Source organism: Lingula anatina, chromosome 5, assembly GCF_051362555.1.
Source record: "Lingula anatina isolate TDL-2025a chromosome 5, LinAna3.0, whole genome shotgun sequence".
NCBI classification, from domain to species: domain Eukaryota; kingdom Metazoa; phylum Brachiopoda; class Lingulata; order Lingulida; family Lingulidae; genus Lingula; species Lingula anatina.
In genome coordinates, this window is record NC_141771.1 from 23,445,498 (window position 1) to 23,682,632 (window position 237,135).

At 37.1% G+C, this 237,135-nt stretch overlaps 6 protein-coding genes and 8 long non-coding RNA genes across 25 annotated transcripts; 6 read left to right on the top strand and 8 right to left on the bottom strand.

The window, feature by feature from the left end:
• The first annotated feature begins 273 nt into the window (after positions 1-273).
• LOC147761935 (kinesin-like protein KIF3B) lies at positions 274-19,623 on the top strand. 6 transcript variants are annotated; one of them, XM_087014341.1, is made up of 8 exons: positions 274-473; positions 9,161-9,588; positions 10,807-10,921; positions 11,273-11,400; positions 14,908-15,038; positions 15,992-16,109; positions 16,502-16,638; positions 19,345-19,478. In XM_087014341.1, the coding sequence occupies exons 2-8, from the start codon at positions 9,544-9,546 to the stop codon at positions 19,388-19,390; spliced, it is 720 nt and encodes a 239-aa protein (XP_086870467.1). In that variant the 5' UTR covers positions 274-473; positions 9,161-9,543; the 3' UTR covers positions 19,391-19,478. The 6 variants fall into 6 exon arrangements, with proteins under 6 accessions (XP_086870467.1, XP_086870471.1, XP_086870466.1 ...); XM_087014345.1 differs by lacking the exons at positions 274-473; positions 19,345-19,478 and adding exons at positions 2,959-3,491; positions 19,480-19,623; XM_087014340.1 differs by lacking the exon at positions 274-473 and adding an exon at positions 2,959-3,491.
• LOC147761936 (uncharacterized) lies at positions 19,480-30,934 on the top strand. Its single transcript, XM_087014339.1, has 8 exons — positions 19,480-19,639; positions 19,821-19,902; positions 24,314-24,528; positions 25,022-25,141; positions 25,971-26,095; positions 26,422-26,475; positions 26,970-27,009; positions 27,595-30,934. The coding sequence occupies exons 1-8, from the start codon at positions 19,540-19,542 to the stop codon at positions 27,738-27,740; spliced, it is 882 nt and encodes a 293-aa protein (XP_086870465.1). The 5' UTR covers positions 19,480-19,539; the 3' UTR covers positions 27,741-30,934.
• On the bottom strand, positions 20,399-23,758 carry LOC147761937 (uncharacterized). Its single transcript, XM_087013139.1, has one exon. The coding sequence runs from the start codon at positions 23,672-23,674 to the stop codon at positions 20,399-20,401; it is 3,276 nt and encodes a 1,091-aa protein (XP_086869265.1). The 5' UTR covers positions 23,675-23,758.
• Positions 30,935-35,554: 4,620 nt separating the features above from the next.
• On the bottom strand, positions 35,555-41,524 carry LOC106152958 (uncharacterized). Its single transcript, XR_015334885.1, has 4 exons — positions 41,249-41,524; positions 40,727-40,858; positions 36,964-37,084; positions 35,555-36,295 (listed from the first exon to the last, which is right to left on the bottom strand). It is a non-coding gene; the product is annotated as an uncharacterized LOC106152958 (long non-coding RNA).
• Positions 41,355-42,976, bottom strand: LOC147761938 (uncharacterized). Its single transcript, XR_015334884.1, has 4 exons — positions 42,806-42,976; positions 42,353-42,454; positions 41,783-41,958; positions 41,355-41,524 (listed from the first exon to the last, which is right to left on the bottom strand). It is a non-coding gene; the product is annotated as an uncharacterized LOC147761938 (long non-coding RNA).
• A 13,441-nt stretch (positions 42,977-56,417) lies between these two features.
• Positions 56,418-58,779, top strand: LOC106160347 (uncharacterized). Its single transcript, XM_087014097.1, has 2 exons — positions 56,418-58,592; positions 58,741-58,779. Exons 1-2 carry the CDS (start codon positions 56,418-56,420, stop codon positions 58,777-58,779), a joined length of 2,214 nt encoding a protein of 737 aa, XP_086870223.1.
• A 5,160-nt stretch (positions 58,780-63,939) lies between these two features.
• LOC106160348 (ankyrin and armadillo repeat-containing protein-like) lies at positions 63,940-158,619 on the top strand. Of its 5 annotated transcripts, XR_015334882.1 has the most exons (6): positions 63,940-64,136; positions 78,597-79,207; positions 103,178-103,484; positions 103,671-103,723; positions 153,855-154,067; positions 156,774-158,619. XR_015334882.1 is itself a non-coding variant. In XM_087014337.1 (5 exons), the coding sequence occupies exons 2-5, from the start codon at positions 78,616-78,618 to the stop codon at positions 153,890-153,892; spliced, it is 990 nt and encodes a 329-aa protein (XP_086870463.1). In that variant the 5' UTR covers positions 63,940-64,136; positions 78,597-78,615; the 3' UTR covers positions 153,893-154,286. The 5 variants fall into 5 exon arrangements, 3 of the variants coding, with proteins under 3 accessions (XP_086870463.1, XP_086870462.1, XP_086870464.1); XM_087014337.1 differs by lacking the exon at positions 156,774-158,619 and having other exon boundaries at positions 153,855-154,286; XM_087014336.1 differs by lacking the exons at positions 153,855-154,067; positions 156,774-158,619 and adding an exon at positions 114,355-114,496.
• LOC147761939 (uncharacterized) lies at positions 101,005-103,181 on the bottom strand. The gene is made up of 3 exons (XR_015334889.1): positions 102,105-103,181; positions 101,763-101,826; positions 101,005-101,581 (listed from the first exon to the last, which is right to left on the bottom strand). It is a non-coding gene; the product is annotated as an uncharacterized LOC147761939 (long non-coding RNA).
• LOC106160349 (uncharacterized) lies at positions 105,758-112,693 on the bottom strand. 2 transcript variants are annotated; one of them, XM_013536928.2, is made up of 3 exons: positions 112,465-112,693; positions 109,361-109,935; positions 105,758-106,933 (listed from the first exon to the last, which is right to left on the bottom strand). In XM_013536928.2, the coding sequence occupies exons 2-3, from the start codon at positions 109,692-109,694 to the stop codon at positions 105,999-106,001; spliced, it is 1,269 nt and encodes a 422-aa protein (XP_013392382.2). In that variant the 5' UTR covers positions 109,695-109,935; positions 112,465-112,693; the 3' UTR covers positions 105,758-105,998. The 2 variants fall into 2 exon arrangements, with proteins under 2 accessions (XP_013392382.2, XP_086870461.1); XM_087014335.1 differs by lacking the exon at positions 112,465-112,693 and adding an exon at positions 110,145-112,327.
• LOC147761940 (uncharacterized) lies at positions 133,933-136,031 on the bottom strand. The gene is made up of 2 exons (XR_015334749.1): positions 135,002-136,031; positions 133,933-134,361 (listed from the first exon to the last, which is right to left on the bottom strand). It is a non-coding gene; the product is annotated as an uncharacterized LOC147761940 (long non-coding RNA).
• A 14,668-nt stretch (positions 158,620-173,287) lies between the features above and the next one.
• On the top strand, positions 173,288-175,277 carry LOC106170790 (uncharacterized). Its single transcript, XR_015334769.1, has 4 exons — positions 173,288-173,533; positions 174,084-174,158; positions 174,479-174,631; positions 174,880-175,277. It is a non-coding gene; the product is annotated as an uncharacterized LOC106170790 (long non-coding RNA).
• Positions 174,635-176,825, bottom strand: LOC147761941 (uncharacterized). Its single transcript, XR_015334770.1, has 3 exons — positions 176,541-176,825; positions 176,012-176,077; positions 174,635-175,659 (listed from the first exon to the last, which is right to left on the bottom strand). It is a non-coding gene; the product is annotated as an uncharacterized LOC147761941 (long non-coding RNA).
• Positions 176,826-195,573: 18,748 nt separating this feature from the next.
• Positions 195,574-198,403, top strand: LOC147761942 (uncharacterized). Its single transcript, XR_015334886.1, has 2 exons — positions 195,574-195,652; positions 197,816-198,403. It is a non-coding gene; the product is annotated as an uncharacterized LOC147761942 (long non-coding RNA).
• A 15,038-nt stretch (positions 198,404-213,441) lies between these two features.
• On the bottom strand, positions 213,442-233,323 carry LOC147761943 (uncharacterized). Of its 2 annotated transcripts, XR_015334888.1 has the most exons (4): positions 232,499-233,323; positions 230,647-230,742; positions 219,640-219,853; positions 213,442-216,245 (listed from the first exon to the last, which is right to left on the bottom strand). It is a non-coding gene; the product is annotated as an uncharacterized LOC147761943 (long non-coding RNA). The 2 variants fall into 2 exon arrangements; XR_015334887.1 differs by lacking the exon at positions 230,647-230,742 and having other exon boundaries at positions 232,499-233,300.
• Between the last annotated feature and the right edge of the window lie 3,812 nt (positions 233,324-237,135).

The following is a 237,135-nucleotide window of genomic DNA, read 5'->3' on the forward strand; positions in this document are numbered from 1 at the left end:
GAATGTATTGCACAGAATGCAGAAAAAGACAACAACAATAATAATAATAACTCAATATAACGCATTGAAACAAGAAATAATATATTGGCGTTCAAATTTTCTTTAATTATATGCAGAAAAAGAAGACAACAACAATAATAATAATAACTCAATGTATTCATATTCGTCTTGTTTTTCTTTTACCACTAAATAAATAATATTTCCTCGTTCCACAATGTATTTGATACACGTTCCGCTTTTTACTGTATTCCGCATTTTAGTCTGTTCCGCTGTTCCGTTGTTCCGGTGTTCCGTCTTTTAGGTTCTGCCCGAGCGAACCGGTTTTGGACGTAAAGAAGATGATGTTTGTGGTACATGCGAAGGAACAGTTCAATCGTCGGAACAGAGTTTATTAGTGATTATTAGAGCGGAAATATAAACGTTGGACTCTGTGAAGCGTCACGGCCCAAACAGAGTCAAGATGGCAGCAGCAGGTAGGCCCTATCAGGGGGTGGAAACGCGCTACTTATATGGTTATGACGAGCCTAACCGTCAGCACCGGATATTACTTTGTGACCTTGAGGGGCAATTAGGCTTGGTCTTTGCGGCACGCGCGAACAGTAGTCGATCTACCACACCTGGGTCTTTTGTGTTTGACAACTGTTCACTCGTCAACGAGGTGCTTGTTCTAGACTACAGACTGATATCTACTAGTACTACCAGTGGCTTCATTAGTAACGTTCCCACAATACATGGTTTACTGTCTGTGCGTACATACCCCGAATTCGGTTAGCCTCACTGACGTAACGAGAACAATGGACGTTTCTTACCCCTCTCTAGGATTACCCCTGGCCCTATATCACAGGCCACAGAATTTAATGGCTCATTCCCCTTGAAACCATCAATGTCGGTCTACGTAGATCGTTCGGTATTTTTGTAGTATACCCCCCCCCCCCCCCCACCCTGTAACTTTCTGTAACTTTCACTTTTCAAACAGTCTTTTACATTTTCTTGTTCATCTATGTCAAAGCTGTTGAAATAATTGCTTTTGTAATTACCTGTGGTCTTTTTATTAGTTTTAATCACATTTAATCCAGCCCATTGAAATACAATGTGAAAATCTACAATACACCCGCAGTCAATAACTTGCCGCGTTTTCGTTGGCTAACTCTAAGGTAATTTTATGTCTCCTCAAATCTGACGTTCCACTGTCATAATTAATTCATTATGGAAATTTAAAAAGAAGCTGGGTAATGAGGAACATGGACCCCTACAACCAGTTCATCTCTTCAGAACTCTTTTCCATGTGAAAAAGATCAGAAACGAAAGAAAGGATTATTTAATAGTTTTATATGGCAATCAATAGAAATAAAAGAATAACGGGGCATGTAAGAGTTCAAATTTATCTATATTTGTGTTTGAAAAATGAACTGAAAAAATTGACCTAAAAAGGACTAGACTTTTTCCCACCTGTTTCTTCTGTACACCATCTCGGCTCATAAAATTTCTATAACAATTATCTCGATTTTCTTGTGTTACACTCATACATGATTTGAAAATAGGATTTATGTCCAACAGAATGGTAAATTGTGTCCGATATTTAAGGCTGGCGATGTACTGTTTACAGCATCATCTCATAGCACTCAAAAATGTGACACGGGTGCAAACGGCTGAATTACGTTGTGAGTCTCAGCAACCACAATGAACAGGCTCTGCACCATATTTTGGTGATGATCCATTAATTCATTTATTAATTAATTGTTTAATAAGTTTATTTATTAGGCCTACTTAGCTATTAACAGATTTTGTTGAAATTTACAGGATAGGTCACAAATGGGCAAAGGAAGAAATGGTTGGATTTTGGTTGTGTTCCATTAATTAATTACTTGAAAATTAAATTTCCAGGATAGCTCACAAATGGACAATGGAAGAAGATTTTGGTAATGATCCATTTATTTATTATTTAATTAATAAATTAATCGATCATGGAACTCCGCAAGGACAAATAATTTAGTATTAAGTAATTAAGAATACTGAATAATACTAAATTATGTCCTTGCGGAGGTTGCGCTCTCTGGTTTTCTTCTGCTCAGGTGCATATTTTAGTATTAATCAATTTATAATACTAATACTTAATTAATGATACTTTATAATACGCAATTATTTGTCCTTGCGGGGGTTGCGCTCTCTAGTTTTCTTGCACCGAGATGCATATTTTGGTGTTTGATTTTTTTCTTCCAATGTGTAGACATATCAAAGTTTGCACACAGTTTTACAGAGCGTTGTTTTCAGTCGTTAGCGTTTTTTTTTTTTTTTTTTTTTTTTTTTTTTTTTTTTTTTTTTTGTAATGTTTTAGCCATAAATAAAATCCTCATTTCAGTTACATCCACTGTTAGCTAGACGAAATGGTGACAGGGCATAGTCAAGCATTTTACACAAAACGCGACAAAACTGCATTCTCAGAGAAAGTAATTTGCAGAATCTTTTGTAAAAATATACTTGAGGTTGAGTACAAATTGTGTCAGTAAAATAACCATGCATCTCGATATAGCCCTTAGCGCAGTTTGATTTTTCTTAGTATTAATATCGTGCAAATATTACACAAAAGGCGTGATATTTTTTAAAATTTCTTTCATAAAACCTTCGTTTCTCTTCGCACTCCCCGCACTAGCAGGGCATGGATTTTAAACTTTTCTTGGATTGGCATGCGCACAAAAAGCTATATTTATCACTTTCTGTCTCCAGAGTTTAAAAAAAAAGGAGAAATCGCGCTTATATTTTTAACTTCATTTTTTCCTTTTTTTTTTTTCAAATGAACTTAAGCCTATATATATATTGAGTATCAGTAAATATGTATATAATATGTCTTTATTCAGGTGCGCAGCTTTTAAGTGTGTGCGTGCGTGTGTGTGTGTGTGTGTGTGTGTGTGTGTGTGAAGGGGAGGGGGCAAACCATGTGAGGGAATATAAGCGACGGAGGAGGGGGTCCGTTGGTCCCACTGCTTCCTACGCCTATATGTAGGCCCTAAACGTTACCACAAAGCCGCGTGCTAAGCGTACAATAACAATCACGAGCTTTGTTAAATATTAACACTTCTAAAAAATGCACTGACCGAATTACAGTGATAAATACGTCATATCGTCCGTTGTCTATTTGACTTTGCCAAATCTTTATCGGCCCCTTAACATCGTCTTACGCCCTCTTCCTAACTTTACTATCAGCGACAGCTCACGTAAACAACGAACCCGCCTGACTCTAGATCTGGTACGGTGTTGAGTTTAAAACGCTCTAGTCAAAGCAACAAGTCGCATTCATTGACAGCGCCCAACGTAAGCATGAAAAGAGCGGAGATCTGCGAGGCTTTAGCTCCTCTGAAGATTGTCGACTATCCTGAAGTTCCGCCCCCTCCCCCTAAAGGGGTTGTGGTTAAGGTGAGGGTCGGGACAAGGAGGGGTATGTAAATCTATTTCGAAGATCCGCGTTCATACTGCTTGGAGACAAAGGACAGATGGTGAGATATCTGTATGCATTTAGATCGTTTGCACGTGTGTGCGCGTGCGTGCGTGTTTTTGAGAGAGAGAGAGAGAGGGATTGAAACCATGACCACCTCAGTACAATTGCACATTCATCTGAACCTCTTATATTCTGAACTGAAGTGAACTAGCTTCAACTGATTATCAGTAAGCGATGGTGATAATATCCACAAGTCAAAATCTGGTCACAAGTCACTGGTGATTCTCTATTCTTGATATTATTAACCCAGATATACGAGTATGTCAACAGAAGTAGAGGTGTAACGAAACTGGGGGTCGTGCCATTGTCTCGTGTGCATATATAGCCTTAAACGGTATGACAGGAATGGTAGTCCGCTAGGAACCGTAGTCCGTTCGGCATTATTTAGTACAGGAGACTAACACTTACCTGTAGCAATCAACCGACTAATCATATTATTGGAACCTCGGACTTTCATTTCTCGGACTGCTATTCCTGTCACACCATGACCCTTTGGGAATGACATTAGTTCTTAAATTATGTCGCGTCCATAGGACATAATTACACCGTTTTGGTAACAGATTTATGCGACCGATTAATTCCTTTCTCTTTTGACTCGGTTTGAATAAAAATATGATATTTCGTGTTGTTTATTATGACGCCTTCCATAGACCTTTAATATTGTTGAGATGTTGCAGCTAATAACAATGTCCAAAATGTATGCAGGAACCAAACAAGATGTTTAACTACCAGTAGCTCCAAGTGTGAGTGGAGGATTAATTTTTACTTCTATGCAATGCAATGTGTCTCAAAATGCGTGTTGTTGTTGACACTGAATGTTGAAAAGGAAAAGCATCGAAAAAACCCAACCAAATTTCTATTTGGTGTTTTCACGTTTTTTTTTTTTTTCTCCAGACCATAAATTTCAACTGAAATGGTTACTCTGCACGGCTAATCTTATTCGGATATCAGAGTTGAAAGTGAATTTAACTTGTAATTTAAATTAATTACAATGCTGACCGGTCCTACTCTCTGACCACAGTGTCCGTTAGTAGTCTGTTACAAAATTATTGTATCTCCATTTCTTTAGTTTTGTATGCTGTACCTACTATATAAACATACTATCAGAATGTGATTCCGTCCTACCTTCTCCTCAATTTACAGGAGAGCATTAAATCACGGGGAATCTTTTAAAAAAAAGTGACTTTGTTATCTTGACTATGGAAGTAGATGAAATGTAACGTAACTATCCAATAAAATTTACATGTAATCACAAGTTGGACGCCAACTCTTGGGTTTACAAATTATATCAGCAGATCAAAGATCTTACACGATTCTTACTCATTATTACTTTATTTACGTAGGCTACTTAGAATGGATGAGAACCTTATATGATAGGGAGGAAACATTGTGGTTCATTCTCAGCTGTTAATTAAAAATTTAAATAGTAAAAAGTATTTCTTATGTATTGATATAAGTTTTTTATGATAAAAACGAATTAATTATAAAATATACTTCATTATAATACATCCGTGTTCACTACTGTGAACTGGCAAACAATAAACTGTACATGTAGTAATGTAGTACTTACATCTAGATTTAAGTGACATTTGGTGAATGAATTGGTAAGTCATTCGATGCACACTTAAATCGGGCATAAGTAAGCACTGCACCTGTGCTATATTTGTTATATTTTGCGTTTTACAGCTATTCACACAAATATCACACTTACTCCACGGGGACTCACTCTGAATGAAAAAACACCTTGTGTCTGTACAGATGTGTCTGTACATATAGCCGTCATCTGCGTCTGTCGTCGCAGTCGCCGTCGTTGCCGTCGTCGCCGTCGCCGTGCACTTTTACCGATAACACGATAAGTGGAAAACTGTTTTTTCTTTTTGTTTGAAACTTACAGAACTGATGAATATTCATATGCAGCACCGATAACACGATAAGTGGAAAATCATTTTACCTTTTGGCTTGAAACTTACAGAACTGATGCATATACATAATACGGAGGTCAAGTTCGAAAATCAGCGTGATTGGGTCATTTTTAGTGAATTTAGGCTATTTTTTCTCTTTTTTCAGCATATGTGCAGCACCGATAACACGATAAGTGGAAAACCATTTTACCTTTTGGCTTGAAACTTACAGAACTGATAAATATTCATAATACGCAGGTCAAGTTCGAAAATCAGCACGATCGGGTCACTTATAGGGAATTTATGCTGTTTTTTCACTTTTTTCAGTATATATGCAACACTGATAACACAATATAAGAAAAACAGATTGGCCAATTGTCATTATACTCACAGTAGGGGCCAATCTTACTAAAACGCAGGTTGAGTTTGAAAATCAGCATAATCAGTTCATTATTTTAGAAGTTATGCTGTTTTTTCACATTTCCTCACATTCAATTCTTAGGCGTGTTAACAGTCTCATTATTGAACTAATAAGATACGTAAAAGTGTTTGTTTGACATTTCCTGCATCTTTACAACATTGTTAGTTGAATTTTTAAAAATGATGGTAAACTTGTTATCATGTATTGTGTAATAAAGTGTCAAAAATGGAAATAAACTCATATCATTGCAGTTTGTCAGATGCATTCATCCACTATGTTCAGAATCTCAGAATGGAGGAAGTTGGACATTTAACACTGTTCTATTGATACTTTTCCCATCTCATCAATTTTCTTCATTGGTCATATAAAAATGGCAGTAAACTGTTTATTTTATTTTATGTTAAAAAAGTGTTAAAAATGGAAATAAACCCATTTCAGAACAGTGCTGTCTTGTTTACATTTTGGTATTTTTAATATGTGACTTTGAAGTTCCATGGGCCTGAAGACTTTTGCTTGTCACATTTTCTGAATAACCATGATACTAATATTTTATAATTAAAAATTGATGGTCATTATGCTGTAAAACATTATGTAATATTCCATCAAAATTTGAAGAAACCCCTATTTTGGGCACTGCTCCCATGATGACCATTTTAGGAAAATCATGTCACTTACTGTTCTCATACTTACAGGAAAGAAACATGGGACTAAAATACAGCTTCAGTAGGCAATGCAGTCTGTTTGGTAAATTTTTCTGGCAATTAAACAGTTTTTTGTGAAAATTTAATTTTTCACATATTGGCATTTCCAAGGTGTGACTTCGAACCTCCACGGGCTTGAAGACCCATGCTAGTCACATTTTGTGAAAATCCATGACACTTATATTTTATTATTAAAAATCAATGGTCATTATGCTGTAAAGCATTATGTAATGTTGCATCAAAATAGAAGTAAGCGTGAAATTGATATTCAGTTTCATAAATGCTCAAATTACGATAGCACATACAGTATATCCTACGGGAAGTGAATATCGCTTGGATAAAGTTGTAACTAGGCAGTGCTTTTAATAGACACGAGAAGCAGAAGAACTTCTACAGTATTAAGTGGAGGACTTCAGATCTTGATAATAATGATGAAATTTTGTGAATTTTCTTACGCTCTCGAATAAACCATACTTCTTTGTCCTGGTTTATTCTGTGAAATCTGGGCATATTGGCGATCGTTTTAAATGAGAAACTAAGTATTGTCAGTGAAAGTAAGGCACCATTGATATGACTTTTTCACCGGGGCACGTTCGGCCCCGGGGCACGTTCGGCTTTTACTCGTATTTTCCACAATTAACACTTTTGGTCCAGCATCGACCCCTTTACGTGTCACTTGATCTATTTAGCGGATTCTACGAAAATAAGGCTTCTGTGGTACACTCCGTTCGGAAGGTATGGTGGAAAAACTTATTTTTCACGTGGAGTTGTTATCTAGTTTTTTAAAATTTTTCCTTAACGTGGGGTTATTTCAAACAACTAGTGTATGTTAAAATGTTCTTTGTGATTAAAGTTGATGTTATGCGTTTGAACGCTCTGTTGTTTCAAATGTTAGAATGTTTTCCCGTTGGATTAAATGTGGGGTTTCAATACTGACGTAGTTCAGTTCCTTCATGTTCTGTTATTGATATACTGTTAAAGATGTGCAAAAGAAACAAGGGAGATATTATATACCGACTAATTTATGCCGGTATCAAGTTTCAAACAATCTGCTTTAATTTTGAGTGCCCGTACAATGTTCTGCTGTGCTAGTATATGTTGTATAATCCAATCATTCCTCTGTCACAAAACTACCAAGGTCTTCTAAGTATTGTGGCATACATAACAAGCATCCAGTTTGGTAGTTGCTATGGATTATTAATATGATGTGGAATTCGATATTGTCATCAAATGCCATTTTGACACAGTTAAATCCATTCCTGATACCCTTACTGAGGTTAGGAATGCTTTAGTGCTGTATTGAATGCAGTTTTAATTTGTTGTTTGATGGTCTAGTATGTTATGAACAATACTACCCCCCCTCCAATCAAAAAAGGGATATGTGAATGAATGAATGAAAATGTGAAATGAGTTAATAGATAAATACATGAATAAATTACTGTTAAAATGAATTTAGTTTGTCACTAATGAAAATGGGTCAGTTTTTGTCTAAAAGTTTGGACCAGTTTTTGAGCATAAGTTATTTTTATGAAACATGCCCCTGATGTACTTTTAATAAGAAAAGCTCTCCCAGTCAATTGATTTGTCATCATGACTAATTGGATTGGAGATTGATTAAGCATTATGCTGATTGCTTCTGTACTAGAAAGTACCAGGTAAATGCATGCATTAATAGATACTTCCATCATTTCCACTTTCAATTGGCTGCATTGGTCTGTAGAGCCATTAAAAAGGGTTTAGAATTTAGGGTTATAATTAACGAAAGGCATGCCATTTACATGTTGGACCTTAATATAGGAAGAGCAATTTTCCTAAATATGTCAAGTTTTTTCCCTTGATATGCCTTTTCCTTAAAAACCATTGAGAAAATTAGATCTGCTAGTCTGTTTTTAAATAGAAGTAAAAAATACACCAAAGCTTGTAAAATAAGTTTTAGCTCCTAACCCCCAACTTGTACATCCGATGTAAAATTCTTTCATTTTGTGAATTGACATGAAGGAGAGAGCCTGTTTATCAGTCTATGTGCTTTGGTCACATGTACTAGAAGCTGGCCATGGAGTGTGTTTGCTCAGGTAATACAGGTGAACTCTGTTGTAATGTAAGCGGAACAAAGGGCACGCACCCTCCACTGCATGGAGGGCCATTGTGATGGACAAATCAACAGGAAAATCCTAAGAAAATAAAGGAGTAATAGATGTAGGTGGGGTGACTGTGTGCAATACATAGGTTGTACATGCTGTCATTTCTTCACATTTTTAGCTGTCTGAGATCACAAAGTTGAGGTCTTATTGACGAGAACTTTGACTCGACTCTCAGCTTGATATTTTTTCATGGCATTAATTGTTTATATTATTTGAGAATTCCCAATCGGTCTATTTGGGTGTACAGGTGGGATAAGGTTGATTCAGAAGCTAATACTTATACTGACTTTAAATAGTGCGGTTTGTGAAATGAAGATTTTAAATTAAAATGAAAAATCCAGGTTAATAATATATGTACAAGTGCAGGTATTGTATACCAGGATGAGTCACCCAGTAATAATAACAACACAAACATCCCAGCTCCCATGCTGTGTGTGCCTTTATTATACCCAGCCTCTGATATTATCACCTAATTTAAAATGACATTTTTTTCTACCTTCCAGAGAGAAATTTACTGTGGGTCATTAGCCGTCTGTCCACTTCACGAAGGTGGGCCCTTGAAAATCTTGAATATTTGTGAAGAACTTACAAAGAAGCACAAACAAGTGGAATGACTAATTATATAGAGCAGGTACGTTGTAGGGACTTTGTACAAGCTGGTGAACCTTTGGGACTTGGAGAAAATGTTGAGTATTTGAGACTTGTTACAGTTGAAGCAGAATGTAGATGGAGTCTCCATGGAACTGTGGGTGGAGTTGTGAAGGCTTAGGTGAACAGCTGAGCTGTTGACTGTCTAAAAAACTACAGCAGAGAAGGAGAAGTGAGGTTGCCACAGCCAACATCTTCATTGAGGAAGTTTAAGTTTAGGCAACAAAACTAAGAAGACATGGCGTACCAAGTGGTCACCCCCTCTCATATGATGGGATTGAAGGTAAAATAGTACTTTGTCTCTCTCCCTCTCTCTGTCTCTCTCTGCACACCCACACATTAAGTCAACATCACATTTAAGTAAGTGTTTACATAAATGCCAACATTTTCATTATTTTACAGGCACCTTGCATGTTATTCTCATTATTACAACAGGCTTTGCACTTAACATGTGTCACCTTGGTACATATTAACACAGTGATCGTTTGTATGTAGTCTACCTGCACTCATCTGTTTGTTCTGCCAGTTCCTGCTACGTACATGATAAACCTGGTATTTGACCAGTGTTATCTGTGCTAAAGTAATTACTCACTAATCTTTCTGCTTTAATCTCCAAACTGGGGGTAATTTACACATGAATTTTTGATAATGAATCCCAGACTGTGTCACAGTAACATAAGGCATCATTTTTGAGTGATTTTTTATGTTCTCGACAATAACCGCAGAGTGCAGAATGTTGTTTGCCACTCTCAGTATACATTTTAGTGCCTGTTTGAAACTGGAATTATTACTCTGAATTGGCTTTAATTATTCTACTTGTCAATTATTTTTTCAAGACCAGTCATTTTGAGACACTGACAAAAACCTTTCTTTAACCCAGCTCAGTCTCAGAGTTTTTTTTATCCCTTAATACTCAGGTATATAAATGTCAAAACTGTTTTGTTTGAAAATATATCACAGTATTTGTTCAAATTTATACATGGTTTTGTCTCACACCTGCAGTCAAATAGACTTACCAGAATTATTTCCCTAAAGTGCCACAAGTAATTAGATATGACTTAAGATTATTATTGAAATATTTCTAAAGTTAATCCCTGCTAAAGTCCTAATTTATTTAGTGAAATGTCAGTAAATTGGTCAGAGTGACTTGGAGAAATAGTTGAGAAATGTAGCAGTTACTGTGTTCAAAACATCTCAGTGCCCTGAATTATTGAATATGCTTCATTCTTGGCCAAAAAAAAAAAAAAGAAAAAAAGGAGTAAATATCTCATTAAACATGAAGATTTGTGCAAGTACTATTGCTATTGAACTGGGAGATTTGATTTTATAGTTAACTGTAGTATATTTTATTGGTTGATGATAAAAAAGTAAAAAGAATAATTACAACATTTTCATTAAATACTATGGTTTCCAATGAATATGGTAAATATGCCAGGAAGGCGCAACAAATAAATAAGTGTCTGTCAGCTTTAATTTTTTTTCATCTTCTTCTCTCTCACAGCACAGGGAGCCAGTGTTCAAGACACCTATGACTTTCAGTCCTCGTTTGGTAGGAGAGCAGGCAAGACCATCCCCATCCAGAGTTGATGTGTGGAGGGAACAGCTAGGCTTAGATGGTAAGGAAAGGCTAAATAAACCTGTACATGTACTGTTATGTCCTTAAAAAGCTTATAATGTTACTTTTGTTTGAGAAAAAATTGATCTTGATAGTCTAACATTGAAATAGAACCACATATGTTTTATCACAAATTTCACTGTTTGGAAATTTGTCAATATTTGGGGTTCATATCTTATCAGAGGAGTATAAAAAGTTGTAAAAAGTTCAGTTTATCAGTGTGATTTATGCTTTTGGTATGGCTTTATTTTTTCTACTTATTTATCATTTGAAAATACACAATTTATATTTGAATAATTTGATAAAAATGCTATTATATTGCTGACATTGTATTTCTCTGTTCTGTGCCCAGATGACCCGTATGGATGTAATGGTCAGCCGGACATGCCCAGCTCTGATGAAGAAGAAGTAGAGCAGTATCAGCCACAGGGTGAGCAAGTCCACTCAGCCATCTGGGGCTGGTTTTACTGGAAGTCTAAAGTAAGTTTTGGGGCTTACATCTTTGCCTGATAGAGGACTAAATTTTTTTTAATAGTATCAGAGATCTGAATGTCCTTTGTCTGTATATCAAGTTTATTGTACCACCAGCGTAGGCGCTGGCGGTACACATGGTTTTAGTCCCGACCCGCATGTTCCACCGGCTCCGTTGGCTCCGCCGGCTCCTCTGGCTCCGTCGCCATCTCACCATTACCGCTGCTCCTCCTAGACGGTAAGGGCCTCCGTACCCATCTCTTGGATTTAGGTCACCTATAATCTCAACTCGTTCCACGTAAAATTTGGGCTTTGTCGGTGCTGGGGTCTAGGTGTGGCACTCATTACAATACACCCTTGTCCAAAAATGGCAAAATTACATGCTAATTATCTCCCCTACGGAAGGAATTATGGGAAACATTTCTACAGACAGCTTTCCAAAAGTCATAAGATATCGAAACTGAAAACTGTCTCTAATTCGGGAACCGTTAATGCTAGACATCCATTCTTTTTTGCATTTTGTAGAGCATGTGAAGCCCAACACTGAACGTGGTCTCTGTTTTTTTTGTATTCCATACGGTTTTCGAGTTACGCTGTATCAAAAAGTACATATTGGTGGTGAAAGCAAAATGTGCAGTACGGTAATGGATAATAAATTTTGAACTCCGGAAAAATAAAACATAAGGCTTGGCAAAGCAGACAACTTGTGGTCAAAAATGACATTATTTCATCAAATTTGAACATCTGGAACTTCAGAGCACCTCCCATTTCAAGAATTTTGACCAAAACGACCTTTTCTTTATTTTAATTAATTTTTTCTGTAGGAAATTTATGGCACATTATGGTAACTCCACAATTATAACATTTAGTCCCTTATATCTCCAAAACTGGCAGAGATAGGTCCATAGTAACTATTGAAGTTGAATAGGAAGTCATATACTGGCAATCTGAATGTGACCTTAAAATTGACCTTTGACCTACTTTTCACCATGAACTGAACTTTGCAAATTTTGCTTCCTTTTTATCTCCAAAACTGGCAGAGATAGGTCCATAGTTTCTATTGAACTTGAATAGGAAGTCATATACTGGCAATCTTAACGTGACCTTAAAATTGGCCTTTGACCTACTTTTCACCATGAACTGAACTTTGCAAATTTTGCTTCCCTTTTATCTCCAAAACTGGCAGAGATAGGTCCATAGTCTCTATTGAAGTTGAATAGGAAGTCATATACTGGCAATCTACATGTGACCTTAAAATTGACCTTTGACCTACTTTTCACCATGAACTGAACTTTGCATATTTTGCTTCCCTTTTATCTCCAAAACTGGCAGAGATAGGTCCATAGTTTCTATTGAACTTGAATAGGAAGTCATATACTGGCAATCTTAACGTGACCTTAAAATTGGCCTTTGACCTACTTTTCACCATGAACTGAACTTTGCAAATTTTGCTTCCCTTTTATCTCCAAAACTGGCAGAGATAGGTCCATAGTCTCTATTGAAGTTGAATAGGAAGTCATATACTGGCAATCTACATGTGACCTTAAAATTGACCTTTGACCTACTTTTCACCATGAACTGAACTTTGCAAATTTTGCTTCCCTTTTATCTCCAAAACTGGCAGAGATAGGTCCATAGTCTCTATTGAACTTGAATAGGAAGTCATATACTGGCAATCTACATGTGACCTTAAAATTGACCTTTGACCTACTTTTCACCATGAACTGAACTTTGCAAATTTTGAGTCCCTTTTATCTCCAAAACTGGCAGAGATAGGTCCATAGTCTCTATTGAAGTTGAATAGGAAGTCATATACTGGCAATCTAAATGTGACCTTAAAATTGACCTTTGACCTACTTTTCACCATGAACTGAACTTTGCAAATTTTGCTTCCCTTTTATCTCCAAAGTTACGCTGTATCAAAAAGTACATATTGGTGGTGAAAGCAAAATGTGCAGTACGGTAATGGATAATAAATTTTGAACTCCGGAAAAATAAAACATAAGGCTTGGCAAAGCAGACAACTTGTGGTCAAAAATGACATTATTTCATCAAATTTGAACATCTGGAACTTCAGAGCACCTCCCATTTCAAGAATTTTGACCAAAACGACCTTTTCTTTATTTTAATTAATTTTTTCTGTAGGAAATTTATGGCACATTATGGTAACTCCAAAATTATAACATTTAGTCCCTTATATCTCCAAAACTGGCAGAGATAGGTCCATAGTTACTATTGAAGTTGAATAGGAAGTCATATACTGGCAATCTGAATGTGACCTTAAAATTGACTTTTGACCTACTTTTCACCATGAACTGAACTTTGCAAATTTTGCTTCCCTTTTATCTCCAAAACTGGCAGAGATAGGTCCATAGTCTCTATTGAAGTTGAATAGGAAGTAATATACTGGCAATCTATATGTGACCTTAAAATTGACCTTTGGCCTACTTTTCACCATGAACTGAACTTTGCAAATTTTGAGTCCCTTTTATCTCCAAAACTGGCAGAGATAGGTCCATAGTCTCTATTGAAGTTGAATAGGAAGTCATATACTGGCAATCTAAAAGTGACCTTAAAATTGACCTTTGACCTACTTTTCACCATGAACTGAACTTTGCATATTTTGCTTCCCCTTTATCTCCAAAACTGGCAGAGATAGGTCCATAGTTACTATTGAACGTGAATAGGAAGTCATATACTGGCAATCTAAGTGTGACCTTGAAATTGACCTTTGACCTACTTATTATCATGAACTGAACTCTGCTAATTTCTTTCTCTTTTATCTCCAAACCTGGCAGAGGTAGGCCCATAGTTACTATTGAAGTTGAATAGGAAGTCATATACTGGCAATTTACTGTGACCTTGGAATTGACCTTTGACCTACCTTACGATGAACTTAACTTTGATTGTACCATTTTTAGTTATATATATATTTTTTGCATATTTTGAAAATTCTTGTTGATTGCATTTTTACAGCTTGTCAAGCACAAGACTGGTGGCTGTGTTCCTTATTTTGTATATGTGGGGGTCTATACAAATGCGCTTGCTCCAGCTGGTGGTACAATATTCGGAGGCGGTATCGCCTCTCTGATCCTCTAGTTTTTTTTTTTATTTATTGATTTTACAAGTGTCACCACTGTCTCATTATCAGTTGTCACAATTGCCCTCCTTCATTGTGACATTATGTCTCTGTCACTGTCACAGACTCTTCATTGTGCCAGAAATGTTTGTCATTTTGTGATTGTCTTCATTGTGCAACATTGTCCACATTGTGTCATAATTTCCACATTGTTTCATTATGTTCTCATTATGTCACATTGTCTTCATTGTGTAATATTGTCCTCATTGTGTCATATTGCCCTCAATTTGTCACACTGGCCTCATGTCACATTGTCCTTATGTCACATTCTCCCCATTGTGTCACTGTGTCCACATTGTGTCACATTGACCTCATTGTGTCACACTGTCATCATTATGTCACATTGTCCTCATTGTGTCATATTGCCCTCCTTCCAGGGACCCAGTGAGGACCCAGGTATCAACCAGAGAGGACTGATGGAGCTGTTCAGGGAGACTGCTGACAGGGCTCTGGAGTGGCAGTATGACATCACAGTCAGTATAATGGAGATCTACAATGAAATGATCAGGTAAAGTGTGACATCACAGTCAGTGTGATGGAGATCTACAATGAAATGATCGGGTAAAGTGTGACATCACAGTCAGTGTGATGGAGATCTTCAATGAAATGATCAGGTAAAGTGTGACATCACAGTCAGTGTGATGGAGATCTACAATGAAATGATCAGGTAAAGTGTGACATCACAGTCAGTGTGATGGAGATCTACAATGAAATGATCAGGTAATGTGTGACATCACAGTCAGTGTGATGGAGATCTACAATTGATCAGGTAAAGTTGTGATGTCACAGTCAGTGTGATGGAGATGTACAATGAAATGATCAGTTAAAGTGTGACATCACAGTCAGTGTGATGGAGATCTACAATGAAATGATCAGGTAAAGTGTGACATCACAGTCAGTGTGATGGAGATCTACAATGAAATGATCAGGTAAAGTGTGATGTCACAGTCAGTGTGATGGAGATCTACAATGAAATGATCAGGTAAAGTGTGACATCACAGTCAGTGTGATGGAGATCTACAATGAAATGATCAGGTAAAGTGTGATGTCACAGTCAGTTTGATGGAGATCTACAGTAGCACTACTATTTTCTGGTAATTGACTGATAAATTATGCGTTGGAGTATAGTAAAAAACATTGGTCTGGATTTATCTGGAATTTAGCAGTAAGATTTATTTCATTGATCATATATGTCATCTAGCTCCTTAAATATGATACTTTACATAGGCACGACTCTAGAACAATATCAGTAATTAAATATATTATATAAAGTCCATGTTAAATATTTATATAAATTAAAAAGTATATATAATTAATGTGATATAAATATGAATTTTATTAAATATCAGATACTTGTTGAGTTCTTAGCCCATCTATGAAACAGATGTAAAGACGATCAGTCCCAAATCTGGTAGATAACAGTATAACATACAATATGATTTTAATGTTATCAACCCCCAGAGACCTTTTGAGTTCTGACCCCAGCTACAAGATGGAGGTGAAGATGAGCCCCGAGGGGGGTCTGTATGTCCCAGGGCTGACCACCATCAGGGTCCAGTCTGTGGAGGACATTAATGAGGTGAGGACATCGACTAAGTTACCATGCCAACATGATATAAGGTGCTTTGGTCACACATTTATGGAATTGCAATCTGTACAAACATAAGCACGTGCTCGTCCATATATTTTGGTATATTGTCCTTCTGGCTGAAAAGACTAAAATTTATTGGCATGCACATATAGACAGATGGACAGCACGCACACGTGCACACACACTCGCATGCACTGTTTTAAATGAAATGTGTGCATGGATTGGAAAAGTTGGTTATCGATCTTTAAAAGCATCAAAATGACAATTAAAAATGTGTATATTATAGTATTTCACACCAGTACTTTGCCATCTTCATCAATAGCAGACAGCCTGTTGTTTTAAAAGACTTCCTGTGAGAGTGTATATCTTGTTCCTTTCAGACCTTTGCCCTAGGACACAGGAACAGAGCAACAGCATGCACGAACATGAATGAGCACTCCTCACTCCTCCCGCTCGCATGCTCTGCTCTGTGTGAACGTGATTGGGAGGAACAAAACTACTGGAGCCAAGACTGTGGGTGAGTAGAAATGGTAAAATCAATAAAAATAGATATAAAACAATCCTTTATTTCAGATACACAGCTCTGTTTTTTTTATGTACAGACACAGATGTGTCTGTACATATTTCCATCACCTGCGTCTGTCGTCGCCAGCGCCGTGCACTTTCCTTGTAAACACGATAAGTGGAAGGCAGTTTTACTTTTTGGCTTTATATTTACAGAGCTGATGAATATTCATAAAACGCAGGTCAAGTTCGAAAATCAGCATGATCGGGTCATTATTGTAGAAGTTATGCTGTTTTTTCACTTTTCAGCATATATGCAACACTGTAAACACATTTCAAGGAAAACCGATAGGCCTGTTGTCATGAAACTTACAGGTGTAATCGATCTTACTAAAACGCAGGTCAAGTTAAAAAAATTGGCATGATCGGGCCACAATTTTAGTAGTTATGCTCTTTTTTTTTTTCACTTTTCAGCATATATGCAACACTGTAAACACAATATAAGAAAAACAGATAGGCCAATTGTCATTAAACTCACAGGAGTGGTCAATCCTGTTAAAACGCAGGTTGAGTTAAAAAAATCAGCATAAACGGGCCATTATTTTAGAAGTTATGCTGTTTTTTCACATTTCCTCAGATTCAATTCTTAGGCATGTTAACAGTTTCATTATTTAATTAATAAGATATGTAAAAGTGTTTGTTTGACATTTCCTGCATCTTTACAACATTGTTAGTTGATTTTGTAAAAATGATGGTAAACTTGTTGTCGTGTATTATGTAATAAAGTTTCAAAAATGGAAATAAACTCATATCATTGCAGTTTGTCAGATTCAATCATTCACTATGTTCAGAATCTCAGAATGGAAGAAATTGGACATTTAACACTGCTCTATTGATATTTTTCCCATCTCATCAATTTTCTTAGTTGATCATATAAAAACAGTAGTAAACTGTTAATTTTGTTTTATGTTAGAAATTGTTAAAACTGGAAAAAAAAACATTTCAGAACATTGCTGTCTTGTTTACATTTTGGCATTTTCAAGTTGTGACTTTGAAGTTCCATCAGCCTGAAGACCTTTGCTAGTCACATTTTCTGAATATCCATAATACTAATATTTTATTATTAAAATTGATGATCATTATGCTGTTAAACATTATGTAATATTGCATCAAAATTTGAAAAAAAAAATATTTTGGGCACTGCTCCCATGATGACCATTTAAGAAAAAACATGTCACTTACTGTTCTCAAACTTACAGGAAAGAAACATGGGACTAAAATACAGCTTCAGTAGGCAATGCAGTCTGTCTGGTAATTCTTACTGCCAGTTAAACTTTTTTTTTTTTTTTTTTGTGAAAATTTAATTTTTCACATATTTTCAAGGTGTGACTTTGAAGTTCCACGGGCTTGAAGACCCATGCTAGTCACATTTTCTGAAAATCCATGATACGTATATTTTATTATTAAAAATTAACAGTCATTATGCTGTTAACCATTATGTCATATGGCATCAGAATAGAAGAAAACACAATTTTGGGTGCTGCTGCCATGATGACCATTATGGGAAAACCATGTTACTTATGATTGCCAAACTTTCAAAAAAGAAATACAGGACTAAAATGCAGCCTGAGTTGGAAAAACAGTCTAATTGGCTTCTTTTTCTGGAAGTTATATATTTTCAAAGTGTGAACTTGTTACACATTTTACTTACATTGGTATTACCTGTTGAGCATAATTAAAATTTGATGTTGAATTTGCAGTTTAACATAATGTACTTTTGCATCAGAATTGACAGTAGCCTATTTTGTGCATAGTTATTTCCTGTTTTTTGTCTGTACATTTGACAGCTTTGCTGCCTTGTTTTAAAATTAGATTGCAAATTACCTGAGCTTATAAATGGTATAAATTACACATTGCTAAAAGAGAGATTTGAAAGGGATGTCATATATGCGACCTGTGATCAGGCTGGTCACAGTTTTGCCAGCACTGCAGCTAGACAGTGGTTACTGTGGCACCCCTGGCGCATTGTGATATGTATACCTATTATAGATTGCATTAATTCTGAAAAAATAATTTGATATTTCTCCTTATAGTTATTATGACTTTCTGAACACAAATATGCCCTTTTTTAGGAAACTCTGCTTCTCTCTCTCCCTCCCCTCTATCTCCCTCTCTCTCTCTCTCTCTCTCTCTCTCTCTCTCCATAGAAATTGGAATATTCCAAGTGCATTATGTCTGATATTCCCATCATGATATGCATATTATAATATTTAAAATGCCTGATTGCCAATATTGTAACTTATCATACTCGTTATATAATAAATAATCATAACAATAATGTTCATTTGCAACCAAAATACCAGTAGTCAGATTGTAAAACTATTAATTGTTATATTCACTTGATAAGAATAAGATAAATAAAATTGTTAATTGTTTTTAAAAAGTGCTTAGGTGAAATAAAACATTTATTATTTATTTAACTATATTTATTGATGGTAAAATGGTAGGTCTATGTAAACTTTATCTTCTCCGGGGCCCTCATGAGGCTAGTAAAAGTACACAAATAAAACCTCCATTAAATTAGTGAAAAATATAAAGTATTGTATTGACTAATAAATCATACATTGTCCAAATTGTTTCCATTGTCTAAAGACAGTAAATATACATCACCTTATATTACCTGTATCACCTGTTGATGATGGCATACCTTTTGCTTCAGGAATACCTGTGGTATGCTAGGAAAAAGCAGAGCTGTAACACTATGAACACTGCTAAAATAAGCAATGTTACCAACTCGTCAGACCCACGGTGGGTGAACTGCCGCGTCTTTGTCAGCAACCTTAACACATTTCAGGTGAAGAAGGAAGATGTGGAGAATATATTTGCCTGCTATGGGCCAGTGGCTGGGATCTCCATGCATAAGGGGTATGCCTTTGTACAGTATTACAACGAGTTTGACGCTCGGAATTCGGTACACGGAGAGGACGGGATGATATACGCCGGCCAGACTTTAGGTGAGCTAAGTTGCCTTGGTTACATGCTTTTCTGCATACTGTCTGTGGTCAAATGTTATTTAACTTGGATTTAAATTTTATTTTAATGGCACATAAGGCATTCCAAGTTTTAGTGTTTTGTGCAACTATACGTTTTTTAAAACCCATACCCATACTTAAGATCCAATGTTTTATTTGACAGATATAAACCTTGTCTCAGAACCAAAGCAACATAAAAGAGGTGCTAAGCGACCACATAATGCAGGGCCTTCTGGAAATAACTGGTAGGTGGTGCCACTGGAAATATTTAAAGAAATTTTATAGGCTTAACAAATTTCTGTATTTTGATGCATGTAAGTATTGTAAAGCTTTGCTGTAATTATTTTTGATTATATTTTTTAACTAAAGTTGAAGTGTAGGAAGCAGATATTTTCATTGCTGGGAATAAAATGTTAGACCTCCTAATGTCTTAAAAAGGATAATGGTCAGTGTTTCAATCAGGCAGTTACTAGATTTCAGAGTGCTATTTATCCAAGGGCCTGTTGTACAAAAGATTAACTGAATATTGATAACAAGGATATGTTTCTCGGAGAATCTGATAACATAACATAACATAACATAATTTTATTTCACGTCAGTTTTCCAACAAGCACAACACTAGCCATAGCAGGCTAATATCACCGACAGAATGAAATAAATTAATGTGAAGTACTATAATAGTGATATAAAATTTAAATAAATAGAGGCTACCTGAGATTTAAAACCAGAATGCCTTTTAGGCTATACATTTGCACACAATTCACATTTCCAGTTTGACTGGGGTGTCCAGTTTTGGACCATACCTTTAAAAGTGTCCAGATCTTTACAATTTTTCATTGATACTGGCAACATATTCCATAGTTTAGCACCACTGTAGGCTAATGAATTTAATCCATAGCATTTTGTCCTGCAGTGCTTCTGAAGCAACTGATTTGAGTTCCTTAAGCTGTAAGGTACTTCTTTAACACTGAACAAATCCCACATGAAAGGTGGGGAGAGCTTATTTACTGATTTAAACACTTCAATTATTACAGCTCTATTCCTAGAAAGCTCAAGAGTAGATAACCCTGCTTTCTCTAGTAATGTACTATAACTAGACTCAGAATCATCATACACAAACTTTAAGGCTCTGTACTGAATGCGTTCCATCTTTGCACAATCTACAGCACCACAAAAGTTCCAAGCTAAAGCACAATAGTTAAACTGTGATAAAATAAAACATCTAAAGACTTGTAGTCTAGACATTTCATCAAGGTACTGTGAAAGTCTCTGTAACACTTTAAGTTGAGCACCTGCCTTCTTACATAGTACACTGATATGATAATGAAAATTAAGTCTTTCATCAATATTCACACCTAATAGTTTCACATGTGGTTCTGTGGTGATATTAGCATTATCAATACTGATAGTATTTCTATCTGTAGTTTCATTTAACATAATAGCATGAAATTTAGATGGGTTAGCCTCCATCATATTGTCTCTGAACCACTTTATGGCAGTCTCTGACTCTGTAGTTAGAGTCTCTATCACCTCCTGTCGGGTTGGGTGCATAGCGACTAGAGTGTTGTCGTCAGCATAGTTGTATAACGACGCTCTGGTGATCGTTGCGTAAATGTCATTCATGAAGACATTGAAGAGGATCGGTCCCATGATGGAACCCTGCGGGACCCCCTTTACCAGCGGTAGCCAATCACTGACATGTCCAGAGAGTTTAACCCTCTGACTGCGTGACGAAAGGTACGCCGTAATCAAGGCACAACCTTTTTGCGACATGCCGTAGGCCCTGAGCTTGGCGATAATGAGCTGGTGCGGCAAACAGTCGAACGCCTTGCTCAGGTCCATTAGGATGGCTCCTGCGTGGTTGCGATTTTCCAAGGACTGCTTCCAGTCCTCGATCAAGCGAAGAAGCACATACTGGCAGTTGTATCCTCTCCTATAAGCGGCCATCCTGGGATCCAGGATCCGCTGAAGGAAAGGCGCCAGCTGATGATGAAGTATCTTCTCCAGTACTTTGGACAAAGCAGGCAAGATACTAACAGGCCTGTAGTTTTTCATGATAAGGTTGTCATCCTTCTTGAAGAGTGGCACCACTTCAGCAAGTTTGGCACCATCCGGAAATACACAAGTATCAACACACTGATTGTAGATTGACGTGATGTGGTGACTAAGGCATGTAGCTACAGGTTTCAGTAATCTCGGTGGTACACTGTCCCAACCTGTTGCCTTAGTAGTGTCCATGTCCTTAATGATTTTCATTACATCATCTGGTGTGGTATGTTCAAAAGTGAAATCACAATTGTTCATACTAGATTTGATATTTTGCACACTTGGATGATCAGTGAAGTAAGTTTCACACTGTTGTACAAAGTCTGTATTGGAGGTCATCCCTTGATCTAGATCAAGGTTACCCCCAATCTGCGATGCAATATTCACATAAAAATTGTTCATCACATTGGCTACTTCCTGCGGCTTAGTCTCAATGGCATTTTCTGTTCGTATCATGATGGAGTTTCCATCGCTGGACCCTTTGTTTGTGAGGAAGGGCTTTATCGTAGACCAGAAATCACAGTTTTTAGGTCCATTTCTGCACTTGGCATTGAAATAGTCCTTTATGGCCTGTTTCCTTATGCGAGTTGTACGGTTTCTTTGAGATCTGTACTTTTCCCAGTTAGCATCTGTAGGGAATCTCCTGAACTTATTTTGCAGTCGTTTTTTGTCTCGCACAGCCTTTCGTAAGGTTTTGTTCATAAAAGGAGCCTCTTTGGCTCGCACTTTGACAGTTTTCAGGGGTGCATGTTCATCCATAATCTCCCTGAGCATAGTTTGAAGAGCCCAGTAATTATCAGATGGGTCTTCAAAGATTTCACACACAGTATAGGGAATGTAGTTCACTTCCTGAATGTATAAATCCATGTTAAATTGCTTATAATTGCGATAAGTCACTGTTTTTGCTGGCAGCCTGGCAGCAAACAGTTTGAACACAACATATATCATGTCATGCGAATCACTTAATCCTGTATTCATGGTTGCTGATTTAACACATTTGTCAGCTCGGCTCACAAGTATCACATCTATAAGAGTAGATCCATGAATAGTGTGATTTGTAGGTTGTTTGATCAGCTGCTCCAAATCATACTGATCACACAAGTCTCTTAATGGCTCACCTTTGGCGTCATGTAGCAAATCGAAGTTGAGATCACCTAACACACATATGTCGGTGTAGTTACTGTGAGCTTTGTCCAAAATGTTAGCCATTTCTTCAGTAAAGGTTGCATTTTGTAGACTAGGTGGCTTATAAGCGCACATGAGGAGATACTTTGACTTTTTATTAGGCACTACCTCCACGGTTATCATTTCCACAGCTTCGGTCTCATGGCATTTCATCCGACGACAGGGTATATCCGACCTGATGTAGACCATGACACCGCCACCTTTTTCATCACGGTCTCGTCGAAACAACCGGTAACCATCAATTCTGAACTGCTCATCTGGGAATGAGTCGTCCACCTTGGTTTCTGCTATGCCTAGTAGATCCACTGGTACTCGTCTCAGTGATTCACGGATGTGAATTACTTTGTGGCGAAAACTGTTAATGTTTATGTAGGCAGCAATAAACCCTTTGGGATGGTCCTTTTTGATGTTATCAAAGAAATCAGTATTTTCACACTCACCATCACTACTGCTGGAGTACTGTGTACTATCCAATACTGAGTTATCAAAGAAAGAATCACTGATTGATGGCAATTGACAATTGTAGCAGTGCCAATCGCTGTCACTTGCTGATAGTCTCCCATATTCAGCGTTAGACACAGAAATCACTTCCGGCAAACATTTGACATGATGCCAGTAGTCACAAGTATCACAACATAGTCCCTTCTGGTTGGACTTTACTGGTTTACTGCATATTCCACATGGGTATTTGTAGTTCCTTTTGGCTGGTCCGGGATTCAAGTGGATGTCACCACTCAGTAGAAGTAATACGAACCCGTGATGCCAGCAGAAGTTCGATGTCGACATTGCCGATTCAGCAACAACAGACCGGCGCCATGTTTGTTCAGGTATCCCTGGCGACAGCAAAGATGTCGCACCTAAAAGTCCGAAATTCTCACCCAAACTCGTATGGCATTCCACAAACACATGTCCAAAATTGTCACTGTAAGTTAATAATACATCAGAATCATATCTGGGCGTAAACTGTAGCAATAAAACCACTAAAATCACTAAAATGTTCACGGCTTGCGAAGAACGTGATCCTGCCATCTTGACGGCGAATCAACCTTTGTTTTTAACCAAGTCCCCAGAGAGGATTGAAATTGCCTTAACAATGATTAATGCTCATGGGGGTGATATTAGTCCATGTGGATATATTTAATACATTTATGGGGAGCCAGTTGTGAAATGCTCTAACACCACTATTGCAAACTAGACTCCACACGTTTGATTATCCAAGTTAAGCAGTCTAAGCTAAGGCTAAAAGCTCTCAGACTTTGTGAAGCAGGCTCTTGGACTAAAAGCAGACCAAGAATTTTTTTTCTGAAAGTGAAGACCATGATCCATTGTGATGCAGTCACCCAGTCCTTTTTTTATTTTTCTTTTTTTTTTATTTCAATGTAAAATTTAAAAAAATTAAAAATGTTATCAACATTTGTGCTTCAGGTCTCAGGGTGGGGGCCAAGGAGGGCCAGGACGGGGGCCAATGGGAGGGGGTGGAGGAGGAGGAGGCCCTCCCATGAAAAAACAGCGTCCAGGGATGGCCCACCCCATGGGGTCCATTAACAAGAGAAACCTGGTGTCACTGGTCAGCAATATCCCCAAGGGCAGGGGCGGGAAGCCTGCCAGCACACAGCCCAAAGGACCAGTGCAGAAATATGGTAGGAAGATGTGTGTGTAGTGTGTGTGTCTGTGTTTGGGGGGGGGGGGGGGGGGGGGTCTAAGTGTCCAGATAATGTTATTCATTTCATGTTAGGCTGGTAAAACAAAATGTTTTTACAGAGGTTAAACATGTGGTTTATTGGGGAACCTGTGAGACTTGACCTTTTTTCTTAGTGTTAATGAGTTCATGTAGCAAGTGGTTGAGGGATGGAGGCTGTGAACTTAATGCCTCATATTTGTTAAGTCTTTTTAGAAACCATTAAGTTTAATCTTTTCTTGCTACTCATATCACGTTGTATGAACTCTTCCTACATAATTTTAAATAGTAATATTTCATGGTATAGATTTGATGCAGATTTCTGTAACATTTTCAGGCAGAATTTTTAAAAAGATTTTTGTGTTAATTGTCTTTTTAAAAAATATCTGCTTTGCTCTGATCGTCTGTCAATTTTTTGTTCTACACTTGTGATCCGTTCTGTATTTTTTCTTCAGACAGTCCAGACATCTTGATTTGTGGGAACTGCAAGTGGATCTTCACAGACTTTGAGGAGCTGGCACTCCACAAACGGCGGACATGTCAACTGAAGTTCCTGTGTAAATGCAAGAGACCTGGTAAGAAAAGAAATTGATAAGTACTGGATAGGATTTTCAGGGGACCACTTATTTCGGCTACATATCTCAAAGGGATAACAACTCTTCTTTTTGGCTGGAAAAGTGCCATAAAGTGAATTATCTTGAAGGAAAGGTAATTTTCCCATACAGAGACTTTAAATGTAATCTAATTTTTTTTAAGAGTATGTTTTAGTAATAATCTGTTCAGAGATTATTACAGAGGGTAGCAATCAATGACATTCCACCGTCTCGTGATAGCCAGATATAACGATTAACTGCAATTTTGGTGGTAAAATACAATTTATTACATTTTCACGTCTTGTTAACATCTTGTTAAAAATTTATTGAATGTGGAATTTTTGAATCTCATACAAAGAGTTGTTATCCCTTCAAGCTTGGAAACCCTGACCGTATGGTTTTCCTTCTATTGGTGAAAACATGGACAAGTGAACTTTGGGAAATTTTAAACACGAAACCTCTCATGCCATTTTGGATGAGTTCTTTGTTCTCAGAGTTACTTTTCTTGGGTCTGGTAGTGATGTTTGTACTGTTTTAGTATAATATTTTAACATTCTTAATTATTTATTTTCTTTTTCTGAAATATTGTCAGGGTTATTGGAATTCCTGCTTTTCATTGATGTTTTTTATGTGCAGACACAGATGTTGATGTTGTCATTGTTGCCATGCACTTTCAGTGATAACACGATCAGTGGAAGAACATTTCGGCTTTTGTCTTCAAACTCATGGAACTGATGAATATTCATAAAATACAGGTCGAGTTCGAAGGATTGGGCCATTATTGCAAAAGATATGCTTTTTTTCCCCTCAGATGGTGAACCAGCTGTGGTGTCATGTGCTACCTGTAAGAAAGTGTTCCCCACTAGCTGGGAGTTATGTAACCACTGCCAAACCGAACCCAACATGTCCATATTTGTACCACCAATCCAAGAACAGGTAAAACTTTGCCATATGCAGATCTAGAGCGCTACAACTGAAATACATACATGGTTTTTATGCATTTTGGATAGATTTGACATTTCGAAGAATTAGAAATATTTGCGTTTATTAGAAACATTTGACTTTAATATTCTAGGTAAACTTTATTTACTTATCGTTATAAATGGTATAGGCAATTTGAAAGAAAACAGTGTTATCAGTAAGAGTACAGGACTGAAAATGGTACTAAATTGTTTAAAGCTTGATCTTGGTAATAACTTGCTTTGGTGAAGACAAATCGCTACCAATCAGTGGGTTTAATTTATCGACTCTAAACATTCCAGAGTGCCATAAAGAAAGCAGCAGAGGCCGACACCAACGGCACAGAAACAACAGAGGTTTGTGTATTTTTATATTTCTCATTTAGAGCAGTTCACATGAATTTGATGTTTAAAAAAAGAATTTCAAAGTACCTTGTTAGTTTGTTATTTATCATTTGAACAATTGCTCAAATAACTGATTGGTTGACTGAGAAGTGATTTATGAAGCTGAAGTTGTGAAGGGATTTGATTTTCATAATAACAAAGATATGATATTTTTCCAGTTGGTTTAGTATCAGCAAGACTTGGAAAATTGCTCTCAGTGATTTTGATTTGAATGATGTTTGTTGTGCTGTTCAAGAATATAAAGGCTCTTGTAAATATTGTCATGATGTTAAGATCCTGGTGTAGTCTTTTATTATATTGTGGACATACCTCATTATATATATACAAATCAGACTATACATTTTTGGCAGTACATGCTGATGCATGAATTACAATGTTTATATTTATTCCTTTATTTGTAAATATGATTTGAGAGAGAGTAAATAATGGTGTTTTCATATACACAGGCTGGGAATAGCAAAGAGAAAGAGGAGTCAAGGAAAGAAGGTAAATGAACCTGAACTTTAAATTGGACTTTGTATAAGAATTTGATCTGCTGTTTTTATGCACTCAGTATTAGGTAAAAAAATTGCTATGAGTACTTTAATTAGACTTAACCATTGCTTGAGCAGAAAATTGTATGTTGTGCCACATTCTGTCTGCCCTGCGTTTTCCTGCGCGTTGTGACTCTACATGGAATAAAGCACGACGCAGACCATAGTTTTCGGCTGATTTCAGTTACTATGATAGTTCACCCAATAGCAAAAAAATAGGAGAGTTGGGGGGAGGGGACGCTAACTGCGGGTAGAGGAAACAGTAACACCTGCAAACTGATTTCTGAGGAAGGTGTCAAGAAACTCGCCTTTATCTGTCTCTATCATGAATGTGACCCAAAAACAAACAAAAAAAAAAAAAAAAAAATTAACTCAAAAACTGAGTAATAATTTTATCAACAATTTTGCATGTGAGGTCCATTGGTTATTAAGGAGAAAAAATGAAATTTTGTTGTTGTTTTTTTCCTCTGTAGAGGCCTAACACTCATTGTGCGCCTTCTAGTTCTTTTGTGAAGGTAGCCCCTGTTGTGACTTTCAGGTGAGGATGTGGCTGAGGAGGACACCAATGGTGAGGAGGCAGCTGAGGAGGAGGAGGACGAAAAAGAAGAAATAGATGAGGATGCCATGCTCCAGGAGGATGAGGAGGCCACAGGGGACCAGGACGAGGAGAAAAACGATGAATGAGGAAGATGACAAAAATAACAAATGAAACGTGGCAGAATAAGACATCCTTTTCTGTAAGGGAAAGGAGGTAAAAGAACCCTGAAGGAATGACGAAATTGTAAAAGAGAGTTGAAAACATATGGCTTTTATTTTTATTTTATTTATTTATTTATTTATTTATTAGGAATGTTAGTTTTCAGCTAATATGCATATGCAAAGAGGATGACCATTAAAACTGGTTCAGAAAAATGTATATAAGTGCATAAGGTTATTTTGTACAAAAGAAAAAAAAAGTGCAGAAGTGACATTTTCAACTACATTCTGATGGTAGTGCTGAAGACATTGAAAGCAAAATGTGACTACTGTATATGTCATTATGTATATAAAAGTACACAATACCTGCAAAGCCTCAAGGATATACAATACAGCAGTACATATTATATATGCTGGTCTGTAAAATAAAATATTCCAGGTAAATTAGGTGAGTGGCAGTCATGCTTTAGTCTTTTTGTCTGGTTTTTGGTAAGATTTATTGGTTATTTAATCTGCAGTGTGATATTTTAAAGAAGAACTTAATAGTAACACAGTTCAAAAGTTTATTTGTAAGCAAACAGGGCATTAAATTAAACGTTGTCTGTTTACAAACTTAAAGGAAGTCATTTTACATTGAAGTGTTTGGTTTAGATACAGATCAAAAAGGGCGCACGTATTTTGAATATGTAAACAAGATTTAGATAAAATGCAAGTTTGAAATGGTTGGTCATTTAGTTTGAAAATTGTAATATCCTATTCTCTGAAAAGAGAAGAGTCTGGTGTCAATGCAGCTGTTGTAATAATTAATTCATTATGAGTATAATATGATTTTGACTAGAAACCAGATAGTTCTCCATTTTCCCCTGATGAACATGGTATATTTAAAGTACAGAAAACCACAAATGGGATAGTTTATATCTTACTGGCTATAAGAATCGGAGGTAGAAATATATATATAAATGGATGTACCATTTATTGCAAGCACAGGTACCTATCGTACCACATGTATGTGAGCGTTTTCAGGATTTTGGCTGTCAGTGTGAGTACATTAAATTGGAGAAAATAGACATAGATAGACAAAGCTCTTTATTTGACTGTCTCTGTAGATATTCAGAAGTTTCAATTTAAGATTGTCCAAAGGCGAGCAGCAGTGCATATAATTCCTAAGGTTCAAAGACCTGATTGTATTGGTATGTGTAATTCATTTATCAGTTGTTTGTGATTGTACATAAATTTGTGGAGTTTTGTATTGTTAGAATGTATTATACATGTAAATCCTTATTGGTAATTACCAAACAGCAGTGTGAATATGATAATCCTATAGTGTAAACACTGCATATTGAACATGACAAACATTGATTTCATTTATATCATAAGTAAAGCCATAACATGGTCAATATTCAGGAACTTCTGGATACAGTGAATAGTTTTCTGATGGAGAAGAAGGTGAATATACATGTAATTGTAGATCTCACTGCCGCACAGAGGCGCAAATGATTTATGATAATTTTGTTGATTTTATATAAAATATTCAAACACTTATGATAAAGATGTATGTTTTGTTGACAATTTTGTGTCCATCTTACAGAATATGTCTATTAAAATGCTCTTTCAGGGTTTTTTGTTTTAAAAGCTTAGGGAATGGATTAACAAGTGTCTCAAATTTGTCAATAAATTTGGTCTTATACATAACCCTTAGACTGTGATGAAATGAGCATGGCTACCCAAGTTATTTATTTTTATTTTATTTATTTTTTGCTTTGTATATTGATTTATCAATTTTCCATTGAAACGCTTTTCATACTGGATTCTTGTGTGTGTATGTAGACATGTACACTATTGGTCAAAAATTGTGTCCTAACTCGAGTTCCATGACATGGCATGTGTTTTTGTTTACATATGATCATCTCACAGCTGTAAACCATTTTAAATATTTCTTAAAGTCCATTTACCATACCTAATTTGACGTGCGGTACAGAAAGTACAAAATGTCGATCTATATTATATACCATTTATTCAAGTTTAGAGCATACGCTCCTCAAATCTGACGTTCCACTGTCATTTCCATTAAGCAAAAAAAGACCAGCAAAATTAAAAATATGCCACCAGATACACACACGATTAGCTTGAGCATACAATCCTCTGGCTCAGTTCATTTATGAGAACAGTAAATACATCATTACCAAAATCACGAAGCATGCAATTGGTATAAAGATTGCTGTTGCGCTTTCTTCCAGTCCAAAAGGAGTTTCTTACTTTTCCCTCAGTCGGCGTCAGAATGAGGCAAAAATGACGCGAACGATCCTGTGTTTGTGTGAGCGCACGATTGCGTGGAACATCTACGGGGGAGACGAGAGAGAGAGAGGTAACAAGAGACCAGCTCAATGCTGAGAGTCCATGTAGTACTACTGTGAGTACAGCCCCCTTTACACTGGACGGCGTCCTTTCTGCTTCCGTTAGAACGGCCCCGTTTGAGAGCAAATAAAACCATTACTTCTGTGCCGACAACTGATCGATCACTGAGGATTCAATCTGTAGCCAAAGCGATGCTTATGCCTCTTCTCTACGACCATATCGATGCCAGTTACATAGTCCACAAAGGACGCAGAAAGGACGCCGTCTAGTGTGAAAGGGGCTTAAAAAACGGAATACATTTCAAAAATTTTTAGAGGGCGAGGGGGCATGTCTCCAGTTTAACTTCCAGGCACCAGGACACCGCAGTATATATATCTACCTCACCATGACATGTTGCGGGCCATGTTGACTGTTGACTTCCCGAAAAACGCGGGATATCCAACATGACAGACAGCAATCAACATCGACAATTTTGATCGTAGTAGTAGTACAATTTTATTATTACTGTATCAAAGGGATTGAACTCTCAAGATGAAAGTAAGCCGAGTTAACTGATAACCCTTTTGATTCTTTCACACAGAGTATGCTTAAAATAGATCAAAATAAGTGAATCAAGTGACATGCCTTGGCTATCTTCATCCCAAATGTGTCCATAAAATGTAAAATGTAGCACAGCTGATCTTACTTAAGCCCCGATTATATAGTGAACCTTTCGATGCATGTAAATTACTTGGAGTTACTGTTGCACACATATTGATCCCATTTACATAAATAGAATAAAATGTGAATAGTGTACAGTATAAAGTAAAATTTCGTTTTTAACTGAAGATGTGAGGTTGTTTGTTATGCTTTTCTGTGCACGTGAAGTGAAAGACTTCACTCGGATTTGGAATCACGTCGGAGCCCTTCGTTGACGAAATGGCGTCTCAGTATACGCATCTTATAAGTTATAATATAACTAAATTTAGTGATAGCCACGCTATGATCAAGGCACAAACAGTAGGAATTTTACTTTTTAAATTTTAAATTAAAATTTTACCGCCCAGTTTCACTCACACACATACATAGAACTACTTGGCATTAGTATATACTCAGAGAACTTGGGTGGGCATCGACCCTAAGAACCCAAGTCACTCACGCGCCATTGGTCAATTAAGTTATAAAGTTCATTGATATATCCCACTGTTTTCAGACTAACTTACTTCCAGCTTGTTCCTACTTGTACAATATACATATTTTATTTCAGTTATATTTTTGTAGTTTTCTGTGAGGTGAAAATACCCAAGCTATCAGAAGCGATAGAAGTGACCACTATAAGATCACATACCTAAGTAAGCATCAATATATATATATACCCCATTCAACTTTTGGATGTCTTAATTCAATGGGCTTCTCTATGTAAAACATCCTCCGTAAGTATGGCGCGGTCGCAAAGGGGCAAAATGACTCGATATAATTTTGTGGGAAAAATGACTCGTTTCAGGAAATAAACAGTTCAACTTATGCTTTACTACTAAACAATGTGTTATTATTATGTTTAAGTGCCGTAGCACAAGATAATCCTTAAATAATCACAAGTTACCCTACACCGGTCTGATACGAACTGTCCAAGATACATATTCATTTCTAAAAAGATGGTATCCTACCTTTAGCTTTCTATAATGCTGTCAGTTCAGCTAAGGGTGGGAGGGGGGGGGGGGGATAAAGTCAGCAGCTGTTAACACTAAAAATGTATTCACACTATCGTGTATATCCTGAAAGTAATAATTATAATAATAAAAACTATATTTAAAGAACGTGAAACATGTTGCACATGGCCCTCAATACAAGCAGTGAACGAAGTTTTTAAACAAACAAATGACAGACGAAAACATTGCTTCCATACTATGTAACTACAGAAGGCAAAAAAATTAAATCAAGTACATAAAGCTAGCAAACAGATCAATAAATAAAGTAGATAAAAAATAAAGTTGTATGGAAAGCTGTATAGACTTTACCATCTAACCCAATGCAGTACTCAACATGACAGTAGTAATATAAATTTTTCCACAAAAAATTTCCACAAATCTCAACGCGTCTTACAGTAAGTAAATTAAATTAATATGAACACTACCAAAAATTATATTGAAAATACAAAGAAAGAAATAATCTCATACAGCAACAACACTGGGTTAAAAAATATCAGACAGTAAAAAATATAAAAGATATGCGTCTTTAAAAAATTGTTTAAAAAAATACGTCTTGTTGTACTTTCATCATCATATCAGAGATACCCATACTAATATTAAAACTTTGAAAAGCCATGCCTACGTTGGTGTAATCAGTGAATACTTTTTATCGACCTGAAGCATTTTATAAATTCGATCACATGCCACGGTGGTATTTTTCTCGCCAAATATGGGGAATCCATGCGATTTGTAATACGACAACAATCGGTTCACATCCTGGTAGTGTCTTTCTTGAGCCTTCATACAGCCCGGGTGCCAGGTCCAGTCGGTGAACTCAAAATTAAACAGGTCTCTTTGAATGACGCTCCTACTGAAAAATCTACAGTGATTCGGGCACATTTCGAAGCCACCGGAATAGCAAATCCCCATCAGAAGAGCTTGAGGGTAGTAAGTTTCCCTGTCGTACGGTGTTTTCAACAGTTCCTGTTTGGGTACTGTCTGATATTTCCAATGCATTGAAGTTCTAGCGATGGGGGATAGTTCCTCCGTGGTAAAATTTTCTTTGTAAGTTTTGAGAGGTGCTCTCCCGGGGAGTTCGGTTTTGAAGTCTCCGTTTGGGCGCATTTGGATGCGAAAGATGTATTCCTTGCGATGGAGAGTGTATATACACTGACACATTATGCTGAATTGAGAAAAGAGATTGTCGACTGATATTTCTTTAATGATTGCATCGAAAGATTTCTTATGTAACCGCTCCAAGTAATGGCGACATTCAACAACATGTTTTACTTTTATGATGACAGGAAAGTATGACATGCATTTCATGACTTCTCCAGTCCCGAATAAATTGTAATGCTTCATTGTTGTCATTCCCCATTCTTTCGTCAGAAACTGGCCAATGACGCCGACCACGATAGGTTTGCCGTCTCTGAAAAGGTCTTCCGGCGTAACAACCGTAACGAACAGAGTGTCTGTATCCACGTAGCCAACGTACTCGGCCTTGGTGTAATTTTCGGGATAAAACATCGACCGCTGCATACGGCTTGGCCCTCGATGGTTGTATATTTCTGGGTAGGGGTCTTCAAAGAAAACCTTCGGAAAAGGCGGGCTGTCTCTTATCGTTGCTTCCAACGCATGGTCCTCTTTCGATTCATTGTCTAAGATAACCATCACACGAATGTGACGCGGCCAGAAAAGCATCAAGCTGGGTTTGAAGATCTTCTCGTAAAGATGATGATGTTTGTGGTACATGCGAAGGAACAGTTCAAGCGTCGGAACAGAGTTCCAGACACCTGGGATATTGGAGTTAGACCCGCTAGCACTAGTACCTGCCGGCGCCCCTTCATCCACGACGTGGCTTGGTCCTCCGGAGAGACTTTGGAGCGGGGACGTTGTTTTCTTATGCATTGTTATTAACAATACCATAATGCCCCCTATCGCCACACCGATACATATATACCTTATTAGTAGCGTACTTCTCATGACTGTACATGTGGTTTCATTTCAAAACAGCAGAGCGTTTTTTGTAGCAATACCTGAGTACACCAGTCGAAAAGTCACTGCAAATTATAAACAGATCGCTAGATGTCCACCTTTCCAAAGAGAATGTTGACACGGCTTACACACGTTCGGGGGTCACCTTGACTGGTCGGTGAACGGGTGTCGTAAAATCGTCCTATTATTAATAAACCGGGTGCATCAACCTGAAAAAACTATAATAAAATAACTGTCATTCTATTATGCCAAAGCACATTTTAAAAACACCAAATTCGATAGCAGCATTCAAAACGTAATAATAAAATAAACATTTGGTTATCTTACGACACTCGTTTACCGACAAGTCAAGGTGAGTGTCAAGGTGACGATCGAGCGAACCGGTCACGTGAAGAAACCGTCGTCGTGAATAAACCGTTCTGACGGATTTTTCATGCGGGGGTAGCAGTCCGTGAATAAACCGTCGTCGTGAATAAACCGCCGTGCCGCGCTGGTCATGCTGCTTACCTGGCCATTGTTCTCCAGTTTTATTACGCAATTTGGAGGCACTGTACAGTACCGATCCCCATATATATATATCACACCTTACCTGGTTATTGTTCTCAAGATACGCCGGTTAGACACTACAGGTACTACAGCTGTTGTAAGAACCTAGATGAGATCGTTCAAATTTTGTCCTTTGTATTATGGGTCAAGTTTATCTGTTAGTGTTAGGCAGGCCTATAAATAATTTTGTTTAGCTACTATTTATGCATTTTTCTTTACTTTATGTAAATAATATTTTGGCCTGTCTTGCCGAAGTAGTTTATTGCGGTAACCTTAGACAGCAACCAGATCCTTAAACAATTAAGACGAGAGAACTTTTAACCAACATACCTGGGTAGCCTTGTGAGTACACAGATTGTTGATATTTAAGAAATCCCTTAAATAATTTTCAGTTGACTTCCATGCCAACTTCAGGAATATATTTGAAAAACAGAGATTTAAAGTTAAGAAGTATTTATTGATACAGACAAAAGTCGCAATTAAATGTAATTTAATGTTTTTTCCATTCAATTCTAGTGCCAAATTGAGACTTGGATGAATTTTTGAGATCATGTATGGTATATGTCCACCAATATAAAACTATAAAACTATAAATCAAACTCAATTAATTGTTATATTTCTCATTGCTTTATGACAACATGAATGATAAATGTTCACATATATTTTCAAAATAATAATAATAATAACTTCTAAACAGATATCAAAGCAAGGGCAAAAGTCAAACCAAAGATAGACCAAACATCTTTTTTGACACATATAACAACATGACAAAATGTGGCCCAAATCAGCGAAAACAAAAATTCTTTTCAGCCATCATTCAAATGCTTTCATAATTTTCTTAATTTTGCGCACAATTTTGTACAGTTTTCAACCTTTTTGAAACAATATGTTAAGGGTAAATTTACATTTCAGAAAATGTTTTAGACTTTTGTTCCCAGCAGACGTTGTTAAAACATCCTTAAATGTAATTGTAATATTTCTTATTTTTTTATATTTTATCAAGTTTATGATGGCACTATTTCCATGTACCCTAGGTTCTAGATTTAGCTATTGCCAACTCGATCTTGATTTCATATATAGCACACATCAACAAAACACCGTAAAGCTAACACATGAAAAGGTATAGTAAACAAGCTAGCTTTATAGTGTCCTGACCCTATGGGCATTCCTATGTGGTTTTCTAGAAATTTTAAAATGTGCTTATGTTTAAGATTAGCAAAATTAAAAAAGAACACAGTATATGATACAAAATATAAAATGTTTATTTGTCGATGTGAAAATATAGAACAAATACAACAAGTAATCATCATAATACACACAAACACACACTAAAATTTTAACAGAATTTTAGAATCAAATTCAAAAGAAACTTATTGGGTTGGGTTTCCAACTCCACCTGTATTTTATACCTAACACTCCATATGGAATTCCATTGATTGTGTAACTGTCTTTACTATGAAATTAAAAACTTCAAAGACTTGAATACTTAAAAAAAAGAAAAGAAAACAGTAGTGGATCTCACTATGTACAGTGGCACATATACAAGTTCTGTCAGTTGTTGCTGCAATTCTAGGTGGCTTACATTTCAAAACTGTCAATTACCAACAAAAATAATTGTTAGCAAAATAAATGGCTGTCAGATGTGTTCAATTCAATTCAATGTTAATAAATATTCAACAGTAATTCTTATTATAATGACTAATTTTTCCCAATGCACATAGGGCACACGAAAACAAGTTTTTGTAAATTTTTTTTAGTGGCCTTTACGTTAGCACACACTGTATGACACCAAGATGTACAGACATTACATTGTATCCATTTGTGATAGTTATCATTTTTACAAAATGGAATGTCACATATCCTTTCCTCACTTTTCCTTGCATCTCGTAATAGTCGCTTCTTAGCGTAGGTCCTAAAGGGCTGGCAGAGGGATTGGTTGATTGAATTTAAATCAGCACCCTTAATAACTGTTTCTGCATTCTGGAATTACATAAAAACAAAAATGTTACAAGCAAGTTTGGTTTTAAAAGATGCCCAGACAATCGTGATAAGATTGTAGCCCTAGCTCATTCTACTTTTCATCAAATTATGAATTGCTCTTTGAACAAGTGAAATCTTGATCAGAAATGTTCATTAGCAGCTTGGTTGTTGGATATAAATGAAATTCTCAAACACAAGCCTCAATTTTTTTCATACCGTTAGCTTACGGCCAACCTGGTCGGAGGCCTGAAGGTGAGAAGTTGTTCACACTCACTGACCGCTAGGTGGTCAGTGAGTGTGAACAACTTCTCACGCCAGTCTGATGAAGGCCTTCGACCAGGTTGGCCGTAAGCTAACGGTATGAAAAAAATTGAGGCTTGTGTTTGAGAATTTCATGTACAAGTGAATTCTTCTTTGATAGCTGAAGATTTAGGGCAAGTTAGAACTGGTAGGTTTGGTTAAGTTGCAATCAACCCAGAGAAAATTTTCTTTCATGCCCTTATTGCCACTATATTTTGCAATACAATTAATCGATAAAAGAATTTTTAACATTTCCTCATATATAAAAAAAAGATGGAAGTCTCACTCAAAATAAATCTATTTACTCTTAGTCACCATTATACTATATAGATACTGGATGGATGATTATATTAAGGAGCATAACTTACCATCAGAACAAACACTCCACAATCACTGCATCCTACTTGCTCGTTAGACTTCATACCAGCTGAAACCCAGTCTTCTGTGATATCTCTTGGCACCTTTTTTTGCCTGATTTCCCAAAACCTCCTGAAAAAGTAAAAGATGATAAGCAAAAGGATATTGTAGCAGATATAATTAGTCTAAATTATCAACAAGGCAGCAAAGCTGTCAAATGTACAGACAAAAAACAGAAAATAATGTACAATATAGGTCATTTTGCCAATTTTGATGCAATAATAATGCTTATAATAGCACTGTTAGTCAACACTGAATTTTAATCATGCACAACAGGTAACATGGTCAATAACAGGAGCTGACCCAGAGATATTTTCTGACAGTATTTCAAAGTATCTTTGTTGATCCATCCTCTATTTTGATGATCTTCCAACAGAAAAAAATAATAAATATCAGTCAATATAAACTTAAAAATCCTAACGTCTTCTGGAAGCTGACCCAGAAGATGGTCTCAATCCATCCCTTCAATAAGATTACAGTATCAGGACCATGAGAGACCAAAGTCACATGATGAAAGTCTCAATATTTGAAAAATGATGACAGTGCATAAAATATTACATAATGTTTGAAAACATAAATAACATACAACTGCTTATGTGGAAATACAGAAAATGTGCAGAGCTTCAGGCGGTTAAATATCACAAATGCAAGTGTTTGAGAAAAAAGTTATTAAGGAAAATAAACAAAACTAGAAAAGCACTCCGAGAGTGCAGACCTCTGCCCAGGCAGCAATTGTTGATTATATATATATATATATATATATATATATATATATATTACCTGCATAATTTACCTCCATAATTATCACTGCTTCCTTATTATTAATCTAGCAGAGAGCTTAACCTTTGGGAGTTTACAGGGAGATATCAACAAGTGTGCTTTATGTAATCTCATTTAATGGCCTATTAATAATCAATTAGGCAAATTACTTTATATCTCAGAGCTTAGCTAAGTGATACCCAAGGGAAATTTACAGACTGACCCTCTCAAAGACCCTTCAGGCCCATAAGTCACATCTTAAGAAAAGCACAAAACAATAATGCACAAAATAGGAGACTACCAATTCTGATGAAATGATACATTATGTTTAACTGCAAAGTCAACATCTTATTTTAATTATGCACAGCAGGTAACACCGACCAAAGTAAAAGCATAAGGCTTCAGGCCCATCAGAGTTCAAGTTTATACTTAGAAAGTGCCAGAATAAAAAAATGAAAATTTCACACAAAATTGCATAAATTCAATAATAAACGATAACCCAATTGACCTAGCTTTCTAATTTTAACTGCATGCCAATCCTAAAAATCATTCTCATAAGTTAAAAATAATAATAAGTAACACAGTTTGCTTTTCATAATGTTTGCAGTAACAGTGCAAAAAGATTATTGTAAATTTTGATGTAACATTGCATAATAAATTATAGAATAATTATCACCAATTTTTGATTATTGATTACAAATAGCATGGACATGTAGAAAATTTCATTACCATTAGGCTTCATGTCCATGGGAGCTCCGAGTCCCACAATGAATATGCCAAAAAGTTAATGAATATTTCACTCAAATGTATAACTTCCAGAAAAAGAAGCCAATTAGACTGCTTTTCCAACTCAGGCTGCATTTTAGTACAGTATTTCTTTTTTTAAGGTTTGACAGTCATAAGTAACACGGTTTTCCCTTCATGGTCATCATGGCAGCAGCACCAAAAATTGTGTTTTCTTCTATTTTGAAGCAACATTACATAATGCTTAACAGCATATATGACCATCAATTTTTATTTAATAGAATATTAGTAACATGGACTTTCAGAAAACATGACAAGCAAAGGTCTTCAGAATCATGGAACTTCAAAGTCACACCTTGAAAATGCCAATAAGTGAAAAATTAAATTTTCACAAAAAACTGTTTAACTGCCAGAAAAAATTACCAAACAGACTGCATTGCCTACTGAAGCTGTATTTTAGACCCACATTTCTTTCCTGTAAGTTTGATAACAGTAAGTGACATGATTTTCTTTAAATGGTCATCGTGGGAGCAGTGCCCAAAATATGGGTTTCTTCGAATCTTGATGCAATATTACATAATGTTTAACAGCATAATGACCATCAATTTTTAATCATAAAATATTAGTATCATGGATATTCAGAAAATGTGACTAGCAAAGATCTGCAGGCTCATGGAACTTCAAAGTCACATCTTAAAAATGCCAAACTGAAAAAAAGACAGCACTGTTCTGAAATGGGTTTATTTCCATTTTAACACTTTTTAAACAAAACAAAATAAACAGTATACTTCCATTTTCATATGACCAACTAAGAAAATTGATGAGATGGGAAAAATATCAATAGAACAGTGTTAAATGTCCAATTTCCTCCATTCTGAGATTCTGAACATAGTTGATGATTGAATCTAACAAACTGCAATATGATATGATATGAGTTTATTTCCATTTTTGACACTTTATTACACAATACACGATATCAAGTTTACCATCATTTTTACATAATCAACTAACAATGTTGTAAAGATGCAGGAAATATCAAACAAACACTTTTACGTATCTTATTAGTTAAATAATGAGACTGTTAACATGCTTAAGAATGGAATCTGAAGAAATATGAAAAAAACAGCATAACTTCTAAAATAATGGCCAGATAATGCTGATTTTCCGACTCAACCTGCATTTTAGTAAGATTGACCACTCCTGTAAGTATAATGACAATTGGCCAATCTGTTTTTCTTATATAGTGTTATCAGTGTTGCATATATGTTGAAAAAAGTGAAAAAATAGCATAACTCCCATAAAAATGGCTTGATCATGCTGATTTTCGAACTTGATCTGCGGATTATGAATCTTCATCAGTTTTATAAGTTTGAAGCCAAAAAGTAAAGCGGTTTTCCACTTATCGTGTTATCAGTGCTGCATATATGCTGAAAAAAAGTTTAAAAAAACAGCATAACTTCCCTACAAGTCCCCCGATCATGCTGATTTTCGAACTTGACCTGCGTATTATGAATATTCATCAGTTCTGTAAGTTTCAAGTCAAAAGGTAAAATGGTTTTCCTCTTATCGTGTTATCAGTGCTGCATACATGCTGAAAAAGTGAAAAAACAGCATAAATTCCCTAAAAGTAACCCGATCATGCTGATTTTCGAACTTGACTTGCGTATTATGAATATTCATCAGTTCTGTAAGTTTCAAGTCAAAAGGTAAAATGGTTTTCCACTTATCGTGTTATCGGTGCTGCATATATGCTGAAAAAAGTGAAAAAACAGCATAAATTTCCTAAAAGTGACCCGATCATGCTGATTTTCGAACTTGACCTGCGTATTATGAATATTCATCAGTTCTGCAAGTTTCAAGTCAAAAGGTAAAATGGTTTTCCACTTATCGTGTTATCGGTAAAAGTGCACGGCGACGGCGACGACAGACGCAGATGATGGCTATATGTACAGACACATCTGTGTCTGTACATAAAAATAATCAAAATATGACTACTGTGTCATTTAAGATTATGTAAACATGTGACAAAGAAAGGGACAAAGATGCTGCAATTAGAAGGTCAGAGTGCTCAAATTTTATCATTGTAACCAGCTACAGGATGTTCTTAACTACAGTTGTATAATTAATACGATTATCAAACATAAGTCATTACCACAAAGGTATCATGACAGCAGCAAAGACTCTTAACACAACTTTTTAAATAATACTCACATCCTGGTAGAGCCAATGATCAAAATGATTTTTCTCCCAAAGAGTTGCCAAAAAGCAAGGGAACACATAGGTCGGGGTTTTGTCTGCCCATGATGCCTGCTGTGCAATCAGTCCAAGATAGCCATGGACCACCTAAAAATAATTGTGAATTGTGGTACATTACTCAAAAGTGAAAATCTATCAAGGAGCTACTTTTCATACAACTACAGCAAACTAATTACAACCAGAAAGTGAAATATTTACGCGGGAAAACGCCATTCCATGTTAAAGTTCAAACCCCAAATATAATGGCAATTTAATTTTCACTATAATTTCTATTTATAAAATGTGGGTGCAAGTAAGATTGAAATATGCATAAAATTTCCTTGTCACTTAAGTGCTGTAGTTATCAATTTCTATTGGTGGTTAAAAAATCATAAACCATTATATAAGCACAAAAAATTTGATGTCTTATTCTCATGCATTTCGGACAAATATTAACCATTTGATTGCACCCACTTTGCTGAATATGAAATAACTTACGTTGTCATTCAACCATTCTTTCCCATCCAATGTTCTTAAGTCACCCATCTCTAAAGTGTTGTCACCAATAACTAACTTTGCGTCTGGTTTTGGTGCGGAATAATCTTCTAATTCTGGTCCATCTACGAAGTGTTCGGGGAGTGGTTCATCTCCAAGAAGCAGAGGGGGTTCTTCAACAGGTTCGGTGGAGTGGTCAGGTTCACTAGGTGTCACAATGTCAACTGCAACATCAAGTTTCGGTTTCTTGTGTAGATGTGACTCCAAATGAGGCTTCAGCTGTGAAAAAAATAAAAAATTAATTCCCACTATGTCATTGCACTTCTTCATTTCATTTTCATGCTGAATAAAAGGACAATAATATGATGCTGAACATGATGATTAGACCTCTGTTTTGTTTTAACAAACAATAATAATAATAATAATAATAATAATCCAAATTTAATGAAGGAAAGACGTTTTGTTCAACTATCCAAATAATAAAAAACCCAGGCCAATAGTTACTACATCACACTTTTCCAGAAGTTTTTAACTTACTTGTAAGGTCCTATCCAGAAGTGTTCTAGTTTTCCTCCCTTTCTCCCGACGTTTTTCATCTGTCTCTTCAAAACAGTATCACCAACCTCCAACTGAAATGTCTTTACCCCCTTGGCTTTTCTTTTAGCGTATGTTTCCCTCTGTCTGGTCTTTGCCTTCTCAACATTTTCATCCACCTAATAAAACATGAAAACATTAGGATCAATTGCACAGAAATGTCACCACATTTCAAAATGTCAGAAATAGTTGAAAACTTGATCAATCCTTTGACCCTATTTTTAATGTTAACATATGTTCAGCATAGTCCAATTTTTCAGCTTGTTCTGGTACTTTTTTTTTAATTGCCCATTTAACTTCAGTGGCAAACAATAGCTGACAATTAGGGATACCAATTAAAGCTACAGACTACTCTTCATACCATTGTTGTAACTGAACTTAATAAAAACCACTATTGTCAAAGTCTCTAGAATAGGTGAATAGTATTCGTCCCCAAGTAAGAAATATACTGTTTTAACAACCAAATAATGATGGATTTACTGACATTATCTATACATGGGCTGTTATACTTACAGCTTTCTTGGTGACCTCCATTAGAGCAGCCCTTTGTTGGACCATTTCGTCAATTTGTTCTTCAATGACAACCTGCTCCTCAACTCTGTCTGTCGCATCCATCTAGTAAATCAAATATGCATGTTAAAAATACATCTCATACCTAATTTAGCATGTTAAATGTTTTAAGTGATATAATAGTAAATATTGGATCTCTTATTGTTGGAGTAACTTAAACTAATCATGCTGAACTAAATAAGCTATTTTTGGAAGTATTTCAGAAATATAATTATTACTGACAGAGAATACTACAATAACAAAAGTAATAAATGGCACTCTTATTATTTAACAAATTGGCTTTTGGTTCTTAATGGAAATGTTTTTTCATGAAACTGATTTAGAATATATACTTATTTCAAAACTAATTTCAAGTGTTTCATGTTATGATACTAAGGCTGGGTTTTCCTCACTTACCAATCTTAACCTCTCTCGGGGACCTTGGATGTCGCCCAAACATTAAAAAAAAAAGGAGTAAATTTAGTCGTGGCTTGCTTCTGTGTCCTTATGCTATAGGCCACATCTTCTAAAAACTGGTCCCAGTTATTCTGGTGGTCGTTTACCAGTTTGCTAAGACGTGCTTTGAGAGTTTGATTGGTTCTCTCATCCAATCCATTTGTTTGCGGATGGTAAGCACTGGTCACAGAACGACTTATGTTTAATGCCTTGCACATCTCCATGTTGATGGCTGCAACAAACTCTCGCCCCTGATCTGAGAGTAAGCGTTTTGGGGCACCCCACCTTAAATATAAAAAGTCAAACCATGATAAAAAAATCTGCAGTATATATTTCCCTCAACCATACTAATAACTACAGGAAGTTCACTGCCAATAAACAAAAAGCAACCCCTTAGCGGTGCAACAAATGCAAAATCTAGTAGTCTTAGTGTTCGAGTTCAACAGGTTGATTTGCAAATTGAAAAATACTCAGCATTGAAAGTGTAAAGTAGTGAAGTTTCAGAAAAAATCCATTTGTTGAGTAAAATTATGACCAGTCAATAAAGGACAAGACATCATTCTCATAAAAGTATCCATAAGCATGGTACAATAATTATTTGTATCCTAGCGTTTGAAACAACTGGATGAAGTATGTTTACATACATTCACAGCCATAGTGTCTAGCAAGACTCTATAAAGCACATGCACTGACCTGCACACAAAAGTCCTTATGTGAAGGGCCACTCCAGCAGCACTTTTGTCGGACAAAGGGTAAAAATCAACAAATTTTGTAAAATGTCAGAATATACTTGTGTCCATTCTGGGTGGTTGGTAGAGGACCTGGAAATGAGCATATTGAAAACTGTCATGCAAATAATACTATTATTGAAAGGAAATAATGTTGTTGTAGACATTCCAACTCGATTCAATTTATAATTGACTAAAGGAGCAGCATTTGGGGAATGACATTTTTATGCTTTAAATTTCTTTTAACTGTACATTTTCAGAACCACTTATCAGATAATTTGAACAGAGCTTAGACTATATACCTATCAAATCCATTCCAACCAATTCCATCGCTTCTGTCACTGTGATGGGCTTTAACTCTGGGCTCTGCGTCTTGATGTGAGACTGTTTTTGGCATTTGTCACAAGCCTGTATCTGTAATTATATATACATGATTGTATAACATTTGAGCAATTCATGCATTTACAATCATTTTTGGTATATTAATTATGTTATACAAAAAAGAAGCAGAATAAAAAAAAATGAAAAGTGCAGTGTTCATTTGTTTACAAAATTGTTTTTGGTTACAAACAAATTAATACAATTGCAAAATATACAGCAGTAAAAGATTGGCTTTAATTTAAGCAAAGGATCACAATTTAAACAACCCATAAACACTCGCACAGTAAACTCACATATTCCATGACATCTTCCTTCATTCGGCTCCACATAAAATGTGCCCGAATCTTTGTCAAGGTGGCATTGATACCGCTGTGACCCCCAGTTGCAGATGAATGGTATTCATGTAAGATGTCTTTGACTTCTTCTAGATCCAAAATTACCCTTTGCTGATTTCCATCTTTACCAACATAGTAAAGATTTTCTCCTAAAAAATAAACAATTTCAATTTTTTAATATACATTAAGTTGTGACATTAAGTTCAAACTGTCTGAAAAATAATTAAGATATAGGTTGCAAATTGTCTGAGTTTTGTAAAAATCAAAACACCCAGTCAAGAAATCTTGCAATTTTATTGTCACCATGTCCAGCAAGACAAAAAATATATATGAGATTTTCCTGGCAAATGGTATTTTTAATACCTTATATTTAATTGGGGATATAATGAACAAAGCTACAAAAATTACAAATAGGGTCAAAATCAATGTCAAAATTCCATATGTCAAAAAGTTGGATGTGGCTTAACATGAAAATCTCCCCCATTCAAAATTTCATATAAAAAGCCTGACTCCACCCCCACGAAATTTTGAGTCCCCCTCACAAAACTTTATAAATCTTATTTTATTTGAGTATATTACTTTTATTTAATAGTATGCATAATTGAGGATACATTGGCACATTTTGAAATTTTATTTTAGAAAATAATAAAATTAAAAATGTTTATTTTTTCACCTAATGACTCCTATGAAAAGGCTAAGGGAGTTCAAATCCTTCAGGTAATAAGATGAATACTTGTTTCAAAAATTATCAATTTTCACCAAAAATTTCACCACCAAACTTTTAACTAACAAAATATCTGTCATATGCAAATCATGTGGAAAACAATGGTATGGTGTCTGAATATAAAATAGGGCTTTTTCTTAATGGGAGTTCAAATGAATGGGATATATATATATATATATATTTCATTTTTACAACCAATATTTTACCACCAAGCTTTCAATACACATAATAATTTTACCTTTTTTAAAGAGAGGAAAATCAGTTGTAGACAGCATTATTACTCCACATGAGAATTTGTCCAAAGTTACAGACTTAAGGGTACATACAATGAGTGACTATATAGAGAATCACAATCTACAGGACCTTTTAAGTGAAAGATGTAAACATCCCAATCACTCAATATTGGAAAATACACTGAAACGCCTTTATGGATAACTTAGGTTGCACAATATAAACCAAAACAAACAAATAATTAGTAACAGTAGTGGCTGTAGAATATACAAGTTTAAAGAAGGTAAAAGTGACATCTTTACGTCAGATATATCAAGGCTAGCAATCAAACAGATTATACATAGTATGGAACTAATGAGGGAAAGTCAAAATGAAGTTGACTATATGTATGAACTTGTAGTTAAAGAATTATTTAATGAAATGAATGCCACTGTTCCCTTTGTTGATATGAAAATGGTGGGAAATAAAAAAAAAAGTTGAGAATATCCAAACCATATTGGTGTGACGAATTAACTGATCTATGGAAACTTATGCATGATGGCTATACTCTGTTATAATTTACTAAGAGATTAAAACAGAAAAATACAGGGACTAACTTTAAATGTAACAAGGCAGCAAAGCTGTCAAATGTACAGACAAAAAACAGGAAAAAAAGATGCAAAATAGGTCAATTTGTCAATTTTGATGCAATAATAAATAATGCTTATAATAGCACTGTCAGTCAAGTGATTTTTAATCATGCACAACAGGTTACATGGTCAATAACAGGAGCAGATCCAGAGATATTTTCTGACAGTATTCCAAAGTATCTATGTTGATCCATCCTCCATTCTGATGGTCTTCCAACAGAAAAAAATAGATACCAGTCAATATAAACTTAATAACCTGACTGTCTTCCGGAAGACCCAGAAGATGGTCTCAATCCACCCCTTCAATAAGATTACAGTTTCAGGACCATGAGAGACCAAAGTCACATGATGAAAGTCTCAATATTTGATAAATGATGACAATGCATAAAATAATATAACATAATGTTTAAAGACATAAAAAACAATACAACTGCTTATGTGGAAATACAGAAAATGAGCAGAGCCTCAGGTGGATGGAAGTTATAAGTCACAAATGCCGGCCCAGTGTTTGAGAAAAAATTAACAAGGCAGCAATTGTTGATTATTATTGATTATTGTCCTCTTTGTTCCACTTCTGACAGTTCCTGAAAATTTCAGCAAAATCGGTCCATAACTTTTTGAGTTATGTTGATGACAGACAAACAGGGGTGAAAATATAACCTCCTTGGCAGAGGTAAATATAATAATAATAATTTATTGAGCACAAAGAAATGGTTTACATTTACAGGCTCTCTAACTAATACAAGTATTAAAAAAGAATAATAAACTATGCTCATCCACGCAGGGATACACGCTTTTTAATTGCACTGTTAACAAATTTACATATGGCAATCACACTCGCACACGCGCAGAGAGTGGATTGAGTAAAACAGTTTACTTTTCATAATGTTTGCAGTAGCAGTGCAAAAAGATTATTGTCAATTTTGATGTAACATTACATAATAAATTATAGAATAATTATCACCAATTTTTGATTATTGATTATAAATAGCATGGACATGTAGAAAATTTGATTACCATACGGCTTCATGTCCATGGGAGCTCTGAGTTCCACAATGAATATGCCAAAAATATAATGAATATTTCACTAAAATGCATAACTTCCAGAAAAAGAAGCCAATTAGACTGCTTTTCCAACTCAGGCTGCATTTTAGTCATGCGTTTCTTTTTTGAAAGTTTGACAATCATAAGTAACACGGTTTTCCCATAATGGTCATCATGGCAGCACCACCAAAAATTGTGTTTTCTTCTATTTTGATGCAATGTTACATAATGTTTAACAGCATAATAACCATCAAATGTTATCGATAAAATATTAGTAACATGGACATTCAGAAAACGTGACAAGCAAAGGTCTTCAGAATCATGGAACTTCAAAGTCACACCTTGAAAATGCCAACATGTGAAAAATTAAATTTTCACAAAAAAACTGTTTAACTGCCAGAAAAAATTACCAATCAGACTGCATTGCCTACTGAAGCTATATTTTAGTCCCATGTTTCTTTCCTGTAAGTTTGAGAACAGTAAGTGACATGATTTACCTTAAATGGTCATCATGGGAGCAGTGCCCAAAATGGGGGTTTCTTCAAATTTTGATGCAATATTACATAATGTTTAACAGCATAATGACCATTAATTTTTAATAATAAAATATTAGTATCACGGATATTCAGAAAATGTGACTAGCAAAGGTCTTCAGGCCCATGGAACTTCAAAGTCACATCTTGAAAATGCCAAAATGTAAACAAGACAGCACTGTTCTGAAATGGGTTTATTTCCATTTTTAACACTTTTTTAACATAAAACAAAATAAACATTTTACTGCCAATTTTATATGACCACCTAAGAAAATTGATGATATGGGAAAAGTATCAATAGAACAGTGTTAAATGTCCAATTTCCTCCATTCTGAGATTCTGAACAATCTGACAAACTACAATGATATGAGATTATTTCCATTTTTGACACTTTACGGCCGTATTACAAAATACATGATAACAAGTTTACCATGTTTTTTACATAATCAACTAACAATGTTGTAAAGATGCAGGAAATATCAAACAAACACTTTTACGCATCTTATTAGTTCAATAATGAAACTGTTAACATGCCTAATAATTGAATCTGAGGAAATGTGAAAAAACGGTATAACTTCTAAAATAATGGCCCGATTATGCTGATTTTCGAACTCAACCTGCGTTTAAGTAAGATTGACCACTCCTGTGAGTATAATGACAATTGGCCAATCCGTTTTTCTTATATTGTGTTATCAGTGTTGCATTTATATTGAAACAAGGCAGCAAAGCTGTCAAATGTACAGACAAAAACCAGAAAATAAAAACGCAGGAAATAGGATACTGTCAATTCTGATGAACTAATGTATTATGCTTACTGTAACTGCATAGCCAACATCAAATTCTAATTCTGCATAACATTGGATTAGGATGAAAGTTAAATGTGTATCAAGCATTAGACTGAGTTCCCATACCTAGATCAATCTAACAGGATCAATCCAACTCCAAGGGGTTTCTCACTAAATTGCTTTCAGCTTGAGAGTCTTAGGATTCTGGCATGCCAGTTTCAGTAGGCGTGACAGACAGCTAAGCCACTTACATTGATTGCAATTTAGCGAGAATTCCCATGGAGATAGATCGATCCACAGTTAGCGTGAAAGGGTCTGGAAATAGTCCCTAAGGTGTCAGGCTGATAAGAGTTAAACTTTGGAAATGCCAGAATGAGGTACAGTGAAAATTACACAAAAAATTGCTTAAACTCATTAAAAAAAAAATATATATATATATATATATACATATTAATATAATTTTTTTTTTGGGGGGGGGGGGGGGGGCTGTATGTCAATCCTAAGAATCATTCTTGACTCCTAAGAATCATTAACTTAACAAAATACAGAAAATGTTACAAAGTAAGAGTACAGGGCTCCTGGCAGATGGGAGTGATAAGTCACAACTTGAAAATGCCAGTATAGCACTCAATAAACCTGCATTGCTTCCAAAACAGAAAACAATCACACTGGTTTTCAAACACAAGCTGCACTTCTGTCTTATGAAACTTTTCAGTAAGTTTCAGTATCGTAGGTAACATGGTTTTGTCTTAATCGCTATCCTGGCAGCAGTGTCCAAAATAGGGTTTTCTTCAACTTTCATGCAATATAACATAATACTTAACAGCATAATGACCATCAAATTTAAAAAAAAAATAAATAAAAGTATCATGAATATTCAGAAAATGTGATTTGGGAAGGTCTTCAAGGCCATGGAAGTTCAGAGCCGCACTTTCAAAATGCCAAAATGTAAACAAGAGATAACTGTACTGAAATGATTTTCTTTCCATTTTCAACACCTTCTTTAAAACAAAATAATCAATAAACTGTCATTTTTAAATGTTCAACTAGGAAAATTGTTGACATAGGAAAAATATCAATAGAACAATTTTCAATGTCCAATTTGCTCCATTTGCAGATGCTGAACATAGTGAACGATTAAATCTGACAAACTGCAATGATGAGTTCCTTTCCATTCATGATACTTTATTACACAATGCACAATAACAGGTTTACCGTCATTTTTATATAATCAACTAACAATATTGTTAAGAAGCAGAAAATGTCAAAACAACACTTTTACACATCTTATTAGTTCCATGATGAGACTGTTAACATGCCTAAGAATTAAATCTGAAGAAATAACAATTATATACAAAAATACAGAAAATGCACAGCACTTCTGGTGGATGGGAGTTAAAAATCACATCTTGAAGATGCTAGTGTTTGAAAAATAATTTAAAAAAAAAATTTAAATAAAACGTAAAAAATTCCAATAAAGCTGCTATTCAAACTTTTAATCTAGCTGTATTAACTTGATATTAATAACCCCACCAAGTTTGAGAAAAATAAAGCACTGTTATTCATCTATAGCATGTTGGCATAACACATTTTTTGTTGTAAAATTATTTGCAATGTTAAACACCATTTATCTGCATAATTATCACCAAATCCTAATTTTGTGACACAGTTAACAGAGCTAAACCTATGGGACTTTACAGGGAAATCTCAACGAGTGTTTTATGTAATCTCATTTAATGGCCAATTGAAAATTAATTACTAGGCAAGACTTTATAGACCTTAATTTAATTAGGGATCACCCAAGGGACAATTTCATACATTACCATCATATAGCACAAATGTGTTATAGGTGTTGCATACATGCTGAAAAAAGTGGAAAAAACAGCATAACTACCCTAAAAATGACCCGATCATGCTGATTTTCAAACTTGACCTGCGTATTATGAATATTCATTAGTTCTGCAAGGTTCAAGCCAAAAGGTAAAATGGTTTTCCACTTATCACGTTATCAGTGTTGCATATATGCTGAAAAAAGTGAAAAAACAGCATAACTTCCTTAAAAATGACCCGATCATGCTGATTTTCAAACTTGACCTGTGTATTATGAATATTCATCAGTTCTGTACGTTTAATCCCAAAAGGTAAAATGGTTTTCCACTTATCGTGTTATCGGTGCTGCATATATGCTAAAAAAAGTGAAAAAAAAACCAGCATAACTACCCTAAAAATGACCCGATCATGCTGATTTTCAAACTTGACGTGCGTATTATGAATATTCATTAGTTCTGCAAGTTTCAAGCTAAAAGGTAAAATGATTTTTCACTTATCATGTTATCAGTGTGGTATATATGCTGAAAAAAGTGAAAAACAGCATAACTTCCATAAAAATGACCCGATCATGATGATTTTCGAACTTGACCTGCGTATTATGAATATTCATCAGTTCTGCAAGTTTCAAATCAAAAGGCAAAATGGTTTTCCACTTATCGTGTTATCGGTAAAAGTGCATGGCGACAGCGACGACAGACGCAGATGGATTCATTAACCATTCATTAACCATTCACCATGGATTCATTAACCATTGGTAAGTATGGGAAAATTTTAGTTTACTTCAGGAAAATTAATTTTTTGGCGAAGAGTTATTATCCCTTTAATATTACATGAAAATATAAAAATCTTACCCTCATCCAAAACATGCACCTTGGCTTTATATCTGATCTTTCTAAGCATTTTGGGGTCATCCAAAAAATCACGTGGCTTTCCTGCCTTCAGATATTTTTTTACCATCAACATGGTCTCCCTGAACTCGACATATTTCTCCATACTGAAAATAAAAGCAACAGATAAATTAAGCTTAATAGTTGACATTCCCTCATGTTACAATTCAAAATATTTGATGCCATTTTCAGTCAAATAAAGTAGTCAAAGGGATATTGAAAAAACATGGTTCACATATCACGAGAATAAACTTTAAGTGACAGTAAGGGCAAAACTTTCTTTATTGCAACTTGTCAGCACTGCCATGTTGCAAAATGATATATAGAAAAAAGTTGTGCTTGCTAAAAATATGTATTTACAGTCCCGAAAATAGCAGTTGATGACAAATACTATGGTTATTTCATTTTTGCATCCCTTTTTGTTGAACAGAAAAGGGAAAGGAATTTAAAAATTTCTACTCGAGTCAACCAACAAAACACATAACTGATGAAACTGTTCAACCTTATGTACATGGGGTGTATACTATACCTTGAAGACATCCTTCTCTCTCTGGTAGCTCGTGGCTAAGTGAGGGGTCAGGGTGGATCCCATCTTTTTGTAGTGCCCCATGTGTCAAAGTCAAGCTGGAAATGTCAGACCCAGACTTGGAAGAGCTTGAAGCAAAATGAAGACACCTATTATCTTTCACACCTTTAACGGAGTCATGGACATTGGCTGACTAATTACAGGTGCACTGATTGGGACTAATTACAGTAGTATTGATAAAATCTCAGTTGTTACAAGGAGCAAGCAGCTTGAACTTTAAAAGCAAATCTGACAAGTCAAGCTGAAAATGTCAGAAAGAGACTTGGAAGAAGTTTGAGTAAAATTAAGATCCCAGTAGATGCATATCTTTCACACACTTAACAGCGTCATCGACATTGGCTGACTAATTACAGGTGCACTGATTGGGACTAATTACAGTAGTATTGATAAAATCTCAGTTGTTACTAGGAGCAAGCAGCTTGAACTTTAAAAGCAAATCTGACAAGTCAAGCTGAAAATGTCAGAAACAGACTTGGAAGAAGTTTGAGTAAAATTAAGATCCCAGTAGATGGATATAATATATTTTTTACACTTGAGTCATGGACATTGGCTGACTTATTACAAGTGAACTGAACAGTAGTAATTACAGTTGTATTGATAAAGTTTGTGTTCATTTAGTAGAATTCTGTGACATGACTGGTAATGGGAAATTAAAAAAATAGGTCATTAAGTTTGATCATGAAATTGGTAAATTTATAAGCAGACTTAAAATCATCCACCTCAATGGGTTTGGTAGTCAAAACAATTTTAAACTTTTTAAAAATTAATTTTAAACATCTGAGCTCCCCCATTTCTTTCACCATTTATTGGCAATTTCTAACTCTGGTGGCTCCTACTTTGTTATTTATATATTAAAATTGTACTGCAATTGTTGTACCCATATTTCATACTGACCTTCCCATTTTTCCTGCCATTATTTCCGTTTATTGAAATGCTTGAAAAATATAAAAACAATTTATTTGGAATAAATAAATGCACAAATACAGAAAAGGTCTTGTGGATTTCGAAAACAATTTCATCTTTAACATTTTTTTCAAAATGTGATATGTACTAGTTATCATTAACTGCTATCAAGTGATAAATTATAGCATAGCTGGGATATAACTTTTACAGTCTTAAAACAAGGTATAACTTATTAAAATATATTGTAACACGACCAAGGTAAGTTCTATACTAACCTTCTAGCTATTTTCTTCTGCCAATCAATCTGAACAATGAAATAAAATAAATGTGTTAAAGCTTTATGATATAAAAAAACTAACTTGAATGCATCGACCTTCTCACTTTGGACGTGTAACACACCTGTGAACATACCTAACATTACATAATGAACATTCATACGAGTCTTACGACGACTTTATGCAAACGCAGTCACATTCACGACACTGACAAAGTTGACTTACAGCACGTAGCTACACATGTATTTCCAACATTTCCCCGTAGAGGAAGTTATATTATTGTCAAACACACACTTTCTCTCGACGACAATTACTGAACTCTAAACTGAAAGAACATTGTAGTGTGAAAACATTTATACTACGAGTCTTACTACAACTTCATCACAGAGCAAAACAGTTCAGTCACGATCACAATCTCAGTAATAAGAGCTGTGTCACACGCTTCCTTTGGTGTTTATATAACACTTTTCCAACATTCCTCCGTGGAGTTTATTATAGGATTATCAAATACATACTCTCTCATGGCAAAAACCACTGAATTACGAATTGAAAGGTCAATAGTTCCAAACATACCTACGACGATACCGTCATACCGGAAGTCCCTTCTTTCAATCTACCCTCAATGCGCATGTGCAGAACGGTTTCGTCACGGCACGGGTCTATCACGCCACCGGCGTGTGAACACCGACCACTGTTGACGTGACCTTGACATTGTTGACACAGTCTCGTTTTGATAACGCTCTAGTTAAAAGGATACAGATACAGATTCTTTATTGACAAACACCTTCACATAAAGGTACAATCAATTACAATACGATACTAGTGGCTAGGACATAGAACAGACAAATAAATAGATAAATAAATATATATATATATATATACATATAGATTAGCAATTGTTGAAATCAGTGACTATACACATGTATACGAATGTCGCATTCCATAATCAATTTACCAGGTTTGATCTACACGCCCAGTCTCTGCTGACAGCGCATAACGGGTCTCACACTGGTACTATGATCTGGTTTGGACATGCGCAGAAAGACTTACTCTCTTCTCCATGCATTTCTGTACAAATATGAGGAGGGGCGTAATCACATCCATTTCTTTTGTATTCATGATGTGTATAAACATATCCGGGGGAGAGAGGGCATTAGTATTACATAGGAAACTTATATTTTCGTAGAAAGCCGCCCGTAGTTCCTTATAGGCCTCGCATTTCAGAATAAAATGCACTTCATCTTCAACCTCTCCGGAATTACAGATTTGACATAATCTTAGATGGGGCGGGGTTGGGGGTTTACTGTACCTCCCTGTGTTGAAACCAATTATTATTATTATTATTATTATTATTATTATTATTATTATTATTATTTACTATTATTTAATAGCTACAGGATTATTTCCAGGAGACGAAATAGTTTTGTAAAGTTTACTTTGTTATTGTCTTTGTACTTATATTTTGTTTATTTTTTTCTTATTAAAGTTTACCGCTATTACATCTCAACAAGACGTGTTGTGTTGTATGGTAGGCTGTCTGATGACGATAGTCAACGGTCAGAACACTCCCCTTCTCAATATGGAGTGAGTGAGCGCTGATTCTTAATTAGTTTGCAGAATGTAGCCCTCCGTGCTTTATCAAAGGTCAGCACATAATTTTCGGTCTTAAAATCCTTCTTAAATTTTGTATATGTTCTAAGTTTGCTACTTTCCTTAATTGCCTCCCCCATTGAAGGTCATACACTTTCTCGAGAGAGACCCGGATATTTTTGTTGAGACATTAATCGGTTTGGCTAATGGTCTATCCCAACACTCGACTTCACCACTAATTTGGAGTATTTGCTTTATGCCAAGGGACCAGGCACCACCTTTACTTTCAAATCTGTCTGTGTCGAGGGCTAAGGTGGCCAGGGATTCTTTACCCATAAAATTAAGCTTATTGAGGTGAAACCAGTATTTTGTTGCCAGGGCAAGCATTTGAATTAACACTGGATAGCTTCCTAATTCGCCTCTGGCTGCTAGATAAGATGCCTTCCTGTGCACCCCCAGTATTGTTTTACAGGCTTTAATGTGGACATCTTCAGCAGGTGGTCTGTCACACCTTTCCAGGAGGTTATTCATGCTAGATTTAAGGATTAAAGGGGCCCATATTTCACAGCCGTAGCTAAGTATAGGGAGTATAAGAGTGGAAAAAAGTTTACGGGCAATTGACGCTGGGCTAGAAAACAGCTGGTGGCGGATTTTAAAAAATGCTTTTTGTGCTTTGACTTTCAGTACTTCCATCGCTTTATTGAATTTTCCTGAAGGTGTGAATACCAAACCCAAGTAGCAATATTCTGAGCATATTTCTATTTTTTCGGCTCCTAGAGAGAAGGTTAGGTTATTCAGTAAGTGGCCAGGTTTGTTAAAAATCATAATTTTTGTTTTTTGGACATTTACTATCAGCTTCCAGGTTTTACAGTATTCAGCCAAACTATTGAGGGCAGCCTGAAGTCCATCTGGGCTCTCTGATACTAGTACGAGGTCATCCGCGTACATTAAACAACTAAGAGGTTTATCCCTAAGGTGAACAGGGTTGTATTTTTCATTGTTGCTGAACAGGTCGGGAATGTCCCTAATAAAAATGTTAAACAGTAAGGGACTGAGGACGCAGCCCTGTTTGACACTTACACTTGTATTGATGACGTTTGTCAGTCCCCCTGGTGTTTTTACAGTAAACTGGACAGATTTATACATATTACTTATTATATTTAGAAAGAGATTTCCTACCCCTGCCAGCTGTAGTTTATATAATAAGGCATTTCTCCATACTGTATCGTAGGCGCTTGAAAAATCTACGAAACATAAATATAGTTTATTTTTATCCATTTTATTTAGGTATTTATCGATGAGAGATTTGAGTACTAGCATATGGTCGACTGTACGTGCCCCTCTTTTAAAGCCGATTTGATTAGTAGGGATCGTGCTATTTTTAAAAGTAAATGATGTGAGTCTATTATTAAGTATTTTGCAAAATAGTTTACATAAGTTACTGGATACAGCTATCCCTCTATAATTTTTGGGGTCTTTTTTTATCCCCTTTCTTGTGAATAACATTGAGCATACCCACTCTCCAGAGGGAGGGGAAGTTACCACTGGAGAAGATAGCGTTGAACAGTTTAGTGATGGCTGGGGCAAGTGAGTCTATGCCCTCTCTAAGCATTTCATTTGGGATACCATCGATACCAGGGGACTTATTCTTTTTAAGACTACGAGCGGCTAATTTTACTTCATGTTCAGTTATGGTAAAGTCAAGTTCGGTGAACAAGTTATGCTTAGGGTTTTGTGCTCTCTGGTTAACCAGGGTTTAAAAATTTATATTGTTGTGGGGCAGTGTCCTATTCATCAGGGTGTGGAAATGGACCCACCATTCGGTGGGGGAAACTGGGGTGTTGGAACGTATGGAAAAAGCATGTCCATGCAAACGAAGCGCACTATCAGTTGTAGTAACGTATTTTAAAGCTCGTATGTCAATGTCTGTAGTGGACATGGATTTAGTTTTAGCTCCGCCTCCTATTGCCTACTTTGTATATATTCACGCCCTGCTCATTGAGTGGGTAGTTTTTGATCAGTCTCTGTAGATAATAAACGTGTAGTTTTTCAACTCTCGTTTTTTCTCTGAACCGCATACCGACATTTTTTGGTGCCGTGACCAGGATAACTATGGCTGCAGAGAGAAATCAAAAACTCCGGTCGGCGAACCGAGCCCAGCTAACAAAGCTATTTCAACGAGCATCAAGTTTGATGTCTGATGAGCCGTCCGTAGAGAATGTGGAAACGTTGGACCTAACGTACGAACTAATCGAGGAAAAGATGGACTATCTAAAAACATTAGACGAGAGGATTCTATCCAAACTTTCAGATGAAAAGATGGAAGACGGCGTTGCCGAAGCAGACGAATTTATGTTTTCAGCTAAAGAGAAGCTCCGTCGCATTCGAAAACATAAAGAAAATATACAGTCAGAAGAACGCCGAAGCGAGCCTTCGATTTCTAACGCTCCCACTCCAAGTGATGACCCTCCGCGGAGCAACATGAAACGAAATTACAGGCTCCCCAAACTCATCCTATCCAGGTTTGACGGAAATCTCCTTCAATGGCCCGCTTTCAACGACGACTTCGTCAGTGCTATAGACGAAAACGAGACGCTATCTACTATCGAGAAATTCCAGTTTTTACGGGCGCAGTTGGATGGCGAAGCGTTTTCTACGATCGCGGGATTACAGCTTACGGCTAATAATTACGAAAATGCGAAGGAACTTCTTCGAGAAAGGTATGGACAAACTCACAAAATCATTAACGCATTCATGAGAGCTCTTTGGGAGCTTCCACGCCCCGATGAAGATATAAAATCATTGAGATTTTTCTACGATAGGATCGAGACTTTTATTAGAGGACTCAGCTCTTTAGGAAAAGAAGAACAAAGTTATGGAGAACTCTTGATTCCTATGATTCTAGATAAATTGCCTGCCAACACGCGCAGACAAATCGCAAGAGCGCATGGAAACAATGAATGGTCAATCGCCGATCTGCGCAGTACACTTAAGTCTGAGATCGACGCCCTACAAGCTGGAGAAATAGACGGGTTCAACCAAGAGAAATCGTACCGACCCACTGCTGCGTTTTTCACCAATAGTAACACGAAGAAAACGACGAACAAGCCGAAAAGAAAAATGAAATGCGCTTTCTGCAAAAATGAACATAGCTCTATCACGTGCCCAGTTGTGTCGGAACAGGAAAAACGCTTTGAAATAGCAAAAAGAGACAATTTATGCTTTAACTGTCTTACGCCCAACCATTCAAGCCGAAAATGCCTGTCTAAATTTCGCTGCAGAAGTTGCAATGGAAAACACCACACCGCCCTTCATGCTAAGCAAAACAGTGAACCAAGCGCCGCTCAGAAAGCGCGGGAACCGCCTGCCGTGGAACATGCGGCGAGCACCTTCACTCAAGGGGCAAAAAATCAAAGGAATGTTGTCTTGTTAAAAACGGCTATCGTGGAGGTCTCCAACAAACAAACACCCTTCCAATTATCGGCAACTAGTGGGGTCTTGTTCGACGAAGGAGCGACCAGATCATTCATCACAGAAGAGCTTGTTCATAAACTTCAGCTCCAGCCAACTCATTCTGAGGAGATCAATCTGTCTGTATTTGGAATGGACTGTAAACAACCTCAGACTTTTGACATCGTCACAATCTCCCTGAAAACAACATCAAAAGAATTTGTTGATATTAACGCAGTCGTCGTTCCTGAAATTTCCGCTCCACTCCATAATTTAGTGACACGTAGGATAGCCAATTTGTCCCACTTAAGGAACTTGAGACTGGCTCACACACCATCTGATGACAGATCGCCTTTTTTCGTCTCTGTGCTAATTGGTGCCGATCATTACTGGGACTTTGTTGAAGATACAATCGTGCGAGGTCCAGGGCCCACCGCTGTCGCTTCCAAATTTGGATACTTACTCTCGGGCCCCGCCCACTCCGATGACTACGTCACAGCAAACGACACCGCTTTTCATGTCATGGCGAAACAGCGCAACGCAGAAGACGATACCCTGGACAAATTCTGGAACCTAGAATCCATTGGCATTAAAGACAATAAACAAACTGTCCAGGATCCCTCCGATTTTCAGAATTTCCAGAGAAATTACATTGAAAAACGTGATGACCAATATGTGGCCAAATTGCCGTGGAAAACCGACCACAGTCCTTTGCCTACGAATTATCGCAACGCATGTCATCGAACACGTAATACCGTGCGCAAGTTACCAGTAGAAACACGACGCGTGTATGACACTATCATCAGGAATCAAGAGAAACGCAACTTTATTGAGAAAGTAGGCGATGACGATACTTCCAGTGGACATTACCTGCCTCACCGCCCCGTAAAAAAGGATTCGATTACAACACCAATTCGAATAGTTTACGACTGCAGCGCAAAGGCCACACCTGATGACCCCAGTCTGAATGACTGTCTATTTAAAGGACCGCAGCTACTTAATGACCTTGTTGGAATCTTTTTAAGATTTCGAATTCACAATGTCGCTATCACTAGTGACATTGAAAAAGCATTCTTAAACATAGGATTGCACGAAGATGACCGAGATTTTACGAAATATTTGTGGCTTGAAGATCCAGAAGACACTGAAAGTAAGTTTGAAGTGTACCGCTTTACGTCAGTTCTCTTTGGAAGCATTTCCAGTCCAGCCATTCTTAACTCCGTAGTACGCTTGCATTTGGATATGTCCGAGAATGGCACCGCCAAAGCCCTGAAACGGGACGTCTACGTGGATAATATTGTGACGGGAACTGACACCTCAAACCAAGCCATTCAAATGTACGAGGAATCAAATGATTTGCTTGCATCTGCAGGATTCAATCTTCAATCGTGGGCTACCAATGACCCCAAACTCCGCAACATAGTCGAAACTGACGGAGTAGCTCACGCAGACCACAAGAATACACCGATGTTGGGAATGATATGGGACACTGAACAAGATACGTTATCTTACAAGTCCGGTGAAGAAATCCCAGTCAGCCAAGTCACCAAACGCGAAGTGATTAGTCGCATTTCTCGAGTTTACGACCCGCTAGGTCTGTTAGCACCAGTTATTGTTCGAGGTAAAATGTTCATGCAAGAACTCTGGAAAGCGGAACTCGATTGGGATCAAACTTTACCTCCAGAACTAAGCGAAACTTGGAAAGAAATTGCTGCTGATCTTGAACAATGTTCATTGCTGAAAGTTACCCGGCAGTATTTCTCAAACACCAAGGAGTCACAACAGCCCATGGAATTACATTGTTTTGTCGACGCCAGTGAAAAGGCGTATGGATGCGCCGTATATCTACGGAACGGAGAACAAACTACTTTAGTCATGTCTAAATCGCGCGTTGCCCCAGTGAAAACGATCACTATTCCGCGCCTTGAACTGATGGCAGCCGTTCTAGGAACCCGCCTCACAAGTTTTGTTCATGACCAGCTGAAAGAGAACATTAACATTGCGAAATGTGTTCTGTGGACAGACAGCCAAATTGTGCTGTGCTGGCTTAAAAGCGACAAACATCTACCGTTGTTTGTCCGAAATCGTGTCAACGAAATCAAACCGTCGTTGTTCAACGAATACAGATATTGTCCGACGGATGACAACCCGGCCGATCTCATAACACGCGGCACGACCGTATCGTCACTAGAAATCGCAACTATATGGTGGGAAGGACCCGCCTGGCTTGCACATGGAGATTGGCCCATAGGAGAGTACAACAGTACTGTAATGCATTTGAGAACGGAGCGGGCAGAGTTTGCCCCACTTACCCCAAGTGATTCGTTGAATGAGCAACTCTTTAAAAACAATCCAAATGTCATTGACCCTACGACCGCAGTTCAGGGTCATTCCGTTGAAACTGATATTTCCGACAAAGCCAACAACCAAAGAATGCGAGGAAATCAGCCGCTCACAACGAAAACAGACATTTCAAAGGTGATCGACATAGGCCGACATGGCACGCTTCCGAAACTATTAAACGTAACGGCATTGGTGCTCAGATTTGTTGCCGTTATGAAGGGAAAAATACACAAGACGTCATCTTACGTTATTACAAACGCCTCGCCTTCTGCAGAAGAAATCATTAATGCAGAAGAAATGTGGATCAAGTGTGTTCAAGAGAAAGCTTTCTATCAAGAACTTGACTCATTGAAAGGAGGGAAATCTAAATCAAATACTGTTAAGCAACTTGGTTTGTTTTTAGACAGTAATGGCATTATACGACTTACAGGTCGCTTACAAAACGCACCCTTGACTTACGACGGAAAACACCCGATACTATTACCACGGCGACATCCATTCACTTTGTTAGTGATAAATGACGCGCACAAACAAGCGCTACATTCCGGCATGCAATCAACTGTAACAAGTATCAGGCAGAGATTTTGGATCCCCAGAGCACGTGAAACTGTCAACCGCGTCCTACGTAAATGTGTGATATGCAGACGCTTGATCGGCAGACCCTATGCTTCTCCGGTTGCTCCGCCTCTACGAACGTTCAGAGTTCACGATGCTCCCCCGTTTACGGTCACTGGAGTTGATTTTACAGGGACACTCTACGTCAAAACGTCCACGAATTGTGAAGCGAAAGCCTACATATGTTTATTTACTTGCTCCGCTACTCGCGCCGTCCACCTGGAAGTTGTGAATGACTTATCTACATCTTCATTTATAAATGCATTTCGAAGATTCGCTGCCAGGAGATCACTACCTACGAAAATGATTAGTGACAACGCAACAACTTTTCATTCAGCCGCCAATGAAATCAATAAACTTTTCGAAAATGAAGATGTACGTCGATATCTAAGTCAAAATAGAGTGACGTGGGAATTCATTCCTAAAAGAGCACCGTGGTTTGGTGGCTTTTGGGAAAGATTAATTGGTCTCACGAAGAATGCAATGAGAAAAACACTAGGACGCGCTCGCATCACGCTAGACGAATTGCATACCATAACATCGGAAATAGAAGCAACACTGAATGACCGCCCCATTACCTACGTTAATGAGGGTGAACCTCTTACACCATCAATGCTTTTGAACGGACGTCGAATCAACACACTGCCTTGCCCACTGACAGATGAGGATGAAGGATTGGATCCGACGTTCGCACCAGATGGCAAAATCTCCAAAGAACGCTTGACAAAACGATTGAAACATGTGCAGGAGGTCAATGCACATTTCACACAAAGATGGACCTCCGAATATCTTACTGCGCTAAGAGAAAGGGACAATATGAATGGGGTTAAGCAAAATACTGTTCAAGTTGGAGACGTAGTACTAATTCATGAGGATATTAAACCTAGACTTTTGTGGGATTTGGGACTAATTACAAAACTGAACTACGGCAATGACGGGATAGTGCGATCAGCAACATTGAAAACTAAGTATGGAACAACAAATCGCCCTATTACGAAACTCTATCCTCTAGAAATTTCCGTTGATTATGACACTGCCCCTGACCTGAGAGAGGTCACACTGTCCAAAGAAATTACTGATGAAAACGTCAACATACCAGCCCGTAACACGAGACGCGCCGCCCAGCAAGCAAAAGAAAACATCGCTAGATGGATTCAAGAACTGAAATGAAAATGAACTTTGATTACTTATGAAACTATTAGACTGTTCAAATGAAACTGTTTGAGACATTTAATCAAGCGTATTAATGGATTATTTAACCTTATTATTGGAATATTTCTAATATTAGCGTTGCTATGGACTTCGTTTTTTGTTTCAATGACAATCTATTGCATAGATGTTTACATTAATCAGTACTTACTGACTAGTACATCGCAAGGACTTGTTGATATGACTTACGTTTAATGGAATTTTTGGATTTCTTGCTTATTTTATAACACTTAATGCTTTCATGTTTACTTTTACAACTTGTTGCCCCCGGAGAATGTTGGAACGTATGGAAAAAGCATGTCCATGCAAACGAAGCGCACTATCAGTTGTAGTAACGTATTTTAAAGCTCGTATGTCAATGTCTGTAGTGGACATGGATTTAGTTTTAGCTCCGCCTCCTATTGCCACCCTGAGCTTCAGAGCTAACTTGACACTAACCTCTTCACTGTAGCCTATCTTCATCGTGTCAAGTAACCTCTGACGAAAATAGTTTGACCTAGTTTATATAAGCCAATCAAATCCATGTTTCAAAATTTTTCACCAAAGTTTGGTGAAAACGCTGATTGGTTGACCGTCAATCGGCAATCCTCGGCTGATTCCGCAAGCTCCATACTAACAACATAGTTATTGTCGAGTGCGGAGACATCCGAGTAGTTACGAGTGTATTACCGTACACAAAGAAAGCAAGGCGAGTGACTACGAAAAAGAATGTGTTAAGTTATCTCTTGATTCTTTGCAAAATATGAGTAAATCGGAATTGAAACCATAGGGTCTAGCAGTTTGAGGCCCTGCATCATTATCTACTGAGAGACGATGTTATTTGCGTGCTGCCCACAGGTTACGGCAAGTCCCTGATATTCAGCCTTATCTTTGATTGGTCCGGATTTGAACAAAGCGCGCTTTGACTCGTTCGAGTTCATTGGCTAGATCGTTTAATGAGTCATTGAGTGCGGGCTTTTAAATTTGATTGGCGGGCGGCGGAGGCAATCGAATCTGGTCAGAGGTTACTTGACACGATGAAGATAGGCTACAGTGAAGAGGTTAGTGTCAAGTGAGCTCTGAAGCTCAGGGTGCCTATTGCCTACTTTGTATATATTCACGCCCTGCTCATTGAGTGGGTAGTTTTTGATCAGTCTCTGTAGATAATAAACGTGTAGTTTTTCAACTCTCGTTTTTTCTCTGAACCGCATACCGACATGGGGTTTCTGTTGATTTAACTTTATCTTGTAGTTGGTTATATAAATCCCAGAATGCACGAGGGTTGGTTGTTTGCAGATTTTCTAGTGACCGAAAAATGCTGTCCCTAAACATGTTCCGTTTTCTGTTTAGCAGTTTCTTGTATAATTTTTTCTTTTTGTTAATTTCTATTAGAAGATTTTCTTTACAGGGGTTATGTTTTACTGAACGTGCCTTCCTTTTAATGTCTCGAAATAGTTCCCTACAATCATTATCGTACCAGTGCTTACTTGTCTTTTTACCTCTTTTCTTATTACTGGGGATTTTCTTATGTAGACCTGCTTCCCTACCTAGTTCGTCTAGGGTTTTATTAAAATCAGACAGTCTAAGGTCAACCCCTTCCATTGACGGATCATAGTGTTTATCTATAAAGGCTTTGAGAGTACCTGTTGACTCTTTTTGGGCCAGGTGGGTTTTCCAGCGCTCTGATGCCTTATTTGTCCAGTGGAATCTGGCTGGGGGGCATGTAAGGTCATCGGTATTGGCCAAGACATCCAGGTAAGAACACACCTGTGTGTTTAGGGTGCATGAGATCAGACAATGGATGGAGAAGGGAGTAAGCTCATGAACTTGGAAGTACTCTGTCTGATCTAGTATAGAAATCTGACATACCATGTAGTCTATTACACTAGGAAAGCCTCTGTAGCTGTAGCACGTACAATAGCCAGCAGTGTCACCAAGTTTCCTACCATTAACTAATCTGATACCTGTACTCCTACAGAGAGTAAAAGGTTTAGAGCCAATCAAAAATTCGCAGACGAAAGTCAAGGCAAAATTGGCCAATCATAATCCTGCTTACATTTTACCTGTAAATGTCAATGCCCAAGGAACGTGTAAACAATGTCGGTTACTAGGCTGTCAAGTTGAGAAGTTTCCGTAAAAAATGAGGTCCAAATGGCTCTAAATCAGACCAAGCGTGAGTGTATGCTCACTCTTAGCTTACAGACACATCCACTGTACTGACCCAAGCTGTATTAGGTAAGTTGGTGATGGTGTAAAAGAATTTCGAGTGGAGCATATGCTAATTGCTGCATGTGTTTGAGGCGGGGAGTGCTGCAGCAGAAAATGGCTATGTCGTTCTTGCACATGGATTTTGCGGTATGACTGAAATGCGCAATACACCGCAATACAGCGCAACACAGCGCAATACAGTTCAAAAATCAAATCCAGTTGCAATTACACTAAAGAAATGACCATTCCCAGCAAAGTAGGGTGATATAAAAACAACCTATATTAATAGGTAAGTAATATCGTTGATATAACTTAACAAATCAGCAAGACTTTTAATCATATTGTCCGGTTGGCAGCCATGTTGGCGAGTGGCTCTTCTTGGAATTATTACTGGTCAAGAAGAGCTACTCGCCAACCAAACTGACCAAACAATGAAAAAATTGTCAAGTTGTATCAGCAATATTAATTACTATGTACTATATTTTGCTTTTATATCACCCTATTTTATTTGAGATTACCCTTTCCTGTGTTTACTTGCAACTGGACTTGTGTTATCAAGTGTATTGCGCATTTCAGTCTCACCCTGGATTTTGTGAACCCCTTTTGACGTTTCGCTGTGTTTCAATTTCTAGATTTCATTTATCAGTGCAAGTAATTGGTGCGTCCTTGTGGAAAAGTAATTTTTAGATGTTTAGAATAAACAATACTAACTTCTTAGATTTACTTAGGAAAGTTAATTACATGTAGGTATAATTTAATTTAATGTATAGTTGTTGAAAATAAATACATTTTAAATGTGACAATATGATTTAACTCACCCAACATTTATGTACTGCAGGGTTATTGTGACGGGTGACACTCCAATACAAAAGAGAAGACTGTATTTGTACTCATACGGTTGATTTATTGTCTCTTTACACAAACTTGTGTGACGATACTTGTGTGTATGGTTTAAATCTGTAAATAAAATAAAAGAAAAAATGCTTAAATAACTGACAAAAAACCTAGAGCACATTATATATAGAAATAAAGAAACAAACAGATAAATAAATATTAATAAAGTGAATACATTAAATAATAAAGAAAAATGACACTTCTTTTGAATTATCCACGTGTCCACACCCAAATTTTACTGAGACTTTTAAATACCACAATTTAATTTATTTACCTAAAACTAAATTTTCACTCAATATGAATTTGATAGTAACAAAGACAGTTGTTAAAAGCAAAGTACATGAAACTTACAATTTTTTTGTCCTCTTTTTGTATGACAAATTTCTATCTTCTTGGATGTCTGCATAAACTCAACTGCTTGCACCTAAGCTGTCTGTCTAATCAACTACTCATGCTAAGTGGTAAGTGGCAGTGCCTATTATTAATAGGGGTGTGTGGACTATACTATATGGTAGGGGTGACAGGTTATGTCCTTTACAGTTATATTTGAATCATGAAGTAGCAAATTACTGATAGATACACTCTCTATATTAACCCATTACAGTGACGTCATATTTGCTCCGTAACACTAGTCCAGCGGCCATACTGGAGGGAAAGAACGAGGGGAATAGTAGCATAAATATAGGTGAACCAAATAAAATGAAATAATCTTCATATCGCGAACAAGTACACCAAAAGGAAAATAGTATATACATGTGAAAACTTCAGCTGATCAGCGTGATCAACCCATAGGGTAAACTCAAGACAGTCCAAAAACGTGAAATCCTGACCTACCCCTGTATCCCAACATCGTGGAATTGTCAGAAGCTAGTTCAGTTATCTTGTACTTCACTTTTCTTGTTCATTGGGTAATAACAGTTATAGTTTTAGAGAGTTTACTGTGTAATCATAAGTTCAACCTTTTATAGAGGCAACTTTTTACATAAAGGATAGATATAAGGAGAAATTTGAGCTGACCATCGGGATCAAAGAAGACAGTATGCAGGGTTGTGACAAGAAATATTGCTGTCAGATATGATTTAACTGTACATCATGAAGCTGTCAGAAATTATTTCAGCATTCTTGTGCTTCATTTTGGTTCATTAGGAAGTATTTGTAACATGACTGTTGTTTGAGAGTTCAATATTTTACCATGAATTCAACCATTCACAGAAGCAACATTGTTAGCATTTTATTATAAGTCCAGACCTTCACAGAAGCAATGTATTTTTCAAACTTATGACATTCAATGTAACATAACAACAAGTCAGTTCATGAATTGATCTTTATGTAGCGGTGCACTTCCTCAGCAATCCAGTACAACAACGCTGTGCTTTCTTTTTCATAAATTTAATAGGTTAACGATATATAAGCTACTAAGCAGTGCACAAGCTGCTCAGCGTCTGCTACGCCGCCATGTTCCTTTTTCCCCCCGATGTTACCCTGGTTTATGCACACCGGCACTATATTTACCCCGTTACATGCCTCCCCGGGCAGATAAGACTCGTCCCGAGTCTCCAACCTAGTAACTACCGATTATAACTAAGTCCCAACACACTAAATCAACACTGGGTCTAAATCCTTGAAAAAGTTCATAACATTAATATCAACACTATTAACAGTAAAATTCCAGGTGAAATGTCTCTTTTAACAGTAAAAGTTCCAGTTAAAATGTTTTTTTTTTTAAATCCTCTGTCAAAACAACTAACTTGTCCAACATTAACGTGCATATAAACAACAACAATCATAACTGATGAAACCCACAAAGTGCCATTCATAAGAGTTAATCTGCATTAATCTGTTAGTAGCCATCTCCAATAGCTGCCACAAAGTCTCTGTATTTGGTGGGTCGCCGCACCACTCTTCCTGATCGGGTTGTGACCAAGGGTTCTCCACTGTCCTGCGAAGCTCCCTTGTCCTTTCCAGCGTCTACAGTCGCTTCTTCTGTCTTTTCTTCCACTGGGATGTGCTCCTCTCCCTCACAACAGGCAGTAGCCTCCGGCGCTGCAAACGAATTTCTACTGGTATGTACAATGTAACCTTCTGCTGGAAGTACAGGGGCAAGACGAAGTTGCTCTTGAAAAATGTTGGGTCTAGGTACATGTATTTTTGATTCATCTTCCTCCGTCACATAGTCTGAATCTGCTTGAAGTGGGTTAGGTATCCTTGGTGCCTCATAGGGTTTCAGTCTGTTGTGGTGTACAACCATTTTCTTCTTCGTCACCTCATGTTGTATGCGGTAAGTGACACCTGGCATGCCCTCTGCATTCTGGAATCTTTTCTTCACAATATAAGGCCCTTCCCAAGGAAGTGCTAGTTTTCTGTGCCTTGTTTTGGACACCATGACTAGTAACCACACTTTGTCACCCTCTCTATATGGGTGATGATGAGCCCATTTATCATACACCTTTCTTTGCCTCTCCTGTGCCAGGGCTGTATGCTCTTTGGTTGTATCAAAGGCTGCCTGTAGTTCGTTGTGTATGTCCTTTGCGTAAAACCCAGCCTGCTTCCAATACTGTGGTGTTGGTGTACCATAAATGATGTCTGGTGGCAAACGTGGTTCTCTTCCATGCATAAGGAAAAATGGTGAGAATCCTGTACTCTCGTGAACACTAGCATTGTACGCCAAGGCAAGTGGCCCTAATTTTAGGTCCCAGTCTTTACAGTCTTCCTGTGATGTTTTGGCGATCATGTTCTTTAGCGTCTTATTGAAACGTTCCACCATGCCATTTCCTTGGGGGTGGTATGATGTTGTTCTCGATTTGTAGATCTGTAGCAGGGCACATAACTCCTGACACAGACCTGCCTCAAACTGACGACCTTGGTCAGAGTGGAGACTCTCCGGGACGCCATGCTCCCTGACATACTCCCTAAATAATATGTCAGCTACAGTCTGGGCCGTTTGATCTTTCATTGGATAAACATTGACATATTTGGTGAAATGGTCCTCTACTACCAAAACATACTTGTTTCCCCGGGATGTTGCAGGCAATTCTGTAATGTCTGTGCAAACCAACTCTAAGGGTCTACTACTTGAAATACTTTCCATGGGTGCTCGCATGGCTGGCAGGGGTTTCCGTCTGCCCACACAACCGGGACATGTTCTACAATAGTCATGCGTCTCTTGCATCATTCCGGGCCAATAAAATCTCTCCTGAAGCTTCCTGAGAGTTTTGTTTCTGCCTAAATGGCCATCTCCTGCTGTCAGTGAATGTATGTCATGTAATGCTGATAGACGTAGACCTGGTGGCATTACCTGACGATAGATCACCTTATCACGTTTTGGAATCTGCCACTGGTAACACAGTGTTTCGTTAACAATGGATAAATTTTCAAAATGTCTCCAGAAGGTTCGTAACACGCGTCCTTGGTTCTTAATTTGGTGCCAATCTGGTTTATTTCCAGATCTGACCCAATTCTTCACCAGTGAAATATCAGGGTCTAGGTCCTGTTCTGATCCTATGGAGCCAGCGATGGATGGGTCTGCTGTGGCTTCTGGTGAGACTGTGGTTACTTGAACCCTTTTTGTTGAGTCTCTCTCCTCTTTTCCTTTTCTCCCATCTTTCCCTTCCTTCTCCGCACCTTTCTCCATCACATAATCTCCACAGTTGAGCATACCGTTTGCCTGAGTGGTGGAAGAAGTGCTTGTCCTTTGTTTGTATTTTCTTGGTTCCAATGCAGGACAGGAGGTCTTTCCTTGAGCAGCCGGTGGATCCCTGTCGGATGATAAAGTGTCTGGCATCCTGCTCAGAGCATCAGCTGCTCCATTTTGTTTTCCAGGGCGGTATCTTATCTCCAGGTCTCCAAACGAGGATAACTCAATTGCCCATCTACTTCTCCTTCCTGATACTTCTGCTTCTAAATTCAAGCTTTTGTGGTGAGTGAGTGGTTTATGGTCAGTGTAGATGGTTAGATTCGAGCCCCATACATACACATGGAACTGTCTGAGAGCCCATATAATTGCCCAAAACTCCTTGTCGAATGTGGCCCATTTTCGTTCAGTTTTACTGAGTGATTTGCTTGCAAACACAATTGGGCGCTCCATGCCATCTTGTTCCTGAGACAAGACTGCACCCACAGCCGTGTCTGATGCATCTGTGTTTAAGATGAATGGCTCACCCCACCTTGGATGAGCTAGTACGGGAGGGGTAATCAACTTTTCTTTTAACCGCTGAAAGCTCAACTCACACTCTTCCTTCCAACCAAAAGGCGTACCAGCTTCCAGCAAGCTATTCAGTGGTCTTGCTATGTCAGCGAATCCTTCAACAAACCGACGGTAGTATGAGGCGAGTCCTAAAAAGCTCCGAACCTCTTGCTGATTCTTGGGTCTTGGCCAATTCTTGACCTTCTCCACGTTACTGGGATCTGGGCGTATCCCCTCTTTTGATACTTCATGGCCGACATTAATTGTTTTCGGCTGTGCAATTTTGCATTTACTAGGCTGCAACTTGAGGTTTGCTTCACGCAGCCTCCTAAATACTTCCTCTAGTGTCTCCAAATGTTCCTCAAAAGTACGTGTACAGATGAATAAATCATCCAAGTACGTGGACATTAACCTCCAGTTCATGCCACTAAACACAAGCTCAATAAGCTTTGCGAAAAGCGGTGGCGCATTGCATAAGCCAAACGGAAGTCTGGTGAAACGGTACAGATCTGGACCAAATGAGAAAGCGGTCTTATCACGATCTTCTTCAGATACAGGCACCTGCCAATACCCACTGGTCAGGTCTAGCGTCGTGAATATTGTAGCACCCGCCATACCTGAGAGTACATCGTCGATCCTTGGCAAGGAGTGGGCATTTTTCACTGTAACCGAGTTTAACTTGCGATAGTCTATGCAGAAACGTATATCGCCATTTTTCTTTCTCACCAAAACTATTGGAGAGGACCAGGGACCATAACATGGTTCGATTATGCCATCTTCCAGCATACCTTGAACTTGCTTCTCTACTTCATCCCTCAAGTGAAATGGGACTCTCCTGGGTTTCTGCTTTATTGGATCTGCACTGCCTGTATTGATGGTGTGAGAAAGGATATTGGTGAGACCTCTGTCATTCTGATCTTTACTGAATACGTCACTGTTTCGTTCCAAACACTCCCTGAGCTTCATCATCTGATTATCTGTGAGGTCACATCCCGACAGATCAATTTGGGGACACCCATCACTTGACTTTTCTGCCTTTTCGTGCTCACCGTCAGACTCTAACAGCTCATACATTCCTCTAACTTTTGAACATTCGTGCTCACTAAGACAATGAAATTCACCAACAGACTGCCCTTGTTTAACGAACAAAGGTTGATCTGAAACATTGATAACACGGAGGGGAATAAGTGCTTGTTTAGCATTGGCCAAAACTCGTGCTAGACCAATTCCACTTTCTTGAGATGGTTCAAAAACTCCTTCATAACTCAACATAGGCCTACCTCTTTGGTGTACCAGATGTCCATGGCAAATAATCTCTGAACAAGGTGGCACCCAGCAGTCTTCAGCCATATTGACCCTGCACACACTGGGGGGTCGCGAAGGACTCAGTTCTAATGGATGTGAGACTCCACCAATTACTAGCTCGCGTTTACCCGGATTCATAGCTATACCATGTGCCAATATAAAATCCCACCCGATGATCAGTGAATTGTCTACATTACTTCCAACACGGAAGCGATGATTAAAAGACTGGTCCCCGATTGACACTGTTATATATGAGCAACCCTTTATGGTTAGAATGTCTCCAGTTACTGAGGATGGTCTCTCCTTGGACTCCTCTAGTATCATCTCTGGCGGCTGACATTCTTTCCAACAATTTTCATGAATAACAGAAATATCAGCTCCTGTATCTAGAAGCGCAAGAACCTCTTTACTTCCAACTTTTACTTTCACAAGTGGTGTGGGTTTTACTGGGTCTTCAAAAAATTGTGTGACTGACGACTGACCCATGTCGACAGCCCTTAGTGTTCCCCCTCCCCTTGCTGCAAAGACGGACAGTTACGCCATTTGTGTCCTCGCTCCTTGCAATAATCACATAAACCTTGGAAGGTATGATCAATTTTCCTAGGTTCAAATTCCATTGCATTCCGAGCATTGGTTGGCCAGCGGTCCTTTCTCTCACATGCCATTTGACAACCCTGACTCTTGCCACTTACAGGAGCTATTGTATTCCTACCTCGTGGAAAATTGGGTTTTGTGTGGTAACGGTCCTTGCTCCGTCCATTAAAAGCTTCAGGTGATCTCATGGCACCTGTGTTGGCACCAGAACCAAACACAGGATTAAGTTCCTGTTGCCTCCATTTCTTTTGTTCCACAGTGAGCTCAGCCATGCACTCCGATAATTTCTGTACTTGGGCCACCAGTTGCGTCAGCATGGGATCTCGGTCTCCCTTACTCTCAGCTGGGCCTTTTTCCATTGAACGGACAGCATTTCTACCATGGGCAATACGCTGAACTTGTTCAAATTGCTCTGCCTGCTGCACAGCAACTCGTAGACTTTCTGGATTTTTAGTAAGGAGATGAAGTTGCAGATCACCATCCCCCACACCTCTAATAAATTGCTCTTTGGCGAGGGCATTTCGAGCTGCTTCTGGAAAATCGTTGTATGCCAAACGGACAGCCTCCATGATTCGCAGTTCAAATGCGACCAGTTTTTCTCCTGGACCCCGAACCAGCGCCATAAAATTTTGTCGTCTCATCAAATTATGTTCTCCTGGCACTAACCTGTGTCGCAAGGCCTGTTTGAGTGCAGGATAATCTCCTTTTTCTGCCTCTGTCAGGGAATCATAGGTCATAAATGCCCGCCCTGATAGATATAGAGGTAAAACAACATGTCTGGGCTGTACATTGTCCGCTGGGGGCTCTGAGAAACACAACTCAAATTTCTTGAACCAGAGTTCAAAATTTTCCGTGTTTTCCCCTGAGAACTCCGGTAACTTTGGTCTGGCGACTCCAACAGATGCCATTTTGATACGGTCCCTTAGCTTTGCAGACTAAAAGCAGGTTACAATTGATAGAATTTCTATGAAAAGTTGTCAGCAGATACTATGTTTCTCTTAAAATCTAATAACAAGGACTGTCAGAGTCTTCACCAAAGTCTGTTTGGTAATTAAATAACACGTAACACATTATAACATAACGTGCGCCGCTTTTCAGATTCAGTGTCGTTTGCAACTTGCCAGGCAATGGGTCCGTGAATTCTCCAGTCTTCGTGCCCCGCTTTTGGGCGCCAATTTTGTAGCGGTGCACTTCCTCAGCAATCCAGTACAACAACGCTGTGCTTTTTATGTACAGACACAGATGTGTCTGTACATATAGCCATCATCTGCGTCTGTCGTCGCCGTCGTCTCCGTGCACTTTTACCGATAACACGATAAGTGGAAAACCATTTTACCTTTTGACTTGAAACTTGCAGAACTGATGAATATTCATAATACGCAGGTCAAGTTCGAAAATCAGCATGATCGGGTCACTTTTAGGGAATTTATGCTGTTTTTTCACTATTTTCAGCATATATGCAGCACCGATAACACGATAAGTGGAAAACCATTTTACCTTTTGACTTGAAACTTACAGAACTGATGAATATTCATAATACGCAGATCAAGTTCGAAAATCAGCATGATCGGGCCATTTTTAGGGAATTTATGCTGTTTTTTCACTTTTTTCAGCATATATGCAGCACCGATAACACGATAAGTGGAAAACCATTTTACCTTTTGACTTGAAACTTACAGAACTGATGAATATTCAAAATACGCAGGTGAAGTTCGAAAATCAGCATGATTGGGCTATTTTTAGGGAATTTATGCTGTTTTTTCACTATTTTCAATATAAATACAACACTGATAACACAATATAAGAAAAAGGGATTGGCCAATTGTAATTATACTCACAGGAGTGGTCAATCTTACTCAGACGCAGGTTGAGTTCAAAAATAAGCATAATCAGGCCATTATTTTAGAAGTTATACCGTTTTTTCACATTTCCTCAGCTTCAATTATTAGGCATGTTAGCAGTCTCATTATTTAACTAATAAGATGCCTAAAAGTGTTTGTTTGATATTTCCTGCATCTTTACAACATTGTTAGTTGATTATGTAAAAAACATGGTAAACTTGTTATCATGTATTGTGTAATAAAGTGTCAAAAATGGAAATAAACTCATATCAGTGCAGTTTGTCAGATTCAATCATCCACTATGTTCAGAATCTCAGAATGGAGGAAATTGGACATTTAACACTGTTCTATTGATACTTTTCCCATCTCATCAATTTTCTTAGTTGGTCATATAAAATGGCAGTAAAATGTTTATTTTGTTTTATGTTAAAAAAGTGTTAAAAATGGAAAGAAGCCCATTTCAGAACAGTGCTGTCTTGTTTACATTTTGGCATTTTCAAGGAGTGACTTTGAAGTTCCATGGGCCTGAAGACCTTTGCTAGTCACATTTTCTGAATATCTGTGAAACAAAGAAGAAACCCCTATTTTGGGCACTGCTTCCATGATGACCATTTAAGGAAAATCATGTCACTTACTGTTCTCAAACTTACAGGAAAGAAACATGGGACTAAAATACAGCTTCAGTAGGCAATGCAGTCTGTTTGGTATTTTTATTTATTTATTTATTTATTTATTTATTTTTTTTTGGCAGTTAAACAGTTTTTTGTGAAAATTTAATTTTTCACATATTGGCATTTTCAAGGTGTGACTTTAAAGTTCCATGATCTTGAAGACTTTTGCTTGTCACATTTTCTGAATGTCCATGTTACTAATATTTTATTAATAACATTTGATTGTCATTATGCTGTTAAACATTATGTAATATTGCATCAAAATTTGAAGAAACCCCTATTTTGGGCACTGCTTCCATGATGACTATTTAAGGAAAATCATGTCACTTACTGATCTCAAACTTACAGGAAAGAAACATGGGACTAAAATACAGCTTCAGTAGGCAATGCAGTCTGTTTGGTATTTTTATTTATTTATTTATTTTTTTTGGCAGTTAAACAGTTTTTTGTGAAAATTTAATTTTTCACATATTGGCATTTTCAAGGTGTGACTTTAAAGTTCCATGATCTTGAAGACTTTTGCTTGTCACATTTTCTGAATGTCCATGTTACTAATATTTTATTAATAACATTTGATTGTCATTATGCTGTTAAACATTATGTAATGTTGCATCAAAATTTGAAGAAACCCCTATTTTGGGCACTGCTCCTATGCTGACCATTTAAGGGAAATCATGTCACTTACTGTTCTCAAACTTACAGGAAAGAAACATGGGTCTAACATACAGCTTCAATAGGCAACGCAGTCTGTTTGGTAAATTTTTCTGGCAATTTAACAGTTTTTTGTGAAAATTTAATTTTTCACTTATTTGCATCTTTATTTTCTGTTCTTTGTCTGTACATTTGACAGCTTTGCTGCCTTGTTTTTTCATAAATTTAATAGGTTAACGATATATAAGCTACTAAGCAGTGCACAAGCTGCTCAGCGTCTGCTACGACGCCATGTTCCTTCCCCCCCCCCCCCCCCCACCATAATTTGAGGAACCTGTTTAGTATATTTTTAATCTATGTCTAGAGAAATGCTTGATTGAAGACTCACAATTGATATGTGCTGTGTGCAATAATTGTGTGTGGGTATGTACATATAAGGCCTTAGATGGTGTTACTAAGCAGTTTGTAATTTTATTTAGGAGAATTCCACAACTGGTGGTCACAATTTAAAAATGCACAACCCACATGTACAACAGTCATCAGTTTCTGCATATCAGACCATCTGTGGGAGGTGCACTATAAAAAATTTTATATTTCTTGCAAACTTTTTCATTTAGCCTTTAAAAATATGAGAAAGAAAAAGTGTTTTCATTTCTTCTTGTGCTTCTGCTCACAATTCTAAATAAATAGAATACCTGTCCTTGTTGTATGCAAGCTATCAGGATAACAACTTTAAAACAACAAATGAACAATTAAATAAATAAACAAATCCAATTAAATAACTCCTGTCATGCACTGAATTTCACTCTCCTGATGTTCAGATCCTGTCATCTCAGCTGGTGACAGAGATATAAGAATATTTTTTTGCTGCTTCTACCTTGTGTGCCATCTAGCTGCCTTTTGTACCTGTCACCTGTTTTTTTTTTTTTTTTTTTTTTTTTTTTTTTTTTTTTTTCCTTCTTTTTGATAACCAAGATTTATTTTCACCCAATCATTCAGTGTGGCTTGGTGGGAAAATGTCAGATCAATTTCCTAAATGTAAATTAACAAAAAAAAAATAACAATAGTTATTTTTATTCATATTGTAACTTGCATCATAATACAGTAGGAAAACACAGAATTCAACATTTTTCAAATTTATTTCATTAAGTTCATTCAATTAAATGGTACCTGAGCTAGAATATAGGCTATACTTACAAAACGGATTTACTCTTAACACTACACTAAATCTAAAATCAAGCCACTAACTTCCAAATACACATGACACAGGTACATGTAATTGATTTAATTGGCCCAGCTGAGCTGTGTACATTGTACTGTAGCCTTGACACTAATTGACAATAATGCTAACCAGGTATTAAAGAGGTAGATGACAGCAGATAAAATCCAAAGAGCACCATAACTGATAACAAATTACACCCAAGGCAATAAGTGAGTCTTCATAATGAATGTCGAAACCTTGCCTGGGTATTTCCACACGTTTTTACATCACACTCTCCACCAAGACTTTTTGGGCACTACTAATATGCAGTGTACGTGCGCTCATATCTTATACACCTCGGTCTTTGGTTTTCTACTTTTTTTCTTTTATGGTAAAGGCTGCACAGCTGGGTCTTCATTCTTTGCTGTAAAATAAATTAGTTTTATCCTTTACTTGTCCGATGAGTCTTGATTCAAGGCTACTCCTCAGTCTCTCCTCCGTTTACGGTTTTCGTCCCTTCACCTTGGATTGTTGGGGGCGTCTCGATAGTCCGAAGGTTCATTGGTCCGAAGGTTCATTGGTCCGAAAATTCGTAAATTTTTCATCAGATTTTCAACAAAAAGGTTCATTGGTCCGAAGGTTCATTAGTCCGAAAATTAAAGGTCCATTGGTCCGAAGGTTCATTAGTCCGAAGGTTCGATAGTCCGAAGGTTCGATAGTCCGAAGGTTCATTAGTCCGAAGGTTCGATAGTCCGAAACATTTTAAGATGTTCTTCGATTTTAAGAATTATAATTACAAACGGAATCTAAGGGTGCGTTCCCAACGAAACTATCATTCTACGTAGATTGATCCAACTCCACCAGGATTCTCACTGTATGCAATCAGATTACCAATCCTGGAGCTGCTAGGGGGTGATTAACTTTCGTGTGAACTCAGCTTCTAGAATCTTTATCATTTCGTTTTGAGTGCGACCGAAACGCACGTGAAAATTATCCATATAGGTCGTATTGTTTCCGTGAACTACTCTTTACAATGTGGGGAAGTTTGGGGATATGCAATGGCTACCCTTTCCAACTCATGAACACCATACATGTTTCACATGAAATATTGAATAAAGATTGGAACGCATAAAATGAGAGGACGCCTATAATGACATTTAATCGAATGGCCTGTGCTATTATTTTTGAATTGTATAAGAAACTGATAAAAGTGGTTTTACGCTCCATCAAGGCTACCTTTAAGCGCACACTGATTATTTTCAAAAGAAAAAAACGGGTGTTTCAATTACGAAATTTTTTGGATTGCGGGAGAGTCCCGTTTTTCTAGAGACCAATTGCGGTTCACGTCCACCCTGTACTCATGAATATCAAGTCAACAGTTTCGTAAAAAATCAGTGATAATCGACAAGAGCACTTTTACAATTAGTTTGAGTTTCTTACGATGTCTTAAGATACTATTATTAGAATTCATCTTCTAACCTACACATTACTTAAATAATGTAAAAGTTATAAAATAATTGCATTTCCAAACAAACTATGTTGTTCGCACAGCCCACTCCCCTCCCCTCCCCCCCCCCCCCAAAAAAAAAAAAAAAAAAAAAAAAACAGCCGTTCCTCCAGCAGTATTGTATTACTCATAGGGATGAGGATGAATTAACTGGAGTGTAAACTTGGCATATAAACAAAAATTACGAGCATTTACGAAAACAAACTTTTCCCTTACTAGGGCTTTAAACATAAAAATTGTATCAGAATACAGTAATATGCTCAAATATCCACAAATAGTAATACATATTTAATTCCACCCCCTCTTCCTCAGCAATACTGAAGGTGCTGAAACGTTTATAATCTGAAATAGAAATGTGGCAACGCCATATCAACCCGGTGGGCCTATTTATTTATTTATTTATTTATTTATTTATTTATTTATTAAACGTAAAATACAAGTGAGAAGGCAGTTTGAACATGTTGAAATATTCTAAAACAGTTAAACTTCTAATCTGATGAACAACATCAAAAATGCTGTCTTTGTAACAAATTCATTTAAACTAAGATCTAATAAACGGATATTAGATCTTAGATTTAAACGAAGAAAAACGTACTATGCAAAAAGTAGATACACTCGTGACTCGTGAGAAAATTTCCATTGGATTTTGCAAAATAAACCTTTGCAGTTAAATATCGTCAACTTCCAATCCCATGAAAAACATCAAGATCTGTTTTTTTTTTTTTTTTTTTTTTTTTTTTTTTTTTTTTTTTGTAACTAATGTAATATGCTAGTATTGACGTTATTTTTGCCCGTGCAGACCTAACTTTTAAACCCTCTACCAGGGCGACTGATAGATTTTTTACAGATATTCACAGATGTGTCTCTAGATAAATAGGTGGTCATTTTGAGACACCAACAATTTTCGGGGCCCTTTAGCGGGCCCCAGATCCTACGCCAAGGGGGGTGGGGGCTTTGCATCCGCGGACCCCCCTTCAAATAATCTTGGATCCGCCCCTGTACATGTAATTCACTATACACTTATACAGCGGGCCTACATTTAGACTATCGAACCTTCGGACTATCGAACCTTCGGACTAATGAACCTTCGAACCAATGCACCTTCGGACTATCGAACCTTCGGACCAATGAACCTTCAATGCACATTCGGACCATTGAACCTTCGGACCAATGAACCTTCGGACTATTGAACCTTCGGACTATCGCTATGGCCCCGGATTGTTACCACTGCAGGCAGTCTGTGAACGCTTGTAAAGTTATCTTCTCTCTATCATATACTCTGCAATAATTCATCATTTTACTCGGTTTAATATCAAAGAAAACACAGAAATTAAATGCTAAATTGTACATGTAGACATGATCATGCGCAGCAGACGATTCCGGTCTCCCTCCAGTATGGCTGCCGTTTGTTTTGATGACGAGGGCTACAATGGGTTAATACACAGTACAACTGTACTAGTACATATATGTTGCATGCCTTAATTATATTTCAGACTTGTTAATGTTTATCATTGAATAATGTCCTACATAAAATAGTGACATATTAAACATGCATATATGTATACATCGTCTCATTATTTGAAATAGCTTGTATTTTATTTTTTTAAACTTATTTATTGAATTGTTTATTTATTTTGTAGATATTTCCACATTTAGAAGATGACCAGCCTTGATGATTTGGTGGTTGGTGACGCCATTGCAGCTGCGATGCAAACCAACAAATACACAGCAAGTTTCTTTGAGAAATATGACACCTACGACACCTACGAGCTGATAGCATGCACGCACTCGCACTGGTTCCTGTCCAGCGAAGACCTGAAGGTCAGCGTAGAAATGCCCCTGGGTCTGGTTAAGAAGATGGTCCCTCTGGGCCAGAACGAAAACCAGTGCTTGTTCCTCCTCCCCGAGGACGACATGGAGGGCTGTGACCCATTAGATTTCCGGGAACTTCACCAAATTATCCGTGAAACGACCATTGGCATTTACGTGTTTGGTCAACTGCCGTCCATTTCTCTGGAAGCAAATTTCGACCAGAGCACCTCATGTCAGCTGCCCCAGGCTTACGTGGACACCCGACTGGGACAGGTGCTGATTAATATTGACTACATGATGAAGGCGCTCTGGCATGGGGTCTACTTCCCCAAGGAGAAAAGGACAAAGTTTTCTGAGAAGTGGAGAAAAAGTTTGGATGTGAATTCACAAGGGAAACCTGAAACGAAGAAGCCGTTTATTACAGAATTCACCAGTGCAGGTAATTGTATGTCAGCCGTTTTTAATTGACCACCAGGGTAAAGAATATCATGGAAATAATAGATCTTTGTCTAGAAACTGGTTTTCAAATTAGATTTTTCTAAATTTTGAGCCATTACCAATGAATTCTGCTCGGAGGAAGAGTAAACATTTCAAATTAAGAACTCAAAAAAAAAAAAAAAAAAAAAAAGCAGGTTGAAAGATCTCAGTTTTGATCTCAGTTTTGAACTTTTCTTAATCATGTTTGATAGGGTTTGTGACAAAGTGCAAATCGCTGATATTTCATAGAAAGTTGATTCACATGTACTTAAAATGTGTTACTTCATTAGTTTTGAAAATATTCCTGGCTTATTTTGGAAGTTGTATTTTTAGACAAGTAAATTAATTAAAAATATTAAACTTGAAAAAAAAAGCTATTGATAATTGGGTATTGTTTTTTATTTTTTCTGTTTTTTTTAATTTTTTTATTGATACTGTACTTTCATTTATAAGTAGTTTATAATTATTTATCTCTAGTGACTTTTGCATAACCAGAAACCCCCTTCAGTTTTGAACAGTTTAATGCCCAACTGATATTGTTAAACCTAAGGGGACTCTTCTGAAGTGTTTTACAGTAAATGCTGCTTAAACCCCTGAAATGTGTTTGCATGTCGAATTAAACTCGTGCAAAGCTTTAACAGAAATCTACGAGGGTAAAATCTGTCCCTTGACTTAATGCAGTTTTAACTTTCAGTTGCAATGCAGTGTTTGTTTACACAAAACTTTATGTGTTGACATAAGGAATATATATATCACATCTTAATGTTTGCACAAGTCATTTTCCTTCTTTATTAAGATCATTTTAAGCGGCAACCAATGAATTTTTATGAGGAAAGGTCCACTGGCACAGTGACACCTGTTCTGTTGATCAATTTAAAACTCTTAATTGAATATGAATAATACAACAGTCCACCTAATTTAGTGTTTAGCCTAATGGTCCGTTCAGATGCCAGGGGGCATTTTACAAAATAACCATATCCTGAAAATTGGTTCAAATATTTAGATCAGAAATTGAATCTAGTTCTGTTTAACATCAATCCATAGCAGCCAAAGTAAACAAACAAGTAAATATTACTAATAATTTTAGCAACACATTTAAATCTGGACTCTAGGCAAAATGCATACTAGTAATTTCATTCAAAAAGTATGAAGCAAAATATTAAGAAATTTTATCCCCAGTGTGATTTTCTTCATTTGTGATGCAAAGTTTGATTTCATTAACTAAATGAAGATATAAAAAATTTCACCAGTTTAGTTTATTAAAAAGACCATGTGTGTCTGGACTTTGTGCATACCCCGTATATGAACGTGGTGTTAACTGAGATTTTGATTGATCTTAATCATTGCCAGATTAATAATTTATAAAAAGTTAATTAAATTCTTGGCATCTTTGTGATGGATTTTACATGTTGACATCACTGAACCTTTTAATAATGAACCTACATGAACTATTTGACTTTGACCATGACTTTCATGAAACATAAAGCCACAATATTTCCTTTCTCTACTAGTAATTAATCTCTTTGTGAAACATACTCACTGACAAGCAGTTTTACATTTTTAAGATGAAAATTAAAGCAGTTGTTTACAGGCACTGAGAAATGGTTTATAACGTAGAATCAGAAAGGATTACTAGTAGGTGAAAAGTTAAGACCAAATAAATGAATAAATAAAAATAGAAAATGATTGGATTAAAAAAATATATAATATTTAATTAATAAGATCAGACTTGAATGTCTTAATTTTTGTTTCAAGTTTGTGATAATGAAACAAACATCTAGTAAGGATTCAGTGAGTATTTTTAATAATTAAGGGTTACATAGACTTGGACAACCTTGTATTAATATTGTCACAGTAATTAAAACTAAACAGTAGTAAACATGGTCTAGGATTATGTTGTATGTACATGTTGCCTAGCAACAAGACCTCTTGCAGCCAAGAAGGGTTTAAGGTTTGCAAGTAAGCTGCTTAATAAGATTAAGATTATTGTAGAAACTAAGATCAATTTACCTAGCAGTTGGTCCAAATTTTGTTAGCCATATACAGCATTTGGACCTAGACTAAAGTACTAGTACTGGCTTATTTTAATTAAGTCCACAATTGCAAATAATTCTCTTATTTTTTTTTCATTTTTTTTTATGAAGGAACTAGTAATACAATTTCTCTATAAAATAAATCATGGGCACCATTATAGTTATATTGGTGTTCACGTTATTAGTACCACCAGCGTCTACGCTGGCGGTACTCATGGTTTTAGTCCCGACCTGTCTCGTACGGCTCCGTTGGCTCCGCCGGCTCCGCCGGCTCCGTTGGCTCCGCAGGGTGTCGTGGGATACAAGTCACCGTTACCGCTTCTCCTCCTAGACTGCATGGGCCTGTGTGCCCATCTCTTGGATTTAGGTCACATATAATCTCAACTTGAACCCCTGGGTATTTTTGTCTCAGTCGGTGCATTGCCCTTGGCATGACACTCATTGAAACGCGCCCTTGTCAAAATTTTTGGAAATTCAATGCGAAATATCTCCCAAACCGAAGGAATTATGGGAAAAATTACTATAGAAGTCTGACCGAAAGTCATATATGGAGATTCCAAATATGCCCTGAGATTTGACTTTCGACCTTTATTTCAAGGTCGAACGGGCCAAAATTTTCTAAAAATGGGAATTTTCTGCAAAAAGATATTTGTTTGTACCAATTTTCAGAAACTACACAGACCTGAGCTCTCATATTATGGTGAGGGCTTACAGTCAGGGTCTCCTTTCATCTTTGGGAGTTTGGGGTCAATCGGTGCATTTCCATGGGAGAAGCAGCCATTAGATACCAATACTGAAAACTCCCTCTAATTCTGGAACCGTAAATGCTAGAGACCTTTTGTTTTTTGCATTTTGTAGAACTTGTCAAGCCTAATACATTCATGCATTATAACACGTGTTCTTAAAATGCCTTTACATTACTTGCAAATTTATATGCTAATTACGTAATGAGCTATAAAATAGGTCTAGTAACCAAGCAACATATATAAAATGAGTTTTAAGAAAGGACCGGGCAAATACATACTGTACTTATTTGTCTTTTTATGTACAGACACAGATGTGTCTGTACATACAGTGGTCGGAATAATTTTGTTGCCGTTGTACACCGGTGTAACAACGTTCGAAATGTTTTAATCCCTATCTTGTGAATAGAAGGGGGCGGACAAACAATGGACGGCCGTATAAATCCCTTCAAAATTCGAACGCACAAACACAATAGCTTACCGTACTCGGATTAAGAATGTGTACATTTACCCCGTGGACCATTTGAAGATTACACTGCGATTAATGCGGTGGAAAATACAATAGAGAGAGTGTATAATGATAGGGTCGCTAAACGATTGTTGACGGCATATAGTAACTAGCCTAATCCCTTGGTCGCCTGGGTAGCCACGCCCCCTTAGAGTACTTATGTAAACAAACGGTCTCCCGTAGCGAACTATCCTTTTGTTCAACAGCTTCGCGCGTGCAGCTGATTATGTATGTAGTGACACTATAGCTAACTGCATATAAATTTGTGCTAGCTGTTATTTGATTCATTCTGCTGTGTCAGATGTTGTGGATCAGCCCACTCGTTCGTTGACTTCTGTTTTTCTGAGGATTGGTGGTGCAGATTTTGAGTGCTTAATTATGTACCCTCCTTCTAACAAGAGAAAGGGGAAGGGAGATAAAAAGAGAGAGTGTCAAATGAAACGGGTAATGAGTAATACATTACATTAAATAAAGGGACTCGCGATGGAAGAAACGATAGACTGTTTTGCATCAAGGTATGCCATTATAATCCGACATGGCCCATAACATGATCCATAACATGACTCATTGTTGTATGCCTTATATTTGTGCCGACTAATATTTTACTCTCGTTCATTTCGTGAAACTATTTCCTTAAAATAAAGTTTTTCCTGTATAAATTAACTTTGTGACATGAAGTAATTAATAAAACGCGCCTGTTGAAAAGGGGGCTTTTCGTAACTAATAAAGGTTCACTATTCAGAAAAATATCGTCGCCGTTCGTCGCCGCTACCTTCAGGAAAGCGTACCCTCCGCGTGGATCACCGGCATTTTTGATTATCTGACAAATTAGGGCAATTTACGTTTTAGCTAATAATTCTGAATTTACTAATATTTTGGACTAAATTCGATGTCAGATTCATAGCAATGACGGAGAGCCGACAGAGTAACTGTTTAATTTTCTAAACTAATCAAACTAGAACGCGTGGCGATAAAATGTGTCGCTAGATCTTGTAAACACTCAGCGAAATGCACCTAGTGACTATATTCAATGTGCCGTCACTTAATTGCTTTCTCGATTTCATTAATTGACGATAGTAATTGCAGATAACAAGGAAGAGGAAATGCTGAAGACAAAACAACGTCGGGTCTTTGTGTGACTTTCTCCCTAAACACTTTTTATGTTGCTGTCAAAGAAAAAGGAGTCTAGATAGCGATTATTTAAACCACTGCTGCTGCTTTTGCAGGTAGACTTCCTCGTTTATCATTTAAATGCTCCCCTCCCCCAGCAGACCCAACTTGATGCATGTACGTCTTGGTAGCTATAGTACAGATCTTGGTTCAAGTAATGAAAGGTTTAAGCAAAAAACGATAATTTGAGGCTATTTTTTCATTCTAGACAAAATAAAGTATCTATGGTGTGTGACAATAGGGACTTTACAAAGCTTAATTTGTCCTTAAATATATATTCCAGTAGCATAGGCGAGCGACGTAATTGTAACCTCAACTTGAGGTATCCTCGATGAAAGCGGAGTACAAAAATTAACTTTTTTAAATATCAATTACAACATGCTGTACAATGATATTGAGACTAAAGGGTTTAATGGACTTCTTTGCCTTAAAAGCAATTCATTTCAAAATTAAAAGAAACAGTTTTTTTCGGGGAGCGCGGGTAGACAGTTTACGTTAGGTGATTCGTTAAAGTCGAGGAGTGTTTCACTATCAAATGTGTAAATCATATATGTCATAAAACACTATAAGAAAGTTTTTTGTTACGATCTGCAACATTTGTTCATTTATATAGCAGGGCGAAGTTAAAGCCAGAGGTAAATAGAACCTAATACCGTAATCCTCCTCGTCCATTTATTTAAATCGTATCAAAACGTTTGATACACAATGTTCATTAAATTAATAATTTTAGCGATTTATTAAAACCATATTGGTACATAAAAGTTTAAGATTAGCATAAGTTAAGCAACAACCAGTATGAAGAACAACACCCTTTTTAAATGAGGCAAGACACCCTCTTCACACTGATTATAACCTTGAGAAAGACATTATGCAACTTAAGGTAAAGGAGTTCTTTCATCTCGTGTGTGAATACAACTCATTCTTTGTCACTTTTACAAGACAATGGAGGCGAGCAAGTAGAGTAATTACAATACACAATAAAAAGGACATTAGTATAGAAAGCTTACTTCGGGTCAGCCCTTTGCTTGTTCGAATGAAAGAGATAGATATCGCGCCGCGACTCCCTTTATTAAACCTTCGTGTGTTTGTGTAAAAGTGTGAAAGACAGGCAACGGTCTTTAGTCGCTGTTGATATTGTTCGCGATTAATATTGAAGTATAACTCCTTCGCCTGCATGTAAACGTGTTACTTTTCCTCATGTTCTCTATATTTCTTTTAGGTGGTTGAGACAATGGGATGAGATCGATAAAAGTGAAGGTTAATCTAAACAATTAGATGCGATTTTTGTGAAATGACTTATTAAGTGATGTGCATGTACCTAGCATGTTTAAATTCTTGAATTTCTAATTTGTTAAATCTTTCATACACGGCCTCATATATGTATTACTCTCAGGCCTTCGATATTATTGTGTTACACGGGACTCCTGGAAACCTGAAGCACAGGTCTACGGAGTCTTGTTATCCTTCATGCAGTTTTATGGCTGGGATGAACACTGCGAAGTAGAAACAGGCTTTACTTAGCTTTACTTGATGCACGACAGTTTAAACAAAACCATTCTGCAAGGCTTGCTTTGATTTGGCGTTAACCTTACACTGGTTTAAAAAGAACAAATATAAATATGTTCGATGGATTAAATGCCGGCTTTGTTATATTTTAACTAAATGCGTTCATTTGCACAGTTACACAGATAATATTTTTAAGTTGTCTGTCGTTCAGCACGCATTATAGGCGAGTAGCTAAATAGTGACGGTGATCAATCCAAGCTCAATCTTGGCAAGTATAGTTTACAAAATAGATCATGTTGAATAAACTTAATTACGCTTTAATAAATAATCAACACATGGTTCGGTTATTGTCACTTGAAAGCTTTCGATCAAAGACGTTCAATGAAATCACAAATCATTTGACGATTAAAAAATGGACATGTTCAAGGGGCAGTTTTTGTTTCAGATAAAGGGACTTCAGGTTCAGGTAGAGGGTTCAGTTACGTGTTTCATCGGATGATAGCATCACGCCCTAGGTCTAAGCGAGTTGAATAGAAGCTTTTTATCCAAACATCCTATTCCTAACTACTGAGTTAGGACAAAGGTCTAGTAACATGCACTGTGCAATTACTATTAATGGATCAGACGCATACTTGATTGTTTTTCCTCTGGTGTCGCACGTATGCATCCTTTCTTGAGTGATCTAAAACAAGTCGCTAGTGTACCATGTTTCTCACTGTAGCAAAATACGTTCGACCTGTGTTTCTGAACGGCAGCCGGAGACACAGTAATTGTATAGGCATGCTTTAAGCTTGTTCGAGAGACAATAACAGTCGGGTTTAACAATAGATAGCGACCATAGTAAGACCCCCTCCTATTTAACTGATGATTTACACTTTTAATTGACCGTACTTTCGTATATTGTATGATCATACAGCCAGACTTCCCCCTGTTGCACGTTGTAGTTGGATTGTCATTGCGCCTATGTCAATGCACCTCATTTAATTTCAATATTATAATATAAGCATAATATAAGTAATATGTTATTTCCTTATTCCTCTTTCATTATCATTCATGTTTTATAAATACTTGAACGCTTGAATGCAGATATTTCAAATTAAAACGTAAGTACATAAATAAATTATACATTTATAAATTAATGCAATAGGAATTTTTTGAGACAGATTGATGCTGACGCTCATGCATTTCAACCAAACAAACAATAATTAGTTCAATTTTTGACTGCGGAAATTTCATATAGGATGAAATAACTGATAACAAATTTAACTAGCAGTTTGTTAGCAACACTAATAAACCAGCTGCGCGTGCCAAACTAGTGAACAAAAGGACAGTTCGCTTCGCGTGGCACGCCTTAGCATGGGTTTAGCCTCTTCAAGCTATAATCCTATCGCCGCAACAAACAATAGGGACCTTCTGGCTGATGTATCCTGCTGTTAATTACACCTAGTTACAGCGGATTGTCACGCTCGCGCTGGGCCACAGAAACCGGCGTCATGGGGTTCACTCGTATTAAGTATTGTGGTTTTTAGTGTTGCTAACAAACTGCTAGTTAAATTTGTTATCAGTTATTTCATCCTATATGAAATTTCCGCAGTCAAAAATTGAACTAATTATTGTTTGTTTGGTTGAAATGCACGAGCGTCAGCATCAATCTGTCTCAAAAAATTCCTATTGCATTAATTTATAAATGTATAATTTATTTATGTACTTACGTTTTAATTTGAAGTATCTGCATTCAAGCGTTCAAGTATTTATAAAACATGAATGATAATGAAAGAGGAATAAGGAAATAACATATTACTTATATTATGCTTATATTATAATATTGAAATTAAATGAGGTGCATTGACATAGGCGCAATGACAATCCAACTTCAACGTGCAACAGGGGGAAGTCTGGCTGTATGATCATACAATATACGAAAGTACGGTCAATTAAAAGTGTAAATCATCAGTTAAAGAGGAGGGGGTCTTACTATAGCTCGCTATCTATTGTTAAACCCGACTGTTATTATCTCACGAACAAGCTTAAAGCATGCCTATACAATTACTGTGTCTCCGGCTGCCGTTCAGAAACACCATGTCGAACATATTTTGCTACAGTGAGAAACATGGTACACCAGAGGAAAAACAATCAAGTATGCACCTGATCCATTAATAGTAATTGCACAGTGCATGTTACTAGACCTTTGTCCTAACTCAGTAGTTAGGAATAGGATGTTTGGATAAAAAGCTTCTATTCAACTCGCTTAGACCTAGGGCGTGATGCTATCATCCGATGAAGCACGTAACTGAACCCTCTACCTGAACCTGAAGTCCCTTTAGCTGAAACAAAAACTGCCCCTTGAACATGTCCATTTTTTAATCGTCAAATGATTTGTGATTCCATTGAACGTCTTTGATCGAAAGATTTCAAGTGACAATAACCGAACCGTGTGTTGATTATTTATTAAAGCGTAATTAAGTTTATTCAACATGATCTATTTTGTAAACGATATTTGCCAAGATTGAGCTTGGATTGATCACCGTCACTATTTAGCTACTCGCTATATAATGCGTGCTGAACGACAGACAACTTAAAAATATTATCTGTGTAACTGTGCAAATGAACGCATTTAGTTAAAATATAACGAAGCCGGCATTTAATCCATCGAACATATTTATATTTGTTCTTTTAAAACCAGTGTAAGGTGAACGCCAAATCAAAGCAAGCCTTGCAGACTGGTTTTGTTTAAACTGTCGTGCATCAAGTAAAGCTAAGTAAAGCCTGTTTCTACTTCGCAGTGTTCATCCCAGCCATAAAACTGCATGAAGGATAACAAGACTCCGTAGACCTGTACTTCAGGGGTCCAGGAGTCCTGTGTAACACAATAATATCGAAGGCCTGAGAGAGATACATATATGAGGCTGTGTATGAAAGATTTAACAAATTAGAAATTCAAGAATTTAAACATGCTAGGTACATGCACATCACTTAAGTCATTTCACAAAAATCGCATCTAATTGTTTAGATTAACCTTTACTTTTATCGATCTCACCCCATTGTCTCAACCACCTAAAAGAAATATAGAGAACATGAGGAAAAGTAACACGTTTACATACAGGCGAAGGAGTTATACTTCAATATTAATCGCGAACAATATCAACAGCGACTAAAGACCGTTGCCTGTCTTTCACACTTTTACACAAACACACGAAGGTTTAATAAAGGGAGTCGCGGCGCGATATCTATCTCTTTCATTCGAACAAGCAAAGGGCTGACCCGAAGTAAGCTTTCTATACTAATGTCCTTTTTATTGTATATTGTAATTACTCTACTTGCTTGCCTCCATTGTCTTGTAAAAGTGACAAAGAATGTGTTGTATTCACACACGAGTTGAAAGAACTTCGCATAACTCCTTTGCCTTAAGTTGCATAATGTCTTTCTCAAGGTTATAATCAGTGTGAAGAGGGTGTCTTGCCTCATTTAAAAAGGGTGTTGTTCTTCATACTGGTTGTTCCTTAACTTATGCTAATCTTAAACTTTTATGTACCAATATGGTTTTAATAAATCGCCAAAATTATGAATTTAATGAACATTGTGTATCAAACGTTTTGATACGATTTAAATAAATGGAGGAGGAGGATTACGGTATTAGGTTCTATTTACCTCTGGCTTTAACTTCGCCCTGCAATATAAAAGAACAAATGTTGCAGATCGTAACAAAAAACTTTCTTATAGTGTTTTATGACATATATGATTTACACATTTGATAGTGAAACACTCCTCGACTTTAACGAATCACCTGACGTAGACTGTCTACCCGCGCTCCCCGAAAAAACTGTTTCTTTTAATTTTGAAATGAATTGCTTTTTAAGGCAAAGAAGTCCATTAAACCCTTTAGTCTCAATATCATTGTACAGCATGTTGTAATCGATATTTAAAAAAGTTAATTTTTGTACTACGCTTTCATCGAGGATACCTCAAGTTGAGGTTACAATTACGTCGCTCGCCTATGCTACTGGAATATATATTTAAGGACAAATTAAGCTTTGTAAAGTCCATATTGTCACACACCATAGATAGTTTATTTTGTCTTGAATGAAAAAATAGCCTCAAATTATCGTTTTGTGCTTAAACCTTTCATTACTTGAACCAAGATCTGTACTATAGCTACCAAGACGTACATGCATCAAGTTGGGTCTGCTGGGGGAGGGGAGCATTTAAATGATAAACGAGGAAGTCTACCTGCAAAAGCAGCAGCAGTGGTTTAAATAATCGCTATCTAGACTCCTTTTTCTTTGACAGCAACATAAAAAGTGTTTAGGGAGAAAGACCCGACGTTGTTTTGTCTTCAGCATTTCCTCTTCCTTGTTATCTGCAATTACTATCGTCAATTAATGAAATCGAGAAAGCAATTAAGTGACGGCACATTGAATATAGTCACTAGGCGCATTTCGCTGAGTGTTTACAAGATCTAGCGACACATTTTATCGCCACGCGTTCTAGTTTGATTAGTTTAGAAAATTAAACAGTTACTCTGGCGGCTCTCCGTCATTGCTATGAATCTGACATCGAATTTAGTCCAAAATATTAGTAAATTCAGAATTATTAGCTAAAACGTAAATTGCCCTAATTTGTCAGATAATCAAAAATGCCGGTGATCCACGCGGAGGGTACGCTTTCCTGAAGGTAGTGGCGACGAACGGCGACGATATTTTTCTGAATAGTGAACCTTTATTAGTTACGAAAAGCCCCCTTTTCAACAGGCGCGTTTTATTAATTACTTCATGTCACAAAGTTAATTTATACAGGCAAAACTTTATTCAAGGAAATAGTTTCACAAAATGAACGAGAGTAAAATATAAGTCGCCACAAATATAAGGCATACAACAATGAGTCATGTTATGGATCATGTTATGGGCCATGTCAGATTATAATGACATACCTTGATGCAAAACAGTCTATCGTTTCTTCCACCGCGAGTCCCTTTATTTAATGTAATGTATTACTCATTACCCGTTTCATTTGACACTCTCTCTTTTTATCTCCCTTCCCCTTTCTCTTGTTAGAAGGAGGGTAAATAATTAAGCACTCAAAATCTGCACCACCAATCTTCAGAAAAACATTAGTCAACGAACCAGTGGGCTGATCCACAACATCCGACACAGCAGAATGAATCAAATAACAGCTAGCACAAATTTATATGCAGTTAGCTATAGTGTCACTACATACATAATCAGCTGCACGCGCGAAGCTGTTGAACAAAAGGATAGTTCGCTACGGAAGACCGTTTGTTTACATAAGTACTCTAAGGGGGCGTGGCTACCCAGGCGACCAGGGGATTTGGCTAGTTACTATATGCCGTCAACAATCGTTTAGCGACCCTATCATTATACACTCTCTCTGTTGTATTTTCCACCGCATTAATCGCAGTGTAATCTTCAAATGGTCCACGGGATAAATGTACACATTCTTAATCCTAGTACGGTATAGCCATCATCTGCATCTGTCGTCGCCGTCGTCGCCGTCGTCGCCGTCGCCGTGCACTTTTACCGATAACACGATAAGTGGAAAACCATTTTACCTTTTGACTTGAAACTTGCATAACTGATGAATATTCATAATATGCAGGTCAAGTTCGAAAATCAGCATGATCGGGTCACTTTTAGGGAATTTATGCTGTTTTTTCACTTTTTTCAGCATATATGCAGCACCGATAACACGATAAGTGGAAAACCATTTTACCTTTTGACTTGAAACTTTCAGAACTGATGAATATTCATAATGCGCAGGTGAAGTTCGAAAATCAGCATGAGCGGGTCACTTCTAGGGAATTTATGCTGTTTTTTCACTTTTTTCAGCATGTATGCAGCACCAATAACACGATAAGTGGAAAACCATTTTACCTTTTGACTTGAAACTTACAGAACTGATGAATATTCATAATACGCAGGTGAAGTTCGAAAATCAGCATGATCGGGTCACTTTTAGGTAATTTATGCTGTTTTTTCACTATTTTCAATATAAATGCAACACTGATAACACAATATAAGAAAAAGGGATTGGCCAATTGTAATTATACTCACAGGAGTGGTCAATCTTACTAAAACGCAGGTTGAGTTCGAAAATAAGCATAATCGGGCCATTACTGTTTTTTCACATTTCCTCAGATTCAATTATTAGGCATGTTAACAGTCTCATTATTTAACTAATAAGATGCCTAAAAGTGTTTGTTTGATATTTCCTGCATCTTTACAACATTGTTAGTTGACTATGTAAAAAACATGGTAAACTTGTTATCATGTATTGTGTAATAAAGTGTCAAAAATGGAAATAAACTCATATCATTACAGTTTGTCAGATTCAATCATCCACTATGTTCAGAATCTCAGAATGGAGGAAATTGGACATTTAACACTGTTCTATTGATACTTTTCCAATCTCATCAATTTTCTTAGTTGGACATATAAAAATGGCAGTAAAATGTTTATTTTGTTCTATGTTAAAAAAGTGTTAAAAATGGAAATAAACCCATTTCAGAACAGTGCTGTCTTGTTTACATTTTGGCATTATCAAGGCGTGACTTTGAAGTTCCATAGGCCTGAAGACCTTTGCTAGTCACATTTTCTGAATATCTGTGATACTAATATTTTATAATTAAAAATTGATGGTCATTAAGCTGTTAAACATTATGTAATATTGCATCAAAATTTGAAGAAACCCCCATTTTGGGCACTGCTTCCATGATGACCATTTAAGGAAAATCATGTCACTTACTGTTCTCAAACTTACAGGATAGAAACATGGGACTAAAATACAGCTTCAGTAGGCAATGCAGTCTGTTTGGTTTTTTTTTTTTTTTTTTTTTTTTTTTTTTTTTTTTTTTTTTTTTTTTTTTTTTTTGCAGTTAAACAGTTTTTGGTGAAAATTTAATTTTTCACATATTGGCATTTTCAAGGTGTGACTTTAAAGTTCCATGATACTGAAGACTTTTGCTTGTCACATTTTCTGAATGTCTATGTTACTAATATTTTATTAATAACATTTGATTGTCATTATGCTGTTAAACATTATGTAATGTTGCATCAAAATTTGAAGAAACCCCTATTTTGGGCACTGCTCCTATGCTGACCATTTAAGGGAAATCATGTCACTTACTGTTCTCAAACTTACAGGAAAGAAACATGGGTGTAACATACAGCTTCAATAGGCAACACAGTCTGTTTGGTAAAATTTTCTGGCAATTTAACAGTTTTTGTGAAAATTTAATTTTTCACTTATTTGCATCTTTATTTCACTTTTCTCAGCATATATGCAGCACCGATAGCACGATATGTGAAATACCATTTTACCTTTTGGCTTGAAACTTACAGAACTGATGAATATTCATAATACGCAGGTCAAGTTTGAAAAACAGCATGATAGAGCCACTTTTATAGAAGTTATGCTGTTTTTTCATTTTTTTAGCATATATACAACACTGATAATACAATATAAGAAAAACAGATAGGCAAATTGTCATTTTACTCACAAGAGTGGTCAATCTTACTAAAACATAGGTTGAGTATGAAAATCAGCATAATCGGTCCATTATTTTAGAAGTTATTCTTTTTTTTTTTTACATTTCCTCAGATTCAATTCTTAGGCATGTTAATAGTCTCATTATTGAACTAATAAGACACATAAAAGTGTTTGTTTGACATTTCCTGCATCTTTACAACATTGTCAGTTGATTATGTAAAAATGATGGTAAATTTGTTATCATGTATTGTGTAATGAAGTGTCAAAACTGGAAATAGACACATATCATTGCAATTTGTCATATTCAATCATCCACTATGTTCAGAATCTTAGATGGAGGAAATTGGACATTTAACACTGTTCTATTGATATTTTCCCCATCTCATCAATTTTATTAGTTGGTCATATAAAAATGGCAGTTAATTGTTAATTTTGTTTTATGTTAAAAAAGTGTTAAAAATGGAAATAAACCCATTTCAGAAAAGTGCTGTCTTGTTTACATTTAGGCATTTTCAAGATGTGACTTTGAAGTTCCATGGCCCTGAAGACCTTTGCTGGTCACATTTTCTGAATATCCATGATACTAATATTTTATTATTAAAAATTGATGGTCATTATGCTGTTAAACATTATGTAATATTGCATCAAAATTTGAAGAAACCCCTATTTTGGGCACTGTTCCCATGATGATCATTTAAGGAAAATCATATCACTCACTGTTCTCAAACTTACAGGAAAGAAACATGGGACTAAAATATAGCTTCAGAAGGCAATGCAGTCTGTTTGGTAAATTTTTCTAACAATTAAACAGTTTTTTGTGAAAATTTAATTATTCATTTATTGGCATTTTCAAGGTGTGACTTAGAACCTCCACGGGCTTGAAGACCTTTGCTAGTCACATTTTCTGAATATCCATGATACTAATATTTTATTATTAAAAATTGATGGTCATTATGCTGTTAAACATTATGTAATGTTGCATCAAAATAGAAGAAAACATAATTTTTGGTGTTGCTGCCATGATGACCATTATGGGAAAATCATGTTACTTACGACTCAATCTTTCAAAAAAAGTTGGAAAAGCAGTCTAATTGGCTTCTTTTTCTGGAATTTATACATTTTAGTGAAATATTCATTATTATCTTTTTGGCATATTCATTGTGGGACTCAGAACTCCCATGGACATGAAGCCGAATGGTAATCAAATTTTCTACATGTCCTTGCTATTCATAGTCAATAATAAAAAATTGGTGATCATTATTCTATAAATTATTATGTAATGTTACATCAAAATTGACAAAAATATTTTTGTACTGCTTCTGCAAACATTATGGAAAGAAAACTGTGTTACTTATTATTATGTTTAACTTACAAGTATGATTTTTAGGATTGGCATGCAGTTCAAATTAGAAAGCCAGCTCAATTGGGTTATCATTTATTATTGAATTTATGCAATTTTGTGTTAAATTTTCATTTTTCTCATTCTGGCTCTTTCTAATTGTAAATTTGAACTTTGATGGACCTGAAGCCTTATGCTTTTACTTTCGTCGTTGTTACCTGTTCTGCATAATTAAAATTTGATATTGACTGTGCAGTTAAACATAATGTACTATTGCATCAGAATTGGCAGTCTCCTATTTTTGTGCATTATTGTTTTGTGCTTTTCTTAAGCTGTGTCTTATGGGACAAATTTGTGTGGTCAGTCTGTAAATTCCCCTTGGGTATTAACTAGGCTAAGTTAAGTGCTATAAACTCATTTGCCTGATTAAGTGGCCATTAAATGAGATTTCATAAATCACACTTGTTGATATTTCCCTGTAAACTCCCAAAGGTTAAGCTCTCTGCTAGATAACAGTGCCCATAATAAGGAAACACTGAATAGCAGCTTCATTAGATTATATTTTTGTTGTTTTCTTTTTAATTTCTTCTCCAACACTGGCATTTTTAAGATGTGACTTTCCCATCCACCTGAGGCTCTGCACAATTTCTGTATTTCCACGTAAGCAGTTGTATTGGTATTCATGTCTTTAAACACTAGTAATATTATTTTATGCACTGTCATCATTTTTCTTATATTGGGACTTTCATCATGTGAATTTTAACTCTCATGGTCATGAAACTATAATCTTATTGAAGGGGTGGATTGAGACCATCTTCTGGGTCTCCTGGAAGACAGTTAGATTTTTTTATATTGATGGGTATCTATTTTTTTCTTTTGGAAGACCATCAAAATGGAAGATGGATCAATAAAGATACTTTAGAATACTGTCAAAAATATTTCTGGATCTGCTCCTGTTATTGACCATGTTACCTGTTGTGCATAATGAAAAATCAGTGTTGACTGACTGCTATTATAAGCATTATTTATTGTTGCATCAAAATTGACAAAATGACCTCTTTTGCATCTTTTTTTTTCTGTTTTTTGTCTGTACATTTGACAGCTTTGCTGCCTTGTTTCCTACTTTCTCTTCATACGTGCGAGTGTTGCGCCCTCCGTGAATCTGAACGTGTGCACCTCTCCCAACTTACGAATCTCTTTCTTCTAAAGATCATTTTCTCAACCAAATACATAGCAATTGCACCGAATGCAGTATGTGAGACTACATGGTAATTACTTTCCCTTAAACACGGGATATAGAATTCTAGCCACTACATACACCCTCCACCTTAAGAGCATGCCATGCTTCTTAACTATCCATATACATCTTTAACTACTTCAGCAAACTGCTACTAGTGATCTTAATTATTCAAATACGGTATAACATAAACAGTGTATTGTAAGTACAGCAAAGAGAAATCCCTTATAAACTATTAAAAAAAAACATTCAATATAATCAAAAACATAACATTTTCAAGTCTCACTGGGACAGCGATCCGCCTACATCCCTTACACTGTTTAACACATCCACTTGATGTATCCTTAGGTCTAATTATTCACCTTGATTATATCATAAACAATGTTAATCTTCATTTTGACCTTCCAAAAACACACACTTGGTTACAGGTCGTACTAACATGGAATTTTGTGTCCTGACTCTAACTTTGCGCACAAGACCATCATCTCCAGGAAAAATGTTAACCACACGGGCAAGAGGCCAATTTCCTCGAGGTAATACATCATCAACCAGTAATACAACATCATCAACATGAATATTTCTTTCTGGCTTAATCCATTTCTGCCTTGTTTGCAATAAGGGTAAGTATTCACTGATCCACCTTTTCCAGAATTGGTCTGCCATGTACTGAACTTGACGCCATCTGCGCCTGACATATAAATCTTCTTTCCTGAATACTCCTGGTGGTAAATTATTTACTGATCGTAGGAGAAGCAAGTGATTCGGTGTCAAAGGCTCCAAGTCATTTGGATCATCAGAGACTGTGGTAATTGGCCTTCCATTCAGTATGGATTCTACTTCAGTCATGAAAGTCATTAACCCTTCAACATCCAAAGTCTGTAGCTTCAGCACTGCAGATAGCACTTTACGTATGCTTCTAATGCACCTCTCCCACACTCCTCCCCAGTGTGAGGCAGCAGGTGGATTAAACACCCATTTCACATGTTTCTGCACTAGAAAGCCATTAACAGCTTCTTGATTCCATGATAAAATGGATTCCCTTAATTCTCGTTCTCCTGCCACAAAATTAGTGCCATTGTCACTTCTGATCAACTCTGGAGCACCTCTCCTGGCGATAAACCTGCGCAGCGCATTAATAAATGCGTCTGTATCCAATGCACTTGAAACTTCAATGTGTACTGCTTTAGATGACAAACATGTAAATATACACCCATAATATTTGACCATACTTCTTGCTCTCTTAATGTGAAAGGGTCCAAAATAATCTATCCCAACATATGTAAACGGTGGCTTGTCTGGTTTAACCCTTTCTTCAGGCAAGTCTGACATCTGTTGGACACATGGTGAAGCTTGTCTTCTTTTACAATCATGACAACTGTGAAGAACATGACGTACAGTGGAATTGGCCTTGATTATCCAATATCTGCTTCTGAGCTGTGAAAGAACATAATCTCTCCCTGAATGACCACATGCCTGATGATAATGTTGAATAATCAAATGTGTAACATGGTGCTTTTTAGGCAATATTACAGGGTGTTTCATTTTTTCTGGTATCCCTGCATGTACCAATCTTCCTCCAACACATAACAAACCATTGAACATCATGGGCTTCAACTTGTATAAACTGCTAGACTTCTTTATCTGTCCTCCTTGACCTTCAGACAATGATTTGAACTCTTCAGGAAAACATGATTTTTGTACAGTTTTGATGATTATCATCTCAGCTTCGTCAACTTCATCTACTGATAAATATCTTTCTTTGCTTTGTGCTCCTTTTAGCCTAGTAATAAATCTTAAAATCCAGGCAACAACTCTCACAGTTTTTGTCCACGAGGAGTACTTCTGAATCAGATTGTGTAAAAATCCTGTTTTTTCTGCTGTCTGTGCACATGTACTGACCTTCCTTTTCACCTCTGGGTCATCACTGTCCAACTGTCCTTCATAAACAGCTTGTGCTGGCCATTCATCTTCAAACTTGGACAAAAATGCCGGCCCTGCAATCCATGTATTCTCATGAATTAACTGATTTGCTGTGAGCCCTCTTGAAGCATGATCTGCAGGGTTTATATCACTAGACACATGCTTCCAATTGCACAAATCAGTAGTCTCACGAATCATTGTAACTCTATTTGCCACATATGTATGAAACCTTTTATCCTCATTGTGTATATATCGTAGCACAGCCATGCTGTCTGTCCAGAAAATTGATTTTTCAATAGGTAAATCTATCTCTTTCCTAATCATCTGGTCTAATTTCACTGACACAGTGGCTGCAGCTAGCTCTAATCTGGGAACTGTCACTGTTTTCAATGGCGTGCCTCTGGACTTGCCTACCAGAAAAACAACATTAACTTCTTTGTCATAATTCATCAGTCGTGCATACGAAACTGCTCCATATCCTACTTGTGATGCGTCTGAAAAATGATGTAACTGACATGACTCCACTAGACCAAATTTACATGGCTTTAAACACCTTGGACTTGAAAACTTGGCTAACTTGTGCACTTCAGACAGCCATCTTTGCCAGATCCTAAAATTCTGCTCACTTATCTCTTCATCCCAGTCCAACTTGGCCCTGGCTAGATCTTGGAGTAATATTTTGGCTTGTAACATACATGGTGCAGTAAATCCAAGTGGATCATACACAGAACTGATAATGGATAAAATGACTCTTCTTGTTGCTGGCTTCTCTTTGACCTTGACCTTAAATCCAAATGAATCCTTCTCAGTGTCCCACAACACTCCTAAAGCTTTCTCAATTGGTAGCTTTTCTAAGTCCAAGTCTTTAACCTTTGGATTTCTGTCACTTTCTGGTATGGATTCTAACACTTTGGACGAATTTGATATCCATTTGGTAATCTTGAAACCTCCTTTATCAAGCAATTGCGTAACTTTGGTAACAAAGTGAATTGCATCTTCTTCTGTATGTAGCGACTTCAAACAGTCATCAACATAGAAATTTTCCTTCACACTTTGAGCAATCTCATTGCCAAACTCCTTTTCATTATCTTCAGCTGCCTTTTGCAATGCATAGCTGCATACACTAGGTGATGACGTAGCTCCAAACAAGTGAACTTTCATCCTGTATATTCCTGGTTCCTCATTGAAGTCTTCTGTATCCCACCAAAGGAATCTTAAGTAGTCACAGTGAGCTGGGCTAACTCTCACTTGATGAAACATTTCTTTGATATCTCCCATTACTGCTACTTCATTTTTTCTAAATCTTGTGAGCACACCAAATAATGAACTTGTACGATCGGGCCCCTGTAGCAGACAGTCATTCAAAGATCTTCCTTTGAATTTGGACGCACAATCAAAAACTATTCTTGTCTTCTCAGGTTTTGCTGGATTGAATACTGGAAAATGTGGCAGATACCATGCCTGCGGTTGATCTTTGTTTGTCATAACTTTCTCAGCATATCCCTTCTTCAAGTTTTCCTTCATTGCACCCACATAATTCACCTTTAACTTTGGGTCCTTGTCCAACCTTTTCTTTAATAGTAACAGCCTCCTCCTTGCCATATCAATGTTGTTATTAAGAGGTTTTTCTTCTCTCCATGGTAAGTCTACGCAATAATGCCCATCTTCATATTTCACACTTGTCTTGAATATCCCTAGTGCCTTGATATCTTCTCTGGACATCTCTTCTTTTCCTTTAACTTCCTCAAAGTCTCTTTCAGTGTACTTGTTAAACATTTGAGTAAGTTGGGAATCTTTCCTTATGAAATTTGAAGTCACAGTCTTTCCTTTCCGTTTTAGTGGGCCATTTATTGTCCATCCGAGTACAGTCTGTATAGCACATGGTTCTCCCTCTCCTCCACTAACCACTTTATTGGGCCTTAATGCTTCAAAGTTATCATTTCCAATAAGCAGCCCTATTGTTTCATCTTGTTTGTGGAAGTTGAAGGGGATGTCCTGTAAGTGGGTCCATTCACTGATGTCTTCTGGTGTTGCCCTGTCTTCTAATGATATAGGGAGTTTGCTTCTTGTTAATACTGTTGACAGTTGCATACTATGGTTTTCATCTACATCACTCATCTGTAAGCTGACAATTTCTCCAATCACTGGGGTAGCTTCTTTTTCTTGGGTTGTTAGTGTGTACTGTGTTTTCTTTCCCTTTATTCCCAGTTTCTTCTTGAGACCTTCAGTGCAGAAGGTGGAATTTGAACCGCTGTCCAGTAGTGCGTACGTTTGCACTACATTGTTTCCATTTGGGTTTTTCACCTTCACTGGCACTATGGGTAGTCCAATTGCAACATTTTCCGTGTCAACAAACCCATTAGCAGCACGTGGAGGGGTAGAGGAATTGTTCTCATTTGGCATACTATTGTAACTATGTAGAAGAGTATGATGCCTTTTCCCACAAACTTCACAGTTCCTTTTAAATTTACATTCATGTGCTGTGTGGTTTGGTTTAAGACATTTGAAGCACAGACCTTTGTTTAACACCATCTTCCTTCTTTCTTCATATTTGTCTGACACAAAAACTGAGCACTGGTCCAACCAATGATCTTGGCTGCATCTGATACAATGCTTGCTGACTACTGCAGGCAGATTACCTTCTCTTGAGAAACTTTCTGACACTTTGGATTCAGCAATAAATGCCTGAGCCTTGATGGACGATTTGCTTGAAACAAGTGACATGTCAACCAAAGAACCAAATACAGGGTCACGCCTCTTCTCTGCTTCCACTTCAACCATCTTTACCACATCATTCAAAGTCGGAAATTTGCCCAATGCTGTGATCTTGTGACTGTTCTCTAACCATTTTTTCCTCATATCTAATGGAAGTTTCTCAATAATTCTTCGTAAGGATTGTCCTGTATTTAATTCTGTCTCACAATTCATGGCACTTAACGTATCTTGGCACCCTCGAAGTGTATCGGCAAATGCTCTCAATTGTGCACCGTCTTTTATTGATTTGTGATTTAAAACTTTGTTGATCCAGACTTGAGAAATCAGATACGGATTGCCAAACCTTCTCTTCAGAGTTGTCATCGCTTCTGAGAAACCCTTACTTGGATCCGGGTGGTACAAACAGGGGGATATAGCATCTCTTGCTGGGCCTACTGTGTAATGATATAACCTAGTTAGTTTTTCATCATCGGTCACTGTCATTTTATCCACCATTGAAGAGAAAAGTCTCATAAAAGGCCAATACTTTATGTGATCTCCATCAAACTTGATTAGATCTGCCGGAGGGAGACGCATAGACTCTACCCGCACGAAAACGCAATAGATGCTCCAGCGCAGTAGACTACTGCAATCATACTGCAAATATGCCTCAAATCTGCTTCGCATTGGGAGCTAATTAGCATATTTGAAACATGCTTCTATCATGCTGCTAATCTACTGCATTAATGCTCCTCCTCTGTACAACCCTATGTAATTTTTGAAGTAGAATTGCAGTAGGGTATGCTGCATTTCTACTGCAAATATGCTCCACACCACTACTGCGTTAATGCTTCTTTGCTACTTCGATACTACTGCATTTTCGTGCGGGTATGCTGGCTTGTTGTTGTTGTTGTGATAATTTTAAAAGTTGGGCCAATGAAGACTCAGCTGCAGAAGCAGGTGATTCAGCTGTTATTCTCTTTTCACCTTGTGTGGTTTCTGGAAAAAACGGCTTTACGTCGGTCTGCTCCTTAACTAATCTAAATTCCTCACGTAACCTTTCTTCTTGCTCTTTTATAAGACGCGAAAATTCTTGTTTATCTTGCTTCTGGCTATCACGTTGCTGTTTGATCTCCTTGAGAATCTGACTGAGCACAGAAGTCACATTTTCTTCAGCTTGCTGTTCAACAAGGGGCTCTGGTTTCTCCATTACTCTGCCAATCCAAGACAAAGTTGAAGCTCTAAAATCCCTAACTTCATGTAGCACAGATGATAAATATCCTTCTGAGACATCAATGTCATCCTCGTCCTTCAGAGTTACATGGTAACGTTCATGGGCTTTAACAAACTTACTAACTGCTTGACTAAGTGCTTCGAGCCCTTCTTCTACCTCCTTTACTAAATTGCTACTCATAGATGAATTTATCTGATTTATGGTTCGTGTCACAACACCTTAAGCGGCCCCTCTTAGACGTTTTAAAGTCATTGGGTCTTCGGTTACATCTTCTAAATCAGACATCTTTGTTGACTTGACTTGGTGTTGACTTGGTACAAATCAGCTTCTTCTTTCTTTAGGTCTGTTCCGTGATAGGCAAAAGTCTAAACTGCATGTAGCGTCCAATATCTTAACAAACGCAGGTTGTCTGTTTGAGCCTTTATTGATCCACTACAATAAGATACGTTCTGAAATAATAATAAATAAAGATACTTAACATCTATACTTCATGATCCTTTTCAATATGACTTACTTATATAATGACTGAATGTCACTGTTATTAAATCAATTTCTTTTATAAGTGCATTACAAAGTTAAGAAGAAACAATTCCAAAATTAAATGATAACATACATAAAGTAACTACTCACTAGACTTGTCTAGCCTCGACTTGTGAAACATGACAGAATATCGTATAACCTTTGTCTGCTGACACTGTAATAAATATAAAACAACTTCATGAAATTATGTAGCTAGCTGAGATAAACATACTCAATATCTAAGGAAAGAAAATAAACGTAAACTAACAGGCCTGACAAAGTTTGTTTGTTAACCACGCCTAATACATTCATGCATTATAACACGTGTTCTTAAAATGCCTTTACATTATTTGCAAATTTATATGCTAATTACGTAATGAGCTATAAAATAGGTCTAGTAACCAAGCAACATATATAAAATGAGTTTTAAGAAAGGACCGGGCAAATACATACTGTACTTATTTGTCTTTTTTCCTACTTTCTCTTCATACGTGCGAGTGTTGCGTCCTCCGTGAATCTGAACGTGTGCACCTCTCCCAACTTACGAATCTCTTTCTTCTAAAGATCATTTTCTCAACCAAATACATAGCAATTGCACCGAATGCAGTATGTGAGACTACATGGTAATTACTTTCCCTTCACGCTCGGCTGTCACCTTGATTGGATAGTAAACGGTTGTCGTAAAATCGCTAAATGATATTAAAACCCGGTGCAGTCCCCATATACCTCCATAGAGACAATAAAATAGAAGAAGCTTCTGAAACAAGAAAAATCCAGTTCCAACATAATAATCGAAATAAAATACTGCCGGGCATCGGAGCGGCCTAAAACTTGGCACGCTTACCGCTAATACTGCAGGCTACATCATCCCGTCGTTGGTCCTCTCTACAATCCAATTCAGGAAATGACGTAACCGCAGAGGTCGCATTGTCCAATGGCATGGCTTCTTTTTCGTAATGGTAGGTTAGAGAGAACCAATTCAAACATCAGAGGTGGAATTTGGATATACGGTTTGATTGTGCGTATGCCATGCACGGAATTTACAAACGAGCGACGGGATGATGTAGCCTGCAGTATTAGCGGTAAGCGTGCCAAGTTTTAGGCCGCTCCGATGCCCGGCAGTATTTTATTTCGATTATTATGTTGGAACTGGATTTTTCTTGTTTCAGAAGCTTCTTCTATTTTATTGTCTCTATGGAGGTATATGGGGACTTTACGACATTCGGTTTGAAGGCTTTAACCACTTGTTATAGTTTATTTTTGCGTTGTATTGGATTAATGTGGCAGTCTAAGGTTGTCCTAGGTGGTTTTCAAGTTTATGCACCGGGTTTTAATATCATTTAGCGATTTTACGACAACCCTTTACTATCCAATCAAGGTGACAGCCGAGCGTGTTTCCCTTAAACACGGGATATAGAATTCTAGCCACTACACTGATTTCTTTCCATACTTTCCATTATATCCTGTTCCAGTACTGTTACTTGCCTATATCGTTACTCACAAGATCTCTTTCTCTTGTGTTCCAGGCAGCTTCATGGCCAGTTTTGCCCATACCCTCGCAGGGATCCCAGACGCCATGATCACCTCGGGAGCCATCAACCATCTCCTGGAGCACCTGTTCTCTGACAGCGAGGAGGTAAGATCAGCTGTTGCCTGCGCCCTGGGGTACCTCTCCTTCAACAAGACCACAGCGAGGGCGCTACTTGTGGCCTGCAGGAACCGCCCCAAGTACTACGACCTGCTCATGGACAATATTGGGCTGAATCCGAAGATTAGCGCTGACTTTGTGGATGATTTTAAGCGGGCTAAGCTGGTTGGGCTGCCATCGCAAAGGTACTGTAGGTTGTTTGGGAGATGTTTATGATAAATGATATTTTTACCTACTGCTACATACTTCTTAAAGTTGTTCTCATAATTTTGTTGAAAAATTGATATTCATAACGAAAGAGTCAGAAAATTAATACATTTGACATATTGATTATAATTTTTTTTTCTCATTTTTGTATATTTTTTTTTCAGCCTGGAAATCAATGGAGGGCCTCCCATTATTCCTCACAACATTGTGAGAGATGGTGAGTAAAATTATTTTGTACAATTTTAAATGTATTAATTATGTAAGTTTTTTATAATAAACAGCTTGAACAAAATATTTGTAAGGTTTTGAGGTAGTTAACATCCTTGCAAGTATTTGAACTCATATTTATTTCAGCTGTTGAAACAGTTATATGGATAATGTGAAAAAGAAAAACAGTTATTTTATATGAATGATGAGCAAGTTTTGACTTGAATTATCTCTGTGAAAAGTTTTATAGAAATGGGTTGAATCTTTTAAAATATATTTTCATCATCATATTTTAAATTATTTCACACTCACTCTCTAAACTACCACATATACAGGATCTAAGCTAAAGAAACACTTTCGTCCCACTAACTTCTATCTGCCACCCAATAAAAAGGAGATAAAAGCTGAGCTTGGAACTTGCCGCAGCTTTCCTTTGCTGCATACTAACATGGCTACTGCTGATGCTGGGTAACATTGTTGATGTTGTCACCAACCATCGGCACTGTTACTGTTATTGCTACACCTCACGGAGTCACATTCACCTTGTAGTGACATTCTGTTGTCTATATCATTTTTTTTTTTTTTTTTTTTGCAAAATGTCGAGTCACTTATTACCATATTACACTGTTAAAACCAAAGCACTTCTGACCTTTTATAAATACTTCATTATGATGCCAGAAAATCTGCCACTTTATAATTTGGACATTTTTCCAATGACATACTCTGTTCGAGCACAAGAGAATTACCAAAAGGCATTGTTTAATTTTACTCCAAAATGATGTTTGAATGGATTTTGCTGCTAGCATTCTATGCTGTATGTCAATGGGGCAGAAAAGTAGGTCACGGAAGTAGGTTAAATTTACAACCAAAAATTTAAAGAAAGGAGCAATCTCAAGCTCTTTTATGGCTGATCGAGTGATCTATTCAGTTTGTCCCTTGACATGGTGAATTTATTTGAGTCGTATAAGAAACTAGTAGAACTAGTTTACATGTGTTAATGGGAATCCACGCTCCACCGATGCTCGGTTCGTACAGTATGTACCTTTATACTACATTAAAGATATGTTGTCACCCTTCGCCCAAAAAAAAACTCCTCATTTACTGCCTTACAGACATTCCTTTGGGTAAAAGATAGGTCGTCAGTGTTCAGTGACTCAATTAATTAACATTTAAACATACATCATCTTACGGGTGACGTCATAATTGCGATTTTTGGGTAAAAACTGAAAAAAATCCCTCAAATTTTGCATTTACCTAAGCACCGACGATAACCGTTTCAACGCTGATTTAATGACACCAATTAGTACTCCAAAATCTTGCCAAGGGTTTGGGTGGTGGGAGGCGTTTTCGTACTTACCAACAAGGTTCTCTTTTACCTGTCGTCTTCGCTGGTCGTAGCTTCGACTGGACACTGATCAGTAGTCGGTTCATATGTTCACGTGGCCGTATCGCGAAAAATTAGTGGACCATAGATGACCCCTAGGGTCATATGGGCTCCGTTATTTAATTAGCTATCCCCGCAATTGTATAACATGCTCTACTAGCATTTGTGCGTACGTGATTAAGGTCTACTAGCAACCGCGTATGCGCGGCCACCACGGATCCTCCTTTCCTCCCAATAAATTTATTATTTTTAAAATAATATAACTTTATTGTCCGAAATAGCTCGGTTATGCCAATTATCAGTTTATAGGATGTTTACGAATATCCTTTAAGTATTGGAGGATAGGAGTCGTGAGCCGGCCGCGCCAGAATTTTTAAATTGTTATCATACTATGCCCATATATATATATATATATATATATATATATATATATATATATATATATATATATATATATATATATATATATCTGTGCATTCCTTTACGGTAAACTGATAATAATAATGGCAAAAGGTGGGTTGTATGTGAAACGCCATAGAACAGGTTTCCTGTTCACCCACCCTATTTCGAAAATAAACCAGAGATTGGGAATGGAGAATTATCAGTGCGGTGGTTTATTAATGCATCTAGAAGTGTAATAGCATGGCAATAGCAAGTGTATAGCATGGCATAGCAGTATTTATTGCGCATAACAATGTTCTATATACAAATGTCCTTGCCACCTATGTATTAACCTATAACTTTAACTAGTCATGCTTTATCATAAGTTAGTTTTGGTGCGTTATGATAAGTACAGTGCTCGCTCTGTGTAATGCGTACTTGCATGCATATACAGTTGTACCCCTTTACAGCTCATTTACTAAAAGTGCGTCGATCATAGCCACAGACATGCTATTTTGCCTCAGTATCTGATATACTTCATGAAGGCATTAGATTTCCAACGGCCTAGCTGTCTTATAAGGTCACTGGGCAGACCAAGTGATGCCGCCAATGTGGCACCCCCAATGCGGAAGGAGTGACTTTTGTAACGCGTGTCATTTAATTGTATTGCTGTAAACAATTGCCTGAGGGCACAAGTAAACTGATGTCTCGTGACAGGAAAACCACGTGCAGTCACAAATAGCTGGCCTGTACTGAGTTGAGGCCTCTTTAGAAGATATAGTTCCAATTGTCGAACCGGGCAGAGTAGGTACTGTTGTCTCCATAGTGTGATCTTTGCCTCCACATGTGGCTTACTGTGTTTGTATGAGCGTAGGGTTAAAATTGCTCTGTCTGAATACAGCATGACATCAAAAATTTGTAAGGCATGTTTGGCGGGTGTTAGCACTAGTTCGCTGATGCGCATCAGCCCATAAAAGGCGACCAGCATGATTGTCTGATAAAGGCAGGCATCGTATGGATGGCAAAAAACTTGAGCAGACATGTGATAAAGCTGACTAAGAAGGTTGAGTGTGATGGGAAGTCTTGTGTCTTCCGTACCATTGCGTCTGTGGTGACCTCGTAGCGTTTCTAAGACCAGAAAATGTTTCGTCGGGTCAAGCCAGTTGGTAAACTGGTACTTGTATGCTAATGCTGAGAGCATTGTGCGTATTGTGCTAGGTGCTAGAAATTCTGCTAAATAAGTCACAAAGAGTGAGGTAACAATGGCATCACTTGGGAAAACTGATAGCCCAGATCTTTTTTCAAATGCCTGTATATGTTGATTTACCTGTGCATACGTAGCCAAAGTACTGGGAGCTTTTGCTTGTTTTAAAAGCGTTTCACGTCTGTTAGAAAGCTGTTCAATGAAATGGTGGTGGGCAGCGGGTCCATTTGTTTCCTGGCTAGTGGATGTAGCTGAAAAAAATTTTGCATATTATTACGTGAGATGGCATCAGCGCCTGTATTAGCAATACCTGCAATGTGTTCCGCTTTTAGGAGAATATTGTTTGACATGATGAGAATTACTAGGGGTCTTACGATTTTCATTAAATCACTATCTTTGGAAGAGCAGTTGTTTATGATTGCCACCGATGCTGCGTTATCGGTGTGCACCATGACATTTTTGTCTCTGAAGTGGCCTGCCCAGGTTTGCAAGGCTGCGAATATGGCATACATTTCCAAAATCGAAATATTAATATGTCCCTGCGTATCTATCCATTGGCCTTGTAACCAGCGATCTCCGAATATTGCTCCAAAACCAAAATGTTTTGCTGCATCCGTAGAGATATGGAGAGTATTTACATTCCAGTCGTCATCATGCATGAAAGCCTGACCATTAAACTGAGCTAAAAATGTTATCCACGTTCCTATGTCTTGTCGAATTTCCTAATTTAGTCTTATTTTGTGCCACTTTTTGTGTGCTTGGGATGTAAGGTTGTACATTCGACGAGAAAAAGCTTTCCCCCCTGGTATAACTGTGCAACAAAATGCTAACGCCCCTGTCATTTTTTGGAGGGTCTTCAGGGTGATTTTTTGTTTTTTAGAATTTTCTCGCAATATGGATATATACTTGTCAATTTTTTCTTGGGGGAGTCTAATCTGTCGCTTTATGGCATCAAGTTCTAGTCCTAAAAAGGTCATAACCGGGTTTGGTCCAAAAGTTTTATCCGGCGCTAAGGGCACTCCAATAACTTTACATAAGGCACAAAAGGAATTCAGTTGTCGCTGACAATGTTCTTTTGAGTCGGCCAAAATCGGGAAATCATCGAGCATATTTACAATGTCTGTAACAAGGTATTTGTTCTTAGCAGCCCATGCTATCGCATTACTAAATAATTGGAAAAGTTGACAGGCGTTGGAAATTCCCATTGGGAGGGTTGTGTCATGGTAGAAGAGACCTTCAATTGTGAAACCGAGGAGGAAATAGAAGTCGGGGTGTACGGGTACGTTTCGATATGCGTTTTCTATGTCGATTTTTGCCATGTGAGTGTCAGGACCTAGTTTGAGAATGCATTTAATTGCGTCTTGTACAGTTTGGTATTGTACAGTGGAATAGGTTGGAGGGATGCCATCGTTAACAGAATGACCTTCTGGGTGGGACAAGTGGTGAATACGTCTGAATTTTCCTGCTACTTTTTTGGGGACTACTCCCGTCGGTGAGGTTACAAAATAATGCCTCATGGTTTTTTTCGTAAATGGCCCTGCTATTTTCCCTTCCTTAATTTCTGCATTAACTTTCTGTAAGAGGATGCCCGTATTTTCTATTGTTGATTTTAGATTGTTTTTTGAGGATTGCGGTAAAGGGCCAAAATACGGAATTTTAAAGCCTGATCGAAATCCAGTAACCAAGTAGTGTCTTTTTTCCTCGTCATAGCCCTGTAATATATGATTAAGTTCATTGGATAACACAGGTGTTGGGATTTGTGACGGCCATTGGAACGTTCCACGGTTTTCTATGATGAACGGGACGATGGCGTTTGTTGGGTCTGACATGGGGTCCGGCGGGATAGCTGTTGAGAGAGAGGTAGGGGCTTCTGAATGTTTGTCTGGACTGCTCCAGCATGAAGGCTCTGTAGCCTCGTGTGCGTTTGTGGCCTGTGGTTTGTTAATAGGGTCGAGTATTAGACCTACCGAAGAGTGCACCCCTACCCCTGTTGCCACGTCCACCTCTGTTGTTGTACTTGAGGATGTTGCAGTTGATTCCGCGATGGCTCGACGAGACACATATATTGCAGATGTGTTGGTACCTGCACTGCAATTTGTCACAGTAGTCCCCCCTGTTCCAGCGGCGGCAGATGGGTGCCGTGATTGTGCGTTGTGACTGTGCGGGAAGGGAGCGAAAATTCCGAAAGGACTGCCTCTTAGCCGATTGGTTTCCAAAAGATGAGAGGGGAGGGGTCTGCGTCTGAGGTTGGTATGAACAACGTAACATCAGCTCTTGATTAATAACTTCCCACTGAAGACCGAATAATTTGTTCTGTCTGAATTCTTTATCATAACGTTGCCAGTCAATTCCTGGCGTTTTGCTGAGCTGTAGGATGTGGTCCCCATATTTCAATAAATTTAGTGCCTGGAGGGGTTGGGTTCGAAGATAGATCGTTTGGAAGATGTAAAAGGCTGACTGCCAATCTTGGAAAGATAGAGGTGAATTAGACGTGGTGGGAGTAAGAATTATTTTCATCATTCCATTGTCATCGAGTTCCCCACTATACGTGAACTGTTGTTTCTGTTCTTTTTTAATAAGTAAATGAAAATCTACATACTCATCGCGAGTAATTTTATCTCTAATGGTCTGCGATATATGGCCGTCAAGGGGGGTGGAAAGAAAGGTAAGAGAATTACCTGTGATGGCGCCTGCTAGTCCTGGACTGCTGTTCTGGTGTAATGTTGGCTGGCTGGAAGCCTGAATTGGGAACAGCTGGTTTCCATATGTTCTTAATGGATCCTGGCCTACACCAGGATGAGGAGGCTGGCCCCCTACCATACCCAATCCTATGGGCACCATCTGTGCGGGGGCCCCTAAGTGAGACGGCTGTCCCCACCCCATAACTGGCATTGCTGTGGGTTGCTGGGCCATCCCGGCGAACTGAGGTTGACCCCCTGTTGTTCCTGTATTCGACATGGGAGGATACTGGGCTATCCCAATGAAAGGAGGCTGCCCCCCTGTTACTCCCATATCTGTTGTGTGTGGTTGCTGGACTTGTCCAGTTCGAGAGGGCTGCCCCCCTGTACCACCCCGAATCGCGAGGCCTGGTGTCCCCGAATAGCTGTCTGCGGCTTGTCTGGGCGGCCTGTGTCATCTGGCCCCCTATTTGGTTTTGGCAGGGCCCCACTTGATCTGTCAGTAACCTCATGTAGGGACCCATTTGAGGTCCCACTGATGGTAATCCCGGAGGATTCATCTTGTTTTTTGATTCCTAAAGAAAGGGAGAGAATGTTTGTAAGTAACGACTCCTAACTGGCAGGTTTAGTCTTTCGACAGTGGCCCCGCCCACCACAGTATTACTGAATGGACTGGAAGAAAAAGGAAGAAACATGCTTTAAGTAACCAACTTAAACATGAAAAAGAAAAATTTTTAATAGGCACAATTAACATGCTGTTAGAATATTAATCAATTTAACCCACTATTTGCCATTGTGCTGGCTGCTGATTTTAGATTCTTCCAGAATCTTTTATGTCCATAACTGTTGACATGAGTGCCATTATCGCACAACATGGCAGACGCAGCCTCATATGCACCCTTCATCTTCCAAAAGTGGATATTTTCCTCCTGATGGAGTAATCGTTGAAGGAGGTGGTTGGCCGTTTTTACGTGCTGTCTGTATTGCACCTCGTGGGTTGGAGTTCTTATCCTGCTGGTGGGCATTGAAGAATGGCGCCGAGGTATCAGTTGGCCCACGAATACTACCTTGACTTGCAGGGCCCACTGCCTGAGAATTGCAACGTAGTCTACCACAAGTTGTCTCACTCTTGCTGTTGAAGCGTCGCAGGTGATGTCGTTACCTAGCAGTTGGCAAAATAGACCGTCATACTCATTCAGGCGAGCTAAGGCAGGCAACTCTGTTATGCTTTGGAGAGTACCCCCGCTTAGACCCATTAGGGTTATCCTGCATTTGTCTTTTAACTCCAGGTCAGGTGGGCAGCTGGCAACTGTAGCTTTGTTAATGCCTTTGGGTGTTTTAACCCGTGCGATAAGACTGTTGCCGAGCAGCAGTAGGCGAGGGCGTGACATGCTGAGTTCTGAAAGACAGGATCTGTGTTATATTTGTTTAAAACATGCGGGTCAAGATCTGGTTATATTCAGTTGTAACAAGACTACATATTTATGATAATAGGCTATGCAAGGAAGAGAACGGTTTACATGATGCAATAACATAGTATGCCAGTACACCTGTTTGTGCTAGGACAAGAATTAAAAAGGGGGGACTCTGATATTAGAGGCTAGTGAGCTTAAGTAGCATATGAACATACGCTTTTAATGAGAAATTATGCGAATACATTGGCTGGCTGACGAAGCGTAAAAATATAACAATTATTTTATGTAGCGTAGAGTACGAAAATTTTAAGATTTCAGATAGGGTGTGCCACTTTTTAGAGAAAAAAATTCTCGATATCCATTTATGGTCATAACAATGTTGCGTAAAATTTATCACAAATGCATAATTACTTGAAGATTTGGGTTTGGTACTATGTTATGCAGCGTGCGAAACATAAGCCCTAATTGATTTAGCGTGCGAATATGTAGCAGAAATAATTACGTGTGTCAATTTGCTGAAACTATGAAGCATGTAAATATGGCTGAAAATGTTAAACTTGCAACTATGGGGCTGGAAATATAAAGCAAATGAACATGCCATCAAAAGGCGTGCGAACATGTGGCTGAATTAATGATGCGTACGAAATAAGCGTGCGAAATAAGCAGTAAATTGAAATTACACATACTTAAATATATGAGCACATGCTGTCAATTCATACCCAAGTGATATGGTAATCGAAGTATCTATAAGCAGCATATACATTTTGTTAAATATACTGTAATAAAAGCATTATAACGTTAGAGGATTGCACAGGTGGGCATTAGTACGCATATATGTAGCCATATTCATAAGTCAATAATATCTGTCGTAGGTGTTTTTGAATATAACAAAATATATGAATGCAGCGTATCGTGGGCTAAGAATATAAAGCGAATGAACATGCCACCAATAAAGGCGTGGAATTCATGAAGCGTGCGAAATAAGCGATAAATTGAAGCTGCACATACTTAAATCTATGGTGAACAGCACATGTCAATTCATACCCAAGCGATAGCAAATATATGCATGCAGCGTAGTGTGGGCTGAAATTATAAATCGAATGGACATGCCACCAATAAAGGCGTGTGAACATGTGACTTAATTCATAAGGTTTTCGAACTTACATATATAAAGCGTGCGAAATAAGCGGTAAATTGAATCTGCATATACTAGAATCTATTGTGTACAGCACATGCTGTCAATTCATACCCAAGTGATAACAAATATATGTATGCAGCGTATCGTGGGCTAAGAATATAAAGCGAATGAACATGCCACCAATAAAAGCGTGTGAATATGTGGCTTAATTCATGAGGTTGCGAACCAAACATGTATAAAGCGTGCGAAATAAGCGTGATAAATAAGCGGTAAATTGAAGCTGCACATACTTAAATCTATTGTGAACAGCACACGCTGTCAACTCATACCAAAGCAATATCAAAAATAATGTGTCGATTAGCGGCATGCAATTTTTGTTAAATATATTGTCATATAAGCATTATAACGTTACAGGGATGCACAGATGAGAATTAATACGCATATATATATATATATATATATATATATATATATATATATATATATATATATATATATATATAGCCATATTCATAAGCCTATAATGCTGTCGTAGGCGTTTTCGTACTTACCAACAAGGTTCTCTTTTACCTGTCGTCTTCGCTGGTCGTAGCTTCGACTGGACACTGATCAGTAGTCGGTTCATATGTTCACGTGGCCGTATCGCGAAAAATTTGTGGCCCATAGATGACCCCTAGGGTCATATGGGCTCCGTTATTTAATTAGCTATCCCCACAATTGTATAACATGCTCTACTAGCACTTGTGCGTACGTGATTAAGGTCTACTAGCAACCGCGTATGCGCGGCCACCACGGATCCTCCTTTCCTCCCAATAAATTTATTATTTTTAAAATAATATAACTTTATATTTAATGAATTAAAAAACATTTGTGGATTGCAATTTTCTATTGATATACTATCGATGGTATCCCTGTATTAAATCATCCACTGCTACCCCCTCTTTTGTAGTGTAGCATGACTCGTATCACAAGATGGCCTTAGAAATGAAGTAAGACAGGCCTATACTCTGATAGTTTTTAGTCTATTATTAACCCTAATGTCGTTGCTTGTCATTCAATCTAGAACTCTCTGAGCCATCGCAAAGTTATTTGCCAGGACATTAAAGGCTACTTCTTAACGGATTTTTTTTATTTGCGCCGAGTCCACAATGTTCGAGGACGTCTCTGTCGTTATCGCCGTTTCCCGGACGCAGTCCCAGACAAAGGATCGGAAAGTTTCTAAATAAAAGAACTTATAAATGCTGCCACTAGCCATCCTTATTGTTCCTAAGTAAAGAGAGGCGATAATGATCTGTTCTTTCTTCTAGCTTAGTCTGTCGACTAAAATGAACAAGGTTAGGCCTACAATGCAACCACCTATTATTACGACCATTAATGAGGTTCTTTGCTACACTCCCTTTCTTCATGATCGCGAAACCAGTGGGGTGCTGTGTTTTAAATATATAAAAAAGGGTCTCGCGAGGTGAAGCTATAATAATGAACTGAAAAAATCCAATGAATAGGCCTATCTAATAAACCATGAAGCACGTAGTCTAGGCCTCTTCTTTGACCGACATCAAATTTTTACATTCTTTGTTTTAATAAGAGGACGAACGTGGTCTAATTTGTCTTTTGGTGGTGATTTTGCTCGAAGTAGCGGAGTCAAGTAAATCGGTGATTTACCGTTGGTAAGAGTAGCAATCATCGCTCCTGCGTCCTCATAGATTACTTTCTAATCACCCGTAATTAACCCAGTCAGGAATAAGCGCTCAAATAGGGGTTTTTGTATCAGGGAAAATTTTAGTATTAGGCCTAATCTTATGTTATTATGTATCTGTATTATGTAATCATGTAACTCATTTTCCCAAGGCAACCACCAATTATGACGACCATTAATGAAGTTCTCTGCTACACTCTCTCCTCATGATCACTTGCTCGATCGTGAAACCCTGGAGGTGTTGTATATATATTTGGGGTAGTTTACTATAGCATGCTACACTCTCCTCATGATCAGCTGCTCGATCGTGAAATCTGGAGTGAAACCCATGGTTTATCTAACAATGGTTTAAATAAATAAAAAGGGTGTCACGGAGGTGAAGCTGCTTAACTCATAAGAATAATGAACGAAAAAATACGATGAACATTTAATAAACCACGAAGCACGTATGTTTTGACCGTTATCGCCTTTTTTACATAAGATGTCTCAACAAGAAGGCAGATGTAGTCCAATTTGTCTTTTGTTGGTGATTCTGCTTCAGGTGGCTGAGATTAGTTGATCGGTGATGCACCGTTGGTAAGAGTAGCAATCATCACTCCTGCGTTCTAACGGATTACTTTCCAACCCCCCATAATTAACGCAGCCAGGAATAGGCGCTGAAATAGGGGGTATTAAATCAGAAATTAATTTTTGTAATTATGTATCCGTAAAATAAGAATCGTTACATTATCACGTATTATTCCAGATGGAAAATATCACAATTTATGCACGCTGATCGAATTATAATGAGAATCTCCAGATGTAAACAATGGTCAGTCAAGTATCACTCATCCCAGGCTGCAGGGCAGATATGGAGAATAAGGTCGCGCGACAAGGTTATTTTCAGTTGCACCCTGGATTACGCACGCTTGCTCCGCAAGGTGTCGCCTGTGGTGGGTGGGCGGCACAGCCCATATGGTTACTGTGGCGAAGCTGACAAGTACTTCCAAACATTTTTTCATAACTGTCATTATTCCTCATTCTATTCACAAATTTGATATTTACGGCAATGGAAAATGTGGCACTGACAAAAGTGGGTCTTGGTGCGTTGACAGGCCGCACAGGTGTCCCCAATTAACCGCCACCAGAGAAAAGACCCCAAGCATTAAACAACACGACCTGTAGATATTGGAAATTTGGCAAAAGTTAAGCAACTGAGGCTTTATTAGATTTGGGCAGAAATCGAGAGGAATGTCCAGTGACATGCCAAACCTCTAAGTTCAAGTCTTGGCCCTTGACATCAGTAACGCACCCCTTAGTCAAGAATCTGAACAAATCAATGTTGGGCAGGTATGCTCTATTTTCTACAGGCGATTTGTGATTTTATCAACTTGATTGTCAAGTGCCAGACCTTTTGTTCCCAGCTACTAGTAGCAAACTTTATCAGATAACAATCTGACACTAACTACAGGGATATGCTGCACTAACAGCGCTGTAAACCCAGTTATCAATGCTGTCATCTTTACCTGTATCTTTACCGGTATTATGCCAGTGGTACGTTTGCTACATTTGAGTAAGGAAATATGCTCTGATGCTTATATTTATTTGTAATACGTTAGCATCAACCTGTTAATAAAATCTTGGAAACTTTCAATGTTATTACACAATAACAGTATAATGGTGGGAGATGTTATGATTAAATGCTTAGAAGAAATAATAAGAACAGATTATGTGAAATATAAAATGAATTAATTTTATTTGGGTTATTATTTATTTATTTATTTATTTATTTAAAACCAATTAATTATCAAACATGAAGCTTATTTTTAGAAACATTAACAGATATTACTGCAATATAACCCTGCTGGTACACAGATCTACAGTTCTAAAATGCAAATACCTTTCACACACCACTGATGAAATCTGAATAATCATACGTATAAAGCAGTAAAAATATCACAAAATGCGTGTAGGCAAGATATTTCTACAAGTAACCTCATTAATCAGTCAGGAAACTTCATAATGCATTTAATAAATGTAGAAATTTGAGCAAAAGAAATTCTACATACAGGCATGACAGATTTACCATATATTGCCACCAACCCTAAACTGAATGGGCATAGAAAGAACAAAGTGAATTTCCCTCCCATTAAAAATGAATAATAATAAAAAAATAATAATAAAAACAGATACTGTCAGTCTTAATACTGAAAAACAATGGCATCTTGCAGCCTTCACTGCCTCACTATTTGCAGACAATGATCTAGTCACTTTAACTGTGTACTTTTGATGAGGCATAGATGCAAGAATAACTCCTTTGAAGTATATTGTGAAGGTCTCTTTTGTCATAAATCTGCCACGTATAACCTGAATGTACATATTGCAATTCACACCGCAGCAGCTTGTCTTAGTAAGGACTCAACCAGTTGAAAACTTGAGACACCGCTTCAGGGACAAGATCACACCATTTACATGTACCCTTGCTGTGATGATGGATCTACTAGTATCTATGTCTTGTCCTCCTAGTTTCTCTAATACCATTTCCCCTGATCTATGCTCACATCAATCTCTACAACTTTACCAACAGCTACACATTTTTTACATCTGAAAGTATAAAGCCAAAATTGTAATAAAGCATTATCAATTTACTTGTTATATATTGATTTGAGGGCAAAAGAAAAAGGCAGCAACCACGTATCATAATCAAGATAACTGAAAATCAAATATGCATAATCAAATAGCTTTAATTGTATATACTACTGATGATTTAATCTTTTAAACTTCAGCATAAATTTTGACTTTCTCTTGTTAAAGCATAGGCACTTTATCAAAATGTGCTTGAACAAATAATAATAATAAACAACCTGCACACATGATGGAACATGGAGGTCAATTGCCACAAAATAAGTTGATTTGTACTTGGTAGCCTGAGAAATAGTATCAGGTATTAATTTGAGCAGTAATAATACCACAGAGTTAACAACGACACAAGCATATGGTGTTATGTAACAAAATTCATGCATTACTTGCTGTGGCAGTGTCCTCCTCAACCTATCGCGCACCGCAGGTTTTGATTTTTAATGTCATCAAAAATTTTTTATTGTTGTTAGTTTGATCTATGTACACTATAGCTAATAAGTCCCCGGTCACTTTAATAGCACACGCTGTCTACATCAGACGCGCTAATGCGCACGTCCCCGACAGTGTTAATGATAGGGGGATTACGATGGACAGCGCATGTTGCTCACAGCAGTAGGCACTGCCGCCGAAGTTAAACCGGTAATTAAGTCTTTAACTTGACTAAACATGTTTTGCTTTGTAACTTGCGTCCTTCAGTCTTGCTGTTGCGGAAGCGCCGGCGGGACATATCTCCACCTTGCCGATATTTATCCCGACTCTCGACTTTAAAAGTATTATTGGTTTTGATTTTATCAAAGTCTTATTATATCAGAAAACCTGCATATTTTCATACGTGAAGAGAATTATAGAAACTGTAGAAAAAGCTACTCGTACATCAGGGATAAAAAACAACACCTTGCAGCACTATTACCTATTATTCATCACCAGAAGTTACTGTTTCACTTTTTTCTCCCAAAGTCTGATGACAACTGAAAGCCTTTAGCCATACCTCAGGGCAGTGGGAGATTGGATTTGATTAAATGTAATAAAAGTATATTTTGAAGAATTTTCCTAGCCTTCGGCAATTTCCGCAAAGCTTCGGCATGCATGGCAATACAGAGCTGTCGATATCTATATGCGTGAACAATAGAATTGGTGGAACAACGGTTAACGTCGTCGAGTCATCTGCAACCTACCGGACGGGAGTTCGTGTCCCTGTCGGTACTTTTGAAGATTTTGAAATTGTCATTATTATAAATATCTATTAATATATAAAACAGTCGTGGCTAATTGTTTTTTCAACGGAAAGCACAGTAGGAAGGTTTGTTGTTATTGTTAAAGTTATTATTACTGGGGACATAAATTAGTATGCTTATCTCTTATCATGGTATAATGATTGATACGATGGGTATCAAATAGTTTTCCTTTGATATAAACAACAAAAGAGCGGCCTTCCACATATCTTTGCTGAATGTTTATAACGTAGGTACTATTATGCGCAAAAATATTGATACATGACGCAAACGACATTTACTAATTTTGGTAATATCAATTTTAATTAAAATTAAATTAATTGAAATTAAAATTAAAATGTGTCTAAACGTGCATATTACCATTCACCTGTTTAAAGGGTTCGCAACACTTTACATTCTAATACATTTTGCCAATTTTCATGTTTGCTAGATTATTTTGATTTGAGAGAAAGCGAGAGAAGACCCTCTACTAGGGCCGCAAATTAATTATGAGTATTTTTCTTCAGTGCAAGAGACTGTGTAATGAAAAATATATCTGTAACTCTGGTATAGGGTGGCCTTGTGTGTGTAATAATATACAAGTAGGGGCAGGGGTACAGTTTTATAGTACAAATAGTCATTTTATACATCTTATTGATCTCATCGTCGGGTCATTGTTTACAATAGCGCTTTGTCGCTGTGCGTACCTTTTTGCATTTGAGTTAGACTCAATCAGTAACAGCTGGTGATTTTGTCTTTTTTGCGTTTCATTGACAATATTTTGGCCACCTAAGTAGGGAAATGTGGCTCTTTGTTTTGAAATGACATTTCCATTGTTCCTTTGAACATGCAAAAGTCAACACACTTACGTCAACATACTTACTTTGTAATACCAACCCAGGGGAAGAAACAAAAGCCTCATAAGGTGTCGTCATTCACACTGTAAAAGGTGTTAATTTCATGCTTCTATTGTTTGCCCATGAATCATTATGACAAATTTGTAGGGTTGCCAGATCACTGGCGCTTCATTCAATTCTCTATATCTGCCCTGCAGCCTGGGATGAGTGATACTTGACTGACCTTTGTTTACATCTGGAGATTTTCTTTATAATTCGATCAGTGTGCATAAATTATGATATTTTCCATCAGGAAAAATACGTGATAATGTTACGATTCTTATTTTACGGATACATAATTACAAAAATTAATTCCTGATTTAATACCCCCTATTTCAGCGCCTATTCCTGGCTGCGATAATTATGGGGGGTTGGAAAGTAATCCGTTAGAACGCAGGAGTGATGATTGCTACTCTTACCAACGGTGCATCACCGATCAACTAATCTCAGCCACCTGAAGCAGAATCACCAACAAAAGACAAATTGGACTACATCTGCCTTCTTGTTGAGACATCTTATGTAAAAAAGGCGATAACGGTCAAAACATACGTGCTTCGTGGTTTATTAAATGTTCATCGTATTTTTTCGTTCGTTATTCTTATGAGTTAAGCAGCTTCACCTCCGTGACACCCTTTTTATTTATTTAAACCATTGTTAGATAAACCATGGGTTTCACTCCAGATTTCACGATCGAGCAGCTGATCATGAGGAGAGTGTAGCATGCTATAGTAAACTACCCCAAATATATATACAACACCTCCAGGGTTTCACGATCGAGCAAGTGATCATGAGGAGAGAGTGTAGCAGAGAACTTCATTAATGGTCGTCATAATTGGTGGTTGCCTTGGGAAAATGAGTTACATCATTACATAATACAGATACATAATAACATAAGATTAATACTAAAATTTTCCCTGATACAAAAACCCCTATTTGAGCGCTTATTCCTGACTGCGTTAATTACGGGTGATTAGAAAGTAATCTATGAGGACGCAGGAGCGATGATCGCTACTCTTACCAACGGTAAATCACCGATTTACTTGACTCCGCTACTTCGAGCAAAATCACACACCACCAAAAGACAAATTAGACCACGTTCGTCCTCTTATTAAAACAAAGAATGAAAAAATGTGATGTCGGTCAAAGAAGAGGCCTAGACTACGTGCTTCATGGTTTATTAGATATGCCTATTCATTGGATCTTTTTATTTCATTATTATAGCTTCACCTCGCGAGACCCTTTTTTATATATTTAAAACACAGCACCCCACTGGTTTCGCGATCATGAAGAAAGGGAGTGTAGCAAAGAACCTCATTAATGGTCGTAATAATAGGTGGTTGCATTGTAGGCCTAACCTTGTTCATTTTAGTCGACAGACTAAGCTAGAAGAAAGAACAGATCATTATCGCCTCTCTTTACTTAGGAACAATAAGGATGGCTAGTGGCAGCATTTATAAGTTCTTTTATTTAGAAACTTTCCGATCCTTTGTCTGGGACTGCGTCCGAGAAACGGCGATAACGACAGAGACGTCCTCGAACATTTTGGACTCAGTGCAAATAAAAAAAAATCCGTTAAGAAGTAGCCTTTAAATGTCCTGGCAAATAATTTTGCGATGGCTCAGAGAGTTCTAGAATGAATGACAAGCAACGACATTAGGGTTAATAATAGACTAAAAACTATCAGAGTGTAGGCCTGTCTTACTTCATTTCTAAGGCCATCTTGTGATACGAGTCATGCTACACTACAAAAGAGGGGGTAGCAGTGGATGATTTAATACAGGGATACCATCGATAGTATATCAATAGAAAATCGCAATCCTCAAATGTTTTTTAATTCATTAAATATAAACGGTCTTTTCTCGTACAATGGGTCTGGTATAGTTGTATTGGCCTATCAGTTGGAAACACGTGGTTCGTCTACAATTGCAAATGGCGGAGGTGCCGTGGTAGTTATTGTCGTAAAATTAGCTGGATACGGTGCACGTGAGAAAATTATTCATTAAATTTAGTTTTCGAGCGTCAGCTTAATCTGGTAAAATGCGAGACGAGAAAAATGATAGATAGAGCCTTATGACCCACTGTAGAATGATGCCGAGTAATACATCAACGACGTAGTTTATCGGCAGATAAACGTGTTTCCATTCTCGGCTGACTGAGGAAAGGTTTGAGAGAGCATTTAAAGAAGAGGCGGTCGAACCAATAGTGAGTAGGAAGTGTGCTGCAATCAAGACGAACAATACCGATCATAAGTGGACAGCTAATAACCCCTAATTAACCCCGGGTTACGCGCTGCTGTGTTGACTCCTTGCTGGGAAGGGGTAGCGGCCTCCTACTGCTGTGCGTAATCAAACATTGTCTTCTAACATGCGGCTACACGACGGTTGCATTGTATTAATAAAGTAATACCTATTCATAAGGAAGGGGGCGGATGGTAATCTTACGAGAATTAAATCAGTTATCGATCATACGCGTACCAATAGTCGTGTTTTTTTTTAGCTATACGGTATCTGCTATTCAAATAATATCGTTTGGAAAATAATTAACTGATTTAATTATCCTTTTGCAACATGAAATTATCATTAACTTTGCCGGTTCACGTGTACACAGTACCTTGCTATCAGTGCTGCTCTTTTCTCCCCAACTCGCCACTGACAGGCTAACCACATCGTTTCGAAACAACGTTGGTATGCTCCTTTACTTTTGGTGTTGGCACTTTCGGTTAAAAACAACGTATCGTTTTCACCCATCTTTGCATTGCTCCTGTACAAAATGTCCGCTTGCTGCCCCCCCCCCCCCCCCCCCCCCCCCCCAGGGAAAAATCGTAGCACGTGGGTAGTTACGCAAGACCTGTGACGTATAACGCGCGCAAGGTTATTGAATGAAGCGCGAGTGATCTGGCAACCCTACAAATTTGTCATAATGATTCATGGGCAAACAATAGAAGCATGAAATTAACACCTTTTACAGTGTGAATGACGACACCTTATGAGGCTTTTGTTTTTTCCCCTGGGTTGGTATTACAAAGTAAGTATGTTGACGTAAGTGTGTTGACTTTTGCGTGTTCAAAGGAACAATGGAAATGTCATTTCAAAACAAAGAGCCACATTTCCCTACTTAGGTGGCCAAAATATTGTCAATGAAACGCAAAAAAGACAAAATCACCAGCTGTTACTGACTGAGTCTAACTCAAATGCAAAAAGGTACGCACAGCGACAAAGCGCTATTGTAAACAATGACCCGACGATGAGATCAATAAGATGTATAAAATGACTATTTGTACTATAAAACTGTACCCCTGCCCCTACTTGTATATTATTACACACACAAGGCCACCCTATACCAGAGTTACAGATTGATTTTTCATTACACAGTCTCTTGCACTGAAGAAAAATACTCATAATTAATTTGCGGCCCTAGTAGAGGGTCTTCTCTCGCTTTCTCTCAAATTAAAATAAACTAGCAAACATGAAAATTGGCAGAATGTATTAGAATGTAAAGTGTTGCGAACCCTTTAAACAAGGTGAATGGTAATATGCACGTTTAGACAAATTTTAATTTTTATTTCAATTAAATTTAATTTTAACTAAAATTGATATTACCAAAATTAGTAAATGTCGTTTGCGTCATGTATCAATATTCTTGCGCATAATAGTACCTACGTTATAAACATTCAGCAAAGATATTTGGAAGGCCGCTCTTTTGTTGTTTATATCAAAGGAAAACTATTTGATACCCATCGTATCAATCATTATACCATGATAAGAGATTAGCATACTAATTTATGTCCCCAGTAATAATAACTTTAACAATAACAACAAACCTCCCTACTGTGCTTTCAGTTGCAAAAACAATTAGCCACGACTGTTTTATATATTAATAGATATTTATAACAATGACAATTTCAAAATCTTCAAAAGTACCGACAGGGACACGAACTCCCGTCGGGTAGGTTGCAGACGATTCAACGACGTTAACCGTTGTTCCACCAATTCTATTGTTCATGCATTCAGATATCGACAGCTCTGTATTGCCGCGCATGCCGAAGCTTTGCGGAAATTGCCGAAGGCTAGGAAAATTCTTCAAAATATACTTTTATTACATTTAATCAAATCCAGACTATCTCCCACTGCCCTGAGGTATGGCTAAAGGCTTTCAGTTGTCATCAGACTTTGTAATTTGGGAGAAAAAAGTGAAACAGTAACTTCTGGTGATGAATAATAGGTAATAGTGCTGCAAGGTGTTGTTTTTTATCCCTGATGTACGAGTAGCTTTTTCTACAGTTTCTATAATTCTCTTCACGTATGAAAATATGCAGGTTTTCTGATATAATAAGACTTTGATAAAATCAAAACCAATAATACTTTTAAAGTCGAGAGTCGGGATAAATATCGGCAAGGTGGAGATATGTCCCGCCGGCGCTTCCGCAACAGCAAGACTGAAGGACGCAAGTTACAAAGCAAAACATGTTTAGTCAAGTTAAAGACTTAATTACCGGTTTAACTTCGGCGGCAGTGCCTACTGCTGTGAGCAACATGCGCTGTCCATCGTAATCCCCCTATCATTAACACTGTCGGGGACGTGCGCATTAGCGCGTCTGATGTAGACAGCGTGTGCTATTAAAGTGACCGGGGACTTATTAGCTATAGTGTATTTGTGTGTTCCTGGAAATTCGAACAACATTCTAAAAATTCCGAGTGCATTCCAAATATTTTTACCCATTCTTGTGACCGGCCCGAATGTTCAAAACTTTCGAAGTGCATTCCAAGTGGAAAATTATCGAATGGCACTTGAATAGTATTCTAACTGCACTATGACTGCATTCTAAATATTCTTAATAACGCTGTCAGAATGACGTCAGTATATTTAGAATATTGTTGTAAAGCAAAAGACTTACACTTTCGATAATTACAAAAATAATTAACACAGAATCAAATGTGTAGGAAGTTACTGAGTGCAAGTTAAATTTCTTTAAGTGTCAACAAGTGTAGAGATTGTTCTCGAAGTAAGAAAGGATGAACATTTCAAAGTCACATATAATTGGATCTGATTGGTTAATTTTTCTATAGATTTGCACGTTTCTAACACTTGTAAAACTCATGCAAACTCGAGATGGACAAGGTCCAAGCATGAGTAATTTGGAAAATAGTGTAAATATTTTAAATTAAAAACAGGTCTCACTGAAATTACTAAATTAGGAAATGTTGAATAGCGTTTTGTAATATGAGAAGGAAAAATTATTTGGGAAAATAGTGTATAAAAAAACCTGTAGCTATTAAAAAACACGACTACTGGTACGCGTTTAATCGATAACTGATTTAATACTCGTCAGATTACCATCCGCCCCCTTCCTTATGAATAGGTATTACTTTATTAATACAATGCAACCGACGTGTAGCCGCATGTTAGAAGACAATGTGTGACTACGCAGAGCAGTATGAGGCCGCTACCGCTCCTCAGCAAGGAGTCAACACAGCAGTGCGTAACCCGGGCTTAATTAGGGGTTATTAGTTGTTCACTTATGATCGGTATTGTTTGTCTTGATTGCAGCACACTTCCTACTCACTATTGGTTCGCCCGCCTCTTCTTTAAATGCTCTCTCAAACCTTTCCTCAGTCAGCCGAGAATGGAAACACGTTTATCTGCCGATAATGTAATCGTTGATGTATTATTTGGCATAATTCTACAGTGGGTCATAAGGCTTTCTCTATGATTTTTTTCGTCTGGCATTTTACCAGATTAAGCTGACGCTTGAAAACTAAATTTAATGAATAATTTTCTTAAGTGCACGTATCCAGCTAATTTTACGACAATAACTTCCACGGCACCGCCGCCATTTGCAATTGTAGACGAACCACGTGTTTCCAACTGATAGGCCAATACAACTTTACCAGACCCATTACACGATAAAAAACCGTTTATATTTAATGAATTAAAAAAACATTTGGGAATCGCGATTTTCTATTGATAAACTTTCGATGGTATCCCTGTATTAAATCATCCACTGCTACCCCCTCTATTGTAGTGTAGCATGACTCGTATCACACTGTAGTGTTCACAAATATAATTCCCGGACATGTAAATTAATTTGATTAGAGTCGATTGCTTGTGCACTCGACTCGTTTTATGGCCTTACCTGAAGTCATGTAACTTAAGTGGACGTGTGCAATTTGAATAATTAAAATTAGTATGTACCGCCAAATACTGCAGCACAGAATCCACCTAAAGATAAGAAATAGGTATAAAAGACGTATAGAATTAATATCGGGGGACAGACTGAAGAAGACTCGAAGGTGACCGTTCGACGGAGCTATGGGAGACAGCCTAGAGCTTGGAGGCTTCACGTAGAACATGTAGTTAGGGATCATCAACTAATAAACCATTTAACTGGTCATTATGTGGACTTGGGTTTTCTTTGCGCGACCTCACGTAAAGCTGACACGAACCGTGGAATTTCGAATTGCGTTATCCACTGAGTAAGTCTAAAACGTAATGTCCTATTTCGAGCCCACGCTTGAATTAAGCGTTCTAAATTATATAAGTTTGGGACATTCATCTCATATGTATATGTAAAGGGACATAACATATTTGGCCGAGCTTCGCCAGTTTACGTTCCAATGCGCACAAGGAAGACCTGACTAGACACAAAATGGCCAGACGGGGAGGTAAGTATAGAAAGGTTATGTCTTCGCGCAGCGAAGATCGGTCGGCCAGGCAGTATCACCTACCGGCCGGTAAGTATGAACTATTGTTTATATCTTGCAGTAACAAGTATTTTAATGTCGGATTTTGTGTAAAATTTTGTTAGTTTTTAACGGTTTTTCGTGCCGTGGTAGGGCCTGTTCATGTTAAGATTAATTAAAAACTTTCCAAATTCAGTGCAAAGTAGGGGTGACTTGCCGATTTTAAGTAAAATGTTGATAGTAAGAGAGGAATAAACGGCTCCTCCAATTTAAGTCGATTTAATATGTAAATTGCAAAATTGTTGGTTAAGGGCCACGTAATTACGGCACATGAAATGTTTAGGCAGATTGCTTACTTTTTTTTGTAAGACGCAAGAGATCGTTAGTGCATGAAAAATGCAATTTTCGGGAAAAGCTACGTGTTCGTTACGTGGCAGTCGTAGAAGGGTTATATTCAGGATTGCGTAGCGGAAAAAAAAAATTAAGATAAGTTTTGCGTTGTTGGTAGTATATATCGTCTTTTGGTGTCGTTGTTGTATTTTAACATGTTTTCGGGTTATTGTTGCGTTGATTCGGTGATTGACGAAATTTCTTCGTAGTAAAATAAGGGTTTTACGTTGATATGGTCTTGATCGGATTTTTAAATTTGTAACGTTCAGATGTACAGGCTATTGTGCTATTAATTATAATTGCCTATACTGTCGCGCAAGGGCCGACACAGGCAAGCGGTAAGATAAAGAACTTCAAGTGTTTGCTAATTGCGTCGATCGAATTACATGTAATAGTTGGAGATTACATCAGAATTTGGTAACATAGATAAGAAGCGGCATTCGTGGTGATAAGGAACGTGTTCTTAGGCAAATTTGAATATAGAGGCAATATCAAAGCTTTGGTCTATAATGGGAATATTAAAAACGGGTGTCGAAATAAACCGGACCGAACTGGTTTAGGCAAGGCACGTGCGTAGGCAGACAGTAATTAAAAACGGACACACAGACAGACAAACACGTGTACTTTTGGACTTTTATATTATGCGAGAGGACAATTAAACGTCGTGACGGGTAATGAAGGAAGGAGGCTCATATGGCGTGGTGAAAACAGGTTACTTTATCTCGAAGTGAGGTTAGAGACCCAGTATTTATTTTTTAAGGTTATCCTGCTGTTAAGTAATAGGAGCAGAAGATCTGGTACATTCCTAGCGACGTAGGGCTGCTTGTTAATTTAGGTCCACCGATGGATAAATGCAAGTAAGACCAGATGTTTTATTATTTATTTAAAATGGTTCCCTGCTTCCGTATGGGAGCGAAAAAATTCTGGTATGTTCCTAGCGACGTAGGGCTGCTTGTTAATTTAGGTCCACCGATGGATAAATGCAAGTTAGACCAGATAATTTCTTTAAGGGTACCATGCTCCACGTTGGAGTGTCGGGACTGGTATTTTAGACCAGGTATTTTTTATGTTGATGCCTGCCCACGAAGGGATAGGTAGCAGAACCGTGTTCTGTGGGAACTGGGTAGAGATTTTGTCTTGCTAATATCTTGTTGTTGTTTGAGTAACCAGCCATGATGATCGATACGACGGGTGTTCTGTGACTTCGGAAACATACAGAGTTTTGCTGGCAATATGTGCCGGATATTGCTGGCAGACAGACCATGACGGCACTGGTAGCTCACACAGTTTTATCTGCAGCATATGGCCAGGTGTTGCTGATGAGGCAGGCCGAGTCGGCGCTGGTAGCTTGATACGGTCGTGATGGTGCTGGTAGCTTGATTAGGTCTAACTGTGGATTTTCCTGTTGTCTGGGATGATAGGTGGTGTTTTTCCTCTTCATATTAGCCCTGATTGACTTTGTTTATTATTAATATTATTATTGTGGCGAGCTTGTGATTCGAATTGTTTCCCTGGAATAAATGGGTTAGAATTTTTTCCCTAGAATTAATGCTTATACGGTATATGCATATTAAAAAAAAAGAAGTAATGGAAGATGTATGTTGAACGTAGATACAACCGAAGGGAGGTTTAAGTATGAAAAAAAAAAAAAACAAACAAAAAGACGATGAAACTTTATTATAACGAAGAAAGTTTATTTTCCCCTGTGTCTCGTTTCAGGTGACAGTGAATGGTCCCTGCATCGCCGTGCCTGAGTCATCGCCTCCGACCCGCCGCGCATCCAAGGCTGATCCATTAGACCGATCCGTCCTGCGCCTTGGAACCCAAGTAACTCTACAGCCGAGAGTGGTGGACCCCGCCGTTTTGCCGATGATTCCATTGAAAGACTAAACACTAAAAGACTCAAATGAATTTTAAAGACTTTAAAATATAAGGCGCTCATTTGCCCGGTTTCCAGAGCTATTTTTCCTTAAATTGATAAAGAAAGATATAAATTAAAGTCATAATAACTCTTCATTTTGGCCAAAAATTGGATTTTCCTGGAGTAAACGGCAATTTTCCCGTACTTACCAATGGTCAGCGACCCCATTCCTGCATTCAAAGTTAATCCAGGGTTTTTTTCCTAAACGTACGGTTTTTTGTTAAAATCTCTTAAGAGATTTTAACTGACGGAGCTCTCTCTGACATCGCATAGTCACTGTTGACCTACTTAAAACCGCGGGAAAAGCAGACAACAACAACACTATAAGATTCATGAGATATATTCGTCTTTTTGTTAAAAATACATTAATATCCACAACGTGTGCCGTTCTGGGCTTTTTGTTATCCGACGCACTGTACAAAAACTCGCAACTTACGTCTGCGTCCGCATTAATGCGTTTGGCGCCATATGTTATTTTGGTCTCGAATGAACGCGAGAATCCGCGTGACACCATTACGTCATTAGCAACGAATGCCTTGATGAAAGCTTCGAAAGCCCTATTGACAAGCACAGATTTTAGTTTTACTACAATAACGGCCGTTTTAGTGGTAAAATACAATAGAATATATTTCCATGCGTTGTTTACAATGTATTTCATGCGGAATTTTGAATCTCAAAGGAAGAGTTATTATTGCTTTAAAGGGTTTTATCTCTGGTTTTCCTCCGGGCCTGTCTGTAACGTGTTCTTCTATTAACGTGCTTCGCTTTGTATATATATACATGTTGTAAATATAATGTAGAGTGAATGTCTCCAACGTGGTAAATGAAAAAAAAAATGTATTTTTTTTTTCTGGTAAAAAGGGAAGGCGTGTAGTGTTCACAAATATAATTCCCGGACATGTAAATTAATTTGATTAGAGTCGATTGCTTGTGCACTCGACTCGTTTTATGGCCTTACCTGAAGTCATGTAACTTAAGTGGACGTGTGCAATTTGAATAATTAAAATTAGTATGTACCGCCAAATACTGCAGCACAGAATCCACCTAAAGATAAGAAATAGGTATAAAAGACGTATAGAATTAATATCGGGGGACAGACTGAAGAAGACTCGAAGGTGACCGTTCGACGGAGCTATGGGAGACAGCCTAGAGCTTGGAGGCTTCACGTAGAACATGTAGTTAGGGATCATCAACTAATAAACCATTTAACTGGTCATTATGTGGACTTGCCCTTACGAAAATTTCCTATAGGATCCTATAGGATTCCTATAGGATCCTATAGGATCCTATAGGAAATCTTATAGGATCCTATAGGGCACATTTCCTATAGGATTTCCTATAGGATCCTATAGGAAATTGTTGTAAGTTAAAATCTTGAGAAAAATGCATATCTTATAAACATATATCATTCCAAACAATAGATATTTGATATAGGTCCATTTTATCAGTTGAATTGTCAATTATATATCACTATTAAAGCAAAAATGCTTTTTATTGTTTATAATGCACAATCTTATAGTCTTCTATAGGATTCTATAGAAATTCTTTAATTTCTTTTTTAAAGAATTTTTGAAAAAAATTGATCATTTTAAAGTAATCTTTTATAGAGAAATATTTTATCATTAGGAATGTTTTTGTACCAAATCATTGAAGCTGATTTTTTTTTTTTTTAATTCATGTTCAGACCATTACAAAAATCTTATAGGAATTTCTATAGGAACCTATAGGAAATCCTATGCCAATTCATATAGGTAATTTTTGTAAGGCCAGGTTGAATGAAAAATAATGAATCTGGTTTAAATATCAGTATATGATTTTGATTTTTAATTTATGTTCAGACCATCAAAAAATTCCTAAAGGATGCTATAGGAAATCTTATAGGAATTTCTATAGGAACCTATAGGAAATCCTATGTTAATCCATATTAATTGTGAATTTTTATTAGGCCAGGTTGAATGAAAAATAATGAAACTGGTCTAAATATCAGTATATAATGTATTTTTACTTTTTGTGTGATCATATTCACTTCATATTTCATATTTATTGAAAGTCAACCTTATCTAATCAGACTGTACTTGACCTTGGCTGTTGTGAAAGTGCAATCCTGCCTAATATATAAAATATAATGTAAAAGTAAGTGAACATTTAGGGTATAGTACTAGCTGTCCCTCATAAAGGATGGGAAACAAGGACAAATTAATGTTTATAAAGATAAATTTTATGCTCAATCACTTGTAAGATTTAACAGTCAACTCAGGCCCGTAGCCAGGGGGGGTTCGGGGGTTCGAAAGAACCGCCCCTTTTGCTGGAAAAAGGTCCACTCTGGGTAAAATTTGATCTAGGTACATGAAGTTTTTATGGGAAAAGGTCCACTTTTTCAGAAAAAGAACCCCCCTTTTGAAATTGCTGGCAACGGGCCTGCAACTGATGTTAGCTAGAGAATGCCCTACTCCACCAACCATAACCATAGATTCAACAACTGTGAATTTCTTTTGTTAGCTTGGCACCTATTAGGTCACTACTCCTGTAGCTATTGTTACACTAGTAACAGTAACCGCCTATTAGGTGTTATCAGATGTGTGGTATCCTGTCTAAGTCTTTGTTTATATGAGACAAGCAGCAAATGAGTGTACAGCTATCAAGCCAGTTTAAATTTAGGAGCATAGTGGAAGGGTACAGAGTGTAGAAAAATCAGATTGAGGAAGGTATGTATTACAGTAATGCATTGGATCATTTGGGCATCTAATCAAATTGAAAATGAGATGATTGATCTAATTTGTAGTGTACCTTGTAAACATCATATCTATATTACATTAAACAAGTTATAATTTATAAAGTATAGCTTCCCTTTTAGCCAACAAAGAAATACTGTTTATTCTCTTTATTTCTTATAAAACTGTGATCAATTGCTCATCAAAATATATCTATAAATGCAGTTGAATCTAAAAAAAAAAAATTACATTTCATATAACTTTTGGTTTGTGATTTATTAAAAATTATCTATTAATGTTATCCACAACTGCCTCAAAGGAACCATCATGATATATAACTGAGAAAGACCTATGCTAATAAATAACATACAATTAACATGTTAGAGAGGCTGTCAGGGCAAATTTCATTACCTCACATGTTCTTCAGGATCGTTTATTTGCCAAGTTTTCTTTTCATTTAATTTCTTTTCAACCATAAATGTGAGGTAAACACCATAGTTTGTTTAATTCACAATGTTTTTCTTTTAGATTGTGTCTGCAAATGGTTCAACACAACTTAGACGGAGTTTAAGAAGACTATCACAGTAAAGTTGAACAATGTGCAAAAGACTTTTGTCTAAAATTCTTCAATTATTAAGTGACTAAAGCAGTATGCTGACAATGTACACAATCTGGCCAAGGGAGGTTTTAGCCACTCATTCTGGCAGGAGTTCGAACGCACACAAGAAAAAGACAGTGATGCCACAGCTTGACAAGACATATTTGATCCTTGTGATAACTTATAGAACTTATAATTCAAAAGCAGTAGCAGCATCGTTAAATTTGCAAAAATCTATGAAACAATTCTCTAGTAAGCTGGTTGCATAGCATACTGTGGAATATGTACATTTATACATTTTTATATATTGAATAAAGAATGTAAACATGATACTCTCTTTTGTTTTGAGGGACCAGTGCCTATAACCAATTTTGCCTAAGTTCCAACAATATATAAAAAGCTGTAAAAATATTCAAAACAGTTAATATAAATTTCTATAGGTTCCTATAAGATTTCCTATAGGATCCTTTAAGATTTCCTATAGGATCCTATAGGAAATTGGGCCAATTTCCTATAGGAACCTATAGGAAATTCTATAGGATCCTATAGGAAATCTTATAGGATCCTATAGGAAATTGGGCCAATTTCCTATAGGAACCTATAGGAAATTCTATAGGATCCTATAGGATATTCTATAGGATCCTATAGGAAATTGGGCCAATTTCCTATAGGAACCTATAGGAAATTCTATAGGATCCTATAGGATATTCTATAGGATTCTATAGGAAATTGGGTCAATTTCCTATAGGAACCTATAGGAAATTCTATAGGATCCTATAGGAAATTTCCTATAGGAATCCTATAGGAAATTTTCGTAAGGGTGGGTTTTCTTTGCGCGACCTCACGTAAAGCTGACACGAACCGTGGAATTTCGAATTGCGTTATCCACTGAGTAAGTCTAAAACGTAATGTCCTATTTCGAGCCCACGCTTGAATTAAGCGTTCTAAATTATATAAGTTTGGGACATTCATCTCATATGTATATGTAAAGGGACATAACAACACGATGGTCTTAGAAATGAAGTAAGACAGGCCTACACTGTGATAGTTTTAAGTCTATTATTAACCCTAATGTCGTTTCTAATCATTCATTCTAGAACTCTCTGAGCCATCGCAAAGTTATTTGCCAGGACATTAAAAGGCTACTTCTTAACGGATTATTTTTTTATTTTCACTGAGTCCAAAAATGTTCGAGGACGTCTCTGTCGTTATCGCCGTTTCTCGGACGTCATTTAAACAGCGTTAAACGGCAGTCCCAGACAAATGATCGGAAGTTTCTAAATAAAAGAACTTATAAATGCTGCCACTAGCCAGTTATTGTTCCTAAGTAAAGAGAGGCGATAATGATCTGTTCTTTCTTCTAGCTTAGTCTGTCGACTAAACTGAACAAGGTTAGGCCTACAATGCAACCACCTATTATTACGACCATTAATGAGGTTCTTTGCTACACTCCCTTTCTTCATGATCGCGAAACCCGTGGAGTGCTGTTTTAAATATATAAAAGGGGTCTCGCGAGGTGAAGCTATAATAATGAACTAAAATCCGATGAATAGGCCTATGTAATAAACCATGAAGCACGTAGCATAGGCCTCTTCTTTGACCGACATCAAATTTTTACATTCTTTGTTTTAATAAGAGGGCGAACGTAGTCTAATTTGTCTTTTCGTGGTGATTTTGCTCGAAGTAGCGGAGTCAAGTAAATCGGTGATTTACCGTTGGTAAGAGTAGCGATCATCGCTCCTGCGTCCTCACAGATCACTTTCTAATCCCCCGTAATAAGGTCGCGCGTCAAGGTTATTTTCAGTTGCACCCTGGATTACGCAAGCTTGCTCCGCAAGGTGTCGCCTGTGGTGGGGGGGCATCACAGCCCATATGGTTACTGTGGCGAAGGTGACAGGTACTTCCAAACATTTTTTCATAACTGTCATTTTTCCTTATTCTATTCATGAATTTGATATTTACGGCAATTGAAAATGTGGCACCGGCAAAAGTGAATCTAGGTGCGTTGACAGGCCGCACAGGTGTCCCCAATTAACCGCCGCCAGAGAAGAGACCCCAAGCATTAAACAACACAACCGGTAGATATTGGAAATTTGGAGAAAGTTAAGCAACTGAGGCTTTATTAGATTTGGACAGAAATCGGGGGTAATGCCCAGTGACATGCCAAACCCGTAAGTTCAAGTCTTGGCCCTTGACACCTGTAACGCACCCCTTAGTCAAGAATCTGAACAAATCAATGTTGGGCAGGTACAGGGTATACTCTATTTTCTACAGGTGTTGTGTGATTTTATCAACTTGATTGTCAAGTGCCAGACCTTTTGTTCTCAGGTACTAGTAGCAAACTTTATCAGATAACAATCTGACACTAAGGCCCCCTTTACACTGGATGGCGTCCCTTCTGCGTCCAGCAGTTCGGCCCCATTTGAGAGTTAAAGAATTATAATACTTTATGTGCCGACAACTGGCCGATCATTGAGCATTCATTCTGATACCAAATCAATGCTCGTGCCTCCTTATTAAGACCACAGCGATGCCAAATTTCATGGTCGCAGAAAGGACGCAGAAAGGACGCCGTCCAGTGTAAAGGGGGTATAACCAAGCTGCACTAACAGCGCTGTAAACCCAGTTATCAATGCTGTCATCTTTACCTGTATCTTTACCGGTATTATGCCAGTGGTACTGTTTGATACATTTGAGTAAGGAAATATGCTTTTATGCTTACATTCATTGGTAATACGTTAGCATCAACCTGTTAATAAAAACTTGGAAACTTTCAATGTTATTACACAATAACAGTATAATGATGGGAGATGTTATGATTAAATGCTTAGAAGAATAATAAAAACAAATTATGTGAAATATAAAATGAATTAATTTTATTTGGGTTATCGATTTATTTATTTCAAACCAATTAATTATCAAACATGAAGTTTATTTTAAGAAACATTCGCGGATATATGAAATATAACCCTGCTGGTACACAGATCTACAGTTCTAAAATGCAAATACCAAGTACCTTTCACACACCACTGATGAGATGTGAATAATCATATGTATAAAGTAGTAAAAATATCACAAAATGTGTGTAAGCAAGATATTTCTACAAGTAACCTCATTAATCAGTCAGGAAACTTCATAATGCACCCAATAAATGTAGAAATTTGAGCCAGAGAAATTCTACATACAGGCATGACAGATTTACCATATATTGCCATCAACCCTTAACTGAATGGGCATAGAAAGAACAAAGTGAGTCTCCCTCCCATTAAAAATGAGAAATAAAAATAAATAAATAAATAACAGATACTGTCATTCTTAATACTGAAAAACAATGGCACCTTGCAGCCTTCACTGCCTCACTATTTGCAGACAATGTTCTAGTCACTGTAACTGTGTACTTTTGATGAGGCATAGATGCAAGAATAACTTCTTTGAAGTATATTGTGAAGGTCTCTTTTGTCATAAATCTGCCATGTACCTGTATAACCTGAATGAACATATTGCGATTCACACCGCAGCAGCTTGTCTTAGTAAGGACTCAACCAGTTTGAAAACTTGTGGCATAGCTTCAGGGACAAGATCACACCATCTATCCTTGCTGTGATGATGGATCTACTAGTACATTATCTATGTCTTGTCCTCCTAGTTTCTCTAATACCATTTCTGCTGATCTATATGCTCACATCAATCTCTACAGCTTTACCAACTGCTACACAGTTTTTACATCTGAAAGTATAAAGCAAAAATTGTAATAAAGCACTATCAATTTACTTGTTAGATATTGATTCGAGGGCAAGAGAAAAATGCAGAAACCTCATATATATGATAATCAAGATAATTGAAAATCAAATATGCATAATCAAATTAATAGCTTTAATTGTACATACTACTGATGATTTAATCTTTTAAACTTCAGCATAAATTTCTCTTGTTAAAGCATAGACACTTTATTAAAATGTGCTTGAACAAATAATAATAATAATAAACAACCTGCACACAAGATGGAACATGGAGGTCAATTGCCACAAAATAAGTTGATTTGTACTTGGTAGCCTGAGAAATAGTATCAGGTATTAATTTGAGCAGTAAATTGAGTAATAATACCACAGAGTTAACAATGACACAAGCATATGGTGTTGTGTAACAAAATTCATGCATTAAATTACTTGCTGTGGCAGTGTCCTCCCCAACCTATCGTGCACCGCAGGTTTTGATTTTCAATGTCATCAAAAATGTTTATTGTTGTTAGTTTGATTTACGTATCTGCTATTCAAATAATATCGTTTGGAAAATAACTAACTCATTTAATTATGCTTTTGCAACATGAAATCATCATTAACTTTGCCGGTTCACGTGTATACAGTACCTTGCTATCAGTGCTGCTCTTTTCTCCCTAACTCGTCACTGACAGGCTAACCACATCGTTTCATAACAACGCTGGTATGCTCCTTTACTTTTGGTGTTGGCAGTTTCGCCCCGGGGACATCGTTTTTGGTTAAAAACAACGTATCGTTTTCACCCATCTATACATTGCTCCTGTACAAAATGGCCGCTTGCTGCCCCCCCAAGGGAAAAATCGTAGCACGTGGGTAGTTACGCAAGACCTGTGACGTATAACGCGCGCAAGGTTATTAACGCAGTCAGGAAGAAGCGCTGAAATAGGGGATTTTGTTTCAGGGAAAAGTTTAGTATTAATCTTATGTTATCACATATCTGTATTATGTAATCATGTAACTCATTTTCCCAAGGCAACCACCAATTATGACGACCATTAACGAAGTTGTCTGCTACACTCTCTCCTCTCCTCTCTCGTGAAACCCTGGAGGTGTTGGGTATATTTGGGGAAGTTTACTATAGCATGCTACACTCTCCTCATGATCACTTGCTCGATCGTGAAATCTGGAGTGAAACCCTTGGTTTATATTACAATGGTTTAAATAAATAAAAAGGGTGTCACGGAGGTGAAGCTGCTTAACTCATAAGAATAATGAACGAAAAAATACGATGAACATTTAATACACCACGAGGCACGTATGTTTTGACCGTCATCGCCTTTTTTTACATAAGATGTTTCATCAACAGGGCAGATGTAGTCCAATTTGTCTTTTGTTGGTGATTCTGCTTTAGGTGGCTGAGTTTAGTTGATCGGTGAAGTACCGTTGGTAAGAGTAGCAATCATCACATCCGCGTCCTAACGGATTACTTTCCAATCCCCCATAATTAACGCAGTCAGGAATAGGCACTGAAATAGGGGGTATTATATCAGAAATTAATTTTTGTAATTATCTATCCGTAAAATAAGAATCGTTACATTATCACGTATTTTTCCAGATGGAAAATATGTTATAATATGCACATAAATCAAATTATAAAGAAAATCTCCAGATGTAAACAAAGGTCAGTCAAGTATCACTCATCCCAGGCTGCAGGGCAGATAAAGAGAATTGAATGAAGCGCGAGAGACCTGGCAACCCTACAATTTCGTCATAATGATTCATGGGCAAACAATAGAAGCATGAAATTAACACCTTTTACAGTGTGAAGGACGACACCTAATGAGGCTTTTGTTTTTTTCCCTGGGTGGTTATTACAAAGTAAGAATGTTGACGTAAGTGTTATCTGCTTCCTGGTGAAAACTTTTGCGTGTTCAAAGGAACAATGGAAATGTCATTTCCAAACAAAGAGCCACATTTCCCTACTTAGGTGGCCAAAATATTGTCAATGAAACGCAAAAAAAGACAAAATCACCAGCTGTTACTGACTGAGTCTAACTCAAATGCAAAAAGGTACGCACAGCGACAAAGCGCTATTGTAAAGAATGACCCGACGATGAGATCAATAGATGTATAAATGACTTATTGTACTATAAAACTGTACCCCTGCCACTACTTGTATATTATTACACACATAAGGCCACCCTATACCAGAGTTGCAGATTGATTTTTCATTACACAGTCTCTTGTACTGAAGAAAAATACTCATATATAATTTGCGGTCCTAGTAGAGGGTCGGTCTTCTCTCATTTTTCTCAAATCAAAATAAACTAGCAAACATGAAAATTGACAAGCTGTATTAGGATGTAAAGTGTTGAGAACCCTTTAAACACGGTGTATGGTAATATGCACGTTTAGACAAATTTTAATTTCAATTAAATTTAATTTTTATTTTAATTAAATTTATTTTTAATTTTAATTAAAATTGATATTACCGAAATTAGTAAATGTCGTTTGCGTCATGTATCAATATTTATGCGCATAATAGTACCTACGTTATAAACATTCAGCAAAGATCTTTGGAAGGCCGCTCTTTCGTCGTTTATATCAAATGAAAACTATCTGATACCCATCGTATCAATCATTATACCTTGATAAGCGATTAGCATACTAATTTATGTACCCAGTCATAATAACTTTAACAATTACAACAAACCTCCCTACTCTGCTTTTCGTTGCAAAAACAATTAGCCACAACTGTTTTAATATTAAAAGATATCAATAATAATGACGATTTCTAAATTTCAAAAGTACCTTTGGGGTACGAACTCCCGTCGGGTAGGTTGCAACGTTTGCAACGACGTTAACCGTTATTCCACCAATTCTATTATACTTTCACACCGATGTCGACAGATCTGTATTGCCGGGCATGCCGAAGCTTTGCGGAAATTGCCGAAGGCTAGGAAAATTCTTCAAAATATATTTTTATTTCTTTTAATCAAATCCAATCTCTCACTGCCCTGAGGTATGGCTAAAACCTTTCAGTTGTCATCAGACTTTGTAATTTGGGAGAAAAAAAAGTGAAACAGGAACTTCTGGTGATGAATAATACATGTAGATTATAGTGCTGCAAGGTCTTGTTTTCTATCCCTGATGTACGAGTAGCTTTTTCTACAGTTTCTATAATTCTCTTAACGTATGAAAATATGCAGGTTTTCTGATACAATAAGACCAATAATACTTTTCAAGTCGCGAGTCGGGATAAATATCGGCAAGGTGGAGATATGTCCCGCCGGCGCTTCCGCAACAGCAAGACTGAAGGACGCAAGTTACAAAGCAAAACATGTTTAGTCAAGTTAAAAAGACTAATTACCGGCCTAACAGCGGCGATAGTGACTCCCGCTGTGAGCGACTTGCGCTGTCTATCGTAATCCCCCTATCATTAACACTGTCGGGGGCACACGCACGTTCGCACGTGCGTGTGCTATTAAAGTGACCGGGGACTAAATAGCTACACGGTAATTCGAGTTATTGCACCACCAGCGTATGCGCTGGCGGTACACATGGTTTTAGTCCCGTCCGGTCTGTTCCGCCGCCATGTTACCGTTACCGCTTCTTCTCCTAGACTACAAGGGCCTGCGTACCCATCTCTTGGATTTAGGTCGCAAACAATCTCAACTCGTTCCATGTAAAATTTGGGCTTCGTCGGTGCTGGGGTCTAGGTGTGGCGCTCATTGCAATGCACCCTTGTCCAAAATTTGCAAAATTAAATGCTAATTATCTACCATACCGAAGGAATTATGGGAAAAAATTCTACAGACGGCTGACCGAAAGTCATATGTGGAGATTTCAAATATGCCCTTGGCCTTCACCTTCATTTCAAGGTCAAACGGGCCAAAATTTTCAAAAAAAAAAAAATTTTTTTTACCAAAAAAAAAAAAAATATTTGCGCTGATATTCAGAAACTACACAGACCTAACCTATGATATTATTGAAATGTGTTGCCCTTTAGGTCATCTTTCATCTCCGTGAGTTTGGAATCAATCGGTGCATTTTCACGGGAGTAGCGGCCAAAAGATACCGAAAGTAAAAACTGTCTCTAATTCGGGAGCCGTTAATGCCTATTCTTTTTTGCATTTTGTACAGCATGTCAAGCCCAACACTGGAGGTGGTCTCCGTTTTTTTTTTTTTTTTTTTTTTTTTTTCCATACGGTTTACGAGTTATACTGTAACAAAAAGTACATTGTGGTGGTGAAAGCAAAATCTGCAATACGGTAATATGTAATAAATTTTGAACCTCTGGAAAATATAACACAAGGCTTGGCGAGGCAGACAACTTCTGGTCAAAAATGACATTATTTCATGGAATTTTAACATCTGGAACTTCTGAGCACCTCCCATTTCAAGAATTTCAACCAAAATGACCTTTTCTTTATTTCAATTAATATCTTTTGTAGAAAATTTATGGCACATTGTTGTAACTCCAAAATTGTAACATTTAGTCCCTTATATCTCCAAAACTGACAGAGATAGGTCCATATTGAAGTTTAATAGGAAGTCATATAATAATAATAATAATAATAATAATAATAATAATAATAATAATAATAATCTTTATTGAGCACTTAAATGTGTACACGTTACATTTTACAGGCTCTCTACTGGTCATAACAAATTAACAACAATTATACAAATCTATACAAATACTTATGGAATGATTACTGGGAAGCAGCACAGAATAAACGACTATTGCTATTGATGGGTGTGTCTTTTTTTCAAACTTTCAGTTATATATATATATATATATATATATATATATATATATATATATAATGTTCTCAAGCACGATTCACTTTTTGGACTGAGCAGCCACTGAATTTTTTCATGATCGGTTTTCTGCTCAGGAGGTATCATTAGTCTACTTCTTCTGTCACTATGTTCTTCACATTTCAGTAGAAAGTGGATTTCCGTTTCACTTTCATTACAGTGGGGACACTTGCGATTTTCAGTAGGGGTTTTAGGGGACGTATAGCGGCCGCGTTCAATTTCTAATTCGTGGTCACTAATCCGCATTTTTGCAATAGTCTTCATTTCTGATGGTGTGACTTTCATTAACAGATATTTTTCAGGGGTGTAAGTGTTTTGAGTAATCTGTATGTCGTAAGATTAAAGTATTTATCACTCTCCAGGTCTTTCCAAAATAGTTCCTCATTTTTTTTGTTGATAGCATCTCTTAGGTTTTCAAAGTTATGTAGTGTTTGTGTATCAGTTTTATGACCCAGACCCCAACACTGTATAAATGTTAATTGTTGATTCAGACCAACAGGGTCCTTTTTCTTTTTGCTCCTGTTCATAAATGTTTTTGACCAATTTGTTGGAAGGTAGCTCTTTTAGTCTGGCACTGTATCTCTGTTTTGCAACATCAGAATAGAGTGGAAATCTTCCATATTCAGCTCTACAGGCATTGTTCATAGCATTTTTTTTTCGTCCACCTAGTGCCCATTTGCACATTCTTAGATGTAGTTGTTCAATAGGAAATTTATTTGATTTTGAAAGTGACACTTGTTTTTCCTTGAATATTTCTTCGGACCAAACTTCACACCCATACAGTAAAATGGGCTTGATGATTTTGTCAAAAAGTTTTAAGTTGAGTGGGGGAGATGTTATATTTTTCGAGGACAGGGCTGTTTTAAGAGCAAAAGTTGCTTTTATAGCTTTTTTCTTTAAATTTTCAATTGCTTTTTTCATTGAACCTGTATTTCTAAAGGTTAAACCCAGATAATTACACTCTTTGACTGATTCAATGGCTGCAATATTTATTGTAAATGTTGTTGCAGAGTCTAATTTTCCTTTTATATTAAATATCATGATCTTGGACATTTTTTCGTCTATGTTTAGTTTCCACTTTTTACAATAAGCTTGCAGTGCCGTTAGTTTATTTTGTAGACCATCTTTAGATGCAGATTTTAGGACAAGATCGTCAGCATACAAGATGTGATTCAGTCCGTTAATAGCACCGGACTGGTTACAAGAATGGAAAACCTCCTTGATGTCATCCATGTATAAATTAAAGAGAGTGGGACTAAGATTATCCCCTTGGCGAATTCCTAGTCTTGATAGAAATGGGGTAGTGTAACCTACACCTACCGAGATGCCTAATCTGGTGTTACTATACATGCTTTTTATGACACGGTAGAATTTGCCCCGAATCCCGAGTTTAAGCAATTTCAGTAAAAGTCCGTTGTGCCACACTGAATCAAAGGCTTTTCTCATGTCAATGAAACATGCATATAGCTTTGTTTTTTGATTGAGTTACCTGTTGACTAGTGATTTCAACGTAAAGATATGGTCTGCTGTTCTATAACCTGGCCTGAAGCCTGCTTGCTTTTCACTTAATTTGTTTTCATTGTTAATATGTTGGATGAGTCTGTGTGCTAAAACTGAATTAAATAATTTCCCTAAGCAACTAGTTATGCAGAGGCCTCTATAGTTTTCAGGGTTCATATTGATTTAAAAAGCGGAATTATAATTCCTAGGTTCCATGATTCAGGGATTCCAGATGTAATCAGCACCATGTTAAATAGTTTTGTGAGCACAACTGCAAAATACTGTACCCCCGCTTTCAGCATTTCATTTCTCACCTTGTCTTCCCCAGGTGATTTCCCATTTTTTAGATATTTAATGTCATTTTTAACCTCTTTCACTGTAAAAGGTTTGTCAAGTACTGCTTCACCTGATAGGCTTTCATAAGATTTAATTTCATTATCTAAGGCATGGTCACCTTCAGGAGGGATCCCACACAAATGGTTAAAGTGGTTAAACCATGTATCTGGACTAATTAAGTTTTTCTGCTCTTTATCTTGGTTTAGTTTTTTAAGGGTTTGCCAAAATGCCTTGGGTTTTTTTTTTCTTCAAAATTTAACAGGTCATTTAAGAATGCATTTTTGTTGTTATGTTTCTTTTGTTTAATAACTTGTTTGTACTTTTTTGCAACTTCATGGTATGTGCATGAAATGAATTTATTCTTAGGGTTATTTTGAATTAGTTTGCCTAGGTCCTTTACATTTCGTCGTAGTTCAGCACAATTAAGCGCCGTCATACCACGGCTGTTTTCTCGTTCTTTTAGGACTTTTTTAGGCTTATTTTCAGTTCGCTTCTTAATACGCAAGGATGATTTAGCAGCCTTTTCCAAGATGTCTGTAAATGAATTGCATGCAATGTGCACACCGTCTTTTGTAGCAGGGAAGTTGGAGGGAGCAAATGTCATTCATCATTGTCTCATTTTCTAGGGCCTCTATGAACATTTCCCGTGAGTTTGACTCCCAAATGTAGCGGTCACTGAATCCCTTCACTCGCTGTGTTTGTGCAGACTGTTTTAAACCTGTTATTTGTAATGTCCGATCTAACCCGCAGTGATCTGATAGGTAATCTATCGGATGTACTGTAAAATATTTGATTTTGCTCAAAAGCTCATCACTAACAATAGCGTAATCTACTGTGCTGCAACCCTTTGTGTTGTAACAGGTGAAATATCCTTAAGGGTTGCCTCGTATTCTACCATTTGGAATACATAAGTTTCTGCTAATGCACAGTTCTAGTAGGGTTCTTCCCTGGGGGTTCACCACACTGTCTAGGTTATTTCTAGGCTTTGAGTTCCTGTCACTGATGCGGCTGTCAGGCATAGGTCCAATCATATTGTCATCTTTCACAAAGTCTTGCAACATCCCTGTTATGGCATTAAAATCAACTAACAATCTAACTGAGCCCAGGGCTTTAAACTGTGTAATTTCTTCCTCTAGTATATCAAAATTTGCTTCATCAGATGAAGAAATGCCTGGTTTTATGTATTCTGCACAGAGAAATATATCATTTTGCATTCCGAAATGTTTACCAGTCATCCTAATCCACAACAAGTTCGTACTCCTACCATTACACATCTTGATTGCATCTCGGAACTCTGTCTTATAGTATATCACAATTCCACCTGAAGGTCTACCTCTAGCTTTCTTTTTTCTTCTAACTTTAAGGAAGTGGGCATGTGAGCCAGTAGGCAAGGCGACTTTTGACCTTTCAGTTGAAAAAGTTTCCACATATACAAAAATATCTACTACCCTCTACCGGGGCGAGTGATAGATTTTTTACAGATATTCACAGATATGTCTCTAGATAGATAGAGAAGCAATAAAGGGATTGCTCTGAAACTTGACAGGTACCTTAGAGAAGGTATGGTTCGACAGCTAAGCAACACAGTTTGATATGGGATTCTTGCTCTCAGAGAAAATAGCCAGAAACGGACAGCCATTGCCAGGCAATTCAACATTTATCAGGAATCGTTAGTAAAGTCCTCCAAAGAAATGCTACAACAGGGGCATCTACTCCAATACCTCGACCAGGGTGTCCGATTATCACACCAAGAAGACAGGATCGGCTTCTCTTTAGAGTGCGCCGTGCTGGTCGTACAAACACAACCAGTGTGGCAGAAAAGAGTGGCAGAATGTCATTCAAACGCCCGTCTCTAGGTCCCTCGTGAACAAGAGATTACTGCAAGCCGGTTACTTTGCACGAAGACCAGTACGGAAACCACTGTTAACAGCAGCTCATATACAGCGACGTCTGCAATGGGTTGGGGACCACGTGCGTTTGCAGCCAAAACACTGGAATCAAGTCTTTTACAGTGATGAGGCCAGATATGTTTTTTTTTTTTTTTTTTTTTTTTTTTTTGGGGGGGGGGGGGGTTACGGTCGAATCCGTGTCCGACGAAGTGTACGAGAGGCATAAAACGATGATTGTGTACTGTCTAGGGTGCAAGCAGGGGTTAGTAACGTCTCTGTTTGGGGATCATTTCATGCCGACAGTGATTCATGCGACAGGCAAATATCACTGCGTGGAATGATATCCCCATCCAAACTCTAAAAAAAAACTTGCCACAGGGTATGCCATGTAGGATGAGGGCGCTGCAAGCGGCTGCTGGAAGTCATACCCGCTATTGATGACTTTTCATGATTAACTGTAATGAGTTCTTTTACTGTGTAACATATCACTGTCGGGAGGCTATCATTTTCTTTAATATCTGAGCTTAAAGTAAATACTGACATCAAACTGGTGATATGGTTTTCCGTAGTTAAATCAGCGTAAGAAGTGTTTTGGTTATTTATATAAAAAATCAAAACATTATATAATGCTTTTCCAGAATGTTTTTTGTTGACTGGGACATTATTTTGCATGGAGTTAAAAACACGCATAACGTTACCATAACGTTATCATAATATTATTCTGTACCATAACCAGCATGTAAGCACCTGATAACGTCATGAAAACGTTACTTGTTATCTGGATTACTACTTAAAAGGCATATTTTAAATAATCATGAGTTACTGCAAGGAAGGAAACAAAGTGTTCGAGCAGGCTGCTCCACGTCATCAATAGCTCCACACGTTTACAAGGGGAAGTGTTTAGCCAAATTGTAGAGCCTTGTAATAAACTTGTTATGGGGTCAGATTCCGGTGAAGCTAATCACCTAGCTAAACGTGCAACACTGCTAAAAACGTTAAGCATTTTCTTCTGTGAGAGGCTTGAAAAGCTAAACGTGGTGTTCAACAGCTCCACGCGTTTAGGAGTTCCACACATGTTGCAGCTCCATGTGTTTATCAGCTCCACGCGCTTAGCAGGGGAAGTGCTTAGCCAGTGTGTTTATCTTAGTTTTAATAGCCATCAGTATTGTAACGCGAGGGGTCGGGCCCGAGCGACCGCGACACCCATGCGCGGCGTAGGAACTTGGATGTTTCTTAGGGAAAGTATATCCCTGTCCTTCAGAAATAAAGAGGCAGATTTATGTTTTACTAAATTTTATTAAACGGATAAATCGACCATAAAGTTCTCAAGTCAGTGGTGACTATCACATGACTTATTGTCATAAATGTCTATAAAATTGAGAAGTTGGCGTTGCGCGTAGTGTGAGATGACATCTGAGATGGAGTCGACCTCGATGACGGCACTGCGTTGGATGGCATCGTTAATGGAATCGGGTAGCGTGCGATGACATCAGGCATTTCTAGTGGTAACCATGCGTAGGACGGCCTCGTTGACAGTTCGCGTTAGATGACATCGTTGATGGAATTGGGTAGCGTGCAATGACATCTGGCATCTGTAGTGGTAACCATGCGTAGGACGACCTCGTTGACGGCACCGCGTAGATGGCATCGTTGATGGAATTGGGTAGCGTTCGACGACATCTGGTATCTCTAGTGGTAACTACGCGAAGGACGACCTCGTTGGCGGTTCGCGTTAGATGGCACCGTTGATGGAATTGGGAAGCGTTCGACGACATCTGGTATCTCTGGTGGTAACTACGCGAAGGACGGCCTCGTTGACGGCACCGCGTTGGATGGCATCGTTGATGGACGTCGTTGACCCTCACTTTGTTTCTTCTTGGTATCAGCTGGCTGAATAAGGTATCTGGTGTTCCCAATGGGATAACTAAGGAAACTAAAATAAAAACTACCCCCAAGTCTCATGGAGGATTTCACCGCGCACTTGGACTGGAACATCATCAACAGCACCAAGTTGACGTCTGCGCCGATGGCGCCCCGGACCCGTACGGCCTTTCACCCGAGGATGAGATGTGCACTTCTCTTCGCCATCAAAACCAGCAGCAACCTTGGCCAGGAACCTGTCAACTGCACCCCAAGGTCTTGGCCAGGAACTTGTCAACTGCAGCCAAGGGACCAATTCCTACATGCTGGAACCCCTCCTCACCAGGAAAAACACCTCCATATTCAGTCAGCCAACTGTCCACTTAAAAACTTTATAATTGCTAGGAGCACTTATATTAAAGAGAGGGTGCTGCCCTCTAAAAAAACTCACTGATCTAACTTTGTAAAACCATAGCTAAATAAGCTTGCCAATCACCTTATTTGTTAAAAGCATAAACCACCTGACTTAGGTAACTTAACGAATTCTCTAACCTTAGCACTTTATTAAAGAGAGGGTGCCACTCTCTGAAAAGCTCACAAATCTAACCTTGTATGACCATAGTTACATAAGCTTGCCAGTCGCCTTACTTGATAAAGACATAAACTTGGCGGTATAAGTCCACCCTTCTAATTGGTAACTTAATGAATTCTCTGACCTTAGCACTTTATTAAAGAGAGGGTGCCACTCTCTGAAAAGCTCACAAATCTAACCTAGTATGACCATAGTTAAATAAGCTTGCCAGTCGCCTTACTTGTTTAAAACTCAGAAACTAGTGGTAATTAATCTAACGAGCACATGCCGGTAAATTTTAAATGACCCAAACATTAAAGATAATCGGTTTCCATATAGTAATAACCCCTTAAGGTAACTCGAGATAACTTGTCCTCTTATAGAGATAACCCCTTAAGATAACTTAAGATAACCTACAGAGATAACCTAAGATAAGCTTTGATCTCATAGAGATAACCCATTAAGATAACCTGAGATAACCTATAGAGATAACCTAGGATAACATGTTCTCTTATAGAGATAACCTGTTAAGATAACTTAAGATAATCTATAGAGATAACCTGAGATAACCTTTGATCTTATAGAGATAACCCATGAAGATAACCTAGGATAACCTGTAGAGATAACCTAAGATGACATGTTCTCTTATAGAGATAACCTGTTAAGATAACTTAAGATAACCTATAGAGATAACCTGAGATAACCTTTGATCTTATAGAGATAACCATGAAGATAACCTAGGATAACCTGTAGAGATAACCTAAGATAACTCTTATAGAGATTACCTGTTAAGATAACTTAAGATAACCTATAGAGATAACCTGAGATAACCTTTGATCTTATAGAGATAACCCATTAAGATAACCTAGGATAACCTGTAGAGATAACCTAAGATAACATGTTCTCTTATAGAGATAACCTGTTAAGATAACTTAAGATAACCTATAAAGATAACCTGAGATAACCTTTGATCTCCTAGAGATAGGCCTAACTACAGTAACATAGACGAACAGGTAAAAGAGAAAAAAAAATTAACTGAACATCACTTAATTACTTGCACAGGGAGTGCAAAACAACAGAAGCGGGTAATTAGTGGTGAAAAACGGTTAATAGTAAAAAAAAAGGAGGTCATGGGGAAGCTACGCGAAATATCTAAACAGAGAACGTAACTTCGATCTAGCAACTACTACAAGTTGTACTTACTAAAATTAGATAAAGTTTCATTGAATTCAGTTCCAAACTACATAGAAAATGGCTAATGACAGGCGGGTTACCCCCGCGGGGCCCCCCGTGGGGGCACCCTCTAAATAAAATCTAACTCACTGGTACTATAGGCTGTTGATTCTGTCGAGAGGGGAGTCAGCTTTTCGAAGAACCCACGCTTTGGCTCTGCAGCCCTATTTATAGACTCCGTTACGTCATGCTCGCGCTGCGGTCAAAGGTTGAAGGTCGCGACCTAACAGCATGGCCGCTCTGCATGGAAGTGTCACTAACTTGTGTATTGTAGATTTAGCGCCGTATTTTCATTATTTGGGATTTAAATGAAGAATTAACCTATGGGTTTAGTTGGATAAACTCCAGGACATATGTCTCTAAGGAAAAACGAAGTCTTGGGTAAGATTTAATGTAAAGTTATTGAAGAAAAGTAGATTCCGGTCATAGCAGACGATCGTGCAGCACATGTTTACATTGTTTCTAATGATTTTAAATAGCAAATTCGTGGCTCCTGTGACCCCCTTTGTTACACTGCCCCCACCCTTTTAAAATTGATTCTCCTGAATCAAGAACAAGTACTGTAGGTAGATAAACACTATTTTTTTTTTTCGTGACCTTCAGCACAGATAAGGGGGTAGGTTATTCTGTGATTAGTAAAAAAAAAAAAAAAAAAAAAAACAATTCTGCCAAATTCCTTAATAAATTTGAATAAAATTAAGTGGATGCGGAAACTCTCACTCCTCCCCTTTTAGTGGCCTGGCTGCCTGACCTTTGGACAGCTCGCCTCGCCCTCCACTCTCAGGGGAGCTGAGAGCTTTGAGCAACTTGAGCCAGCCGAGACAGAGTGCCACCGTCTGGGAAGGAATAGGGAGATCCATACATCACACCTGTAATCTTCTACTATTTGCTTGTTAGGAAGGCGACGATAAGGTTGTCGGATCGGAGCTGCATTCCCTGTGTCTATACTGTGTTTAACTACGTCGGTTCTTCCTAAGTCCATGTCCCCTTCTGCGAAGATGTCTTGGAATTCAGTCAGTAGCTGCTTTACGTCTTCTTTTTCTGCTTTACTTAAATGCTTGCAACTTCTACGCCAATATCGTGCAAAAACTCTGGTAAGTCAGGCGTTGCTGGTGACTTGTTCACAGATCTGATCCACGTGCCTGTGGAACAGGGTGGCAGGGATTGTACTTTCTCCACTTCAGTGACTGTTCCTACTGTAGTTCCTTGGTAGAGTGTTATAGGATCCGGGCCCGGATTATAAACTTTAACTGGTAATGGCTCTGTAGACAAGTCGAGGAGTGCCCTGGCCACAAGCAATCCTCTACCTGCAATTTTGTCCGGTCTGGTATTTTCGATGATTCCACTCATACTTCTGCCCGGTTGGTCTGATGAGAACAGCTCACCTTCTACTACCACTTCATGTCCAGGTGGCACTAAAGTGTTATGCTTTACTTTCACAGCAGCAATAAAAGAGGTTGCTTCTTTATTCACGCAAGGGATCTTCTGACCCTCACAGGAGATCTGGAAACCATTAAAGTCAAGAACACTTCCTTTCTGTAATAAAAAGTCAATGCCTAGGATTCCATCATACGGAACTTTTGCCACTATCACCTTCTTCTGGGTTATAGTTTGGCCCACCTGTAAGTCTACCCATGCTTGACCATACACTGGCAGGGGTTTTCCATCAGCCTGGTAAACAACTTCATTTAGATTCTCCAAGGTCGGTCTTCTGTAACTCTCTATGGCTTGGTAACTTTTCAATGAGATGATGGTGTCTGTGGCTCCAGTATCAACTAGTAACGTAACAGGAACACTAAAACTTTTAGCAACAACAAACAAACCCTTATTAACATCTGAAGCCGGAATTCACCCATTATGTACATCACCATCATCTTCATTGGGGACCTTTACTGCTTTCTTGGCCTTGTCTCGGTCCACTGACGTGACCAGGTTCCGTTTCCCGGTGTGGCTCAGTTCTGCAGTCTCTGGCGTAGTGACCTTTGTTTCCACATCGATAGCAAGTGGCTTCTTTTCTGTACCCCTGGTTAACTGTGCGTCTCTCTAGTTCAGCCTTCAACTTCTTCACTTCCTGTTCCAACTGTTTCACTTTTTCATCTTCACAGGGTTCCGCAGATGTCACACGTACTTGTCTTCTCATATGACTTTTCTCTCCTATTCTTTCAGCCTCCAGGAAAGACTCCATTTCTGCAGCGGCTCGTATTGCGTCCTCTAGACTTCTACATTGCGCCTGGAAAATTCTGCTCCTTAGGTCCCTATCGTCCACAGCGTCTTGGAAATGGATTCGTGCCAGCCTATCTTGTGACTCTCTATTCAACTCTGGATACGCCAGGGCTGTCAATCTCTTAATGGCCTGGCCCAATTCTCTCAAGGTTTCGTTAGGCCTCCTCCTCCTATTTCTTAACTCGGCCACGTAAAGCTCTGCTCCACGTCCAGGTCCAAACCGTTGAGCTAGAAGATGAACTAACTGGCGGTATGAGACCATTCTTCCATCTTCCTGTGCGTCACTCAACGTCACCTGAGCAGTTCCTCGTAGGCTGGCTGCTAGAAAGCTCGCTTTCTCCTCCTCATCCCAGCCATTTATTCTGGCACAGCTCTCAAAGTGACAGTAATAATCGGCCCATGGTGTATTTCCTTCATAGCGGTCAGGGACATAGCTGGGCCTTCTTCCATAGTTTAGGCCGGACCCTGATCTCGGTAGACCCGGGGACGCTAGAAATCGCCTCATAACCTGGGGACTCTCCTCTGTCACCACTTCATCTTCAGCTATGGTGCTGGCACTGGACCCCACTGGTGCTCCTTCCCGTGGAGTGGCTTTTCTCAGGTTTAGGATTACTTCTGATTCTCTAGACTCGCTCGCCATATCTGCATCCTCGCGCTTCCCATTGGTCGCCATCTTCCTCTTAAACAATGAAATCTAAATGGTCATTAGTTTTGCCAAAAGTTGAAATAAATCTAGCCTCAATTCTGGGAGTGATTTTCTGAAGGACTTTCCCACTGTTTTTCTGAAAGACGATCCCACCGCTGCCACCATTGTAACGCGAGGGGTCGGGCCCGAGCGACCGCGACACCCATGCGCGGCGTAGGAACTTGGATGTTTCTTAGGGAAAGTATATCCCTGTCCTTTAGAAATAAAGAGGCAGATTTTTGTTTTACTAAATTTTATTAAACGGATAAATCGACCATAAAATTCTCAAGTCAGTGGTGACTATCACATGACTTATTGTCATAAATGTCTATAAAATTGAGAAGTTGGCGTTGCGCGTAGTGTGAGATGACATCTGAGATGGAGTCGACCTCGTTGACGGCACTGCGTTGGATGGCATCGTTAATGGAATCGGGTAGCGTGCGATGACATCAGGCATTTCTAGTGGTAACCATGCGTAGGACGGCCTCGTTGACAGTTCGCGTTAGATGACATCGTTGATGGAATTGGGTAGCGTGCAATGACATCTGGCATCTGTAGTGGTAACCATGCGTAGGACGACCTCGTTGACGGCACCGCGTAGATGGCATCGTTGATGGAATTGGGTAGCGTTCGACGACATCTGGTATCTCTAGTGGTAACTACGCGAAGGACGACCTCGTTGGCGGTTCGCGTTAGATGGCACCGTTGATGGAATTGGGAAGCGTTCGACGACATCTGGTATCTCTGGTGGTAACTACGCGAAGGACGGCCTCGTTGACGGCACCGCGTTGGATGGCATCGTTGATGGACGTCGTTGACCCTCACTTTGTTTCTTCTTGGTATCAGCTGGCTGAATAAGGTATCTGGTGTTCCCAATGGGATAACTAAGGAAACTAAAATAAAAACTACCCCCAAGTCTCATGGAGGATTTCACCGCGCACTTGGACTGGAACATCATCAACAGCACCAAGTTGACGTCTGCGCCGATGGCGCCCCGGACCCGTACGGCCTTTCACCCGAGGATGAGATGTGCACTTCTCTTCGCCATCAAAACCAGCAGCAACCTTGGCCAGGAACCTGTCAACTGCACCCCAAGGTCTTGGCCAGGAACTTGTCAACTGCAGCCAAGGGACCAATTCCTACATGCTGGAACCCCTCCTCACCAGGAAAAACACCTCCATATTCAGTCAGCCAACTGTCCACTTAAAAACTTAATAATTGCTAGGAGCACTTATATTAAAGAGAGGGTGCTGCCCTCTAAAAAAACTCACTGATCTAACTTTGTAAAACCATAGCTAAATAAGCTTGCCAATCACCTTATTTGTTAAAAGCATAAACCACCTGACTTAGGTAACTTAACGAATTCTCTAACCTTAGCACTTTATTAAAGAGAGGGTGCCACTCTCTGAAAAGCTCACAAATCTAACCTTGTATGACCATAGTTACATAAGCTTGCCAGTCGCCTTACTTGATAAAGACATAAACTTGGCGGTATAAGTCCACCCTTCTAATTAGGTAACTTAATGAATTCTCTGACCTTAGCACTTTATTAAAGAGAGGGTGCCACTCTCTGAAAAGCTCACAAATCTAACCTAGTATGACCATAGTTAAATAAGCTTGCCAGTCGCCTTACTTGTTTAAAACTCAGAAACTAGTGGTAATTAATCTAACGAGCACATGCCGGTAAATTTTAAATGACCCAAACATTAAAGATAATCGGTTTCCATATAGTAATAACCCCTTAAGGTAACTCGAGATAACTTGTCCTCTTATAGAGATAACCCCTTAAGATAACTTAAGATAACCTACAGAGATAACCTAAGATAAGCTTTGATCTCATAGAGATAACCCATTAAGATAACCTGAGATAACCTATAGAGATAACCTAGGATAACATGTTCTCTTATAGAGATAACCTGTTAAGATAACTTAAGATAATCTATAGAGATAACCTGAGATAACCTTTGATCTTATAGAGATAACCCATGAAGATAACCTAGGATAACCTGTAGAGATAACCTAAGATAACATGTTCTCTTATAGAGATAACCTGTTAAATAACTTAAGATAACCTATAGAGATAACCTGAGATAACCTTTGATCTTATAGAGATAACCATGAAGATAACCTAGGATAACCTGTAGAGATAACCTAAGATAACTCTTATAGAGATTACCTGTTAAGATAACTTAAGATAACCTATAGAGATAACCTGAGATAACCTTTGATCTTATAGAGATAACCCATTAAGATAACCTAGGATAACCTGTAGAGATAACCTAAGATAACATGTTCTCTTATAGAGATTACCTGTTAAGATAACTTAAGATAACCTACAGAGATAACCTAAGATAAGCTTTGATCTCATAGAGATAACCCATTAAGATAACCTGAGATAACCTATAGAGATAACCTAGGATAACATGTTCTCTTATAGAGATAACCTGTTAAGATAACTTAAGATAATCTATAGAGATAACCTGAGATAACCTTTGATCTTATAGAGATAACCCATGAAGATAACCTAGGATAACCTGTAGAGATAACCTAAGATAACTCTTATAGAGATTACCTGTTAAGATAACTTAAGATAACCTATAGAGATAACCTGAGATAACCTTTGATCTTATAGAGATAACCCATTAAGATAACTTAGGATAACCAGTAGAGATAACCTAAGATAACATGTTCTCTTATAGAGATAACCTGTTAAGATAACTTAAGATAACCTATAAAGATAACCTGAGATAACCTTTGATCTCCTAGAGATAGGCCTAACTACAGTAACATAGACGAACAGGTAAAAGAGAAAAAAAAAAAAAAAAACTGAACATCACTTAATTACTTGCACAGGGAGTGCAAAACAACAGAAGCGGGTAATTAGTGGTGAAAAACGGTTAATAGTAAAAAAAAGGAGGTCATGGGGAAGCTACGCGAAATATCTAAACAGAGAACGTAACTTCGATCTAGCAACTACTACAAGTTGTACTTACTAAAATTAGATAAAGTTTCATTGAATTCAGTTCCAAACTACATAGAAAATGGCTAATGACAGGCGGGTTACCCCCGCGGGGCCCCCCGTGGGGGCACCCTCTAAATAAAATCTAACTCACTGGTACTATAGGCTGTTGATTCTGTCGAGAGGGGAGTCAGCTTTTCGAAGAACCCACGCTTTGGCTCTGCAGCCCTATTTATAGACTCCGTTACGTCATGCTCGCGCTGCGGTCAAAGGTTGAAGGTCGCGACCTAACAGCATGGCCGCTCTGCATGGAAGTGTCACTAACTTGTGTATTGTAGATTTAGCGCCGTATTTTCATTATTTGGGATTTAAATGAAGAATTAACCTATGGGTTTAGTTGGATAAACTCCAGGACATATGTCTCTAAGGAAAAACGAAGTCTTGGGTAAGATTTAATGTAAAGTTATTGAAGAAAAGTAGATTCCGGTCATAGCAGACGATCGTGCAGCACATGTTTACATTGTTTCTAATGATTTTAAATAGCAGATTCGTGGCTCCTGTGACCCCCTTTGTTACAGTATTCTTGTTTAAATCATTTATTAATTTAATCTGACTGCCTCTATATATTTATCAAACTCTTCTTGGATTGCAAGATATATAATAATAATAATAATAATAATAATAATAATAATAATAATAATAATGAATTGTTATATGTATACATACATAAATATAAAGTGAAGACATGTTTTATTTGAGTTTATCAAGGTTAGACATGGACGTAAACCTAGAAAGGGGTACGAGTTTATCAAGTTTAAAAGTAGGTGTAAACTTTAGGAAGGGTACAAGTTTATCAAGAAGCAGTGTAGGTGTCTGCAATCTTAAAATCTCAAGATGAAGTCGCCGCTTCCCCCTGATACACGTGTACATTTGACAGAGCATATAAAAAAACCCCAAAATATCCCCTTTAACCCCAAACCCGCAAAATGTCAGCAAATGTCTTAATATAAAGACACATTTAGAGGGATTCACAATAAAAGCGGCCGTCATCGGCCAAATTTCGAACATACTTGTGTTTGTCACTTTAATGCTTTTTTCTATTCTTCTGACACCACATTGAACCTGTTTTAATCAAGGAGACATATAAAGCTGTTACCGCTAAGATATTCTTTCTTGTTTATATTTATCAACTACCGTTTACACCCATCACATAGTTTAATTAGTGTCTCTTGAAGAGGAACCACCAACTCAAGTTTCTCTGAAGTTTGCCTTTTGAAATTTAAGTTGAAATCAAACGGTGCATTTTCAGCCTAGCTTGTGGCCTTATAAGTTACTGCAATATTGAAATTGCTAGATATGGTAGGTCCCACTCCCTGTCTGTCTATGGTATGATTTTATCCTTTAAGATCATCATATATTTCAGGTTCAGGTACTGAAGAAAGGAAGCGTTGTGTAGTCTGACCACGAGCAGACTTACAGCCTGTTAGCAGAGCAGTAAGACAGTATAGATCCCTATCATCGTGACCAAATTCGTAAGAATCGAGTTGCCTTGACGCTAGAGATGGTGCCTGACCCAGATGTAGATTATCTGTACAAGGAGGAAGTTTTTACTGAAAACATGATTGAAGGAATAAGGGTAATAGAATATGAGGTCCCTTTTAACATTGAGCGGAACACTTTGCTGTACATCAACAAGTTTGACTGGTCGCTGACACTGACAATTTATTAAGCCTATGCATATATTAAATTTTTGAGAATCCATTACCGTTTTATAGCGTCAGAGTGTTAAAATGATTAAAACATACAATAACACTACAGTGGTTGTACTGCAATTCACACGTTCGCTTGCTATACGGTTCACTAGGGGTTAAATCCCTATACTCCCCCGCACCGAACTCCCTCACACCAATACTTACCCGCAGCATTTTTTTTTTTATTATTAGAAATGCGACGCCAAAACAAAATTTTAGATTAAAAACTTTTCTGTAATATGTTTTTTTTTTCAAAAGTGGGCAAACATATAGGGACCCAAAAGTGACAAATTTTATTCGGAATATTGTAGAAAAATAAGGAAACAGATACTTAAATCGGTCTGCCTCGTAACTTAGAACATAGTCGACCTTTCATGACAAACTTTGTGTGCAGATCGGCTTTATAATTTACACAAATCTGTGCAAATCTGTAAATCTGTGCAGAGAAATATAGTGATTTAAAACTTATATATATATACAGCATCGCAATATAGTCCAAGAATTTGGTGCAGAAAAAAAGGTTGAATTGTGCATTTTTACCTACGCCATACCCTGAGTGTCAGAGCAACGTAAAAGCTAGCTTGTTAAATATACCTTGTGATGGAGTCGCCTGGTATTGCTACTATGGGTTATATATGAAATCAAGATCGAGCTGGCAATACCGGAATCTAGAACCTAGGGTACTACGCCACAAATACCCGTTCAAATTAAATCTTCAAGTATATCGTCCTGTAATAGCTTAAGATATTATTTTATGCTTAGACAAAACTATGGTATGAATGAAGTATCAATATTTGCTTCTTTATGTGTATAGAAATCCAAAATAGCCTCCAAAAGTAGGAAAAAACAGTCCACTTACGGCTGAAATATGGTGAATTCACAATTTACTAAAAACTACAAGCATAAAAATTGATATGCTTGTAAAAATAGGATTCTTAGCAATTTCGGATATAGGGGCATGTCTGAAAACTCTAATATGGCCATCAAACATTTCTTTAGAAAAAAATCAACTTCGTATTCTTATAATAGTCTTTTTTTCTATATTTTTGGTTTGGAATCACCTCATTATAAATGATTTATCAAAAACTGCTCCTTTAGTTATAATGAAATCTAAATTGACTGTAAAAAGTGAAACGGGACTCCTTTCGGTCAAAGTACATCCATCACATGGAGCAATTATATAGTTGCCACAGGATATGACAAATGTCAAGATATTTTTACAAATTAGATTTTAATTTAAAGTTAAATTATTTTGGTGAGTAGTTGTCGCACATTTGAGAAATATATGGGAAATTAGTAATTGGACAATTTTTTCAACAGAAGATAACGACTTGGTAGACCGAAATTGCAAGAATATATGCTTACCATTTACTTGTTTTCATTTTTGATTTGCAAGGGATTTGAATGTCAAATATTTTTTTTACATTTCTACTTATTTGGTTAAGTAATTGTCATTCATTCTTATATTTGCCTTTTTGAGGCTAGGTTACTTTGGTTCTTCTTTCACATTTTAAGGATTTTTATATGATAGTAGTTTGTTTATAAAGGGAAAGTCGCCCTTGAATGCCATCAAAGTTGATACGCTAACTGAGAATTGATCTTAATGAAAATCTAGGGCAAAGGGCAAAACTACTTATGTTGGTTTAGCAAAAAAGGGACTGTTTCAGTAAATAGATAATAAATGTAACATGCGTGGTGTTTTTACAAGGTCTGTAGGTCTTAACAAGGCTTCTGCTCAAGTAGGAATATGATGATCATACAAGAAGTTGCAAAGTCCAAATGCCTATTAACGAGTGATTATGTTTTAATACAATACAATAAAATGCAATACAATGCATGTGGCCCATGGGCTTTTGAGTGCCATTTTGGAATTTTTAAACATTAAGGAGCAGATATTGATACTATATACAAACCATGGTATTTTCTAACCATCAATTGACATTGGAAGTCATTAAAAGACCATATGAATAGCTTTCACCTTCAAAGGGGCATATTAAAATTGACTGCAAAATTTTTCAGACATGTCCTTATACCAAACTTGCTAAGAATCATGTTCTCCACAACTGTGCCAATTTTTATGTTTGTATTTTTAAGTGCATGATGAATTCACCATACTGCTACATATTTTACTTTTGGAGGCCATTTTGTATTTCTTAACATCTAAACAAGCAGGTATTGATAATTCATTCATAGCATAGTATTTTCTTACTATAAATGGTATTTTAAACCATTATAAGACTATATATTAGAAGTTTTAATTTAAAAGGGTAGTTAATTGTAGAAGGTATAAAAGTGTTTTGAAGACAAGTATCCGAAATCAAATTTCAGCATTTTCACTGTCCGATCTGATTTTTTGAAAGCTAACGTTTGGGGCTCCCAAGAAGTTTTTATTTTACATTTACCGAATTGCAGACCATTACAATCTTGGTTTAATAAAATGTCTTCAGTGTAAAGATGCTGCCGTAGATAAGGTGTAAAAACATCGGTGTATTGCTCTAAAAAATGTTAAATGTGTAAAACATCGGAATTGCATATAATTGCATACGGTAGTTGGCCAGGTCTTATTTTTCAACGTCTGCCATTTATTACAGATGCCGTGCCACATGACCATGACAAACTGAGGAAGGATACCATTGATGATATTCAAAAGAGGATGCATTGAGCTCATTGCCAGCACCAACAAGGAGTGACAGGTTCAAAACTGTGCAAGGGTACGCAGCCACAGGTTTACAAGAAATTCAATATGAGCGCAGTAAAATTAGTTCAGGTGATGTGTCTTTGCTTGGTGGCATAAGTTATCTGTATTAATCTGGAATAAGAGATCACTATCAGGGTATTAGCAGGCTTATTGATGAAGGAGCCGATGTCAATTCACAAGACAAAGAGGATATAAATAGTATACATTTAGACGCAGAAAACGGCAGCATTAAAGTTGTCACATATCTAATTGATAAAGGATTGATCTTTATGTTTGAGACAGGGAAAGTAGAAGTAGGATATATTTGGCACTAGAGAACCGTCATGGTGATATTGCCACCAAGCTGTTTGATGCAGTTGCAGAACTGCCAGGGGAAGGATATCTATATCCCAGTGAAATTAATTAAGGTGAAAGCACATGCTTTGGTGAAGATGTATAGTAGTATTTGTGGAATGTCTTTATCTTACATAACCAATGAAAAAAGAATAGAATGGTGTATTTTGCGGTAACATGCAATAACAAAATTAAAAAGCCGGAATTTCCCGATATACTGGAAGGTTATACCATTCTTGTCTGGGGAGGCTCAGTCGGTGGTAATGGGGAGCAACCGGATGCAGGCGAGTCACGTGAACTTTCTGTCGGCTGTTGTATAGGTTTAAGGGACACTTTTGGAAGCCTTAGAAGCCTTGGTTATATAATTATAACCAATTTTATTTTAAGCTACCTACTGGGTCTAATTTCAACGAGCGCCATTGCTACTGTTAGCCACCCACTAGATCTATATGCCGTTATTGAGCAACTTGGTTTGGGAGAAAGTTCTAGATTATTTATAAATTTAAAGAAAATCATGAACACAAAAGAAAGTTCTAGAATATTGTGAGAAGTAATGCTCGGTCTCGTTCACAGAATAATCTAGAATGCGTTTGGTGTGCACGTATTGGTGTATCAGATGTTTGGCAAGTGGATTTCTGAGTATACATAGGGATGAGTGCGTGTTGTTATTGTATGAGTGGTATTATTAAACTAAGAAGGCATTGTGTCAAGCAAACAGTATATAGTTTGCATAGCATTTGATATCACCTATTGATCTTAATAGGACCGGTCTGCACTTAGTAATATGATAACGAGTGGATTCTTATCAATGCAGGTATACCCCCAAGTAATCACAGCAACAACACAGTTGACATGCCTTGAATTTATTTACGTTAATTTCAAAGACTCTAGGTACCACATACATTGGTACTGTATGCATTATAGGCCTATATCTGATTACTGTGATCTACTCTTGAATTAATTTTAACTGATCACCACCAAAAACAATAAAGCATGCACTCTGTAGGAAAATGCTGAGTGACGAAGCTGGAATATCCTAATGACATAATATCTATCTATTTTACTGTTCTGGAATAATCTCTCTTTTTTGTACGGAAACGCTGAGTAACGGACCTGTAGCAAGTTCGAGAATATTCTATAAAGAAGTTCAGTCTTTGCATATTAATAATAAGACACGTCTGAGTAGCATTTGTTTCTCAAGCGGATTTGCAAATATGCAGAGTAACTAAGTCTCTGGTGAACATGCGTCTGTCAAGTTGATTTGCAAATATACATAATTATTGAGTGTTTAGGGGAAATAACTACTGTATTTGAATGGACAGAGAGCAACCTACTATACTGCTAATTGACAATAATAAATGTTAATATGGTTATTTCCAGCTACTAGCTATTATTTTGCTTGAATTAACGTATTTAATATATAAATCCTAAAGACTTTTTTTGATCTACAAGCTTGAAAACTCGTATTTATAAAACTTGGCATGATGAAATGCCCTAGTACACTAACATATTGTTAAATTGTATACCATTAGTAAAACCTCTAAGAACTTCTTAAGTTTTCCCACAAGAACAGTTCACTAAATAATATATACAGCATTTTCCAAAAACTTTTGTGTAAATGCTCTTTAGTACTTTGGTGTTACACGTCCACACAAATGTCAAGTTTTCGCCCAAAAAACATTCAAATGTATAGTTATAATAATAAGGTCCTTTGCTATAAGAGTAAAAAAAATCCAGTCCCGTTTTCATTGAAGTAAAATTATGCATGCAGGGTAAGTCCTTATTTGACTATGTGGCAATGTGTTCAATGCAAATACTCATCGAAAACAAGCACTTGGAAACGGAACAGTTATTAGTAAGCAATCCAATAGTTTTGTGTTCATCTTCAATACTCAACATACACATTTCTGCGTTGATCAATTTTTATAACCGCGTCATATTCAGCTATACTACCAAGATGGAATTATCAATCACTTGTCCGAATTCTAGATTGATGTTGAGCGAACCCTGCATCGTTGGCGTACTATAATTTTCAGTTTTTATCTGATGTCAAGCCAAAGTCAAACAGAGTGAACATTTCAAAAACCTCTGTTTGATCTATGTTAATATCTTGTTCACTGCTATCTGCGCTAACTGATGATAAAAGGTTGAAATAGCATTTAATGTAGCCTAAACCACCAGTGACCCCAAATTCTAGATTGTGTGGAGTAAAAGCTATTTGCTCCCCTACCACAGTTAGACGCAGCTGTCGCAAGTCGCAGTGTTTTAATTTAAATAATCACCATTGAAGGCAACGCCATCTAACATTCCTAAAACGATGTGCTTTGACATTGTTTGTTTTTCCGATAGATGAAAGGTCACCGTGGATTTTGCTTATGAGATCAATGACCTTGTCATTTAACAAATCTTCACTCGATTTACCCTTGCCTCTAGATCTTAATTTTTTTAGACGCTATACACATTGTCTTTCTTTATGACCTGAATCAATTCAGGTTAATACAAGATTCCCTCTATCTCTTCTTCTTTGTAATCTGCCACCTTTTAGACTGGTGGTGACCTGTTTAAAATTTGCGTTATCGTAAACAACTCTTGCATCTAACCCTGCTCGTAGCCTTTGACAAAGATAGTTCTACCCTTGCTCAACCTTTACGGTGTTTCCTACCTTGAATTTAAACTTTGTTGTTTTTATGTACAGACACAGATGTGTACAGAATTGATAAATATTTATAATACGCAGGTCAAGTTCGAAAATCAGCATGATCGGGTCACTTGTAGGGAAGTTATGCTGTTTTTTCACTTTTTTCAGCATATATGCAGCACCGATAACACGATAAGTGGAAAACCATTTTACTTTTTGGCTTAAAAATTACAAAACTGATGAATATTCACAATATGCAAGTCAAGTTCGAAAATCAGCATGATCGGGCCATATTTGTGGAAGTTATGCTATTTTTTCACTTTTTTCAGCGTAAATGCAACACCGATAACACGATAAGTGAAAAACCGTTTTACCTTTTGGCTTGAAACTTACAGAACTGATGAATATTCTTAATACGCAGGTCAAGTTCGAAAATCAGCATGATCGGGCCATGTTTGTGGAAGTTATGCCATTTTTTTCATTTTTTTCAGCATAAATGCAACACCGATAACACGATAAGCGAAAAATTGATTTACTTTTTGGCTTATAAGTTTCTGAAATGATGAATATTCATAATGCGCAGGTCAAGTTCGAAAATCAGTCTGATCGGGCCATTTTTATGGAAGTTATGCTGTTTTTTCACTATTTCAGCATATGTGCAACACCGATAACACATTTCAAGGAAAATCAATTGGCCAATCGTCTTGAAATTCACAGGGGTGATCAGATTTACTAAAATACAGATGAGGTTCGAAAATAAGCTTGATCGGTTCAGTTTTGGTGAAATTGTGCCTTTTTTTGTATATAAGTCTTTTTTCCTCTGATTTAATTCTTAGGCATGTTAACAATCTCATTTGTGAACTAATTAGTAATGTAAAGGTGTTCTTTTGACATTTTCTGCATCTTAACAATATTGTTAGTTGATTATATAAAAATGATGGTAAACCTGTTATTGTGCATTTTGTAATAAAGTGTCAAAAATGGAAATAAACTCATATCTTTACAGTTTGTCAGATTCAATCATTCACCATGTTCAGAATCTCAGAATGGAACAAATTGGACATTTAAAATTGTTCTATTGATATTTTTCCTATATCAACAACTTTCTTAGTTGATCATTTAAAAACAACAGTAAATTGATTATTTTGATATATGTAAAAAAAGTGTTGAAAGTGGAAAGAAATTCATTTCAGTACAGTTATCTCTTGTGTACATTTTGGCATTTTGAAGTTGTGACTCTGAACTTCCATGGCCATGAAGACCCTTCCATATCAAATTTTCTGAATATCCATGATACTTTTATTTTATTATTAAAAATTGATGGTCATTATGCTGTTAAGCATTATGTAACATTGCATCAAAATTGAAGACAACCCCATTTTAGACAATGCCTCCATAGTGACCATTAAAGGAAAACCAAGTCACTTACTCTTCTCAAACTTACAGAAATGTAGCATAGCACTAAATTATAGCTTCAGTTGGAAAACCTGTTACATTGGTTAACTTTCTTGGAAATTATATAGTTTTTTTGTTACAATTAAAATTTTCACATATGGACATTTTCAAGGTGTGACTTAGTCTTTGAACTTCCATTGGCTTGAATACCATTGCTAGTCACATCTTTTGAATAGCTATGATACATTTTCTTTATTATTAAAAATTGATGGTCATTGTGCTGTTAAGCATTATGTTAAATTGCATAAAAGATGAAAAAAAAACCTTTTTTGGACATCGCTGCTGGGATGACCATTAAGGAAAAACCATTTTACTTATGATATTCTAACTTACTGAAAAGTTTCATAGGACTGAAGTGTAGCTTGTGTTGGAAATCAGTGTGATTGTTTTCTGTTTTGGAAGCAATGCAGCTCTATGGAGTGCTATATGGGGCTACTGTTTATGGATGGTGGTAATTGTCCCTTGGGATAATCACTAGCTAAATTCAGAGCTATAAAATTACTTGCCTAATTGATTTTCAAGTGCCCATTAAATAAGATTACATAAAGCACACGTTGAGATTTCCCATTCAAGTCCTATAGATTAAGCTCTCTTAACTGTGTCACATAATTAGGAATTGGTGATAATTATGCAGGTAAATGTTGTTTAATATTGCAAATAAGTTTACAAAAGAAAAAAAAAATTGTAATGCCAACATTAGTGCTATAGATGAATAACAGTGCCTTATTATCCTCAAACACATTGGGGTTATTCATATCATGTTAATACAGCAAGATTAAAAGTTTGAATAGCAGCTTTATTGTTTTTTTTTTTTTTTTTTTTTTTTGTGTGTGTTTTCTTTTTAATTTTTCTCTAAACACTGGTATTTTCAACTCCCTTCCACCTGAAGCTCTTCAGATTTTCTGTATTTCCACATAAGCAGTAGCATAGGTTTTTATGTCTTTAAACAATATGTAATATTATTTTATGCACTGTCAACATTTTTCAAATATTGGGATATTCATTATGTGAATTTGAACTCTCATGGTCCAGAAACTATAATCTTATTGCAGGGGTGGATTGAAGCCGTCTTCTGGGTCTTTCAGATGACGGTCAGATTTTAAACTTTACATTGACTGGTATCAGTTTTTTTCTGTTGGAAGACCATCAAAAGTGTAGGATGGATCAACAAATATAATTTGGAATACTGTCAGAAAATACCTCTGGATCTGCTCCTATTATTGAGCATGTTACCTGTTGTGCATGATTAAAATTCAGTGTTGATTGACAGTGCTATTATAAGCATTATTTATTATTGCATCAAAATTGACAAAATGACCCATTTTCTATAGGTTAAGCTCTCTTAACTGTGTCACATAATTAGGAATTGGTGATAATTATGCAGGTAAATGTTGTTTAATACTGCAAATAAGTTTACAAAAGAAAAAAAAATTTGTAATGCCAACATTAATGCTATAGATGAATAACAGTGCCTTATTATCCTCAAACACATTGGGGTTATTCATATCATGTTAATACAGCAAGATTAAAAGTTTGAATAGCAGCTTTATTGGAATTTTTTTTTTTTCTTTTTGTGTTTTCTTTTTAATTTTATTTCTAAACACTGGCATTTTCAACTCCCATCTACCTGAAGCTCTTCAGATTTTCTGTATTTCCACATAAGCAGTTGCATAGGTTTTTATGTCTTTAAACATTATGTAATATTATTTTATACACTGTCAACATTTTCAAATATTGGGATTTTCATTATGTGAATTTGAACTCTCATAGTCCAGAAACTGTAATCTTATTGCAGGGATGGATTGAGGCCGTCTTCTGGGTCTTTCAGATGACGGTCAGATTTTAAAGTTTACATTAACTGGTATCCATTTTTTTCTGTTGGAAGACCATCAAAAGTGTAGGATGGATCAACAAAGATACTTTGGAATACTGTCAGAAAATAGCTCTGGATCTGCTCCTGTTATTGACCATGTTACCCGTTGTGCATGATTAAAAATCAGTGTTAACTGACTGTGTTATTATAAGCATTATTTATTATTGCATCAAAATTGACAAAATGACCTATTTTGCATCTTTATTTTCTGTATTTTTTTGTCTGTACATTTGACAGCTTTGCTGCCTTGTTTTTTTTTTTTTTTTTTTTTTTTTTTTTTTTTTTTTTTTTTTTTTTTTTTTAATTTCATACCTTGATTAAGGTTTTATCCATACCACGTCCTACTTTTTTTCTTGGTGACATACCAATGCCCTTGTTTTCAGTCATGTTGTATCCCATTAAAAGTTGGTCGAGTGCGTATAAATATATACTATACCACTGTACTGTTGGCTGTGAACTCTGTGTCCATGTGTATTTGTCATCATCTTTGAGTGAAAGTATGTCTCTCCAACATCACAGTAACTCTCCAGAACCGTGGTATTAATTCTTGTTAATCTATGTACATATTCCGCGTCATACAATTTATTACCAGCGACTACATTACGAGGGTCTTTAGAAATCTTGATGATGTTCTCATTTTTTTTTTTTTTCAACATTCCGGCTCAAATCGTCCCGCTTGGTACCTCATGGATGCTATAACCAAGATGGTCTTATAAAACGGCATGAAACCTTCACATATCGAAGCTGGATGATCACATACAGTATGTATGTATCCACGGACTGCATCACGGGACGTCTTTGCAGGGTTTGTAAAACTCTGTCTGCAGCTTCTCTCTCATTGACATAACGTTGGGTTATTGTAAACAACTCCTGCGCCAACCCTGCGCGTAACCTTTGGCAAAGGGAGTTCTATGTTTGCTCAACCATACGGTGTCTCCAATCTTGAAAACAATTTTTTTTTTTTTTTGTTTTTCATTCCCCCTGAAGGTTTTTACATACCACGTCCGAATTTTTTTTTTAATTTCTAGGCGTCCTTTGGTGACGTACCATTGCTCCTTTGTTCAGTTATTTGGTATCCCATCAAAAGCTGGTCGAGCTTATTGCTCATTGCTGAGGTCAGTTGAATACGATTTCCCTTGCTGATCTATATGACCAACAACAACACAATTGGTATGAAATATTTTCCTGCTTTTTGCATGTCATGTATATGGATCTTGTCTTATCAAGAACTCTTTGAGTTGCTTATGGTTAAAAGTTTAATCCTTTTTCATTTCAACATGCTTTAAAAATTAGCAAGACTGGAAGGTACGTAATTTATTTTATTTCACTGACCTCTCTAAATCTCTTCCAGTTGCTTACGGGTAAATTAAAAAAAAAACAAAAAAACTTTCGCGCTTCTTCATTTATTTTCGTCACTCTTCCAAAGCTAGCAGGGTTGGAAAGATTGTAATATATTCTATATATTCTGTATATTCTATTTAAGTCTCAAAGTGACTTAAATGTCTTGGGGCCAGAAGAAATTTGCATCTCGTCACCTTTGAGTGAGTGTACATCTAGCTAACATCATAGTTACTCACGGTAACCGTGGTATTAATTCCTGTAAAGTAACGTATATATTCAGCGACATACAAATTATTACCAGCGACTACATTACGAGGGTCTTTAGAATTTTGAGATCGAGATTCTCATTCGACCTTTTCTAGCGCTCCGGGTCAAATGTTCTTAACTCGTGGATGCTATAACCAATATTATCTTATTAAACGGCATGAAAGCTTCACACATAGCTGCTGGATGATCACATACAGTATGGATGTATCCACGGACTGCATCACGGGACGTCTTTGCAGGTTTTGTAAAACTCTGTCTGCAGCTTCTCTCTCATTGACATAACGTTGGGTTATTGTAAACAACTCCTGCGCCAACCCTGCGCGTAACCTTTGGCAAAGGGAGTTCTATGTTTGCTCAACCATACGGTGTCTCCAATCTTGAATTTGGTGACGTACCATTGCTCCTTTGTTCAGTTATTTGGTATCCCATCAAAAGCTGGTCGAGCTTATTGCTCATTGCTGAGGTCAGTTGAATACGATTGCCCTTGCTGATCTGTATGACCAACAACAACACAATTGGTATGAAATATTTTCCTGCTTTTAGCATGTCATGTATATGGATCTTGTCTTATCAAGAACTCTTTGAGTTGCTTATGGTTAAAAGTTTAATCCTTTTTCATTTCAACATGCTTTAAAAATTAGCAAGACTGGAAGGTACGTAATTTATTTTATTTCACTGACCTCTCTAAAACTCTTCGAGTTGCTTACGGGTAAATTTAAAAAAAAAAAAACTTTCGCGCTTCTTCATTTATTTTCGTCACTCTTCCAAAGCTAGCAGGGTTGGAAAGATTGTAATATATTCTATATATTCTATTTAAGTCTCAAAGTGACTTAAATGTCTTGGGGCCAGAAGAAATTTGCATCTCGTCACCTTTGAGTGAGAGTACATCTAGCTAACATCATAGTTACTCTCGGTAACCGTGGTATTAATTCCTGTCAAGTAACGTATATATTCAGCGACATACAAATTATTACCAGCGATTACATTACGAGGATCTTTAGAATTTTGAGATTGAGATTCTCATTCTAACTTTTCTAGCGCTGCGGGTCAAATGTTCTTAACTCGTGGATGCTATAACCAAGATTATCTTATTAAACGGCATGAAAGCTTCACACATAGCTGCTGGATGATCACACATAGTATGAATGTATCGACGGACTGCATCACGTGGTCGTCTTTGTGGGTTTTGTAAAACTCTGTCTGCAGCTTCTCTCTCATTGACATAATGTTGCGTTATTGTAAACAACTCCTGCACCCAACCCTGCTGGAGGCTTTTGTCACAGGGAGTTTTATGCTTCTCAACCTTACGGTGTCTCCCACCTTGAATTTAAACTTTGCCTTTTCAAATGTCATACTACTGTAAAGGTTTTTCCATTCCTCGTCCGAATTTTTATTTTCATTTTGACGCTTCCATTGGTGATGTACTGTACCAATGCTCTAGTGTTCAGCCATGTTTTATCCCATTAAAAGTTGGTCGAGTGCATATAAATATGCCAGTGTACTGTTGGCGGCGAAATATTTGTCCATGCAAGATCTCAAGGATCTTTTAAACCGTTGGACGGCCGAAAATTTTGTTCCAACTTCTTTGTGAAAAAGGCTATTCCTTGTTCTTTCAGGTATGCCTGAATTTTTCTTTTTGTAAATTCTGTTCCTGCATTTGATTGTAGGATTACCGGATTTTCACCTTCGGCTAAAATATTACTAAATGCTTCTTACACACTATCAGCAGTTGTTGGTTTGATGGCCACAACCTATGCATACTTTGAAAATACATCAATCACAGTTAACAAAATTTTCATTCCTTTATTATATTCTGATATTTTTCTGAAGTCAGCTAAATCAGCTTGCCGTTGCTGATCTACGTGGCCAACAATACAACGATATGTATGGAATCTTTTTCTGACTTAAGCATTTAGTGTATTTGTATATTGTCTTGTCAAGAACTCTTCAAGTTGCTTACGGGTAAATTAAAAAAAAACCTTTTGCGCTTCTCCATTTATTTTCGACGCTCTTCCAAAGCTAGCAGGGTTGGAAAGATGGTAATATATTCTATATATTCTCTTTAAGCCTCAAAGTGACCAACATAACTTGGCGCCGGAAGGACTTTGTGCCTTGTCACCTTTGAGTGAGAGTACATCTAGCCAACGTCATAGTTACTCTCGTCGTTAACCTTGGTATTAATTCCTGTGAAGTAACGTATATATTCCGCATCGTACAAATTATTATCAGCGACTGCGGTACAAGGGTCTTTAGAATATTGATGGGATTCTAATTCCATTCATTTTTCCAGCGCTATCGCCCAAATCTTCCCAACTCGCACCTTGTGGACGCTTTAGCCAGGATGGTCTTATTAAACGGCATGAAAGCTTCACACATCGCATCTGGATGATTTTATAGAGTATGAGTGCATCCACGGACTGCATCACGTGGTCGTCTTTGTAGGTTTTGTAGAACTCTCTGTGCAGCTTCTCTCTCATTGACATAACGTTGCGTTATCATGAACAACTCCTGCACCCAACCCTGCTCGAGGCTTTTGTCACAGGGAGTTTAAAATGTTTGCTCAATCTTAAGCCTCGGTCACAACCGGACGTACGAATTTCAGGATCTTACGTCCCCTGCGATTTTGGGTGTTGCGGAGGCCGTGGAGGTCGTAGAGGTGGAGGAAAGTCTGCCTTGCGAGTCGCAAGGGCCACATGAGATGTCCTTTCAAGCAGGGATGCTAATTGCAAGGAGCAATGGCCGTGGAAATTGCACTCATTTCTTGAGTTTGTCTTGCTTCCTGTGTACGTGGCACACACTCCCCACTAACGAAGGGAATGTAACGCACGGCGAAAGTAGTGCCCTTTTGCGTCAGTTTTGCTTCACACTTGCCTCACACATCTGTGGTGACGTACTGACGGCGTACGTCAGTTTTGCTTCCTGTTCTTCTCTTATTTCTTCTTCCTCCTCCCTTTTTTCTACTATGAAAGCTTCTTTCTCTTGCCTTCCGGAGGCATATTAGAAACTAAATTGAGCAAAAATTTGAAAATTTTGAAAATTGTTGTACACGTTACACAGTCGACGTTCATTGTAAAGACACGAGTGCGCGTCGTGAGCACGCCTTTTATACACCAGGCGTGGGGGTGACGCACGTGCTACGCATTCCCGGTGTGCTCTCGACTTTGTTCGTTAGTTGTGAGGGCGTGCGCCTCTTCTTCATTGCTTGAGACGCGCGTCTCTCTTGCTAACTCCGTGAGAAAGGAGCAAGTAGCGCTTGCGGTCTCGCTGTTCACAGGCTATTTGTAGAATCTTTTGGACACGTCCAACATCCTCTGTACGTGCTTATGGACTGTCTGCGAACTCGAAATTTCGTAAGAAGGACTTGCGTGGGACGTGAGATTCTGAGAAAAATTTGGACGCAAACAGCTCGTAAGAACCCCTACGGCCGGTTGTGACCGAGGCTTTACGGTGTCTCCCTCCTTGAATTTAAACTTTGCTTTTTCAAATTTCATACACATGTAAAGGTTTTTCCATTCCTCGTCCGAATTTTTATTTTCATTTTGACGCTTCCATTGGTGATGTACTTTTCCAATGCTCTAGTGTTCAGCCATGTTTTATCCTATTAAAAGTTGGTCGAGTGCATATAAATATGCCAGTGTACTGTTGGCGGCGAAATATTTGTCCATGCGAGATTTCAATGTTCTGTTAAACCGTTCAATGGCCAATTTTTTTATCCATCTTTGTTGTGAAAAAGGCTTTTCCTTTTTTCTTTCAAATATATCTGAAATGTTCTAATTGTAAATTCTGCTTCTGCATCTGTTTGTAGGATTGCTGGATTTCGGCTAAAATATTACTAAAAGCTTCTCACACACTATCAGCAGTTTTTGATTCGATGAACACAACCCATTCGTAGTTTGAAAATACATCAATCACAGATCACAAAAATACTGATGTAGAAACTAGAGTCTTTGGAATGAACGTAAATGAATTAAAGAGATGTCAGCTGTCGTGTTGTATCAATACTTGGGTGTATACCTTAATTGATAAGAATTCACTCGTTATTGTATTACTTGGTGCAGACTGGGCCTTTACAGATCAGTAGGCGATATCAAATGATCTGCAAACTACATACTGTTTGCTTACACTAAGCGTTCTTAGTTTTATATGATTCTAGCGATAAATCGCCACTCATACAACACTTAATACACTATAATAATTAATACATCATTCCGTATACTGTGAATCAAAGAAAGGCTAGCGGTCATGACATTTCTTTTTTGTTCAAAAATGTATAGCTTGAAAGAGACGACCATTGGCCCTCCTCACCAATCAACCGGGACATTTGCTTGATCTTATTGTATAAGTCTATGTTTGACCGTAATCTGGACAGTGTTTTTTTGTGTAAAATGAGGATTACCGTTAATGCATTATCAAGTAAAAAAAAAGGTGTTTGCATCCAGTCAATTGTGGAACTGCAACAAAAGTAGGATTTTCTGAAAGATGAATAATCCAGATCTGGATGGAACAAAATAACTTGTAATTATTTTATTAAAAAAAAAGAAAAAAAAAACTTCAGATATACGCACTGTTCATTATTATAAGTACCAGTACTTAGAAACTTGTATTAAAAGGTGGTTAAAGAAAAATAAATGCTCTGAATTGGTTTGACTTGTTGTCTGTTTGGTGACTTCTTCCCTTTGGATAATCTCTTAACCTAGCTCCACCAACCAATCTCCGTGAGCGGCTCTGTAACAAGGCTAAATCTAGTCCAGAAGTTCGGCCGAGCTTGGTTAATTCTTCCAAATGGGCGTGAAGCTGTTGCCTTGGCTGTGCGCGGAGAAGCATTATCATTCTGACTCATAAATGAGTGCTCATGGTCCACAAAAATTTTTTCGACAAAATTCCCTAAGTTTTTGCTAGTACTTGAATGCATACGATTACCATACAGTTCAAAAATATGACAATGAATATTATGGGCCTGACAACAGCAAAGGGTGCTTTCCCAGAGATTTAGATCGATCTAAAGATTAAATTTTAGATCGACCTAACTCCCTGGGGGTTCACGCTAAATTGCAGTCAGCCGAGCGGGCACCAAAGTTAATTACCCCCTTACAGCTTTTAGTAGGCGGGACAGACGCTTAAGCCGGCCAAGCTGACGGTAATCTAGTGAGACTCCCCACAGGGATAGATCGATCTAAAAATCTATGGAAATGGGGTGTATGTTTTATTTCTCCGACCGAACGATGCTCAAGTCAATACAGCGGCGCAAATCGGTACGAATTATGAAAATACAGTTTTAGAAAGCTAGCTGTGTCAAAATTTAAGCAAATAAGCATACCCCTGTATGGTTAAACAGTATAGTATATATCCACTGACGTTTCCGACAGACTGCTTACCTATTTTTACTTAACATATCCTTTTTCATACCAGTGGGGTTACTTTCGACACAAAGTCCATATTTGTAAGGCAAAAATATTATTTAACAGATAAAACACAGCCACTGTTGTACTAAGAAAAACTAAAGTACAGCAAGGGGATCCGAGGCGGACGACAAGAAAATCCTCCAGTGGAATAGTGGGATAGGCAGTACCTTCGGTGGGAACACTATGTTAGAGCCAATTTCGCTCAAGAAAGTGACGTGAGCATGGAGAGACCCTTGCAATCCAAATAATAGTTCGTTCCAGCCAGTGATATTGCCTAATCGTCTACGGTCCCTCAAAGCCAACTTACCGTGATTACGGAGCATAGCGGATTTACCATATAATTTTGTATACATTTAATCAACCTTTTATTTGTAAAAATTAAATTGGTCATTTAAATGAAAAAAGGAGATTTTTATTTTATGTTTTGCATGTATATGGCGATAATTCATTAGTTTATCTTGTCTATCTTATTTCGGTAAGGGTGATACTTTGGCAGATCACATCAACCACATCGTGCAGAGAGGAAGGATACTATTAGACAGGTGTTTTTTTTTAAATACTTGTTAGTCTAACAACTTTTAATTCACACACACACACACACACACACACACACACACACACATATATATATATATATATATATATATATATGTAATTAACATTAACAAGCAAATGAAAAAAAACGAGACATGTATCAACCCCAACTCTGAGTTTCACGGGCATACCCAGAAGGTATGTCAGATAGTCAGGAGGTGTTTATTTGAAAACATTGCATAAGGCTCAACTAATGCAATGTGCAATGTATCGTCAGGAGGTGTTTATTTTTCAAAAAAATAAATAATAAAATGTATGTTGAATCGTGACCACATTAAAAGGGATCAAAGGTCATACAAGGTCAAAACTGAAGTATTTTTAAAAAATAAGCCAACAGAATTTACTTAGTCAGAATTTTTGAATCTAAAAATGTTTTTAGAGTATGATTGGTAAATGCAGTCTAAATCTCAGATATTTAACAGGGTCTCGGGATTTCATCTTACAGCATGTTAGATCTATGACTGATACCAATACTTCTGAGGGGTTTAGTTAAATTGCCAAGAAAAAGGGGGGGCAGGGAAAGGACATCACTCACAATAGAAATTCTAAGTAAGGTATGGCATTGATTTGTATATTATCATACAGCTAAAGACATATTCTTAACATTTAAATTGTAAATGTTACGTTAAATTGAATGATGTCTTTGTAAACTGGGGGCAAATGTCATACTAAGTCAAATATTTGAAGTGTAAAATTGAACCCTAAAATTCAAGCCTAAAAAATTCCTTACCGTAAGCTTAAGGCCAACCTGGTCGAAGTCCTTCATCAGACTGATGGAAGCAGTTAATAATAATAATAATAAAACACTTCTTTAAAAACCGCGCTACACATGCGTCTCAGCGCTGTTTACATAAAAAATATAACTCCACAGCCAGTATAGACTAAAAACAGAATACTTAAAAATTTTAAAAACTAAAAAGGTGCTATAAATTAAAGTATTCTTTAAATAAAAAAGTTTTTAATTTCTTCTTAAAACAGTAATATGAGTCATCCAGAGACACATTAGATCTTGTGATAAAATTAGACCATAAAATCGGTGCACAAATCTCGAAACTTCTGTGTCCATATGTCTTAAGAGTCTTTTTAGTGTCTTTTCGCTTAAGTTGAAGTTGTCCACTAGATCGAAGTGATCTGATAGGAGTTAAAAGTTCTATGGTAGAGTTTAAGTAAAATGGACAGTCGCCCTTTAAAATCTTAAAAGTCAAAAGTAACATTTTAAAAATAATTCGTTGAGACACGGGTAGCCAGTTGGTCACACTCACTGACCGCTAGGTGGTATAGCGGCCAGGACCCTCTTATAAATGTCAGGAAGATTCCCCCCCCCCCCCCCTGTTCGTGGCTGGTGACGGCTGATGTTGATAGCCTCTCGTATCTAACGCAGGATGTCAGATGACTCGGATTCAAGGATCTTGGTTGAATTCCAGTCGATACTGTGGCCGGTGTCTATTACATGTTCAGAAATGGCAGAGCTGGTTTTGCTCATGAACCAGTCTAGTTTCTTTATATATGAGAATATGAGTTCAAACTAGGATTTTTGGATATCTTTGATAAATCTAATTTTTGTTTAAAAAATCACGGAGTTTAGATGATTTATTTTAGAGTTTCTGGGGCCGGTTTCACAAAGCAGTACTTAGTTAGCGATCGGTAGTTAGCCTCTCGCTAGTTATAATGCTGTTTCACGAAGCAGTCGCTAGTTCTCTCGCTCGTTATTGTCTCGTTGTTGCCTTGGATATTTAACGACTGGTCAGACCAGTCGCTAACTCTAGAGTTTCATCGTACGCATGCGTAATGAGTGAAATAAAAAGGTTGCTTAGTTACCGTTGTCTGTCGTTTGTCTTTGTATCCAATATGGCGGCTACTTTTCTTGCTATCCGTACCGCCAGACGGCAACGTAGACTACGACGTTTTCATGAAAGGCAGAATCTATTAGAATATACACACGATGATGCAATTTAGCTGTGACAAAAAGAGCGGCAAAAAGGTGGTGGAGATCCTTAACGACGACCTCAAAGCAGACGTTCTTATGCATTTCCAGCCACCAAAAATTGGAGAGTAAGTGCTTTCGTGACACTTTTACGCATGAGTTCCACTTCCGGCAGACGGTTTCGAGACTACGGTGAGTAACGAGAGAACTAACGACCGAACTTTACGACTGAACTTAGCGATGAGTTAACGACTGCTTCGTGAAACACCCCTCGAAAATCGCTAAGTTTGCTCGTTAGCGAGGTAGTTCAGTAGTTAGTTGTTCTAACTAACTACTGCTTTGTGAAACCGGCCCCTGATATTTATAAATGATGCAACTTACTAGTGTGTGTACTGTAGCGGGGTCTTAGTTCAAATGCCCACAAATAGGGGTAGGAGAAGGAAATCATTAATAATATGGATATTAAGTAAGGTATAACTATAGTTTATATATCATTGTGTTGCTGAATGGTCCGTCTAAACATTTATGTAATATAGGAGTATAATTTGCATTTTGCTTTAAAGGGGGTCTTCCCGATATGAGGGAAAATGAAACATATCCCAAACTTTTTCTTATGTATGAAGGTCAAGATCTAAACCAAAATTCGCCTTTGAGGTAGACGGCAATCAAAATAATTAATTATTTCACATTCGAGTCTGTATTGGAGAACGTCCTCTCCCCAAAAAAAGAGAAGACGTCTACCGCAAGGTTTTAGCCAATCAGAGTGCGTTGCCTAAAATAGCACTCGTACACTAGGAGAAACAAATATGGCGCGGTGGAGTTCGAAGTAAGTCGTTTACAGATGCACGTTAGTTAAAACTCTCTCCTTTCATTGTTCGTGAACAGGTTTGTGCACTTAAACATTAAAAGAATTCATTTAACTTCTCGTCGGTTAAAATAGTCCAAAAATCAACGAATGGCTTGGAAATATTTACGACGGAGTGTAGCCTATTATGTCAACAGTGCTTGATACCGTAATTCTCAATGCCGATTCACCGAATGAGTAACTTGTACCAGGAAATATACCGGTGACATAATTAGAGAAAGTGATATTTTTCGGGTCAACTGAACCAGCCCTTTTCGGTTGGATATTTATGAACGACTGTTACTTTTTTTGTAGTTTGCTATGCTTTCTGAGCCGCAATTTTGACATCGCGATTTGCACGCACAGCGTAGCACGGACTACAAATGCGTTCCAGACGATTTTGATACTTACTGGCAGTAGTGGTGAGCATCGTGCAGATGACAAAATCGTCAATAGGAGTGCCTGAATTTTGTGCTACGCACACACGTATCTTATCTTGCTTTTTTAGTCGATGTGTTATTATACTTTTCAGATCGAGAGTAGGCCTATTGTTGATGAGGCAAGCAGTCAGAGCAGTCCAGAACTAGAGGGTAAAGAGCTACCTGAGGTAAAGAGTTTTCTGTTATTTTTAAATAATACAGGCCTTTTACTTAATCTGGCACATTCCTTAGTTTTGATAGTAATGTGTAGGACCCACCTTACCCTCACCTATAGGGGCCTATTAACATGTAATAATCCACACATACAAAAAAACTTATAGTTTAGGGATAACAATTGATACGCTTGAGTGCAGGACAATGATTAATTGAAGTGAAACCCATTTGGAACAGTTCATAACATTATAACGAGTAAGCAATTAAATCAGTGCCAATTATTATTATTATTAGTTTTATTATTATTTTACAGCATACTATCTTGTGATTTCAGCCTCATTAGAAAAAAAACCCTGTATAAAGGTTTAGTAGAGTTGGCAGTGACACATAGCACTTCCAGGTCCAGTACTAAAGAGGAGGAAGAGGTGTGAGATCAGGAGGATTGACTCAAGAACATGAATGGAGAATTCAGTAACTCACAGAAGAGGTATAAAACTCATTAAATCTTTATTGAAAAGATAAATTCTAAGTTTCTCACAATACACAAACACCATTCATATTCCTTCTTATTTTCAAAGTAAATTTATTCGATAAAATTTGGTGGTGTGAAATCCAGTCCTTATGGTTATTTTAGTGTTCATACATTTTCAAATATTTTATTTTTGCAGTAAGCTATTGTACATATCAAAACAGAAATGACAGATATAAAAGTGAATATATTTTTTTCATTATCAGAGCATACATGATGGTGTTGCCAAGAAAATGATGGTGTTGCCAAGGAAAGTGCTGAATACATTGTGACAAGTGTGATGGAAATCCTGGCCTTGCACTGGATATAAAGATGCTTTTGCTAGAGAATTTACCAGGCAATGACTCAGCATCAGTGGAGATGGGACTGGCCCATCTCCCACTCACTGTAATGTCCCCTACATTTTGACTGCCGTTGAATTTTACTGGATTACTTCACTTTGAAGAAAATCACAGAATAACTATTACCACGAGTATCAGTTTACTGACCAAACATTCATAAGACCTGTAATATGCAAGTCACTGAGTAGAAGGATTATTTTCATTCTACTGTAATTTGTGCAACCATTCAGTGAACATAAAAAAATAAAGGCATAGAAAAACAAGGTGCTTTCATTTATCCCTTTCTCACATCAAAAGTAAAATGCAACTCTGTATACAATCTGTTCATAAAATCAATCATTTTAAAAGTTAATGTCATACAAGGAAATAATGTATGTCTGGATGGATTTATAAAAAAAACGTTTATGTGAAGTAATCATCATTTTGATAAAAAAATTCTTATATACATATAAGGACCACGTTGCCTTGAGTCTCTTGGTTCCATCTGCACCATGACTGTTTAGAAATGTGTACTTGTAATTCTCATGTCAAATTCCTGGTTTGTAAGACTGGACTGTACCTTTATTTTTGCTAATTGTTTATGTAACAGCTTGAGGTCTTACTGTCATCCATGATTTTGAGTGCTTGCTTTGCTGCTTAGTATACCTAAAAACAAAACATTGACTATTGGAAAGACTTCAATGCATTTTTTGTGAAATTAATAGCACCCACTATCTGTAATGCTACGCCAGACATAAGAGCACCGAATAGAGCATGGTTATCAAAATTATTTGTTTCAAAATCCAATTTATTATATAATCTTCCCCACAATAAGTACTGATATCCTGTGCTTGTCACAATTCTAGGACTAAACTGCCATGGCAGCATTAAACTTTATAATAAAATGGCATTGCTCCAAGTACTAACATGCATTAGATTGATATTGATGGCAAGGTGTAATGAACATGGTAAAATAAACAGCTATTGTGTGTTTGGATTCTGGGTGTCAGGTACCTACTTTGGCTCTGGCTCTATGTTGGCCTTGAACCTGATGTTGGGGTAGATGTTACCACATGCATATTACCTGGATAAAAAAAATATAGGCCTATATACCAGTGTATTATCCTCATTCTCCAGAGATTCCCCATGAAGTCAACTTTTAAAAACGTAAACAGAGAATAAACATTTACTACCAACAGATGCTGCAATTAATGTGCTCGCTTTAAATCTTTTAATTTAAATTAAAAAGACTATTTAGCTCAATCCCTGTTTGTACTGACTGCTCTAAAGAATAATAAACTTTTCTGCGTACAGCAAGTATAACAGGGGCGGATCCAGAGATATAGGTCTATTCTGACAGTCTTCCGAGTAATGTTGATCCATCCTCCATTTTTGACCGCCTTTCGACAGAAATATTACATATACCCGCCAATGAAAACTTGAAAATCTAACCGTCTTCCGGAAGAACCAGAAGACGCCCTAAATCCGCCTCCTAAATATGTTCTCAATGAAAGAGTCGAACGTGATAAGAGATCGAAATAACCTACCCGTATCCGGCAGAATTTTGTCAGTTTCTCGCTTGTCAGTTTTATTTCCTACTTCTGCTTTGTCTACCTCACCGGCCTGCCAATGAAAATAACATCCTCTGCTTCTGCATTTCCCGTTTTATTTCCTTTTTCATTGTCCCGTAGAGTTATTCCTCTCTCTTTCAACTCACGTGTGCTCGGACTACCCTCCATCTTGGTTTGCAGTGACATCCGGGTCTTCTCCAGAGCGTAGTAAACAGTAGTATTCAGTCATATACAAATTGAGGCAAGTCCCAGAATTCCACGCGTAGGGGAGTAATGTCGAGAAGATTAGACGAAAAAAAAAAAAATGCTGCGCTTTTTTTCTTTAAGTGATCTTAAAAACCTATACCTCGACCTTTATTTTCTCAACGGTTTCGTGTGAGACATGCTTTGGGGTTCAGGATCAAATAGGCAAAGTTTCAGAGAAAGGCCTATTTAAGCGTCTACAGCGGAAAGACATCCTTTAAGAATAAATGATATCGACCCCCTCTATTAATTCGGCAATTGAACAAAACCCATCTGCAGGACTTGTAAACCTTAACAACTGTAAAAAAATCTCATACCTCCATCAAATCATTGTAATAAAAATGAACTTTACCAATATGTATGTCTTAGTCTTCGAATCATATCTTTATTAATATTGATAATATTATAGTGAAGAATAACGATGGTCTGGAGCTTTTGAGCGTTTATTCACCGATTGCCTTTTTCATACTATACCACAAATACATGTATTTATACTCTATTTCTCCGTACTAATCATCATGCATTTATTTGTTTTCTTCCCATTGTCTTTGCGTGACTACAAGGAATTTTCCATTCTCATGTTGCAAAACACCATGCAACACTTCCTATATTCATTGGACCATATCCATCCTTAGTTTGCATGTGTTTTTCACGTGTCAGAAACTTGCGAATCTATTGAAAAATTAACCAATCAAATCGAAGTTTGTGTGACTTTGACATGTTCCGTCTTTTCCTATTACAAGAACAATTTCTGCACTTGTTGACTGTTATATAAATTTAACTTACACTCAATAACTCCCCATTCTTTTACTTGTTTGATTCCGTTTAAATTATTATCTGCAATTAGTGAAAGTGTAATAAATTTGCTTTACAACATACACCACTTCTTCAAGAGAATTCGCCCTCGAATTCTAAGACATTACAACATACACTTCTTTTGCCTTTTTTTAAAGCGAAGCAAATTCTTAATAACATAAAATCCGTAAATTACCAAAACTAAGGGGCCCGCTGAAGGGCCTAGGAATTTTTGGTACTTTAGAGGGCGAACGTTGCCATTTAGTGCGGTTCAGCTAGTCAAACCTCCAGTTTCAAGAAGGGACTAGAAATCGAAGTGGGGGGGGGGAGGTGTCAGGACCCCCTGCCCACCCCCCCCCCCTCTTAATCCGCCACTGAGGCACTGAGACAGACCAAGACCCTACAGCACGCTGTGCCAGGTACGCTAGCCTTATTCGGGGAGCACTAATCAGGACCTAACTCTCTCCATCAAGCTTAAAATCCCACATCCCTGACCAGCGGATATTATACATTCGTTTTTGACTCCGATTGGGATGTGGACCGTACGACCCCTACGACACCCTTAAAACACCCCACTAGACATGATGAGTCGGAAACTATTGATTTCGAGGTTACTTCGTGGAATTCTACCCCAACCAACGCCGAAATTCGACCAGACGGCATGTATGATGAAGAACTGCCGGGCATGTAATAAATACGATTATTTTAAAAAGATCAAGGTAATTTTCATTTGTATTTCTGCGTTTTATCCTTCGTCCTTGTAAAGTCTTATTGTTATGTTGTATCTGTACTTCATCTGAAATATTCTCTTCAGGTTCCCAGGTAGGATTCCTATAACCCTTCCATTTAACCTTGTGATGACGTTTAACCCTCAAGAGACCAAGCTATTTTACTGACTGAAATGACCAAGTGGGGTCATCTATGACCCCATTGTGCTCTGTACAGGGATCCTTATTATAAAAGGCTGTTGAGTGTTTATCACACCTATACTACTCCCAGGATTTAAGACAAGTATTTTATAATGATCTAATGTAATAAGTATTTGGTAATAATAGTTTTATTGCATGAAATAACCAAGCACAGATTTTAAGAACAACCAATCACTGGTGTTTAGACAGTCCTTGTCAGTTTCCACTTGCAGAAATATTTCTCTTTTTATTTGCCACACTAAATGAAAAACGTGCATTACAAAATTACTTTGAGTAAAAATATTTTGACTTATGTTGAGATAGCATCCTGCTAATTCAATAAGAATAATTAGCTGACTTGCTGAGTAGGGAATACCCTAATGCTGGTAAGGAAATTATGCTACTCAGAACACATTCAGTCAACCTACATGTCAACCTACATGTATCGGAAATTTAGAATTATCAGCTTCAATACCATTTTCTGATATTATGTGTCCTAAAAATTTTACATTTTTTCGAAATAGTCGGCATTTTGATCCATGCAACTTCAACCCAGCTTTTCGTAATTTTTCAAATATCTTTTTAAGTTTTTCCAGGTGTTCTTCTACTGTTTTTGAAAAAACTATAACATCATCGAGATATATACAACAATCCCATGGAGTCAACTCACCCAAACACTTTTCCATCAGACGTTGAAACGTTGCAGGTGCATTTTGTGACGATGTAGTGTGTTAGCTGAGATTATTTTATATTGCTACCGGTAGATGTCTCTGTAAGTAAAGTGTTGTCCGGTGTGCAAGTTTGAATCTCTCCCGTGATTGGTAACTTAAAGGTAAAACTGTTCACTGTATAGTTGGTTCTGATTGGTAAACGTGTACTATCTGAACTTGTATATAAGGTGTAACGTGAAATAAATCGCTCTCTTTGCTCTTTGCGGCTGACTTTGCAGCTCTCTTGGTTCTTTTGGTCTTTCTTATCTGTGCTTATACTCTGAGACACCAGTAAGTACATTGTTATTTGTACCTTCATAAGGCACTCGGCCGCGAAGGCGTAACAATTGGCGCAGTCGACAGGATAGAGTTTGTGTTGCTTATTAATTGAAAGGATACAATTTGTGTAGCATATGTTGTTAAATTGACAGAATTCAATTAGTATATCTAACGTTGTCAATTTACGGGATAGAATTTGTGTAGCTTGTGTAGTTAAAGGATAGAATTAGTAGTTATTAGTGATATTAGAATTTTTGAAAAGCTTGTATGACTGAGTGAGAGTTGGAAAGATAGTGACACGTGTTAGTCGGGACTTGTTGCAAGACGCGAACTAGTCGGAACATATTGCAGTGATATTTCATTTTCATTGTTGTTTGATACTCGCGGCAATTCAGTAAATATTGTCAAAGTAGTATTCATTTTAGTAGTTTAGAGATATTTTGTATTAATTTTCTGTTGTGATACTACAACTGCGGAGACATTGCGGACCACGTGTACTGAGTAGTAGTCGGAAAGACCACGTGTACTGAGTAGTAGTCGGACAGACCACGTGTAATTACAGGCCAGTGCGTGTAGAGCCTTATGTTGTAATTGGAATACAGAACATAATTTAGTGAGTTTATTTACAAAGAAAAGCATTTATTTAAAATAAAGGTTTCAAATTTGTGTTTTTCACTGACTTGCTGAATGAAGGAGTGATTGTGAATTGTTTATTGTATATTTTTATCAATATTGCAATAGCATATATTAATAGAGTACTATTCTACCTTGTTCGTCTGTGTTGAAAGTGTTTCATCATAGGTGTACATGTGAGTAGGTTGAATAGTGTGAGAAATTTGTTTGTATTTACTGTGAAGTTTAGTAGTGGCTTTTTGCTGAAACTTTCTTCAAACAGTAAAGTGTGGTAGTGGTGAAAGTATTTTATTGTGTAGTTTTTGTGGCACAGCTGCATTGCTATTATCAATAAAATTGTGTAATAGGTTGTGGGAAATTGGAAGTGAAAATGGCGTCGGGTAATGTAGAAAGCAGTGTTGTGTTGAATGTGCAGACAGCGTCTGAGACAGAATTGAAAAATTTGAAAGGAATTGGTCCAGTGAAAGCTCATAGATTGGTGTCTTTGAGAAATCAAAAAGGAAAATTGCTGTTGAGTGATTTGGAAGAAATTACTGGTATTAGTGTGGCAGAATGGCAGAAATGGGAAAAGAAGGGTAATGTGATTCTGGGTGTAATGGAAGAAAAAGATGAAGGTTCAAAAGTTGGAGATGAGAAAAAGGAAGAGAGTGTGAATTGGGAAGAAAAGTATAGAAAGTTGATGGAGCGAGTGAAGGTTCAAAATGAAATGATATCAAATCTTCGAGATGAGGTTGAAGAGGCTGGAGAAAAGATAGAATTTTTATCAAGTGAATTGGAGATGAATGATGCTAAGGTTAAAAAGTTGGAAGATGAGAAATCTGTGTTGAAAAATGAAAAGTATGTTTTAGAGAGTGAGAAGTGTGATTTGAAAATTGAAAATGATATGTTGAAAGAAAGAAATGTGAAAATTCAGAGTGAGTTAGGAAAAACTAAACAAGTATTGATGAAAAAAGAAATGGAAATGGAAGAGGAGTGTCGAGAGTATTCCATAAAAGAAATGATGTTACATACACAGGTTGAAACACAGAATGAATTGTTGAGAAAACGTGTAGAAAGTTTACAGAAGTGTGAAATTGAAAAAATGGATTTGAAATTGGAATTGGATGAGATGACAGCCCGTCATAATCATTTGCAAACTCAGTATGAGAGAATGCATTTACAACATGATTTAGAAAAAATTCCAAGGCCGACTCCTAGAAATATTAAAAGTAGACCCACACCTGCACCTAGAAGTAGTAAAAAGAAAAGTTTGGAAACCCCTGTGAAAAAACCAATACTGAAACTAGCAGAGAGTGCAAGTGATAGTGAAAGTGAAAGTGAAAGTGAATCTGAATGTGAACAGAAAAGAGTTCCTTTAGTTGAAAGAGAAAAAGGACCTGTTCATAAAATGCCTAGTTTTAGTGGGAATGGAAGAGAAAATTGGGAAGCTTTTGTATTTAAATTTGAAGGAATGGCAGAAAGATATGGATGGAATGATAAAAGAAAAACTAGCAGAATGATTGAATGTTTGGAAGACAGAGCTCTTGAGTATGCGGTAGAGTTTGGAAATTGCAAATATAAACGTTTGAAAGAAGTGATGTCAAAACGTTTTAGTATGAAAGAGTCTGCTTCATCTGCACGCAGAGCACTTCAATCAATGAGACAGGGTGAAAGCGAATCTTTGCAAGATTTTTCTCATCGTGTGTTCATGGCATCTAGAGAGGGATATGCAGAAGGTGAAGGAATAGCTGTGGATTCATTTTTGAGAGGGTGTCGTGACAAAGAATCTGCAAAATTGGCTATGGATAAAGAGCCTAAAGATTTATTTGAAGCTTTAGAGTTTGTGAAAGTTGCAAACAATAACTTCAAAGCAGTGTATGGTACAGGTGGGAGAAATGTGCATATTAGACAGGTTGGAATGTCTGATCAGAGTGTGGAGAATGGAAGTAATAATCAAATACTTTACAACATGCAAAAAACCATGTCTGCAATGTGTGATCAGATGAAAAGAATGAATGACGCATGGGTGTCACCGTCGAATTCTCAGAGAAATTCTGGTAGAATGGTAAAGTCGCCCCAGAATGGAAATGTAAATCAAAGTAGAGGGGGTCCACCACAATGTTTTAAATGTGGAGAAAGAGGTCATGTTCAAAGGGATTGTAAGAATGAAATTGTAGAACATCCACCTAATCCCAATGTTAGTAAAAATGCCAGTCCAAGTTCTATTTTGATTTGTCATAAATGTGGACAGAGAGGTCACATTCAAACAAATTGCCCTCAAAATAGAGAAATACCAAAGAATCCTCCTCCTGGTGCAAGAAATTCGGTAAACTAGAACGGGACGAATTGACCGACCGGATTTCGGATCCCTTACTTCATGTTGAAGGTCGGATTATGGATAGTGGAAATGTGAAAATGATGAATGTTGGAGAATTAGTGGGAGAAAATTTTGTGATTCCTGTTAGTGTAGGTGGTGTGAAAACATTAGCAGTTGTGGATACGGCAGCTCAATTTACTATCGTAAATAAAAGATTTTATAGTAAATTGCAGGGTGTGCCTGAGTTTTGCGAGACTCTGAAATTAATGCTTGCTGGAAAAAATGCATTTATGATGGGTCATAGAGTAGAAAATTTGAGTATTGAAATTGATGGGATAGAATATAAAGAAAATGTGTATGTTGCAGATTTGCAAGAAGGAATTGATATGTTGTTGGGATTGAAGTTTTTGAAGGAGAGAAATTGTGTGGTGAATTTAGTTGATCAAACATTGATCATTGGAGAAAAATGTGTGCAAGGAAGCATAGAAGTTGAAGGTGACTCTGATTTGAGTAAAGTGAATGGTGAGACAGAAGCTAAAAGTGATGAGAAATGTGTTGATGAAATGGAGAAAGAAGTTGAAATTTGTGAAAATATGGTGAGAACGAAAAAGAGAATGGTAGTTCCTCCATTGACGGTGATGAGAATTTCTGTTTGTGCAGATTATGAGTTAGAGAAAAAGAGAGTATGTGATAGAACCTTGTGTTGATAGACAAGTGTTGGTATCTTGTGCATTAGTTAAAGGTGATGAAGTTGTTCCTATAGAGATAGTGAATGATGGAGAAAGAAATGCTGTTTTGAAAGCAGGTAGTGTGTTAGGTGTTATTAAGGAAGTTGAGACAGTTGCTTCTGAAGTGAGATGTAAAGAATATGTAAATGGAAAAGCTAGGGTGTCTGCTGTGAATAAAGTTGAAATGAAGTTGAATATAGATGAAAATATGGATAAAGAAGAAGTGATGGGAAGTTTGAAAAGAGATTTGCCTGAACATTTGCAAGATTTATTTGAAAGATCAAGTGAGGAGCTTGATTCAAATGAAATGGTTGCATTGTGTGAAACTTTGAGAGATTATGAAGATGTATTTGCAAAGCATGATCTTGATTTAGGGTGCATGAAAGGTGTTAAACATACTATTAACACTGGTAATGCAGCTCCTGTGAAACAGAAATTGCGTAGAACTCCATTGGGAATGGAAGGAGAAGAGAGAAAGATGCTTGAAAAGTTGTAAGCTTCTGATGTTATTCAGCCATCAAATTCTGAATGGGCATCCCCACCAGTTTTGATAAGAAAGAAAGATGGAAGTGTTAGATGGTGTGTGGATTACAGGGAATTAAATAAGAAAACTATCAAAGATTCTTATCCTATTCCAAACATTGGTGATTGTTTAGATTGTCTGGCTGGAAATCAATTTTTGAGTTTGATTGATATGGCTCAAGGATATTTTCAAATTGAGATTGATGAGAAAGACAGAAATAAAACTGCTTTTATCACCAGGTATGGTCTGTATGAGCATAAGAGAATGGCTATGGACTTACCAATTCTCCTGCAAGTTTTTCAAGAGCAATGCAGTTAGTATTGAGAGGTTTGACTTGGGAGAAAGTGTTGGTGTATCTGGATGATATCACAGTGTTGGGAAAGAATTTTGAAGATCATCTTAAGAATTTGAAAGAGGTTTTGGAGAGATTGCGTTCTTACAACTTGAAGTTAAAGCCTAAGAAGTGTTTTCTTTTCCAAATAAAGTGTGAATTCTTAGGAAAGTCAATCAGTAGAGAGGGTGTTGGCATAACTGAAAGTAAAATTGATTGTGTTAGAAAGTGGCCATTACCTACAAACAAAAAGGAAGTTGAAACATTCCTTGGTTTCATCAATTATCATAGAGATCATATTCCTCAATTTGCTGAGAAAACTGCTTGTTTGTATGAGTTGACAGGGAATAAAAGTGTTTTCAATTGGTCAGATGAACATCAAATAGCATTTGAAGGTTTAAAACAAGAGTTAACAACTGCCCCTTGTTTAGCCTTTCCTTTGTCTGAAGGTGAATTTATACTTGATACAGATGCATCATATTCATGTATAGGAGCAGAACTTTCACAGATACAACATGGTGAAGAGAAGGTTATTGCTTATGGAAGTAAAATTATGTCACCTATACAGCGGCGTTATTGTACAACTAGAAAAGAGCTCTTGGCTGTTGTAAACTTCTGTAGACAATATAGACATTATTTGTTGGGAAGAAAGTTCAGAATCCGAACAGATCATCATAGTTTAGTGTGGTTGTTAGGATTTAAAAACCCAGATGGTCAGTTAGCAAGATGGTTAGAAGAATTATCTCAGTATAATTTTACCATTGAACATAGACCAGGAAAGAAGCATGGAAATGCAGATGCATTATCAAGAATACCTTTAGCTATGAAAGACTGTGATTGCTATAAGGTGGGAGTGAAATTAACTGACTTACCCTGTGGAGGATGTCATTATTGTCAGAGAGTACATAAAAATTGGTCAAGGTTTGAGACTGATGTGAATGATGTAATTCCTCTGGGAAATAAGAATTCAGATGACAATGTAGTTGAATCGAATGCAGTTGGTGATATGAAAAATGAAACAAATTGTGAGAAATTGAGTTCAGTTTTGATGTGTCAGAGGGCTGATACAAATGAAAAGACTGACAAGAATGAAAGAGATGAATTATGCAATTGGTTGAAAGGATATGACTTGAAAAAACTGCAGAGAAAAGATGCAGATTTGAAAATAATTATAGGTTGGTTAGAGAATGGTGAACCTAAAGAATCAGAGTTGTATTTGTGTAGTATGGCAGTGAAAGGATTGTGGAATTGCAAAGAGCAATTGATTCTTTTGAATGATGTGTTATATTACAAATGGGAAAAAAGAGAGGATAGAAATTTGTGTTTAATTGTACCAAAAGATTTGGTCAACGAAGTTTTATTTTTCTGTCATGATTCAAAAACAGCTGGTCATTTTGCTTATGAGAAAACTTTGCAAAAACTCAAACAATCATTCAAGTGGCATGGAATGAATAGAGATTGTAAATTGTATGTAAGTTCATGTGAACTTTGCAATAAAAACAAGCATAGTACTGTTCGACCAAAAGCCAAAATGAAATTACATCATGCAGGATTTCCTATGGAAAAGGTTCATTTAGATATACTTGGACCATTTACACAAAGTGAATTTGGGAATTCTTATATTTTGGTTATGATAGATCAGTTTACTAAGTGGATAGAGTGTGTGGCATTGCCAAATCAGACAGCTGAATTAGTAGCAAAAGCATTTTTTGAAAAATTCATAGTTACTTTTGGTTGTCCACAAGAGATATATACAGATCAAGGTTCAAATTTTCAAAGTAGTCTATTTAGAAATTTGTGTAGACTATTAGAAATCAAACAACTTAGAACAACTGGTTTTAGAGCAAGTGCTAATGGACAAGTTGAAAGATGCATGGGTATTATTACACAGATGATTAGATGTAATGTAGAAGGGAATGTGAGATATTGGGATAGAGATTTACCTCAATTAGTTATGGCCTTACATTCAACTGTGAATGCATCAACAGGGTTTACTCCTAACATGATGATGTTAGGGAGAGAAGTTTTTATGCCATTACACTTACTAACAGGTTGTGTGAATGAAAATTTGATACCATATGAGACTCATGAATGGTTGAAAAACTTGAATGAAAGCCTAAATAGATCACATGAAATGGCTAGAGAAAAATTGAAATGTGTGCAGAAACGTCAAAAACAATTGTACGATGCAAAGTTGAGAGAGAGTGAATATACTTGTGGTCAGAAAGTATATTTGAAGGATGAAAGTCATAAAAAGGGAGAAAGTAAGAAACTTAGACCCTTATATAGAGGACCATATGAGGTTATCAAAGCATCCCCACCTCTCTATACAATAAAAGATAAAAAAAGAAAAATCCAAGTGGTACATCATGATAGATTGAGAAAATTTGTTGAAAGAGAGAGTGATTTTCAATTGAATGAACCACAATTGGTGGAACCAATTGTAAAAAGATCAAGATTTGGTAGACAAATTAAGATGCCATCTCATTTAAGAGATTTCGTCTTAGAATGATCATATTAATGTATAATTAGTTATTAGTTAAGGTATAGTTGTATATAAATAAATACTTCCTTAATTTTCGGCAGTGCTGAAATAAAAGGAATTTAATTATTTGTATTTTTTTGTCTAGGTGATGGATGATACCAACATAAACAGCATTTTGCTAGACATAGATATCACATGGACCAAACAATGGATAGAGAATCCTTCATCTCTGTTTCAAATCTCATTACAAAACTTAAAACCAAACTCTCTGTATGAAGCCTGAACTATAATCTATCTAGGAAAGATATTGAATGAAAACCTTCTAAAAGAGAAGGGAATGGATTTTCTTATTGATAACATGCATATTTATGATAATGAGATTTCCAAAGAAGAAATGATACAAATAATTTTTTTTCTGAGAGACAAATTATACGGATATTGAAAAGAGATACATAATAAAAAAATATATATTTAATAAAGTATATTATAGTTTGTACTTCCTATTATATTTCAGGTAATTTGATCAAAACAACAGTACAAGTTGGTATAGGTTTTTTAAATATTTGTTTGAATTTTATTGTTGAGCATGTTACATTGAACATTGCATGAATAAGTTGATATTTATTTTGAATTGGGGTTATAAAAAAAAAAAAAAAAAAAAAAAAAAAAAAAAAAAAAAAAAAAATTAAATATTACCTAACACGGTTACACTGTTCAAACTAATATGTTGCAGTTTAGCATGTGTTTTGCATGTTATCGGATTAGAGGTTGTCAAGGTAATAATTCTTTTCTTTTTACACATTTTAATAATGGTATTTTACTTGGGGATTTGGTATAAAAGTAATATTTGTACATAGTAAATGCGGCGATGCTGTAATACTATGTTAGTAATAAATGAAATACTATGTTTATGCTATAATACTATGTTAATAATATATTATGTTAATATTCATTTGAAAGAAAAGCTCATTATCATGTATGTTCATTCAAGAAAATAAACCATTGTATAAGTTTATTTCAGATATGGATGATCTAGACATGTTAGATGAAGCCTGTTTTGTTCCGGATTTTGATGACACTGATCTGGTGGAAGATCCTACTGTCCTAATTGGTGAAGAGGGGGAGGAAGTTACCCACTCAAAGTGCAGAGGGGAGAAACGGAGGAGAGAAGTCCAGTGTGGTTTGTGTCTAGTGTCCAGGGCTGACCTGAGTAGACATCTTGGACGTCATGTGAAATTTGTTCATTTGCCGTGGTATATGACTCCAGGATTGGTGTGCTGGTATTGCAGATCGATGGAAAAGGACAATTCGCTTTTACGTAAATGTCATGGTGATGTTCATTCGTGTGGAACTGGTGAATTCGAGAAAAAACTGTGGATCCAGTTGGTGAATGGATTTATATATTTCCTGATATTGACATTAAATATGAGAAATATATGGGAACTGATGGACTATGTGCAAAGTGAAGGACTAGTAATGTTGCCAGATAACTGTTCCAAGGAGGACATTAACTTTGTAAAAATATATATTCATGGAAATGGTGTGGAGCCCAAGACTGAGATTCTGAATTCTTTGTTGACTTTGTTTCACTGGAGAACTTTGTATCATCTGTTACAGAAACTTTCATCAGAGGATCGTGAACTCAGTAGTCATTGGTATCGGCGGATGGAATTTACTTTGCTACATGGATGAAAAATGAACTATATAATGATTTGACATTTCACATTGACATTGTTATCATTAATAATGTTGTTTTGAGCAACTTTGAGTTAAAATCACTTTGTTTGCTTTTAAAGTTGATTTAAAGTGATAATGGATTTAAAACTTTGTTTTGCATTCCTAAGGATGGACATTTATGCTGAGAGATGGACTTGATTGACTTTGCTTGTGTTAAAAGTTAAATGTTGAATCTTGGCATAACAAGAATGAACTTAATTGCATTACTTGCTTATTTTAAATGTAAAGTAAGATTTCAGTTGTTATATTTGTTGAATTGTAGTAATTGTTAGTTTAACAATTTAAAGTAATGGTTTATATTGTAATAATAGGGGGGAGTTTTGTTCGTCAAAAGGGGGGAGAGTGTGACGATGTAGTGTGTTAGATGAGATTATTTTATATTGCTACCGGTAGATGTCTCTGTAAGTAAAGTGTTGTCCGGTGTGCAAGTTTGAATCTCTCCCGTGATTGGTAACTTAAAGGTAAAACTGTTCACTGTATAGTTGGTTCTGATTGGTAAACGTGTACTATCTGAACTTGTATATAAGGTGTAACGTGAAATAAATCGCTCTCTTTGCTCTTTGCGGCTGACTTTGCAGCTCTCTTGGTTCTTTTGGTCTTTCTTATCTGTGCTTATACTCTGAGACACCAGTAAGTACATTGTTATTTGTACCTTCATAAGGCACTCGGCCGCGAAGGCGTAACAATTTGTTAAACCGAACGCCATTTATGTGAATTGAAACAAACCTAGATTTCCAACTGTAAATGCTGTTTTTTCTTTATCTTCTTCTTCCATGGGAACTTGCCAATATCCCGATTTTAAATCAAGTGAGGAAAACCAACATGAGCCAGCTAAATTATCCAATGTTTCTTCTATCCGCGGCATGGCATATGCATCTTTGATAGTTCTGCTATTTAATCGACAGTAGTCAACACATATTCTTAAAGAGCCATCTGGCTTTCTTACCGTGACTATATTTGACGACCAAGGACTTTCAGACTCTTCTTTCACGCCAGCATCTAACATGTCCCTCAAATGATTTCGAATTTCATCATACATACCTGCTGGAATCCTCCTGTACTTGTCTTTGAATGGGGTATGGTCTGTTAGTCGAATTTTATGTTTGACCAAATTTGTTGAACCAATGTCAGTATCGCCCTTTGCAAAAATGTCATTATATTCATAAAGCAATTGGTCTACTTGCCTTTGTTCTGCATCAGTTAAATGCGTTCTCTCCAACATGTCATCTCCGCCCAGTGACTGATTCTGAACACGAAGATGGTCACAACTACTAGTAGAATCTCCACTTTCATTTAGCATGGACGAAACGTAGACGCTCTATTGACATTACACAAAATGTACTTTTTTGGTATTGTAACAGCCTTCTTTGAGAAATTTGTAATAACTACAGGTATTTCATTTGACCTACCTTTCACACTTACTAAAGAAGGGCGCATTATCAAACCTCCAGGCAATGGACTAAGATCATTTGGTTCCAAGACTACGTTTGTACTGTTCATTATAATTGCCCTTTTGCATATTCCATCGATTATTTTAGTTTCGCCTGCATTGATTGTAATTGAAAGCTTACTTTCAACTTTACCAACATCCATTGATTTGTATGCCAATTCCCAACAATCTGGAAGGAACTCTCTTTTCTTTCTTTCATTATCCAGACCCTTTCCATAACACAAAATATTAGTGCCTATGCACACTGGCACCTTTTGTATGTAAGCACCACTATTCGGGACTACTAGTAAAATAGACGGGATTTCTTTTACGCCGTGATAAGTTGGCAAACTCACATTTACTTCAACAGATCCTAAATAAGGTACTATCTGTCCCCCTGCCGATTCTACATTCAACACATCTTTTAAAGGGATAATTTCTCTCCCTAACCACTCTTTCACGAAATGTTCTTATACAGTTGAAACCATTGAACCGGTATCTATCAACGCATTACATGCTATACCATCAACACACACCTTTGTTTCATTTGCTTTACCAATAATGGTGGCCCGCTTTACTGGGTCGAGGGTCTGGGCCCCGGAATCGACGACCCTTGTGCGTTTAAAGGGCACCTGGAAGAAATATGTCCTTCCTGATTACACTTAAAGCAAACAATTGGCTTTGCATTTCTGTTCCGTGACTCACTCATTTTTTCCTCCAAATCACTTACCCGACGGCCGATTTTTTCCATGCCCGACACCAACAAATCTAATTTCCAATTCATTTCTAAGACAGAGAAATTTTCATCTTTGTCTTCATAAACACGATTTTTCCGTTGAGAAATGTCATTTGGATCAGAGTGCTCTAAATCTGATATGCGAGAAGCTAACATATCTACTTTTTTCATCAAGTCTACGGAAACATCAGACTGAGGCTTACCTTGGTATGAGGAAGTTTCACGGGAGCCTGAAAATTCTAATTCTGCCACACGTGCACTTACCATCAATTCCTGAAAAGTTTCTCTGGAATGGTAATGATGCCTCAATGCATGCTTAACGTTGACTGAAAACAATCCAGAGAAAAATTTCGATCGTAAAATTCTATCACGTTTTTTTCCTTCCCTAACTTCTGGATCTACTCTACTAATTGTATCAAAATATGCTTCTAAACGAGAAGCCCAATTAACAACTTTCTCATTAGAGTATTGGGTTGCTGAGTAAAACTTTTCCCATGCAACATCTACGGGTACCACGTCTCCAAAAATACTGTCAAATTTCTGCAATATTGTATTGACAGAAGCTCCTTCCCCGCAATGCATTAAAGCATCGGCTGCTGATCCTCGGACTGATTTACAGATTGCTTGTAAAATAATCGGTTCGGAAAAAACACGATCACCTAGTAATGCTATCACTTCAAACCTCCACTGATTATATGTGACTTCGCCCTTGCCGCTTTCTCCCGAAAACAAGGTAATTCTAGGAGGTCCAACAGAATGAATAGAAACATCAGTCTTTACGGAAGATTCGAAATTTTATCTGAGACCGCGACTTCTCCGTCATCCTCGGAAGATATCGATCTTGGACCATGTAAACAAGCACTCGAATTTTTAGGTCGCGTACCCCTTTGCGAGGCCTTTGGAGCTTCCTGCGCTTTGGTTAATTTTTCGTCACCTGTAAACCCGAATAATCTCACCATAAACATCTCCTCTGTCGGCGCTGGAGACGATGCCTTAACTTCAGTACCTTTTATGTACAGTCCCGCGTCAGCGTGGTCAATGAATTGTTCCGCGGAAATGCACTCTTTAAATAACACTAAAGCAGCACATCTTCCCTGAAATGCAATGTGGTCATACTCAAAACCTTCTTTGTATAACATCCTTTCAATATCTTTCCTTGCACACTTCTTGTTTAACCCTTTCAACCACACAGTCCTTCCACACAGAGAAGCCATTATAACGTTATCTTTGAGATACTAATAATGGTATATATCAAAGGGTAAATCAAGTGAGTGCAAAATGCCTCGAGCAAGAAAAAATGAAATAGGATGAGGCCAGATGTAACATAAAATTATGACAGTGATTGCAATGTAAAAAAATTAATAGCTTAAAGCCCAAACTTCGAAAAATATGATATATGACAAATGATAGATTGATAAATGATGAAGCTTAAACCGATAGATTGAATATCAAAGTTAGAGAAAGAGTGAAAAATAATTTTAATCAATTACGTAACACCCGACTTTCTGAAAATATGAGATATGATATGAGCACTATATGAGATAAATGATAAAATGGAAAATGAAATAAGAAAAATAGTGAAGAAAAAAAAAAAAAACAGATGACTCTGATCTTATTTTACGTGGTGAAAATATTTAACTCTTTAACCCCAATTATATTGAAACAATAAGAATTATAATCACTTTACTTGCTGTAATTAATAAAAAATTAAATGAAGTTATTTGCAAAAATAGGTAAGTGATATTAATACTAAGATATTTTAATACTATAGAAATCCGAAAAAAAAATTAATAATGATAATCTATAACTCAGTGATATCAGATGAAAATTAAATAAATAAATGAGCACAATATTTAATGTCTTTGTCTCTATTCCCCAATGCAACAAATATAGAAGTATAAGGTTTGGTGTTAGTTATGACATTCCAAAAACATACATGACACCACACACTTCAATTAATGTACATGAACACCACAAACAATTGTTATGACAAGGGAATTTCACTAAAATGTGAAAACTAAACAAATTTGCAAGTTCAAAGTAAATTATCTACATACCTGTACACCTAATCAAAATAAATATGATGACTGAATTTATTAAATAACACCAAAATTGATAAATGTCCCGAACATGTTACTATAATATGCGATTTTATACGACAAATGAGTATCCAAATTACTTCTATAACAAAGAAAACTTATGACACAGCAATGAAGTAATGTTTTTGTTAAAACACCAACTATATGACAAATACAGAGATGCGTTCTCAACCAATATACTTATAGATAACAAAGACAAATTAGTTTACAGCAACAACACAAATGGCTAAAGGTAATACTATAAGCAGGTAAACGTATAAACAAATGCCAGGAAACTGAATGAATTGCGTTTGAATTTGAAGAATTGATAGAAAACAAAATATCTACAAACACACAAACATAAATGTCAACACCACATAAATATGACTGATAGGATCGTTATTAATACATGTTATTGTTTAATTCCACATAACTCATCAACAAACAGGACAATTGGCAAAAGTATTGCAATATATATGCACACTGATAACGTTCAGTTTTACATAATACCGACGTCACCTTGTCTTGTTATTTGTTATACATGCTACATATAAGCGGGGTGAGCACAAGCGCAACACGTGAACAATACACACAAAGAACTAAGACAGTCTAGTTAGAATGTTAGATTCTGTAAGCCTTTTTACTCACGTATATATTGTCCTGGGATATAAGGTTGGTGCCTCAATTATCTAGACTGCTTCTCCGGTGCGAATTCCATAACATAGCGAATGGATTGTCCCATGTCGATCCAACATTTCATTTCTGAATCCATGAAAAAGTTATTAAATCAAAAAGTCTCAAACAAAGGCTACCAATACTCCTGGATGATATTCGCTTCCACCAAATCGTCTCTTCAAACAACGTATACTCATTTCCACCAGACACAGACATGTACAGCACACAGACATTGTATACTTAGGTCCTTGATGTTGTCTGAACGTCATATCCTCAACTGTATTACATGATTTACTGATCATCGACCACTATATAAAATAGCGGCAGTAGGCTTAGATGGCGTAGGATGAGTGAGTAAAATGTGTAAAAAAAAAAAACACTGATACAGTGGTCGGAATAATTTTGTTTCCGTTGTACACCGGTGTAACAACGTTCGAAATGTTTTAATCCCTATCTTGTGAATAGAAGGGGGCGGACAAACAATGGAGGGCCGTATAAATCCCTTCAAAATTCGAACGCACAAACACAATAGCTTAGGTGGAATAACACAATACTTAATACGAGTGAACCCCATGACGCCGGTTTCTGTGGCCCAGCGCGAGCGTGACAATCCGCTGTAACTAGGTGTAATTAACAGCAGGATACATCAGCCAGAAGGTCCCTATTGTTTGTTGCGGCGGTAGGATTATAGCTTGAAGAGGCTAAACCCATTCTAAGGCGTGCCACGCGAAGCGAACTGTCCTTTTGTTCACTAGTTTGGCACGCGCAGCTGGTTTTTAGTGTTGCTAACAAACTGCTAGTTAAATTTGTTATCAGTTATTTCATCCTATATGAAATTTCTGCAGTCAAAAATTGAACTAATTATTGTTTGTTTGGTTGAAATGCATGAGCGTCAGCATCAATCTGTCTCAAAAAATTCCTATTGCATTAATTTATCAATGTATAATTTATTTATGTACTTACGTTTTAATTTGAAATATCTGCATTCAAGCGTTCAAGTATTTATAAAACATGAATGATAATGAAAGAGGAATAAGGAAATAACATATTACTTATATTATGCTTATATTATAATATTGAAATTAAATGAGGTGCACTGACATAGGCGCAATGACAATCCAACTACAACGTGCAACAGGGGGAAGTCTGGCTGTATGATCATACAATATACGAAAGTACGGTCAATTACGGTGTACGGTGTAAATCATCAGTTAAAGAGGAGGGGGTCTTACTATAGCTCGCTATCTATTGTTAAACCCGACTGTTATTATCTCTCGAACAAGCTTAAAGCATGCCTATACAATTACTGTGTCTCCGGCTGCCGTTCAGAAACACCATGTCGAACATATTTTGCCACAGTGAGAAACATGGTACACTAGCGACTTGTTTTAGATCACTCAAGAAAGGATGCATACGTGCGACACCAGAGGAAAAACAATCAAGTATGCATCTGATCCATTAATAGTAATTGCACAGTGCATGTTACTAGACCTTTGTCCTAACTCAGTAGTTAGGAATAGGATGTTTGGATACAAAGCTTCTATTCAACTCGCTTAGACCTAGGGCGTGATGCTATCATCCGAAGAAACACGTAACTGAACCCTCTACCTGAACCTGAAGTCCCTTTAACTGAAACATAAACTGCCCCTTGAACATGTCCATTTTTTAATCGTCAAATGATTTGTGATTTCATTGAACGTCTTTGATCGAAAGCTTTCAAGTGACAATAACCGAACCGTGTGTTGATTATTTATTAAAGCGTAATTAAGTTTATTCAACATGATCTATTTTGTAAACGATACTTGCCAAGATTGAGCTTGGATTGATCACCGTCACTATTTAGCTACTCGCCTATAATGCGTGCTGAACGACAGACAACTTAAAAATATTATCTGTGTAACTGTGCAAATGAACGCATTTAGTTAAAATATAACGAAGCCGGCATTTAATCCATCGAACATATTTATATTTGTTCTTTTAAAACCAGTGTAAGGTTAACGCCAAATCAAAGCAATCCTTGCAGACTGGTTTTGTTTAAACTGTCGTGCATCAAGTAAAGCTAAGTAAAGCCTGTTTCTACTTCGCAGTGTTCATCCCAGCCATAAAACTGCATGAAGGATAACAAGACTCCGTAGACCTGTGCTTCAGGTTTCCAGGAGTCCCGTGTAACGCAATAATATCGAAGGCCTGAGAGTAATACATATATGAGGCCGTGTATGAAAGATTTAACAAATTAGAAATTCAAGAATTTAAACATGCTAGGTACATGCACACTTGGACCTAACTAGAGAAGGACAAGTAACGCGGAGAAAGATCAAAGGATAATCGGCTTAGCGCGAGCTCTTCGCGAAACGATGTGCGTTCGGATCACGTGGCCTCCCGTACAGGTAGCAAGCATATCGCGGCTGTTGATGACTTTTTTGTGTCATTTAGACAGGTAGCTGGTGATAACGCGAGGAAAACGTTCGGGTGGATGAGTCAAGACACTTATAGAGATAAAATGTAAGTACAATTTCTTTTGCTATTTTGGATGGTAGATGAGAATAAGGTATGTTTGTTCATGGAGGAATTCAAAATGCCCAATATGGTGAAGGCAATCGTGTTTGTTGCCGTAAAATGAGTGTTTAAAATTGTACAACTGCGGTGTCGAATACTTGTCTTTAGCTATGATCCGATAGAAAAATATTTCTAGTCTCGAAATTTTACCTCTATGTAAAGAATTAGCCATACATGCGGCAATAATTTAACCTCAAATCGTGTTTTAAATTGAAATGACGCAATTCCTCTCCGATTTATTCGACTCGCCGACATCGTTTTAGGTCTGGTATTTTTTACGTACGGTTTAGATAAAGGTGGCATCAACACCGCTGTGTACTATATGTATAGGTTTATGTTACTTGCTTAAGTGAGCCCGAATTATGGAATGATAATTAATATTTTTAACTCTTAATATGGGCTCTCGTTGCAACATGGCACCACACATGCAATTGTGACACACAAAAACGCACCTGTGATCCTTTTAATATCCTTTTATCAAAGTTGACATTAACACTGCTCTGAAGTATATATATATTTACACATTACCGGCTACAGTCAGCTCCGGTCTGAGAATGATAATTATTATTTTTATAACTCTCAATATGGGCTATCATTGCAATATGGCACAACACATGCAATTATGACACACAAAAACGCACCTGTGATTCTTTTAATATCCTTTTATCAAAGTTGACATTAACATTGCTCTAAAGTATATATATATTTACACATTACCGGCTACAGTCAGCTCTGGTCTGAAAATGATAATTATTATTTTTTTGACCCTCAATGTGGGCTCTCGTTGCAACATGGCACCACACATGCAATTGTGACACACAAAAACGCACCTGTGATCCTTTTAATATCCTTTTATCAAAGTTGACATTAACACTGCTCGAAAGTATATATATATTTACACATTACCGGCTACAGTCAGCTCCGGTCTGAGAATGATAATTATTATTTTTATAACTCTCAATATGGGCTATCATTGCAATATGGCACAACACATGCAATTATGACACACAAAAACGCACCTGTGATTCTTTTAATATCCTTTTATCAATGTTGACATTAACACTGCTCTAAAGTATATATATATTTACACATTACCGGCTACAGTCAGCTCTGGTCTGAAAATGATAATTATTATTTTTTGACCCTCAATATGGGCTAACATAGCAATATGACACCACACATGCAATTGTTACACACAAAAACGCACCTGTGATCCTTTTAATATCCTTTTATCAAAGTTGACATTAACACTGCTCGAAAGTATATATATATTTACACATTACCGGCTACAGTCAGCTCCGGTCTGAGAATGATAATTATTATTTTAATAACTCTCAATATGGGCTATCATTGCAATATGGCACAACACATGCAATTATGACACACAAAAACGCACCTGTGATTCTTTTAATATCCTTTTATCAAAGTTGACATTAACACTGCTCTAAAGTATATATATATTTACACATTACCGGCTACAGTCAGCTCTGGTCTGAAAATGATAATTATTATTTTTTTGACCCTCAATATGGGCTATCATAGCAATATGACACCACACATGCAATTGTTACACACAAAAACGCAACTGTGATTCTTTAAATATCCTTTTATCAAAGTTGACATTAACACTGCTCGAAAGTATATATATATTTACACATTACCGGCTCCAGTCAGCTCCAGTCTGAGAATTATAATTATTATTTTTTTAACTTTTAATATGGGCTATCATTGCAATATGGCACCACCCATGCAATTGTGACACACAAAAAACGCACCTGTGGGCCTTTTAATATCCTTTTATCAAAGTTGACATTAACTCTACTCTGAAGTATATATGTATGTTCACATGACCGGCTAAAGTCTGTTCCAGTTTGAGAATAATAATTATTAGTTTTTCATTTTTAAATTGGATTCCCTAAACAGAATAAAGACGATTGACAAACAGCCTCATTGGTCTTATAGTGAAAGTGTATATGTGGACATGTACACATGCAAAGTTCATGATTATATTTACTCAGGTAATGGTCATAAAAGTAGATCTTGATCACATTTGTGATAAGAGTCTCACCTCTGTAATTGCCTTGCTACATTGCATTATCTTGTTATCAGGTGCTTGAAATCTTTGAAATAATCCTGAGACATGCCTTTGGATAGCACCTAGCTGGCTTTATCAAATCATCAAAGGGCCAGACGGCTTAGTTACCTGGCTGATAATGATCTAGAAAGTCCATGCCTAACAAGGGAAGTAAATTTAACTAGAGGGAAAATCTACCTGACAGGTAGAATCTTGAGATGCATTTGATAAGGCTTACCTGTGGCTCAAATGTCCAAGTAGAAGTAAAAAAGGCAATTGTCATTTATAGTAGTTTGTGATAAAAACATTCTTATTCTCTTCCAGATTCTCTCCACAAGATGCCGGAAAGTTAAAATTGGACAATGCACCATTGCCCAAGAGGAGACTTACTAATTAAACATTTGGACATTAATTCACATAGGTCAATGAGAAATTAGTTTATACCTTTTATAAATAAGTTAATACTACTTGGATACAAATAGGAAAGAACTCCAACATGACTTTCACAAAAAGAGACAAGACAAGAAAACTGCACATGTATTGTATATTCATCATCACTAGCTTTGTAACAAGCATTTTAAAATTTTAATGTTTACTTTTATAATAATAAATATTGGAATGTACTCAAGTTGTTTTATATTTCCTATCTTATAATGAAAAAAAAATCAAATGTAAAAAAACATGGATTATATGTTTAGACAGTTTTTTCTTGCTTGATTGTAATTGCATATTCAATTACCTCAGAATACACTAACTACAGGTTTAAAAAATCTGATCCTGATAAAATTCATACTCACATTTGACATTGACCCTCTTGCAGTGATATGCGTCTTATTTGTCAAATCTTTTATTATTTAAAGTTGTGTAAAAAAAAGGAAGTGAAAAGAAATAAAAAGAAGATTTTTTATATCAAATATATGCATTTTTTATTACCATAAGATCAGTATTGGTGAAATTAATCTCATATTGTAAACGGGTAACTTTTAATGAAAAATAAAGCGAAATATAAATGAAAGATATTTGCTGAATGAAAAAAACAAATATTATAAATACTTACAATAAGTTCTTGAATTACGACTGCTTTTCAGTTACTGAAAACAGAAAGCCATATTTTGGTATCTGGTGTATTATTTTCTACTAATACGACAAATCTGACTCTTAAATAACTAATTAAAATTAATGTAAACCTAGATGAAATTTCTAATTAAGATCTTAATTGCTAAGTGAAAAAACCCAAATGTTATAAATGCACAAGATCATACTGTCTGTTTGTTGAAAATCTAGGTAATAATTCAAGCTGTAATTCTACTCTTCCTTTTGAGAGACTTTCTCAATCCTTTTTCTTTCGTAGATGCAGACACAGATTCTTGGTACTTTTCTTTAAGCTGTCTGCGAAATGAGTGGCCCCTAATGGTAATATATAATTTCACAAACATGCTAAAAAGGTCCATTTTTAATTTGTCTGATTCACCAGCAGTCAGTTCTTGTGTAAATTTGATTGATCTTCCGGGGTGTCACAGCTACTGGTACATGTAGGAATGAAATTTCCGGTCGTTGGGTGCGTATTCCTGTCCTGTCAGAGACTACCTCACGGACAGGGAAAGGCAGCAGGTATTGAAGACAAATTTCACACCCCGTTTTTATGAGGTAACGGGGAAAAATGCCGAAAACCCCTCAATAAATTTCCACGTGTTGACGGAAACCTGTGTGCTCGCAACTGCAAGATGGCGGCAATGCTGTATCATAGCAACCACGAGGGACTGCGAGAAATTGCGTTATCAATGCAGAGAAACAATAGAAATGCACTGAAGCACAGCGCGTGCTACCTTGATAATAAGCTGTTCAGACGCCCGTGGAGCTATCAAAACAGATTATGTGAGACAATAGGCGAATGTTTACCCGAACGCACATAGCTTCAAAGGAAGATGCCGCGTTTCTTGTCCTTCTCTATTTAGGTCCAAGATGCACATCACTTAATAAGTCATTTCACAAAAATCGCATCTAATTGTTTAGATTAACCTTTACTTTTATCGATCTCATCCCATTGTCTCAACCACCTAAAAGAAATATAGAGAACACGAGGAAAAGTAACACGTTTACATGCAGGCGAAGGAGTTATACTTCAATATTAATCGCGAACAATATCAACAGCGACTAAAGACCGTTGCCTGTCTTTCACACTTTTACACAAACACACGAAGGTTTAATAAAGGGAGTCGCGGCGCGATATCTATCTCTTTCATTCGAACAAGCAAAGGGCTGACCCGAAGTAAGCTTTCTATACTAATGTCCTTTTTATTGTATATTGTAATTACTCTACTTGCTCGCCTCCATTGTCTTGTAAAAGTGACAAAGAATGTGTTGTATTCACACACGAGTTGAAAGAACTTTGCATAACTCCCTTGCCTTAAGTTGCATAATGTCTTTCTCAAGGTTATAATCAGTGTGAAGAGGGTGTCTTGCCTCATTTAAAAAGGGTGTTGTTCTTCATACTGGTTGTTGCTTAACTTATGCTAATCTTAAACTTTTATGTACCAATATGGTTTTAATAAATCGCCAAAATTATGAATTTAATGAACAGTGTGTATCAAACGTTTTGATACGATTTAAATAAATGGACGAGGAGGATTACGGTATTAGGTTCTATTTACCTCTGGCTTTAACTTCGCCCTGCTATATAAATGAACAAATGTTGCAGATCGTAACAAAAAACTTTCTTATAGTGTTTAATGACATATATGATTTACACATTTGATAGTGAAACACTCCTCGACTTTAACGAATCACCTGACGTAAACTGTCTACCCGCGCTCCCCGAAAAAAATGTTTCTTTTAATTTTGAAATGAATTGATTTTAAGACAAAGAAATCCATTAAACCCTTTAGTCTCTATATCATTGTACAGCATGTTGTAATCGATATTTAAAAAAAGTTAATTTTTGTACTCCGCTTTCATCGAGGATACCTCAAGTTGAGGTTACAATTACGTCGGTCGCCTATGCTACTGGTATATATATTTAAGGACAAATTAAGCTTTGTAAAGTCCCTATTGTCACATACCATAGATACTTAATTTTGTCTTGAATGAAAAAAATAGCCTCAAATTATCGTTTTGTGCTTAAACCTTTCATTACTTGAACCAAGATCTGTACTATAGCTACCAAGACGTACATGCATCAAGTTGGGTCTGCTGGGGGAGGGGAGCATTTAAATGATAAACGAGGAAGTCTACCTGCAAAAGCAGCAGCAGTGGTTTAAATAATCGCTATCTAGACTCCTTTTTCTTTGACAGCAACATAAAAAGTGTTTAGGGAGAAAGTCACACAAAGACCCGACGTTGTTTTGTCTTTAGCATTTCCTCTTCCTTGTTATCTGCAATTACTATCGTCAATTAATGAAATCGAGAAAGCAATTAAGTGACGGCACATTGAATATAGTCAGTAGGTGCATTTCGCTGAGTGTTTACAAGATCTAGCGACACATTTTATCGCCACGCGTTCTAGTTTGATTAGTTTAGAAAATTAAACAGTTACTCTAGCGGCTCTCCGTCATTGCTATGAATCTGACATCGAATTTAGTCCAAAATATTAGTAAATTCAGAATTATTAGCTAAAACGTAAATTGCCCTAATTTGTCAGATAATCAAAAATGCCGGTGATCCACACGGAGGGTACGCTTTCCTGAAGGTAGCGGCGACGAACGGCGACGATATTTTTCTGAATAGTGAACCTTTATTAGTTACGAAAAGCCCCCTTTTCAACAGGCGCGTTTTATTAATTACTTCATGTCACAATGTTAATTTATACAGGCAAAACTTTATTCAAGGAAATAGTTTCACGAAATGAACGAGAGTAAAATATAAGTCGGCACAAATATAAGGCATACAACAATGAGTCATGTTATGGATCATGTTATGGGCCATGTCGGATAATAATGGCATACCTTGATGCAAAACAGTCTATCGTTTCTTCCACCGCGAGTCCCTTTATTTAATGTAATGTATTACTCATCACCCGTTTCATTTGACACTCTCTCTTTTTATCTCCCTTCCCCTTTCTCTTGTTAGAAGGAGGGTAAATAATTAAGCACTCAAAATCTGCGCCACCAATCTTCAGAAAAACATAAGTCAACGAACCAGTGGGCTGATCCACAACATCCGACACAGCAGAATGAATCAAATAACAGCTAGCACAAATTTATATGCAGTTAGCTATAGTGTCACTACATACATAATCAGCCGCACGCGCGAAGCTGTTGAACAAAAGGATAGTTCGCTACGGGAGACCGTTTGTTTACATAAGTACTCTAAGGGGGCGTGGCTACCCAGGCGACCAGGGGATTAGGCTAGTTACTATATGCCGTCAACAATCGTTTAGCGACCCTATCATTATACACTCTCTCTATTGTATTTCCACCGCATTAATCGCAGTGTAATCTTCAAATGGTCCACGGGGTAAATGTAAACATTCTTAATCCTAGTACGGTATTATCCTCACAAATGATGAGTGGCTAGATCATGGCCAGCGTGGCTTGATTTCATGGTGTTCTGCATGAAAACATCACTCATTCGGGTGTAATGGCCTCACACATATCAGTTATAGTGGTAGCATCCATATAAGAGTAGACCTAACGTTTCCTGCGTTATGAACTAACAACTTCAATCGATACGCTCTGGCTCACGCTCTCTTAGGATGTGGATACACAAGGTTGAACATTAGTGAATTGGTTAGAATACCCTGCTCGGGAATATCCCATTGGATTTCGATGCTCGCAGCGCCATATGCAACTGTTCACAACAAAGTCTATTTCTCTTTGTTCTTATTTATTCCATACCATCTGTAAATATATAAAGAGCGATGAGCAAAGAAGAATGTGCGATTATCATAATAATGTTATTAATAGCTATAATCTTAATATATAATAAGTATAATAATAATAATAATAATGATAATATTCATAAAAGAATTAAACTATTGACCACGTACCTGTAAATATATAAAGAGCGATGAGCAAAGAAGAATGACAGAAAAAGGGCGGCGACGATATTTATAAGCGACGAAAGGCGGGAAAGATGACCAATGGGAATGAGAGAGTAAGATGACGCCCACGTGACAAAACAAAAGACGAACACGAGTGAAGAAAATACATTCATACGGCTACATTACTACCACATATGTGTGTAAAACAAAATCCACACAAACAATTTGTTATATATGAATAATATGATATCGACAGAATTCTTTAGATTTCCGAAATACCCAGAATTGTAACCGTCAAAATGAGAGACCCAGTTATGAGAACAAGTTCCAACAAAACTACTGAAATTAGATTCAGCGATGCACTATTAGTAACACTTCAAGCACATTCTTCACAAACCACTTATTTGTGCCTATGTTTTGGGCACACTGGCTGGTTGCATGAAGCACATGCATGTGACATTTTCCTGTCAGTGTTGCGTGGGCAAAACATTTGAATAAAATTTAAAAACTAATATTTAGAAACCAATGCTTCTCTTTGGGGTCATAAATGACCCCACAAGAGTTTGTGGTGTATACGCCACACTGATTGGTTGATCCCTACAAAAAACTGTGGCAGTGTGTAGGATAAGCATTTCAGGGTTATGTCAGTAATGTAACTAAAGTTATTTGCTTGTCAAAATATCTATCAACCGAAATGTATTTCTCAACACTAAAGAACCTTTGATCGGCTCCAGGGGAATTTTTTTTTTAAATCCCTTTGTCCTCGATTCACATTTCTTATAACCCCTTATTTTCTGAGCAGGAAACATTCATCCACAGGAGGCCAAGCCAGGTCGTTATGAAAGTTTTAATTATAGCCGCAGCAATGCTTCGGGCTTTGCTACACTTTTAAGATAGAGAAAGGAGCCAAGACTAAGACTTTAATGACGTGGATTTAGTTTGTTATCACCCTATGACTATAGTAAACACAGAAACTCTGAGTGAAGAAACTATGTTTGATGTAAGCATAATAGAGTAGTTTAGGCAGCGAACAATGTTAATTTGTAACGCTTAAAGCTGAATTAATTATTATTATTATTATTAAATACTGTTCAAGCGAGATGAACTTCCACAACAAGTACATGTAGCTTATTTAGCAAAAATTGACCAAATCGGCCAGACACTAAGACTTTGGCTGGATTTCACCAGCGCACATGGACGAGTTAATTCCATATAGAGTGTGATATAGGGTCACTTTATTCGGTTTAAGTGGTGTTTTAGGGTGAAATGACTATATTTATTCTGAGTATGTATGTCACATAATACACTGTCACCCTCTCTTGATATATGCCATGAATATATGCCATGCATATATCGCTCGGTATTATCTCACACCCCTGACAAAATTTACTTATAAATGCCCGGGATACTTCTAATGTCTTCATGGAACAGTCTTAATTTAGAACAGAAGAACAGCTCAAGTGTTGCATTACTCAAGCATTCTCTCAAAACTGAACTTTTCGCTGGACCCCAATCCATTATCACTTTACAGCTTGCTAGGATACAAGAAATACATTTTTATCGGGCTCGCGTAGACCTATCATTCAAATCTCAACTTTTTAAGCACAACCGGCTATCATTAAACACCCTAAACTATGTGGTAAGGCTGAAACCCCACGACATTTCTACTTTCGATGCCCTCTTAAACAGTCAAAATACCATAAGTTAAAAAAAATATACTCGGAGATGACTACATTAATTTCAGAATGCAATTTGATTAAACTTATCTCTTTCTACACGATTGCTGTTGGAATATTTTAATGATCACATTTGGTTCGGCGTTGTTTAACAACTCACATCATTTACACAGTGCTCTGTTGTCTAGCTGTTACCTTGTACACACAAACCCAATATAGAGGTGTATTTCACATGCTGAAGTGTCAAAAAATTAAATTGAATGAATTCACAGTTCTATTCAATTTTTTAAAACATATGCGTGAATAGAACAAAAATCCACGACTGTCTCAATTTAAATTTAAATTTTTGCCATGTCTTTAAATTTAAATTGAGACAGTCGTCGATTTTTGTTCTATTCACGCATATATTGTCATTTTAGCATTTTGAAAATTTACCTCTTTGCATTTGTCAGTCCCATAATATTCATTGTCATATTTTTGAACTGTATGGTATTCGTGTGCATTCACGTACTGGCAAAAACTTAGGGAATTTTGTCGAAAAAGTCTTGTGGACCATGACCACTCATTTATGAGTCAGAATGATAATGCTTCTCCGCGCACAGCCAAGGCAACAGCTTCACGCCCATTTGGAAGAATTAACCAAGCTCGGCCGAACTTCTGGACAAGATTTAGCCTTGTTACAGAGCCGCTCACGGAGATTGGTTGGTAGAGCTAGGTTTAGAGATTATCCAAAGGGAAGAAGTCACCAAACAGACAACAAGTCAAACCAATTCAGAGCATTTATTTTTCTTTAACCACCTTTTAATACAAGTTTCTAAGTACTGGTACTTATAATAATGAACAGTGCGTATATCTGAAGTTTTTTTTTCTTTTTTTTTTAATAAAATAATTACAAGTTATTTTGTTCCATCCAGATCTGGATTATTCATCTTTCAGAAAATCCTACTTTTGTTGCAGCTCCACAATTGACTGGATGCAAACACCTTTTTTTACTTGATAATGCATTAACGGAAATCCTCATTTTACACAGAAAAACACTGTCCAGATTATGGTCAAACATAGACTTATACAATATGATCAAGCAAATGTCCCGGTTGATTGGTGAGGAGGGCCAATGGTCTTCTCTTTCAAGCTATACATTTTTGAAAAAAAATAAATGTCATGACCGCTAGCCTTTCTTTGATTTCACAGTATACAGAATGATGTATTAATTATTATAGTGTATTAAGTGTTGTATGAGTGGCGATTTATCGCTAGAATCATATTAAACTAAGAACGCTTAGTGTAAGCAAACAGTATATAGTTTGCAGATCATTTGATATCGCCTACTGATCTGTAAAGGCCCAGTCTGCACCAAGTAATACAATAACGAGTGAATTCTTATCAATTAAGGTATACACCCAAGTATTGGTACAACACGACAGCTGACATCTCTTTAATTCATTTACGTTCATTCCAAAGACTCTAGTTTCTACATCAGTATTTTTGTGATCTGTGATTGATGTATTTTCAAACTACGAATGGGTTGTGTTCATCGAATCAAAAACTGCTGATAGTGTGTGAGAAGCTTTTAGTAATATTTTAGCCGAAATCCAGCAATCCTACAAACAGATGCAGAAGCAGAATTTACAATTAGAACATTTCAGATATATTTGAAAGAAAAAAGGAAAATCCTTTTTCACAACAAAGATGGATAAAAAAAATTGGCCATTGAACGGTTTAACAGAACATTGAAATCTCGCATGGACAAATATTTCGCCGCCAACAGTACACTGGCATATTTATATGCACTCGACCAACTTTTAATAGGATAAAACATGGCTGAACACTAGAGCATTGGTATAGCACATCACCAATGGAAGCGTCAAAATGAAAATAAAAATTCGGACGAGGAATGGAAAAACCTTTACATGTGTATGAAATTTGAAAAAGAAAAGTTTAAATTCAAGGAGGGAGACACCGTAAAGCCTCGGTCACAACCGGCCGTAGGGGTTCTTACGAGCTGTTTGCGTCCAAATTTTTCTCAGAATCTCACGTCCCACGCAAGTCCTTCTTACGAAATTTCGAGTTCGCAGACAGTCCATAAGCACGTACAGAGGATGTTGGACATGTCCAAAAGATTCTACAAATAGCCTGTGAACAGCGAGACCGCAAGCGCTACTTGCTCCTTTCTCACGGAGTTAGCAAGAGAGACGCGCGTCTCAAGCAATGAAGAAGAGGCGCACGCCCTCACAACTAACGAACAAAGTCGAATGCGTAGCACGTGCGTCACCCCCACGCCTGGTGTATAAAAGGCGTGCTCACGACGCGCACTCGTGTCTTTACAATGAACGTCGACTGTGTAACGTGTACAACAATTTTCAAAATTTTCAAATTTTTGCTCAATTTAGTTTCTAATATGCCTCCGGAAGGCAAGAGAAAGAAGCTTTCATAGTAGAAAAAAAGGGAGGAGGAAGAAGAAATAAGAGAAGAACAGGAAGCAAAACTGACGTACGCCGTCAGTACGTCACCACAGACGTGAGAGGCAAGTGTGAAGCAAAACTGGCGCAAAAGGGCACTACTTTCGCCGTGCGTTACATTCCCTTCGTTAGTGGTGAGTGTGTGCCACGTACACAGGAAGCAAGACAAACTCAAGAAATGAGTGCAATTTCCACGGCCATTGCTCCTTGCAATTAGCATTCCTGCTTGAAAGGACATCTCATGTGGCCCTTGCGACTCGCAAGGCAGACTTTCCTCCACCTCTACGACCTCCACGGCCTCCGCAACACCCAAAATCGCAGGGGACGTAAGATCCTGAAATTCGTACGTCCGGTTGTGACCGAGGCTTAAGATTGAGCAAACTTTTTAAACTCCCTGTGACAAAAGCCTCGAGCAGGGTTGGGTGCAGGAGTTGTTCATGATAACGCAACGTTATGTCAATGAGAGAGAAGCTGCACAGAGAGTTCTACAAAACCTACAAAGACGACCACGTGATGCAGTCCGTGGATGCACTCATACTTTATAAAATCATCCAGATGCGATGTGTGAAGCTTTCATGCCGTTTAATAAGACCATCCTGGCTAAAGCGTCCACAAGGTACGAGTTGGGAAGATTTGGGCGATAGCGCTGGAAAAATGAATGGAATTAGAATCCCATCAATATTCTAAAGACCCTTGTACCGTAGTCGCTGATAATAATTTGTACGATGCGGAATATATACGTTACTTCACAGGAATTAATACCAAGGTTAACGAGAGTAACTATGACGTTGGCTAGATGTACTCTCACTCAAAGGTGACAAGGCACAAATTCCTTCCGGCGCCAAGTTATGTTGGTCACTTTGAGGCATAAAGAGAATATATAGAATATATTACCAACTTTCCAACCCTGCTAGCTTTGGAAGAGCGTCGAAAATAAATGGAGAAGCGCAAAAGGTTTTTTTTTTTTATTTACCCGTAAGCAACTTGAAGAGTTCTTGACAAGACAATATACAAATACACTAAATGCTTAAGTCAGAAAAAGATTCCATACATATCGTTATATTGTTGGCCATGTAGATCAGCAACGGCAAGCGGATTTAGCTGACTTCAGAAAAATATCAGAATATAATAAAGGAATGAAAATTTTGTTAACTGTGATTGATGTATTTTCAAAGTATGCATAGGTTGTGGCCATCAAACCAACAACTGCTGATAGTGTGTAAGAAGCATTTAGTAATATTTTAGCCGAAGGTGAAAATCCGGTAATCCTACAATCAAATGCAGGAACAGAATTTACAAAAAGAAAAATTCAGGCATACCTGAAAGAACAAGGAATAGCCTTTTTCACAAAGAAGTTGGAACAAAATTTTCGGCCGTCCAACGGTTTAAAAGATCCTTGAGATCTTGCATGGACAAATATTTCGCCGCCAACAGTACACTGGCATATTTATATGCACTCGACCAACTTTTAATGGGATAAAACATGGCTGAACACTAGAGCATTGGTACAGTACATCACCAATGGAAGCGTCAAAATGAAAATAAAAATTCGGACGAGGAATGGAAAAACCTTTACAGTAGTATGACATTTGAAAAGGCAAAGTTTAAATTCAAGGTGGGAGACACCGTAAGGTTGAGAAGCATAAAACTCCCTGTGACAAAAGCCTCCAGCAGGGTTGGGTGCAGGAGTTGTTTACAATAACGCAACATTATGTCAATGAGAGAGAAGCTGCAGACAGAGTTTTACAAAACCCACAAAGACGACCACGTGATGCAGTCCGTCGATACATTCATACTATGTGTGATCATCCAGCAGCTATGTGTGAAGCTTTCATGCCGTTTAATAAGATAATCTTGGTTATAGCATCCACGAGTTAAGAACATTTGACCCGCAGCGCTAGAAAAGTTAGAATGAGAATCTCAATCTCAAAATTCTAAAGATCCTCGTAATGTAATCGCTGGTAATAATTTGTATGTCGCTGAATATATACGTTACTTGACAGGAATTAATACCACGGTTACCGAGAGTAACTATGATGTTAGCTAGATGTACTCTCACTCAAAGGTGACGAGATGCAAATTTCTTCTGGCCCCAAGACATTTAAGTCACTTTGAGACTTAAATAGAATATATAGAATATATTACAATCTTTCCAACCCTGCTAGCTTTGGAAGAGTGACGAAAATAAATGAAGAAGCGCGAAAGTTTTTTTTTTTTTAATTTACCCGTAAGCAACTCGAAGAGTTTTAGAGAGGTCAGTGAAATAAAATAAATTACGTACCTTCCAGTCTTGCTAATTTTTAAAGCATGTTGAAATGAAAAAGGATTAAACTTTTAACCATAAGCAACTCAAAGAGTTCTTGATAAGACAAGATCCATATACATGACATGCTAAAAGCAGGAAAATATTTCATACCAATTGTGTTGTTGTTGGTCATACAGATCAGCAAGGGCAATCGTATTCAACTGACCTCAGCAATGAGCAATAAGCTCGACCAGCTTTTGATGGGATACCAAATAACTGAACAAAGGAGCAATAGTACGTCACCAAATTCAAGATTGGAGACACCGTATGGTTGAGCAAACATAGAACTCCCTTTGCCAAAGGTTACGCGCAGGGTTGGCGCAGGAGTTGTTTACAATAACCAACGTTATGTCAATGAGAGAGAAGCTGCAGACAGAGTTTTACAAAACCTGCAAAGACGTCCCGTGATGCAGTCCGTGGATACATCCATACTGTATGTGATCATCCAGCAGCTATGTGTGAAGCTTTCATGCCGTTTAATAAGATAATATTGGTTATAGCATCCACGAGTTAAGAACATTTGACCCGGAGCGCTAGAAAAGGTCGAATGAGAATCTCAATCTCAAAATTCTAAAGACCCTCGTAATGTAGTCGCTGGTAATAATTTGTATGTCGCTGAATATATACGTTACTTTACAGGAATTAATACCACGGTTACCGTGAGTAACTATGATGTTAGCTAGATGTACACTCACTCAAAGGTGACGAGATGCAAATTTCTTCTGGCCCCAAGACATTTAAGTCACTTTGAGACTTAAATAGAATATACAGAATATATAGAATATATTACAATCTTTCCAACCCTGCTAGCTTTGGAAGAGTGACGAAAATAAATGAAGAAGCGCGAAAGTTTTTTTTTTTTTTTTTTTTTTAATTTACCCGTAAGCAACTGGAAGAGATTTAGAGAGGTCAGTGAAATAAAATAAATTACGTACCTTCCAGTCTTGCTAATTTTTAAAGCATGTTGAAATGAAAAAGGATTAAACTTTTAACCATAAGCAACTCAAAGAGTTCTTGATAAGACAAGATCCATATACATGACATGCTAAAAGCAGGAAAATATTTCATACCAATTGTGTTGTTGTTGGTCATACAGATCAGCAAGGGCAATCGTATTCAGCTGACCTCAGCAATGAGCAATAAGCTCGACCAGCTTTTGATGGGATACCAAATAACTGAACAAAGGAGCAATGGTACGTCACCAAATTCAAGATTGGAGACACCGTATGGTTGAGCAAACATAGAACTCCCTTTGCCAAAGGTTACGCGCAGGGTTGGCGCAGGAGTTGTTTACAATAACCCAACGTTATGTCAATGAGAGAGAAGCTGCAGACAGAGTTTTACAAAACCTGCAAAGACGTCCCGTGATGCAGTCCGTGGATACATCCATACTGTATGTGATCATCCAGCAGCTATGTGTGAAGCTTTCATGCCGTTTAATAAGATAATATTGGTTATAGCATCCACGAGTTAAGAACATTTGACCCGGAGCGCTAGAAAAGGTCGAATGAGAATCTCAATCTCAAAATTCTAAAGACCCTCGTAATGTAGTCGCTGGTAATAATTTGTATGTCGCTGAATATATACGTTACTTTACAGGAATTAATACCACGGTTACCGTGAGTAACTATGATGTTAGCTAGATGTACACTCACTCAAAGGTGACGAGATGCAAATTTCTTCTGGCCCCAAGACATTTAAGTCACTTTGAGACTTAAATAGAATATACAGAATATATAGAATATATTACAATCTTTCCAACCCTGCTAGCTTTGGAAGAGTGACGAAAATAAATGAAGAAGCGCGAAAGTTTTTTTGTTTTTTTTTTTAATTTACCCGTAAGCAACTGGAAGAGATTTAGAGAGGTCAGTGAAATAAAATAAATTACGTACCTTCCAGTCTTGCTAATTTTTAAAGCATGTTGAAATGAAAAAGGATTAAACTTTTAACCATAAGCAACTCAAAGAGTTCTTGATAAGACAAGATCCATATACATGACATGCTAAAAGCAGGAAAATATTTCATACCAATTGTGTTGTTGTTGGTCATACAGATCAGCAAGGGCAATCGTATTCAACTGACCTCAACAATGAGCAATAAGCTCGACCAGCTTTTGATGGGATACCAAATAACTGAACAAAGGAGCAATGGTACGTCACCAAAGGACGCGTAGAAATTTAAAAAAAAAATTCGGACGTGGTATGTAAAAACCTTCAGGGGGAATGAAAAACAAAAAAATTAAATTCAAAATTGGAGACACCGCATGGTTGAGCAAACATAGAACTCCCTTTGCCAAAGGTTACGCGCAGGGTTGGCGCAGGAGTTGTTTACAATAACCCAACGTTATGTCAATGAGAGAGAAGCTGCAGACAGTTTTTTACAAACCCTGCAAAGACGTCCCGTGATGCAGTCCGTGGATACATACATACTGTATGTGATCATCCAGCTTCGATATGTGAAGGTTTCATGCCGTTTTATAAGACCATCTTGGTTATAGCATCCATGAGGTACCAAGCGGGACGATTTGAGCCGGAATGTTGAAAAAAAAAAATGAGAACATCATCAAGATTTCTAAAGACCCTCGTAATGTAGTCGCTGGTAATAAATTGTATGACGCAGAATATGTACATAGATTTACAAGAATTAATACCACGGTTCTGAAGAGCTACTGTGATGTTGGCAAGACATAATTTCACTCAAAGATGATGACAAATACACATAGACACAGAGTTCACAGCCAACAGTACAGTGGTATATATTTATGTGCACTCGACCAACTTTTAATGGGATACAACATGACTGAAAACAAGGGCATTGGTATGTCACCAAGAAAAAAATTAGGACGTGGTATGGAAAAAACCTTAATCAGGGTATGAAATTAAAAAAAAAAAAAAAAAAAAAAGGCAGCAAAGCTGTCAAATGTACAGACAAAAAAATACAGAAAATAAAGATGCAAAATAGGTCATTTTGTCAATTTTGATGCAATAATAAATAATGCTTATAATAACACAATCAGTTAACACTGATTTTTAATCATGCACAACGGGTAACATGGTCAATAACAGGAGCAGATCCAGAGATATTTTCTGACAGTATTCCAAAGTATCTTTGTTGATCCATCCTACACTTTTGATGGTCTTCCAACAGAAAAAAAAATGGATACCAGTTAATGTAAACTTTAAAATCTGACCGTCATCTGAAAGACCCAGAAGACGGCCTCAATCCATCCCTGCAATAAGATTACAGTTTCTGGACTATGAGAGTTCAAATTCACATAATGAAAATCCCAATATTTGAAAATGTTGACAGTGCATAAAATAATATTACATAATGTTTCAAGACATAAAAACCTATGCAACTGCTTATGTGGAAATACAGAAAATCTGAAGAGCTTCAGGTGGATGGGAGTTGAAAATGCCAGTGTTTAGAAATAAAATTAAAAAGAAAACACAAAAAAAAAAAAAAATCCAATAAAGCTGCTATTCAAACTTTTAATCTTGCTGTATTAACATGATATGAATAACCCCAATGTGTTTGAGGATAATAAGGCACTGTTATTCATGTATAGCATTAATGTTGGCATTACAAAATTTTTTTTTTCTTTTGTAAAGTTATTTGCAGTATTAAACAACATTTACCTGCATAATTATCACCAATTCCTAATTATGTGACACAGTTAAGAGAGCTTAACCTATAGAAAATGGGTCATTTTGTCAATTTTGATGCAATAATAAATAATGCTTATAATAGCACTGTCAATCAACACTGAATTTTAATCATGCACAACAGGTAACATGCTCAATAATAGGAGCAGATCCAGAGGTATTTTCTGACAGTATTCCAAATTATATTTGTTGATCCATCCTACACTTTTGATGGTCTTCCAACAGAAAAAAACTGATACCAGTCAATGTAAACTTTAAAATCTGACCGTCATCTGAAAGACCCAGAAGACGGCCTCAATCCACCCCTGCAATAAGATTATAGTTTCTGGACCATGAGAGTTCAAATTCACATAATGAATATCCCAATATTTGAAAAATGTTGACAGTGCATAAAATAATATTACATATTGCTTCAAGACATAAAAACCTATGCAACTGCTTATGTGGAAATACAGAAAATCTGAAGAGCTTCAGGTGGATGGGAGTTGAAAATACCAGTGTTTAGAAAAAAATTAAAAAGAAAACACACACACAAAAAAAAAAAAAAAAAAAAAAAAAAAAAAAAACAATAAAGCTGCTATTCAAACTTTTAATCTTGCTGTTTTAACATGATATGAATAATCCAAATGTGTTTGAGGATAATAAGGCACTGTTATTCATCTATAGCACTAATGTTGGCATTACAATTTTTTTTTTTCTTTTGTAAACTTATTTGCAATATTAAACAACATTTACCTGCATAATTATCACCAATTCCTAATTATGTGACACAGTTAAGAGAGCTTAATCTATAGGACTTGAATGGGAAATCTCAACGTGTGTTTTATGTAATCTTATAGCTCTGAATTTAGCTAGTGATTATCCCAAGGGACAATTACCACCATCCATAAACAGTAGCCCCATATAGCACTCCATAGAGCTGCATTGCTTCCAAAACAGAAAACAATTACACTGATTTCCAACACAAGCTACACTTCAGTCCTATGAAGAAATGTGTATGTTGAGTATTGAAGATGAACACAAAACTATTGGATTGCCTACTAATAACTGTTCCGTTTCCAAGTGCTTGTTTTCGATGAGTATTTGCATTGGACACATTGCCACATAGTCAAATAAGGACTTACCCTGCATGCATAATTGCCAACACCGACCCACACGACAAACATGGTGTGCACTGGGTGGTATTTTACTTCAATGAAAACGGGACTGGATTTTTTTTTACTCTTATGGCAAAGGACCTTATTATTATAACTATACATTTGAATGTTTTTTGGGCGAAAACTCGACATTTGTGTGGACGTTTAACACCAAAGTACTAAAGAGCATTTACACAAAAGTTTTTGGAAAATGCTGTATATATTATTTAGTGAACTGTTCTTGTGGGAAAACTTAAGAAGTTCTTAGAGGTTTTACTAATGGTATACAATTTAACGATATGTTAGTGTACTAGGGCATTTCATCATGCCAAGTTTTATAAATACGAGTTTTCAAGCTTGTAGATCAAAAAAGTCTTTAGGATTTATATGTTAAATACGTTAATTCATACAAAATAATAGCTAGTAGCTGGAAATAACCATATTAACATTTATTATTGTCAATTAGCAGTATAGTAGGTTGCTCTCTGTCCATTCAAATACAGTAGTTATTTCCCCTAAACACTCAATAATTATGTATATTTGCAAATCAACTTGACAGACGCATGTTCACCAGAGACTTAGTTACTCTGCATATTTGCAAATCCGCTTGAGAAACAAATGCTACTCAGACGTGTCTAATTATTAATATGCAAAGACTGAACTTCTTTATAGAATATTCTCGAACTTGCTACAGGTCCGTGACTCAGCGTTTCCGTACAAAAAAGAGAGATTATTCCAGAACAGTAAAATAGATAGATATTATGTCATTAGGATATTCCAGCTTCGTCACTCAGCATTTTCCTACAGAGTGCATGCTTTATTGTTTTTGGTGGAGATCAGTTAAAATTAATTCAAGAGTAGATCACAGTAATCAGATATAGGCCTATAATGCATACAGTACCAATGTATGTGGTACCTAGAGTCTTTGAAATTAACGTAAATAAATTCAAGGCATGTCAACTGTGTTGTTGCTGTGATTACTTGGGGGTATACCTGCATTGATAAGAATCCACTCGTTATCATATTACTAAGTGCAGACCGGTCCTATTAAGATCAATAGGTGATATCAAATGCTATGCAAACTATATACTGTTTGCTTGACACAGTGCCTTCTTAGTTTAATAATACCACTCATACAATAACAACACGCACTCATCCCTATGTATACTCAGAAATCCACTTGCCAAACATCTGATACACCAATACGTGCACACCAAACGCATTCTAGATTATTCTGTGAACGAGACCGAGCATTACTTCTCACAATATTCTAGAACTTTCTTTTGTGTTCATGATTTTCTTTAAATTTATAAATAATCTAGAACTTTCTCCCAAACCAAGTTGCTCAATAACGGCATCTAGATCTAGTGGGTGGCTAACAATAGCAATGGCGCTCGTTGAAATTAGACCCAGTAGGTAACTTAAAATTGGTTATAATTATATAACCAAGGCTTCTAAGGCTTCCAAAAGTGTCCCTTAAACCTATACAACAGCCGACAGAAAGTTCACGTGACTCGCCTGCATCCGGTTGCTCCCCATTACCACCGACTGAGCCTCCCCAGACAAGAATGGTATAACCTTCCAGTATATCGGGAAATTCCGGCTTTTTAATTTTGTTATTGCATGTTACCGCAAAATACACCATTCTATTCTTTTTTCATTGGTTATGTAAGATAAAGACATTCCACAAATACTACTAAACATCTTCACCAAAGCACGTGCTTTCACCTTAATTAATTTCACTGGGAAATAGATATCCTTCCCCTGGCAGTTCTGCAACTGCATCAAACAGCTTGGTGGCAATATCACCATGACGGTTCTCTAGTGCCAAATATATCCTACTTCTACTTTCCCTGTCTCGAACATAAAGATCAATCCTTTATCAATTAGATATGTGACAACTTTAATGCTGCCGTTTTCTGCGTCTAAATGTATACTACTTATATCCTCTTTGTCTTGTGAATTGACATCGGCTCCTTCATCAATAAGCCTGCTAATACCCTGATAGTGATCTCTTATTCCAGATAAATACAGATAACTTATGCCACCAAGCAAAGACACATCACCTCAACTAATTTTACTGCGCTCATATTGAATTTCTTGTAAACCTGTGGCTGCGTACCCTTGCACAGTTTTGAACCTGTCACTCCTTGTTGGTGCTGGCAATGAGCTCAATGCATCCTCTTTTGAATATCATCAATGGTATCCTTTCTCAAACAGTTTGTCATGGTCATGTGGCACGGCATCTGTAATAAATGGCAGACGTTGAAAAAATAAGACCTGGCCAACTACCGTATGCAATTATATGCAATTTCGATGTTTTACACATTTAACATTTTTTAGAGCAATACACCGATGTTTTTACACCTTATCTACGGCAGCATCTTTACACTGAAGACATTTTATTAAACCAAGATTGTAATGGTCTGCAATTCGGTAAATGTAAAATAAAAACTTCTTTGCGAGCCCCAAAAGTTGCAAGATATTACCTATAGCTTTCAAAAAATCAGATCGGACAGTGAAAATGCCGAAATTTGATTTCGGATACTTGTCTTCAAAACAATTTTATACCTTCTACAATTAACTACCCTTTTAAATTAAAACTTCTAATATATAGTCCTATAATGGTTTAAAATACCATTTATAGTAAGAAAATACTATGCTATGAATGAATTATCAATACCTGCTTGTTTAGATGTTAAGAAACACAAAATGGCCTCCAAAAGCAAAATATGTAGCAGTATGGTGAATTCATCATGCACTTAAAAATACAAACATAAAAATTGGCACAGTTGTGGAGAACATGATTCTTAGCAAGTTTGGTATAAGGACACGTCTGAAAAATTTTGCAGTCAATTTTAATATGCCCCTTTGAAGGTGAAAGCGATTCATATGGTCTTTTAATGACTTCCAATGTCAATTGATGGTTAGAAAATACCATGGTTTGTATATAGTATCAATATCTGCTCCTTAATGTTTAAAAATTCCAAAATGGCACTCAAAAGCCCATGGGCCACATGCATTGTATTGCATTTTATTGTATTGTATTGAATCATAATCACTCGTGAATAGGCATTTGGACTTTGCAACTTCTTGTATGATCATCATATTCCTACTTGAGCAGAAGCCTTGTTAAGACCTACAGACCTTCTAAAAACACCACGCATGTTACATTTATTATCTATTTACTGAAACAGTCCCTTTTTTGCTAAAACAACATAAGTAGTTTTGCCCTTTGCCCTAGATTTTCATTAAGATCAATTCTCAGTTAGCGTATCAGGGCGACTTTCCCTTTATAAACAAACTACTATCATATAAAAATCTTTAAAATGTGAAAGAAGAACCAATGTAACCTAGCCTCAAAAAAGCAAATATAAGAATGAATGACAATTATTTAACCAATAAGTAGAAATGTAAAAAAATATATATATTTGACATTCAAATCCCTTGCAAATCAAAAATGAAAAAAGTAAATGGTAAGCATATATTCTTGCAATTTCGGTCTACCAAGTCGTTATCTTCTGTTGAAAAAATTGTCCAATTACTAATTTCCCATATATTTCTCAAATGTGCGACAACTACTCACCAGAAAAATTTAACTTTAAATTAAAATCTAATTTGTAAAAATATCTTGACATTTGTCATATCCTGTGGCATCTATATAATTGCTCCATGTGGTGGATGTACTTTGACCGAAAGGAGTCCCGTTTCACTTTTTACAGTCAATTTAGATTTCAATATAACTAAAGGAGCAGTTTTTGATAAATCATTTATAATGAGGTGATTCCAAACCAAAAATATATAAAAAAGACTATTATAAGAATACGAAGTTGATTTTTTTCTAAAGAAATGTTTGATGGCCATATTAGAATTTTCAGACATGCCCCTATATCCAAAATTGCTAAGAATCCTATTTTTACAAGCATATCAACTTTTATGCTTGTAGTTTTTAGTAAATTGTGAATTCACCATATTTCAGCCGTGAGTGGACTGTTTTTTCCTACTTTTGGAGGCTATTTTGGATTTCTATACACATAAAGAAGCAAATATTGATACTTCATTCATACCATAGTTTTGTCTAACCATAAAATAATATCTTAAGCTATTACAGGACGATATACTTGAAGATTTAATTTGAACGGGTATTTGTGGCGTAGTACCCTAGGTTCTAGATTCCGGTATGGCCAGCTCGATCTTGATTTCATATATAACCCATAGTAGCAATACCAGGGGACTCCATCACAAGGTATATTTAACAAGCTAGCTTTTACGTTGCTCTGACACTCAGGGTATGGCGTAGGTAAAAATGCACAATTCAACCTATTTTTCTGCACCAAATTCTTGGACTATATTGCGATGCTGTATATATATAAGTTTTAAATCACTATATTTCTCTGCACAGATTAACAGATTTGTACAGATTTGTGTAAATCTCACCAGTTTATAATACTAACAAATAAAAATGAATAGCCACGTGCCTAGTTAGGGGTCATGTCGATAACCCCCGCACCGTTAGTCCCCCGCACCAATACTCCTTCCTAGTGAATTGTTTACATTATGCGCATTGATACGACCCCAAAACAATAGATCCCCTCATCGATACACACCCCGTAAAATTACCGTTATACATGCACCGTGTCTCTTTGTCAACGATAAATTGTTATTTATAATGATCCCGATACAAGGGTTAATCATGAGTTCCAGGAATCCACAATATTCCACCATTTTTTAGGTTTCCTGATATTATATTTAGGTCGGTAATTTTTGGTCTAGATATTTTTTGTTACAAGTTAAATGTAAAAGAAAAGAAACAATAATTACAGCTCATTTAACTTGTCTAGTGGTTCCTAGAATCGCCCAAGGAGAGCATTATTTGTAAAATCTCACATGTCCAAGTAGACAAAGTAGATATTTTATAGTTAAATGAAACACTGCTTTTTTATTTCTCAATAATTCAACAAATTGAGAGGTGCCTGAAGAAAAGACTATGGTGTGTTATTTATCTTCAGATAAAACATTTCTGCTTTGAGTAAAATTAATAGATATATAAATAAAAAGTGTAATTTGAATACCGTAATTACTGATGAAGAATGAAGTGAAGTATACAGACATTTTAAAAAATTATAAAGCCGATCTGCACACAAAGTTTGTCATGAAAGGTCGACTATGTTCTAAGTTACGAGGCAGACCGATTTAAGTATCTGTTTCCTTATTTTTCTACAATATTCCGAATAAAATTTGTCACTTTTGGGTCCCTATATGTTTGAAAAAAAAAAACATATTACAGAAAAGTTTTTAATCTAAAATTTTGTTTTGGCGTCGCATTTCTAATAATAAAAAAATGCTGCGGGTAAGTATTGGTGTGAGAGAGTTCGGTGCGGGGGAGTATAGGGATATCGATTTAACCCCTAGTGAACCGTATTCAGTGTAAGCGAACGTGTGAATTGCAGTACAACCACTGTAGTGTTATTGTATGTTTTAATCATTTTAACACTCTGACGCTATAAAACGGTAATGGATTCTCAAAAATTTAATATATGCATAGGCTTAATAAATTGTCAGTGTCAGCGACCAGTCAAACTTGTTGATGTACAGCAAATTGTTCCGCTCAATGTTAAAAAGGACCTCATATTCTATTACCCTTATTCCTTCAATCATGTTTTCAGTAAAAAACTTCCTCCTTGTACAGATAATCTAAATCTGGGTCAGGCACCATGTCTAGCGTCAAGGCAACTCGATTCTTACGAATTTGGTCACGATGATAGGGATCTATACTGTCTTACTGCTCTGCTAACAGGCTGTAAGGCTGCTCGTGGTCAGACTACACAACGCTTCCTTTCTTCAGTACCTGAACCTGAAATATATGATGATCCAAAAGGATAAAATCATACCATAGACAGACAGGGAGTGGGACCTACCATATCTAGCAATTTCAATCTTGCAGTAACTTATAAGGCCACAAGCTAGGCTGAAAATGCACCGTTTGATTTCAACTTAAATTTCAAAAGGCAAACTTCAGAGAAACTTGAGTTGGTGGTTCCTCTTCAAGAGACACTAATTAAACTATGTGATGGGTGTAAACGGTAGTTGATAAATATAAACAAGAAAGAATATCTTAGCGGTAACAGCTTCATATGTCTCCTTGATTAAAACAGGTTCAATGTGGTGTCAGAAGAATAGAAAAAAGCACTAAAGTGACAAACACAAGTATGATGTTCGAAATTTGGCCGATGACGGCCGCTTTTATTGTGAATCCCTCTAAATGTGTCTTTATATTAAGACATTTGCTGACATTTTGCGGGTTTGGGGTTAAAGGGGATATTTTGGGTTTTTTTTATATGCTCTGTCAAATGTACACGTGCATGTGGTCGTATCAGGGGGAAGCGGCGACTTCATCTTGAGATTTTAAGATTGCAGACACCTACACTGCTTCTTGATAAACTTGTACCCTTCCTAAAGTTTACACCTACTTTTAAACTTGATAAACTCGTACCCCTTTCTAGGTTTACGTCCATGTCTAACCTTGATAAACTCAAATAAAACAAGTCTTCACTTTATATTTATGTATGTATACATATAACAATCCATTATTATTATTATTATTATTATTATTATTATTATTATTATATATCTTGCAATCCAAGAAGAGTTTGATAAATATATAGAGGCAGTCAGATTAAATTAATAAATGATTTAAACAAGAATACTGATGGCTATTAAAACTAAGATAAACACATTGGCTAAGCACTTCCCCTGCTAAGCGCGTGGAGCTGATAAACATATGGAGCTGCAACATGTGTGGAACTCCTAAACGCGTGGAGCTGTTGAACACCACGTTTAGTTTTTCAAGCCTCTCACAGAAGAAAATGCTTAACATTTTGTAGCAGTGTTGCACGTTTAGCTAGGTGATTAGCTTCACCGGAATCTGACCCCATAACAAGTTTATCACAAGGCTCTACAATTTGGCTAAACACTTCCCCTTGTAAACGTGTGGAGCTATTGATGGCGTGGAGCAGCCTGCTCGAACACGTTTCCTTCCTTGCAATAACTCATGATTATTTAAAATATGCCTTTTAAGTAGTAATCCAGATAACAAGTAACGTTTTCATGACGTTATCAGGTGTAACATGCTGGTTATGGTACAGAATAATATAATGATAACGTTATGGTAACGTTATGCGTGTTTTTAACTCCATGCAAAATAATGTCCCAGTCAACAAAAAACATTCTGGAAAAGCATTATATAATGTTTTGATTTTTTATATAAATAACCAAAACACTTCTTACGCTGATTTAACTACGGAAAACCATATCACCAGATTAATGTCAGTATTTACTTTAAGCTCAGATATTAAAGAAAATGATAGCCTCCTGACAGTGATATGTTACACAGTAAAAGAACTCATTACAGTTAATCATGAAAAGTCATCAATAGCGGGTATGACCTCCAGCAGCCGCTTGCAGCGCCCTCATCCTACATGGCATACCCTGTGGCAAGTTTTTTTTTAGAGTTTGGATGGGGATATCATTCCACGCAGTGATATTTGCCTGTCGCATGAATCACTGTCGGCATGAAATGATCCCCAAACAGAGACGTTACTAACCCCTGCTTGCACCCTAGACAGTACACAATCATCGTTTCATGCCTCTCGTACACTTCGTGCGACACGGATTCGACCGTAACCCCCCCCCCCAAAAAAAAAAAATATATATATATATATCTGGCCTCATCACTGTAAAAGACTTGATTCCAGTGTTTTGGCTGCAAACGCACGTGGTCCCCAGCCCATTGCAGACGTCGCTGTATATGAGCTGCTGTTAACAGTGGTTTCCGTACTGGTCTTCGTGCAAAGTAACCGGCTTGCAGTAATCTCTTGTTCACGAGGGACCTAGAGACGGGCGTTTGAATGACATTCTGCCACTCTTTTCTGCCACACTGGTTGTGTTTGTACGACCAGCACGGCGCACTCTAAAGAGAAGCCGATCCTGTCTTCTTGGTGTGATACTCGGACACCCTGGTCGAGGTATTGGAGTAGATGCCCCTGTTGTAGCATTTCTTTGGAGGACTTTACTAACGATTCCTGATAAATGTTGAATTGCCTGGCAATGGCTGTCCGCTTCTGGCTATTTTCTCTGAGAGCAAGAATCCCATATCAAACTGTGTTGCTTAGCTGTCGAATCATACCTTCTCTAAGGTACCTGTCAAGTTTCAGAGCAATCCCTTTATTGCTTCTCTATCTATCTAGAGACATATCTGTGAATATCTGTAAAAAATCTATCACTCGCCCTGGTAGAGGGTAGTAGATATTTTTGTATGTGTGGAAACTTTTTCAACTAAAAGGTCAAAAGTCGCCTTGCCTACTGGCTCACATGCCCACTTCCTTAAAGTTAGAAGAAAAAAGAAAGCTAGAGGTAGACCTTCAGGTGGAATTGTGATATACTATAAGACAGAGTTCCGAGATGCAATCAAGATGTGTAATGGTAGCAGTACGAACTTGTTGTGGATTAGGATGACTGGTAAACATTTCGGAATGCAAAATGATATATTTCTCTGTGCACTATACATAAAACCAGGCATTTCTTCATCTGATGAAGCAACTTTTGATATACTAGAGGAAGAAATTACACAGTTTAAAGCCCTGGGCTCAGTTTGCTTGTTAGTTGATTTTAATGCCATAACAGGGATGGTGTAAGACTTTGTGAAAGATGACAATATGATTGGACCTATGCCTGACAGCCGCATCAGTGACGGGAACTCAAAGCCTAGAAATAACCTAGACAGTGTGGTGAACCCCCAGGGAAGAACCCTACTAGAACTGTGCATTAGCAGAAACTTATGTATTCCAAATGGTAGAATACGAGGCAACCCTTTAGGATATTTCACCTGTTACAACACAAAGGGTTGCAGCACTGTAGATTACGCTATTGTTAGTGATGAGCTTTTGAGCAAAATCAAATATTTTACAATACATCCGATAGATTACCTATCAGATCACTGCGGGTTAGATCGGACATTACAAATAACAGGTTTCAAAAAGTCTGCACAAACACAGCGAGTGAAGGGATTCAGTGACCGCTACATTTGGGAGTCAAACTCACGGGAAAAGTTCATAGAGGCCCTAGAAAATGAGACAATGATGAATGACATTTGCTCCCTCCAACTTCCCTGCTACAAAAGACGGTGTGCACATTGCATGCAATTCATTTACAGACATCTTGGAAAATGCTGCTAAATCATCCTTGCGTATTAAGAAGCGAACTGAAAATAAGCCTAAAAAAGTCCTAAAAGAACGAGAAAACAGCTGTGGTATGACGGCGTTTAATTGTGCTGAACTACGACGAAATGTAAAGTACCTAGGCAAATTAATTCAAAATAACCCTAAGAATAAATTCATTTCATGCACATACCATGAAGTTGCAAAAAAGTACAAACAAGTTATTAAACAAAAGAAACATAACAACAAAAATGCACTCTTAAATGACCTGTTAAATTTTGAAGAAAAAAAAAAACCCAAGGCATTTTGGCAAACCCTTAAAAAACTAAACCAAGATAAAGAGCAGAAAAACTTAAAGGATTTGCTTCATACCGTCAGAATGGCCTCAAGGCTCAACGGAACATATTCTTCAGAAAACATGCCCAACTAACGATATCTTTATCCAAATACACAAATTAAAAGCTCATTTTGTAAATTTTTGGCTTTAAAAAACGTCCTATTTGCTCGGCCTGGGAGTTAATGAGCTACGTGGTCACGTGGTCCGATGACGACAATCGAGCCACTGGAGAACAGAGCGTGCTTAGCTGTCAAACTGAGCTGCATTGTCTACCTGTAAGATGACTTCTCTGGCTTCTGATAAAAGTTAATACTCATTCAAATCTCTTACCCGAGGGATCTAAATCCTCATGAAGCTGTGTAAAACCATTCCCGTCTAGTCAATTCTTTAACGAGCATTTAATTATGGTTATTCCAAGTTGTATAAAACACTGCATTTGAATGAGTAAAGGGTACTGTGGATTATTGCATATGAGGGCCATGTTATTTGTGAAATTCAATTACTTTTATTAAACCGCTGACACTCCGTCTTGGATACTTTTCTTAAACTGAGGTAAATGATGCCCGTTACCTTTACAAGTCCCATCTTAATCATCCATCTAACTGGAACTTCCTTTACCTCTTAATTAGAGGGTTAAATGGCTGGCGATATTTATCTCAGGTAAAAATCTACCTGTGCTTTAGTTTCAAAGAGCAGCCCCCGCGGACCTGGGGGTACTAGATAAAATCTGAACACCGGGTTTATTGAGGAGCTAGAGAAACAGAGGAAGAATTTTTCCTGCACAGCTTCATAGGAATTTTAGCACGGACTTGATCCAGCTTAGACCTTCTAATTAACAGGGTGACATGGGCAATTTTCAAATACAAAATAAACAAATAATAAAACTATATTTCAGTTAGCCTCCTCTTAAATAAATATATATACCGTTCTGGATAAATTAGAACATTTATTAAATCGACAGAAAATTTTTGACTTAAATGATTATTTTATTATTAATGGAAATTAAGCTACTATATGGGGCACATTTGCTGAGATTACGCTGTTCTTGATGTTTTGCGTTAGTCTACATTTTGCTGTGCGTGCTTGGACTTTTTTAATTTTTTATACTCACGTATGTAAAACTGCACATTTAGTAAACGTTCAAGTAATGATTTTTCCCATGCTACTTATAGCAAACAATGCTCTTTTACCTTGATCTGCTACATGTTTTTGGGTTTGGCAAAGCATACAAATTTGCAAAAAGTTTTGTGTACAGACGCAGAACTTGTATTTCAAGGTATAAAATGATAAGTCTTTTAAATTATTTTATACTTCAGATGAAATAACATTCAGAAACAAATCCTCAAAGCATAAACGAATTAGGATAACGAACCATTTTAGTACATAAGTTCCTATTTTTTTCTTTAATATACCGCTCTTTTTTCTGTTTGTTCTTCAACACGTTTTCTTCCACGGAAGTAATGCCTGGGCATACGCATGTTTCAAGTTACCCTGAGAGCAATTACTTTTATTAATGTTCGCGACGGTGTTTGAACTCAATTGTTTAAATATTGATATTAAACGTCATTTACAAATACCAATAAAATCACCCCATGAAATAAATGAGATATTTTGAAAAATTTGAAAGCCCACCAAGACGATTTTGATACCTGTTATTACCGGGGTTGGGAAGTGCAGCGGTGCATAATTAACAGGTTTGTTGTAAACGAGCTTTTGGTCAACTACAATGCATTTAAAATGCATCAGCAATCAGTAAGTTTGCCAACTGATGACAGTTAAGCTGAAAGACTACCAGCTCTTGATATGATCTAAACCACCTGAGGTGACCATGATCTAGAGCATCGCAACTATTGTCACCGAAGTTAGTAAGTCACGGAAGACCGTGACAGACAAAGAAAGATTGTCAACGAGAGCTGCAATTTTGGTGAATCCCACGGCAACACACCGAGGCATAACGCAAATTCCTCAACTCCGTTCAACACAACTTTCCTTAACTTCTCCGTCTGTATGCACCATGCAGCTCACTTGAGTCTCATAGACCTTTATCGTGATTGTTGTCACAGTACCACGTGATCCAGATCTGTTGCTTCGTTTATGCATATTGAGGTGAGGTTTACTAAAACGCTTTTTGTCTACTAATAGATTGTTTTTATAATTTTTAAATGACGGGGATCGATTAAAACATAACTGTAGCGTATAGATTAAGTGCTGGATCTTCAGAATTCGAGAAATGGATTTTTATATGAATATTGTCCTTTAATTAGTCCAGATACATGGTTTAACCACTTCTACCATTTGTGTGGGATCCTTCCTGAAGGTGACCATGCCTTAGATAATGAAATTAAATCTTATGAAAGCCTATCAGGTGAAGCAGTACTTGACAAACCTTTTACAGTGAAAGAGGTTAAAAATGACATTAAATATCTAAAAAATGGGAAATCACCTGGGGAAGACAAGGTGAGAAATGAAATGCTGAAAGCGGGGGTACAGTATTTTGCAGTTGTGCTCACAGAACTATTTAACGTGGTGCTGAATACATCTGAAATCCCTGAATCATGGAACCTAGGAATTATAATTCCGCTTTTTAAATCAATATGAACCCTGAAAACTATAGAGGCCTTTGCATAACTAGTTGCTTAGGAAAATTATTTAATTCAGTTTTAGCACACAGGCTAATCCAACATATTAACAATGAAAACAAATTAAGTGAAGAGCAAGCAGGCTTCAGGCCAGGTTATAGAACAGCAGATCATATCTTTACTTTGAAATCACTAGTCAACAGGTACCGTGTAGCTATTAAGTCCCCGGTCACTTTAATAGCCCACGCTGTCTACATCATACGAGCTAGTGCGCATGCCCCCGACAGTGTTAATGATAGGGGGATTACGATAGACAGCGCATGTCGCTCACAGCGGGAGTCACTGTCGCCGCTGTTAAGCCGGTAATTAAGTCTTTAACTTGACTAAACATGTTTTGCTTTGTAACTTGCGCCCTTCATTCAGTCTTGCTGTTGCGGAAGCGCCAGCGGGACATATCTCCACCTTGCCGATATTTATCCCGACTCTCGACTTTAAAAGTATTATTGGTTTTGATTTTATCAAAGTCTTATTATATCAGAAAACCTGCATATTTTCATACGTTAAGAGAATTATAGAAACTGTAGAAAAAGCTACTCGTACATCAGGGATAGAAAACAAGACCTTGCAGCACTATAACCTATTATTCATCACCAGAAGTTCCTGTTTCACTTCATGTATAGTAACACCAGATTAGGCATCTCGGTAGGTGTAGGTTACACTACCCCATTTCTATCAAGACTAGGAATTCGCCAAGGGGATAATCTTAGTCCCACTCTCTTTAATTTATACATGGATGACATCAAGGAGGTTTTCCATTCTTGTAACCAGTCCGGTGCTATTAACGGACTGAATCACATCTTGTATGCTGACGATCTTGTCCTAAAATCTGCATCTAAAGATGGTCTACAAAATAAACTAACGGCACTGCAAGCTTATTGTAAAAAGTGGAAACTAAACATAGACGAAAAAAGTCCAAGATTTAATATTTAATATAAAAGGAAAATTAGACTCTGCAACAACATTTACAATAAATATTGTAGCCATTGAATCAGTCAAAGAGTGTAATTATCTGGGTTTAACCTTTAGAAATACAGGTTCAATGAAAAAAGCAATTGAAAATTTAAAGAAAATAGCTATAAAAGCAACTTTTGCTCTTAAAACAGCCCTGTCCTCGAACAAGATAACATCTCCCCCACTCAACTTAAAACTTTTTGACAAAATCATCAAGCCCATTTTACTGTATGGGTGTGAAGTTTGGTCCGAAGAAATATTCAAGGAAAAACAAGTGTCACTTTCAAAATTAAATAAATTTCCTTTTGAACAACTACATCTAAAAATGTGCAAATGGGCACTAGGTGGACGAAAAAAATGCTATGAACAATGCCTGTAGAGCTGAATATGGAAGATTTCCACTCTATTCTGATGTTGCAAAACAGAGATACAGTGCCAGACTAAAAGAGCTACCTTCCAACAAATTGGTCAAAAACATTTATGAACAGGAGCAAAAAGAAAAAGGACCCTGTTGGTCTGAATCAACAATTAACATTTATACAGTGTTGGGGTCTGGGTCATAAAACTGATACACAAACACTAGATAACTTTGAAAACCTAAGAGATGCTATCAACAAAAAAAAAAAAAAAAAATGAGAAACTATTTTGGAAAGACCTGGAGAGTGATAACTACTTTAATCTTACGACATACAGATTACTCAAAAATCTTACACCCCTGAAAAATATCTGTTAATGAAAGTCACACCATCAGAAATGAAGACTATTGCAAAAATGCGGATTAGTGACCACGAATTAGAAATTGAACGCGGCCGCTATACGTCCCCTAAAACCCCTACTGAAAGTCGCAAGTGTCCCCACTGTAATGAAAGCGAAACGGAAATCCACTTTCTACTGAAATGTGAAGAACATAGTGACAGAAGAAGTAGACTAATGATACCTCCTGAGCAGAAAACAGATCATGAAAAAATTCAGTGGCTGCTCAGTCCAAAAAGTGAATCGTGCTTGAGAACATTACATCTATATATATATATATAACTGAAAGTTTGAAAAAAAGACCCATCAATAGCAATAGTCGTTTATTTTGTGCTGCTTCCCAGTAACCATTCCATAAGTATTTGTATAGATTTGTATAATTGTTGTTAATTTGTTATGACCAGTGTAGAGAGCCTGTAAAATGTAACGTGTACACATTTAAGTGCTCAATAAAGATTATTATTATTATTATTATTATTATTATTATTATTATTATTATTATTATTATTATATGACTTCCTATTAAACTTCAATATGGACCTATCTCTGTCAGTTTTGGAGATATAAGGGACTAAATGTTACAATTTTGGAGTTACAATAATGCATGGGCGTAACTAGGTATACGCACGGATGCACTGTGCGTACAATTTTTTGGCCAACCGTGATATTATTTTATATAAATTTAGTGTATTTTTCACGGAATATAAAAGAAAATCCCCTGCTTATTAAAGTGACCTGTATGTACAAATCCTCTGTATCATTTGCATAGGCATAATTGTTCCGACCTCCCCCCCCCCCCTTCGTCTTGCAAACTGAGACAAACAATGCCTGTAACCTTAACAAGTCCTATCTTAATCGTCCATCTAACTGAAACTTCCTTTACCTCTTAATTGGAGGGTTCAGTGGCCCTCAACTCTTCTGTACCCTCTTTCTTAAGAATATCTGGCGATATTTATTTCAGGTAAAAATCTGCCTGAGTGTTATTTTCAAAGAGCAGCTAGATAAAATCTGGACACCAGGTTTAAGAAGGAGCTAGAGAAACAAGGGAAGAATTTTTCCTGCAAAACTTCAAATAATTTTGACACGGACTTGACCCAGCTTACCCCTCCAAACTAACAGGGTGACATGGGCAATTTTTACAAACAAATAATTAAACTTAGATGTATCAGAGCTCTGTCGTGTCGGTGTTTTTGGGAGCCATGCATCCACATGTAAGGTGAATGAAACCGTATGTTAGTTCAACTCAGAGGTGGATCCAGGATTATTTGAAGGGGGTTCCACATATGCGAAGCTAGCCTCCTTTTAAATAAATATACCGTTCTGGGTAATAAGAATATTGAAACTTTTTTAATTGCAAGTACATTTCTGACTAAATGACATATGCTGTAATTACGCTGCCCTTATCTCTTGCGTTAGTCTACATTTTGCTGGGAATTTTAAAAATCTGTGCGTTCAATTTTTAAAGGTCTGGTTACGCCCCTGTAATGTGCCATAAATTTTCTACAAAAGATATTAATTGAAATAAAGAAAATGTCATTTTGGTTGAAAGTCTTGAAATGGGAGGTGCTCAGAAGTTCCAGATGTTAAAATTCCATGAAATAATGTCATTTTTGACCAGAAGTTGTCTGCCTCGCCAAGCCTTGTGTTATATTTTCCAGAGGTTCAAAATTTATTACATATTACCGTATTGCAGATTTTGCTTTCACCACCACAATGTACTTTTTGTTACAGTATAACTCGTAAACCGTATGGAAATAAAAAAAAAAAAAAAAAAAACGGAGACCACCTCCAGTGTTGGGCTTGACATGCTGTACAAAATGCAAAAAAGAAAAGGCATTAACGGTTCCCGAATTGGAGACAGTTTTTACTTTCGGTATCTTTTGGCCGCTACTCCCGTGAAAATGCACCGATTGACCCCAAACTCACGGAGATGAAAGATGACCTAAAGGGCAACACATTCCAATAATATTATAGGTAAGGTCTGTGTAGTTTCTGAATATCAGCGCAAATATTTTTTTTTTTTTTTTTGGTAATTTTTTTTTTTTTTTTTTTTTTTTTTTTTTTTTTGAAAATTTTGGCCCGTTTGACCTTGAAATGAAGGTCAAAGGTTATAATCCAAGGGCATATTTGAAATCTCCACATATGACTTTCGGTCAGCCGTCTGTAGAATTTTTTCCCATAATTCCTTCGGTATGGTAGATAATTAGCATTTAATTTTGCAAATTTTGGACAAGGGTGCATTGCAATGAGCGCCACACCTAGACCCCAGCACCGACCATGCCCAAATTTTACATGGAGTTGAGATTGTTTGCGACCTAAATCCAAGAGATGGGTACGCAGACCCTTGTAGTCTAGGAGAAGAAGCGGTAACGGTAACATGGCGGCGGAACGGACCGGACGGGACTAAAACCATGTGTACCGCCAGCGCATACGCTGGTGGTACAATAACTCGAATTATTTATCACAAAGTTTAATCGTCTACTGTTCTCTCACATCAGGCTTATAAGAGAATTCAATTTATTTAAATATGAGATCAGTTACAGCTTTTACAGCAAATAAACTCACTAGCGATAAATATAAACGTGTTAGCAGTATCTCTCCAAATAAAATTTAATTGTTTGATTTCTGGTATTGTAATAAGAAAATGGCTCTAGAATAAAGAACGAATAAATTGTAACGCAGTTGGTAGCAAGATGAGCCTTTACGTAACATTTAGTAATTAAACCTTCTGTGTAATAGGCCAATGCCACACCTGGCTCCCTGTGAATATGTTAGTCACACCGCTGTCATCTCTATCTCTATCTCGGATTTTCTACAAGGGCAATTCCAAGTGATTATCCTTTAAACTCTGAAAGGTACAGAGAAATCTTAAGCTATCTTGAAAGTCGGTGTTGGACGGTGCTACCTTAACTGAAGATGCAAATGTGACCATCGAGCCTTATAAGATTATACATTCGAAGGGCCGCACATATATTATATTATATTAAGTGCCCAGTATTATGTTTATTTATCATCAATTACGGGTGAAAGTATTGCTTTAACAACATGCATAATATAGAATAGAAGTTTAAGGCCAAGTTACCAGTATAACTAGTAACCGTTTATATAAGGAGAATTATCCTGTCACTATCAGGCACGGTAAACAGTGACCTCACCCTCAAAATTCAGTATAAAAGGGCGTCCTGATTTCTACACCAAAAAGCTAACGCTAAACCGATCCCAGGGACGTCAGAGTGACCAGCAACGCCGAGAGCACGAGAGGGAGACTGAGGACTGAGGACGGCCGGGTCAATCAGAGCCTAGATCGAGGGAACGATTGGGTCACTGTCTTACCGTAGCGCTGTGCCTACCTGAGCTAGATGACCCTGTATATGTAAAGGGTTAAAGTAATAAAGTGTATTAATAGGGAAACCTCTCCTAGACTGTTGTGTCATTCTTACTATCCTCGCGCACACGCCTAACAACTGCACCGGTCCCGTTACAAAATGACTAAAGGTTCATAGTACAAACATTCACAACTATTATCCTTAATTACCACTTACTAAAATGGGGAAGTATGATCATGGACCCGAGCAATACAATAAGCTGTGAAGAGAGTCTAAACATGTGTGTCCTTTAAGCCCCCGTCACACTTATTCGGAATCAACAAGAATCAAGCAGAACCAGCTAGTATGACTAAATTTAAAAATTCGTACTACATTCGGGAAGAAGTTTCAAATTGACCTATAAAATCCCGAAAGAATGTTTCGAATGTGCCTCGAATGAGCTGAAATATTAATTCAGCCAGCAATCGAACTACACTAGTACGCCATTCGAAGTCTATTCTAAATATACTGACTGCATTCTGACAGCATTATTGATATTCCGTTTATTCACCGATTCACTTTTTCACAGAACCTACAAGTATTTATACACTATTTTCCCAAATAATTTGTCCTTCTCATATTATAAAACGCCATTCAACATTTCCTAATTTAGTAATTTCAGTGAGACCTGTTTTTAATTTTAAATATTTACACTATTTTCCAAATTACTCATGCTTGGACCTTGTCCATCTCGAGTTTGCATGAGTTTTACACGTGTTAGAAACGTGCAAATCTATAGAAAAATTAACCAATCAGATCCAATTATATGTGACTTTGAAATGTTCATCCTTTCTTACTTCGAGAACAATCTCTACACTTGTTGACACTTAAAGAAATTTAACTTGCACTCAGTAACTTCCTACACATTGATTCTGTGTTAATTGTTTTTGTAATTATCGAAAGTGTAAGTCTTTTGCTTTACAACAATATTCTAAATATACTGACTTCATTCTGACAGCGTTATTAAGAATATTTAGAATGCAGTCATAGTGCAGTTAGAATACTATTCAAGTGCCATTCGATAATTTTCCACTTGGAATGCACTTCGAAAGTTTTGAACATTCGGGCCGGTCACAAGAATGGGTAAAAATATTTGGAATGCACTCGGGATTTTTAGAATGTTGTTCGAATTTCCAGGAACACACAAATAATTGTCTTTCCGACGGCGTTCTTGCTCATTTCGCCTCTAGTTTGACGGGGGTATAAAGAAAATCCATAAACAATAGTTATCATACATACCTTTTTTCTTTGACCAGCTTACAGACTCCTGTAGATGTACTAACTAATATGTATAGTGTAAACCGGTTTTATATGAACACCTTGTTTATTTAACCCGTAGAAAAGTCCAGCACAATAGCACGCTACCTATTTTATTCGAGGGCAGACACTGTGACTGCAATAATGATATATATACACTGCATTGTCTGCAGTCGCTGTATAACAATGAGCAAAATACCGACAGGATCAATATGTGAATGCCCCAAAACGTCCATATAAAAAGGTGGTAACCCTTATGGTGACTATAGAATAACCTTTACTGTCATTACGTCTACAGTTATGGTACTGTGGAATAAAAAGAACTGTGTTTTAAAATTCTGGGCTGACGTAAAGAGGTGATTAACTGCAGGTACTTTTTTGTATAAAAACGTTGTTGTTGTGGTGTTGTGGGATGGTGAAAGGGGTTTAGACCGGTGTGGCATGAATCGTTCGGAGTGTTAACCATCCGTTCTGCTCATGCGCACGAAGCGCAGGCAAATCAGAGAGACTTGCGGCGTGTACAGTCCGTCTCTATCGAGTCATCAATACATTCTTAGACTTTAATAAACATTCACTGTTGAGAACATGCTGCTAATTCAAACAAAATCTTAAGAAGTATTCATATCTTATAGATGTTCACCTCTACCGCGATTTCCCTCTGGTGGTCATATCATGACGCCTAGCAAAATCAATACAAAATACTTGTAGTAGGCCAACAGCTGAATAACGACGGCCCGTCCACGGTAGGTTCATCCATGCGTCGAACTGTAACTTGATGCTGACTCTCTATCAAAATCATTAATTAACACATGAATTATCCTCATAATAGTAAATATATAATGAGGAAGAAAATGAACTAGCCGAATATAACACTGCAGGTGAATAACAACGGATCATTCACGGAACGGCTCATACAGGCGTCTGCTGCGCGAACCATCACCATCGGTCAGGACGGATGGTTCACGCAGAACGAACCGTACACGTGACACCGGGATAGGTGCCCTATGCATGTTAAGCCTCTGTCACAACAGTACGTACTGGCTCTTACGACCAGTTTACGACCAAATTTTGCGTAGAATCTCACGAATCTCAAGTTCTTCTTGCGAAATTTGAAATTCGCAGACAGCCCGTAAGCACGTACGGAGGATGTTGGACACGTTCGAAAGATTTTACGAATAATATGCGAACAGCGAGGCCGCAAACGTAACTTGTTCCACTCGCAAGGAGTTTGCGAGAAATATGCAAGTGAGTCGTGCGTGGTCCAATGAAGGAGAAAGTGTCCTTTGCGTGTTGAGTACTCCCTCACAGCTAAATAGCAAAGTCGAAAGCACGGCGGAAGTGCGTTGTCCCCACGCCAGGGGTATAAAAGGCGTGCTCACGATCACGCTCGTGGGTAGGGAGTATGGTCGGGGGTTTATTTATTTATTTATTACTTTTTGTTTTTGCTGACTCTAAATAATTATTTGATCAAGGTTACAGGTATGTTGATATCAGAAATGTCCATTTTTTTCTGAAAATCAATTCCGCTAGCTTTGAAATTGATGACAGACACCGGAAACTGGTGTAAAGAGGGGATCAAATTACCCTCTACTAAGGTCGCAGTTATTATTGTGGACATTTGTGGCTGAATCGACTTCAGACCAAAATGACTGTCTATTTACCTAGAGACATATCTGTGAATATCTGTGGAAAATCAATCTGTCGCCCTGGTAGAGGGTAGGATCAGACAGGGGAGGGGGGTGGTTATAAAAAGGTTTTGTGGACCTTGGACGAATAACGTTTTACTCGTCCACGCTGCACACTATAGAAAGTAATGTATGTGTTTATTTAACGTGAGAAATTTACATGTAGCTCTCACTACAAATGAACATTCAAAAGGGGAGTGCTTTTGTGGCAACCAATGATACCCACATACAAGTCTTTAAGTACCGGTAAATAAATAAATGGACGCGTACTTATATTTATAACTAAGAATATTGTAACCCTTCATTATAATCCAGATACCGATAAGGTTTTTCCTAAATTTATTTATTCAATAATGCATCTATCTTTGTGCTCTTAAAGCAGCCCTGTCCTCGAACAAGATAACATCTCCCCCACTCAACTTAAAACTTTTTGACAAAATCATCAAGCCCATTTTACTGTATGGGTGTGAAGTTTGGTCAGAAAGAAATATTCAAGGAAAAACAAGTGTCACTTTCAAAATTAAATAAATTTCCTTTTGAACAACTACATCTAAAAATGTGCAAATGGCACTAGGTGGACGAAAAAAAAATGCTATGAACAATGCCTGTAGAGCTGAATATGGAAGATTTCCACTCTATTCTGATGTTGCAAAACAGAGATACAGTGCCAGACTAAAAGAGCTACCTTCCAACAAATTGGTCAAAAACATTTATGAACAGGAGCAAAAAGAAAAAGGACCCTGTTGGTCTGAATCAACAATTAACATTTATACAGTGTTGGGGTCTGGGTCATAAAACTGATACACAAACACTAGATAACTTTGAAAACCTAAGAGATGCTATTAACAAAAAAAAAAAAAAAAAAAAAAAAAAAAAAAAAAAAAAAAAAAAAAAAAAAAAAAAAAAGAAAAAAAAATGAGGAACTATTTTGGAAAGACCTGGAGAGTAATAACTACTTTAATCTTACGACATACAGATTACTCAAAAAACTTACACCACTGAAAAATATCTGTTAATGAAAGTCACACCATCAGAAATGAAGACTATTGCAAAAATGCGGATTAGTGACCACGAATTAGAAATTGAACGCGGCCGCTATACGTCCCCTAAAACCCCTACTGAAAATCGCAAGTGTCCCCACTGTAATGAAATTGAAACGGAGATCCACTTTTTACTGAAATGGGAAGAATATAGTGACAGAAGAAGTAGACTAATGATACCTCCTGAGCAAAAAACAGATCATGAAAAAATTCCGTGGCTGCTCAGTCCAAAAAGTGAATCGTGCTTGAGAACATTATATATATATATATATATATATATATATATATATATATATATATTCCGTGGCTGCTCATTCCGTGGCTGAAAGTTTGAAAAAAAAAAAAGACACACCCATCAATAGCAATAGTCGTTTATTCTGTGCTGCTTCCCAGTAACCATTCCATAAGTATTTGTATAGATTTGTATAATTGTTGTTAATTTGTTATGACCAGAGTAGAGAGCCTGTAAAATGTAACGTGTACACATTTAAGTGCTCAATAAAGATTATTATTATTATTATTATTATTATTATTATTATTATTATTATTATATGACTTCCTATTAAACTTCAATATGGACCTATCTCTGTCAGTTTTGGAGATATAAGGGACTAAATGTTACAATTTTGGAGTTACAATAATGTGCCATAAATTTTCTACAAAAGATATTAATTGAAATAAAGAAAAGGTCATTTTGGTTAAAATTCTTGAAATGGGAGGTGCTCAGAAGTTCCAGATGTTAAAATTCCATGAAATAATGTCATTCTTGACCAGAAGTTGTCTGCCTCGCCAAGCCTTGTGTTATATTTTCCAGAGGTTCAAAATTTATTACATATTACCGTATTGCAGATTTTGCTTTCACCACCACAATGTACTTTTTGTTACAGTATAACTCGTAAACCGTATGGGAAAAAAAAAACGGAGACCACCTCCAGTGTTGGGCTTGACATGCTGTACAAAATGCAAAAAAGAATAGGCATTAACGGTTCCCGAATTAGAGACAGTTTTTACTTTCAGTATCTTTTGGCCGCTACTCCCGTGAAAATGCACCGATTGACCCCAAACTCACGGAGATGAAAGATGACCTAAAGGGCAACACATTCCAATTATATTATAGGTTAGGTCTGTGTAGTTTCTGAATATCAGCGCAAATATATATATATATTTTTTGGGGGTAAAAATTTGTTTGTTTTTTTTTTTTGAAAATTTTGGCCCGTTTGACCTTGAAATGAAGGTCAAAGGTTAAAATCCAATGGCATATTTGAAATCTCCACATATGACTTTCGGTCAGCCGTCTGTAGAATTTTTTCCCATAATTCCTTCGGTATGGTAGATAATTAGCATTTAATTTTGCAAATTTTGGACAAGGGTGCATTGCAATGAGCTCCACACCTAGACCCCAGCACCGACCATGCCCAAATTTTACATGGAACGAGTTGAGATTGTTTGCGACCTAAATCCAAGAGATGGGTACGCAGACCCTTGTAGTCTAGGAGAAGAAGCGGTAACGGTAACATGGCGGCGGAACGGACCGGACGGGACTAAAACCATGTGTACCGCCAGCGCATACGCTGGTGGTACAATAACTCGAATTATTAATCACAAAGTTTAATCGTCTACTGTTCTCTCACATCAAGCTTATAAGAGAATTCAATTTATTTGAATATGAGATCAGTTACAGCTTTTACGGCAAATTAACTCACTAGCGATAAATATAAACGTGTTGGCAGTATCTCTCCAAATAAAGTTTGATTGTTTGATTTCTGGTATTGTAATAAGAAAATGGCTCTAGAATAAAGAACAAATAAATTGTAACGCAGTTGGTAGCAAGATGAGCCTTTACGTAACATTTAGTAATTAAAACTTGTGTAATAGGCCAATGCCACACCTGGCT

Bases quoted from the DNA above. Each gene is read 5' to 3' on its own strand.
- LOC147761935 (XM_087014341.1), top strand. From the start codon at position 9,544: ATGGCGTACCAAGTGGTCACCCCCTCTCATATGATGGGATTGAAG. The intron at 10,922-11,272 runs GTAAGGAAAGGC...TTCTGTGCCCAG, and splicing joins GGAACAGCTAGGCTTAGATG to ATGACCCGTATGGATGTAAT. The intron at 11,401-14,907 runs GTAAGTTTTGGG...CCCTCCTTCCAG, and splicing joins GGTTTTACTGGAAGTCTAAA to GGACCCAGTGAGGACCCAGG.
- LOC106160347 (XM_087014097.1), top strand. From the start codon at position 56,418: ATGGCTGCAGAGAGAAATCAAAAACTCCGGTCGGCGAACCGAGCCCAG. The intron at 58,593-58,740 runs GTAGGCGATGAC...GTCTATTTAAAG, and splicing joins AACGCAACTTTATTGAGAAA to GACCGCAGCTACTTAATGAC.
- LOC147761937 (XM_087013139.1), bottom strand. From the start codon at position 23,674: ATGTCGACATCGAACTTCTGCTGGCATCACGGGTTCGTATTACTTCTA.
- LOC106160348 (XM_087014336.1), top strand. From the start codon at position 78,616: ATGACCAGCCTTGATGATTTGGTGGTTGGTGACGCCATTGCAGCTGCG. The intron at 79,208-103,177 runs GTAATTGTATGT...CTTGTGTTCCAG, and splicing joins TACAGAATTCACCAGTGCAG to GCAGCTTCATGGCCAGTTTT. The intron at 103,485-103,670 runs GTACTGTAGGTT...TTTTTTTTTCAG, and splicing joins GTTGGGCTGCCATCGCAAAG to CCTGGAAATCAATGGAGGGC.
- LOC106160349 (XM_013536928.2), bottom strand. From the start codon at position 109,694: ATGGGAGTAACAGGGGGGCAGCCTCCTTTCATTGGGATAGCCCAGTAT. The intron at 106,934-109,360 runs GTAATTCTCTTA...AATTTTTTTCAG, and splicing joins ACTAGCAGGCGCCATCACAG to CTACATCCACTAGCCAGGAA.
- LOC147761936 (XM_087014339.1), top strand. From the start codon at position 19,540: ATGCATAAGGGGTATGCCTTTGTACAGTATTACAACGAGTTTGACGCT. The intron at 25,142-25,970 runs GTAAGAAAAGAA...TTTTCCCCTCAG, and splicing joins GTGTAAATGCAAGAGACCTG to ATGGTGAACCAGCTGTGGTG. The intron at 26,096-26,421 runs GTAAAACTTTGC...TAAACATTCCAG, and splicing joins TACCACCAATCCAAGAACAG to AGTGCCATAAAGAAAGCAGC.